Here is a 260274-nt window from a genome sequence, read left to right as displayed (position 1 = left end):
GTCATAATTGGAACAGTGCAAGAAACAATACAATAAACTGACCATGAACAAAAAGACCTTATAAAAATTTGATTAGACTGTCATTTGTCAAACAAAATTGCTCAATAAAATTTTCATCGTTTAGGGAGGATAGATAGTGTTAAAACAAATCAGCAAGGTAAAAACCATACCAAGACTCTTGAAATTTTGCTCATGTTCCTGGGATAAGACAAGCCATTTTTAAAAGAATCAACTACTTGCATGCAAAGGGAAAATTTGTTGAATTCGACCACAAAAGAGGAAACAAGCAAATTTTCGTCTTCGAATAAAGTTGAAACAAAACTGGAAAAACAACCTAACCAAAGTGTACAAAATAGTCAGGGGTCAGATAAAAAAATGGGCAGTTGCTTCATTAATTATTACTAGCAAATGTTTGGCTACTTTGGGGTAAATAATAAAATTAAACGCTATATCATTAAACATTTATTTTGTCTGCTTGACCAAATACAATCTTTTTTTCTCTGTCGAACTAGATGAATTCTCAACACCTTTTGTCGAAATTGTTGCTGCCTTTGCTCCAAACTGATGTTTAATAGTTGCTGACACAATAATGGTATGTGTATATATTCCACCATGCACATCACATTTGGCCAAAGAACCGTTGAATGAAATATTATCAGCACTTACACAGAAATATCAAAATACAAACATGTGTGTTACAGATGATTTCAATATACCAGATCTAGATTGGTCAACAAATGATAGTAAAAGTCAACAGCAGAAACAAAGGCCTACATCAGAATTTTTTGGATTTTTTAATAAATTTGAATTTCATCAAGTAATAGCTGGCCTAGCTCATTAAAAGTAACACTCTTGATTTGACTTTGGTTAATTTTGCGGGTAGTGATCTTTCCCTTCTCAAGTTATTAACCCAGAGCTGAGTGATCATCACATAATTGATTTGAACCTTCACCTTGGCTGTAAGGCAGCAATGAACAACAAGACTCCGGAAATTATCTCGCTGTATAACAAAGCAAATTATGGAAAAATATATCTCGCCTTGAGGGCTACCGAGAAACAGGTTAGTGCATTGCTAGTTAGGATGGAGAGTGTTGAAATCGTTTGGAGTTTATTTACAGCAAGTATAGCATCACTTACTGAGCAACATGTTGCTTCAGTTACAGTTAAACAAAGCTAGAGAGAGTTGGTGGAATTAGGAATTAATAGAATTACACCAGCAATTCTAGAAGGTATCACACAAAAAGATTTTCCATTTGTGAAAGTAAGCATCAGGTTCTTGGATACTTGAGAGTCAAGTTCAATTATGTGAATGAGGCTAATGAAATAAGACTTGTAAAATGATTCCTTCCTTTGTGAGATTACTAGTAGACGATGTATTTCAATATGTGCGAAGACAACTTTTCAAAGGGCAGATGGTATAAAAATCTTTTGAGGGAATTTTGTGGTATAATACACGGAGCTTGGAATTTGGAGCTTGTCTTGAGACAATCGGTCACAAGTGAATGAGGGTACTCGTATGAATGTAGCTAAATTGAAATTCCAGCTTGCATATGTCTTGTGTTTATGTTGTGCATGTTTCTGTCTTTACCTACCTGAACATTGTTTAGTTTGCTATTTTAGGTAGTAAAAGTAACTTTGTGTACTGTAGCTATGTTTGTTTAAAGGCAGCACACATAGAGAATTGTATTTTAGTAACTTACTGCTGATTAATCGCATAAATTATTAAGGTCATATTAAGGTCATTTTGAGTCAGTAGAAGTTATTAGGACTAAAATAAGCTAAATCATGTATTACTTATCTTTTGTAAGATTCTTCACATGGATTGGTATTTCATATGCTTGTCTATATATATATTGGGTGAAGTCCGGCGTTGCATGGGTAATAAAAAAGTCTGCACAGAAAACTTATTTTTATTCAACATATAAAACACTTACCTTCATAGCTTTTAAACCTCATGACATGAGTAAATTGTTTTTTGCAGCTCAAATGAATTAAAAAAACAAAACAAACAACTATGAAGGTGTTTAAATGTGAAATAATTAGCAAGTAATGGCTACATAAAGTATGGTTTGTTACAATGAAAAATGAATTAATACTGATACAATTAAAATGAACTGAAAAAAATTTAAATCATGATTACGGTATGTTGAATTAATAATAACAAAGAGTATATAGAAGTGTGTGGATAAAAAAGATTACCGTTGCCGCTATCCATCAAAATTTTGAATACGACTGTACTGGTACTCCTTGATAGTCGATACTGGTGCAAATGCAAAAATGAGAAATCGAGGTTTTATACATCACTGAAGCATACGAAAGTGATTTGTTTGACCAAACCAAGAGAGAATGTAGTGGCAATTCCTATTCAATAACGTCCATGTGAAAATTGTTTAGTTTTACAATTTCTGGCAATTGTCCTTTGCAATAACCGAAAATTGAATATTGAAATTGTTCTGTTACAGTTGCACAGTAATTAAAAATTGACACAACCGAAAATCACAACTAAAGAAAAATGAATAATGAATTTTGAAATAGCTTTTAACAAAATTTTCAAAAATGAACCAATGCAAAAGCTAATATTAATTCATAATAAAACATATATATTTAACGTTGGTTGCGATGAGGATAATGTAAAAAAGTTGAAACGGATCAGGACTTCTTATCCTTGTGGTTAGGATACTTGCAACAGCATTGATTGCAGGTTCAATTCCTGTATGGCGGGGATTTTTCATTGCTAGACCTTCATCGATCTAGCTGGACACATTGACAGCAGCAAACAATAGACAAACAAAAAACAAATTTTGAGATTCATATATAATAGACTAGCTGTGCTACCCGCCGTTTCCCGAGTAATGAAAAATTCTTTGGACGGAAAATTGATTTGTATTTAACATATAACAACATTTGCTATTCTAACTTTCAAACTACATATCATGAGAAAAGTGTTTTGTGTAGTTGAAATAGATTAAAAGAGAAAATAAAAACAACTGGAAAGGTTTTCAACCTTAATATCATGAGGAAAAAGTTTTGTGCATTACAACTAAATTAAAAATAAATAAAACAATTGTAAAGGTTTTCAAACCACTGTGAATTTAAAATTTCATAACTTTCAGCGACGTATATCTTTTAGTAACGTACAGGGAAACTTCGGTTCGAAAACCGAGTTCTTCGAGATCGGAAACAACTTTTCCCATTAGAATGAATGTAAGTAAATTTTAATCTATTCCAAGGCGAGAAAACAGCTTTGGTAAAGTATTTTACATTTTACACCATAAGCTGTACTGTATACTGCATACTATAAATAAAAATGGGTAAATATAGATCGTGTTTGATTTTAAAAAAGGTTTTCTATTTGGAGATGGAAAAAAAAACAAAAGTAAACATTCCGTATGTTTTGCTCTTCCAACATCAAAAACATTAATGGTTAGGATACAATGACAAAAAATTGCAGAAATTTATAATGAAACAGCAAAGAAATGCAACAGATCAGATAGATCAAAAATTGTAGGAAAAGGAAAATATGAACAGCAATGGCACGTTTACTTCACATCTTTGAAGGAGAATCATCTTCCAAAAAAATTTAGGGTAACTCACACTGGAGGGGTTATTTTTCTAGCAAATCTATTCGGTAAATCTTTTCATCCCAGATGGTTCCTCCCTTTTTGTGAACAATTTATAAAGCGTAAAGTGCTTCTCCGTTTGTTAACGAATGTTCCCATGCTGTTTCCGGAGCTGTTCCAATTCCAATGCGCATGCTCTCGAATTTATGTTTGAGATCGGAGACGAACAAATCTCAGAATCTTTGGTTGAGAACCGAGTTGGTTTAGAACCGTAGCGTCCAGGAGCCGAGGTTCCACTGTATATAATCAGTACACAAATCGCCAAATTTTAAGTTTGAGATAAATTATTGCTGCTATTGTGGGGCTGAATAAGTTAGCCCTAACGAAAAAAGACGAATTAGCAATGCGTTGCATATACTTAGGTCCCAAATATCTTTGAACAGAAGCATTGTAACTCGTGGTTGCAAGGCTAAAATAATTAGCACGTGCACGGTTTATATGGTATGTGAAAACATATATGATTACTATGCCATTGTAGCTCAATGGTAGAGCGTACGATAAGTAACTTGTCGATGCATTTGTCGTTAGTTCAAATCGCATCAGGATGCAGAATTTCAAATCAAAATTTTAATAGCTATACCTAGAGGGACACACACCCACACACATATTCACACACATACTTTGAGAAATATATATATATATATTTCTCAAATATATATATACATGTATATACTCATGTTACAGACAGTACTGTTTCGGCTATTGAAGCCTCATCAGTGCAGCTCAGAGCTTTGCCAAGGGACACAAATCCCACTACCAATGAGAGTTGACTTCCTGCCATGAAACAACTAGGTTGCCTCACAGACTAAGAAAGTCAATGTGCTGGCACCATATATATATAAAAAAAATTGTTTCCTCACCCCGGATACCCCGTATGGGTGGTAAATTCTGCTCTAACTCGGGTCTCCTACCAGAGACCTGGGAGTTTGAGCACTCGTCTCAAGATCTTAGCTGTTCCCAATAGCGCACTTTTCTGCAACTCACCTGAGTTGATTGTTGTTGGTATTTGGGCAAGCCACATTTTATGCGCCGGTGTTATTGCGCCCAGTGCCCCAATCACTACTGGGATTACGGTTGTTCTTACATTCCAGCATTTTTCAATTTCTTCTCCAAGAGGGAGATATTTTTCTACCTTTTCTTTTTCTTTGCTGGCTATATTGTAGTCATTGGGTACTGCTATATCTATTATAGTAGCCCTCTTGTTCTCCTTGTCTACCACCACTATATCTGGTTGGTTTGCTAGGACATGCTTGTCAGTTTGGATGTAGAAGTCCCAGAGGATCTTAGCGCGGTCATTTTCATTGACCTTACCAGGAGCTTCCCACCAGTGTTGTGGTTTATTAAGGCCATACTCATCACATAGACTTCTATACACAATACCTGCGACATGATTATGCCGCTCAGTGTATGCGTTCCCTGCTAGCTGTCTGCATCCACTGATGATGTGTTGGATGGTCTCAGGTGCATCTTTGCACAGTCTGCATCTAGGATCGTCTCTAGTGTGATAGATTTTCGTTTGGAGTTGCCTTGTTGGGAGCACTTGCTCCTGGGCTGCCATGATTAGCGACTCTGTATTGGCCGTTAGGTTTCCTTTGTTCAGCCACATATATGTCTGGTGAAGATCGCCAACCTTAGATATTTGTTGGTGGTAAGCACCATGAAGAGGTTTCGTATGCCAGTCAATTTCCTCATCATCAGGGCATAGGTCCGTTGTGAGAGCAGCCGATTGAAATTCAGCTAGCAAATTATCTGAGATGGCCATGGAGGCTGCATATGCTTTGATGCTTCGCTCCTCCTCTTTCACTGTCTGCTGTACACTTTTGAGTCCCCTACCGCCATCTTTCCTATCAAGATACAATCTAATAGTATCAGATTTTGGGTGGAGTGCTCCATGCATGGTCAGCAGTTTACGAGTTGCTATATCTGTTTCTTTGATGGCTTCCTCAGTCCACTTTATTATGCCTGCTGGATATCTTATTACTGGCAGTGCGTAGGTATTTATTGCCATGATTTGGTTCTTGGCATTGAGCTGGCTCCGTAAGACCTGCCGAAGGCGTTTCTTGTATTCGGAAATGGCTTTGTGACGTACCTCGGCTTCGTGGTTGATGTTGCTTTGCATAATCCCCAAGTACTTGTACCCTTCTTCTATATCTTTGATGGTACCATTTGGCATTCTTAGGCCATCTGTGAGCATAGAATGGCCTTTCTTAATAATTAGCCTTCCACATTTCTCAATACCGAAGGTCATTCCGATGTCCTTGCTGTATACCTGAGTGAGGTGTATTAGCGAATCAATGTCCCTTTCTTTGTTAGCGTACAGCTTGATGTCATCCATGTAGAAGAGGTGGTTTATCTTGGTGCCACTCTTAAACTGGTACCCATATTGAGTCTCCTCCAGCATATTGCTTAGAGGGTTTAGGCATATGCAGAAGAGCAGCGGTGATAAGGAGTCACCTTGATAGATGCCTCGCTTAATTTGTACACTCGCCAGCTTTTTGCCATTAGCCTCCAGTTCCGTCTTCCATTTGGTCATTGACATCTTGATGAATGCCACAAGAGCAGGGTGAACATTGTACATACTGAGGCACTCAAGTATCCAACTATGGGGAATTGAGTCATAGGCCTTTCTGTAGTCAATCCAAGCCATGGCAAGATTGGTTTGCCTTCTCCTGCTGTCTTGACAGACCGTCCGATCCACCAGTAACTGATGTTTAGCTCCTCGGGTGTTGCGCCCAATTCCTTTCTGAGCACTGGTCATATAGTGACTCATGTGCTTTTCCAGTTTGTCTGCAACTATTCCTGAGAGCAGTTTCCAAGTGGTGGGCAAGCACGTTATTGGTCGATAGTTTTTGGGAATCGGCCCCTGCTTTGGATCTTTTATCAGAAGCACAGTTCGTCCTTTGGTCAGCCATTCTGGATGGTCACCTTGTTCTATTAGGTATTCCATCTGCTTAGCCATTCTAGTGTGAAGTGATGTCAATTTCTTTAACCAGAAGGCTTGAATCATGTCATGGCCAGGTGCTGCCCAGTTTTTCATACGCTGCACTCTGCACTTAATGTCGTCTTTGCTGATGGTGAGTCCTTGCTGAGCCACAGTGTGTTGTTGGTTCTCTTTAAGCCTCTTCAGCCAATTTGCAGTGGTGTTATGAGTGGTCTCTTTCTCCCAGATGTCCTTCCAGAACTTTGAAGTGCTAGATCGGGGAGGCTCAGACATTGGCCTCTGCAGTTCACCTTTGAACTGGGAATACACTCTAGATGGATTATTGATGAACAGTTTGTTCATTCTCTTGTTATCTCGCTCTTTGGTGTACCGCTTCAGTCGTGCCGAGAGTGCTACTAGCCGCTGTTTGGCAGATTCTAGAGCTTCTATTGTGGCTTCCCTTTTTGGACGCTCCAAACTGTGGTTAGATCTCTCACTGAGCCTACTAACTTTCTTGCGCAAGTCCTTGATCTTATTTTGTAGCCTCAGCTGCCAGGATGGAATGGCTTGAAGCCTTGTTGGCATTGGCTTAATATCCATCTCCTCCAAGATGACGGTTGCTGTACTGTAGATTAAGGCATTAGTCTCACTGATTGATCCAGTTGAGATCGACTCCAGTGCCATGTTAATGTCTTCTAACAGCTTCTTAGGTATGGCCTTGCTAACTCTTCGTAGTGGTACCCTGCTTCCATAATCATTAGCAGCTGACATCTTGTTGATGATATTTTCCGCAAGCTCTTTCACCCTTGGGTCAAGGTCCAAGTGCATGTCCTCTTCAGCCCGTGAGTCAACACATGATCGTGTATCCATGACAGTGTGTGTTGATATGCACTCCTCGTTGGTTGAGGTTACTTGGGTGAACTTTTCCCTAATTTCATCTACCTCAAGTTGTGATATGAGGTGCCGCTTGATTATGTTACTCCTCTGAGCTACAAGTTGCTTAGCGGTTAGTGGCAATTCAGGGCGCATGTTTATCCACAGTTGACGCATCCTTCCCATGTAGCCCCACTTTTGAGGTTCACTCATAAAGTAGCACTGCATGAGGTCCGTGTTATCAGTCCGAGTCCATTTCATCCGTTTTGAACCAGTAGCCCATTTTTCACTGCCTTGTCCTGGTTCAGCTACAGGCAGCGCGGACCTTGTTTGACCGGGCGACGTCCGAGCCGGCATGGCTTTGGTTATTGCACTCATCATAGAGGTTGTAGACGTTATACAAGCAAAGGTTTTGTCTAAGGACCACCAGAAAAGTGCAGTTGTTGGGGTTTGAACCGAGGACCTAATGATCATGGTCCCGATACCTTACCAACTGCGCTATCTGTCCTGTATATATATATATATATATACCATATATATACCATATATACCATATATATATACCATATATATATACCATATATATACCATATATATATACCATATATATATACCAGACATATATATACCAGACATATATATACCAGACATATATATACCAGACATATATATACCAGACATATATGTGGCTGAACAAAGGAAACCTAACAGCCAATACAGAGTCACTAATCATGGCAGCCCAGGAGCAAGTGCTCCCAACAAGGCAACTCCAAACGAAAATCTATCACACTAGAGACGATCCTAGATGCAGACTGTGCAAAGATGCACCTGAGACCATCCAACACATCATCAGTGGATGCAAGCAGCTAGCAGGAAACGCATACACTGAGCAGCGTAATCATGTCGCAGGTGTTGTGTATAGAAGTCTATGTGATGAGTATGGCCTTAATAAACCGCAACACTGGTGGGAAGCTCCTGGTAAGGTCAATGAAAATGACCGCGCTAAGATCCTCTGGGACTTCTACATCCGAATTGACAAGCAAGTCCTAGCAAACCAACCAGATATAGTGGTGGTAGACAAGGAGAACAAGAGGGCTACTATAATAGATATAGCAGTACCCAATGACTACAATATAGCAAGCAAAGAAAGAGAAAAGGCAGAGAAATATCTCCCTCTTGGAGAAGAGATTAAAAAATGCTGGAATGTAAGAACAACTGTAATCCCAGTAGTCATTGGGGCACTGGGCGCAATAACACCGGCGCATAAAATGTGGCTTGCCCAAATACCAACAACAATCAACTCAGGTGAGTTGCAGAAAAGTGCGCTATTGGGAACAGCTAAGATCTTGAGGCGAGTGCTCAAACTCCCAGGTCTCTGGTAGGAGACCCGAGTTAGAGCAGAATTTACCACCCATCCGGGGTGAGGAAACAATTTTTATATATATATACTCATGCTACAGACAGTACTGTTTCGGCTATTGAAGCCTCATCAGTGCAGCTCCGAGCTTTGGCAAGGGACACAAATCCCATTACCAATGAGAGTTGACTTCCTGCCATGAAACAACTAGGTTGCCTCACGGACTTTAAGAAAGTCAATGTGCTGGCACCAGAGTGCTCAAATCACAAATGTGATGAGCTTTGCACAAAGGCTAATAGTGCCGCACCTCTCACAGAGTGCTCAACCAAACCGAAGTGAGGGAGCATATAATCATGCTACAGCCTGTACTGTTTCAGCTATTGACGCCTCATCGGTGCAGCTCAGAGCTTTGGCAAGGGACATAAATCCCATTACCAATGAGAGTTGATTTCCTGCCATGAAACAACTAGGTTGCCTCACGGACTTAAGAAAGTCAATGTGCTGGCACCAGAGTGCTCAAATCACAAATGTGATGAGCTTTGCACAAAGACCTTTAAACCTTTAAATACAAATCAATTTTCTGTCCAAAGACTTTTTTATTACCTGGCAACGCCGGGTAGAACAGCTAGTATATATATATATATATATATATTTATATATATATATATACTAGCTGTGCTAGTATATACATGTACATATACATGTATATATATATTAGCACATTTACACATACTAGCACAATATACTAGTATATTTTCACATACTTTGAGAAATATATATATATACTGTATATTTCTCAAAGTATGTGAAAATATACTAGTATATTGTGCTAGTATGTGTAAATGTGCTAGTATATATATATATGTATATACTAGCACAGCTAGTATATATATATATACTAGCACAGCTAGTATATATATATATACTAGCTGTTCTACCCGGCGTTGCCAGGTAATAAAAAAGTCTTTGGACAGAAAATTGATTTGTATTTAAAGGTTTACTTGCAACGAAATTCACATTACAGTTATTTGGTCCCAAAAGATTCACCATGTCTTACTCTGCGGTGTTGTAAGTGCAAAATATGTGGAAATGTGATTACAAGCTCTTTAAAGCTAAAAAACGAACAGTTAATCACAGCCATCATGAAAACGCCGTAGATTAGAATCCCTTTCCAAAATGGCTCAAATGGAATATAGTTGACCAAGATGGCTTCTGTTTGCACTTTCATGCAACCTCATTCGTTGAAATATTTTCGCAAATATACTTTTCGCATTCAATAAAACCATGACTATTATCCTTACGCGTCTGTTTCATCATCATTGTAATGCTGTCACTTTGATCAGTGATATTTCAAAACCCATCGTAAAAATTTGTTCAATTTTTTAAGCTCATTTCGAAGGAGTGCATATCATCCTCTGATAAACATGACAAGTCTGTTAGTCCCCTGTGATAGTCGAGAAACACTGCAGAAATTATTCGCACTGTTTGACAGGAAGTATGGGCCACATGATCAAATTACAACAAGACGATTAGACCAAGCCGAAACAAAACTGTAAAGTAGCGAGCATCTATATTTGATACGGGCTTTTTGTAAAACCCGAAGAGTTAGTCATAAACTAGTGCTACGAGAAGTTTTATATTGAGCCTTTTATTGGCCTTTCAATTTACGTCATAACATAACGTGTCAAAACAATAACCAAATTGCTTGAGTACGTCAGAGAAATGAATTGATTCCAACCTACGGCGTTTTCGTGATGGCGGCGATTAACCCTTTGACCGGGTATAAGCCCCCAAAAACAACCGAAACTCATGTAATTTATTTTAGAAAATTAAATAAAATCGATATTTTATGAACATGCATAGCTCAAATCTTAAATTTATTTCTATGAACAAAACTTTTTGTACATAAACATTCATTTATATATCTACTACTCAAAAAGAAAAATACAACCATGTGCAATTGTCCCTGTATGAAATGCTTGGGAGCATTTTTTTTTGGTAGAGTCAAACGCTATAACGTAGCCGTGTGAGCCACCATAACGATCGTTTTCTCTGTATATTCCATGTATATTAAAAGTCCAAAAAGTTTACATCACTTCTATCATTTGAATTATTTTTATTCTGATCAGACAAAAAATCACTAACGATCGCAGGATCAATAATCTTTTATTTTACCGTTTTGAAAGTCGAGCCCATGTTGACTGGTTTTTCCAACTTTTATTCTTTTCCAAGGAGGCACGATTTGCTTAGCATTTAGCACAAAGCAACGCCTCTCAGATAATCGTTTCATATTGTAAATCATCGACCAATATCTCATTGATGATATTTAAAACTTACTAGTGTTCATATCCTTTGTTTAACGTTACTAGGCGACAGCTTTATAAACGTCTACCGAAAGCGACATAAATGTCATTTCCCCACGCAACCGGTAAACGACATTTTGATCGTTCCCCAGCCAAAGAGTTAGCTGTTCGCTTTTGAGCTTCTAAGAGCTTGTAATCACATTTCCACATATTTTGCACTCACAACACAGCAGAGTAAGACATGGTGAATCTTTTGATACCAAATAACTGTAATGTTAATTTTGTTGCAAGTCAACCTTTAACATATAACAACATTTCCCATTCTAACCTTCAAACTACATATCATGAGTGAAGTGTTTTGTGTAGTTGAAATATATTAAGAGAAAAATAAAAGCAACTGTAAAGGTTTTAAAATTTGACCAACAACTGTAACTTTCAAGCAATTAGCCTGGCTCATAGCCAATGGAAAATTCCAGTAAGCTATTAGGCTTCTAATGACGGTACGCCAATACATTGCGTCAGCATTGTCCAGCTACGCTATTCTAATAGTAGCTATAGCTGAAAGGACACACACATACTTTGAGAAATATATACATAGATGTATAATGCACAATGTATTAAAATATTTGCAGGATCGAATTGAAACATCAGCATGTGTCGCAAGAAAGCCAAAAATCCGCAGCGCCGTTCACCATTCACAAGTAGCCGTTCACCATCCACAAGTAGCCGTTCACCATCCACAAGTAGCCGTTCACCATCAAAATCTCTCGGTAAGAGCCCAGCATGTCCAGATAGAAGTAGAGGTGAGTGATCCATCTTTAGCTTATATCCTCCATCAAATGACCTTCATGTATGTTACCTATTGACATGTTCTCGGTATTCACACCTAACAGTTGCAGATAAGCCAGTAAGATCCCGGCGCCGCTTCCGCCAGGGTACAAGAGCCGAGCGTGAAATACGTAAGCTTGAACAAACTACCCATCTCCTCTTGCGAAAGTTGCCTTTCTCTCGTTTGGTACGTGCTAGCATTACAAGCAATAAGTACAACACACAAAAAACTTTAAAGACTGGCATATACAAAGTTTGTACACTGTGCCTTTGGAGCAAAGGTGTATTCATACAAAGCCATCTGTCCTATTGATTCCTTAATTATATTATTACTACTAAGTATTTGTCCATATTAAATGTTGACTTGCAACAAAATTCACATTACAGTTATTTGGTATCATAAGATTCACCATGTCTTACTCTGTTGTGTTGTAGGTGCAAAATATATGGAAATGTGATTACAAGCTCTTAAAAGCTAAAAAACGAACAGTTAATCGCAGCCACACGAGACCGCCCTAGTTTGGATTCGCTTTCCAAAACGGCTCAAATGGGACGTAGTTGTTACAGGATGGTTTCTGTTTACACTTTCATGCAACCTCATTCGTCGAAATATTTTCACAAATATACTTCACGCATTCAATAAAACCATGTCTATTGTTTTTACGCGTCTGTTTTATCGTCATTGTAATGCCGTCACTTTTTGCACTGATATCTTATAAATTACCGTAAAAGATCGTTAAACTTTTTAACCTTACCTCGAAGGAGTATATATCATTGTCTGATAATCATGATGAGCCTGTTGGTTACCTGTGATAATCGAAACGAGCTGCAAAAATTATTTGCGAAGTATTGGGTCACGTGATCAGATTACGACTTGACGATTGAATAATGCCGAAAGAAAACTGTAAAGTAGCGAGCATCTATATTTGATACGGGGTCTTCGGTAAAACCCGGAGTGTTTGTCATAAACTAGTGCTATGATAAGTTTTACATTAAGCTTTTTATTGGCTTTTCAATTCACGTGAGAACATACGTGACAAGACGATAACCAAACTGGAATGACTACGTCAGATGAATAAACAGATTCCAATCTACGGCGGCTTTTCGTTTTTGAGCTTGTAATCACATTCCCATATATTTTGCACCTATAACACAACAGAGTAAGACATGGTGAATCTTTTGATACCAAATAACTGTAATGTTAATTTTGTTGCAAGTCAATCTTTAAGGCCAGTGCTTGTAGATGGCCGGTGAATTTAAGTACAAATTCCAATTTGCAGCCAAATTGATTTGGTAGGTTGCAGTATACAATGTCTGTGTTGCTGCTCTATTGCTATAAAACCACTTCCTCGTTCTATTTTTTGCAGGTGCGTGAGATAGCTCAAAAATTACAATACCGGCACCTGTGTTGGAACGCAACGGCTATTTGTGCGTTACAAGAGGTAAGGTGAGACGATTCTTGACTATGCACAGGTGGTCTCAATATGGCATTGTACAGCCAATGCGCAGCGCACACGCTACCCCTATCTCTAGCAAATATCAATTACATGTACTTCATAATACTTTGTATGATATTCTGGTTAACACCAACTCATTTGAATTTCTTAAAAATCCTCAAACTTTGCTCCGCTCTGATCAAATGTAGCATCAAATTTGTCCAACTTCAAAGTCTGTCTGTGGTGAAGTTTATGCATTTCACGAATATGGTTACAGGACAGATAACTTTATATTTTAATCTAGAGTATTTCCTTATGAAACAATTTGTTATTGTAGCAGTTGTACTAGTGAAGTCATCTCAATAGTTAAATGCGGTCACCTTTTATCTGGGTGTTAATTAGGAAAGAGGACCAAACTGGCCTCACTCACACACTGATAACTCAATGGGAACCCGTTTTAAGCTAAGCAGTTTGTTTTAAGCAGTGTTGTGTCAGTTTTCATGCTATGCTCAAGTGATCAGTCAAATTGGCCGATTTCGTTGAAGCGAACTTTGATTGCATCATTTATGTTGGAGATTCACTCTCAATCAATTAGAAAATCATTATCGTTTAAGGCCTCCTACGTATATGGCAAACATGTATCCTTTTGGATTGTTGGTATCGTAGGAAAAGCTTAATTGTTTACAAACTTTACATCATCCGGAGCAAATGTCATGGCCTTTATTCCAATAAGGCCAATTCTCATTGGTCATCTATTTGTCCATAGCTTGCACTATTGTCTGTACTCGTGCAGCAAATGTTTATGCACCAGGTCTCCTTTTGTCAAGTGTGACCAACTCTTGCAGTTACATAAACTTAAAAAGTAACATAAACAGTTACATAAACAATAAAAATCAAGCAGTTTCTTGCCTAGCCCTTATTTTCTAAAAAGTGCCATTTGTTAAAAAAATTGTTTCTTCAACACATATTTTCAGCATTTGCATAATATCAACCATGACAAGGTACCGTATATTTCAACTCTCCTCTGGCCTCCCAAGCAAGCCAATCAAACTAATGGTTCTCGCGTTGTAGTAAATATGTTGATACAGTCGATGTTTGTATAGCGATCGGCTGATGTTAAAATTCATCATATTCTCGATTTTATTCAACTCGCCAAGTTAGCCCGCGGTAATAGACAATCTTTTTATGGTTTTTTATTGTGGACAAAAACATTATAGTGCCAGTGCTACCATTCCTAATTCTTAGGCAGTGTTCTTTTTACCTTTTACACTTAGTGCACCGCGGATTAGCAGGGCATCCTTTCCAGTTTTTTAAGTGAAGCCTCCGAATAACTAATTTGCTCTCCATTTGAGGTGCAATATAAATGTAATAATACCTGTGTATTACGTAAAAGCTTATTATACTGTATTAGCTAGTGTGTGTAGTCCGTATGGCTGCTGTCGTACAGCTCACCACCCATTATTTCATACTTACAGGTATCTCTAGTAACCAGAACATTTATTATTGGGACTTTACACCGCAACCATCTTTAGCTATTAGTTGCCATGTAAAGGCTAGGATGAACTTATTCCTTAGATCTGGCCTACTAAAGATCAGTCTGTTTATTTGTATAGTTTTTATATACCTGTTACGTCTTTTTCTAGGCAACTGAGGCATACCTAACGAGTATGTTCAAAGATGCAAATATATGTGCTGCTCATGCGAAAAGGGTTACGGTCATGGTAAAGGATATTCAACTGAGTCGCAGACTACGACCTGCTCTTTAATCTATAAAAATAATTAGATTGTCTATCTTCATCGCTTCACTTGTACATATTTAAAGCTTGTATTTTTGTATAAATTTTTATAATACATACCCTCACTGCCGTAAAAAGAAATGCTGATCTGCTTTATATGTTACATTATTTATATAGTAGCAAATATTGCTGACTGGAATTTTTTAAATTATACCAAAAATCAAAATAATATGTGCTATAGTATAAAAAATAACGCTATCATTCTTAGCAATTCGGTGTATATTCATGAAGACAAATGTTTCGAAAATCACAAATAATGCATGACTCTTGCAACACTGACATATTGTAAACAAATGGTTTCAAAAATGATGCGAAAAATAAGTTAGAAATGGATCTATCGCTGGAAGTGAATGTATATTCTTGGCTTTTCTGAGTTAGTGGAGAGCTCCAAGACCCGCAAATGCACTATCAGCCCGCTGCTGCATGGCCCGCTGTTGAGGAGTTTGTTGCATAACACCAGTTTGAGAATATGATTGATTTACAGCTGGCATTCCTGCAAAAATGCAACTGAGTCAAGTGAAGCTATGCGAGATGTAGTACAGCCTGTAAATATAACAATACCAGGATGTGAAATACAAAATGCACTAGTGACTGGTGTAGACTAATTCCAAGTATAGTGCAGACTGAAGGCGTGGTCACACGAGCACCGAACCGACGTAGGATCGGTTCGGTTTGGAGGCTGGTTCGGTTCGTGGCACATGTCACACGGCCACCGAAGTAACTTCGATTCCTAGATACCATACGTATAGAGACAGGACACGGTTTCATTAGTAGTTGTTATGTATTTGAGTTAAATATTTCTATTGTAAACAAAAAAACTTTGAGGAACAATTATAAATTATAATTACACAGCAGATTTATCAGAAGATCGTTCGGCTGCTCAAAATAAATCACTCGATACAAATATTTTGCTAACCCTTCCCATCAACATAATTATATTTTTTTTATTAACATATGAATGTTTTTCTATGCTGAGTACATAACAAACAAAAACAGTCTTTATCATAGTACTGTGGTTTTACATAAATTAATCAGTCAACGATAGTTCATCAGGATGAATATGACACATTACTTATATTCTACACGAAGGAAAATCACAACCACTCCTCTACATTTATGCAAAACCTAAGTGCAACATCTTACATTTATGCAACCCAATCACAAGTCCGGGTGAACCTTGTCGTAAATTGCTTCATGTTGTTTATTTAACGAAATAAAAGTATCGTCCCATTTCTTTTTTAACTTAACTCACACGCACGTAAGAAAAAATGAGACGCGTGCTCGCTAGAATTCTAGAATTTTAACCAGCCAATAAGAGCAAGGGTTCGGCACGAAATTTCGAGCAGTACCGAAATAGTTCGCTTCGGCCAGAAATGTCCTCAGCCGAACTTTTTAGAGCTGAAAACGACGTCGTGTTGCGTCATTTAGTTCGGTTCGGTGCCCGTGTGACCACGGCTTAAGACTGTTTTTAACAGAATTGTAAGAGTTGTTTCTAAATCAATCCAATCTTCTTTTGTAGCGACTAAATTTAACTTTCATGCAATTTGATAAGATGCAAGAGTAGGTTAGGATTACATTTGAAAAAAAATTAAGTGATGGATTCGGGTTTACAAAATGACATAGATCAGTGTAATGTTAAATACCGGTTTCTGTTATCAATATTTTTAGTTAGTAGACAGTGTTGAAGAGGTGCAATTGCAAAAGGACAACAGTAACAATTTGGAAGCTGAGTTTTTTAATACTAGAAATTCCACGGTCATACAGCCCACGACCAAAGTGATATTGGAAAAAAGAAAGGGTACTGATGGTTGAGAAATGCAATATTAGCAGTCAAATGGCACTGCAGCGCAATAGGATAACTACAATGGTAGCTGTAATGTACTGGGTGTGGGTATTATTATATACAACAAACAGCAATAATGAAAGGAAAAGATTATATGTTTATATTTTCCCCTGCAATAGGAAAAATGCAATATTGGCCAATATTAGAAGTAAAATGCACTGATATTATTAGAATAACCAATATTATTAATATAGTAACAATAGAAAACCAATGCACAATTTTGTTTACATTTCAAAACGTCATAGCTAACAATATCGAGAAGTTGTGATATTTATATAGATTTTAGAAAATCTATTTAAGAAGTGTTTGGTCATGACAAACAGCAATAATGAAAGGAAAATATTATATGTTTATATCTCTCCCCCTGCAATAGGACAATAGGAGAAATGCAATATTGGCCAATAGAAGTAAAATGCACTGATATTATTAGAATAGCCAATATTATTAATATAGTAATACAGTAATAATAGAAAACCAGTGCACAATTTTGTTTACATTTCAAAACGTGATAGCTAACAATATCAAGAAGTTGTGATATTTATATAGATTTTTAGAAAATCTATTTAACCCTTTCGCGGGCAGAGCGATGTTTTTGTCGCTTTGCGATACGGCTGCTAATAGGCAGTGCGACGTTTTTGTCGTTTCGGTAACGTATTTTATTATTGCAGTTTCTGGTTAGCTAAATGCTGTTTTCTGTTTACTTTTTTTACCAATAGCAAGCTACGATATAGTAGTTTCGGTTAGCCTCAAAAATTGACTTTACGGTTGAAAAAAACGATCATTTTTAGCAGTGATGAATAAATAAACTTTTGAAAAAAAGTAGTAAATTGTTCTAAATAATTTATCAACTTTTATTTTTCTTGCTTCGGTTTTAGCTTTTATTTACCAAATTTTTCGAGAGTTTGACTTTAGTTTACCGTCATGGCGACTTCTAAAAGAACCTCCCAAGATTATTCTAATAAAGCAAGTACTAGTACCGAAATTACTAAGAGATTCAGAGCTGACAGTGACTTTAGATTTAGTAGCAAGAGATGACAGTGAATCAGGTTTGGATTGTGATTGGAATGACTTTACATCTGGAAGTGACAGTGATGAAAAGGCTGGTAGCAGTAATGATGAGGATGTGAGTAGGAGTGATGCCAGTGCTTGGAAGAATATAACCAACATAAACAGGGATAAATCTCCTACAATTCAGCAGTTTATAGCAGTGACAGGCTCAGTATTTACTCCCAGTAAATGCTCAACCAGTAGAGTATTTTGAAAAGTTTTTTGAGCCTGTCAATCCAGGAAGTACATTTTGGTGGGAGCTCTTTGTTACACGAATAAGTACATGGTGCAAAGACTGTGATGTGGGCCTTGTAAAGGAGAATGCTTTCGAAAATATCGTTCGTAAATAGACAATTATTATGAAAAGCATATATTTTATGTTATACATTTTTATTTGTTTATAAAATATATATATGCCTATGGACATATACATGTATACATATGCACCTTTAAACATAGATATATGCACATAATAACACACAGAAAAGTGTATGAACCTTTTAAAAAAAAATTGATTTTTTGGAAAATTAATTCGCCCATGGGAGTCTGATTTAGTTTTGAAAATTTGCCCGCGAAAGGGTTAACAAAACTATTTACAAAAAATAATAACAGTAACATATTACCCATCATCGATGTTGTTAGTGCGACTATTACACTTCAATAGTCATCTAAATTTTTAATTAAATATTGTAATAATCTCACGATCGTTAAAAAATATCATCGTCATTTCCTTTACTTTCACTGCTTTGGACATCAGTTAGAATACCAAAGCGCTCAAAAGTTTTCAAAATGTCAGTTACTTTGAAATCGGCAAAAAAGAAACGATTTCTGTACTTCTACGTTAATTACAGAAACCTTCGGCAGTTCGACAATGCTATAGACTGGTGAAATGTGCACGTTATTTTTTCGTGAAATGCGCACGACTTAATGATTCTATTCTGTCGCTCAGCGTTTCGTTTACCGGTCTTAACTTTTATTAAACCAAGCTTGTCAAGCGTTTTGTAACGAATTTCGGCCAAATTAATTTGTCTATTTGTGTATAATCCGATCAGAAGGGTAATTTTTAAGAGACTGTCGACAATTTACAAAGACTTGGTAACATATTTAAATAGGCTTATATGTGTTTTGTATCGTTATTATACTTTAACGACTCTACAAAACGATGGTTAAATTTGTTGATGAGATTTTGAAACAAGGGTTTGCGACGTTGTTAACGAATAATTTTCATGTTGTGTGCACATTCATTTATCATAAAAACTCTCAAACTTCGCTCCCGCTCGTTTGGTCGTGGGACAACCATATCTTGTCCGTAACTTTCGCTAAATTTGACATTTTCCTATGACGTGTTGATGGTTAATTCTAACTCATAAGCGCTAATTTAATAATAGTAAAACAACTATGTTACAAATATGTATATATATATATATATATACTGTATACTCATATAATGACGGCTAATGAAGTTTGTAACATAGTTGCACAACGGATTAATAAAAAAACCAAGAAACAGGTAAGCACTTGCTTTGCTTCTTAGATACCCACATTTGTACTCCATGAATCGTGGAGTGGTGGAAAATGGTAGCGGTCAAACAGACCTTTTCACAAAACTATCTCTTACAAGGATACAGACATTGCGCATAACTATCTCTTACAAGGAAATGCCTTACCTAGCGCATAACTGTTTATGGCAAGATGCATAGCATTTACCTTGCAGAAATAATCCAAACGATTGGCTAGTCATTCCCTTTTCCGCAGTCAGATACATGCAATACCGTCAGTAAGTTTACATTTACCTTCACAGATGCAAACAATCCTTTGCACTGAGAAAACAGTCAAGCCAATTCACACATACCCATCATAGGTGTATTGCCCATCATCATATTTCCTTGAGGTGCGGACATTTGCCCCATGGGCCTCCCTTGCTGCTGAGGTGCCATCCCCATGGGCATCTGGGCTTGCATCATCGGCTGAGCGACACTAGCGTGCATCATTGGTGTACCTTGCTGTTTGCCTGGAGTACCTACCATGTCCATGATCATAGGTTTAATTGATTAGCGATTGCATCAAATTTCAACCAGCTACAACTCTGAATGTTTATTTTTTTCAGCTCATTAATTACGATTTTTATCTTATCCAAGCATGAAAAGTTAAAACAAAGAATATGTAATGTATGGTATCTTTTACTTGAATTACAGATGTGTAGAGATAGAATGTTTCTAGACGATAACCTACCACTAGCTGTCAGAATAGTAAATGGTCAATATGCCAACTACATGTTCTTTTGAGAAACTCGTACATACAAAGCACTTAGACTTACAAGCAGAGGTGGTAAGGAACAGCATTAGATAGCTCTTCAACAAATTATTAACTTTTCTAGTACTTTGTGTACAAAAATAAAAATTGCATGTTATGTTTTCGCTACCAAATTAATTATTTGTATCGCTACACAAAGAATATTATTGCAGCTAGGACAATCGGCTTGCATTTTTATTGAATCGGTTTCCTATTATTTCCTGTTCAAATGACCACTAGTAGTTTTAAAATGCAGTATATAGACCGGAGTCAAACCTCGACTGATGATCCCCTTGATATACGAACTTTTGACAATTGAGGTAAACTTTTAAGAAATATTAGGCTCAATATCCCATGTAATCAAGTTTCTTGAAACATTGCAGCTCTGTAAACCAGTACATATGTACACAGTTCTCTTTCACTTAGTTTGGTTCCCCGGTGCTCAGATAGACTGAAGTCTTTTATAGTGTTTAAATGATGGATCCCAACAAGACCAAGGCGAGCAGTAGTCATAAGCAAATTATACGGCAATGCTTTCTTCAAAATTGGAAGACGACATAAAAACCATGAGTAAAAGTATTTGGATCAAGTCTTTAAAAATTTATATGACCTCCTTGTCATTGCGGAGAAGTGAAATTAATGTGGCACAAAATGGACCACATGAAATAAGAGAAGTGGAGAGGGTCTAATGTAAATATTATCAAACTTCAACAAAAAATATATAGAAGTTATGGTATGTTAATTTAAAGTCTAGAAAATCTATGTTAGGCTATATTTATATCTTTATCAATTTCATGTTGAATTTGAATCTGAAAAGTTGGACTTTAGCAACACTTCGCATAGGAAAAATCTCTACACATGAAGTTGAACTGTCCTATGTTGTAGGAGCGATTATTCGCAAAATAATGCACAGTTAATTTGTTCCACAGCCCAAAAACATGACAACTCTACTATAAACACTGCAGATATATAATTATGCAAAGAATTAAAACAATTGAATCATATGACTAAGGAAATAATTCTCAAAACATAATTATGTGTAAAAACTACTTTAATTTTACAGGTTATTTTGAAAGATTCATAAGTTGGGGTGATGATAAATAGAGGTTTGATTATACATTACAAAGGGAACTGTGCTGATAATGTAGTATTTACATACATAATTCTACAAAAAGCCTGGTTAAACCATATAATAGCAATAACTATGCTGTTATCCATTTAGAAAATATGATTAATTACCATGTTTGCTTCAACGTGGCATCGGAGGCAGCCAGGATTCAGGTCAATACTATCGATTTAATGACCAGGACATTAAGAGTTAATTATGTAAATGCTGAAGGTAACAGGTCCTAATTATAAAATAATATTACTGTAAGCAAGTGTCTTTTGGTAATATTCCCACTTAAGTTAACAACAGTTAATAAGTTAACTGTTAACAGTTAACAAAGTTTTGTCTATACATTGAACTACACCGAACCTAAACATTTAATTATCATATGAGCCGATTACAAAAAGCGCTATTCATGAGCCATCAACCAGTTGGACGCAGGGAGAAAATATAATGATTGTTCTACATCGCTACATGATTTTTATAGACTATGATAGTCGTAGTAATTAAAGAGCAGTTTTAGCCAACAGCACATAACACTAAGAATGGGTGGTACACCGACTTACTTGCCAGTTGGTTCATGCTCGGCGCAGCTGTCTTCTGGCTCACCCGCCCGAGATTGTCCAAGTCAATGTTGACTTTTACACCAGTGTTATTCCATGTCGAGTTGGCAAGCTGCAAACGCGAGTACAACGCTAAAGACGGGCTACTTGAAGAGCTAAATAAATATTAATACATGTCAATATATAACTGCCATCTCTAATTCACATCAGGATCTCAATGCAGATGTATCTGCTGTCTCCACCAAATAACCGTAAGGCGACAATAGTATTTATGTATTATAGATGCATTCAACATGATAATTTGTTGAAAGTTGAATGTCCTAGTGAACCACAGCTCCTCCTTCATAGCATCCAACAAATAAGTTTAACATATTTGGAACAAAGGAAATTTTTTGTTACAAGCTGTTAGTACACAAATTAAAGAATTTGAAATGGTGATGCTGTTATATTGCTGTTATATTGTTTTATTCCAATAAACTGAAAATAGCTGCTTGCAGCAAATACATTGATTAAATAGCAAAATGAACTTGAAAGTTTTGATGCCAATGTCAGTCTGTGGAAATATTGCGTCAAATGTGTTTGATGAAGCTGATCCTGCCAACAACGGACTTTTACATGAGCCAACAGTTGCTTTCCATAAACTAAAGCAAACTGATGTCATGGCTGGATTTAGAATGTGTATGAACAGATATAACAAATGATCTATAACAAACGTATTAAAATAACCTGTATATACGTATAGTTTAAAACTCATCATTGATAAAACTAGGCAGACTTAGCTTCATAATACATATAATTTACTCTGGTGTGTAGCAGTTGTAAACTCTTTTATAACAATGCCAGCAATAATCTTACTCGATTGATGTAAAAGGTGGCAGATGAGTGACAGAGTATTAAATACTGCATTGCTGAACTTTCAAAAGGTAACTTTTGCGACCATTACCTTTGTTCACCAATAATAATACCAAATGCAACAAATTATGGGACTTTTTTATGGAAAACCAGTGAGTCCCAAGCCATTTTACCAACTGGTTAGAAAGTCACATAACTTGTTGACATATATACTTACATGTTACAAAGGTTAAAAAGGTTATTTCAAGTGTTGGTGCCTAATAACAGTTACAGATTATCAACCTGTTGCTGGAAGTGTTTCTATTGTACGACAATAGATGTGAATGTGTTATACAGAGCTATTTTTGTAATCAAACTATTATTGTCAAGCTAGCTGCAATACAATCTACCAGGAATCAAAACCCCTGGAGGCATTGAAAGGAAGTCTGATGACAAGTTTTTCATACTATGGGAATTCGTCCAGTTTCAATTGAATGTAGGCCTTTTACAGCTTTGTGAAGCAGTATGTAGTAGCTGTTGCCATCTTTGCTAAGAACTTTACAACGCAAACAAAATGCATAACACTTCCACAGGGTTAACATTAAACACAACTTTTCCTTTGGAGCTGGGTGAAGACATTCCACTTCTGTTTGTTTAATAAAATAAAAATGTCAACAGTAAAGCTAGCAAATAAACTATATCATTGTAAAAGTCTGTAGCGAATAGGTAAACTCTGAGTATGTAATTGCCTCATCATGGTGATTTAGATGGGACAACTTCGAGTATGTAATTGCCTAATCATGGTTGATTTAGATGAAACAGTTACAAGCTTAGCAAGTATCATGGAAACAGAGAAATCCAACCATTAAGTGGAAATGTGTCAAGATGATCACTATGAATATTACGACGTTCATATGTCCTAGAGGAAGTTGGCGCAAGTAACTGAAGACATGAAGCTCACAAAGGAAGACTACACGAAATTCTATCAGATAAAGTGAGAGACAAATCATATTACAGACTTGTATAATAGTTAATCCACTGACCATCTGTGATTGCTGTGTTGCTGGTAGCCCCGCAGTTGTCAGGCTTGGTCCCATTTTTGTCCCAGCTGCGCTGTTGTGAATACTCATAGAGTTTGTCATGGATAAAATGTTTTCTGAAGGATACTGCGCGCCCAACGGCTGCGCGACTAATGGTTGCGTGCTTATTGGTTGTGATGCTTGGAACAGTGAGCCCATTGGTTGTGAAGGTAGAGGCTGTGAGCTTATTGGTTGAGAAGCCAAGAGCTGCGAGCCCATTGGTTGTGCGACTAGAGGTTGCGACCCCATGGGCTGTGAAGCTAAAGGCTGTTGTCCCATACCAATGGGTTGCATAACAGAAGGTCCCGTCGATGCCAGCAAGTCCCCACCCATGAGATTACTGGTATTGGAAGGTTGTAAAGAGACTGGCTCGGCTCCCTAAAATGGCAAGTATAAAGGAAGCTACATCTAACCCACAAGAAAAACATAGACAGGTGTCGCTAGAAGAAAATAAATACATGCTATTAAAAAAAAACAAACCCATACCAGAGAAAAAGCATGAATCTATTTCATTTGAAGAAATTAAATATGTAATATCAAAAAAAATAAACTTGTCCAATGAGAAGATAAATGGATTTAGCATGAAGAAACATAAATACATCTACAAAAGAGATATAAACTGTCAGGTCAATAATGATTCTTGTTAGATGTTTTGTAACAAGGCAAGCCACCGCCATGCATGCTGCAAGTCATTCGAGCAAGACTAGAGAATGTTAACAAGTACTGACTATGATAACCTACATGCTACTCTTTTGCAGATCAATATTGGCATCAAACCAGCACCATTGCTCAGCTGTCTATTGATTGCCCAAAATGGAAAGCTAATGTAAAACATTGAAAGCTTGCCTGGTACAAGCTCCATTTTTAAAGATGGTGAACCAAACCGCTTACAACAAAATTGCAATTTACTTTAAAAAGGTCATAATTTAATAGATATAGTAGATGTAAATTTGAAGCGTCCACCAAGGATCCATTAAATTCAGAAATATTTGCCGTCTCAAGAAAAGGTCACAATGCCGCCAGACAGACACAGAAAAAGTGGATAACACAGTTGATATGTTATCCACCGATAGTTTTGAATCGATAGCTGCTCAAACAGATATTCACATCTGGTAGGAATAAGCTGTGCGAAGCATGCTAATCTAATAACCTGATAATTGGTTCCAAAAACCGAGAGCAACTAAATATGTATACCTAAAGCGATGGGAAAATAGTCCTTTCTAAGGATTCACTTTTGATTGGCAACATATTTCAAATACTGATACAATCCTTGAGTGTACTTGGATCAACAATAGCAAGCTAAGCAACTTACAATGGCCATGTATTCAGAGCAAAACTAGATCTCAACTAAACCTTGGTCAAAGACAAGAGCACAAGGTACTCACTGCAGGTGAGTTGAGTGATAAGCCTTGCAAGTCATCCATCAGATTAGCGCTTGTATTCCTTGCTGCCAAACTAGGCTGAATGTCATTGGCTGTAGCCGCAGGGCTGTTAGAGCCAGACGGTGGTGAAGGAAAACTAGCAGCAGGAGCTGCTGCGAAGTCCGCAAATTCTCCCTGTCTGGTAGTGCAAAGCAATTTCGTTGTATTAATAAAAGAAACACACAAAAAATTCAAACAGTGACCAAGCAAAGAAGCATAGTCCTATGAGACGAGTTCTTAAGTTGTTTGAGAAAACACAAATAGATATTCATGTTTACTATCCAGCAAAGATATAGGATATCATACAAGGAGAAGAATGGAGCATTAGACTACATACTGTGTATTGGAATTGTCCCCTCCAAAGTTTGAAAAATCGGCAAACTCATCATCTAAAAGAATTTGCTCAATAGTGAGAATAGTGAGAGGTCACATTGTAAATGAACATCTATACTATACAGCAGCACCTGCTGAACAAGCACCTGCTGAACATGTCTTTACTATAGCACAACATGCAGCAATAAAATGCAACAGCAGCAGAGCAAACTGACACTGTCACCAAACCTTGCCGAAGCACTTGCTTTTTGTCTGTACACTCAAGTACTAGAAATAGAACAAATCAGATGAGCTGTAGTCAGCGAAGGCTGAGTAGAGTATGTCACGAAACAAAGCTATTTTCACTCATCCTTTAGCTCTGTTGATTAATTGCAATAACACTCGCTCGACTTTTGTCTTGTGTTTTAACAACCATGAGTCGGGTGCTGAACTAATTCAGCTATGATATTGCTATGGTATAACTTGCTTCCTCAAACAAATGAAACAACGAGAAGCTTACTCATTATCTCTGGGGTTTGGTATGAACTTTAAGGCATTGTTATAAAGGTGTTACGGGGAGAAGCAGAAATGTTTCTCCTCAAAGGCATTATATGAATCAAGCGTATGACAGTGGATGAACTTCAACACGCTAGTGTTAACATTTTCTTTCTTGTTTTTCAATACCAAAAACTGACACGAAGTCATGCTACTTCACGTGAATGAAACAGCAACAATAAAGTGGGCAAATTAAGGACAACAAAAGCTTGGAATCGTAAAACATGACCATGATAAACATGACGATGATCAACATGAAAACGATTAACACGGCGACGATAAACATGACGATAGACATGACGAGGATCAACATGACGACGATAAACATGACACGGTAAACATGATGACGATAGACATGACGATGATAAACATGGTGACAATAAACATGACAACGATAAACATGATGACGATAAAATGATGATGATTAACATGACGACGATAAACATGACGACGATAAACATGACGACGATAAACATGACGACGATACACATGACAACGATAAACATGACACGGTAAACAAGATGACGATAGACATGACGATGATAAACATGGCGACGATAAACATGACGACGATAAACATGACAATGATTAACACGACGATGATAAACATGATGACGATAAACATGACGATGATAAAAATGACAACGATCAACATGGCCATGATAAAAATCTCTCCATGACCCCAACTTTATCGCAAGGTTATCTTAATGTTTTACTACAGATAAGTAATCTAGCAAGCTCTACTGTTTAAATGCCTTAAAACATAAAAATGTAAAAATTCCCCTTGCCTTTATCCACGAACCGACAGCACCCATTCAAGAGAGCAAAAAAACGCAAGGTAATACTTTGTTAAGAGAACTCTACATCATGAGGGAGTTTAAAGACGGCCTCGACACTTTACATATATAGTAGGACTAGTAGGACAAGTGATACGCACTAACCTGGCTTATCTTGCTTATGCTTAGAAGCACCATTAGTTACAATACCACGAGGGTTGAAATCATCATCATCCTCATCAAATTTATCAGCCTGCAAGTCAAGACTAATGGAATGAACAGCAGCACCGGTATAATAAACACCCTGACCATAAAATGAGAATATTACATCGATACGTCAGCCATCAATATTACAGCCTTCAAGATAAGCGGCCATAGATGAAGGCAACAAGCTTATGTTGATAATCTTCCATGACAAGCAGCGACTGACAACGTATACTGCAGAAAATGACTCAAGTGATAGGAAATGGAGAGTGAAAAGTATCGTAACAAAAGCAAATCAAACATGTTCTAAACTATAAAGCAGGACAGACAGACAGACAGGCATATCTGCCATGAAGACAACAGGAGATAGACTAGAGGCTAATAAGATAGCAAGAGTAGAGATGCAGCATGGACGCACCTTCTTGGAGTAGCTGTGTGTAGGACTAGTTACTGACTTGGAGGAATGGGTGCCAAGGTCATCAAAGTCGTCCCGATAACCAGGACTTTGCCGACTGTTGTATCCACCGTCATCATGAAACTCATCTCTGCAAGCAAATAATTCGCAAATAATAGGCGAGGTGACAGAACTGAGTTAAACCGAACTACAAGCTCCAGAAAATATAAGATAAAAGCCTACCCGAAGTCATCGGGCCTGCCAGCATAGGTCTTCGGACGATTGCTCCAAAGATCCTTCACCGCTGTTGTTACTTTGTCTAAAGCCTGTTCGGCCGTGTTCATGCGTCTATTCCTCGCGGTATCAAAGCTATCTATATCATCCATACCACTTCGCTTACCGCTGCCATAGCCACCACCACCGAAACCACCACTGCTGCTATAGTCATCTATCAAAATATGAGCACAGTAACACAAATCCCACTTGGAAGAAAGGTGCTGACCAGTCACAAGCATGCTCTGCACTACACAAGCTCTCAAGGAAGACAGATACTAAAGAAAGATCCTAGCAGAAGATATACAGGAGACGGCTGAGTGTGCCTACATATCAATTGAGTAGGAAACTGTTGCTGTTCCTTGGATATGAATGACAGTCACCTAGTTCTGTCTCGACTTTGCATTCTCTTTAAAAATGCTGACCTCTGATCATCGCCATATGCTTCCTAAGGAAAGCATCAAGTATAAACAAGGGAAGATAACAAACGGCCATAAAAAGAAGTCTGAATATGGAGTTTAAATAAACTAGCGGAATCACTATTACAGTAAATCCTCTATTTGAATGCCCTGGCACTCTATTTTTCAACCTGTCCCCTATAGTGACGTCTTATGAGAGTTGATGTTCAAATAGAGGTTGGGTTGTATTTTTCGAACACCTCCTCAGAATTTTTGGAAGATAAATTTAACCCTTGAACAGGCGAAGTGAATGTCATCTATATTTTGCATTCTCCTTCGGGCAGAGCGACATTAACTTTTTCAGATGTAAGAAATCTACTACATGTATAACTTGCTGGAGATCTTTAAATAAAGCAGAGAAATATCTCTACCGGCTGATTTGTATTGCTCGTAATTAACCTACAAAGATCCTATAGCTTGCGTTGCAATGTGTTCATTTTTTTTATTTCATTTCGAATTTAAGGCATATTTTCATTTTATAACTAAATTTAACAACGCTCCATAAAGGCCCATTGCACTAATCGATATGTTTGCTATAGTTAGCAGGCTAAACAGGCTTTTTACGTGCAATAACAAATGAGTTATGAGCATCGATCGATCGAAAGCCAAGTTTAGATGACAGCAATGATGCTATCACATATAATATAAACCTGCAAATTCATAAGTTATTGAATAATAATCTGTCAGATGCTACAAATACATATAGAAGAACAAGTAACGTAAGCAAACTGTATTTATAATACATACAGAAACAAGAATTAACATTTTTAAAATAAAAATATTTGCATCGTTTGTTCGGCAGGTTGCGTTCTGATTGCCGCTTTCGTATGGAACCGTTTCCTCTTTTTCTGACTGTTCAATACCTTCCAAAGTGTCTTCTGACCTCAAATCTTCTTCTGCACTGCTGAGCTAGTCGATATTAACATCCAAACTAATTTATTAGCAGATCAAAACACTTACACGTTACTATTTGAAATTTTTTTCGCGAAAATCATGATAAACTTTTAGCGGCATGCGCATTTTAATTGCCTAACTGTTTTTCATATACGTCGAAGTATCAAGCCAGTGTTAAACAAGGAATTACTATTAGCCTAATACAGTTATTAATTATTTCTATGGGGTTTTAAAGTTTTGAAGAGGTCTTACGATATACCATATTACTACTATTGCATTATTGCTACTATATTATACTACTGTATTATTACCAGGGTTGTACTGATAAACTATTACTGGTTACTGCTATTATTACCATTATATTATACTATTGCATTATTATTATATTATACTATTGTATTATTACTATTATATTGTACTATTATATTATTACTATTATATTATACTATTGTATTATTACTATTATATTATACTATTGTATTATTACTATTATATTGTACTATTATACTATTGCATTATTATTATATTGTACTATTGTATTATTACTATTATATTATACTATTGTATTATTACTATTATATTATACTATTGTATTATTACTATTATATTATACTATTGTATTATTACTATTATATTATACTATTGTATTATTACTATTATATTATACTATTGTATTATTACTATTATATTGTACTATTGTATTATTACTATTATATTATACTATTGTATTATTACTATTATATTATACTATTGTATTATTACTATTATATTGTACTATTGTATTATTACTATTATATTATACTATTGTATTATTACTATTATATTGTACTATTATACTATTGCATTATTATTATTATATTGTACTATTATACTATTGTATTATTACTATTATATTATACTATTGTATTATTACTATTATATTATACTATTGTATTATTACTATTATATTATACTATTGTATTATTACTATTATATTATACTATTGTATTATTACTATTATATTATACTATTGTATTATTACTATTATATTGTACTATTGTATTATTACTATTATATTATACTATTGTATTATTACTATTATATTATACTATTGTATTATTACTATTATATTGTACTATTATACTATTGTATTATTACTATTATATTATACTATTATATTATTACTATTATATTATACTACTGCATTATTACTATTATATTATGGTTGTATTAATGACAAAACCAAATTTTGAGTAACGATCTATTATGGCATTCCTTTAATTTAGAATCAATTATTTGAATTTCAGCAGAAATACCTAAAATGAGTAGTTTTAGAATATTTATGGTTGAAAAAGACCTGACTGAAAAATCCTCCAAGTTTAAACAGCCAAAAACTACAACTTTGCAGTATTACATATTCATAGTAATAGATATGATCGCAACGAGCTGCTATGAACTGTCTGATACAAAGAGGAACAGGCTGTTAGTCAACTACTAGCTTATCTGAATGAGATAGCAATCAGAATGGAAAAACCTTATCATCAGTTGATTTTTGATGCTATCTAGTCATGGGGATTGATTATGTTAACATTCTATCATGCCAGAAATGTCACCCTAGTTACTCCACAGCAGCATGCGCTTGAGTGAACACTAACTATCTAACAAGTCATCTAGACTAACCGTAGCCTCCTGATACCCCGACATATTTGTCTCTCAGTTTCCTAGCCTTCTTTCTCTCCTCCCGTAGCCTTTCATCATCACCTACCAGCTCTAAAATCTCTTTCACCTTTGTCCTCACTGTCAACAACAGGCAGGGAGACAGTGACTTTGCTGAGCTTATGCGACCGAATATCCTATTATCATGATTCTAAGATCTCTAGCAAATGAATCAATAGGTGGTCATGTGGGGCCAGACCAGTCTCAAAGGTAGCGCATTCTCAGAGAATAAACATGATGATAATAGAGTAAAAATTGCGTTTGCTGACAACAAACTATCCAATTAAATAAACCTGCCATATCAAAAAGCAGATCTCAAAAAGTACCAATCCTGGTACTTATTATTCAACTTTTGGGTGATTCCATTGTTGGAGAAGAGAGTGAAAAAGTGGTAACTGTATTCACTCGAACACTAGCAAAGTAGAGATAATGATGCACATGGCTGAACCCTAGTAAACATCACTGAAACTACTGGTTTGAGCTTCAAGATTCTCATAAACACTTTGGTATATGTCACCATCTAACAAAGTGGTGGTACATCTTACTTAGAAGTTAGCAACACTTACGAATCGACTGCGCACATTTTCAACAACACTAAAACATTCCAAGTCGTGAGGATTGCCATTTGAACAAAACTAACCGGATTTGTAAAAATTCAGAATTGCAGCTCATGGCGATCTAGTTTTTGTGATGCACAGTATTTTGCTCTAATTTAGTTTGGAAAAGTTATGAGTGTAAACAATTGTTATTGACTTATACCAGTTCAGTGAAACCTTTACTCACGACTAACCATACATATTAATTTTTAAACGTTTCATGTAAAATCTAAAAAAATAACTGCGTTGACACACAGCAATTTCCGACATACCTCGCTAAAACCGTCTAGTAGAAATCATGAAGAGAAAAATTAAAATGATGCAAAGAAATGAAAGACGGAAATGAGTGAAATGAAGATGCTGACTATGATAACTACAGATAAAATAGAATAAATGTATTTGTTTTAATGCTAGATGTAATGACCTGACATATTTGTCATTAGGATTTTGGGCTATGGAAAGAGTTAAACAATAGGCAACACATTCTTATAAGAATGTGTGTTCCAACATATGCTAGTTTTGACATACAAATAACAATTACCGAAACGAATTAAGTTTGTATGTCTATAATGCTTGTCATAATGTAAAATTGTACAATGATTTTAGTGGAATTATAACTAGGGGTCATCTAGTTTTGGGTTTTATAAACCTGTGAAAAATTATAAAGGTGCCAAAATTCTACTCATAGACGGAGTTTGCCAATGTTCAGATAGGCACAGCCATATATACAGTTACACAGATATACACAGTCATCTCCTTCATTAGAATATTTTAAGATTGTAACTTTAGCATAGGCCTTCACTACTTTAATGATATCTTAAAACTGGTAAAACTAAAATATAAAATGCTTTGTTTTTTCATGACCTTAGCAAATTTTTATTAAAATAAAACACACAGTCTATTTCTACACTTTGTTATTTATGGTATACAATACAGAGACTCTGAGTAAACAAGGCTACGATACAAGTTGCTACAGATACACTAGTACAGTACATTCCACAACCTAGTCTAGTTTATTAATATACTTTTACCGTCTTACACAAGTTTATGCAAAATTTATGATCGGCTGCCATAGACGCATTTTCGCGAAATTCACTGTGGGTAGTGTTGTAACTGAATATTGATTTGTGACAACATACCCAACGATTACTAGTGTTTCTAAGGCGTTGAAAGTGTAATCCAAAAATTTTCCTAAAAACTTAGCCTACATTCACGAAGCAAATTATAATCTTTGAACAGGAAATTCCCAGTCAAAGATGAACATTTTTTTCTGATGATCAAGCTCTTTAGTTGTAATATGGCTTCCACTGTTCCACAAGCACCTCCGTGTTAGAAACAGAATAGCTTTGGTTGATGACATTATAGCCGATTCAGAATAATTAAATATTAACATAATGAAAGTGACGGCACTGACTCTGATGATGGTGTAAGTAGTAGTTTTGTAAAAATAACGAACATTGTAGAGGATCGTTATAGCTTTGTAGCGATGATAGCTTCACATAGCTTTAGCAATGCACATATGGATACATCGAAATTTTTGCATAGCTCTGTTTCAAACATGTTGGCAACATAAACTATGTTACAAAAATGTTTTAGTTAAGAGTTTGAAATCGAAAAACATTGTATTTCTAAGTAACATTGTGTCATGCAGCAAAATCGGCAATTTTCAGTAAAATGGCTGGCAGTAGGCCGAAAGGTAAATTTGTACATGGATGGCAGTGAAAGAGTTAGTAAATGTTTTATGAGACAATTATTGTATTTTACATATTATCTACTCGCTTATTAAATGTATTAACAGTTTATGGTATAAAACAGTAAAGAAATGCTTTAAAAAGTAGTTTTCTAGACTTAAAATCAAAATTATGTACATTAATTATGATTAAACTTAATTTGAATTTTGAAAAATTTATTTTTGAACAGCCTTCTGAAACGGATTATAATTGACAACTGAGGAATGACTGTATCCATCATTTTTTTTACGTCTTCACCCTGTTTGCACATGCGCTCGTCCATGAAAAAGCCGCCATCTTTGTAGAAAACGATCGTCATTGTCTTGATTAATAGTATTTTTCGGTGTTGTTTTGACACTAAAATAAAAAATTTGCAAACAAAGCATAATTTGCAATAATTAATTGCAGAAGCTTCGTGTTTTTAACGATAAAATGTTTTCCATAAAGATGGCGGACAACGATAGAATGACGTCACGAAAAAACGAAGGATATTCTAGCAGTAAGAAAGAATGCTTGGAATAATTTTATTCTGCTTCTATATAAGGGTCTTCTAAACTGGAAAGGTCAACTTATGAACGATAGCTGAAATTTTGCACAATTTCAAAAATTTACTCCTTCATTACAATTAATAGACGATAGATAGTCATTACGATTTGAAATACACATAACAACGCTGTGTTACGCACATAAAGCTTGCTCTCACGGCTTTTATTAGTAAGTTTAGCAGTATGTATATTAGCTTACTCAAATCAACCAAAGGCAACTACATTACCTGCCACAGTTTATAAGCTACTTTTTACTACCTGTGCAACGTGGGGCATTCACCTAATATATTATAAAAAGTGCTTTACCAATTATCATTGCTTCGAAAAGCTTGTACTCGGCAACATTTTATGTTTTGAATACTTTATGAACTGATGAACTAACAATGCACAAACTTGTTTCACATAATTATTATTACCAGGGCCAGGCCTAACACTTCCTAACTGTAGAATAATAGCAGCTCTAATTTGTTGTAAGGTACTGTCATTGGAAGCCGCTGAAATAGAAGCTATTTCATATCAGTTGTTACAGCCTCACATTCACCAGTTCGGTTCCAAGGTGAAGTCTATCAAAACCTAATTTTTGGAGTTCCTCTTGTTTTTTCCGTTTAGCATTTTAGCCATATATTTCATATTATTCATTTGATAGTTTCATTTTGCTATGGTTCATTTGCGCCATCATTGAAAGGTCAAAGTTAGTGTGTAAAACCTCTATCTCTGCCTGATTTTATGCTAGTAACAAAAGGTTTTACGAGTTTGTTAGTCTTATATTTAAATAGATATTTTTAACCCATGGTTGGTTATTTGCACCATTGCAAAAAATTGTGTGCGCAGATTTGGACATTTACAAACCTTTTTTTGTCAGTCATATTTGTTCCAATTCAACAAAAAGCTTTCAGTTGAGCCGAAAAGCAATTTCTGTTAATTTTTGAAGATACCAAGGTCATCACTGAGAGGTGAAATAGAAAGGCTCAATTATAGCAACTGTAAATGGAAATAAATATTAGTAGCAATGTGTTAAAATTCTAACTTCCATTGTAGTTTTTAAAAATTTGCATTTTCTGCGTTTCAGCTTTGATGTCAAATTTATGCAAAAGTCTTGTCAGTCTTTGATCATAAATTTTGACACAGCTTTCAAATATATAGTAAAAAATGATCAAAAGAAAACACTTCTCAGAAAAGTTAAAATGTAAGCATTTTAAATTTGCACGACATTCCTGTCTGTTTGATGACAGGTCTCATATAGCATGGAACTAGCATAGAGATCACCAAACTACTACGTAAATCAAACTTGTTATTTACACACCGGCATCCACTGCCTCAATTTATAAAACTTCTTAGTAAGAAGATGCTATGTTCGTGAGTAGCTCAAGCAGCTACCATATTGTACAGTTGATTAAGGATGACTACCTCCAGCAGCCCGACCTCCATAAGGCATAGAGGTAAACACCCAGATAACCGTTTTTAACTAGACCATTATAATTTTATAAACACTCAATTTGTCAAAATCTGCTTGCTAATTTAGGGGGTTACTTTATTAAAACAGATAAGCTTGACTTCATTTTCACCAACTTCAATTTGCAATTTCACCTGATAACTACTGTGAGCACATGCTAACACATCTTTACTTCTGATGCTTTATTAAGTCCGTCTTTATACTTGTAAAATGGAGAGGTCTTTATACAAACCAGGACAGAAGCAGAGCAGCCACATGCAGATTGGAAATAATAGAAGACAAAAACCTACCATTGACGCCTTGATCCCTGTTGTGCTCATCAGTAAAGGTATATGTCTCTAGCTGCCTCATGTCATAGGTATGTTCTCGAGCTGAGGAAACAACTCTCTCTGAGCCATTCCTCAGTAAGTAGGCTAACAAGAGCAGTGACTGCAAACCATATGAAGCAGATGCAAAGCAAATCTAAAGACAACAAATAGACAAAGTGGCTACAGAAAGCATTCAACTTAAAAGAACATGTAAACACTCCATTACGTGAAGACGCATACGGGTATGATATAAACATTGTAGTAATTTATTTACTAAACGTTACATAAGTTTGTACACAAAATAGCTGGATGCAAAAAAGATTGAACCCGTTTACTGCCAACCATGTACAAATTCGGGTATCTGCCTAGTGCCAGCCATTTTACCGAAAATTGCCGATATTGCTTCATGATAAGTATACAATATTTTTTCAATTTCAATCTTTATCTAGAACATTTTTGTTACATATTTTATTTTGCCAACATTTTAACCAACATTGCTATGCAAAAATTTAATGGATCTATACTTTGTGTGATAATAAAGCTATGTGAAACTACGATCGATGCGAAGCTAAAACGATCCTATACAATGTTCCTTACTCTTACAAAACTACTCCTTTTACCACTATCAGAGACAGTGTTGCTGCTTTAATTATCTGTATAATAACGAAAATCTGAATTGGCTATAATGTCAACGACATAACTAGTTACCTGTTTTATGACTCGCGCGAGGTAGTTAATGAACTCACACAAAAATGTTCGTTTTTAGATTAGAAATTCTCAAACAAATGTTTAAAATTGCTTCGTTGTTTTAGGCTGATTTTATAGAGAAATCTTCGAACAACACTGTCAATTTCATAAAAGTCTTAAAGACCGTGGGTTATGTTGTCAACGAATAATAAAATCAGGTAACTACGCAATTGCTGGGAAAGTCGCAACAATGCATCTATGACAGTAGTCCCTAGAAAACGCATAAATGCGTTTATGGCAACAAAAGGGTTGAACGAGAATTGGTTGTAGCAAATGGCCTTACATAGGCCATGATATAAAGCCGGTATATCGTCAAGGAGCAGTGTTAATGTGTGTTGCATTTAATGCTGTGTCAAGCTGTTATGAAATATCAAAATAAAATAGTGGTACTAAGTTTTAAGGTAGCTAAGGTTGGGTGTGAAGGTTCCATCTATATACAGTGAAACATGGATAACTCGCCCTCGGATATAGCGAACACATGGTTAACTCGAATGGATTTGCTTGGTCCATTCCTATGCAATGATAAATGGCTTTATATAACTCGACCTCGGCACCGTTAACTCGAACAGTTTTTTGCCGAATTCACAAACGGTTTCCGTTCAATTTATTTCGAAGGAGTTTCCACTAGTCGCGGAGCTGAGAGTACTCTGCTTTCTTAACGAAAGCACTTTTAGTACGCGTATAGTGTACGTATAATTTCCCCCGTAGCGTATAATGGAACCGAAAATGAAATCGTATAAACGTGATTAATAGGGTCGCTAAGACGTTCGCTTAGTTACGGCCAAGCTATAAACGTTGGAAGGTATTAGCGATAAAAATTTAATAAAGATGACACAGCATGCAAAAAACATATTGTAACAGTGATTATATGCGGATACATACAGATAAAATGTCACAAATAGGCTCGTGGCTTGGCGTCCGCTACAACAGACAACCGTTTTACGATGGCATCACGCAAGCAAAGAAAAGCGTGGAAACCTTCTGACAAACTTAAAGTACTCGAGGAAATCGAAGCAGGACAAAAGCTATCAGCATTATCAAAAAGAGAAAATCTTCCAAAAAGTACAGTGTCAACATGGATTAAACAAAAAGAAAGAATAAGATCATTATGTGACCAAAATTCATCAAGGCTAAGAGATCGTTCAACGTCGCACGATGATTTGGATGGTGTATTATTGACTTGGTTTAGACAAGTGCGTAGTGAAGGCGTACCTATCGATGGGCCAAATTTGTTAGAAAAGGCTAACAAGTTTTTAAGGACTATAATAACTGTTTAAAATCTATTTTTACAATAAGTCACACTGTTGATCTTTGTCAAAAAAATACCTTGTCACAGACTACACTCCATAAGTTTTGTAAATGAAACAACTGATCAGATGTAAAGCATGCTTTTTTGCATTGGTCATGTTTACTTATGTCCAGTTTTAAAAATTATCAGAAAGAATAGATATTTTTCTATTGGGCTGAAATTTGTTTGCAGTTTTAGGTGATGTGACTGACAAGACGTTTTAAGATTAAAATTGGCAAAATTGATCTCGAGTAAAACACTCAGAAGAAAAAATGTCTTTTGAGCGTTTTAACCACGATTAGGTTTTGCCAATTTTAATCTGAAAAAGTTCTGGCAGTCACATCACCTAAAACAACACACAAATCTCAAGTGTATAAAAATATCTATATTTTCTGATAAATACTTTAAAACTCTACATCAGATGCCCTTTAACTTACAACAAACAACCTATACTTTAGTTTTATATATACATGTACAGTCAAACATGGATAACTCGAACTTCAAGGGACCGAGCAAAAGTGTTCGAATTATCAGAGCATTCAAGTTATCAGAGCACTGTCACAAGTCCATATATTTACTTATTTATTAGTAGATACATGTACATATACAAACTATAATATAAATCAAAAGCACAAATGGCTTGTTTCAAATTAAATGCTTTTAATGTAAAGTTTAAAACGTTTCCATGAAAAAGTATAGAGATTTTTCTATCACTTGAGATTGGTTTGTTGTTTGAGGTGATGTTATTGCCAGGACGTTTTTCAGATTGACATTGGCAAAACTTGATCGTTGTTGAAATGCTCAAAAGAAAAGACATTTTTTTCTTTTGGGGTTTTACCCACGATCAATTTTGCCGTTTTTTCTTGAAGTTTATGCAGATTACCTTACTTTACCTGGGATTCGTTAAGAGCAACACTCCGAGGCAGTTCAATTAGAAGTTTTACGAGGTTTTACGGTACATTCTATATCACTCACGCTTTTTTAATAGATACTTATTGAATGTACACACGTATTCTGTGTTTAGGTCAAACGATGAATAGTTTTTTGTAGCTCAGACAACGTATACGTTTAATTACAACATTTTTTAAGACGTTTTAAACATTCAACATTCCGACGTTGATTCAACACGGAATCAACGTCGGAAAACTATTCATCACGGGCTAGCCGACTCACGCACTCAAGGATTTTCGCCACGCACATACAAAACAACATGCGATTTTTGTTTTGTATGTGCGTGGCGAAAATTCTTGCGCGCGTGACCCGGCTAGCCCGTGCTATTCATCGTATCGCAGTATAAATCAAATTTCATCAAACTTTTAGAAAAGTCGTTGACAAAACTATTTTGCCGATGGTGGTAATAACGACGCTTATGAATTACGAAAAGATGAAGTTTACCTCTATGGCTTTGAATAAAGTGATTTTCTAAAGCGAAAACAACCGTTTCGGTAGCTGTTGGGCAAAAAACAGTTCGAATTAACAGTGTTGAGTTCGAGTTATCTATAGCAATTTATCATTACGTGGGAACGGACCAAAGGAAATGTTCGAATTAACCATGTGTTCGAGCTATCCGTGGACGAGTTATCCATGTTTGACTGTAGTTTGTATATGTATCTACTGATAAATACATTCACTTGTGACTGTGCTCTGATAACTTGAACGCTCTGATAACTCAAACACTTTCGCTCGGTCCCGTGAAGTTTGAGTTATCCATGTTTCACTATATATATATATATATATATATATATATATGTAGTATATGTGGTTTACACTGTAAAGAAAAGTGCTCAATAATCGAGTCAATTAGAGCTGTGTATGAAGTTTATTAAAAACTACAGGTTAAAATCATTACTACTATTAGTTTCATGCAATCGTGTTGCAATCTTCAGGTAGAATGACTAAAATGTATAATGTACAAGCTATAAAATTACTTAATAAAGCTGAGGGCTTAATACTATTGTGTGATATATATATATATATTATAGTATACAGCAAATTTTGTAGTCAAATTATGTTATTGAGCTAATTAGGTGTTTTCTGGCATGCCGGCATGTGGATATCAGCTCACTTCTAGTGTTAAGGCTGACTAACTTCGGTTCGAATATGATGAAGTACTTTTCCCATAGACATAACTGGCAAGATTTTGTTGATGTGTTGTAAGACCGCCCTCTTTTGATGATCTTCCAGGTTATATTATAGCGAATGTTCTTGTCTTTTAAGTCCCATATGTATTTACTCAATTCTGTTTGTAGCCTTTTAGTAGGATATTTAAAGGATGTTTTGTGGTTGGCTAGTCTTGTTTTAAAAGTTGTTCCGGAGGCCTACATACGGCCGAAACAACTTTTAAAACAAGACTAGCCGACCACAAAACATCCTTTAAATATCCTACTAAAAGGCTACAAACAGAATTGAGTAAATACATATGGGACTTAAAAGACAAGAACATTCGCTATAATATAACCTGGAAGATCATCAAAAGAGCGCGGTCTTACAACACATCAACAAAATCTTGCCAGTTATGTCTATGGGAAAAGTACTTCATCATATTCGAACCGAAGTTAGCCAGCCTTAACACTAGAAGTGAGCTGATATCCACATGCTGGCATGCCAGAAAACACCTAATTAGCTCAATAACATAATTTGACTACATAATTTGCTGTATACTATAATATATATATCACACAATAGTATTAAGCCCTCAGCTTTATTAAGTAATTTTATAGCTTGTACATTATACATTTTAGTCATTCTACCTGAAGATTGCAACACGATTGCATGAAACTAATAGTAGTAATGATTTTAACCTGTAGTTTTTAATAAGCTTCATATATATATATATCTCTATATATATATATATATATAAATCTTAAAGTTTGTCATCTGTCCTTCGGTCTGTCCAGCTACAGCAATTAGTATTTAGCAACGAAAAATCCATATCGCAGAAGATTTGATCTCAGAGCTTCCTGTTCACCAGGCGATACCTAACCTATTGAGCTACGTGAGATGCGATGGATTCATTGGGCAATATAAGTTGTTATCTGGGTTAGAATACGCATAGCACTCCGAGTTATGCAACATCACTAAAGCTTGCTCTCAGGACTCTTATTACTAAGTTTAATAATATGGATACTGGCTTACTCAAATTAGCCATGGGCGATGTGCCCGGCTAATGGCAGGCAACTACATTCACCGCCACTGTTTATAAGCTGTTTTTTAATACATGTGCAACACCGAACATTCAACTAGTTTCTCAATACAGTAGACGTTCCTACAACGTAAATAATCCGTTCCAAGAATGTTTACACTATAAGGATTTCACGCTATACGAACGGTAAAATACATTTAAATTGTCTAATCCATTCCAAGATCTTTCTAAACTCACCCCTTTGGCTATACAAAAAAAGGCTTAACTTTTTAATTTGTTTGCTGTATCATAACTGTAATATTATTAGTTTGCGTCAACAACTTGTCTCCTTTTCCTGATCAACTTCACTGGTTTTTATAAACTATGATTGCGGTTATTTTACAATAAGTTTACGGGGAATGCACATATTCGATGTCCATTTCCAACGGTTTGTTCATTTTGTTCTAAACAGCAGTCTATTCTGGAAAGTAGAGCCAATATCCAGTATTTTATGTCTATAATAAAGCAAAACAAAAATATTTTTACTATAAAGTGCTGTATCTACCGGTTTGTCAACTATCTGTATTCAGGTCAGGGGTCAAGGTTAGGATAAAAGATATTTTTCGATGATACTCCCATATAATGACATTCAGATTGTTAGACCAATGCTGTAACACCTGCACCAGCCGATCGCCTCAAAGTATTTATGAACAACTACGCAGCTACCTATTCTCTGTTTTGTCGACACGTCATGAACTAAAATGTCATGGAAGTTGTATATATATATAATGAATATAATGCTATACGTACAATGTTTTTTTCTCTCGCAAGTGCGGCGAGATGTGTTACCATTCAAATCAAACTTGCGAAGTTGCCCGTACTTGACAATTTACATTACATGAAATTTTTTACATTATGCGAAGCAAAAACTTTGCATAAATTTTTTACGTTATCTCGAATCTTCGTTATAGGAGGTATATGTTATAGGAGGTATACGTTATAGGAGTGTCTACTGTACAAACATGCCAGACTGATGGCGCTAACTGCAGATGCAAACCTTGCCTTCGCAAGTGTAACTAACCAAATGCTCCTATTAATTAATGCAAAAGTTACTGAAAAATAATTGTAAGCAATATAGAAAAATATGTTTAAAGCAAATTTTTTTAATAGGAATCTTTTGAAGAGGAGAATATTTCATTGCACTAAAATGCAACATGAGATATAAACTGAAAACGGAGGCATCGGTGGTTCAATTGATCAACGCAATATATTCATATGCAAGAGGTTGTGGTTTCAAACCACACCTAAAACAACTTGTTTTTGCCGTATTACAAACACATTTGCAATGCAAAACCCTGTTAACCAGCAACACAAAATAGAAGTATTAGTGGTAGAATCGGTCATGCGAGTTCGAGTCAATGCAAGTTCGAGCCTCATCTGGAGCATCACATCTTTTATGAATTTTTGTTAGCAGATGCTTGTGGTGCAAAATAATGTCAAAATACCATATCAGAAGCGCCATTGACACCATTTGTCTTTACACTAGTTTGAGAACATATGATTTAAATATAAATATGTATTATTTACCTGAATTATGAAAATTTCAGATTTAAAAACATGTTTCACAATTACAACACTCCTTTAAGATTCCGCAGTATCACTGGGTATTTAAGCTCGGTAGAAATATTTTAAAAAGAAACCTAATTAAAAACTTGCTCTTATGAAAGGAGAGCCCTGCTAGCGCTTGATTGTTTGATGTTTGCAAAAACTAAAAGGATGTTTCGATTTTAGTTTATAAGTAAAATTTTAATAGATGTATTGAATTTAATAGTTGTATTGTTATATGATTAGTTGTATTGACCAGAGTAGATCTACTGATCTAATAGATACATTGACCTTGATAGATGTACTGACATTATATAAACTGTAAACCCTATCCACTCACACTTTTATTACCAACAGCAATAAATAGCGTTTTAGCAACTCGCAATTATACTAAAATTAATTTAAGAAATACTTTTCTTTGATAATTTCATTTATTAATTTAGCCCAGTTAGATGATTTAGCAGCCTACTTCGTTCAGCCATCAAGTGTTTAGCGCAGATAAAAATAAAGTAAATGAGGCGCTAGTTTTAAATATAACGCTAGCCAAATGCGGCAAACAAAAAGCTATTTTAAAAAACTGCTATTGTCAATGAAAACTAGGATGACTAACCGAATGGCTGAAATAAGTAAATACTAAACAACTAATTTCTCGGCCATTCTCACAGTAACTTATCAAACTTTTTCTCAGGAACTCTCTTCTAAATCATTTTACTAACAGTGCATGCAATAATCATGCTCGTTTACAACAGGCAAATTTATTATGGTACCAAATCATAAAAGCATGTGTCGTGTCAGTCACTATAACAGAAATGAAATAACCACTTGACATTGAAGAAGCTTGCCGGTCTTATGCATAACAAAACAACTTATACCGTGCAAGTGCTATTTATTTGTAATATCATGCAGCCCCCTCATCTGTAATTAGAGAGGCAACTGGAGAAACGAAGCCTACCTTGTATACTCTTCTCCAGTCCCTTCTGTTCTCATGAAACATTCTTTTCCAAAGCATACCCATCACCTCTGGAAAGGCTTCGTAACTGCTTGTTAATTGAGCAATTTCAGACATTAATGAGCCGTGTGGTCCCCAGGCTTGATCATTTGTTGCTTCTCTAACTTTGGACTCAGGCTCAGTGTAGTTCATGACCACATTGGTTCTACATGAGCATACCGTAGACAAATTCAGTTATTTGAAAAAATAAAACTTTCAAATAGAACCAAGAAAAATCTCTCAACATCTAAAGTGAATACTTTTCTGACATAATAGGAAAATTGGTAAAAAAATCAAGGACTGCAGCTAATGCGTTGTCTTAATTCATGCACTTACAATAACTTTTCAACTTTTTTGAGGTAGACAGATGTGTGTGGCAGAAGCATGGTTATTTGTGTATGCACAACAGTAGCGCGTGTATATGTCTATGTATATATGTTCATGAGTTGCCACGCTATTATGAATTGTGAGTAAGTGTGAGTACTTCCTTGTGTGCCAGATTAATTAGCTGCATGCTTATGCACTGTTTGTGTGATTATATATTTCAAAGACCGCAGATGTAAATCTTTGTCAATGATTGTTTTGTTGGACTTAATAAACAAATATATAATAATAATAATAACAAATATAATCTTTAATTTCCATTAAGTTAGCCTTTTCAAATACAAGCATTAGGCAGAAAACAATTATTACATTTTATGAATTGTGAGTTGATGTGTCTTCAGGACTTATTGACAGATAAAACTGAATTAAGAGATGGTATAAAACCAAATTTTTGTGATGCACATGTAATTCTTGTGTTATGTCCCAATTTGTGCACAGCTTTGGTAAATGCTAAACAATGTTCAACATTGAATTATCACTGACAACTCTTTACATTTATAAAATATTTTGAGGACGTTGAAAAAGACAACAGCTTTTATCAGGCTACGTTACCCACATAAGAAACAAACATGTAATTCTTTATTGTCTACAGATTATACTTTGAGAAAAAAATAACAATCAATGAATACTGAAAAAGGAACATTACACGGTTGTTTTCACAAACTTCAAAGAGCAGTTTCATCTTTTGATTTACAAGATCAGATTTACAAGATTACAAGAAATATTCAGGAACATATAACAGTTCAGCCGTGCAACAAATTTAACATACATAGTTAAGCTTCAAACTCCCGAAGCCTTCGACTCGAACGTTTAATGTCAAACCTGCTCACAAATAACAACCACAAACAACAAAGTGTAAGAATTTTGGTAAGTAAAAGTTGGTGTAGAAAGACAAAAAATAGTATGGAGCTATCACACAGTGGTTATATATTAAAACAATCTTTGCATGGGCGAGCTACTATGCTACTTGCTAATGTGTACACTAAAGCAAAACAAGTCGTGAGTTTGCAGAGTTAGAACCCTGGGGGTTCACTCTCAACTTTCATCCTCAAGGTCTCAACGAAAAAAGCACGTTATAGGGGTGATTTTTGGTGGCCAGACACTCTAGTCTAAAGTGTTTTTATAAAAATGGTATGCTTTCTTTAGCTTGGTGCAGTGGATAGGGGCCAAACCTGTCTCATTGAGTTCTACACAGTGGAAAGGGGTATTTATGAACCAAAAAGGGGGCAATTAGTCTGTGGTGATGAAGTGATAAAGAGTAGTTTTTATTTATGTGTAAGTCAGTGGAAAGGGTGCATTTTATAACACCTCAGACTAGCCTTTGGGGATGAATAGAAGAGGGTAAAACCACTGGGAGTTAGAATGCTTAAAAACGGCCGCAAGACATCTGCGCAAAAGAAATAACTTTGCTCCTTTGTTGGTTAATGCATAGTTGGACGCATTAGGCAACTTGAAAACGAATTGATTATTTACCTGGAAAGTTATATATATAAAACAATGAAGCAAACAGTATTTTTGAAACAAAATTAGATATGACCAATATAGTTCATTTATTGGCCAAAGTTCACCTTAAAAGGCTATTTCTTAATTATTGGCATGAAGCTAGTTTGACAATAAAATGTTTCTGCTCCTTGAACAGCCGTGAGCTAGCATCTATGGATAAAGCGCCAGGGAAACGGAGTAATCAAAAGCCACATGTCGTTGGCCATACAGGTTAAGTTTCTGTTATTTGATACATCAACAATTTACGAAATAAGATAATAAATCTAAATTAAACGTTGCAAGTAATGCGCTACAAGCGCAAATTCGATAAGGCAAATTTTTTTATCAATATTTGTAGCCTATGTAAAGGAACAAAAAATTTTAGAGAGTGAAATCTACCAATGAATTACTTACACTTTGTCGGCTATCTCTTTAACTTTCCACATGTTGGCAGCTAATCCAACTAACGAATAAAGCTAATTAAAATTGTTAGAGCGTGTGTAATTTGAACTGACAAAAACCATAAAAATTGTTAACTCTTGGAAAAAAATGGTGGATGGATATAAAGCTAGACTCCTCCCCATAGTCTTTTCGTGCTACGTTGGAATATGGCGTCAAGGACAGGTCACGTAAAACCAAAACTGTTGCTTACGCTTTAAATAATTAATTAATTTTAACTATGTGCGTGGCAGTCGTGGCCGAGTGGTTAAGGCGATTGACTAGAAATCAATTGGGCTCTGCCCGCGCAGGTTCGAATCCTGCCGACTGCGAAATTGTTTTTTATATTGTATACTATTTATATTTGTAATAAACAGGCCTAGGCAGCAGGTGGTCTGGTGACTTGTGATTGGGTTTGTTGGAGGTCGTCACCTTACATCTACCAATGGGGTTTGGGGACGCCAGTAATTGCTCTTGCTGACCAGTGGGTGCTCTGACAGGCCTAGGCAGTAGGTTTTTTGTGCCCTGACTAAAGGACTTGTATAGCTGTTTACTCCAGAAGTTCATGCCTACTATATGTACACAAGGCAATTCCTGGACAATTAAAGGTATGCTACTTTTAATGTAATGTAAAATTCATTTTTGCTAGCATGTTTTTATAGCTGTTATGTACACTTTTTTATCTTTTCTAGTATCGCAAACCACATGTCACATGTTCATCTAAACTTTTAGATTTCACGGTGTATTGGTGAATTAAGAGTTGGACAACATGTATAGATTTGTTCGTCGCCAAGAATAAATAAACTCGTTCAATTCATTTACCAAGCAGCAGTGCAATCTCCTTGTTTGGATTAGCCTTGTCGTTACATACGGTATACTCCGCATAAAATGTACCAAACTTGCCTAGCATCCGCATAAATGTTATAGTGAAATCATTAATTTTCTCTCATAAGGAGTGAAATTATTTGACCTCTTAATTTCTCTCACAAGGAGTGAAATTCTTCAACCTCTCTAGGAGTGACTTCTGTGAACCTAGACGCATATAGGCATAGAGTCAAGAATATCTACAGTCTCACGTTACGGATTTAACACTAAATCGTAGACGCACTAGGCGTACAAGGATACACGCGTAGTCAAAAGTCAGCCGATTAAACAACAATCACAGACAATAATCGTACAGAAATACATCAAAGGCCACACAGTACCGCGCATTTACAGAGATAGAACCGTGCATATTGAAGCAAACATTCACAGTGGAAACTGCAGTTCATCGTCGTAACCACTCTGCTATTAACACTCTCATACATATCGTACAGTAAACATAGAGACACCGTTGTATCGACACACCAGATGACACACAAGAGCCTTTACCCACGCGTCAGCTACAGCTAAGTTGCTACACGTACAATTTATTACATTTTAATTAAAGTTGAAATCTGTTTACCCAGCAGTCACGTAGGTTTTAGTCATAATTTGTCTTTTGGACTTGTTACAGTTGGTCATAGCTTTTTTGTTTTTGTCTCTATATACTGCATTTTCTTTATTAGTTACTCTTGTAACTGGGTAGGACTGTCAGAGAACACCTTGGTTGGGCGGGTTATTGTTTGTGTGTCCACGAGCTCGCGGAGTTGGCGGTGGCATCACCCTCATCCTGTTACTTGTGGGTTGTCTACCTGTTGCTTGGCCTTGATTTGCCGCAGTTGCTCAAGCTGTCTTCCTTGCAGTGGAACCTTGACCAATTTCCTTACATTGAAGTAAAGTGTAAAAAAGGTAATTATTGATAAGCACGCAATTAATGTATTGACCGTTCCCAAACTTGCCGTGGTTAACTGCACACAAATATTGTGGTGTAGATGATTAGTAATAGCATAAGGTTGATTCAATAATAAGATTTTGTGCACAATGGCATCCTCTGATGAAGAGTTAATGACATTGCAGTCAAATGTAAATGAAACACTATCTACAACTGAGCAGAATAAAGATGGTAATGGTAGTCATGTAGCTGTGCCTGACAGTGGACATGTGTCTGAGAGCAAAGCACTTAGAAGGTCTAGGCGTGACATTAAACTTGCTTTAAAAGCTAGAGAGCAAAAGGTTTTAGTACTTTCACAGAGATTAGTAAAAATTGTTGATGAGTTTTAAGAGCGAAGTGAAACATTTTCAGTAGCTGCTGAAAGCAAAGAGCTGTATGATGTACAAGCTTTTGTTTCACAGATGGAACATAAATCGCATGCTATATGTAGTACACTTGATGAGATTAAGACACTTAGTGAAAATAAAGTTGAAACTGTCACACAAAACCTCTTTGAGCAGTTTATTGCTGAAAGCCAGCAGTTAAGAGATTATCTTCAACAACGAGAAGAAAGGCATGAGGAAGATGAGCGATTGCTACAAGAGGAAGAGGCAGATTGCAGGAGGCCAAAGCTCAATTGGAAGAGCAGATGAAGCAGTTGCAAGCTCGTATGGCTGCTAGGCAGGTACAACTGCTAAAAGAAACAAGTTCTGACAATGCAGAAAGTGTGCAGCAACCGAATCAAGCTGCCATACAAACAGCACCGCCACCTCCCACAGAACGTAGACGCTCAGTGTTGGAGGCAGACACTATGCCACAAAATACACACGTTTCTAACCAGCCAATCAGAAGACAAGAGCATCAACCAGTAAAAGCATCTGCCATTGAACTCAACAGAGAGCCTACATCTGAACAGCCAATTCTACCGCAAGCATCTAGAAACAGCTTCCAGGCTCATCATGAAGCACTTGGAGGATATCAAGCAGCACAACAATGGAGTCCTACAACAGCAACGTCACAACAAAACATGCTAAATAAAGCGGAGGACATAGCAGACGCCGTTACAGAACGGATGCACATTTCTTTGTTAGCTCCACCAGAGCCATTTGTCTTTAGTGGAGACCCTCTCCAGTATGCTGATTGGAGAGCCTCGTTTAATGACCTCATTCATTTCAAAAAAGGAACACCGATAGAAGAGTTGCACCGACTCAGGAAATATGTAAGTGGAGAAGCGCTAGAAGCTATCAGTGGATACTTTCGGCTGCAAACTACTAATGCCTATAAAAAAGCGCTTGCAACCCTTCAAGGAGAATTTGGTAAAGACGACTTGGTAGAAAATGGCTTCAGAGACAAGTTGGAAGGATGGCCAAAGATAGGCAATAAAGACCAAGTAGCACTCAAAAAGTACTCCTATTTCTTGAGACAATGTCTTGCGGCTCAAGCAGCTATTCCAAACCTCAAGGCTCCGGATGAGAAAAGAGAGAATAAGAAGTTTATAAAGGCTCTCCCTGGATGGGCAATCAACCGCTGGATGTATTATGTAACGGACCAAGAAGAGAAGGGAGGATTTCCACCTTTTTCAAAGTATGTGGAATTTGTCGCTCGTGAAGCTAAAGTGTCAAACAACAACTTGTGAGATGGAAGTGATTCAAAACCAAATTCCAAGCCAAAAGCCAACATTTCAGACAAACCACAAAATGCAAGAAGCTATCGCTCCAACGCTAACAAGGCTGAAGATTGCATACTTTTTTATAAAAACTCTCACGTTGTCACAGAGTGTCGCTCATTAGCGGCTAAAAGCGAGGAATATAAGAAGAAGTTTATCATGGAACAAAGGCTATGCTTTGGCTGCATAAAGACCGGACATAGCAGCAAAAGCTGTTCAGAAAGGGCTACCTGCGGTAAATGTGGCAAAGCCCAACCTACAGCTCTACATCAAAAAAGAAGCTTTACTAAGGAGAAAGCAACCAAGCAAGAAAGTACTAAAGAGAAGCAAATTCAGCCACAAAGGTCTGGTGAGAGCGTAACCGAAAGTAAGAAAGTAAATGCTAATGCAGCGGAACAGGGCCAAAGCAGGCTCCTTAGTATGATTGTACCAGTTTACGTGGGAACGGGTCTATCAGAGCAGCTGGTCTATGGTCTTTTCGACACCCAGTCAGATGTCAGCTTCATTTCTCAGAGCTTAGCTTCTAAGATAAAGCCCACGTTCACGCCAGAAAGGATTACTATTACGACACTAAATGGACAGAAGACCAAGCTTTTAAATTGCTACAAGCTCACAGTTAGAGACTTTGGCTTAGCAGCAACAGAAAAGTTGGAGATCGAGGCTTATGAGCAGGAATGTATCCCCTGTACACCAACTCAAATACCGAATAGAAGTCATGTAGCTGATCTCCCACATCTAAAGAGCTTGCTCAGAAAGCTACCACTCTAGATGGCTATTCCAGTGAGACTGCTCATAGGAGTTGACTGCTCAAAAGCATTAGCCCTATTAGAAACCATACTCGGGCAGGAAGGACAGCCTTTTGCAGTAAAAACGAAGCTCGGATGGACGCTGTGTGGCGAGATAAGCAAGTCGGTACAAGAGTTCACAGTACATAACACCCAAATCAAAGAAGAATGTGTGCTAGATGATTATTCTCTTGGACAACCAAAGCTGTCACAACGTGATTTGCAATTCTTGGACACCTTGGAAGGAGGAATAACAAAGTTAGAAAGTGGGTCCTACTGTCTACCTCTTCTACTCAAGGACAAGTCTTTTATGCCTAATAACAAGGCACAAACCGAGAAAAGACTAAAGCAGCTAGTTGAAAGATTCAAAAGAGATGAAGAGTACAAGATCGAGTATTTCAGTTTCGTCAAAGATATGGTAGACAATGGCTTTGCAGAAGTAGTCGCTGATGAAGCTGATAAAGGCAAGGAGTGGTATATCCCACATTTTGGCATATAATACCCAACAAAGAGAAGACTTCGCGTAGTTTTTGACGCCAGTGCCAGATATGCAAATGAGTCCCTCAATGGCAAGTTGCTTACTGGGCCCGTTCGCATGAATAGTTTGATTGGCATTCTTTTGCGGTTCCGCAAGAACCCAATAGCAATATCTTGCAACGTGGAGAAAATGTTCCACAACTTTCATGTTCCAGAAGCACATACAGACTATTTACGGTTTCTTTGGATTGATCCAGATCTGAAATCAGTGAGTACCTATAGAATGACAAGGCATCTCTTTGGAGCCACCTCGTCTCCAGGCGTCGCAATCTTTGCCTTGCGACACATTGTAAGACAACACAAACATGAGAAACCTTCAGCTAGCAGATTTATCATCAAAGACTTTTACGTAGACGACGGAATCACTAGTGTCAATACAACAGAAGAGATTGTCAACCTGATTGCCGAAGCAACTGGCATATGCAACAGTGGTAACTTGCGACTTCATAAGTTCGTAAGCAATAGCCGAGAAGTAATGGCTGCTATGCCACTATCTGAAGTAGTACAGGAAGCACACGGTCATGACCTGTTTCATGACCGTCTACCTACTGAAAGAACTCTCGGTATAGAATGGTCTATACAGACCGATACCATAGAGTTTAAGAATAACATGAAGTTCACAGCCCCTACTAGAAGAGGAATACGGTCTGCCGTCTCGCAGCTTTATGACCCTTTGGGGTTGCTCTCTCCTTTTACTCTGAAAGGACAAATGATTTCCCAAAAAGCTTGTCAGGAGAAAGGCGAATGGGACGCAGAAGTATCTATGCAATTGCAAGAACAATGGCAAGAATGGGTTTATGAGCTAGACAATCTAGACACCGTCAAAATTGACCGATGTGTTCAAGCAAAAGACCTTGGCAGAGCAGTGCACACAGAGCTGCATCACTTTAGTGACGCAAGCCTACAAGACTATGGTGCTTGCACGTATCTGAGAATGGTGGATGAACATAGCAAGGTCCATGTTACACTGCTTATGGCTAGAGGAAGAGTTGCTCCCACGAAGCTGATGACTATACCCGTTTAGAGCGGCAGGCAGCTGTAGAAGCAGCAAAACTCAGCGCAACTCTCAAGGCCGAGCTCGATATGATAATCGACCAAGAATATTTTTGGTCCGATCCTGCTGTAGCCTTAGGCTACATTAAGAACAGTGAACTCCGCTATCACATGTTTGTGGCGAACAGGGTGCAGACAATACGGAGCAACTCTGAATGTGAGCAATGGCACTATGTTCTAGGAAAGGCTAACCCCGCCGATCTATTTTCTCGAGGTGCAAGCTTATATAGCCTCCAAAAGTCTGCATGGTGGCATGGACCACAGTTTCTGCATGCTCCAGATATAAGGAAACACTTAAACAATGAGTATTAAGGTGAAACACTCCCTGAGGACCCAGAGATCAAACGACCCAAACAGGTGTTGTGTACAAGGAAAGCTCAGCCAGAAGAAAGAAAGCTGAACTTTGAACGACATGGATCGTGGACAAGACTGATTAGAACAATCGCCAAGGCTAAAACAATGCTCAAAAATAGAAGTTGGCGAAAACCAAACTTATATGTTTTCAACTGCAGGAAGCAGAGAAGATAGTTATCAAGCTAACGCAAAGAGAATATTATAGAGATGAGCTGAAGGCTCTCGAAAGCTCTCAGTCGGTGCACAAGCAAAGCTCACTACTGTGTTTGACTCTATTCCTGGATAAACAAGGCATGATGAGGATTGGTGGGAGAGCTAGGAGATCCTTAGCATTAAGCTTCAAAGAGAAGCACCCTCTGATATTGCCTGAGAAAGCTCACGTCTCAAAATTGTCGATAGAACCGGCCTATCAGAAGGTGTATCACCAAGGACAGGCCATGACCTTAGGGGCTCTAAGAACTCAAGGCTATTGGATAACAGCTGCGAACAAGCTAGTTAAACGCCATATTTATCAGTGTGCACCTTGCAGAGCCATGAGGGCGCCAGCAGTACAGCAGCAGATGGGAGAACTGCCTCAAAGCCGGATTGAGCCTACTCCGCCTTTTACGTATATAGGTATGGACTGTTTTGGACCGTGCACAGTTAAGGATCGCCGTATAGAAGTAAAGAGATGGAATCTCCTTCTGACTTAGATGTATTTTAGGGCTATCCACATAGAGCTCTTGGATTCAACGTCAACAGACGCTCTAATAAATGCTCTACGCTCCTTTATTTGCATTCGAGGTCCCGTTAAAACAATATGCTGTGACAACGGAACAAATTTTATAGGCACAAAGAATGAGCTCCTCGCCAGTTTTGCGAGCCTGAGCTCCGGCATTCAAGACGCCTTGAAAGACTCTATGATAGAGTTCAAGTTCAATGCTCCGAGTGCCAGCCACGCCGGCGGTGTGTGGGAGAGGCAGATACGCACAGTGAAGTCTGTGCTCAACAGTATGCTTCCTACCTATACCACAAGAATGGATACAATGGCTCTGAAAACCGCTTTCTATGAGGTCATGGCTATCGTGAATAGCAGGCTACTTAGTGTGGATAATTTCAACAAGCCTGACGAAATAGTGCTCACACCTAACCATTTGATCACTATGAAGCCCAGTCAGCCAACTGTAGTTCTAGGAAAATCTGGCAATGAAGAGGCGTATGGCCGTAAAATGTGTCGAAAGGTACAACAATTCGCGAAACACTTCTGGACAGAGTGGCGCAATCAGTACTTCGTTCACATAAACAAACAACAAAAATAGACAAAGATGGAGAGATCCATAGCAATTGGTGACTTCGTGTTGATAATGGACGAAAATCTACCTTGAGGACAATGGCTCACAGCAATCGTACAGCAGGTGTTCAAGGACAATGATGCCCTGGTACGAAGAGTCCAGCTGCGAGTAGCAAACAGACACCTCGACAGACAAGGAAAGAAGATGACGGAACCTTCTGTGCTGGAGAGGCCCGTCCAGAAGTTGATACTTCTCGTGCCAGCAATAGATAGTTAGATAGCATATGCTTACAGTTAGTATACCCATATATTATACCCACAGTGTCATAGCGTCGATAGTATCATGGTAGTATCAAGGTGTATGATTTTGCATAAAATTAGGTGGGAGTGTAATAAACAGGCCTAGGCAGCAGGTGGTCTGGTGACTTGTGATTGGGTTTGTTATGTAATAAACAGGCCTAGGCAGCAGGTGGTCTGGTGACTTGTGATTGGGTTTGTTGGAGGTCGTCACCTTACATCTACCAATGGGGTTTGGGGACGCCAGTAATTGCTCTTGCTGACCAGTGGGTGCTCTGACAGGCCTAGGCAGTAGGTTTTTTTGTGCCCTGACTAAAGGACTTGTATAGCTGTTTACTCCAGAAGTTCATGCCTACTATATGTACACAAGGCAATTCCTGGACAATTAAAGGTATGCTACTTTTAATATAATGTAAAATTCATTTTTGCTAGCATGTTTTTATGGCTGTTATGTACACTTTTTTATCTTTTTTAGTATCGCAAACTACATGTCACATATTCATTTAAACTTTTAGATTTCACGGTGTATTGGTGAATTAAGAGTTGGACAACATGTATGGATTTGTTCGTCGCCAAGAATAAATAAACTCGTTCAATTCATTTACCAAGCAGCAGTGCAATCTCCTTGTTTGGATTAGCCTTGTCGTTACATATGGTATACTCCGCATAAAGTGTACCAAACTTGCCTGGCATCCGCATAAATGCTATAATATTGTATACTATTTATATTGGATACTATTTATATTGTATACTATTTATATTGTATACTATTTATATTGTACACAATTTATATTGTATACTATATGTAGTTTGTTGGTAACTTTTGAATTTACCCAGCATATAAATGCAATAGCTTTCTCTGTTAAAATGGCGTAACAAACTGAAAATAAAATGTTTTCACGGATATAATGTATTTGTTATCCCACGACCAAACAAGAGCGAAGCAATTGGTTGGGAGATTTATGATAAATGCACATGTGCACACAACTCCCGAAAATTATTCATCAACAATGAGACGAACCCTTGTATCAAAATTTCATCAACAAATTTAACCATCGTTTTGTAGAGTCGTTAAAGTATAATAACGATACAGAACACATACAAACCTCTTTAAATATGTTACCAAGTCTTTGTAAACCGTCGGCATTATCTTAAAACTTACCCATCTGATCGGATTATACACAAATAGACAGATTTATTTGGACGAAAATCGTTATTAAAACTTGCTAAGCCTCACTTTTATCAAAGTTAAGACCCGAAATTGAAACGCCGAGCGACAGGGAATAGAACGATTAAGTCGTGCGCATTTCACGAATTAAAACGTGCATATTTTACCAGTCTATAGCATTGTCGAATTGCCGAAGGTTCCTGTAATTAACGTAGGAGTACTGAAATCGTTTCATTTTTGTCGATTTCAAAGTATCCGACATTTTAGACACATTTGAGATTTTTGGTATTCTAACTGATGTCCAACGCAGTGTAAGTAAAGGAAATGACGATGATATTTTTTTCTAACGATTTTTATGAGATTACGATATTTAATTATAAGTTTGGATATTCTTCTTGATACTTTTTGATATCGTTAGCAATGACGTTTTGAAATGTAAACATAATTGTGCATTGGTTTTCTATTATTACTGTATTACTATTACTAAGTTTGGATATTGTTTTTGATACTTCTTGATATTGTTAGCTATGACGTTTTTAAATGTAAACAAAATTGTTCATTGGTTTTCTATTATTACTGTATAACTATATTAATAATATTGGTTATTCTAATAATATCAGTGCATTTTACTTCTAATATTGCATTTCTCCTATTGCAGGGGGAGAAATATAAACATATAATCTTTTCCTTTCATTATTGCTGTTTGTCACGACCAAACACTTTTTTAAATAGATTTTCTAAAAATCTATATAAATATCACTTCTTGATATTGTTAGCTATGAGGTTTTGAAATGTAAACGAAATTGTGCATTGGTTTTATATTATTACTACATTGATAATATTGGTTATTCTAATAATATCAGTGCATTTTACTTCTAATATTGGCCAATATTGCATTTCTCCTACTGCAGAGGGAGAGATATAAACATATATTCTTTACCTTTCATTATTGCTGTTTGTTGTATATAATAACACCCAAATCCAGTACATTACAACTACCATTGCAGTTATCCTATTGCGCTGCAGTGCCATTTGACTGCTAATATTGCATTTCTCAACCATCAGTACTCTTTCTTTTTTCCAATGTCACTTTGGTCATGGGCTGTATGACAGGGGAATTTCTAGCATTATATTAACAATTACGATTGACATTTTTATTCATTAATTTTTTCATGATGAATGTTTAAAAACATAAGTTGGTGATAAATGTACCTGGCAGGAGTGTAACTTTGTCAAAAGCAATCAAATATTAGCCACAGTTTTATTGCGTTAGCTATATTCATTGGTTTTGGTAAATGTTGTTTTTAACATTACATGTTTATGTTATTGGTACATTGTCAACTATTCAGCTGGTTTGGATACTGTAAAGCAGTGTCACTACTTTGAGTAAAGTGTCTCTTGCTTTTTCCGTGCTCAGTAAGCGGCTTTCAAACAACTAACACTAATAGGATTCATACTCTTTTGTGCATGTTTTTAATAAGTCTGCCTGATATTGTACCTGTCAGTTATTATAACTCAAGTGTCAACATGTATGAAAGGGGAGTCAAATGTATTTTAACTCATAAAGTTTTTAACTTCATAAAGACAACAATATAAACGAAGAATCTAAAAAAACCAACCATGTAAACAGAATCAATATAAGCCAAAATAGTTTTAAATGTCTTTCCAAGACATCCTTTAACAAATCATATTGTTGTTACTATAGCCTGAGTTGTGATATAATGCAGAGAAGGAGTGACGTGTACTGACATACGCAGTGGACACAAAGACAACAAAATTGGTGAATAGTTGCACTAGGGCCGTCTGTATTAGTAATCCGCTAATTCAACTAATGGCCTTGCGTCGAAGAGTGTCACAGGAATACAGTATATTATTCCTTGCTAGCAAAATATTTACAATTGTTTAGATTATATAAAAACTTAGTGCAATACCAATAATTCAGCATTTTACAGATGTATTTACAAAAAAATATAGCTGTGTACAACCATTTTGAATAGTCGTCAGTGAGGAAGAATGTTTGGAAAGAATGAAACAAAGACAGCTAAATATAACATGAAGGTATGTGGGATGCTGCTTGTAGCAGCACTATAAAAAGGACAATAAGGGCACTGATAGGATCCGCAGACTAAGCACGGGGTTAACTTGTTCAGCTCCACTTTTTCGTAGTAGGTCAACAGGAAGTTGGCTGTAAAAGCAGACAATAAAATGACATACATATTAGTTTAAAGATGCAGTTTCCAGCCCACTAGCCTGAATCACAGCTCTCAAATACAGGCCCCACTGATCTATAGTATTTTAAACTATCCTACTGCTGCCTCTCTACCCTCTCTGGCCAAAGATGAAGACTGCATTATGTGACAGCTGCTGCTTCTTGAACAGAGCATTAACAGAATAACAGCTCAATTTGCTCTGATAGATATGTAAGCCTAAATAAATGTATATCTATCACAGTAGATGATAAGTAAGATCGTAAGTATTTTTACGGTGAACTGTTTTTAATATGACCACTTTATGTCCTGTTCTCTTCTTCATATGATCACTTTATGTTATAGTCTGTTCTTCATATGGTCATTTTATGTTATCTCTCTTGGCCATCTCTCTCGGCTGCGGCCAAGAGAGATGCTGGGAATGGAATGGAGATGCCCCTTATGTAGGCCTAAATAAATGTAAAAGGGGCATCTTCATTCCATTCTCAACATCTCTCTTGACCGTAGCACCCATGCTAACTTTTTTAGTATTGCAATGTGGCTTGATAGAGTTGAACAAATGTTCGCTTCTGATTTTCGGTATCACGTGAGAACGACTAAGCAAATCAGTTTTAAAATGGCCAAAATAAGGGCTGACTGTAACAAAAAACAGCCAGATGAGTAGTAGACCACGATATAGCATAACTGGCTGAGGAGCAGACCACAGCATAAGGTGGCTATATGAACATAAGACCATAACATAAGATGACTAAAGGAAGATCAGACTATGACATAAAATGGTCATATGAAGAATAGGCCATAACATAAGATGGTCATATGAAGAATAGGCCATAACATAAGATGATCATATGAAGAATAGGCCAAAACATAAGATGGTCATATAAAGAATAGGCCATAACATAAGATGATCATATAAAGAACAGACTATAACATTAAGTGATCATATGAAGAATAGAACAGGACATAAAGTGGTCATATTAAGAACAAATCACAGTCAAATACTTACGATCTTACATTGCTAAGTATGCACGTGTTTGTAAACTAAGCTCAGATCTGTTATAATCTGTAGCCCTATCTCTATTTTATATATTCATATCTCCATTACCATGTTCCAGTTTTTTGCATAGCAAATGCACAGTTATCCCAAATTAAAATATATGTGTGCATGATATAATTTATTAGTAATGGATGTCCTGTTTCCTAAGGAAAGAAGCTGAAAAATTAAAATTTTAAGTTTTTAAGTTATAATATCAAAGAAAATTTAAACTCACTTGGTTCGTAGTACTCGTATATTTTTATTTTTGTGAGCTCCGCAACAGTGGCAACAGGATATGACCTGTAGGATGTGAACTCCACGCAGTTGAGGCGACTCTTATTTATCTGCAATCACAATTATCAGACCTGACACAAGCGATACATTTAATGCACAAACATTGGGGTTGAATATAGCGAGCAATGGTTTTTACCGAGAATGGCTATATTAACCTACATAACGAGTTCGAATTGAACACAATTAAAACTAATATAATACTCATCTAATTCCAAATGCCATACACCTTTCCAAATTCATAACCTTTTTGTGCTCGTAAAAGGAGTACAGCAATTCTATGATTATAATATGGTTTGGCACGTTTATTGATTGCTGCATCGACGGTACTAACTATTATAAAAAGTTTTATTGATTGAATGTAAGTATAATAATTTTCATAAATTAAATAATGACAAAGTGCATAAGTTTTGTGTTTTGTAGATTAATTGGAGATATATAATCCTTAGGTAAGGCCAATATAATATTTAATGCTTGGAACTGTAATTTTGTGCCCAACAGTTAGGTTTAATTCTACAGGAATTGTCTGCGATTCACTTTGATAGGGATAGGCCTGGGTTGTCTATGTATGATCTAAGATGGGCTCTACAAATATGGTAACAGTCGGTTATATTATGTATCTAATCTAAAAAAGTGGATTAGTTAGAAACCGAGAAATGAACAGTCTACCTCTATCTACATAATTATTTCAATGAGTGTTCATTTCCATACTTCTATATTCAACTTAGTTTTATTTTTTATCTCAGCTGTACAATTTAAACAAAAACGAAAATAGAAACTTATGGGCTTCATCGATGTCTTACTTTATAATTGCTCTTGTCAATAGCTTACTTATTCTTCTTATATAGACATCTTAGCTGATATCTGCTGAACTTAGTTGATATCTGCTAAACTAAGCTGATATCTGCTGAACTAAGCTGATATTTGCTGCACTAAGCTGATATCTGCTGAACTTAGCTGATATCTGCTGAACTAAGCTGATATCTGCTGAACTAAGCTGATATTTGCTGAACTAAGCTGATATCTGCTGAACTTAGCTGATATCTGCTGAACTAAGCTGATATTTGCTGAACTAAGCTGATATCTGCTGAACTTAACTGATATCTGCTGAACTAACGGATATCAGCTGAACTTGGCTGATATCTGCTAAACTTAGCTTATATAATATGATCATAGTTGTCATCCGCTGAGCTGATATTTATATGTTTTAGCATATATTTATTGATTTTAAGTTTTTAACAGATATCTATTGATTTTTACTGATATTACTAGATTTTTATCGCTGTCTATTGATTTTTATTGATATCTACTGATTGTTACGGATATCTCTATGTACGATGTGTCTATACTCTATATGCAGTCATAACGTCATAACTAAGGGTTGTTAGTGCTGTATATACAAGATGAACATAAATACGCACAAGAGCTACTCACATAGTCAAAGTAGAATACTTCTAAACCACCCAGATGCTGGGCAGCGCGCAGAGAGGTGGTGGATCTTTTTTTCTTGACAAGCTTCTGAGAGCCCCAGTTAGAAGCCTTGTATCCACTTGGTAGAAAGACTTCTAATACTACCATTCCACTCTGTTCTGACTCGCCTGTCCACCTATTAAACAGGAGTTTAGCAGTGACCTTACTAGTAGAAGGGAAGCATGGATAAGAGATTATCTAAACCCTCTAGGGTCAGAAATTATCTCTAACCTCTATAAATTTGCAGCATTTTGTAAGAAAACTGCTAAAAACAAGCTTAGTTTAATATTTTTAGATTGTTGATCACTTAGAAAAGCATTCTAAGCCTGAGGCCCTACATGTATGTAGATCAAATGACAATGAGTAACACTCAGCAATAGCAAAAAGACAAAGTTAATCTCGCCACAGAAGCAAGATAATATTATAACATATATTACATTACATACATGGGACACAACTTAAAGTCTATGAAAGAATGATTGAATCCTCTGGTTGTTATCTCTCTGTTAAAATCTCCGAGATCAAATATTCCTCGATGAGGGGACTTTTTTAATTGGTCTCGATCGTCCTCTATTGTTTTTGTAGTTCGTAGATGTACGAGCGCGATACCATGGCCTCGAGCTGTTGCTTGTATGGTACCCCAGTGAGATGGTGCCTATAAATACATTATCTCACTCATCACTTCAGATTTACAAAATCATGTCATTTCTTGTAACTAATTATTTTCCTTGTGTGAGTAATAGGCAATATAAATAGACAATAAAAATAATACACATAATACACAAATAATAAAAACAATCAACACCAATAAAAATAATAAAAAGTAGAAATCAATAATTTTATGCCTAGTTTTGCTTTAAAAAAGAACACATCAGGAGAAACTGTCAGTCTTCTGAAACTGGAAAACACTGGCACAGAGCCAATGACTTACCTCAAAATAAATAAATCTAACACAGCATTATTTTATTAAATAATTTTATTAAAATTTCATATTCACTCCAAATGTCATATTTAACAACGTGAAGTATTCTAGAATTCTGTTGAGGTATTAGTTACTTTTCCTACTGTTACTTCTCAGTCATAGCAGCATCATGAAGCTGGATAGGATTAAATTCAACTTACTGTAACTTGCTGAAGTTCAAACCAATTATCTTGGTTGAGGTGAATAGAATGCACCCAGTCTTTATCTTGGTCAGACCTAAAGGTAAAGGTCATGTCATATGTTGCTCTGTCCTGATCTCTTTCAGCGAGTTTGGTGAGAGCCTGCATAGCTCTGAGAGTATCCTGAAAGAAGAGAATATTCTATAGTGATGTTCCATTCTCTTTACTCTGTTTCTTTCTCAGGGATGGAGAGAAGGCTCGTATTAACTACTGACTGTGTTTTTTGAACCAACAAGTAAGTAAATAGATGTTAGGGGTCATTATTCTACCAAAAGGTCAAATTGAGAATAATGCATCGTATTTCAACATAGTAAGTGTATGCAGTACACAGCCAGAATGAATGTGAAGCTACATGTATGTACAGTTATTACAAAATTGGGAGTTGTCACAACATGACATCTTATTAATCTAATATGAGGAACCTACATGGGATGAATAGAAGCCTCCCACAGATAAATGCTGCTCTTGTAGAAACTTCTGTATAGAGTCCATCTCCTTGGCAGACTCGCCGTTTTCCAAAAATGCTAGGAGGGCATAGGAGGTTGCTGTGACGGTGTATCCTCCAACAGTTGATCCTTTTTTAGGCATCAACCTGACTGTGTTATCCAGTCCGTATGCTTCGCGTTTTATAGCTGGTATGTTATGGATTGACCAGTAGGTCATATCACGTTCTGTAAAAGTATTAGTTGGCATTTAATAAATAGCACCACTATATATTGTGTGACTACCAATCAGTAAGTTACCCTAGTAATGCTATGGTAGGCTGATTACACCGCTGCCGATATGCTCTCTTTGCTGTCTCTGCTGCAAAGCTTGTTCAACAGCTAATACCCATCTTATTACTTAATAGTTTTTTCAGATTGAATGAAGTCAGCCTGATATGCATTCCGCATTAGTTAATGGTTTTTAAACCAGAGCAAATATATTTGGCATACATGTACTTTTTTTAGTAAAAAAACGTATATTAAAAAATATATATACATATATTAAATTACTGCTATCACTAATTATATATAGTTTCCAAACTGGAGTTCCAAGTTATCCAAAATGTTTTTCTTATGTAAGTATGTTACCAAATCCACACATTATAGTAACTTCCCTGGTCTTTGTAAAATAGTGAACAGGTTAGTTCAAAGATCTTAAGAGAAAACAACTAAAAAGTCAACAGAAATTATAATATATGTATAACCTTGGTATAAACAATTAAATTGAAATTCATTATTTCACGTAAGCTGTAAATAGTGTTAATTAATTTGAAGTCTAACACAGTGCACCCTAAAATATTTTTTCATGGCAAAACCAAATATTAGGTTTCAAAACTCTCTTGTTTAAGTATTTGGCAAAATAAATCTTCATGTTTTAGCATTTGACAGTTTATAAAATAATTTTATATTTATAACTTTAAATATCTCTAACTTTCTATTCAGTGATAGTGTAGCTGCACACTCCCATATGGCACTGCGATGCTCGCATAGAAACAACCGTGTCATTCTCATTCTGTCGTGATTCGGTGTCGCTGTTTGGAAGTGGAACAGCCATGCAATGCGCCATATTCGTGCCATGGATACGGCCTTAGCATCTAAAGGTATCGCATTTGTGCGCGCGTATAGGTCTTGCTTTCCTATTGCTTTAAACGGTTTGTTTTTTCTTTGACCTTTTAAAGCTACAACCTTGACATAAGGTGTCACACGACCATCTCTCTACTATAAACAAGGTGTTACACAACCATCTCTCTACTATAGACATAAGGTGTTACACAACCATCTCTCTACTATAGACATAAGGTGTCACACGACCATCTCTCTACTATAAACATAAGGTGTTACACAACCATCTCTCTACTATAGACATAAGGTGTCACACGACCATCTCTCTACTATAAACATAAGGTGTTACACAACCATCTCTCTACTATAGACATAAGGTGTCACACGACCATCTCTCTACTATAAACATAAGGTGTTACACAACCATCTCTCTACTATAGACATAAGGTGTCACACGACCATCTCTCTACTATAAACATAAGGTGTTACACAACCATCTCTCTACTATAGACATAAGGTGTCACACGACCATCTCTCTACTATAAACATAAGGTGTTACACAACCATCTCTCTACTATAGACATAAGGTGTCACACGACCATCTCTCTACTATAAACATAAGGTGTTACACAACCATCTCTCTACTATAGACATAAGGTGTTACACAACCATCTCTCTACTATAAACATAAGGTGTTACACAACCATCTCTCTACTATAAACATAAGGTGTTACACAACCATCTCTCTACTATAAACATAAGGTGTTACACAACCATCTCTCTACTATAAACATAAGGTGTCACACAACCATCTCTCTACTATAGACACAAGGTGTCACTCAACCATCTCTCTACTATAGACATAAGGTGTCACACAACCATCTCTCTACTATAGACACAAGGTGTCACTCAACCATCTCTCTACTATAGACATAAGGTGTCACACAACCATCTCTCTGCTATAGACATAAAGTGTCACACAACTATCTCTACTATAGACATAAGGTGTCACACAACCATCTCTTTACTATAGACATAAGGTGTCACACAACCATCTCTCCCCGATAGACATAAGGTGTTGTTGATACGACCATCCATATTCTTGTGACTTGAACTACCGGTATTAAAACCAATTCTTTTGTGAGAATCTCTCATCTAGATACCTGTTCTTTTCATGGAGCGCAACCTAAACATGGCCTGCTGGCTGGCAGAGTTCTCTCCAGCCACAAGCAGAGTATGAGTTACAATAGCCATCTCCAGAGGGTCATTTGTCTTTGCGTAGTGACTAGCCAGATAGCCTGATCCGAGCTCTATGGCTCGCACAACTTTGGCATCCTACAGCAGAGGAGAGATTTCACTGCATGATATAAAAAAGTACCAATGAGCAGGCATTAAAACAAATCTCATACAACACCAATACACCTTGAAAAAAGTCATCGAGTTGCATAATACCTTCTCAAAAATTATCATCACAATCAACAAATATACTCTTTTACACTTTGCTGCAGGCATCATAATGGGTCCTGCACAGCAAAGAAAAAATAAACTGCTAACTCTTTTGTGGACAAACAAAGGACATAAGTTTTCCTTCCGGCTGCTATCGCAACAGAAAACTGAGAGTTATCTGTCCATGCACAAACAAGGTCAGAATTCTTACCAAACTTGTTACATCAGCTGCTTTCTTTAAAGAAGCCACACAGAGGGCTGTTAGAGCTAAGTTCCCATCTACAGTTCCTTCATCTGTCTCAATATCTGTCTTGCTCTGTAAAATATAGCTAATTTGTATAAGTATTTAGATCGTAGCTTGATAGGTTCTTGGTCACAGATAGGTTGTCAATGCTAATCCATTATGCAAAAGATGATAATCTTTAAAATCTTTGTGTGCTCCTACCATATAGAGTTTGTCAGTAATTGTTATTGTCAGTTACAACCATTATTGTTTATGTTATTACCTTAACCTGTCTTGACAAACTGTTGTTTTCGCGGAGTTGTCTTTCGGCTAGCGGAGCGAGCAAAACAACAGTTTTGTATTGTTAGCTCGCTCCGCTCGCCGGGAGACACCTCCCCAAAAACAACAGTTTGTCAAGACAGGCTAATTATTACCTACGAGGCAAGCATTTTTTGCCTACGATTGATGCACTAGTGTTGATGCACATTCCATAGTATTAATTTGCAAACAGTGTGAGTGAAAAAGAAAAAAATATTGCCTAATTTCGACAAAATACAAGAAATTAAAGGATTTAATGGATTAATAATTTGTTTGACAACAAAACGTCAGTGGAGATAATGGTGGTAAAAGAACTGTAAATGCTGTTGGTCCAGTCAAAGTTGAAGTCTCATTGCTATTGGTTAACTGCTATTGGTCCGGTCCCAGTTGAACTCCAATTGCTATTGGTTAACTGCTATTGGTCCGGTCCCAGTTGAACTCCAATTGCTGTTACTCCAGACGAAGTTGACCTCTAAATGCTATTTGTCCAGTCACAGTTGAGCTCGCATTGCTATTTGACCACACAGATTGCTCATCTCAGAATCTTGAATGGATCTAGTAAATTGTTAACAAACTTCTACCTGATAATGATTTGTACATGATTCAGGACATCAATGCTTTCCAGGTGCAAATATAACATATCAGCTGTAACCATGTAATAAATAACCTACGACAAGCTCTCCTGACCCCTTAGAAAAATAACTAAGATGCCACACGAGAGTTTATAGACTCATATGGATTACTTTGGTTTCTTAATTTTCTTAATCGTCAGATATTATCTCTGCTTAGGCTGGCCGGCTATTTAGTGTTATTTATGCTTTCTTACATCTGACAGCGAGTTAATTAAGAGCCGATGATAAAATGGCTATGACTTCATCTGTCAGGAGACAGTGCATCTGTGGGAGTAACCTACTATGGCGGTTTCACGCACAATATTGTAGCTTTGGATATCTGAACACCAGACCTGTGTGATACCTTTTTTAATTGTTGATGAACAATACTGTTCTATGTGCTCTTCAGGCATGGCAGCCTGTACAATCCTGTTGTTAAGGTTACTTACAGCATAAATCCTGTTGTGCACGGTGCCTTCTTCGAGAAACCTCCCAGTTCTTTGATCTTGCTTACCGATTAGCCACAATGAAGTCGTATTTAGCACTTGAACTGGCATCTGGAAATCATCTCCCACGTCACTCAGCAATACTCCGTCTGCCATTACTTCTAGTGCCACTGCTGACAACCTGCAAATCATGCTTTAGTGTTAAATTGGTCACCAACAAACATCATGATTTGCTAGACATAACGTTATTGGTTACCCACAAACATCATGATTTGCTAGACAGCGTTATTGGTCACCCACAAACATCATGATTTGCTAGACATAATGTTATTGGTCAACCACAGACATCATGACCTGCTAGATATGAGTTATTACCCAGGATGTTGCAGTATATGTAGCGTTGCATAAACAAAGATGCGGGACAGAAGTAGCTACGGTCACAGCTGGTCCACTGGCAAATGCTTTAAGGCACTATTTGGTGAGTAGCTACCCAGCCTAGGCATGCATGTCAACGTTTTCTTCTTGTCTCTTTGACCAGAATCATAAATTTTCAATAACGCTTGGGCTGGATGTTTGAGGGCTAAATCAGTTAAAAGCTAAATGCTTTCAACGTTGTTTTCAGTGACCACTATCTAGTTCTTATTTTTAATGCAAAAATGATCATTTACTGTGCATTGCAAAAGTTTTGTAAGTCTACAAGTCTTGAACAGAATTAGCCAATCAAACATGAGCAATTCAGAAGTATTTTGAATTGAACAAACATCAATTTAGTCGGTCCAAGGCTAATGGCATTGGAAGTTGTGGGGAGTGATTAGGTGCCCCATTGATGTTAAACATTAACCTTTATAGTTTGTGCAAAACAGAGCCTAACACAATGATAACTTGTAAAGCAAACAATATACATGATATAATGTATATAGTAACATAGTAACATATATATACAATAATACATGTAGGTATATGTGTTGCAGCATGAAGGGTTGGAAGGGAATGGTGGCGAGGCTTGTTATAACACTGCGCTGACAACTAAGCTGACACAACATATAGCCTGAGTTCAATACTCTTACCAGGTGCTTGATTTGTAGTTCCACCTGAACTCCTTGAATGATCCGTCCAACTCCCAGTACGCCAACATCTCCTGTATGGCTGTGTGAAAGCAATAACAAGGCATAAACCAAGCTGTGATCAAGATGTGATGAGTATATTTCTGGATTGACATTATGAAGTGTTGACCTTCAACTCCGGTATTGCTGTTTTAGGCCTGGTCAGCTACCACGAACTTATCAATAGCGCATAACATAAAGAGAATGTACAACAGAATAAAAAGAAAGAACATTCATGTCATCTTCTGTTCCTTATCATTACCTTCTTGTCAATCTTTCAACCTGAGCCATTTCTAAAGGGTGTAACACGTTGCCACGATCAGTTCATTCAACAGATAACTTACTGTCACAAACATTCACTAAAATGCATGTTGTTTTATTTTTGTTGTAAACTTTGAATTATCAGATGTAAGGTAAAAAAAATTATCGACCTGCGGTGATAATTTTTAACACTTGATAACTTAATAACAAGAAGGAACTACATCAACATTCCATTCCAGTTTATTTGTTCAAAAGCAAATTAAAGAGATAAAACAAGGATGTCATCATATTCTCTATATTAGGGTGAATGAACAGAGATTAGGCAATAGACTGAACTTTATTACAGGCAAACATAAGAAATGTGCCGATTGAGGGGGGGGGGGGGGAGGGGGCAGTTCTAGCAAGTGTGCGCGGCCTTGTAGATAATTAAATGTAAAATGCCTTCTGTCGTATGCCATAGTTATGCCCTTAAAGTTGTAAGGTTTGTCTAATAACGATTTTGGCACCACAGTTTTATACACAGTCTCTTTTATTATCAGATTTTAGCTACTGCCTATACATAATATCTCACAATATAATACAGAAATTTTCAAAATTTACACTTTCACACATTTAAAATTTTTAATTAGGTCAGGTAAATGCTGCTCTACTAGTGCAATTTTAAAGTTAAATGCCCAAGATTATATGCATCGATTGCTGAGAAGGTTACAGCACGCGTACTTGAGTTATCGGTAAACCACCCCCCCCCCCCCCCGAGTTCCTTGATGTACCCCTCACCTATATTCATGTTGTCAGTCACTTTTTTCACTTTGGAAGTTGAAATCTTGCCAAGAGAACGCATCATATCCAATGTGTAAAGATTCATTGCAAAGTTGAACGTCGCCTCATGACCACTGTAGCTCGGCTGCTTGCCGATCAAATTGCCTGTCTGCAGGTAATATTTAGCACTGGGAAAGAATGAGATGCCAATGATGTCACCTGAAAATAAACAAAGCGTATTTATTTGAGCTTTATGGGCCTGATGAGCTGGCGAATACATGGAAAATAAATTTACAGCTCCATCAAAATTCTTTTTAGTAATCTCATTGGTGGCTATTGAACTGCCAAACCTAGACCGAGTTCTTTGCAAAGATAGTTGCAAATATTAGTTGCGGATGTTGAAGAAGGAGGGAGGGAGATGAGGGTAGAGAAAAAACGGAGGTAGAAGGAAAAGGGCAAGAGAAAAAGGACAGGATGAGAAGATCTAAACACCTGTTAAAATAGATGAGTTTCCTGTAGAAGCATGTTAGCTAGTAGTTAGTAGCAAGAAGAGCTGGCAAGACTTACCAATGACGCTTATTACAGATTTGGCAGAGCCAGCAACATGCGTAGTCCCTCCTTGTTCAAAAATTTCTGCAAATTCTTCTACTGATATATAGAGATCTGGAAGCCTTTCAGCATTCCTCGTTCTTAAGTCAACTTGATAGCTGGTTATGTTGGCATCAGGTATGCCATCATGCTGCAACAGGTCATCACCCGATGTCAAATAAATTTACTTCAGCTCTGTACGCTGATGTCAGCATTAATACCAAAGCATATATGTTTTGTAGCTAGCTATCAAAGTATTACTTACATGTAAGTTGAATCAGTAATTTTAAAATTTTAACATATTGCTATGTAGTTGTTTGAATTAGCGTGTCTCTTTATATGCACTCTTACCCCGACTGTGAATTTAAATTTCTTAGTGTGACCCCCTACAACACTGAGCATTTTAACAGGAACTGTAATAGAGCCGGTGCGTGTTGGCTCTATAGGTATGTATATCATCTTCTTGCCTTTTTCTGACACTGAGACGAGGATCTGAAAATATAACCGGTGTTTATTAAATAACACAATAACTAGTAGCTATGACCTATGTTTGTAATTCAGGGGATTTTTCAAAAAGACGCAATGATGAATATGAGAGGAATGAATATGAGAACGCAATAATATGTAACTTCCACCGGAACAACTAATAGCTGTATATAAATGCTCTGCAGGTTGGATTACTGTATATGGTATGGTTTAGTACATACAGCTGCTGGCATCTTTCATGGGTTGAACCAGTAGGAGTTTCAGCATTGCTTGTGATTTATTATTAACATAAAAACTCAAGTCTCTTACAAGATAATACAAAAGTGGTACTATGAATACTTATAATTTACACTGATTTTGTCAAATAATTAATAATATTACTAATTATGTAATATTTAATATTAATTATTTACTCAATAATCAATTATAAACAAATAGCAATTATAGCAATTAAAAGGTGTAGTAGTTATTAATATGTAATAATTACTGATAATGATATAGACTGACTTCGTGAGCAAGTTCTGTAAATTGCTCATACGTAAAATACTTGTTATCTTTACCTGCTGCTCTCCATCTACATTGCTAGTATCTGGTTCATTGCCCCCTTCTATTCGCACAACCTTATAGTCTTTAGATGCAGGTACGGAGATGAGAGCGTCTACTGGCTGGGTATATTTGTTAGTTACTAGCACTCTCAGAGCCAAAGTTTCTCCTAGCCTTAACTTTGATTCTCCTTTTAATATCAGGTATATCCACATTTGGAGCTGAAACAAGGATTAATGGTAGAGCACAGCGAAAGCTCTCCTCACGAGGGTCAATGAATATATTGGTAGTTATAGTACAAACATTTCAGCGTCATACAACTATCTTAGAGTTATCATACTACTATTTCACCGCTCTCATACTACTGTTATACTATGATCATATACCTGCCATGTAGTTATTATACAATTATCTTATCATTATCATACTGTTGTCTTACTGATATCATACTATGGTCATACCATGATCATTCTGCTATCACACCTTTCTCCTACAACTGTCATATCACTGTTCTACCATGATTGTACCGTAATTATGCCATTGTTATTCTGTTATATATTACTAGCACATTACAATAGAATGGATTGTTTTAAAACCTTACAGGTTGAATAATTGGATCTGATATTGCCAATCCATGGTCTTGATTTAGAGCAAATCCATTGAGTGCCCACTTAATACCAATGGGTGAGGCAACTACAGTGATAGCATTTCCACCACTCTGTTTGGTGTACTTCTCTAGCCAGCCAAAAGAAACGTCATTTTGATAGGCGTGAATCTTTGAGGCGCCCCACAGAGGTCTGATGTCATTTAAAGGTTCATCTAAGGGGTCCTCAACTACTTCTGCAAAATATATAATAGCCTTTGTAAAAGTTATACATGCTCAGCTAAATGACCATACACTCCTCCTTACATTAATCTTCATTATAATTAGAGCTACATGTATGCCCGTACGTTCACCTGTTCGAAGTCACGCTTGAATGTTGGGTAAAAAAGGTTACTTTGCGCAGGAGTCAGACCCACGATTCTCACCTTTATAGATTGGCACTCAACCACCTGCGCTAATTGACCACCATTTTGTGTCACAGAATAATTGTACACATACTTATTATCTGCACCATATTTACCACCATTTGGTGTCACAGAATTATTGTACACATACTTATTATCTGCACCATATTTACCACCATTTGGTGTCACAGAATAATTGTACACATACTTATTATCTGCACCATATTTACCACCATTTGGTGTCACAGAATTATTGTACACATACTTATTCCCTGCACCATATTTACCACCATTTGGTGTCACAGAATAATTGTACACATACTTATTATCTGCATCATATTTACCACCATTTGGTGTCACAGAATTATTGTACGCATACTTATTATCTGCACCATATTTACCACCATTTGGTGTCACAGAATTATTGTACACATACTTATTCCCTGCACCATATCGACACACTTGAACACCTCTCACAGCACTAAATACCAGGTTACTAGTCACAATGAAAGGGCTTAGATAAAGACTGCCACTGAAAATCTCACTCTACTTTGATAATTTCCCTTTTTCAAACGCCCTCTTTTACATGTTTCACTTCAAAATTTCTAATGATGTCAAGTTTGTGATGAGTAGCAATAAAAATTAATGGTATGTGAAAAAGTACATTTTGTATTTGTTTAAAATTGTCCCGCAAAAGACATTTTTCACCAAACTGTCATCACTAGTCTCTCAAACAACATAACAGATGTTTACACAGAAATGTTTACACAGAGAACTGCAATATTGATCAGCGTTAGATAAATGTGTGCTTAGAAGCTTTTTACTTAAATATTTATCCTTTTAATTGGTTTGCTTTTACTTCTTTTAAACTTGAAAAAAATCATCTACGGTAAAAGTTGAGTTGTTTTTATGTACATGAATGACAATGACAATAAAGATGTTACCACATAAATTAGTCGTAAAATGCATTTTTTAAATTTATTGCAATTTCATGATGCTATATTTGTTATTATAATTGTTATTATAATTGTTATATCTAGATTTTGTTTATCTCATTTAAATAAATGCTTAAGAACTAGATAGTGTGTTTGTATGTGTCACTCCACAGTACTGCTTTACCGCTTTATTTATAAGTTTGTCTTGGAAAGCTATGCAGAGTCTGCAAGTATTGAGGTGGTGGCAACATCAAGTATTCAGACATTTCAATTTTAAACTAGTTCCAAGTACACGTATTGTATATATTTCATTTCACACTGTTAAAAGTACTGTATTTGTATTTCACTTCACTTTGTTCAAGGTAATGTTTATATTTCATTTCAGTCTGTTCAAAGTATTGTTTATATTTCATTCTGTTCAAAGTATTGTTTATATTTCATTCTGTTCAAAGTATTGTTCATATTTCATTCTGTTCAAAGTATTGTTTATATTTTCTTTCACTCCGTTCAAAGTACTGTTTGCATTTTACTTCACTCTGTTCTAAATACTATAAATATTATTTTATGTTACTCTTTCATGGGTGTTGGATATACCTATTTTATTTTACCTTATTCGATATACTGCGCATACACATAAAATTTTGTTAAATTAGTATCTACATCAGTTCAAACTTTTTTAAACATCATCCATATTTCACTTCACCTGTTACTGGCTTTTTTATATCATGACACATTTAAACAAGTCATTAGTGTGTCCGAGTGTACCTGGTAGAAGCATGTGGGGACAACCCATCTCGTCTCTTTGGTCTCTGGCGCAGACAGCAGATGTGTCACAGATATGATCAGCTTTATAACAAGATTTCCCATCCATGCAGGGGTATTCGCCCTTTGTTCTGTTGCATGCTGTATATACCGATGATACATTGGCATCAGTGAATATGTACAGTCCAGAATACTAAAACAATATATAAGCAATAGTAAACACACAATTCTGTTACCTAAGCATCGTAATGTTGCACTTATGTAAAGCCCAGAATAGTATAGCGGACAATGATTTATCTTGCAGAGATAAATGTCTTGGGAAGTTTGTTTGATAGAATATTAATGTTGCGATGAGTATTTAAATAGGATATCGCAAGAAGATTGCGGGTAGTGGATTTTGAAAGATATCTTTAATACTACCATATATTTTAATTAATTTTCTATATGTCTATATTTAGATGGACAACTCGGTGATAGGATACCTGCGTTGCTTAGCTCAGTCACAGACATGACTTACATAAAAAGTGCTGTTAGCGTCATGGGCGAAAGACGGAGTAGCGGCATAAAATGTGTCTATAACTTGACCATTCTTCTTCCAGTAGTGAGTGATAGTCTTATTTGTGTGGTTGCCAAAGGTTGCCAATTCTCGATTCACCTGAGAAAATATAGAAAAGCTGTCATCTAAAGCCTTGATTCACCTGAGAGAATATAGGGGCTATACAAAGCCTTGATTTTAAACGATGATCTCATCTCAATCTCAATCTCGTTCTAGCATCTATTATAAGCTGTAAAATATTTGCTTCTACCTCTTTCCCTTACCTCTGGCCAAGTAAAAGAGTTGAGTCCACCCATATTGTAGATCTCTATTCTCTGGAAGGCTATTCCTACATACGATAGAGGCTTTGTTTTTAGGCCAACTTTGATTTCTTCAGCACTCAAATCCTTTCCTCTGCCAATTCCTAGCGTTATCTATCAAAGAGCAACACAAATATTTTTTAGTTTATTCTAATGTAGAACACAACATCAGTGTAGTATTATCTCTCGCTTAATTTGCATCTTAGCGCAAGTAATCTCATGCCGTCATGCATGCGGGCGTTCATGTACATGTGGTCGGGTGCATATAGGCGTGTAATCAGAAAAGACAATAAATCCAGATAAACATTGATACAAAAAGCAAGGAATTCATCAGATTCAGGTGCCTATAAAGAGGTATGAGGCATGTGTTAGTTATGTCGTGACAGGGGAAATATAATATTAATAATATTTTATTTAATCCTAAGCATGACTCATTTACCAATCCAATTTAATCTAGTTAATTTACAATTTTTTAAATTTTAAATTTTAGTCCGGTCTAAAGTAACACTGTTTCAAATGTCATTGCTTTTGACATGAAACAGAACGAATTGAATAAACATAAACTTACAAGTGTTCAATCGTCTAGTTGAGTAGCAAGAATATGTTATTACAAATGATTGATGAAACTTCAAACAAACATTTGGAACAGACAACACTTGAATTCACAGAAAATAGAACAATATATGTATGTGTAGTATTGACATATATTTTGAGGAGTGACATACACTGTAAGTACAGCAATGGTACTTACTTTGTAGAACAATATACACTGTGAATATAGTAAAGCCTCTTACTTTGAAGAGTAACACACAGAGTGAGTAAAGCAATAAGACTTACCTTGTGCAGCCCTGTTGCATCTACATGGAACTGAAGGCTGTCTGCCGCCACTTGTCTGTCAGGAGCAATGTAAAAGGCCACAATCTTAGCATCAGGAGACATCTTTCTAGTTACAGCAATGGAGAGTAGACGATGTCTGGAGTGCATGGCAAGTCTGTCAGAGAGAATTATGTTCCCTGATGACACAATCTACAACGTTCAATCCCCATACATTATATATGTACATGTATGTATACATGTGACTTCTAGCTATATATGTACATTGTAATAAATATGCTACCGGAGAACTGTATATGTACATTGAAAGAGAGATGCTATTAGTGAACTGTATATTTACAATGTATGTGTATTGGTTTGTTAGACATATGGGCCATGCGTAAAGTGATGAGTATAAAATGAACATCAGCAAAGAAAGAGCTGACAACTCTAATCTCAATGAGCCCAACAAAGAGTGGATTATTTTTTGTCCGTCTCATTAATTGTAAGTGTAGCCTCTTTAAAGCCCAGCCACTTTACAATTGTGTTTCATAATATAAATAGCTAAGCTTAATAAAGTGCAAAAAATACCTATTACCTTTTTGTGTTCTGTTTTCTGTTAGATGATAAAATTGTCTATAAATCTCTTCACACCATAGCAAAGAGGTAAAAGGCAAACTTAATTAGATCAAACAAAACTGGTAAGCACAGAATTCCACCTACGATCATGACAGGACATTTGAAGTTCATCATAAAAATAATCGTCAAGGATGAATGTTTGTTTGGATCAATAACTAGGCTGCAGGCACTCGTATTTCAAGCTTATCTACCATGCAAAGAAAAATGAAAAATAATTTTTATGTCACGTTGACACTTTAATATGCTTGTGCTATTATTTTGTCGTTTTTGCGATCTCTTCAGCAAGACCTCTTTGGCAGAAGTCATTAAAAACTCCCAACCAACTCAATGTTTCTAATAGAAAGAAGTAAGATAGCTTGTAAACTTCTCTTTAATAGCCTAATAAAGGGGATGTAACAGGGGTCAAGTCTAAGCACCATTGTGGATATGGCTGAAATCCGTCTTAGTTTGTAAACTTAGCCATTGTGCAAGATTACTTCTCAGCCTTGTTTCCACCCTGGCCTTGCCCCTCCTCTCCCTTCTTAACCCACTGTGACTCCAGTTATCGACCTGGCAGTATTATTCTATAAAACTGCCACTATTTAGCTTTCCTTATGCACGGCCGCCTTGGTGCAGTTGTCGCTTCTATGATATCGGCTGCTGAGCCTGTTTTCGTTTCGTAGTTTAACTCTTCTTCTTTGGTTCACGGAGACACAAGTGAACCTCTTTGCTAGCAACAGTTATTTTGATAAATCTGCCCCTTTCAGGGTTGTAACCAATAAGGATCTAATAGACTGTGTTGCAGTCTCATACATTTGCAAGCACTCTTCGTCTCTTCCTGCAGCTCACTTGAAGGCCAATCATAACGACACGCGGAGTTGCGTCATCGGACATACATCATTCTTGCACAACTTGACTCCAATTTGTTTTCCTAACATCCAGAACCAACCAACCAATTGTTTCAGACTTGTTTCACGGGGCTGGTGCTTGCTAATCATTTGTTGTTTTGCTGCCTTTTTGATTGTTTAATTTTTTGCACATATTTGTTTGAGTAAATAACCGGAAAACTGTTGAACTGTCATTTTTTCAAGTCTTTTCATTAAATTGTAGTCTGCTTCCTTAAATAATGGATCCAATAATTTTTAATATTTACTTAATTTATTGATCAACTGCATCGATCAACTCTACGTCCATTCTTTTCTTTGAAAGTTTTGATGACACAAGTAAATTTGCCAACGCATTTGACACAAACGTGCATATAGTAGAGCCATAAAGCTATCTATCTAATAGAGTTATTTATGAGATGGCTCTATGATATAATTTAGTATCTTTTGTTAATTATCGCTCTTGCTTCAGAGCAAAGAGTACATACATACAGATATCAAGTTTTTAATCCCCGTACTTACATGGTAATAAACGTAGTCGATAAAAGTGTTTGTCTCGATGTTAAAAATGATGTATTGCCCAACTTTAGGCTTGTTAGTAGAAGTGGAAATGTGGAGATAGTGATTGTTGGGAGACCAATGTCTAGTTGCCACCAATTTCTGTGTTGTGTCTACTCTTCCTCCATACGTCGCCTAAAAGTACACAAACTCAGCTGCTCGGCAATGTCTCCAATGACTGCGTTAACAAAAGAACCACCAGGATGTACATTTTTACTTGATTTTTTCAGCAGAGGTTTTTTCTAAAGATTTGGTAAAAATGCCGTCTCTATTGCATGACACGCGTCAGTATGATTAGGTATATGTGGTAGCTAACTGGTATAACGTGACACTCTTGCAATTGTGAGCAGGTGCTTTTGACAGAAGTATCTGTCATAGACCAGCTGAAGATAAATGGTTAGCATCTAATAAAATGCTGTGGTATGCAAGTATTTTAAGAAGATTGAAAAATAAATCCAAGGCATTGAAGAATGTGCAAAAAACTTTTAAGATGTTAAAGGAGTTCATGGCTTCACAAGATGAACATATAAACCACAGGATCAGGTCAATTACATTTATCAGGGCGAACTGTCTGATAAAGAGGCTATGTGAGCACTCATACAGGTTTGATGCTTTAAGCGTGGCAACAGCGCTACATCGACTAATACAGGTAGATAAAGCCTACCGATACGGTGATCCTCTCTGTTTTAGTGTTGGGACGAAGCCAGTACTCAACAATACTCTTCTTCGGTATTTTTATGTACTCCGTAATTGTCTCCTCCGTGGCATCGCTGTCCTGCCTTGTAACAACCAACTCTATCTTCTCCTCAAACTCAGTTGCTTTGGATTCGACTGGCGATTGATCAGCTTTTTGAGCTACTATCTGTATGGGAAACATCGAGAAGTCGGAAGATCAAGATGTTATTATTTATATTGACGTGATTGTACGATGCTAATATTATTACAATTTATTGCTATTATAGGCAAATGTATGGTTAAGATGAGTCCTATGGTGCATTGTTAGCATATTACATGAATAATATAGTAATATAATAATTTGACAATATGACAACATAGTAATATAATAATATATTAATACATTAATACAGTAATATAGTAAACTAATACTTTAGTAATATATTACTATAGTAATATAATATAGTAATTTACTAATATAGTATAATAGCACTATAGTAATATAATATTATAGTAATATAGTATTATAACAATACAGAAATATAGTACCACAGTGCTATAATTATATAGTAATATAATTATATAATAATATAACCATATAATAATATAATATTAGAGTAAGAAAGTATCAGTTCTTACCTCAATTGTACCTCAGTTCTCAGTGATCATATAACAGCAAACTATCTAAACTTGAGTAGAGCAAATATATAGAAGTAATTGACATAAACCTATGATTTAATCCATAGTATAATCATTTGAAGCTAGTGAAAGGCAAGGCCATTGGTCAATGTGACTTACATATATTTTAAATGGCGCATTCGGTTTAAATGTCCAGACGTTTCCTCCCAAAAACTTGAGTTGTATCTGGTCAGAGTAAACGTAAATTGAATCATACTCTGTGTAGGTCTTGTTCCACCACCAGTCGAGCATAGCCACGCTAACCTTTAGTCGTTTTCCAATAAGGGTTTTTTCGCTGCCAGCGTGGGCTGCCAGCTCATTGGTAGGAATGGCAAACTTGGCTGTCGTGTCAAACTGTGTGATATAATTCCACAACATAGCAGCATAACAGACCGTAAGTCATACAGAAGCTGTAAGTCATACAGAAACAGTAAGTCATACAGAAACAGTAAGTCATACAGAAACAGTAAGTCACACAGAAACAGTAAGTCACACAGAAACAGTAAGTCACACAGAAACAGTAAGTCACACAGAAACAGTAAGTCACACAGAAACAGTAAGTCATATACAGAAACAGTGAGTCATACAGAAACAGTGAGTCATACAGAAACAGTAAGTCATACAGAAACAGTAAGTCATACAGAAACAGTGAGTCATACAGAAACAGTGAGTCATGCAGAAGCAGTAAGTCCAAGAGTTGGTTGTTGGCTGCATAAGACAGTAGAGAATTATCAGCGAAGAAAAAATAGTAGATTTTTGCTTTAGCTAGACATAATAGCAATAAACCCAAGAGAAATTTATAATGTGTAGAACCCCCAAACCAAGATTTTCAAGTATGTATACTGCAGGCTAACTGATAATCTGTGTAGCAAGTTAATAATCTGGGCAGCAAGATTAAATACAATGCATCTAATCAGCTACCTAATGGAAATCTTTGAAAAAATATATAATTTTTGTATGAAATTACAAATTAAAGAAGATTTATATGTTAGTAAGTTAGTAAGATTTATAAGTTAGTTTATATGTAACTAGGTATCTTCACTTTTCTATGAAAATATGTATCAATAAACATTAACAACCAACAATATACAATAATTCCTGATGTCACAGGCCACAGAAATTTTATAGAAATAGTTTAGTTCACCAACTGAACAACATACGTATGGTATAGGGTGCTTGAATTGTGGGATATCTGCTGGTGTGTTTGTATCGGCATGGAAGAAGTCCACCTTAACTGTAGCATTGCCTTTGATAGGGTAAGTGTTAATCCACCTGTAACAGCAATTACCTTTGATAGGGTAGGTGTTTATCCACCTGTATCAGCAATAATCTATAACTGACTAGATATCTGTTCAAGATTATGTTAGGCTATCAGGGTTAACTCTGTGGTGATGGATACAAAAGCATGAAAGACATCCTAATGTCATTGTACCATCTCACATATAGTACTAATACTGTCTCAGCATGCAATACTTGTTACAACTTCTCACAGCGGGTCTTTGCACCAGTCACTAGCATTTCTGTGTCAATGATAACCAGAATCCTCTTTACCGTGAATCACATGTTGGGCGCCATCTATCTTACGCAATCTAGCCGTGATTTGGACTTTTCAACAAAAACAGTCATTGACTAGATTCATTATGTTTAGAAACTGTTCACAATTGTATTGCACTTCTAGATCCAGTTGGATCCGTGAGATAAAATAATTATTATTTCCATTCTTTGAGCTTAATCATATTTGCTTAGTTATTGTTTGCAAGTTCAGGAAAACTGTTTAAATAAATCGGCTAGTTTACAGACCTCTACAGAGCGGAGAGAAAGCTTGTTAGAGTGTTATTCTGTAACACTTACCAGCTATCAATCTTTCCTGTAAGCGCCTTGCTGCTCTGATACATGTAGTTTGGAGTGACAATTCTTGTGTGAAACAATGGGCCATCTGAAATAATTCTCTCATGTCATGAACATAGACAAACAGTAGTTTGTGACGCTTGCCTATAGTTGGTGATGATGAAAAAAAGATGTATATGCCTGGCTAGTATATAACAAAATGAATAAAAGTGTTTTATGATTACTATTTGTTCGTAAAGTTTTTAAAGGGAGGTGTTCACTGGTTGTTAGAGACCCAACAGCAAAAACTTGAAATGCTAAAAATTTTGCTGAATAACTGAGCTGTGAAATGGATAAGATACCGATGTACTGATATTTCTCTAAATGAAAAAGCTTAAAGAAACTATTTTTTGTCTTTTTGGATAAGTTTGAACTTCTAAAACATTTTTTTGTATTATTTTTTTGTGTTGTTGTTGTTGACTGGTGAGGAATTCACATGAGCTGATAAGACCAGCTATTTATCACCCATTTCCTGTACACGAAGGCATTCATTGCCCTAGTCACTTCCTGCCCTGTAATTTTTATTCTTACCAAGGAGAAAGTTTTCCGCTTGGCGCAATTTCTTATTAACTGCTGAATGCAACTATGTCAGAGCTTCATCATACATATGATTAGCCGAATAACTGCTAAGGCCATCAACAGATCTACTCACAGTATTCTTCAACTACGAATGTCTTCTTGTAGGTGTGACCTAAACATTTTGCCACAATCGTCCACTCGCCATACTCTGTGTACTGCTTGGCTAGAGGGTATGCGAGGCTGATAACACCCTGTGTATTTGTGTGTAGGGAGTACCATTCCCTTACCACCAGCCCTTTAGTGTTCTAAAAGTATATGACTTCACTTGAAGGTTTCATAACCGTGTTGTGAAGTAAAAAACCAGTTATGGGAAGTTTGTAAATATGCATCTTGTGAACTGGGTTATTAGGAGGCTTTCATCGTCTTTATGTACAATAGCCGTCTGATCCTCAGATTACAGACGGTTATTATTTCAAAAACATCATAACACACAGAACCGGCTGTTTATCAGTGCATCATCCTTATATCTATGAATAAGGCGCTCAAAAAAACTGCCCTGGGGTTTGCGACTTATTCATAGGGGAAAAGGTTATAGGGTCACACGAGGCTATCTCCTACACACATAAACAACAAATATTAACTCTTAAAAATAACAATAATTATGCGGAATGTTGCCAGACTTGAAAGAGCAGTCAGACAAAAAAGATGCTGTACACTCTTTCTTCTCACTCAAATTTAAAATCCACCAGCAAATCTCTCCAAAGCTTGCGTAAATACAAACCAAGAACTTTTTAAATGGTTTTCAGTCTAATCACTGTGAGAAGTTCTCATTGACTTATAAATAAATAGGCTTAAGGACCTACCACGAGGCTGACATCCATAGAGGTGATCACAGGCATCAACTCAGTCGTTAAAGGAATGATTCTGAATCTCACTAAAAATATTATGTTTGGAGAACCTTAGCTATGCCAAACTTGAAAGCCTTTATTGTTTATCTCAGCACCAGAATATCACCTTGATGGCATCACTATACGATACTGTGTTGCAATGCAACAACAAATAGTGTACTATAATGTACTATCATATAATACTGCATAACAGAGTTCATACTCACTAATGCATTGTAATTTAATAAGATTCATGTAACGCTATATAGTATTACGCAAAATAATACAATAAGATACAAAGCAATACAATGCATTATAATGCAGTTTTATGAACATGATGCAGCATAGTGCAAATTCAAATGTATTGAGATTTGAGATGCCGTATATAGTTCATGTTTATTTACATTAGCTTGTACCACAGTTCAACTGGGGGTGCAACATTATAGGCCTACATGTAATTGGACAATGCATATAAGCTGGAAGAAAATTATGTTGGACGTCAGTTCCAACACCTCCTTGACCTCGTGTGATGGGCCAGCAAGCCAACCACCCAACTAAACTCAGCTCTACCCATAAGGTGTAAAGTATAAGAAAAATTCGTATTGATACAAAACTCGTGACAATGACATGTATAAAAAATGAATATATTATATTTATATTATATTATAAATCATATATTAATCCAATCAGATCATATTAAGTTGCCAAATAACACGTCATATCTCAACTTTGAGTCCTCCTCAACCTACCTATTTGTTTTTGGCTGTACCAAGGCTTGGCTGGAAATATAAACACTGAGACTTGTTTCGAGTCAAATGAAAGGCCAGTTTCGTTGGTAAATATCAGCCCTTTCAATCTCGGATCAGAGAACCCTGACACTTTTATAGAGTAGTTTCCATGCAACATGCTGGGGGGTGTCTGAAAAATGTTAATTGTTTAATATGCCAGACATCAGAGTATGAAATTATCTGTCATCTACAGTCTAGTGAGAGTTTCGCAAGAATTTTGTTGAAGATAGTGTGTAATTATGATGGTGACAGGCACATGCCTTTCAGTTTAATAAGTAACCTGGCTTCCTCGGCTGGCTCAACATATACGAGCAATTCTTTGGGGTATGTAATTTGCAGTAGAAGTAAACAATGTCATCATAAGTTCTTTTTTTCAGGTATTTTCTACTGAATAAAGTTAGAAGCTTGAATAAATATAGCATCTATTGTTATCATAGATATTATTGGTCTATTGGTCAGAAGGAAGGCATGTTGCCATTATAATTGTTATCATAGATATAATTGGTCTATTGGCTAGAAGGAACGCATGTTGCCATTACAAATGTTATCATAGATATTATTGGTCTATTGGCTACAAGGAACGCATGTTGCCATTACAAATGTTATCATAGATATTATTGGTTTATTGGCTACAAGGAACGCACGTTGCCATTACAATTTTTATCATAGATATTATTGGTCTACTGGCTAAAAGGAACGCATGTTGCCATTACAATTGTTATCATAGATATTATTGGTCTATTGGCTAGAAGGAACGCATGTTGCCATTACAATTGTTATCATAGATATTATTGGTCTATTGGCTAGAAGGAACGCATGTTGCCATTATTGTCGAAACCACATTGGCATTACTAGCAAAACTGTCGAATTTCACGATTTTAGCAATTCTGTTGCATTTATTGATAAAGACGCTTGTAGTTAAAATTTAGCTTGCTCAATCGATGAAACTTGTGTGTGAACACTTGTCGACAAAACTTGACTAATGAGATCAAATATTTTCCAAAAGCTTCATCCTTCAGAATAACTTTTTATGGCATTCATCTGATTCGTTACACTGGAGGAACCAAAAGACTGTCTCCAATATTCTTGCGCAGTTGTCGACGTCAATAATGATGTCATAAGCCTTGACAAGAGTTAGGTTATAAACTGTAACTATGGAAATCTAAGCAATTCCTACCTGCCAACACATATAGCCTGTCACTCACCTACATTTAAATGGATGTAATAAATAAATAAAAATATTCCATATCGCTGACATTAATTGGGTGTATTTTATGGTTGAGCTTCAGAAGTTCACAGATATTTATCTTCAAATAGACTTGGATTTAACAGGTTGTGGTTGACAAAGTTTGATTGATCAGTTCAGCTGGCTGATGAGCAGATCTTCATCTTTTTAAACTTGATTAATATCGAGCAATATATCAGCGCATTTAGTAATAGCGAGGTCTGTGACAGTTTGCTTGATTGTGACTGCGCGCTTGCCCGTCCACGATCTGAGGTGAATAAAATCAACTTCTCTGCAATTTTGGCTGGCAGTGGTACTGCTTAATGATATATGTATGCTTTACACATCCCCTCAGTCATTGCACACAGCATATGCCATATGAAAAAAAGGAATACAGTAATTATAAATGTAGTTTGTTGTGCAGTTGTAAATTCAGTTCAAGTGATTAATCGTTTTGCGATGTCTACAAGCCTTTCTAATCCAACGGATCAGATGTACCTAACGATTTACTTTTTTACTAATAATCTATATAGGTCAAGGTCGGGTTTTTGTTGACAATACCTATAATGCATGAGATCAATGAAAATAGCATATATACTGCATCTCGTGTAGACAAACATTAGCGAGCCAGGCGATGGCTTAAACCTATTCGAGTTAAAGCTAAATGTAGGGAACAGCGTCAGCTATCTGTTGCTACCATAGTACATATTACTTAATCTATCAGCTACCAACCTAGCGAATCCAACTCGTATTTTGTGAAGTTTATATTTAGTATACATCAGTTAGTCACGCTGGATTTGGTACAAAATACTCAATGCTTTTCGAAGTCATTATCTGGCTAATCTGACCTTTGGTAAGGTAACTGAAGTCCTGGTGCATTCGGGTGGATAAAAGGATTTCAACATCTTTGGCCGAGCGGCAGTTGCACCAACCTTCTGATTCATTAGTAATTGTTATTTATGGGGGAGTCGTTCTCTATTTCACGTGGCTTCTGCATGGTCGATAAGAATCAAACATTTGCTGAGCGAATGCGATACAGCAATTTGACATCATATTTGTTAAAAAAACAATGTAAATTTCACTTATTTTATTTTTATTGCTTATTAGAATATTTAAAAAAATTAATTTGAGTAGAATAACATCAAGCATGGCTTCTTCATGTCTGCGTAGCTAGAGAACTTGATAAATTGTTTGTCACTTTTGATTAGTATTTAAATAGCCAACTGACGCTGTTGACTGGCTGGAGTAAGAGTGCTTGTCATGGCAGATTGCTGACAGATGTGTGACTGGGAACTCTAAAGCTGATCTTGTCTGATCGTGAAATATGGATATCAAAGGAAAGAGCTTCTTTTAAGACGCAAATCATTTGAGAACATCTATAATAATCTGCATTCATTCTGAGCGTGTTAGATGAGATGTGGCAGCAGAAAATAATACGCATCTATGAAAACAGCCGTTGGAAGATGACGTCATATGAAATCAGAAGAATCCACTCGTAGAATTGAACCTTGTTTATGCTGACAATATATCGGTCATTTCGCTGAGCAAGTGAGTAACTTGTATCTATTTTGATATACACATTGCTAAAAACTAAGCCCGTCTTTCGCTGTTATCATGGCAGAGCCAGTTACCGGTGTGTCACTGTTGCAACATTTCAACTCTCAGTATGACCGAGGACAGATATGTAGTTTATTATATTAATCTAAAACAAACTTGAGTGTTAATTTAAAAGTTATACAAAACAGCCAATTGTTCTATATGTATCAAATAGATTTGTATGAGCAATTGTGTGGTATGTTTACGCTGTGTACATGGTTGGCTGCGGGAAATTAACGACGATACATCGTGGAAATTATAAAATTTTCAAGCTATACACTCTTGGATAATCAGCTCTTTGTACATGTATATGGAAAGCTAACATGCTGACACAAGCAGAGCATGTGACAGTGATTGTCAAAATCACAGAATAAATAAAAACTCAACATTTAAAGTGACACTGACTTCGCAATAACAGCGTAGTTGGTATTCCAAGCTAAGATTCCCGCATGAGAAGACAAGACTGGTACTATGTTTAAGACTCACCTTTAGTATTATGTCATGGCTTCCAGGTCTAGAGAAGGTATGCTGAGCACTGCTGATCTCTTCAGCTGGCTTTTTATGGACTAAATATCTTATGACAGTGTGTATTGTAATGGTATCAGGAAATTTTAACTTCAGTATTGTTGCGGATATAACAACATCTTGATTTGGTCGAACTTTTGTAGGCGTTACCACCACATATGTGCTAAAAATAATAAAATTTCAATAATTTTATTTATTGAGCATGCTGCTTATTTAAAGAACAAATATTCAACCATCATTAAGTTTTTCATTTGAATAAAAAGACAACTGTGTGTATTAAAAAATATATATAACCTAGAATTTAGCGGAGAACCGAAACGAATTTTAATTGATACTTACGGGTCTGATTGTAACTGGCCCTGCCCGCTAGTCGTCATAAAGATTCCAAGCAATACATAGAGACCAGCAGTCGGGTTTGCCATTCTTTAAAAGTCACATGATAGTGAACAATATACGCATGTCTATAACTGGTGCTACATGCATAATAAAACGCAGTCACAGGGGATATACAGTACTCAGTGACTAGCTTATTACATTGGTTGCCGGTTTGAAAATCTTTGTGCTTTGTAAAAAGATGCTGTACGTAGGCTCAATAGATGAATGTCGTCAGCAAACATATACCGTGATGAATAAAATTTTTCAAAATATAAAAAAGATTGACGTAATAATTCAGTTGACGGCCATATAACATTGAACCAAGAAGCCGGTAACAGATAACAACGAAATATTAATATTTAATTAGAATGAACCTCTTACGACTAATGGTATCACTAACTGCCTTGGATTATGCAAATTAATTATTTAAAAACTCTGTATACAGAATTATCCCTTCATCAGCATATTAGCCCTCAGTGACACGGCCACCTGCGCATACCTAGCAACAATTTCACCAAAGATGCTTTCACTAAAAACTTACTTTTCTGACCAGCCTAATGCATTCATCAATTTGTTAATAAAAATCGGACTACTATTTTACAATTTAAGAAATTTAACCCGAATGTTTTGTTATTGTATTACCAACGCCACAGCACAGCGAAACATGACACACAATATTTTAACTCCATCGATAAAAGTTGTGCAAGTAATTTTCTTAATAAAGAGAGCAGCATCATTAAATATTGGAGAGCTCTACATCACCTGCTGATGCTGACCTCTATGTGAAATATGAAAGTTTTTGGCTGCAAGATGAGCAAATTTATTTGTACTTGACAATTTTGTTTATATATGTATTTTTAAGGTGGAAGGGATTAAAAGCTAAAATAGGTCATATCTCAAAAGAAAAAAATGCAAATTCTTAGCACACTAATTACATGGCTAGAATTTCGACCTTTAAACCATAGCCATTTTGTAACATTCCTCAAAATAACACCATTCTAAATCCAAACAAATATACATAAATTATAAAAAAGAATATATCTGTAAGATATCGCAATCAACATGAAATATTGCCTATTATTAATAACAGGCTGTTTTGATATCATAATAATATTACATTTTTATATATTTTCCTATCATATTACACAACAAAAAGTTAGTAGACAAATTATCTTTGTAATAGTTAGTTGTGAGAAGCAGTACAAACATCCATGATAACAAAATGTGATAATTGGTAACTGATATATCGTAAACTGATATGTTAGCAGGCAGCAGTCAGCATGTTCTTCTGCCGAACACTGATAGTTGACATTATTAGTTCTAGAAGTCAATGACCTCTACATCACCCCTAAAATTAGATGGTTACTTTTATAGTTACCTCGTTTATTGAATCTCTTTTTCTGCTGACACTGTTCTTCTGCGGAGTGTCACCGAGACTAAGAAAGCAACCAAGAAATATAGCTCAAGAGATTCCGATGATGAGAGTCCCTGTGATTGGCCATTGCTGCTAGTTAAGAGATAAGTGTGACTTTAGTCTAAATGATTTATGCTCCGTCTTAGGAATTCATTCAGAGCACTCAGTTATCGCGTGCTCTGTGTCATGATGCGCAGCTGAGGCATGCGCACAGTTGCACTCGGCATTCAACAGCTTGCGGTGAAGCTTCTTACGCGGATGTATGGATTTGCGCAAGCTAGCTCTCATCAAGAACCGGATAGCCTTGATGGGGTAAATTTGGCACCAACTCAAGATTCACCTCACATTTTTAATGGTTTCGTGCACTTGGCCATAACAAAAAGTACAATTATCTTGATGAAAAACAAGAAGGAACGTGAAAGATTTTCTATGTTATAATTTAAACGACTTTCTATTGCCAAAATTTTGTATGTTGCAATTTTAATGAAATATACAGCGTGACCTAAGATTAATAAGGTAGAGTGAAATGTAGCTTAACCAGGCTAAAATATTTAAATTACAATTTTTGACAATTTAATAAAAACTATATAAAGTGGTTGAAGCAGTATGCAAGTGTGTAATTTTTATATTCCATAAAATACTGTTACTATTTTTATAAAAACTGCAATGTGCCACACCTTAGTCTGAAATATTTTTGATATTAATTGGATTGACATAATACTAAATTCTTGCCAGATTGCTTTTTTAATTCATACCATTTTCCACTTGATTTTTTTTCAAGCTGCACCATTTTCCTCTCGGTTGATCAGGCAAATAATACAGCTAATCAGGCAAATGCCAACAACCAGAGTGACACAGGGGACCAGAACGGTAAATGCACCCAAAGTGATTCAGAAAACCAGACAGGTTTATGAAACGAGAGTAATACAAGTCACCAGGAGTAACTAAACTAAAGTAGGTAAGACATTTGTACAAGAAAACAGACTTGCAGGTACACATCTTACATCTACATTCTGATCAATCAATTCCATAAACATACTAGAGATGACTCTGCAGTTGTAAGTCTATACACACTAAAGTGCTAGAACAGAATTAACCTGTTTCACAGCTAGAATGCGGAGGCAGTGTAAATATTTTTACAAACAAGCCATTTTCTGAAGCTAATGGAGGAATGTACCAAAACAAGAGCTGGCTCATATCACTCTGACGGTCTAGCTGGTAATCAAAGCATGAGATCTTTAGCTGTAATTTATGGCTAAGGTAATAACAGTTATTAAAGGTCTGGCCAGTCAATACTGAGATTAACTCACAACCAAAATGTACATTTCATCCTTGACCACTCTTCTTGACGTCAACTAAAGGCAATACTCGTGTTGCACCATTTCTGCTCACGCATTCCTATGGCTCTTTTATACCTACATGTACATGTATGTGAAGATTTTTAATCTAACAGTATTTCATATTAGTTGAAAACTTGATTCATTTGTGAGGCCTGCTACAGAGTGGCTGTGATTGAACTCAACATCCATGAGTTAGCAATATGGAAATGATTGATAAAAGAGAAGAGAAATGCTTCAGGTAAATTACATGGATGAAACAGACTAACAACCGTAATCTTGATTTATGGTTAATATTAAACGCTGATCTCCCAGATAGCTTATAGCTTGGTGCTCCAAACATGACTCCATTTGAAAGCTGGGCGTGATTAGGCCTCCATTTAAGCAAGGACCTCTACAAGTTTGCTCAGGTGTCGCTGTACTAAGCGGTACAAAACCTTCATGACCAAAGAAACCTCCAATTTTAGCTAAAGTCCTGAGAAGATATCTTGTCTCCTGCCTGGTAACTGGGTATACATTTATACAATATTACATATTGGTTCCTGTACAAGATGACCGAACTTGGAAAATTAGCTATTTGTCAGCAAAAATCCTCAGCTGTTGTAATAAATAATAATTTTATCTGAGAGTCTAAAAGTGAGAAGAAATGCTAGACCAGGGGTTCCTAACCAGGAAGGAATTCTCCCAAGGGGGGAATTTTGAATATACAAGGGGGAACAGAGAGGTGTCTGATTTGTTAAATTTTTCATTTATGTCCTGCAGTGCCATGTGAGTTTGGGTTTCATCATTCAACATTTTGGTTTCATATATAACACTAGTTGCTAATAATGAGCTACTTGTCAGAATCCAGATATATATGTCAACACATCCATCCGGATTTCGATTGGATAGTAAGTTAGCCTAGTCATAAACCAATTCACCGCCATGCTGAAGGTCATGTTTTGTTGTGTGTTGTATGCTTGCTGTATAAAAATTTATATTATGTTGTTATATGTAGACATGTACAACAAAATGGGATTATAATTTGTAGCGGTTGTTTTTAGCCATGTGAGTTAAAAGTGCGGGCGGGGAGGGGGAGAGAATCAAATTTATGAAAAGGCAAAAGGGAGGAATTGAATGAAAAAGGTTTGGAGCTCTTGTGCTAGACAGCTCCTAGCAACTGTGAGCAATAAAGCAAAGGAAAGAATGTTGACACGATAAGAAGCAATCACTAGTTTTGGGTGTCATAGTCACTGTTCTTTCCACCGCCTAGAGCTAATGGCACCCTAGATTTTTTGCTGTGAAAAAGACCTTGCAGAATGCAATTTAGAACCCAAGAAGTTGTTTGATGTACTTAAATAGTGGAGATATACTGTCTTTGCTTATTTACACGCTTTTCAATGACAATTCCCTTGACAGAATCTAACCACCCTATTCATTACAAGAAGACTAACATATTGCTAAACTCAACAAAATGAAGGATGGTGGATTTAATAAATCTGGTTATGCTCGATGACATAACAATATAACTTACTTTTAATGTACAAGTTCTGAACCTCTAATATTCTAGAGATGTAAATTGACTAGTCTGCAGTATCACACATCTGATGAATTAGTGTTGGAAAAGGGGAGAAGGTGAAGAAGCGGATATAGAGTGTTTAGCTAGCTCTGTTGTAACCATACATGAGATAGTGATATTCTCTATATATACGTACCTCTCTCCCAATAGAGTACTCTGATACTGACTCTGTTACTCTGAGTCTATAGAAGCAACCAAAGATCTTCTTTCATTGTCCTGTGAATTCTAGTTATTGAATTTTTTGTAAATTGAACAACAATTACTATGCTTGTTGTTCAAGTTAAGCTGATTTGATCTACTTTGGAGTTATATTCTCATGAAATAAAAAAGATAATTCATTTGTCTTTTAAAGGCCCTAGGTAAAAATATTTAAGTCCATGTAATAGGTGCATGTATAATATATTAGGGATGAACTCATAATTTTTAACTTTATCTTATTTAAGATACTATGAACTACAGTGAGATGCTGAGTAAAGCAGACTTGCACGACCATTACAGCTATACCTTCCCTAACAACTATCTACAAATGTTGGTGAAGCGTTACTCATGATTCGTCAAAAAATCAACTATCTACATCTTTCATTTTTGCTTTAGCAGATCGGCAGCTTTGCTATTGTACTATGATTATGCTTGCTAGGAGCAAACCTTTGTTTAGGCTGCTGCTGCTTTTATTTGAGACTTTTTAAGTAACAAAAATCTGATTAGGTAACAGAAATAGCAACAATAAAACTTCAAAAAGCAAAGATTGAAATAAAAAAAATTCAAAATAGTTATTTGTTAGACGCTCGTACTAGATGGAATGCCAACCTTTGTCAGTAAACATAGCCAGCTGAACGATCACAAGTATAGAGCCTGTTTGTTAAAACTTGTAGCTTTATCTTGCCATCACCATTTACAACTTTTGGACTCAGCTGAATCTGATCTATATATATATTTTTCAAAGTTGGTTGTCCGTCCGTCGTTGCATGTGTCCAGCTATATATTAAAATCGTGGAATAAATAATTCGTATCGCAGAAGACTTGATCGCGGAACCTCCTGTTTGCCAGTCCTAACACCTAACCAATTTAGTCACACAAGCTTAATAGATTCACTAGGCGATATATGTCGCTATATGGGAGCAAATACGCTATGCCTTCGGTTCCGACGCAAAGTCGTGGCATAACGTTATGAGGTAGCTCTTATTAGTAAGCTTACTCAAATTATCCATTGGCAATGTGCCAGGCTAGTAGCAAGTGGCAGGCAACTCTCATTACCTCTCATTGTTTATAAGCTGATTTCTAATACTCAGGCACGCCGGGTAGCACAGCTAGTTATGTATAAATATAACAACTGTGAAATGTGATGATAGCAAATTTTATCAATAATTGGTAGCTAATAATGATAATAGCAACAAATAGTTTTTATATTCTAACCAAAAAGTATAAGACAACTTGTGGACAATGTGTTATAACCGCAAACCATGCATTACTGGAAATTAGCTAAAAAGTATGGCAAACATTTTGGTTCAAATATCATTTTGAATCAATTTTGGAAAATTAAAACGCAGCTGAAGCAGCTCCTGATGCATGCATGTAAAATATACACCAAATGTGACCTGTTATATTAACATTTGCCATGACTTTTAATTCCTACTACTACACCAAGGTGCAGCCACAAGAAGTCAACTGCTGTTACAGCTGAGCTTCCTAAAGACAAATCTAGTATGCTGTGTAGACATAGCACAATTGAAGCTATGGGTGCATAGGAGTTGCCCCACACATTTGATTCATGGGAAGGCAATTATTGGTGCAGTTGCGCTATAGATGCTTTCTCCCATATACGTATTCACTTCATTGTTAGAGGTCTTCATGCTTAATTAAAGGTTGACTTGCAACAAAATTCACATTACAGTTATTTAGTATCAAAAGATTCACCATGTCTTACTCTGTTGTGTTGTAGGTGCCAAATATGTTGGAATGTGATTCCAAGCTCTTAAAAGCTCAAAAACGAAAAGCCGCCGTAGATTGGAATCTCTTTATTTATCTGACGTAGTCATTACAGTTTGGTTATCGTCTTGTCACGTGATGTTCTCACGTGAATTAAAAGGCCAATAAAAAGCTCAATATTAAATTCTCGTAGCACTAGTTTATGACAAACACTTCGGGTTTTACCAAAGACCCCGTATCAAATATAGATGCTCGCTACTTTACAGTTTTGTTTTGGCTTGGACTAATCGTCAAGTCGTAATCTGATCATGTGACCCAATACTTCGCAAATAATTTTTGCAGCACTTTTCGATTATCACAGGTGACCAACAGGCTCGTCATGATTATCGGACAATTATATGTACTCCTTCGAGCTAAGGTTAAAAAGTTTAACGATTTTTTATGGTAAGTTATAAGATATCAGTGCTAAAAGTGACAGCATTACAATGACGATAAAACAGACGTGTAAGAACAATAGACATGGTTTTATTGAATGCGTGAAGTATATTTGTAAAAATATTTCGACGAATGAGATAGCATAAAAGTGTAAACAGAAACCATCCTGTAACAACTACGTCCCATTTGAGCCGTTTTGGAAAGCGAATCCAAACTACGGCGGTCTCGTGTGGCTGCGATTAACTGTTCGTTTTTTAGCTTTTAAAAGCTTGTAATCATATTCCCATATATTTTGCACCTACAATAAAACAGAGTAAGACATGGTGAATCTTATGATACCAAATAACTGTAATGTGAATTTTGTTGCAAGTCAACCTTACAAGACTCTTTGTAGAGAATGAAAGAATAAAAGAAAGACGTGAGGTAGAAGAGAAATGAACGGGCAAGAGAGGAGAGTGAAAAGGCAAGAGAGAAGAAAAGATAGAAAGAGGAAGAAGGAGAACAATGGGTGTAGATATATATCTAGTCTAGTATTAACATACTCATCTCTTAGTGTTTAGAATTCTCATTCTGACTAGATTACCGTGAAATATAATAAATTTGCACCATTTATTGTTGAGAGCTCTGTTGTTATTAAGTCTCAATATGGAAAAAATCAACCTCGGCTACTCAACAAAAAACATACCGATACCTAGACCTCCGGATTATCATAAGAAGCAGATAGAAATGACTGAGAGGCTAACTCTTTGCAAGAAGTGAAAAGCATTCTTTTCTTTAAACCCAGAAAAACAAAAGGTAAGGAAACAGTTGGATTAAAAACAAAAAACTTTGTACCTAACATAAAATAACTTGTTGAGATTGAATTGGCCATGTCAAAACTAACTAATATAGAACGCATATGTCTCCAGCGCAATGTTTTCCAAAACGAACTGAAGCAGCATACAAAGGCTATTTGTTTAAGACAGCAAACTGGTACTAGTGAAAGCAGACAAAACAACAAATTACTGCCAACTAAGCAATCACGATTATGACAAACTACTACATAACAACATGGAAAAAACCTACCATCGAATCGAAAAACAAATTAAACAAAGAGTAACAGTCAAAAACAAAAAAATCACACACTCATTACTACATAACCTTTTCACTACAGCATGCCACTTCACTTGAGTGACATTTAGGATCATTTATTGCATTGCATAGGAGGAGGGATGGAGGGGGAGGAAAGCCACTTTAGAAGCTGCTCAGAGCCTCGTTAAGAAAAAGTAGTAATACTTGAGTTGTACTAAGAGTAGACCTAATACTTCTTTTTTTTAAAGTAAGCAAAGCGGCATTTCATATGACCAACTATTACGTTCATTTTAAAACTGGAAATATGATAAATAAAATGGTTTAAATGATTGCTTTTTAACAAGACGATTGCCAATCGTGAAGAGAGTACGTCTCGTCTTGCTGCAGAAAATCCTGCAAATATTTTATTTCATTGTGGCTCTATTTTAGCGATGAAGAAACATTGCCAGAACATTGAACTTTAGAGAGGTTATGACTTTACTGATATGAATGGTTGTAATAAACTTCATTGACTTCGAACTTTGACTTTCAACCACAACACCACCGTGAAGTCTAAAAACAAATGCAAGTAATCAATACTAAATTTCAAAACTAGTTCAATGAACGGCAACATCACCGTACGCCATAGACAACCATAATCACAGTACAACAGGCAAATGATAGAACAAGAACATACAGATTAAACATAGAATATAAAAGTTCACAACTAGTGCTTTTTTCTTCCTGGTAAATACCTTTGAGATATTGTGCAAGAATTCTTTCAGTAATTAGCATATGATCAGCTGCAAGTGAAGCAGACTGGCCCATTTTGACCATGCAAGCTAGGTAACTGTCCGGTCGTTTGCTAAAAACAGAGTTCACAGGTTAACAACCCGCCCTGAAATCGCATATCACTGGCTAACAAGCCAACCAGCACCATCCAATCTGGTGATAACAATACCGAAGGCTTTGCGAACTGTAAACTGATGCACGTGTCACGCACCGAGACTCAAGATTACTGCATATTAGAAATGGTGATGCAATGCAATTGATGAATGAGTGGAGAGATAACCCCTTCTATGGTCGAGTTGATGAGAACTGAGCATATTAATACACAATCTTTATTACATCTATTATTACCACTGTTTACGTTTGTTAAAACTAGTCCATCTTGTAGAAAAATGTGCTGATCACTCTCAATTTTATTTTGTGGTAATTGAATCAATACTTTTCCAATTATGATTAAAAAATGTCGGTCCATGTTTGAAATATATTCCCAGCTAAAAAAATTCGTAGGGGAAGAGTTAAAAACAGAATAGAAAAACTAGCAGAAAAAAAGCTTTTATAACACTCGAAAAAAATAAACTAAATATTTGAAACGAAACCCTTATGCATACCAGTAAACCCTATAAAATCAGAAATCAGAATAATAGGAATAGATAATAAGTAAATCAACACTGGAGAATATTAATAAGCAGCTAACAAAATCACAAAAGTAAATCTAAGAACAGCACAAATGCAGTAACAGAATGATTCAAAACATACCCAAAAAAACAAGCAAACAAACCTTTATAACATTTGATGCATGTAAATTTTACCCTTCTATAACTCCAACTCTTTTTTAAAAAGCACTAAATCTTGCTAGCAAAACAGCCAAAGAAGAAAGACACATTATCAAACATGCAAAAAAATCATTGCTCTTTCATAAAAATGAAATATAGACAAAATTATAATCTGCATTTGATGTGACTATGGGCAGCTTCGATGTAGCTGAAACCTGTGAACTAGTTGGCATATATCTATTTTCGGTACCAAACGAACTAACCACAAACACCTAATTAAACAGAGATAAAAAAACTCGCAGTAGCCTATGTAAAGCAAATCCACAACAAGCAGAAGGAATGAAAAAATTATCTGCAAAATATTTCGAGACCTGAAGCTACAATGGTTGTAATTTTCAACATACCAACAAGAATACACAATACGTACCTAAAATCAGGCAACAGCATACTATAGTGTAAGTACAAAAACACAGCAACCCCCAAAAAATCATATATATAATTACAACTATGGTTCTACTATATTATAAGTTAATACAGTAAAGTAATACTAAAACTAGAAATTCCACTGCCATACAGCCCACGACCAAAGTGATAATGGACAAAAAAAAGGGTACTGATGGTTGAGAACTGCAATATTAGCAGTCAAATGGCACTGCAGTGCAATAGGATAACTGCAATGGTAGCTGTAATGTACTGAGTGTGGGTGTTATTATATACAACAAACAGCAATAATGAAAGGAAAAGATTATATGTTTATATTTTTCCCCCTGCAATAGGAGAAATACTATATTGGCCAATATTAGAAGTAAAGTGCACTGATATTATTAAAATAACCAATATTATTAATATAGTAATAATAGAAAACCAATGCACAATTCTGTTTACATTTCAAAACGTCATAGCTAACAGTATCAAGAAGTTGTGATATTTATATAGATTTCAAAAAAATCTAATTAACAAAGCCATTTGCAAAAGATAATAACAGTAACATATACCCATCATCGATGTTGTTAGTGTGACTATTACACTTCAATAGTCATCCAAACTTATAATTAAATATTGTAATAATCTCATAAGAATCGTTAGAGAAAAAATATCATCGTCATTTCCTTTACTTTTACTGCTTTGGACATCAGTTAGAATTACCAAAGTACTCAAAAGTTTGCAAAATGTCAGTTACTTTGAAATCGGCAAAAAAGAAACGATTTCTGTACTTCTACGTTAATTACAGAAACCTTCGGCAATTCGACAATGCTATAGACTGGTGAAATGTGCACGTTATATTTTCGTAAATTGAGCACGACTTAATGGTTCTATTTTCTGTCGCTCGGCGTTTCGTTTGCCGGTTAATTTTTATTAAACCAAGCTTGTTAAGCGTTTTGTGACGATTTTTGGCCAAATTAATCTGGCTATTTGTGTATAATCCGATCAGATGGGTAAATTTTAAGAAACTGTCGACAATTTACAAAAACTTGGTAACATATTTAAATAGGCTTATATGTGTTTTGTATCGTTATTATACTTTAACGACTCTATAAAACGATGGTTAAATTTGTTGATGAGATTTTGAAACAAGGGTTTGCGACGTTGTTGAGGAATAATTTTCGTAAGTTGTGTGCACATGCATTTATCATAAAATCTCTCAAACATTCACTCCGCTCGTCTGGTCGTGAGATTATATATACATATATATAAAAAAATTGTTTCTTCACTCCGGATACTCCGTATGGGTGGTAAATTCTGCTCTAACTCGAGTAGGAGACCCGAGTTAGAGCAGAATTAGAGCTACCTGGGAGTTTGAGCACTCGCCTCAAGATCTTAGCTGTTCCCAATAGCGCACTTTTCTGCAACTCACCTGAGTTGATTGTTGTTGGTATTTGGGCAAGCCACATTTTATGCGCCGGTGTTATTGCGCCCAGTGCCCCAATGACTACTGGGATTACAGTTGTTCTTACATTCCAGCATTTTTCAATCTCTTCTCCAAGAGGGAGATATTTCTCTACCTTTTCTTTTTCTTTGCTGGCTATATTGTAGTCATTGGGTACTGCTATATCTATTATAGTAGCCTTCTTGTTCTCCTTGTCTACCACCACTATATCTGGTTGGTTTGCTAGGACATGCTTGTCAGTTTGGATGTAGAAGTCCCAGAGGATCTTAGCGCGGTCATTTTCATTGACCTTACCAGGAGCTTCCCACCAGTGTTGTGGTTTATTAAGGCCATACTCATCACATAGACTTCTATACACAACACCTGCGACATGATTATGCCGCTCAGTGTATGCGTTTCCTGCTAGCTGCTTGCATCCACTGATGATGTGTTGGATGGTCTCAGGTGCATCTTTGCACAGTCTGCATCTAGGATCGTCTCTAGTGTGATAGATTTTCGTTTGGAGTTGCCTTGTTGGGAGCATTTGCTCCTGGGCTGCCATGATTAGCGACTCTGTATTGGCCGTTAGGTTTCCTTTGTTCAGCCACATATATGTCTGGTGAAGATTGCCAACCTTAGATATTTGTTGGTGGTAAGCACCATGAAGAGGTTTCGTGTGCCAGTCAATTTCCTCATCATCAGGGCGTAGGTCCGGTGTAAGAGCAGCCGATTGAAATTCAGCTAGCAACTTATCTGAAATGGCCATGGAGGCTGCATATGCTTTGATGCTTTGCTCCTCCTCTTTCACTGTCTGCTGTACACTTTTGAGTTCCCTACCGCCATCTTTCCTATCAAGATACAATCTAGTAGTATCAGATTTTGGGTGGAGTGCTCCATGCATGGTCAGCAGTTTACGAGTTGCTATATCTGTTTCTTTGATGGCTTCCTCGGTCCACTTTATTATGCCTGCTGGATATCTTATTACTGGCAGTGCGTAGGTATTTATTGCCATGACTTGGTTCTTGGCATTGAGCTGGCTCTGTAAGACCTGCCGAAGGCGTTTCTTGTATTCGGGAATGGCTTTGTGACGTACCTCGGCTTCGTGGTTGATGTTGCTTTGCATAATCCCCAAGTACTTGTACCCTTCTTCTATATCTTTGATGGTACCATTTGGCATTCTTAGGCCATCTGTGAGCATAAAATGGCCTTTCTTAAGAATTAGCCTTCCACATTTCTCAATACCGAAGGTCATTCCGATGTCCTTGCTGTATACCTGAGTGAGGTGTATTAGCGAATCAATGTCCCTTTCTTTGTTAACGTACAGCTTGATGTCATCCATGTAGAAGAGGTAGTTTATCTTGGTGCCACTCTTAAACTGGTACCCATATTGAGTCTCCTCCAGCATATTGCTTAGAGGGTTTAGGCATATGCAGAAGAGCAGCGGTGATAAGGAGTCACCTTGATAGATGCCTCGCTTAATTTTGACACTCGCCAGCTTTTTGCAATTAGCCTCCAGTTCCGTCTTCCATTTGGTCATTGACATCTTGATGAATGCCACAAGAGCAGGGTGAACATTGTACATACTGAGGCACTCAAGTATCCAACTATGGGGAATTGAGTCATAGGCCTTTTTGTAGTCAATCCAAGCCATGGCAAGACTGGTTTGCCTTTTCCTGCTGTCTTGACAGACCGTCCGATCCACCAGTAACTGATGTTTGGCTCCTCGGGTGTTGCGCCCAATTCCTTTCTGAGCACTGGTCATATAGTGACTCATGTGCTTTTCCAGTTTGTCTGCAACTATTCCTGAGAGCAGTTTCCAAGTGGTGGGCAAGCACGTTATTGGTCGATAGTTTTTGGGAATCAGCCCCTGCTTTGGATCTTTTATCAGAAGTACAGTTCGTCTTTTGGTCAGCCATTCTGGATGGTCACCTTGTTCTATTAGGCATTCCATCTGCTTAGCCATTCTAGTGTGAAGTGATGTCAATTTCTTCAACCAGAAGGCTTGAATCATGTCATGGCCAGGTGCTGCCCAGTTCTTCATACGCTGCACTCTGCACTTGATGTCCTCTTTGCTGATGGTGAGTCCTTGCTGAGCCACATATGGCTCTCTTTAAGCCTCTTCAGCCAATTTGCAGGTGTGTTATGAGTAGTCTCTTTCTCCCAGAAGTCCTTCCAGAACTTTGAAGTGCTAGATCGGAGAGGCTCAGACATTGGCCTCTGCAGTTCACCTTTGAACTTGAAATACACTTTAGATGGATTATTGATGAACAGTTTGTTCATTCTCTTGTTATCCCGCTCTTTGTGTACCGCTTCAGTCGTGCCGAGAGTGCTACTAGCTGCTGTTTGGCAGATTCTAGAGCTTCTATTGTGGCTTCCCTTTTTGAACGCTCCAAACTGTGGTTAGATCTCTCACTGAGCCTACTAACTTTCTTGCGCAAGTCCTTGATCTTATTTTGTAGCTTCAGCTGCCAGGATGGAATGGCTTGAAGCCTTGTTGGCAGTGGCTTAATATCCATCTCCTCCAAGATGACGGCTGCTGTACTGTAGATTAAGGCATTAGTCTCACTGATTGATTCAGTTGAGATCGACTCCAGTGCCAAGTTAATGTCTTCTAACAGCTTCTTAGGTATGGCCTTGCTAACTCTTCGTAGTGGTACCCTGCAACCATAATCACTAGCAGCTGACATCTTGTTGATGATATTTTCCGCAAGCTCTCTCACTCTTGGGTCAAGGTCAAAGTGCATGTCTCCTTCAACCTGTGAGTCAACACATGATCGTGTATTTGTGACAGTGTGTCTTGACATGCACTCCTCGTTGGTTGAGGTTACTTGGGTGAACTGTTCCCTAATTTCATCTACCTCAAGTTCCGATATGAGGTGCCGCTTGATTATGTCACTCCTCTGAGCTACAAGTTGCTTAGCGGTTAGTGGCAATTCAGGGCGCATGTTTATCCACAGTTGACACATCCTTTCCATGTAGCCCCACTTTTGAGGTTCACTCATAAAGTAGCACTGCATGAGGCCCGTGTTATCAGTCCGAGTCCATTTCATCTGTTTTGAACCAGTAGCCCATTTTTCACTGCCTTGTCCTGGTTCAGCTACAGGCAGCGCAGACCTTGTTTGACCGGGCGACGTCCGAGCCGGCATGGCTTTGGTTATTGCACTCATCATAGAGGTTGTAGACATTATACAAGCAAGGGTCTTGTCTAAGGACCACCAGAAAAGTGCAGTTGTTGGGGTTTGAACTGGGGACCTAATGATCACGGTCCCGATACCTTACCAACTGCGCTATCTGTCCTGTATATATATATATACATATATATATCTGTCCTGTATATATATATACAGTGTATATATATATATATATATATATATCTGTCCTGTATATATATATACAGTGTATATATATATATATATATACACAAATCTTTGAGACAAATCTACACACACAAATCTTTGAGAAAAGTAGATATGTATTTACATATTTACATATATATGTGTGTATATATGTAGATATGTAGTTATATATTTACATATTTTATATTTACGTATTTATATATGTATGTCATTTCAAAGAAATTAAGTTAAAAATAAAACTCTAAAAGTTGAGTATTTGAAAACTAGATTTTTAGGAGTAGAAACTTTTTATGGCAGCTACAAAGGTGTTTTACACCAAGTATGAAACAGGCTTAATAAAAAATATAACAATCAAAGTTGTTTTCTCTTGAAACTATAGTGAGCAACAAAGAGAAAACAAAAAGTAATTTTCTGTGTTTCAATATTACGAGCAAGTTTGAATTACATCTCAACTCTTGTTTATTGACCCAAACAAATGATGTATTCATAACCTCAGCATCAGAAAAATTGAGCAGCTTTCTTTACCTACCGGACCCACAGAGAAGGTTTATATAATCATGCTAAAAAAGTTGTAATGAGCTAAAAGAGAGAGGGAGGGAGAAGTGGCACCCACACTACTAACTGAAACAAGCTAAGACTAAATTCTTACATAAACAGAAAGTAAATCAAACGTGTGTCATGGTATCAGCTGCGAGTTGTTTGTTGTGAGGTTAAACGTGCACTAATCTGTAAAAGATAATGTAAATATATAAATACACAAAATAGTCAGTAAATAAAATATTGCTACATCTTAATTAACCCGTGACTATCATTCATGTTATAACACGAGTCATCATTGTCAGATATCACAGATGATTAAAGAGAGATTTTAGTAATCTGCTTTTCAACCAGACTGTCATAACTGTAGCTACTTGTGGGTGTTCCTGGACTTCCTCTCACAATGATATTTGTCAATAAATAATGTTTTAGTTTGAATTGGTATACCCAGATCTTCGCACTAGATATGTACCTCATTCTAAGATACACTGTACCCTGGGATTGAAGTCACTAGTGCCTGAACCCGAACTGCTTAGCTTAGCCTGCGCACCTTTCATAGCCTTTGTTTTAAAACTTGTCTAGCGCAAGCTTCAGAGATATAAGTCTGTGATGAATGTAGAAATGCCTTAATATTAGCCACATTCATACACAATAGAGCAGAAATTTATTTTATATTGCTACATGAATGTAAGTCACACAAAAAGCTAAACTTGCTGAAGATACTAGTAAGGTTTTGATGTTAGTTGTTAAACTGTATTCGCCTCAGAACCACCTGTATGGCTCTTGACTCGCGCAAAGAACAGTTTAAAGATGGTTGCCATTTTTTACTTGCAGCTGAAAACATTCAAGGAACTTTCATATGTTGATAACATTGGAACTTCCCTTCATGTTAGTTTTGGTAATGAAAAGTTACTGGATCTTGGAAACTGTAAACAAAATAATATCTGAAGAGATGCAGACTGAAGCTTGTAATAAACCAGCTTGCAATTTTATAAATGAATGAAATGAATGTGAATGAAATGAATAATGAAATGAAAAATGAAAGAATGAATTGTGTACAAAAAAGACCATACAGCAATTGATTAAGCTGAAAAGTTCATCATCTGGCGTAAGGTCACATGATAAAAAATGTAAAAGACGAATACAGATGTTCTGAACCGAAATCAGTGTCAGTCTCAACAGCACTGGTCATGTAGATATCATTGTCAATCTCAGCAGCACTGGTCATATAGAGATCAGTGTCAGTCACAGAAGTACTGGTCATATAGAGATCAGTGTCAGTCTCAACAGCACTGGTCATATGGAGATCAGTGTCAGTCACAGCAGCACTGGTCATATAGAGACCAGTGACAGTCTCAACAGCACTGGTCATATAGAGATCAGTGTCAGTCTCAGCAGCACTGGTCATATAGAGATCAGTGTCAGTCACAGAAGTACTGGTCATATAGAGATCAGTGTCAGTCTCAACAGCACTGGTCATATGGAGATCAGTGTCAGTCTCAGCAGTACTGGCCATATGGAGATCAGTGACAGTCTCAGCAGCACTGGTCATATAGAGATCAGTGTCAGTCACAGCAGTACTGGTCATATAGAGATCAGTGTCAGTCTCAACAGCACTGGTCATATGGAGATCAGTGTCAGTCTCAGCAGCACTGGTCATATGGAGATCAGTGACAGTCTCAGCAGTACTGGTCATATAGAGATCAGTGTCAGTCTCAGCAGCACTGGTCACATAGAGATCAGTGTCAGTCACACCAGCACTGGTCATATGGAGATCAGTGTCAGTCTCAGCAGCACTGGTCATATGGAGATCAGTGACAGTCTCAGCAGTACTGGTCATATAGATATCAGTGTTAGTCTCAGCAGTACTGGTCATATAGATATCAGTGTCAGTCTCAGCAGCACTGGTCATATAGAGATCAGTGACAGTCTCAGCAGCACTGGTCATATAAAGATCAGTGTCAGTCTCAGCAGTACTGGTCATATAGAGATCAGTGTCAGTCTCAGCAGTACTGGTCATATAGAGATCAGTGTCAGTCTCAGCAGTACTGGTCATATAGAGATCAGTGTCAGTCTCAGCAGTACTGGTCATATAGATATCAGTGTTAGTCTCAGCAGTACTGGTCATATAGAGATCAGTGTCAGTCTCAGCAGCACTGGTCATATAGAGATCAGTCTCAGTCTCAGCAGTACTGGTCATATAGAGATCAGTGTCAGTCTCAGCAGTACTGGTCATATAGAGATCAGTGTCAGTCTCAGCAGTACTGGTCATATGGAGATCAGTGTCAGTCTCAGCATCACTGGTCATATAGAGATCAGTATCAGTCTCAGCATCACTGGTCATATAGAGATCAGTGTCAGTCTCAGCAGTACTGGTCATATAGAGATCAGTGTCAGTCTCAGCAGTACTGGTCATATGGAGATCAGTGTCAGTCTCAGCATCACTGGTCATATAGAGATCAGTGACAGTCTCAGCATCACTGGTCATATAGAGATCAGTGTCAGTCTCAGCAGTACTGGTCATATAGAGATCAGTGTCAGTCTCAACAGCACTGGTCATATAGAGATCAGTGTCAGTCTCAGCAGTACTGGTCATAAAGAGATCAGTGACAGTCACAGCAGCACTGGTCATATAGAGATCAGTGTCAGTCTCAGCAGTACTGGTCATATAGAGATCAGTGTCAGTCTCAACAGCACTGGTCACATGGAAATCAGTGTGAGGAAAACTCAGTTTCATGAGAAAACCGGTCTGAGAACTGAATGCATAATTTTCATATTTTATCACTCTGTCATATTATTTAGCCATTTTTCTTACGGGTTGTAGACTACGGAATTCGTAATACGCAATCAACTTGTCAGCTCAACTCTATAACAATGTGTTATTTTGTATTTAACAACCTTAATTCAATCACAGGCTATACTATGAAGTGTCAAAACATTGTTTATGAGAGAAGTTAAAGTGAACAGCGCATTGTATCTCTATCAGTGAAGAGCATGTAATGAGTGCACAGGCTACAGGCATCCCCAATATATGGTCAGCGGCACTGGCTTGCTTCTGCACTGGCTTAGAATCAATGTGCTACATGTACTCGTTTCTTGCTTCACTGTCATACGGTAAAGTATGATTTAAAAACTGAAGTCAACAAGTAGATGATTAACCAAGTCTTCACTTTGACAGTTGCTTAATCATTAACATCACCAATTATAATACGGCACAACTTTGGAAGCAGCCAAAGTCGCAATCTTGCTATTTGTACGGATAAATTTTCTATACCTTATCTCCATGAAACATCTCATCGGCAGAATTTGTGTGATTAAAATACTGTTTTCAAAACTATGCACTTACATCTTCCTACGTTCAAGAAGCTATTATCGCTCTTTGGAAAGTGTCAACCCTTATCCTAAAAATCAGTCAACTTTAAATTCAAGTCTGCCTCTCTCTCTAAGATTATTGTCCTTATCAGTAGTACAAAATGTAACGAAACCCAGAAGGTCTTTCCTGACATGACTTTACAAAAGGGAGCAGTTTGGAAATTAATCAGAAACTCTGCTACGGGGTAGCACAACTCTTTACATAACGAAACAATCTTCTAGTTAAGAATTTCATTTGAATTTACTATTAGCAAGTCAATAACGACGTCTATATGTATAACAAGACAGATATACTATAAACCTCAACAGTGTGATGTAACGACTATAGGAAATCACTAAAGATGACAGTAAGCAGAAGGAATTCCTGTTATTGTGTGCTCAATTTACATGACTTCCAGAAAAGCACTTTACAAATAGATATTATTTTGCCGTTTATATTCATTTGAGGAAGTGCTTTTAATTAACTGACCGAACAAAGCGAGAATATCAAAGGCGCAATAAAAAAAATTTCCAGAAAAAACTACATTGAATATGACAAAGCAAAAATGCAATATGCTATGATGTGACATTCTTCAACAGGTGATTCCCGAGATTGTCCAGTTAGCTATGACAGGGTAAGGCAATGACGAAAATTTTGATGATTTTACAAGAATAAAATGATAATAATAAAATGATTAAAATGATTTTACAACACATTTAATCTGTTGTAAGTTCCGAGAGTAAGAGACATGTATTTGTATGTGATGTTCTTGCAGGAAATGAGACAAGGATCTTCTAAAAGCCATGTGGGCAATATCTATGTGAAATGTTAAAAGTAACTATGCAGGTATACTTACAAGCAAGAAGAGGAAGTGTCATGATATTACATGTACATACAAAATTTGGATGTCTTTAAACATTTGGAAACATAAGCAAGTGGAAGTTTGTTTTGTACTTTTGATAGGCGGCTGTGAGTACATATGTACAGATGATATTCTCTTGCTGCATACAACCGAAATTTTCAATTTTGTAGGACTTTTGATAAGAGCAAGCATGAGATTGGTGCTTTGACTGAATCCAATCCAAAACACAAAGGAATTTTTGCTAGTGAATCCATATTTGTATCCTGCCATTTAAGGATATTAAAATTTTAAAAATAGTTGTTAGATCAAAGGTCATAACCTGAGTCTTGAACAGTTTCAACTCAAGCATTAAATAGGGGTTACAGTTTCCCTTTTTGCCTACGGATCCACTGAGTTGCATTCAAATGGCTCTGTATAACATAGATCCTACACAACTGGTCTACACTTTATATACAACAGGTATATACTTTATATACAACTAGTCTATACTTTATACACAACAGGTCTATAGTTTATATACAAAAGGTCTATACTTTATACACAACAGGTCTATACTTTATACACAGCATGTGTTTACTTTGTACACAACAGGTCTTTACTTTATACACAACTGTTCTATACTTTATACACAACAACAGGTCTATACTTTATATACAACAGGTTTATACTTTATATACAGCAGATCTATACTTTATATACGACAAGTCTATACTTTATACACAAAAAGTCTATACTTTATACACAACAGGTCTATAATTTATACACAACAGGTCTATACTTTATACGCAACAGGTATATACTTTATACACAACAGGTCTATACTTTATATACAACTGGTCTATACTTTATACACAACAAGTCTATACTTTATACACAACAGGTGTATACTTTATGTACAACAAGTCTATACTTTATATGCAACAGGTCTATACTTTATACACAACAGGTCTATACTTTATATACGACTAGTCTATACTTCATATACAGCCGGTCTATACTCTATACACAACAAGTCTATACTTTATACACAACAGGTGTATACTTTATGTACAACAAGTCTATACTTTATATACAACAGGTCTATACTTTATACACAACAGGTCTATACTTTATATACAACAGGTCTATACTATATACACAACAGGTCTGTACTTTATATACAACTGGTCTATACTTTATATACAACTGGTCTATACTCTATACACAACAAGTCTATACTTTATACACAACAGGTGTATACTTTATGTACAACAAGTCTATACTTTATATACAACTGGTCTATACTTTATACACAACAGGTCTATACTTTATATACGACTAGTCTATACTTCATATACAGCTGGTCTATACTTTATACACAACAAGTCTATACTTTATACACAACAGGTCTATACTTTATATACAACAGGTCTATACTATATACACAACAGGTCTGTACTTTATATACAACTGGTCTATACTTTATCTACGACAAGTCTATACTTTATACACAAAAAGTCTATACTTTATACACAACAGGTCTATAATTTATACACAACAGGTCTATACTTTATACACAACAGGTCTATACTTTATATACAACTGGTCTATACTTTATACACAACAAGTCTATACTTTATACACAACAGGTCTATACTTTATACACATCAGGTGTATACTTTATGTACAACAGGTCTATACTTTATATACAACAGGTCTATACTTTATACACAACAGGTCTGTACTTTATATACAACAGGTATATACTTTATATACAACAAGTCTATACTTTATACACATCAGGTGTATACTTTATGTACAACAGGTCTATACTTTATATACAACAGATTTATACTTTATACACAACAGGTATATACTTTATATACAACAAGTCTATACTTTATACACAACAGGTCTACAATTTATACACAACATGTCTATACTTTATACACAACAGGTATATACTTTATATACAACAGGTCTATACTTTATACACAACAGGTCTACAATTTATACACAACATGTCTATACTTTATACACAACAGGTATATACTTTATATATAACAGGTCTATACTTTATACAAGTGCACAAACACACATTTACTATTCTCCTTAAAAATATTATTTTTACATCATTGGTTTGGATTTATTATTTTCATGCAGTCACAGAATCGCCGATCACCTTTTAAAAAACTACAAACTGGACGTTTGTGAAATAAACCTATCTTTAGGTGATAGAAGCAAGTCAGATATGATCATAGTCTTGGTATAGATATGATTACTAACAGTGATACAGATTTATAGAAACCATGCAAAGACAAATCTACAAGTTGACTGGCAAATGTCAAAACTTATTATACAATATTTGAAATAAAACAACTTTAACTTAAAAAAATAGCATGTTGTTTGTTTCCCTAATATTAATATACAGCGTCGAAATCTTGTTTTTAATAAATACCAAATATTACATTCTAATACAAACTATTCCTGTGATAGGATCTTTTTGGTCCATCAACTCTTGTCAGCTAATCAACCAACATTTTGTCATTGAATGACAGAAAAAAGGAAGCAAATTTGACAGCAGGACTCCTACCAGATATATTATAGTCAAATGTATTTTAAAATCCACATTTTTGATATTTTGCCAACAAGGCTTGAGAATATTGAGGTGAATGACCAGCTCAGAAACTTTTGAAGTTCTTAATGGTTTGTTAATTGTCCAATAAGTTAATTACTGTTTTCATAACTTTATGAGTTTTTACATCATATAATTACAGAAGAGCTACTTGATCAACAACACGATTAGTAACTTTAAGTTGAAAAGAGCGAGAAGACATCAGAGTTGTTATCCTTTGACCTTCTACGATAATCTTTGTCAGTATATTTTACTTTCTGCTGTTTTCATTTAGCTCATAGTAAGGTTTGTTGTATTTAATTTGCTGCAGAAAATTATGTCTCTAGTTTACATTTGACGGATCTTTAAAACAGAAACGTACTCTAGTTTTATGAGTAATTTGCACCGTACATTTAAAAAAAGTTTACATTTACTATGTTCATCATTAATAATGATCTTGAAAACTGTGGGTCAGAGTAGAACAACAACTTTGAATAAAAATACACGAAACTTTCTAAAAAGTTAGATAAACAGCAACATTGAGATGTAGTCAAATTAGAGATACTCTTGGAAATCTTTTGTGATATCAGATTTCCATTCAACGGACCAGAACAAACTAGCCATCCAGAATGTGCACAGTCATGGCAGCTCATAGCCGCCGATCTCAATCTCTAGTTTTGCCGGAATATAACCTTTTCAACTTCATGCTTGTTATCAAGTCTTGAGCGTGATTAATCTGTCAAAACAGCCGTTAATCAGCCTGCCGAAATGGATGCTGTCTGTATGCAGATGTTTAGTTATATAACACAAAAATGGTGTTATATAAGGCTCCAAATATCTTTCAAATGTTTTTGATGCATTTGTGAACATTTGTGACCTTTTTTGATAAAAGCCTGAAATCAACAAGACAATTTTTAAGAAACAAGGAAGACTAGAATGTGTATTTAAAGCGTAGATGTCCATTCTTGCGAGCCAAACAGCTTTGTGTTCCGCACTAATAGATCCCTGAATATTCCTAGAAAACATGACTGAGAAACTACAGGTTTACCAGGAAAAGACCAAAGTAATAAATATAAGCGGGTACACTTAAGTATTAAGTACTTGTTATAAAAGCGGCTTTACTCCACCTGTGCACAGTAGTTGAATCACTCGGCATGAGGAAATGCTCTCTTCAAATTTCTGTTGCAAGTTATCATTTTATGGTTTGGCGGCTTTGTCTGCCAAAGCTTATCGAGTTTTATCCGATTGGATATATTTAACAAAAGCCTCATATTAATAACGTTTCTTCTTTACTCAGAACTGATTGCTATTAATAACGCAAGAGTAACCTTTATTACTGTGTTTATAGATTGCTCCAAAATATACTCACCAGCTTTCCCAAAACGGAATACACTCAGAGAAGCTGCAAACATCTCAGTAAGGTTTTGACCAATTAGTAAATCACACTTGAGTTTGTCAGTTTATTGAATACACTGGCCTGGATCATTTAATTTGTAGAAAGTTTTGACATAGAAATGTAACACATTCCATAATGTCACTTATTATAAGATATTCAAAAATATGAATTAGTAATATAACTGTTTATTTTTCACGTATTGACTACTTGTAGATTTCATTTGGTGCATGATTGGAAAATGGGCTAACTTATAACTTTTGTATCTTCCATCTTCCATCTTAATGATCAAAGATAGATCTCACTTTTTGCTTACCGTATATAAAATATGCCTTCATAACTGATCAGAGAGCTTTTGAGTGCATCTAACAAAGCAAAATGTAAAATCTTTCATTTACAACTGGCAGCGGGCAGCGGGTTGATTCTGTGACTAAAATTTGTGAGTCTAAATGAAAAACGAATGAAGTATAAAACATTTTTGGGATCCTCTTGTTTACTAGCAGCCCGTGTCACAGTTGCACATCCTCATCTTCAATCACCAAAGCTACTAGCGTCTAATTCAGTTGTGGAAGTGCCTTGCATTAATGTGTTAGTACTAGAATAGCGGCGCCTTGAGGTTGAAGTAATTGTTAGGCTCTATAATTGGGAAAAGAAGGAAAAATTGGGTCTTGGACTGTTTTGTGTGAGCTTCAAGTCACCAGATGAATCATAGAAATAATTGGTTGGTGTTTGTAACGGTCATTAGCTGCAGTTCCTGCTATCGACCACACCTCCTCTGTACCACCATCCATCAGCAGCTCATCATCTTATGATGTTATATAATTAACAGGCAGGTGGGGTGAATCACCTCAAATGTATAATACAGATATGATGAGCGATTGGTTGGAAGTGTGCGAGGAACCGGGTTATAAAAGGAGGTGCGGTGTTTCATAACCAATACAAAATTGTCTTCGGAATAGCGGAGGCACCCTGAACATAGAATCTATTTAAAAGGTTGTTTACGCAACTCTATGATGAGAGTGCAGAACAGTCTAAACTTAGAAAATTTCTTAACCTGTTTAGCGAAATCACTGGGAATTAGGTTAGGTCATGCAAGCATGAGTTTGACAAACTACAGTAATATATGACAAAAGAGTTGTCTGCTTTTTTCAGAAAAAAAGGGAAAGAGAAAAAATTTTCAGTTTGGTTTGTTCTAACTAGTAATGTGCCATTGTTGTAATTTATCTGTTACTTAATCACTAACCTAATATATGAATTTATTAAAAAATATTCAACATCCATGCAACGAATAGGTTGCAAACTTTCCTGATATCGGCTATAGGGGATGAATTAGTGATAGAGCTGCAGATTGCATACATAATCAGTCATCAAGCTTAAAAATGACTATGTTAGTTTATTTTGTGTTATGTAATAAAGTGATGTGCGAGAAAAACAAAACTCAGAAAAATAGAGTCCCATTCTTGGAGCATACGACTGGAATATATTTAAATGTCAGACCATAGCTGGAAGTCAGTAAGTAGAAACAATAAAAGTGCAATAAATATTTATAGTACAATCATCTCTATGATATAAAATTAAAGGCACACAAAAGGCCAAAAACTAAATCGAAGGTACATACATACCTAGTTAGACAACCATTAATACTTTGTATTTATGTCAACTCCGTTACAAGAACTACTGAAGGAGATAAGATGGAAAACACCAAAATACAAACTCACAGAATAGTGCTCTCTTGCGATAAAAACACAAAAAAATAGAAGCTCACCGGATAGTGCTCTTTCATAAAAACAACATAACCTTCACATATGTCATAAATGGCCGACAAGCAGAGCATAGTGATCATTTGTCAAATCAACACATCATTTTCAGCAGGCTCACCAATAAGTGAGAGAGGGCAAGCTGGAATGTTGAGCTATATTGTATCTGTAACCCAGTTTGCCAAATCTACATGTTCATAGTCAATAGACAGAGTTTGTCTCTATCAGTATAGCAAGTCTCTATCATCTATAACTAGTCTTTATCAGCTATAGATACTAGCTATAGCCCTATCAGCTAAATCTGTAAATAGTCTCTGTCAACTATAGCTAGTCTACATCAGCTAAAGCTAGACTCTGTCAACTATAGCTAGTCTCTATCAGCTAAAGCTAGATTCTGTCATCTATAGCTAATCTACAGCACCACCCGAGCCTTTTTATGGTCCATCAATGGAGCTTTTATTAGCCCCTCGTCTGACAATCTAATCAATCTCTGGTATATTGAAAGAGGCCGGTCACAAGTAAAAAGGTCGGAATGATTAAGCCATAATTAATAGATTCAGGCACTTGTGCCATGACGGGAGATCTCCTCAAATACAAGGAAGTGTGACTAGTACAGCAGTCGCTCCATTAATTATGCATAGAGGGAGATTTAAAAATGAATTAATTATGCTGGTTGTGGAGAAGCGAAGGTACTCAAACTTTTGCTGTGTTTAGAGGCCTTTTTGTATGCTTCAGAATATTTCTTATATTACCGGGACAGCTGAGATGGTAGTAGTGGATTTGCTAGCATGCATTTGTCCCCTTTTCTTCCTAGAAATGCTTAGCATGTTGGTTTTTACTATGCTGGTGTTCTTCTACTGCTGAATCACATGCTAGAATGTAAGCCATCTATCTAAAGGTTGGTGTGAAGAAAGATTACTAGTTTGGGCATAGCAAGGGAGACTGGAAGCCTCAGGTAGAAACCATCACTTGTTCTGAAAATTGCCAGAGGGAGGAATTTAAGGCAGAATATCATTCCAGTTAACACTAGCGAGCGAACTTTCCAGAAAGCGAAGCCCAGGCTATTGCTTGCACTTTAAACTATGAGGACTCTACAGGTCAGCGTACATTGCTACATTAAATTAGTTCAGACTAGGTGGAGCAAATGTGACAAATCTTGTTTTTCTGAGATGTCGAGTTTGATCTTTTTGGCATCGTTGGCCATGATAGCCACTTGTCCAGGCTCGATATCTCTGACTATAGCATCGCTACACAAACCTTCAAGGGGGTACCTATATAAGCGCACATTTGGCTCTGATGTCTTCAGAACAAATTCCGATGACATAATCTTTAGGTGGAACATACCGATTTGTTTAAAGTAGATTTGATCTTGCACCTCATTGGCCCGTTCTTTTCTCTAGGCGGACACTTTGGAAAGCTACAGAGAATTACAAGAATATTATTAATAATTCTTATCAAAATTATTAATTATAAAAATATGATCACTAAACAAAGCTTTGAAGATTGAACTTCGTTGATCAAGTAAACCGGAACAGACATACATGAATAAGAATGGAATGATTTGTGTAAAAACCATCATGAAGAGAACTAAAGCATATGCACAAGCCTGTTTAGCCTGTGGTGCCAATGTCTATTGATGCTGTAAGACATCAACCTCTGTAGTCATCTCCTTAATCATGGTTTTACTTATACTAAGAGATATATGCTTGGTCGATCCAGTTTATTGCTGAGAAATGTTGAATGTCTGAAGGAAACACAATCCTGATCTCCCCTCATACTTATATGGGACCAAACTCAGTAATTTTCAAACAACTGCACAAAAATAAAGCTCGATGTAAAAATTGGGAACTTTGTTAAGGCTGCTTTTGCAATTATACTTTTTTATAAAAACCTCAAAGCATGGACAAACGTTCTTTCAAATTTCACAGACACTTCAACATTCATTTTAAGATTTTAATACATCAGTAAGGCCAGAAGTAATCATATTATAGAGTTAATTTAATACTATTTTATCACTGACTTGAAATTCTTCACAGAAAGCAGCAGAATCTATTTCTGAACTGTTTGTCAGAATGACCTTAATTCACATGGCTTGTTTGCTAGTTATGAGGATTTATGAGTTAATTTTTGGTCCTGCAAAATCAGTTTCTGTGTCAACAAGGAAGTCGCATACATTTTTCTATGAGATTTAGACATAAAAAAGACATCAATCAATTTGCACTGTCAATCATAAATATTCCAGATGCTAATCATCGCGCTGACCGGCAGTCGGTGATGAAAAGTTGCCAAAGTTGTAGACTCAATCATGTTCGCTGCCAAAAACTCATGTTGACTACTTGTAATTTTATGTTAATTTCTCGCATCAGTAGATAGATAGGCCATAGATAAGGGTGATAGCCGATGTTATATAACAAACAGATCAGACTGCCACCGGTGGAATTGTTTACTCTCCATAGCAACTTATTGCACTAAATATGTCAAGAATTTGCTATTCATTCAATCTATATATATACATCTGCAGATTTTATATATCGATTTTAAATGCTTAACGCTTCAAATTATAAATAATTTGAAGCATTAACCTTCTTATATAAGTTGGAACCAACGTAACAACTTATATAAGAAGCTATCTATATAGGCTACTGGTAAAGTACGCCTAGCCTTTGATCCAGCACCGTCTTAAGAAGCTGCCTACATAAGCTACTGGTAAAGCACGCATAGCCTTTGATCCAGCACCGTCTTAAGAAGCTGTCTACATAGGCTACTGGTAAAGCACGCATAGCCTTTGATCCATCACCGTCTTACAATTATTAAACAAAACTATACGCAACTTACTGCATATTTAATGTATCGATCAGAGTGCGTGGGTTTTAAATTATATGAACTAGCGCATCCACATGATTCTCTTAGACTGTCTTGTCAAAGCTCTAAACTCATGTCTGGCCTTTCGCAAGCTTTATGCAACTCTAAACTATTTCTATTTGTCGAACTAGTAATCCTTGAATGACTCAGTATTGTGCAAAAAAACTGTAGGGAGACAAGAAACAACTGAAGCTTCTAGGATCTTGAAAAGCGCACAAGAGTGACAACATTTGAGAGAGAACAGTCTGGAGGCGCCAACAACTGTATAATGTTGCTTTCATTGGTAATGGTCACCAAGTTTTAGACTCCCCTTCACAGCTCTCAAACACTAGCTCATGGATAGTTTGTGGGGTACTTATATCGGGCAAAATGTGATCTTGTATTTAAATTCTGGCGGGCTATGATATAATTACATTAGACGCTATATATTGTCTATATACGCCTACTGAAATATGTTCTTAGTAACAATTAACTTTTTGATTAAAAGTGCTTAATTATGTATTAGTTATTGATAGCCAGCAAAGTGTTTATGAACCATGTATATGTACATTGTAATTTTTTATCAACCCACTCCATTTTCACAATAACCGAATTAAAGAAGAATCAACTAGTCGTGGGTGGATTCTTGGTGACAATAACGGCACCTGATACGGATTTGTCCAATCAGGCCTGTATTCACTGGTTGCAAGTTGGGGCGGCTAATGTTAGGCGACTAGTTATGAACACCTAGGGTGTGGAGGGGGGCGGTGTAAGCCCCCAACAGGTTTCTCTCATGTAGGGCCTCAGCCGGGCCTCTCATGTGAAATTTTAAAAATTTTTATCGCAAAGTATCAACATTTTTCTATTTTTTAAGATTTGTTTTGTTTTAGGTGATGTTACTGACGAGACGTTTTTAAATTAAAATAGGCAAAACTTGACCGCAGTTAAAACGCTCAGAAAAAAGACATCTTTTTCTTTTGAGTGTTTTAACAAAGATCAATTTTGCGGATTTTATTTTAAGTTCATTCTGAGGTTTTTACGCTTTCGATGGGACATGGCCAAGCGGGTGTTTGGTAAAACTTGATATTTTGCAAACCTTTATAAAAGTCGTTAACAAGAATATTTTGCCGCTGATAATGATAATAAGGATGCCGAAGAACTACTAAAAGTTGATGTTTGTCTCTATGGCTTGGAATGAAGTGATAAAAACCGTTTCCGTAGCCGTTGGGCCAATAACTGCTCGAATTAATGATATTGAGGTCGAGTTATCTAAAGCAGTTTATCATTGCGTTGAAACTGACCAAACAAATCCGTTCGAGTTAACCTTGTGTTTGAGATGAAATGTTACATTTTATCCGAGGGTGAGTTATCCGAGTTGGACTGTACTTAGCCATAAAAAATTCCCAAAAAGTTGGGGCGGCTCAGTCGGCCAGCCGCCCCAGGGAATACGGGCCTGTGTCCATTGAGCTAAATCTCTTTAAACAAACATTAATGGTAGGAGATATTTTAAATTAATCTGTAAACAATGCTTTGCATGCAATCTTAGCATTGAAAATTTTCTATTACATACATATGTGAGAAAACATGTGTTGTGTCTATCAAATTCAGTTATATATATAAAGGTTTATAAATCTTCTCATAACATAATTTTTTATATATGTGCAATACTGTTTAGTAATTATGAGGCATAATATAAATTATACTCTTTTAGGAGAGAACTGTTTTTCATAACCAAAATGTTGGCATAGCAAGCAAGGCTTTAAATGTTGCAGTATAACACGGAAAATTATAAATGTTGCAGTATAACACGAAAAACTATAAATGTTGCAGTATAACACGTAAGGCTATAAATGTTGCAGTATAACACAGAAGGCTATAAATGTTGCAGTATAACACGGAAAACTATAAATGTTGCAGTATAACACGAAAAACTATAAATGTTGCAGTATAACACGGAAGGCTATAAATGTTGCAGTATAACACGGAAGACTATAAATGGTGCAGTATAACATGGAAGGCTATATATGTTGCAGTGTAACACGAAAGGATATAAATGTTGCAGTATAACACGAAAGACTATAAGTGTTGCAGTATAACACGGAAGGCTATAAACGTCTCAGTATAACACGAAAGGCTATAAATGTTGCGGTATAACACGGAAGGCTATAAATGTTGTAGTATAACATGGAAGGCTATAAATGTTGCATTGTAACACGAAAGGCTATAAATGTTTCAGTATAACACGAAAGACTGTAAATGTTGCAGTATAACACGAAAGGCTATAAACGTTGCAGTATAACACGGAAGGCTATAAATGTTGTAGTATAACACGGAAGGCTATAAATGTTGCATTGTAACACGAAAGGCTATAAATGTTTCAGTATAACACGAAAGACTGTAAATGTTGCAGTATAACACGAAAGGCTATAAACGTTGCAGTATAACACGGAAGGCTATAAATGTTGTAGTATAACACGGAAGGCTATAAATGTTGCAATGTAACACGAAAGGCTATAAATGTTGCAGTATTACACGGAAGACTATAAATGTTGCAGTATAACACGAAAGACTATAAACGTTGCAGTATAACACGGAAGGCTATAAATGTTGTAGTATAACACGGAAGGCTATAAATGTTGCAATGTAACACGAAAGGCTATAGATTTTGCAGTATAACACGGAAGACTATAAATGTTGCAATATAACACGAAAGACTATAAATGTTGTAGTATAACATGGAAGGCTATAAATGTTGCAGTATAACACGAAAGACTATAAATGTTGCAGTATAACATCGAAGGCTATAAATGTTGCAGTATAACACGGAAGGCTACAAATGTCACAGTATAACACGGAAGGCTATAAATGTCACAATATAACACGGAAGGCTATAAATGTCACAGTATAGCATGGAAGGCTATAAAAGTTGCAAAAAGTTCAACGAATGCAGTCCCAATGAGTAACAACTGTACATACTTCACACAATAACGCTCAAAAGCTTCCTTTTTACTGTTTGCAAAGTTTGAGAAGATTCAGACAGTCACACTACCCTTTCATCGACTGACTTTGCTCCACTCTGCACACCTCATAAATGCTCTGATGCTATCTCCTATAATACTGCTTATAATGCTGAGCAAAGGCATGATAATGATCACTGTGTATTGTTAGACAGGCATTTAACTTCATCTATAGAATACTAAAACAATGCATTGCAAGATATATGGCCTTTTCCGCTTCACATAATAGCTGAGTGCCTCCCGTAAATTTATATGCTAACCTAATTTGACCTTAAGCTGAGGACAGAAGACAAGACATTCAATAAGGGCCAGTGTGCCAAGACTAAAGAGGTAACTAAATTTAGGAACAATGGTCGTGCGAACCGCGTTGGTAATTTAGTTTAATTCTGGTTTCTACATTCTGTACCCTTTCATTTTTTCAGTCTACCTTGAGTGCTCTCCTGTTTCTTGTTTCAAGAGATCAATAGTTTGTCAGTTACAATAGCAAGTACTATAACACTTGTTCATGTAGAACTACTAGTCGGAGTGACATGTCTAGCTTGCATTTAGCACTTTTCTATTTTTTACAATAATTACTTGATGCAGGTGCAGGAATTAGAGTATTGCACAATTTTCCAAGTTTTCACAATAATAAGGAGAGTTTAGAAAGCACCTTCTCGACACTTCAGTATCCGAACTCATACCTTAAGGTGCTGCATAATAGCCAACAAGATCGAGTGCACTTTCAGGTTTCCTACCCATACCCTAAAGGGGTAAGTACGACCTACCCTAAAGAGGTAAGTATGATGAAACGCCACAGAAATATCCAGTACACGATAAGCATTTGTTTGGTCTAATGCGCGTCTATAAGCTTGGAGTTATCTTTTTCCGTATGTGACTGACACAGCATTCACTCTATCAAAGATTCTCGAGCGAATCCAATAAAACACTTTTAACATATATCGATCACATTTGTTGTAAGGTAAGCTTTCTGATATCGTAACCTACAAACATTGAAATATTTAAAAGAATTTTAGGCCATGAATTTAGATATTTACAGTTATTGTACCCTACTCAATTTGGTTACGGTGTACCATCATGTATCTCAAGTAAGATAAAACTGTCGCATTTCTCTTAAAATTATGTGTATGACTGTATACAATTGGAATCTGGAAATCTGACACATAGCCAATCATCTACCTTTTACATGTAGGAAATTTAAATGCCTCCATAACTGAAAATTTATGAAAGAAGATGAAGAGCTAACAATCGGAGGTTGAGAGTCGAGAGTTGAGGATTAAAGGCTGAGACTTGAAAATTGAAGGGCGGGAGTTTATGCCTGGGAGCGGAGGTTTGAGGATTGAGAGGGTCATGAGTTAGAGATTGAAGGGTCGACCGTTGATTGTCTACTGTCAGCTGTCAGCTGTCGACTATCGACTAATTACTGCCAGCTGTCGACAATCGACAGTCGAAATTCGACTGTTAACTGTTACGTGTTGAAGCGTAATAGCTGAAGGTATAAAATGAAAGGAAGAGGGATGCGGGGGTGAGGAGCCTGGATGAGGTCTTTTTTAATTATAATAAAAGTTCTTCAACAAACAGAAACTGTTTCTGCAGAGTCATGATGATTTTTAAAGTGGCCACTGTGGAAATGTATGCTATCCAATAAAATGATAGATCACTTAATTGGTATCTCTTATTTATATAACTTTGTGCTTTTGTGACTTCATCATCTACTCTTTGCTGGAGCCAATCAAATGGTTTCTTTTGAATTCATGCGGAGACAGGCTACTGCAGCATAATCTCTATATATATATTACCAACGCACATATGCCAATGATACTTTCAAGAACAGGTTTAGGAGAAATGCTGTGTAGACCTGTATCTTTTTAAGTGATACACGTGTTCAGCAATTATAATTTTATTACTGTACGGATTACAATACTTGTGCAGGTACGTGATGAAATTTATTGTTTACCAAATGTTCTGATTGTTGTATAGTTTTTATTGCAGCTGTAAAGGTTAATAGGCTGATCATGAAAATTAGAAAGTAACAAAAAATTGTATGTAAGCTTGCCAACACTGCTTCCTTGAGACATTGATTGATTCAAGCTACAATATTTTAATAAATTTCAGTCGACGCTAGCAAGTGCTTGTTATACAACTTACTGCATTATCTTTTGCAAAATATTTTAGTGACATGCAATAGTATTGCAGGGTTTTCACCATCAGAAATGTGGAATGTTGCGGTCATCTTAGGCGCTCTCCATCTACTTTTTCATGCAGTGCAAGGTCAAGGACGAATCCCAAAATCTCCGTAAGTCTCTGTTCTTCTAATCAATTAGAAAAACATCTTTGGATATTTGAATGAGTATTAGTTAAGATTTAGCGTCTAAAGCAAAGTACACCCTCCGCTTCATTTTCTTTATTGGATTCTGTCATGAACCGTGTTAGCTACAAATATTGTAATCATAACACTGGACATTTAAGTAAAATAGCTTTCTTTCCACATAATCGTGTTTAATTTTTTTTCAGTCTGAATTATTCAGAGATTCACTTTTGCTTAGCTATTTTTGTCTAATATAATCGTCTCTTTCACGCTTTGTACACGAAGAAAAAATGCTTTCAAAACATCTCACTGAAGATTACAGCAAGACTAGAATCACATGATAGTCCAAAACATCTCACTGAAGATTACAGCAAGACTAGAATCACATGATAGTCCAAAACATCTCACTGAAGATTACAGCAACACTAGAATCACATGATAGTCCAAAAGTGAGCTTTTAGAGTATGGCAAAAAATGTCATATTTTTCATAATGAAAATAATAAAATTAATTTTTAAATGCGTAAACATCTGCTATGCAAGAGTATTATTCTTTTTTTATTTTATTTCAGCAACTCAGGCCACTGCTGGACTGAAGGGCTTTTTTTAGTTTTTGACAGGTCATTTGCGGCCATGTATAGTACCCACATGTTAATGGTTGTCAAAAATGTCTCCTGATACTATACTCAAAGCGCGATAACGGATAACATAGACAGTGAACACGCAGACCATGAGAGTTTATTAGTGCTCTCATTGTCCATGTCAGTAAAGTGTTACTATAAAAGTGTCCTTTAGCTATTTGCGACTCATGCAAATTGTGTGACTATCCTATAACAAATCAATATTTTATTACTTTCTAAGTCTTTGGGACTTCTATTAAATTAATGGTTATATGTAAGTGTGACAAGGGTGGAGCGAAACGCCTATAATATCTTCTTCGGGTTTAGCTCTTTGACAGTCATCAAAATTGTTACTAGGATGCACCGATAAATTAATTTCTTTTAATCTTATAATCCGAGGAAAAGCATGTATTTATATAGTCTCTCCCGATGTCAACAGTAAGGAAGCGAGCAAGACTTTTATTACTGAGCTTATCTGCAAGTCATCACCACGGTGACGTCTATTATTCCATGTAGTTTACCCGAAATAACTATAAGCCTTGCTATAGAGTATTTGGGTAACAGATTAATCCTTTTTAAACTTTGTGTACTTTAGTCAAGAGGAGACAACTTCTCTAGTGTCGCTGCACTTTATGCGCATTTAGCTTAGAAATGAGATTTATAAAACATGTTATTGTAGGAAAAGGTTGACTGCTATTTTATTAGTTAGAATCTCTATAACGGCATTGAATGTTAAGTGAGTATAAATTAAGGTGGTATTCAGTTAGACATATCTGTCAGTCTTGGGCTCTCGTTGTTTTTGCGCCTGCCCTTGAGTGGTAACCATAGCCGTGATGCACTCTTCCGTTTTTAGTAGTTTCCTAATATTTATGGTAGCTTAAATGCAATATTGATCTTATGACATGATTAATCAATCAATTTTTTGATAAATTAAAATTTAATTAGCACAAAATTATAAGTTTCAATTGACAACTGCAGCAGGTTACTTTTACTCATAGCAATTTCAGGAGACTACATAATTAGCTATATTATGCATACGTACTTGAGGCGATTGCACAATATGATAGAATGTGAAGTATCAATTAATATTCCATTTGCTGTTTGTGGGCCAAGATGGACTTCAACTCTATCTACCGAAAGTTTCCATCTTTTTACGCTACGGTTTCTGCACTGGCATATTTTTGCACACAATCATCATGCTATAATGAAGTCAGTAAAAATTCCTAAGATTTCCTCATTTTTGAATCATTAAAGTACCTGCTACGCCTGTCACTAAAATTGAATAAAATAGTTAACCACTTTAATTAGGATGATACTGCCAATCTAAATTTAACTGTCAACTAGCCGACTTTAGCTCATTTTCGTTGAATCTACCGTCGTATTTTTCAGTTTATGAACTTTCTGTGACTACAACCTTCAAATCACTATCCCGACTCCTCTGCAATACTATTAGATTACTAACTTTCAAAACAATTTTGTTCCACTACCTCAAAATTCCTGATTTCTGCCTTTTCATTTTTCATTTGGCATGTAATAAAAACATCATTTTGCTGACGATTACTAACTCAAAAAAAGTTATACATACATGTATGTACATGTACATACATGTACGTACATGTACGTACATGTATGTACATACATGTACGTACATGTACGTACATGTACATACATGTGTGTACATGTACGTACATGTGTGTACATGTACGTACATGTGTGTACATACATGTACGTACATGTACACACATGTATGTACATGTACACACATGTACGTACATGTACACACATGTACACGTACGTACATGTGTGTACATGTACGTACATGTACACGTATGTACATACATGTACATGCATGTACATACATGTACATACATGTACATACATGTACATGTACATACATGTGCATACATGTGCATGTATGTACATACTTGTACGTACATGCATGCAGGCAAATGCACATTGATTTATAAAGAGAAAAACATCTTCAGTTCATGTGTTACATACCGTGGCACTGATGAGAAACAATCACATGTAGTCAAGCACCAGTGATAAGTTAATTAGAGGTGATTGCCCTAAACCACTGATGAGGTGCTTGATGAGGTTACTCTCCTTGCGCCAGGAACAGACTGGCCAGCAACCAACTGGCCAATGACTCAAGCATCGCAAACTGATTTATAAATGCACTCTAGTGACTTTTTAGTCTATCAGAAAATGTGGTTGTCACGACAAAATGATTGTTACTGCAAGCTGTACCAAAGGTAAAAATAGCATCAGCTTGAACCACGCAGAACCATTTAATTACGTACAGGTATAATAAGGAAGCTACTCCAGCATTTTATAGGATCTATCTAATAAAGAGACGACACCAACATACAGTATGTGTTAGGTTCTCTAAATTACCAGCATCTACATCTCGATTGCATTCAAACAGTGCAATAAATGCTTTACACACAGTTGAAGATAAAGGCTATACCTACTCAGTAGACATGACGTAGCAGGTGCTCTACTCATCTTCTGTCATAGAAAATAAAAAGAGTTATCCAACCTGCAGCATCTAAAATAGACCAATCGCATCTCATATTCCCCATGCTGTTAGATTGAAAAGATATTGTCTAGTCTAAACATCTAATCGACTTTCCTATAAAACTTTGCTAGTGAAAAAGGTCAAGGACAAAGTATATATGAATAAAATTTTTAGAGGCCAAAATTTATGTTTAACCGCAAACATCAAAAATGATATATTTTCAAAACCTACAGAAGATCCTGGTTGATTCGAGTTTACTTCTTTTACCAAAACCTAGCAAATAGGTCTGCAATTATTTGTAAATATTTTATCACTTGAGGTATTATTTATCACTTGCAGGTATCGTTTAGCATTAATGAGATGAATCAGTGCCTTAAGATACCCGAATATTTAAAAATACTGTCAAAGCCGCATATATTTCATGACAGTAGGCACTCTAAACCGACGTTTGCGCTTGCAATGTGTAATTAATTAGTTCCTTTTCGCAGACCCTCAGCCGTTGTCTGTGTTGATAAAGGGTCGTTATTAATCTAAGTTCTTCTCTGGCTGCATCATTATACACTCATGTATCGTACTCTTTACCCTCGACACGCATCCTCTTACCGCATCTGCCTAAGACGGAGGAGACAATGCATTATACCTTCTACTTTATACCCTAGGACACTTAAGTATTCGCGGCATCTAACTTTCGCGTTTTCGCGGAGTCATCATCACGCGAAAAATTCATGCGCGAAACTAAACTATCATAACGAACTAGCGAAAATTCGAAATTAAATAGCTATGTTCTACGCAGGCCTGTATTCACTGGTTGCAAGTTGGGGGGCTAATGTTAGACGACTAGTTATGAACATCTGGGGTGTGGAGAAGGGGGGGGGGTGCTGTAAGCTCCCAACAGGTTTCTCTTATGTAGGGCCTTAGCCGGGCCTCTCACGTGAAGTTTTAAAAAATTTTATTGGCAAGTATCAACATTTTTCTATTTTTTGAGATTTACTTTGTTTTAGCTGATGTGACTGACAAAACGTTTTAAAATTAAAACAGGCAAAACTTGTATGCAGTTAAAAAGCTCAGAAAGAAGACATCTTTTTTTAAGCGTTTTAACAAAGATCATTTTTGCCGATTTTATTTCAAGTTCATTAAGTAGGATATGGGCAAGCAGATGTTTGCTAAAACTTGATATTTTGCAAACCTTTATAAAAGTCGTTAACAAGAATATTTTGCCGCTGATGAAGATAATAATGACGCCTAAGAACTACTAAAAGTTGACGTTTGTATCTATGGCTTCGAATAAAGTGATATTCTACAGCGATAAAAACCTTTCTATAGCCGTTGGACTATGAAATTCCTAAAAAGTTGGGGCGTCTTAGCCGGCCAGCTGTCCAAGGGAATACGGCCCTGTAGTTCATTGATATCCACAACAAAATCGTGATATTAGAAATGCAGATAATTTTGTGTGTGATTGAGCTCATTGGGAAATTTCTAGTAAATTCGTTAATACACCGAATGAGCAGCATGGCAAAGCAAATTAAGATAACAAGTTTTTTTGGAAAAGCCAAGACAAACGAAGAAGATGATGATATCAGTTTAGTCACCGAATTTGTAACTGATGAGGATGAAAGTCTGGTAGGTGAAGTCATACAATTAAATAATACTTATTGTAGTGATGAATTTTACTGCCAACCAAAAACGATAACAACCCTCACCAGGTCCAACCATGTTATACAGTTCTGGTTGTGATGTTGGTTGTTATCTATTTTCTTTTTTATGAGACATGTACTGTATTTGATTTTTTTTAAAATTTGAAATATTGTGAACTCAAAACGTGCCATGGCCATCGCTTGCTATAAATACTTGAGATCTAATATTGGTACCATATCGGTCACGACGGAAAGGACCGAGACGTCATTGATAGTCCAAGAAACAAATGGCAGCAAGCGATCACGTTGAATTATCGATTTTTGCCATACATTTATACCTGCGGGTTACAAATACAAACTAGTCGCAAATATAACAACTTTTTTTTACTAGAGGACCGGACCTGAGGAATCTAATTTGTTTGTTCCACTGTATTTATTTTCACATCACTATATTTTCGCACTCATCAGAGCTGCGAAATTAAGTTGCAGCGAAATTTTACTCTGTGTGCTACTCACGAAACTAAATACTAGCGAAATATAAGTGTCCTAGGGTATATAATGATAAGTGAACATGTCTAGCATATGGCAACACAGAGCTCACTAATAACTGGTCACACAGAATTACTAAAATTCATAATGGACATTGGCAAGCTGCCAGTTTGACTCGCTATCCACTTCAAAAGACCTCTGATGAGAGTCTAAAATTGTTAGCTATTTTAAAATATTTGTTAGCGGCCCAAATATTGTTTTACTTTAAAAAATTTATTTTATAATATATTTTTCAGTACCTATGGTAGCTATCGGTATGCTTAAACAAATCCATTGTCAAAACCCAATGCCTGACACACAATACAGATGGTAATTTTACACCTTTAGACATCCTGAGATATAAATAACTTTCAAAGAACTTGTTTTCTCTATTTTTAAACACGCGCTTTTAAGAATTGAAACTTTGATTAATTTTGCTATCATTTTTGCCTGTTCTTGTAGCCAACAAATTATTTATAGTCAAATAATATACAAATTTACTTATACTGCTGCCAACTCCATTTTTGGCATTTCCGCTCTTGCAGCGGCATGGTGCCATTACTGTTAATAAATAATTTTTAACATTCAAGTAAGACAGGTGCCCGTCTCATAAGGCTATTATTATACTAACATACGTTGTGACAAGTCCTTCACGGTTGATACATCACTTCCTAATTTCCTTTCGCAAGCGTGAGACTGGCTGCAGTCCAGAACCTTTGACTTGTTTGACCTGTTTACTGAGGTATAAGCCTTGGGCCTCCACAAACATAATTTATAGCCATTCTTCGCTACCGACCCCAATTTGATTTTATTTTGCGTGTCATATAGCCTATTTATAAACATTGTTTTGAACAGTTCAGAACGATTAGCAACAGAAATAAAGCCCTTAATTTTGTAGGACCTACATAGTAGTGGCGCCTACAAAAATCCGACCTAATGAAGATGTCGTCATATCCATAAGTATACTGAAGTTGGAGTTGTCTAATACCTTTACCGTACAGGCTGTCATAAAATATTTAGTACATAACAAACCAGCTGAACAGATCAGCAGCGCCCAGCATACCTTCACTAGACCTGGCAGCCATAACATAATACTCAAGGTGAGTGCAGGGCATCTCATTGAACTTTTCAAATTCCTTCTGACACCAGCCCTATTTGCGAGCAGCAGAAGATAAATTCAATACAGGCAGGGTTTTGATATGTGCTATTTTATTATAGTATACTATGTTTTTGTGGGGCAAACAAAAGTTTGCTTCAAAAAATTATATATAAGATTATAATGTTTAAAATAACTTGAAATTACAAATACAGTATATTAAGCTTCTGTTTACAAATATGAAACTTGTTCAGCTAAAGGGAACCAGCATTTGTAAGTGAGAATTTAATGTTCATGTACCATCTGAAGAAGCTGCCATTGTCTAGTGATCTAGAGCTCAGATTTTGGAGTCAGAGCATCTTTTTATTAACTGTAACTGTATATTGCAGATTGTGATATTAATTTAATATATTTAAATATATTTATACATACTTAATATATATTTAAATTAATATATTGCGGATTGTAGATTTTGTCTTCAGAAAGTCTACTTACAAACCTATTGTTTCTATATAAAAACAACAGATATGTAAGTTGACTCCCTGAAAGGAATCAGATCTGAAGTAGCTCCCGTGCTTAAATAAAAAGTGCAAGTTAGTTCAGGGTGGGTAAATAGGGTAGATACTTGTTGGAAGGCATTATGTTTACACCATGTAAAGAACAAAGGATTAGTGGTGATCATAAAACACTTAAAAGAGTTCTTGTATCTTGTCCAGACTCATCATTACAGACGCATTTACTGGGGCCCAAAGAGTTGTCACCAACCAATCTGTCATACGTAGCCTGGGTTTTCATCAAACTTCTATGCAGCTGCAGCGCAATCTCCTGTTCGGCCATTTGGTTAGCAATGACCATGACAAGATAATCTCTTTATTAATCTTCCCAGCCTTTGTTGAGGAAGCAAAATGTCATTATTCATATTCTTGTTTGACAGCCCATTCTTTAGAGATAATCTCAATAGGTGTGATGGAGGAAGTCACTTTTACTAAAACTAGCTGTAAGACAACAGAAATGTATATTTAGCCGTAGCCTGGCAGCTGATAAAGAGAAGTTTATATTTTACAGACACCCTCGATCATGGCGCATGGAAACTACTCTATGAAAGTGTCAGGGTTCTCTGATCCGAGTTTGGAAGGTCTGATATTTGCCAATGAAACTAGTCTTGCATTTGACTCGAAGCAAGTCTCCGTGTTTATATTCACAGCCAAGCCGTGGTACAGCCAAAGGCAAGTAGGTAGGTGACAAAAACTCCCATGGTGCTCTTCGCTGCTCTGTATGTCTTGCCATAATATATCAATGTACAGCCTTTCTTACACTCTGTTAAATTGTTGAACAAAACACAACTTTCATGCCTCTTATGCCAAAGACTATCATATTTATTATCTTTTTAAAAATATGTAACTATTAAAAACATGGTATGAAAATACTGCGATAACATATTCAGGCAGTAACTATTGCACCCTCATGTAATAGATGGTTGATACATCAATGTAGACTTCATAGATGATGATACATCTATGTAGGGTCGTGTATAAAGTGTATCGCTGTGAACATTACAGTGAGAATGAGAATCATACCTCTGACACGAGAGCTCAAGCCTGTCTCCACAGCGATGGATGTGAGCCTTGAGGTAATTACTGGCTATTTAATTTGTTTCAAGGCTTTCAGGCTACATCATATAGAATTAAGTTGTAGACTTTTTAGCAACTCTATAGTATTCTCTGTAAAGTGATGGATAAAGGATTGGTGACATCAGTCTACGGTGCCACTAAAATAGAGTTTACAAGTCTTTACCTGGTTGGTTGTAGTTAATAATAACTTTGATCATTTTTTCGTTATGTCACCTCAATTAAATTTAGGAGTTTTCAAAAAACACATGTAAAAGTCTAATATTAGCCAAGTATTATACAATATCCAAATATTAGCCAACAAAATTGGTTAGTCAAGGTCGTTGTATACAATTGATGACAAAATGGTAGCAAACTTCCCATGACGCTAAGAATGTATTTTCTGACAAGACTTCAAAACGTAAAAAGGGGTTATCAGGACTAAAAAGGTAATATATGGGATCGGAGCAAACTGGAATTCTTTTCAACAAGTACGAGCATTGGAAATAGTGCTGAGGCTATTGAAAATGTGTGATTAGCAGATCGGCTCTTTGTAAACCACACGTTTACAACACAAAGAATTTTGGGAACTCTATCTTATTTGTATGCTAATGACAGAGAAACTAAAATAAATCACTTTTAATAGAAAATTGAGTTTTCTTATTAATAGGCTATTCATCTGGAAGTGGTAGTAGCTCGTTTGTTCTGTTTGTGTTGGTCATATCACGTCACCAATACATCATAGAATGCTTAAACACGCGCATGTGTCCATAATCAACTGATGTTTGCCTGGCATGAATTTTGCAGAATGCTAACGGTTTAGTGGTGAAAACGTGGCGTTCCCAGCATACTAATGCTGGTGGAGTGATTAACCTATCCTATCCGCTCAATTCACACTTTATCGGCTATGGTATTTGGACGATTAAAGTTCGCTGCCTCGGCGTTGTCTACAGCAAGATATTCCGTGTGGAGGAGTTTTGTAAGTTCTACAAAATCCATTGTTCAGACATTTTCTACTTTGGTATAGAGTTGATAATCTCTATTGTATTATAGCTTAAAAGATTGTGTAAACGAAATACTAGAAAAGATATTTCACGCTTGGTTGAAGTTCTTTGTTGTGCCATGCATCTTGTGTCTGTTGCTTCATATTCACTTCTCACTTTTTATACCTGACACTTATCTTGTACCTAATCCTATCAAATAACAAAGCATCACCATCTCTTATGAAACCTTGTAAATAGTAACATTCTAGCTATAACGTCATTAAATAATAAAATATTACTGTTTTACATCTTTTTTACACACTGATTCCTGTACTTGCAGATTTTCCTATCTTTTTTCCAAAAGCCTCGACAGCAAACTACATGTACCAAAGCAAAGCGTTGACCGGGTAAGACCTTGCTTTTTGCATATAATTAAAATGAAGGAGTCCTTGTGTGTCCTCAGGGGCGTGATAGCGATCTCTCTGCATTGAATTCTACCGATTTATATATCTCTACAGGAGTAGTATTAGTACTGTAACTCAACTCAAGGACATTTATAATGAGGGAACCCGAGATGAGAAAACTGACCAAATAATTGTATTGCAAAGATAATAGCACAAGTTTTTGGTTTCACAAGCTCGACATTTTGTGTGTACTAAATAACTCTGTAGCCTCAAGTCTACTTCTTACATAAAATGTCTGAGCGTGTGGCAGTGCGAAGATTAATTAGAAATTAATAGCCTAAGCAAATCGGCAATGTGGATGCTTGTATATCAACGTCTAGCAAGCTGAGATGCAAGACAAAAACTGATTTAACAAACAAAACATTTTAGCCAAAGTGTATTTCTTCAGAAAGTTTCATGAGAGGTTATTTTAATGTTTCAGAACCTGTTTCTCATTGGCACACCGATCCAACTCAACAGTTAGAGTAGAGCTGTTGAATGCAAACGATAGTAAAGTGTCCAATGTCTCACTCACTAGAGTCTTGCCTCCCAAGGTTAGTTTTAGATTTTAAGGTTTTAAAGTTAACTCACTGTTCTTCAGCATATTATTATTATTACTATTATTATTATTATTATTATTATTATTATTATTATTACTATTATTATTATTATTATTATTATTATTACTATTATTATTATTATTATTATTATCATTATTATTATTATTATTATTATTATTACTATTATTATTATTATTATTATTATCATTATTATTATTATTATCATTATTATTATTATTATTATTATTATTACTATTATTATTATTATTATTATTATTATTTTACTTAATTCAAAGATGAACTTGAGCTGAGGTTTTATTAGAAAGTGTCGGTATTTTTTCATCCTTTGCGATTGTTTTTGATGTTTGAAGTTATCTGACTGCCAGGATGTTTCAAGATTAAGATCGACAAAACTTGATCGTGAATAAAATGCTCAGAAGAAAAATCCGTTTGAAATGACATCACTAGTTGTTATCGTTGCTACTGTTGATATCGGCCATTGTCTTCAAGTTTTAACATCACGCGTCTCTATTCGCTCTCTACGCAACTATCGATGCTATAATCACATTTTTCATTTAATCTGAGCGTTGTAGCAGCTATCAAGTTTTGTCGAGTTTAATCCTGAAACTTCAAACCTGATCACCTCAAACATCAAAAACAATCGCAAAGGATAAAAAAATACCGATACTTTCTGATAAAATCATTGTGTAACTTATCTTTACAGTGAGCTGACTGCTCTTTGGTATACCGCTTCACTTAACGTAAGCAATCTGTGCAAAGAGTCAGGTTGTCAAGCTTTTCCTTTAAAGATATTTCTAAGTTATCCAAACTTTGAATAAAGTGTTTGAAGCCTACCAGCCAAATTGATAACTTGAAAATACGTCACGTTTAAACCTCGTCATCAGATGTGAAAATAGCTGTAACTGTATACATGTACTGACTCTTGTCTCCTCTCTTTCTTTCCTAGTATACATATGGAGTGAACAAGTTTGCTGTGCCTCCCAAAGCACTCGCCTCACTCGCAGGTGGAACTGGCAACTTGATAGGCAAACAGCTCAAAGTGACGGTCTCTGTAACTGACTGGACTTCCAATATCACAGTTGACACTCATTCCACAACTCGTGTCTTTTCCGATAAGATTGTGCTTGAGTTCTTGGGTGGAAAATTTCGAACTTTCAAGCCAAACGTTCCACTAAAGATATTTGTAAGCCAATATTCTCATACATGTTTAGCTATTTGATTAGCGTAAATTTTAACATTTTGGATTGTAGCATTTTTACACTTATCCTAGTTTCAGAGCTTAATTCTTGCCAAGATAAGTATGTAGTATATAATTAGTTTGAATTTATACTCAACGTAGTTCTATTACTGGCTAGTCGTTTATGTAATAATAACATTACGCATACAGATAGCTGTACAGAGAGCAGACAACTCCCGTCTATCTAAATCTGACACACCTCAGTCGGTCACACTCATTATCACAAGATCAAATGTTGATGGAACAGAAACAACTGTGACAGTGCTAGTGCGGGTTCCTAGGACTAGCATTGTCGAGCACTCTATTCAGACTAACTCTAGCACTGAAAAGATTTTTGTCAAGGTAAAATTATTCATTTCATAGTCTAATTGAGTTCATAGCTGTATAACTTTAATTCAAGTTAAGGAGATGTTTACCTACTTTTAGTAAGTAATACATTATCTACGGCATAGAATAACCAAAAGAATGTACCTATAACTTATTGGTATTAGTTATCATTAACAAAATTATGTTTTTCATAACTTGCCAAAAAAGAGATCAGGAATGTAAATATATAAGAATAACCCTTTTAACAATTGTCAATTAAATAAAAAATTTAGTTTTGGGAATTGATCCTTCTTATAACTAACTCCTTCCTAGAAAAGCAGAACTGTGATAAACAGCCTAAAATACACAACACCGATATAAAGTTTTACTATTCATATTTGACTCAATGTGATGATTGAGTTCCTGAAATTCACCTATTCAACTATTTATTTTCGCTGAGCTTGTCTTTTTTAGACGCATCTGGGTAGAACAAGCTAAAACTATCCCGAGTAATGCTGTTTATACTGAGCGTCAGATTTTAAAGCTAATATTATATTCTGGTGCAACATTAGGCCCAGATGAATGGGAGGTTGGATACAGAACAGCGTCTAAAGGCCACCAAGGAATGGTCTCCTAATAACCATTATCTAAACATCGCCACCACAACTACTGATCCTAAAGTTGGAGAATTTATTATATTTGACATTCACACAACCATGCGAGTTGACTGCATATACTACTACGTAAGTACATGTGCTTTATAATTATTATTGTGGGCTAAAACTGTTCTACAATGATCTTTACTGGGCCGAACTGGTTTCAACTGGTCTAAACTGGTCTAAACTAGTCTGATACTCTCACTGTCCAACTGAAACTAAAATATTTTACATGACCAATAGTATAGCTTCTTTCCATAGCCTGAATAGTTTAAAACTTCATAAACCTTGAGGAAGTCTTTTTTGTCTACGACGTAACAGTGTATTGGGATTAAACTTTGTAGATTGTGTCATCAGGGAACATAGTTCTCTCTGATAGACTTGCCATGCACTCTAGACATCGTCTACTCTCTATTGCTATAACTAAAAAGATGTCTCCTGATGCTACGATTGTGGCCTTTTACATTGCTTCTGACAGACAAGTGGCGGCAGACAGCCTTCAGTTTCATGTAGATGTAACAAAGCTGCACAAAGTAAGTCTCATTGCTTTTCTCACAGTGTATGCTACTCTTAAAGGTACATGTAGGTGTCACCCTTCTACATAGTGTTTTGAGGAGTCAAACACCAAATAGTTCTCTGTCAATTTGACTGACTAGTAAATAACAATGAGAAGTAAGTACTACACTAGTTGATTGGACCAACTGAACTTGCATAGTAAGATGTTTCTATTTTGTTTAAGATGGATACAGTTCTGTACCGTGGTAAGGATCTAACAGCCAAAGAAGTCAACTTAAAACTAGAGGCAGAGCCCTCTTCGTATGTCACCACGGCTATGAAATTAGTGGACATGGCAGGCCAAGGCTTTGTTAACTCTTTTACATGGGAAGAGGTAAAACAGTTCAAAAATTTCCTTTAGCCTCGTAGTCAATCAGTTTATTATAAATATAATTATTCCTATCCAACTTCTGTAATATTATTTTAAAATTTAAATATTGATTTTGAAATATTTGAATAATGTGCTAAATCTGTTTATCTTCAGCCATACTACATATGAGCTTAATGCATTCTGGGACTGAGCTCGTATGTTAATTGACTCACGTCTCAAGGCACTATTTCGTATATAAAACAACTAAGTACAAATTAATCCGTTACTACACTAAAAACATCACCTAAACAAGATATTACAGTGGAAAAATGTGTTTTAATTGATGTAATTTAGTACCTACAATACCTATATAATTGTTATGTTCTGCAGTAAAATGTAACATCCCTCTGTGCACTACAGTATGGAGTTTTTACCTTTGAGACAGACGTTGTGGATAACGACTGTCTGAGAGAGACTTGAGAGCAACGTTCTCAGTACACTAAACTTTTGTGACCCGACGTAATATAAACTTTAAATTAAACTTTAATAAATTTGGCTTACTAAACACACACTTGAAGCTGAGTTTTAATCTTTTACTAAACTTATTTTTGTAATATCTGTTTCCTGTTGAGCATTTTTTTCCAGCATTCCCTATAACTTTTTAGCCAACCTATTGAAAACTTTTTAAACTGATTCAATGATAAAGACCGAGCTATGCTGTTCTCAAAAGCGGCCTCTCGCGTACTTAGCCATATAGTGTCATGGCCATCGAGAATCGGCTCGTATCTCAGGGAAGAAACTTGCTACAAAGTCAGCTCATATCTCGAGTTTATTGCATGTTGAAGCACTTGTATGTAGAGGTATGACTGTATATTGAAGCTGGATAATTCAATGTTCTACAGGTATACAGAGAATTATACACTTATGATAATTCACTTACTCCGAGATTTCTTCATCATTGGAAAAGCAATGGTCAAGTAAGAGGAACATTTCGTGCTGCCGCTCCAACCTTTGGACATGATCCTAACAGCACCTTCTTTGTGAGTCATAGCTCAGGTTTCAGGCAGAAGGCATAGTACCTCTGTGAACTACATAAGTACATGTATGTGTGTAACTTCTCTTTGTGGAGTTGGCTACTCTTACATTCGTGTATTGGTCATCCATGTTTTGGCCATGAAATTCCTAAATAATATAATTGTGTATTTACCAGTATATGATTGTAGAATTCTGGACTGTACATATTCACTGATGCCAATGTATCGTCGATGAACACAACATGCAACAGAACAAAGGGTGAATATCCCTGCATGGATGGGGAGTCTTGTTATAATTATGATCAGATCTGTGACAAATCTGCTGTCTGCGCCAGGGACCACAGAGATGAGATGGGTTGTCCCCTCTCACTACATCCAGGTAGAACTATGGAAAAGTCGAATTTTAAACTCATTTGAAAGATTCTTGTGATGATGAAACTGTTCAAGCAGTTTACCATGAGCTGTAATGTAAATAAACTTAATAAAGTATGATATGTTGTAACATAATACAATATACTGTATAATATAACTAATTATAATATGTAATATATAATTACATTAGATTATATATAACATATAATTACATCAGATTAAATATATTATATAATTAAATGTAATATTATGTAATTTAACGTATATAGTACAATACAATATAGTATAACAATATATAATATAGTGTCACATGAATTATATGTGAATGCTCCAGGCATGTATAAAATCCAAGCTATGAACCTACAAAGAATTAAACAATGTTATAGCACATTAAGAAAAGATGACAGACAAGTCTTAATAATAATAACCCTTTGGCGCAGGTCAACAGCCAGATCTACCCGATACGGCTTTAAATGATGACCGGAACCTTTGGAGAACTCAGCATACGCCATTTTGGCAGAATGATGCATATTTTGGCTGGAAAGACACATATACTAAAGCTGATGGAAGAGATGATGTGACCTTAAACCCACCAATCCTACAAATACCGTGGCAAATAAACAGTTTTTCTCTTCATCCAGAGCATGGTTTAGCTATCTCAAAACCTGTCACTCAGCAGGTAGATCGAATACTTACTGTTCATAGATTAATTTAATAAATAACCTGCTGTTTGTGTTATGTATTAATATAATTCCTTGTTCATTGAAAGCTATCAATGGTTGCATCAACTATGTAATAGTCTAGTGACTCTAGTCTAACGGTCTTCCAGCAGTGTGGTCTGCATTACTGAAATTATTACATGTTTTAAAAAGTTGTAAAGAAGGCAGCCAGTGATAACATTCAGCTTATTTTATCAAGTGTCAATCGGTGCTGCCGGTTGATTCGTGTGGAGGCCAAAGTGCAATACGAGTTCATCATCTGACCTACTACTTGCTTCTTGCAGCTGCTTATGGGCAACTCACTGAGTGTGAGTGGAGCGAGAAGTATAAAATTTGGAGAAATTCTTTCTCTTAAACTCAGAATTAGAAGTCAGTGGGAGGAGCCAATAGATGCACTGATCTCTATTCCAGCTTCTAAGGCTTATGAGTTTGTTCAAATTGAAAGAGATCATTCTTCAAGGATTCAATTGGTGAAAGATGAACACCAAGTAAGTTTGTGCCTGACTGTCAAGTTTTCTAATAATGTTTTGATGTACATTTTTTAAAACAATGGTGCAGATATGCAAAGATACACACATTTGAGGAATATTTTAATCAAAAAAGAATTTTGCTGAGATTAAAAATGTGTAAATAAGAATACAGACTGCTACTAAAAATATTAATTATTTCTTCTTAAATTTTAGCAATTATTTACATGTAAATCTTGTAATAATAGTAAGTAACTTGCCTCACAACAGAATTTGTTAGTTTATAGAGCAAAGATTGTATAATTTAAAATATTTAAGGCTTTTATGTTGCATTTGTGCTAAATAGGTATTGAATGAACTTATTTAATTTCCAAAATGCCAGCTAATAATAGTTTTCTATTTTTATACAATGCACATTCACCTTGTACGAATACTCTCTACAGATTTTAGTCCCTCTCCTCGAGAAACAGATGAGAGATATTTACGTCCCTATTAGACCCAAGAGAGTTGGTCCCATTTCAATACCAGTAAAACTTCTCAGTGTTATTGGAGAGGACAACAGAGTGTGGAAGGTCTTTGTCACTGTAAGTCGTGCTTATGCTTATTTATCACTTACATACTTTTCATAAAATCTAACTGTTTATGCTAGCAATGACTTTCAAATGTCTTTTGTTGTCTAATGACCTTCTATGACATGTCAATCGCCTAATCCACAGCTTCTAAAGCACATTAGTCGTTTGCGTAATAAGTCCTCTGCAATGCTACTGGCGTTTAATGATTCTTTACACGCATTGCTGTCATAATTTTTTACCAACTAATATCAAATTACTTGCAGTAAGGAGGAATTGTATAAATAAAGTTCAATAGACTATGTTATTGCATTAAACTACAGTAAAAAAGACCTGCTCAGTAAAGGATAATTCAAAAATAAACAACTTTACTTTGTGTCCACAAAATTTTGTTTTAAATTTGAAAAAGCTTGTTGTAGAGAAAATAACATGATCTAATTCAAAGGTTTAGCCATTCTTATCATGTGAGCAGACTTTGTTTGAACTAACAGTACGAGTCCAAATCTGACAACACACATACATTCTCTACAATGTACATTAACTTTCCTCTACTTTGTGGGTTTAAAAGAAGCCTTATTTGAATGTAGAACGAGATTACAAAGGGTTTGTTACAATTTATTGCAACTCCAGAAACCATCCATAAATAAAGCATCATTTTATAACATAAAGCAACTTCAAAGGTTCCTATTTATAACATAAACTGCTGTTTAAACTGCATGCTGAGAGTTTTTAATATTTCTCAATATTTTATTTAAAACAGAAACTTTTGTATAGTGCTATTAACTGACACCCATAGTCCATATGTTTGTCATCTATCATAACGTGGTTCTTAAAGGCTTTAGACATCAGAGACAAGTAAGCTGTCGTTGCTAAATTGTAAAAAAAGAATCTCATTGTTGCAGCATAGCGGAGTTCCAGACATTACCAATATAACAAGTTACCAGGTTGATTTAAGAACAACCAACTCTGAGAAACTTCCGGATCTTCACATACCGGTGGATGAAGAACCACAGTTGCAAGAAGAGAGAATTCTGAGGTACATACCAGGATCTGCTCAATCGACAATCAGTGTTATAGGTTAGTAAAACCTATAAATTTATATATATTTATAGAATCTATTAAAAAAAAACTAGAGTCTATCAGCAGTGTCTAATAAACACCGTTAGAGCATAATATTAGCAAAAATCAACCGGCCAATAAGACAAGCCCCCATAATCTCTAATACAATGTTGGCGGTGTAGTGCTCGGAATAAAAGCGCCAGCTATTTTTTATGAGAGTCTACCAATAACTAGTTTACTTTTGTAAGCTTGCAATATTTTCAACCTTCCAAAAACTGAGTTGCTGAAATCATAGCACTAGCCTTGCGAACAGCGAGGCTAGTGATCTGGAAAGAGGAGGAGGATCTGGAGGATCTGGAGGAGATCTGGAGGAGGAAAAGACAACAGCTAGGTTGAGGAATGAAAAAATTTAGTTTTACTTTAATTCTGTCTACCCATTGGCCAATCTTACTGTTGAGCTGCCGCTATTTAGCTTTTACTGTTGAGCTGCCACATATAAAGTATTTGCAATTACCAACGGTGAACAAAATTGAATGTATTGATAAGAAATATTGCGCCCAAGAATCCAAGAGCAGAAAATATAAATATATTTCAGGAGATATCGTGGGAATACCATTATCACCAAAAGCTGGAGGCCAACCACAACCAATAAATTTGATGGACCAGCCATACTACAGCGGATCTGGTGCAACATTCAATCTTGCTGTTAATATTTACACCCTAAATATGGTTAAATCTCTCGGCAAAATTTCTAATTCAAAGTTACAAGACGTGGCAGCAAATATTGACTCAGGTATACCATACTAGATTTTGTATTTACGGGTGAACAATTTGGTACTTTCATAGAATTTTTCTCAAAGCTCAGGGCTACCTCAGTTAGCTTTTCCAGACTGTAGACCATTTTTGTCTCTTTAAAATACAGATATTTTAATTTATATCTTTATCTTGTTCTCAAGGTAAATTAGTTAACTTTTAATTCTTTTGTAGCAATACAGGAGTTGTTTGGTTACCTCCAGTCAGATGGTTCTTTCCTTGAATTCCGGTGGAGCCAGAAGCCAAGCACCTGGTACGTGTGTAACTATTTAATGAGCCTATTAATACCTGCCTAGTAGCTTTTCAAAAATAAGTATTCTAGGTTTGCAAAGTGTGTACTGTGTAGATGACTCTTGTCATAGGTTGGTTATGTTTCTGAGCAGTTGGACACTTGGTTAGTATTAGCATAACTGCGAATCTATTTTCCAGGCTGTCTGCTACGGCTCTGGACGTCATGGCAGAAGGAGTGTTGATGAGCGACTTGGAGGATTACTTCCAGCTGCCATCTGAGGTTCTGAACTTAACCTCATCATGGCTTTTAAAACAACAGGACAAGAAAACAGGAAGATTTATTGAAACTGGACCAGAACACAACCGACTATATGCTGTAAGTATTTAGTTATTTCATATCATCTACTCTAGCGGGCAGAAGTATGATTCACAGTTGACACTTGAGACAATGACGAGTTGTATCTGCATGTAATGCTGCTAGCATACACTACTTGTAGACTGCAGTGCATTTAATATTAAAAAATAAACTTGCCTTTATACCTGCAGACTTAGTTTTATGGGTTTTTGATGTTGTGTTGTCTAATGTTTCATTACCTGTCAGAGAAGTCATTAACTTGTAGAGACTCTCTATGCCTACTAGTAAAGAATAGAGTTATCCTTTATAAATGGGAGACAATCAAGTAGTTTGCTTTTCACTCAATATCATTTATTAAAAAACTTTGAAAGCGGCAATCATGAAGCTTTTATAGCGATTGATTGACTTTCCATAGACTTATACTTGTGCAATGGCTTGAGAGAAGGCTGACAGAAGGTTGAGAAAGGCTTATTAACCTTGGTATCCCCAACTTAGCTGAGATATTAGTGGGAGGATACAAAATAATTTACTAAAAGCACTAAAAGGAGACTTTTATATTAAACACGCCATCACTGCTTTTTATTAACTCAATATAACCCCTAGCAAAGATCTCCGGTCATTGGTTTCATAGGTCATAGAACTTCATTTTATTTAGTGTGTTTTATTCTGCAAGTCATAAAAACAAGTTCTAGAAATTGTTATGAGTACATATAACAATTATAAAAAAATTTCTGCGCAGCTATATATTTATATAAGGTTTTATAGCCATGCCAACACGGAAGCTTATTAGCATTAGCATTGACAACCTACATGTATCTGTGACCAAGAACCTATCAAGCTATGATCTGAATACATATACTTTACAGAGCAAGACAGATATTGAGAGAGATGAAGGAACTGTAGATGGGAACTTAGCTCTGACAGCCCTCTGTGTGGCTTCTTTAAAGAAAGCAGCTGATGTAACAAGTTTGGTAAGAATTCTGACCTTATTTGTGCATGGACAGATAACTCTCAGTTTTTTTGTGATAGCAGTCGGAAGGAAAACTTATGTCCTCTGTTCGTCCACAAAAGAGTGGGCAGTTTATTTTTTAATTGCTGCATTAGACCCATTATGATGTTGGCAGCAAATAAAGTGTAAAAGAATATAATTGTTGATTGTGATAATAATTTGTGAGAAGGTATTATGAAACTTGAGGATTTTTTTCAAGGTGTATTTGTGTTGTATGAGATTTGTTTTAATGCCTGCTCATTGAAGCTTTTTCATATCATGCAGTAAAATCTCTCCTCTATTGTAGGATGCCAAAGTTGTGCGAGCCATAGAGCTCGGATCAGGCTATCTGGCTGAGAACTACGCAAAGACAAATGACCCTCTGGAGATGGCTATTGTAACTCATACTCTGCTTGTGGCTGGAGAGGACTCTGCAAGCAAGCAGGCCATGTTTAGGTTGCGCTCCATGAACAGAACAGGTATCTAGAACAAAAATTCTCACAAAAAGAATTGCCTTTCAAGTAAGTCAAGTCATAAGAATACGGATGGCGGTACCCGCCAGTAGAGTTTAGATATATACCAAGTTTCAATACAGCGATAGTGTTGCATCTGGTGAATCAGTGCTGACAAGCGCATCATGTTCCCATTGGGGGCTATAGTAGAAAGATGGTTGTGCAACACCTTATGTCAATAGTAGAGAGATGGTTGTATGACACCTTATGTCTATGGTAGAGAGATGGTTGTGCGACCCTTAATGTCTACAGTAGAGAGATGGGTGTACGACACTTTATGTCTATGGTAGAGAGATGGTTGTGCGACACCTTATGTCTATAGTAGAGAGATGGTTGTATGACACCTTAAGTCAATAGTACAGAGATGGTTGTATGACACCTTATGTTTATAGTAGAGAGATGGTTGTGTGACACCTTATGTCTATAGTAGAGAGAAGGTTGTGCAACACCTTATGTCTATAGTAGAGAGATGGTTGCGTGACACTTTATGTCTTTAGTAGAGAGATGGTTGTGCAACACCTTATGTCTACAGTAGAGAGATGGTTGCGTGACACCTCATGTCTATAGTAAAGAAATGGTTGCGTGACACTTTATGTTTATTGTAGAGAGATGGTTGTGTGACACCTTATGTCTATAATAGAGAGATAGTTGTGAAACCGCTTATGTCTATAGTAAAGAGATGGTTGTGCGACACCCTATGTCTATAGTAGAGAAATGGTTGTGCGACCCTTAATGTCTATAGTAGAGAGATGGGTGTGCGACACTTTATGTCTATGGTAGAGAGATGGTCGTGCAACACCTTATGTCTATAGTAAAGAGATGGTTGTGTGACACCTTATGTATATAGTAGAGAGATGGTTGTGTGACACCTTATGTCTATAGTAGAGAGATGGTTGTGTGACACCTTATGTCAATAGTAGAGAGATGGTTGTATGACACCTTATGTCGATAGTAAAGAGATGGTTGTGTGACATCTTATGTCTATAGTAGAGAGATGGTTGTGCAACACCTTATGTCAATAGTAGAGAGATGGTTGTATGACACCTTATGTCAATAGTAAAGAGATGGTTGTGTGACATCTTATGTCTACAGTAGAGAGATGGTTGCGTGACACCTCATGTCTATAGTAAAGAGATGGTTGCGTGACACTTTATGTTTATTGTAGAGAGATGGTTGTGTGACACCTTATGTCTATAATAGAGAGATAGTTGTGAAACCGCTTATGTCTATAGTAAAGAGATGGTTGTGCGACACCCTATGTCTATAGTAGAGAAATGGTTGTGCGACCCTTAATGTCTATAGTAGAGAGATGGGTGTGCGACACTTTATGTCTATGGTAGAGAGATGGTCGTGCAACACCTTATGTCTATAGTAAAGAGATGGTTGTGTGACACCTTATGTATATAGTAGAGAGATGGTTGTGTGACACCTTATGTCTATAGTAGAGAGATGGTTGTGTGACACCTTATGTCAATAGTAGAGAGATGGTTGTATGACACCTTATGTCAATAGTAAAGAGATGGTTGTGTGACATCTTATGTCTATAGTAGAGAGATGGTTGTGCAACACCTTATGTCAATAGTAGAGAGATGGTTGTATGACACCTTATGTCAATAGTAAAGAGATGGTTGTGTGACATCTTATGTCTATAGTAGAGAGATGGTTGTGCAACACCTTATGTCTATAGCAGAGAAATGGTTGTGTGACACCTTATGTCTATAGCAGAGAAATGGTTGTGTGACACCTTATGTCTATAGTAGAGAGATGGTTGTGTGACACCTCATGTCTATAGTAAAGAGATGGTTGCATGACACTTTATGGTTATTGTAGAGAGATTGTTGTGTGACACCTTATGTCTATAATAGAGAGATAGTTGTGAAACCCCTTATGTCTATAGTAGAGAGATGGTCGTGTGACACTTTATGTCAAGGATGTAGCTTTGAAAGGTCAAAGAAAAAACAAACCATGTAAAGCAATAGGAAAGCAAGACCTATGCGGAAGACCTAAGTTCTATGATATTCATGATATACTTCCTCTAGACAGCATTTAGAAGTTCCATGATATTCATGATATACTTTCTCTAGACAGCATTTAGAAGTTCTATGATATTCATGATATACTTTCTCTAGACAGCAAAGAGAAGTTCTATGCCAATAGTTAGACGACTGTTCAGACTGGTAAGGTCTGGCAAGTTTAGAATACACTCCGGTTTACTGAGATCATAATCAACAAAAGTTTAAAAATATTTTTGATACAAACAAGGGTGTTAATATTAACATTTGTACAGCCTGGCAGTATAACTTGCCTTTGTTTTTGCAGTAAGAGATATGAAATACTGGTCAGATGAAGATATACCAGCTATAGAGCGACAGGCATCAGGACTAGATAGCACAGTCTTGTTGATGCCTAAAAACCGATCCGCTGTTGGAGGATACACCGTCACAGCAACCTCCTATGCCCTTCTAGCATTTTTGGAAAACGGCGAGTCTGCCAAGGAGATGGACTCTATACAGAAGTTTCTACAAGAGCAGCATTTATCTGTGGGAGGCTTCTATTCATCCCATGTAGGTTCCTCATATTAGATTAATAAGATGTCGTGTTGTGACAACTCCTAATTTTGTAATTACTGTACATACATGTAGCTTCACATTCATTCTGGCTGTGTACTGCATAAACTTACTATGTTGAAATACGATGCATTATTCTCAACTTGACCTTTTGGTAGAATAATGACCTCTAACATCTATTTACTTACTTGTTGGTTCAAAAAACACAGTCAGTAGTTAATACGAGCCTTCTCTCCATCCCTCAGAAAGAAACAGAGTAAGGAGAATGGAACATCACTATAGAATATTCTCTTCTTTCAGGATACTCTCAGAGCTATGCAGGCTCTCACCAAACTCGCTGAAAAAGATCAGGACAGAGCAACATATGACATGACCTTCACCTTTAGATCTGACCAAAATGAAAACTGGGTGCATTCTATTCACCTCAACAAAAATAACTGGTTTGAACTTCAGCAGTTTCGGGTTAGTCGAAGTCTTTTCTTTCCATCGATGACCGTTTAAAACAAAAAAATGAAGCTTAAATTCTTTTTTATGTAGATACCAGCAGATAAATTATGTTGCGCAACAAAATATTTACAGGCACCCTCACATTGGGGAACAATTCAGACAACAGTAAAAGGCAATGGAATAGCTTTAGTGCATCTCACAACTACAAAGCATGTCCACGAGCGCTACCTCTTACATGAACCATCGACAAAAGGAGTTATTGATTTGGGAGAGTTTAATCAAGACATCACCACAAGGGGATTCAATCACACTTTCATAGATTTTAAACTGTGTCCCAGGTATATTCTGCAGCCATATCTATAGACTTAATTGATGTTAGATATCTTATGAAATCATTGACAGTTCTTAAACTACGCTCCAGGTATATCCTATAATAACTTTTATGATTTAAACTCTGTCTGAGGTATATTCTGTAATCAATTCTATTGACTTGAATGATGTTCTAGGTGTATCCTACAACCAACCACCTTTATGCATGTTTATAGCTATAAGATAAACATGACGCCAATGAAAGTCATTATAGGATGTACCTGTGACATAATTTAAACAACTGTAAACCATGTCACATGTATATTATATAACAACGTTTGTAGACTTAAGGTATATCTTATAACTATAAACTTTAAATTTTACATCTCATTCTCATTATAATTGTATTAATAGATATCAACTGAATCCAATTAAATCAGATGTCTAAGTAACCGACTGAACTCTGTTATTCTAAAATTTACACATCTTCGATCACAAGTTTTTTCAAATTTATCTAATTATTAGGTATTGTCTTCTCCTTTTCAATTCAAACCGGAACAATTAATAAATATTCTAGAGCTGTAAGCAAATTGTGCCATTTTACACATTGCAAAACCTACAGAGAGAGTTTATAAGCATTACCTGCAGTAGTGCAAACTGACCGAGTTTAGAGGCAGCTGGCTGCTTCAACAGCAATGTGATATTCATAACCTTTCTGACACTCTATATAATGGTGAGTCATTTGCTACAGATGGAATGGTAATGAGACTCGGAGTGGAATGGTTGTAATGGAGGTCTCCTTACCAAGTGGCTACAAAACTATTGATTGGGACCTGCAGAAGTATATTCAGAGCAATACTCACACATCCTTGAGGGCAGCCGAGTTCACAGGCACTCAAGTGAACGCCTACTTTGATTATGTAGGTCAATAACTCATCAAATGTTTCCAACTTTCTTATGTCCGGTACGAATTATTTTTTAATTAAATTTTTCTTATCAAAAACACCTAGTAATATGCTTACCTACTAGTATCAGGAGCCATGGGAAGTTGTCCAGATGAATGTAATTAAAGATTAATTAATCTGTCACCTATCAGAACTGCAATGGCTGTTATGATGTATAGGCTATGACCACTATGCTACAGAGTAGGCCGTCTGTGTAACCCCCCTCGTAAGACCTCTAATCTACACTTAAAATATGCAAGCAGCCATTGCAGTGCCATAATAATATAATAATAATAATAATAATATAGTTTCTTGTATGTAAATAATGACTAGTATTATAATGACTAGTAAGCAATGACCTATAATAGGTATAGTATAGATGAAAAGCTAACAGCTCACCTGTAAACACCTGTAAACACTGGGCTCAGTGCAACAGCCATTGTTAAAACAGAACTTTGTTACAAGTTCTAGTTTTGAGACTAAGTATTAGGCTGGAATTTCCATACACTCGCATCATGGCTTTTACTGTAGATAGGTAAGGATTTTTAAACGTAATATTCTTATTCTTCAAAGTAGGCTTCCTGCTAGTAAATGGTTTTAAACATTCAAAATTATTTGACAAGCGGATCTACTGTAAGTTTTAGATGAAGAATGGGTGGTGTTTGTTGCAGATAAACAGAACCAGACATAATTGCATAGAGTTTACAGCAACTAGAGAGTTTAGAGTGGCCAATATATCTGAGCAGACGAGGATAAAAGTCTATGAATATCATGAGCCAGGTAACAAGAGGATCTCAATATTCGTTTCAGTGCTAGACAGCTTTGGCTATAAATTAGTTTCCTGTATTCAATATGCTATTGTAAGTATACGGAATGTTAATATCATGCTGTATACTATAAAAATTCTCAGAACATGAGCTTTTGACAAGTGTAGACAAGTTATATGCCTATTAACGAAATTGAGCAGAGTTGAAATAAACTCAGAATTTTTTTATTTTTTTACTGTATATATGTATATGCTATCAGTATCAAGAACTTCTATAAAATGATTTACTGTTCAAAGGACTTCTGTGTCCATCATTCCATGGCATGCAGAAAATTACACTGTATTATAATGTAATTTATACAAATTTATTATAACCTGTCAGTGCTTGTCATGCAATGGATACCATTAGTATTTTAGTATTACAAATTGAGCATTTGTATAAACAGCGATGCTGATGGCAAGAAATGTATTTTGCAGACAACTTCCTGCTGACATTCTATGAGAAGATAGAGCTGAGAAAGCTGACTGTCTGCCTAGTCTGTGGTTCCTATCAATGCCCATATTGTGAATTCTACAATTCATCTCCTAGCTTAAAGTCCAACTTTTCTCAAACAATGCTGCTGGCAATCAGCTTCTTAGTTTTATATTTAAATCTTACACAATGGAAGAGCTGAGGCTACAATAACCTCATCTCGGCACATAACAACAATCAAACCTAGTTTTTAATTCTTTTTAATTTAATGATATTTATTTGATGTGATAATTATATTTATTCTTTTATATTGTTTCTGTAAAACGACAATAACACGAGGTGATAAGAACAATTATGTTATTGTTATTTTTGTGTCCTCAATCTAGAGATCACCATTTAGTTTTTTACATGACAATGAAATTGATGGTTTTTATAATATTTTATGACAGCTGTGACAGCTTTTGGGCCTGATTGTAAATGTTTTAAATTGCCCTGGTTTAATGTATTAAACCAACCCAACCATAAAATTTCAATAAAATGTCATAAGCATTGCTAAACATTGTGAACAATATACTATAGAATCTATACAAACATAATACATTGTAATGATGATTATGGAATCAGAAAGTCAAAATACGATTTTAGTACGGAAAAATACTATCTTTCTTCAATATTCACTTTATCAGTAGCTTATAAGATGATCAATACTTTGTCTGATATTATGTTCATGAAGAATATTTCCATGTATGTAACATATAGGATGGCTACAGTACATAGCAGCCCTTAGCTAATATGAAGTTGTATTAATAATCCTTTTTGTATTTAATGTAGATTTTTACAGTTACATAGTATAAAAAGTCTGAGTAAATTGTAAGCAAATTACAAGGTATGCTAAAACCAAAAAGATAATTATGTGTTTATAAACAGAACACATTTGGATACATCCGGGCAGTGTAAGCAATTGTAACATTACCAAAAACAACATAACTGGACAAGGCAGTTAACTATTCGTGGATCAGAACAACTAAAATCTACATGTCTCCATGGTTACTGCAGCAGACAGTAAGGTGACGTAGCAGTGGCCCACCGATGATGACCTTGACTCGTAGATTCACCGCAAACTTGCTGACTTTCCCAACTAATACTTTACATCAGCCACATGAGAATGTTTACCATTAAGTTCTATGAGTTTTACTTCAACTGCAGGAAATGATGTTTGAATATTTAGTAACAGAAATGTGCGTAGTTCTCTGATTGCTGTTTTAAATTCAGCATACATCTCTGTACATACTACGGTGTCAAGACAGAAATGCACTTTTGCAGTCGTATTTGTATAAAATATGATCATATGTGATGCCAAATTATTAAATACGTTACTCAACCATGAACCTGCTGTAAATGCTAACAAACCGTTACTTCGTTCGCATGAATAAAATGGTTAGATAGATATGGTATCAGGATTACTGAGTAAAGCGTCTCTTATCTACGGGATTAGCTTCTGAAGGAGCCAGGATCCTAAAACAAATAAGAGACATTTTGTGAAAAGCTGGTATAACCGGTAATATCAAACTGTAGGTCTTCTGACGGGGTCAAGGAAGGTGAGTGTCTAATCACTAATAATAAATAGTCAATTGTTTAAGTTTGCGAAATATTAAAAAAATAATTTTTAAATGTTTTGAGTGGTTCAGTGAAGTGCAGCATTTGAAGCCAACAAATGAAGTTGCGAAGATTACGATGTCATTCTTTTAAAATCAACTTGAGTTTGTTTCAAGAATATTTATAAGAAAGAAAACGTAAACCAAGAATTTATATAGAATTTTTTGCAAGTGTTTTTGTTATGGGAGTAATTATTAAACAAAAGATTAATTTCTGATGAAGGAAGATGTGAAGAAAGTTTAAAACAAACGAAAATCAATTTAACATTTGCTTGAAGCAGCCATTCAGATAGTGCTGAGGATAGTGCTGAGGATAGTGCTGAGGATAGTGCTGAGGATAGTGCTGAGGATAGTGCTGAGGATAGTGCTGAGGATAGTGCTGAGGATAGTGCTGAGGATAGTGCTGAGGATAGTGCTGAGGATAGTGCTGAGGATAGTGCTGAGGATAGTGCTGAGGATAGTGCTGAGGATAGTGCTGAGGATAGTGCTGAGGATAGTGCTGAGGATAGTGCTGAGGATAGTGCTGAGGATAGTGCTGAGGATAGTGCTGAGGATAGTGCTGAGGATAGTGCTGAGGATAGTGCTGAGGATAGTGCTGAGGATAGTGCTGAGGATAGTGCTGAGGATAGTGCTGAGGATAGTGCTGAGGATAGTGCTGAGGATAGTGCTGAGGATAGTGCTGAGGATAGTGCTGAGGATAGTGCTGAGGATAGTGCTGAGGATAGTGCTGAGGATAGTGCTGAGGATAGTGCTGAGGATAGTGCTGAGGATAGTGCTGAGGATAGTGCTGAGGATAGTGCTGAGGATAGTGCTGAGGATAGTGCTGAGGATAGTGCTGAGGATAGTGCTGAGGATAGTGCTGAGGATAGTGCTGAGGATAGTGCTGAGGAGTTGGTCAACTAGAGAATAAATTGTTTTTATGTTAGTTTATGAATGCCTGATGTAATTCAAGAAGCAATAGCTTTTATAACGCTTGTACAAACAGAAAGTGCAGTATTACGAAACCTACATTCTAAACATATGCGTATATAGCGTGTTGCCAGGGTGAAGGCAAAACAATAATTCTGTGCTTTAGGCTTTTGGCTCACATTGTTAATTTCTGTAACTGGTTTAGCAGAGAAGAAATAATATACACAAACACTTTTGTTATTTCCCTCTTATATCTCAAATACAAGCAATAACAATAAGAATAACAATAATAATAATAACAATAGTAATAATAACAATAATACTGTAGATCATATCACCAAAAACTATTTTGACAGAAATTACGAGCTTATAATCACACATTGAATAGATTGCTTAATCAATTGTTATTAATTCTGAACAGTTCATCAGAAGCAGCGTAACTGAAGACAAGATGAAAAGGTCAGCTTGTGGAGTTTTAGCAGCCCTGCTTTTCATTATTATCAAGGAAGTGCATTCCCAGGGAATTATACCAAAACAGGCGTAAGTAATGTCAGCCTATTGCTGCTTGTAAATTGTTTATTGATAGAAAATAATCTTTGGTAAAAGGATGTGACATGGCGATGTCATAGCTAGAAAAGATAACAAGATAATTATGAATATACTAGCAGTAAGTCCATGCCCCAACTTTCTATTATTTCTAGTCAGACAGTCTGCAGGGGGTGGTTAAGAGACTGATTCTCAGGAAACAAACAGAGTTTTGAAACCAAATATTTTCAGTGATCCGGCAGAAGGCACGGAGCATAAAATTTTGTGCATGTTGCAAGATTAAATTTCATGCAATTTGAATGGAATCAACTAAAAAATGTGGAAACGCATAGCATATACACATACACAGACTAACAGACAGACACAAATACAAACACGTACATAGACATCCAATGACAAAGTGAGATTTATTAATATAAATGCGTATAAAGCTTTTTTTCTTATAGTTATAAACAGTGTTTTATATAAAGTTACAAGCGCAGTCATGGAGGATAGCTGAAACAGTGCTATATATTGCTTGTTGAAATATTTAAGTAGATCTTAATAACTTTTATTTGCTTTGACTTCTCAATACTCGCGCAATGACCTTTTGACACAGACAGATGATAGCATTTATGAGTGATTCACACCCTTTGCGTTCAGCTTCAAGGAATGTGGTGAAGCAAGAGAACTGGCATGTCTGTCTTATCTGTGGTAATAAATACTATTGCAAACGGATTATGAGGAAATTGTTTGATTTCTTCTCAGGCTATCTATGCTATTTGAATTGATAAAGATAAACACCTATTTTGTACATTTGCTACCGAAAAGCGTATACATTCTACTGGCTCTTGGCTATTGGTAAAAGAAGCGAGCATCAAAGTAATAAACACTTTTTTCAGTTGCTAAATGAATCATCTTTTGAAACTAGAACTTTCACCTTTTCACCTACATTTATATTATCTACAGTTTATTTTAACTATTTTAAAATGTATGATATCGTGTGTAAATTAATGCTGCAAGTCTATTACTATTGTGAGTATTTACAACATTATGAACTTTAATACTTTTAGCATCATTGTCCAAGCAAACTGGCTGAGTACCATAATTTTAGTTCATCTTACTGAAAATTTCAATTCTATTATACACAATATTTCTTTATCCAAATAATTTAAAACTACTTGTTGACTCGTAAGTAGTGATGACCTCCAACTATTAGTAGTTTGTAAAAAAATAAGATTATCGTTATTATTTCAGCAAAAATATGTAGCTATTAGAGGCGGTTCAATCAATATTTGATTCGCTTATTTGAAGAATCTTTTTTGCATAAAGGTCATAATATAACTTTGCAGGACATACGCAGTAGTGGCGCCAACCAAGATTCGCCCAAACCAGAAACTGACGGTTGCTGCAACTGTCATGAAGTTGGATAAATCTGACTCATTTACCGTCAGAGCTGTAGTGAGATACCTCGTAAGCGAAAAGCTTTCTGAAGAGATCTGCAGCGCTGAGTATGCATTCTCAAGACCCGGCACCCATAATCTCATTCTTGAGGTAGAGTTGACTTCTTGTTGGGTTGATAAGGCCAATAGCCAAACTCTTGATTAAACGAATTAAATAACTGGAATATTAAAAAGATATTGAAACAATGTGTTATAAAATAATACAATATTACTTTAATAATATTGTAATAATTTTTAGCATAACAATTTTGTGCTTCTGCTAGCTTTTTCCAATCGTTGTGGAGTTGCTGCTGCCAGCCGTACTTTGTACTAATACAGGCATGATAGCTAGTTGGGGCATAGGAGTAATTAAGGTTGGCTGCCTTTTCTAACACACCTGCGGTCCTTGTGTGATTCAGGCCATCAGCCTACTGATCATAAATCTGCTCCATTAAGACAGCATAACAAAACCTGTATGTCAAAAATGTTATTAAATTATATGAGTGAAACTAACTTTTTAAATATCTGATAAAAAGGTTAATTTGTATCATCACTGATGTTGCTGTAAAACTGTTTAGCGATCCAAAAGCAAGGTAGAACGTCCTCTCTAGCTCCTCTCTAGTTCAATGCCTCAGAAAGGATAAATGGTCAAAACATCAGCATTTATTTGATAAGAGTCTTCAACTCCACAACATTAATACCGATAACTTGATTTTTAAAATATAAATCCCATGCCATAAACTGTACGAGGTGCATTCAAATCCCATACCATGGGCTGTGCAGAGTGGGCTCAAATCCCATCCATGGGCTGTACAGAGTGGGCTCAAATCCTATATCGTGGGCTGTACAGAGTGGGCTTTAATACCATATCATGGGCTGTACAGATTGAGCTCAAATCTCATATTACGGGCTGTACTGAGTAGGCTCAAATCCCATCCATGGGCTGTACAGAGTGGGCTCAAATCCCATACCATGGGCTGTACAGAGTGAGCTCCAATCCCATATCATGGGCTGCACAGAGTGGGCTCAAATTTTCCACTTTAAAATATTGTCTTGTTTTATCACTGTTAGACTAACTTTCAGTTAGTAAAATTAAATAATCTGCCCTCTTTAACTAAAGAGTTTAACAACATACCAGCTAGAGGGATGATAATTGATATTTGTAAACATGGGGTGTCAATGTGTTATTTAAATTATTCATCTGTTGACAAATAAGGAAAATTGGGGAGTGTATGTTCGGATGCAATAACAAAGATGTAGCTAAAATGCTTAAAAAATTGTGATTATTCGCTGTAAATATAAAAATAAAAAGGTAGAGTAGTACAAAGTTCAAAGCCCTGACAGCTACCAAAATAGACATCCAATGGGTGTTAATCAAACTCCAGCTGCACTTTAAACAGTCTAAGAGTATACGAATGTTTGGTACAGACTCCGGCCCTGATGAGAGCAGGCAACTACACTATCAGAGTCTCAGGCTTTGGGGATACCTCTCTCCAAGGACTCATTTTCGTCAATGAAACTAAACTGGAGTTTGACTCCAAACAGATATCAATGTTTATACAGACCAACAAACCTTACTACAACCAGAGGCAAACCGGTTAGTAATTGTTTGTAATGATGAAAACAGTGGAATAAAATGTGCTTTATATTATATTAGATAACAGTTTATATATTTGAATGAAATTGATAAACTTTGTTAACAATCGTAAAATAAACATTGGTAAGTAACGAGAAATAGCTAGGTGTGACATAAGTGACTGTAAGTGAGTGATTGGGAGACAGTTATTACCAACAAGGTGTTTAAATTATTATAGCAATGGCTATGTATAAAGAATATGTATTTATTTTGACTTACTGTAAACTTCCTCTATAGTTTTTCTAGCCAATCATATGTGATTAATCAGTTTGAATAATACTATTGGTTGCAAGAAAAAAGGACTACTAAATTTATGACCCCTTTAATACAATGTATTATATTTTTGTTTAGACTTTAACTTATTCTAACATCTCATCCTAGTTCATGCGCCTGTCCAATCTACAATGCTTCAGCAAAAATAAAGCAAATTTCTTATAGAAGCAAGTTTGGAGTTTAAATTTACTTGTTCACTCTTTTGCCTTTTGAGCTAATTAGAGATGTCATCATGCTCAACATTGCTATTCTTACAGTTCTGATGAGACTAATACCTCTGTATCCTAACTCAATGCCTGTCACCACTACCATGGACGTCTACATCAAGGTAGCTAATCTTACTATTCCCTCACATACTCCTCTCATAGACTATTTCTGCTGAATCAGTTGTCACTGTTTTATATAAAACTCTCCTATAAATCTATATATATTTTTCAAAGTTTGTGTGTGTTTCTGTCGTTGTGTGTGTACAGCTATAGCTACACTAGTTAAAATCTTGGAATAACAAAAACTTGATCAAGCAGATAACTTGATCTCGAACCGTCTCATTCACCAGTCCAATGCCTTACTAATTAAGCCACATGAGCTTGACGGATACACTAGGCGATATAAGTCATTATATAGGTGCAAACATGCTACCGCTCTCAATTACGATGCAAAGTGATGGCGCAACATCACGGAGGGGGGGTATAATTTTATGCGTACTCAATCGTGAGAGCAAGTAGTTAGCTCTTATTAGTAAGTTTACTCAAATTATCCATTGGCAATGTGCCAGGCCTTTGATTATAGGCTGATTTTTAATACTTGGGCATCCAGCTAGTTATATATATATGTATACACACACATATATATATAGTTATATATATATAGTTATATATATATATAAAATTGTTTCCTCACCCCGGATACCCGTATGGGTGGTAAATTCTGCTCTAACTCGGGTCTCCTACCAGAGACCTGGGAGTTTGAGCACTCGCCTCAAGATCTTAGCTGTTCCCAATAGCGCACTTTTCTGCAACTCACCTGAGTTGATTGTTGTTGGTATTTGGGCAAGCCACATTTTATGCGCCGGTGTTATTGCGCCCAGTGCCCCAATGACTACTGGGATTACAGTTGTTCTGTAATCCCAGTAGTCATTGGGGCACTGGGCGCAATAACACCGCCCAGTGCAACATAATATATATATTATATATATAATAATATATATATATATTCATGTATACATGTATATCTGCATATGCCTAAACCCTCTAAGCAATATGCTGGAGGAGACTCAATATGGGTACCAGTTTAAGAGTGGCACCAAGATAAACCACCTCTTCTACATGGATGACATTAAGCTTTACGCTAACAAAGAAAGGGACATTGATTCGCTGATACACCTCACTCAGGTATACAGCAAGGACATCGGAATGACCTTCGGTATTGAGAAATGTGGAAGGCTAATTCTTAAGAAAGGCCATTCTATGCTCACAAATGGCCTAAGAATGCCAAATGGTACCATCAAAGATATAGAAGAAGGGTACAAGTACTTGGGGATTATGCAAAGCAACATCAACCACGAAGCGGAGGTACGTCACAAAGCCATTACCGAATACAAGAAACGCCTTCGGCAGGTCTTAAGGAGCCAGCTCAATGCCAAGAACCAAGTCATGGCAATAAATACCTACGCACTGCCAGTAATAAGATATCCAGCAGGCATAATAAAGTGGACTGAGGAAGCCATCAAAGAAACAGATATAGCAACTTGTAAACTGCTGACCATGCATGGAGCACTCCACCCAAAATCTGACACTACTAGATTGTATCTTGATAGGAAAGATGGCGGTAGGGGACTCAAAAGTGTACAGCATACAGTGAAAGAGGAGGAGCAAAGCATCAAAGCATATCCAGCCTCCATGGCCATCTCAGATAAGTTGCTAGCTGAATTTCAATCGGCTGCTCTTACAACGGACCTACGCCCTGATGATGAGGAAATTGACTGGCACACGTAACCTCTTCATGGTGCTTACCACCAACAAATATCTAAGGTTGGCGATCTTCACCAGACATATATGTGGCTGAACAAAGGAAACCTAACGGCCAATACAGAGTCGCTAATCATGGCAGCCCAGGAGCAAGTGCTCCCAACAAGGCAACTCCAAACGAAAATCTATCACACCAGAGACGATCCTAGATGCAGACTGTGCAAAGATGCACCTGAGACCATCCAACACATCATCAGTGGATGCAAGCAGCTAGCAGGGAACGCATACACTGAGCGACATAATCATGTTGCAGGTGTTGTGTATAGAAGTCTATGTGATGAGTATGGCCTTAATAAACCACAACACTGGTGGGAAGCTCCTGGTAAGGTCAATGAAAATGACCGCGCTAAGATCCTCTGGGACTTCTACATCCAAACTGACAAGCATGTCCTAGCAAACCAACCAGATATAGTGGTGGTAGACAAGGAAAACAAGAGGGTTACTATAATAGATATAGCAGTACCCAATGACTACAATATAGCCAGCAAAGAAAAAGAAAAGGTAGAGAAATATCTCCCTCTTGGAGAAGAAATTGAAAAATGCTGGAATGTAAGAACAACTGTAATCCCAGTAGTCATTGGGGCACTGGACGCAATAACACCGGCGCATAAATTGTGGCTTGCCCAAATACCAACAACAACAATCAACTCAGGTGAGTTGCAGAAAAGTGCGCTATTGGGAACAGCTAAGATCTTGAGGCGAGTGCTCAAACTCCCAGGTCTCTGGTAGGAGACCCGAGTTAGAGCAGAATTTACCACCCATACGGGGTATCCAGGGTGAAACAACAATTTTTTTTATCAATATTATATACACATATCCAGTTTACTTATGTAAACAAATATATTACACATGTTTTCTTATATATAAACTCTAAATCCATACACAGTAAGTAAATATTAATAAGGAAGTAGGTAATTGTCACTATCTTCAGCATTAAGATTGTATTTCTGCTTTTGAGTGTCCAGAAATTTAATCACTACAAATAGACAAGTTGACCAATCTAAAGCATACCTGACTTCAACAATTCTGTGAGGTCTACGCAGATCCTGTAATACGTTTTTTTATTTTTAATCTTTGCTTATGTCAGACTACCAAGCCACATAGTTCGCAATTTCAACAACAAAATAGTTTATACAATAGTACATGTATTTGCCGGAGTGTTCTTTGTAAATCTTACCCCATTGGGTAGCTAAGTGTTCAAAATTGATTTTGGTACTAAGAATAAGTACATTGTTTAGCGCCATTATTCATATTAAAGCATTTTTAAAGCATTATTTAAAGCATCAAGTTATGCAACTAATTTCTGATTAACGCTGTAGTGAGTAGTAGAAGGTTGTTGATTTAAAAACACGTAAGGTGTCGAAAATATCATACCTATTGATGACTAAGATTTACTCATTAAACAATATAGCGAGTCACATTTTCTTTCTTCTGCAGGACAACAATGGGATTACAGTGAGACAGTGGTATTCCCTTCATACCAATGCTGGTGGAGTAGTCACGTTGAACTTCCCTCTCAATTCTAACTTTCTAGCCTACGGGAAATGGTCAATAAATGTCAACTGCTTGGGCCATACTTACAGCAAAACGTTTATGGTTTATGAATTCTGTGAGTGCTTTACTTTATCAGTGCATTTCTAGCCCACAACAATATAAATGATATAACATAACTAAAAATAATAAATGTTTAGGCAATTATTTTAATTTAATAACCTTATAAAAACTTAAGAAAGAAAATTTATATTCTTTTTTAAACTGGTACAATATCTCTAGCACAACTCAATCAGAAATAATTTTTAAAATGATCAAGGAAGACAACTTCTAGCAATACGATGAGTGGTTCAAAAGATTCAAGCTGTCAGATTATTATAACTTTGCGAACGGGTGAGTATAGTTATGAAGGACACATTAAGCCTTTATTCTAAGTTGTATCAAAAATATTGCTGCCTCCTAAAGTATTATCAAATCTCATAAACATGAAACATACAGAGCATTTTTAATGTCCAAACATTATGTACATGTACATATATATACATACATTTATTCATGCATATGCATCTAATGTAACAGTATATTTACATTTATGTCATCTACAGCTTATTTTAGTTCTTTTAATGATATCGTGTATGAAATTAATGCTACTAGCTTATTACTGCTGAGTGTGTTAAAATATTGTGAACTTCAATATTTTTAGTATCACAGTTCAAGCATACTGACTGAGTGCCATACTTTTAGTTCAGAAATATTCCATTCTATTATATCAAACATTTTTTCGTAAAAACAATTTGAAACTACTTGTTGACTCATAAGTAGTGATGGCCTCAAACTATTAGCAGTTTGCAAAAATATAAGATTATTATTATTATTTCAGCAAAAATATGTAACTGTTAGAGGCTGTTCAATCAATACTTGATTCGTTTATTTGAAGAATCTTTTTTGCATAAAATTCATTTCTTTGCATAGTAAGGCCAAATAATTCACAATTTTAACATGGTATGTTAATGAGAATAGCAGTTGTAGTTACCATATTCATATAATTTTTGTCAGAATGGAAGTAGCAGTTTTAAAGGTGGAAGGTAAATGCAAATGTTTGTGAATGATAATTTTTTTAAGAGTTGCATCGTAGCATTATTCAGTGAATAGAAAGTTTTTTCAGAATTTGTTGGCCTACATACAATTAGTATAATTGACATAATTATTATAATTAGTAAACAATTAGGCCAGTGTGACATTTGTTTAGCTGAAGGTTTCATTTTTTGCTGCTTGTAGACCCACCAGTATTCTTCGTGAATGTTAGTGTCCCGACATACATGTTCAGACACAGCTACGAACTGCCTGTGAGAGTAACCTCTACGTAAGCATCTTTTAGGCTCATTTTATTCTTGCAAGGAGAATAAATGCAAATTTTTTGTATATTTCTGTTCAATGTGTATGTGAACTAATATTAAGATATGTTTTAGTAGAAATAAACAGCATAACCGATGAAGATAAAACCATACTTAGATTCTGTGGTTGCTATGCCGATTGCAATCGCTACCTTATGTTCATTTTTCATTGTTTGAAAAAATAGCTTGAAAAGTTTTCTTTTTCAATTTACCTAAACTCTGGTCATCTTATTTTATCCGTGTATTCTTTACTAGCTAATTCATTTTTTATAAAAAACGAAAAGTCAAAACATTTTACAGAACTTGAAGACTTAAAATCTTTTTGCCTTTTGATTGTAGTAAAACTTTTAATACCTTGAAATGTAGTATCATTTCAAATGAAAGTATTTGCTGAGAATTTATCAAACAAACTGTTTGCTGCATTTGTCAAAATTAATATGTATTTACATAAATATATCAGCATCAAGCGTAAGTAATGAGTAATTAGTAAGTAATTAGTAGCGAGCTAACCACTGCATTAGAAAAAATATCTATTCGTATATACGACATCTTACATGGTTACATACACGTGTGTAGCTATTCTGTGTGTCATAGTTTGAATAATGTAGGCCTGTGAACAAACATACAGCTATGACATTTACTTATTGATATAAATTGCATGAACTGCAGCCAAGGAACGCTCAAACCAATCAAAGGTAATGCTACAGTGCAGCTTGAAGTACTTGACATTGATGGAAAAAAGATAGGAGGCATTGCACCAATCAAAAGGTCGCTTCCTTATGTAAGTACTAATAATTTTGGTTGGTAACCAGTAAATTGATAAAAGCCAGCGTGCTATTTCTCAAAGGTTAGCTCTGAGCTGTCATTTGAGCTTGCAGATTTCATGTCATCAAATCATGGTAGAAAATCAGAAAAAACATTGACCACTGATAAGAAGACAAACCCTTTAACCTCTGTACTGTCTTAGCTGTTGTAGAAAAGCGCATTAACCTTTTCTACTGTTTCAGCTGCCATAGACATGTACCTTAACTGCTGTACTGTCTCAGCCACTGTAGACATGTACCTTAACTGCTGTACTGTCTCAGCCGCTGTAGACAAGTACATTAACTGCTGTACTGCCTCAGCTGCTGTAGACAAGTACATTAACGTTGGTACTGTCTCAGCTGCTGTAGATAAGTACATTAACTTTGGTACTGTCTCAGCTGCTGTAGACAAGTACATTAAAGTTAAATATGTAAAATCATGAACGTCTGAGTTGGTTTTGTAAGACAGTTATACCACTTTTGATACCTAAATCATATACATATGTTCTTTCATATGTAAATAAGTACATTAACTTTGGTACTGTCTCAGCTGCTGTAGACAAGTACATTAACGTTGGTACTGTCTCAGCTGCTGTAGACAAGTACATTAACTTTGGTACTGTCTCAGCTGCTGTAGACAAGTACATTAAAGTTGAATATGTAAAATCATGAACATCCGAGTTGGTTTTGTAAGACAGTTATACCACTTTTGATACCTAAATCATATACATATGTTTTTTTCTAACAGAGAGTCTGTGGGTTAATTTTTGGTTTTTATTAATATAATTATAACAAAATGACTACATCTTTTAACTGTTAGAAAGCTCATAACTTGAGGACAGTAATAATATGCAAAATAATAACATCATCTCAACTTGTGCATCAGTAATAGTCAGTTCAGAGAGTTAGATAAAAATTCGGCACCAAAATTCTGATAGTTGAATTGTTAAAATAGTAGCCAAAAATAAAGTTTTTATATCACAATACATGTCTCTTATTTCACAATTCTACCAATTATTTAGTTGACAACTGTCAAACCAGGTGTAGCTGCGAGTTCTGCATATGTATATTTTAGTTTGAGCATCGGGCAATTGTGGCATTCAATACAGAGGAGTTACAAGCGTATGTTGGTGGAGGAGATAATGGATTAATTGGAAAGCAATTGAAAGCTACAGCTTGGGTGCAAGACTGGTACTTCAATACAACAGCGTCAGGATATGCTTCCACTCTGGTTTACTCAGAACAGATTCAACTCAGCTTTCTGGGTGGAAAAGTGTGGAGTTTCAAACCTAACATTCCCTTCAAGATATACGTGAGTAGAAACATATAATGTACTTTGAATTATTTAGTTTTTACAATGTTTTGCCAATTCTTGAAAGAGTCTGAAAAAATTATGTAACACCAAGTTGTGTATGGATTTAATGGTGATGTGCCTGAAAATATGTCAATAAAATTATATTCTGGCTGTACCTCCAGATAGCAGCTCAACGACTAGATAAGTCAGCAGTAGATCCATACATAGAAGATCGTGACATTGAGATATCTGTAACAACTACAGATACTGGCACTGGTGAAAATACAGTTACAGAGCTAGTGCCAATTCCTAAAGATACCAGTGTTATTGAATATTGGTTACATCCTACAGACCAGACAAAACAATTTGTGGTTCGGGTGAGTCAATCAACTTTATAATATTGCAAAATTTACAACGATTTTCGTAAAGTTGGAATACTTGTAATAATTTGTAAATAATTTATCTAAATTTAATGTCTATTTTTATGTCTACTAAAACATTCCATGAGCTGAAGCTAGATTCATTAAAATAAGCAAATCGATTGTGCATATTTATTTAACATATTATTGCATTTGCTTGAAGTGAAGACTTGCTGATGAATTCTTGTAAAGTAAGTGTACTCATACATTGTTTTATGTTCGTTTTTTTTTACTAGTCACGGAAACAGCACAATATATTTTTCACATTCAATTGCTTATGTTCTATCCTTCATATTATATTTTAGCTTCATATCTAGATTAGTGTGTGGTACGTCTTGAAAAACATGCTTTTTTGTCATGAATGTCGATTATCACAATAAATAATGTAATAAAAAAAATTTTTTAAACGCGTTAGTAATATTTACTAAGACCATTATTATTATTATATGAACTATCAAAAGCCATTTGTCAATAGATAGTCACAAAGTCAGCTGCTGTCATGACACTACCCTGATTGTTGTTACAGGCAGCAGTACCAGGTGAGCTGGCAACTGAGAAGGTCCTAGTTGCTACTAAATACTGGTCCCCCGCTAATCAATATCTCCATATATCAACAAACACTGCCAGACCGGCTGTAGATAACTACATCATTTTTGCTCTACAAGCTAATGTCTTCGTAGACATTGTCTACTACTATGTGAGCTCATAAGCAAGTCTCAATAGCCAGATATGTAGAACAAATTCTCAATACTGATGAAATAGCTAATAAAATAGTCAGCTACAAATACAATAGTGTATGGTATAATTAATATTTATGGATATATAATATAACGGATTTTGGATGTGATCTTGTTGCAAGCTGAAAATAAGATTGTCTTGTCTGTTTGCAAAGTTGTAATTGCTAGCAACTTACTAATATAGAGCAGAGAGTATGCTAGCTACAACAGAAGTGAAGCATCGAGTATGCTAATAAAAAAGTGGATTTTTAGATAAACCGTTCTAACATTAACATATAATTTAATATTCTGATATGCACAAATACTCTGATGTAAAACACTTTGATATGAACTAACAGCTTAATATAAATAAATAACTTGATACTAAAATATTTTTATCAAGTTATTTATTTATATTAGGCTATTAGTTCATATTAAAGTGTTTTACATCAGAGTATTTGGGCATATCAGAATATTAAATAGCACATTATATGTTTATGTTAGAACGGTTTATGTAAAAATTCATATAGAAGTATGTGTATATTTATATTAGAGTATTTTCTATAAATATACACATATTTTTATATGAAGCACTCCAAAATAGATAAATATTTTGATAGAAAGCATTCAGATATACATGTAACAAAATTTATACTTTTATATAAATTGTCTGATGTGAGAAATTACCCTGTTGTATTCTTTTTACGGTGATGGAGAGAGTAAAATGATAGCCAATGACTACATATTTGTTAAAAATAAACTGCTATACAGCCAGTAGCATATACATGTATGTGGTAATATGACCGCTCACTCTCTCAGCTTTGCTAAGTCGTGTGTATATTGTAGATTGTGGCAACAGGAAACATAGTGGCAAGTGACTCTATTCAAATGTATTCAAGAAGCAAGCTCTTCTCTGTGGCTGTCTCAAGAGATATGGCTCCAAGCGCAACCATAGTGGCTTTTTTCGTCTCACCTGCTGGCCAAGTTTCTGCTGACAGCCTCCAGTTTCATGTGGACCACACAAAGTTGCATCAAGTGTGTAACTCTTACAATGTTTCCCCAGTTCTGATTGCTTTCTTTTACTTTCTTTCATTCTCTTTTAAAGTTTCTTTTTGCGTTCTCTTGTTTTTTTTTCTTTCTTCTCTTCTGCCTATCATTTTCTTTCCAGTTATCTTTTTTTATCATTTTCTCCTTTTTTCTTCCCACTCTTTTATTCCTTTTTTCTTTAACCATCTCATTTTAACCCTTCTCTCTTTTTTTTCACTTTATGCGCTATTTTCACCTCTCTCTCTTTCTTTTTTAGGTTCTCTTTTTCTTTTCCCTTTTACTTCTTCTTTGTACCTCTACTCTCTATCTTCTCTCTCATATCTCCCTCTTTTTCTACAACTCTTTTTTTTCCTTCTTCCTCTCTGCCATTTTTCTTCTCCCTTCCTTTCTTCATATCTTCTTTCTTCACTCTCCTTTGAAGGTTTTGCTTGTAAAATAAAAGCTAAGCTCTTTCACCAAAGTTAAGGATGATATTTTTTGATATTATCTATTTATGGTCTGTTACCAGATGAAGGCCAAGTTCAACAGAGGTAAAAATTTCAATTATGACACGATAGAAATAACTGCATGGGCTGACCCCTTGTCTTATGTGGCCTTCTCAGCACTCGAGTATCAGATGTATCACCTCGGCATAAGGAATGGTTTGACCTGGGATCAGGTGAGTTATCATGAACCTTTCAGTTTTTGTTTTCCAATTTCAATTTTTAATATATCTGCTGAACTGACTCTCAAAGAATACAATATATAAATAGACCGCAACCAAATGATACTTAATGTATTGGCTGCGTGCATACTCAGATTAAGCCTTAAGGCGTTTAATTGGTACAATAAGGTATAAATACATAATCCTTGGAAAAGACAAAAAGACAAAAAGAAACACTGAAATCGATTTATTTATTATTGCTAGAAATACTGGTTTCATAAAGAATAATAGAGAAAAAAGCACTCAATACACTATGTGCAACGTGAATTGTAGTATAAGTAATAATATGAAAAGGCCTAAGCTGTTTGTTAATCACGACAGATCTGTTTGAGTAGACATTAGTTTGCTCTCATCAGGTGATCGCTTGAGAAAGCTATTACCAGAAAGCTATCAAATACATCTACATACATTGTATATATAAATAAACGTATATATTTATATATATAAATATATCTATATACATACACATGTATATATTTATTAATATATTTATATGTAAAAAAATATGTTTATGTATTTATATATATATATATTTATATCTAATTAGTGTGAAGAATATTGTGTACTTAGCTTTCAGCTACTGTCAGTGTCAATGATGCAGTCTATTCTCTCATCAATCTGTACTCTATAAGACTCACAGTTGGTGTTCACAGTTTAGTTTCCTCCCTCTTTTTGATGATTGGTCTGTTTTTATCCTTTTCTGGTTCAGCTGACCAATCACGTAAAAAAAGGAAACTAACCCGCCAATACAAAGTGCGATTCTTTCAGAGGACAGCCTGATGACAAGATAGACCGCGTCATCAAAACTAACAGTAGCTGAAAGCTACTTATTATTATAACAAGTTATTATTATAACTAGTTATTATATATAACACACTATTCTTCAAGCCAATTATAGCTTAAGCTCCATACTTTGTGTTAAGTACTCTTTATCAGCTTGACTTACGTAATTATTTTATAGATAAGTATTTACATCAGCAATAGTTATAAATGAACAAATTGCTTCCCCACCCTGCTTTACTAAAGTGGGTAGTAATGTCTACTTGAGCTCAGGTCTTTTAAGGGAGTTCAAAGACTCACCTCAAGATCTTAGACATTCTTATAATCGTGCTTTTCCGCCACTGACTTGTGTTGACTGTTGTCGGTATTTGTTCAAGGAACATTTGATGTGAAGGTGTTATTGCACCCCATGCTCTAATGACTACTAGAATTACATCGCTTTTACATGCCAAGACTTTTCAATCTCCTCTCCGTGTGGGAGATAGTTCTTAGCTTTTCCTTTGCTGGCCATGTTGCAGGCATCGGTACTGCTAGATCTATTATAGCAGCCCTCTTGTTCTCCTTGTCCACCACCACAATATCTGGCTGATTTGCCAGAACATGCTTGTCAGTCAGGATGTAGAAGCCTCAAAGAACTTAGCGTGGTCATTCTCATTGACCTTTAGGGCTTTCTACTGGTGTTGTGGTTTATTGAGACTGCACTCACAGAATAGACTTCTGTACACAACACCTGCAACATGATTATGCTACTCAGTGTATGCATTTCCGACTAGCTGCTTGCATCCGTTAATGATGTGTTGGATGGTCTCTGGTGCATCCATGCACAGTCTGCATCTAGGATAATTTCTATTGTGATGTATCTCTGTTTGGAGTTGCCTAGTTGGGAGCACTTGCTCCTCCACTGTCATGACTAGTGACTCTGTATTGGTCGTTAGTCTTTGTATAGCTACATATAGGTATGGTGGAAGTTGCTAATCTCAGATATCTGTCAGTGGTAGACACTATAAAGAGGCTTGGTGTGCCCAGTTGAGTTTTTCATTATTTGTGTGTGGTTCCATTGTCACAGCAATCAAGCGAAATTCATCTAGCAGCTTGTCTATGGCAGCCATAGAGGCTGCCATAGGTTTTCATGTTCTGTTCTTCTTCTTTCCCTGTCTGCTGTACACTTTTGAGACCTTCTTTCATATTTCCTGCCAAGGTATATATAAATAGTATGTATGTGTGCGTGTGATAGATGCTGACTTGGTGTATACATTTATTATAGATTGCCAATGTTCATTATCACTTAGGTGAATCAGGAATTGTATACCTACAATAACCATACCAACGCAAGCATCACTCACTATTTCAAGAAGAATGGACAGACAGTAGATACATTTACTGCTGCAACTCCTTCCTATGCACATGATGCCAACAGCACCTTCTTTGTAAGCCCTTTACCCTGTTTGCCCTGGTACCCTGTAAGATATAAACTTCTATCTGCAGTACAGTGTGCCTGCAGATATAAGTTCATACCTAACAAATGTCTATATTTTGTAGCATACTATGCCTTAGCATGCACTCTGTGTAATGCAACTCTTGCTTATTAAACACCCATCAAGCTTCACAGATTTATTGGTCCTTCTTGTTGCAACAGAACAAAGATAAATCAACATTTGTCTATGAATAGCTTTGTCTAGGATGAAGGACTCAAGCTTGTCCTCAGCATGCACTTAGCTACTGGCAACCGTCCTGGTGTTTAATTAATCTCTCTGTGTCTGGTTTTTTCCTCTAGTTCTCTGGTCTTTACATATTCACGGATGCCAATGTATCATCTGTATATACTACATGCAACATGACAAAAGGAGAATATCCATGTATGGATGGCCAGTCTTGCTACAACTATCAGCAGGTGTGCAACATGGCTACAACATGCACTAGGGACCACAGAGATGAAATGGTGGTGCATTAAGCACAGAGTAATGCAACTCTTGCTTATTAAACACCCATCAAGCTTCACAGATTTATTGGTCCTTCTTGTTGCAACAGAACAAAGATAAATCAACATTTGTCTATGAATAGCTTTGTCTAGGATGAAGGACTCAAGCTTGTCCTCAGCATGCACTTAGCTACTGGCAACCGTCCTGGTGTTTAATTAATCTCTCTGTGTCTGGTTTTTTCCTCTAGTTCTCTGGTCTTTACATATTCACGGATGCCAATGTATCATCTGTATATACTACATGCAACATGACAAAAGGAGAATATCCATGTATGGATGGCCAGTCTTGCTACAACTATCAGCAGGTGTGCAACATGGCTACAACATGCACTAGGGACCACAGAGATGAAATGGGGTGTAAGTATTTATTGAACTATCATTGCAATTTGCTTCTGTGTTTAATGTTTGCTTGAACCAGGTTAGCATACTATGGTTTAGACTACCACTAACAACACACTATATATTCATTTGTAGTTTCTGTTTATGGCTGATCCAGAATTGGTAGCTTTAGTCTGTGATGTCATAAACTTGTGAGTTAATGGAATTATGTCAAGCCTCCAGTCGTTACTTTTACATAGTGTATAATCTGTTTTATGGATAGTTTTATAACATTTGTGCTTAGTGAAATTTTATACGTTTTATAAGTATAAAACTATATTTGTTTATTTTATTTCGGTAACATTCTAGTAACACAAATATTGTAACAGCAGAGTGCCGTGACCAGGGCCGGCGAGGCCGATCATGTGACCAACCCCACAGCCTGACGTTGGCCACACGCCAAGCTGCAGCGTGTGACCAACCCGGGCTCACAGCCTGGGTCTCATTATCACAGTAGGAGACTTGGCCACCGGCGAGCTGGCTTGGTACGTCGAGCTGCAGAACAGAGAGAAGATTAAGTGTAATGATAAGGAAAGGGGTGCAACCTATCGATATACCCAGCAGAGCTAGCACAGTTCATGACTTCATGTATTTATATATATACTGGTCAAATATATATTCTTGCGGTTAATACACTCGATGTATTTATTCTTGTGGAGAGAAAAGGGAACTGGCAGTTTCCTATACAATATCACTTTTAGATAGAATCAATATGAAATTTATTTTTTTTTTTTTCATTTTGCTGCTATATCTTTGTTTAACTATACTTTCAACATCAGGTTGTACTATACTGTATTAGTCAAATCAATGTATAGAGGGGAAGAATTCTAACATATAGTATGCTAATCTTGGGTAGCTCAAGGTCCCTAGATTTATAAACTTAATTCATGGATTGCTGTGGCAAAAGCTGCCAAAGACAATAGTCATCAGCATGGTCGATGGTTATTTATCATCTCATCATATTTGATTACCTCAGGTCATCGAAATGAGAGTGAGAATGCAATTCTGTATGAGATCGGAGGTTGGGAACGAACCAAACACATTGGAGCTTTCTACAGAGATGGTGCCTTTATGTGGACAGACCAGTTTACCAAGCCAGACGGACGGATAGATATAAAGATAAAACCTCCAGCCTTTGATGCATCATGGGTCATGTCTGGCTTCTCTTTAAGTAGAGAAAATGGTCTCGCTATATTGCCTGGACTTCACCTTGTAAGCACCTCAAATTACTTACATTAGTTTTACGAGGCTGCTGGCCTTGTGGGTTAGAGATAAATAAGCTCCTTTGAGCAGCAAAATCTAAAATGGCTAAATAATATTTACAGATGAACTCTGGTCGCCCAATGTACATAAACGTCGCTGGTGCAAAGGCGGTGAGACTCGGTGAGATTCTCTCGCTGAGAGTGACCGTGTTTAACTATTGGACAGAGGAGTTGGACGTTCTTCTCACAATCAAGGGTTCAAAAGACTATCAGTTTGTGGAAGTGAGTGGAGACGTTGACAACCCAGTCGATGGAGAGCAGCATGTAAGTAAGACATATGTTCAACTGATCAGTCATTCACTTTGCCTGCAGGCAGTTTGATGTTAGTTCTCAGATTTCCTTTTTTCAGTTTTAATTCATTTTTTCTTACCTTCTGTCAATTTTGGTTCTGCTACGTGTTTCGTATTTTTTATCTTCTTAGTCTAAATCTTTTCAAAAAAAATGTCTACTTTCTTTGCGCTATGATTCTACGTAGACTTTCTGTTCAGACTGCATATGAAATTGTAGCATTAGCATACAAGTTTGACTATTTATATAAACTCAGCTGTTTTAGCTGTTGTTTTTTGAGTTTAATTCAGTTTGTCTGATATAAGATTTGTTATTTTAGATTCCACCAAGGCTAGTTATGTTATAAGCTTTTTTTTATGATTACTATGAGACAGTCTCACTATTCCTACACTCCACTTTACATGTACATAACAGGTGATGGTGCCAGTTTACAGGAACAGTGTCAGGCAGATCTATGTTCCCATACAACCAAGCCGAACTGGGGCTATAGCTATACCAATAAGAGCAATGTCATTCATAGCTGGCCATTCTGTTACTCACAAGATAACTGTTGGTGTAAGTTCACAGCCTTCCTTCTATTGATGCTATACAATCTACATACATATACTAGCGGAATGCCCGGCATTGCATGGATATTAAAAATCAGCTTATAAACAGTGACAAGTAATGCAGTTGCTTGCCATTAGCCTGGCACATTTCCAATGGCTAATTTGAGTTAGCTAGTAACTTACTAATAAGAGCTGTGAGAGCAAGCTTTAATGCCTTGCGTACGCTATAGCGCTATGCATATTTTCACCCACATATCGACTCATATCGCCCAATGAGTCTATCAATCTCGTGTAGCTCAATGGTTTAGTGTATTGGTTGGGAAATGAGAGGTTCCAAGATCAAATCTTCTGTGATATGAATTTTTCATTCCGATGTTTTACTAGCTATAGCTGGACAAACCGAACCGCACACACACACACACAAACTTTGATATTTATATATATATAGATACATACAGTATATATAGTAAGGCATTCATGCCTCTACACATAGTATATACCTATATATTTTTTTTTCTTTTTCCAACTATGTCAGTGAATTATCTAATTTTAAGGAAACTAATTTACACACTCCTAGTCAATTATTTTTTCATTTGTTCTACTAAATAACTAAACCCTCAACTAGAAGAGTATCGCTCTACATTTGCCTTTTTAAATAATCTGACACAAATTTGTGTTTGGTTGTGTGTATCAGTATACACCTATAAAACTGCGTGCAACAGATGTTAATCTTGTAGCCAAGGAACTCAGCTATATAAAAACAAAGTTTCCTTGCAGCAGTCAATGAGGTCTTGTTCAGGCTCATAGTTTGGGTAGTCATCAGCTAAAATAAAGTGCTACAGATTAATAAAGCTCAGGCAACAGTACTTTATCCCAGACAAATTTATTAAAATACCTTCAAGTCAAACAATTTCCTTAGATTTAAATCCAGAAAATATGTTTAGCAATATTATGTTTGTTGCGAGTGTAAGAGTCAATTTTAATAATCCAGTTTTTGAGTGAATAGTCCTTTTGAATAAGAATTGTCAAAGCAGACGTATGTTTTTCTATCAAACATGAGAAGGTTCGGAAGCTGGCATGGTCTAGTTGCCTAAAGTGCCTCTATTACAAACAATAGGCTAGAAATGGTCATCGGTAGTGGAAGAAATGATCTTTAACCTCCACCATTTCCTCTATCAGCAAATGTAGTCAGGGCAGGCTCGTTGATCAATGATTTCTTATGTGGCAGAATCCGCGCTGCCTTTTCATAGATGAATGTATGTGTACTGCTTTCCTTTTGATGCAGAGAGAGAGAGGTCAACGCAACAACCAACCAACCTTTGATGTCATGGCAGAGTTTCAAAGGATCTCTTTAGCATTGTTGGCTTTCCTTAACTAAACATAAAAACATTTCGAGGTTTTGATGAAGCAAATAACTTCATAATAAAATGGTGCAACTTGTCTATTGTAAGATACTTATTTACAATCAAAGTGTATTTACAGCACAACGCAATAGCTGACAGGAACATCACCAACTACCAAGTGGATCTAAGAGTTGCCAACTCCAAAGTTCTACCTGACCTTTGGCTTCCTGTAGAGGAATTTCCTGAGGTTTTTGAACAGCGACATGTGCACTACGTTCCTGGCTCTCCGAGGTCTTATGTCAGCGTCATCGGTGAGCTGCAAACTAGGTGCTTAAGATTCAGCTTTAGGTTACAGTCTGTGTTCACTGGTTTACTGTAACTCAAAGTTGTTTACTGTACCACAAAGGTGTTCGCTGTCCTACCAAGGTTTTTACTGCACCAAAAAGGTGTTTATCGGTTTACTGTACCCCAATGGTGTTAACATGTTATATCATACCACGAAAGTGTTTACTAGTTTACCATACAACAAAGTTGTTCACTGGAATACTATACATTGTACCTCAAGTTGTTCACTAGAATACCATACATTGTACCTCAAGTTGTTCACTAGAATACTATACATTGTACCTCAAGTTGTTCACTGGAATACCATACATTGTACCTCAAGTCGTCCACTGGAATACTATACATTGTACCTCAAGTTGTTCACTGGAATACTATACATTGTACCTCAAGTTGTTCACTGGAATACTATACATTGTACCTCAAGTTGTTCACTAGAATACTATACATTGTACCTCAAGTTGTTCACTGGAATACTATACATTGTACCTCAAGTTGTTCACTGGAATACTATACATTGTACCTCAAGTTGTTCACTGGAATACTATACATTGTACCTCAAGTTGTTCACTGGAGTACTATACATTGTACCTCAAGTTGTTCACTGGAATACTATACATTGTACCTCAAGTTGTTCACTAGAATACTATACATTGTACCTCAAGTTGTTCACTGGAATACTATACATTGTACCTCAAGTTGTTCACTAGAATACTATACATTGTACCTCAAGTTGTTCACTGGAATACTATACATTGTACCTCAAGTTGTTCACTGGAATACTATACATTGTACCTCAAGTTGTTCACTAGAATACTATACATTGTACCTCAAGTTGTTCACTGGAATACTATACATTGTACCTCAAGTTGTTCACTGGAATACTATACATTGTACCTCAAGTTGTTCACTGGAATACTATACATTGTACCTCAAGTTGTTCACTGGAATACTATACATTGTACCTCAAGTTGTTCACTAGAATACCATACATTGTACCTCAAGTTGTTCACTAGAATACTATACATTGTAACTCAAGTTGTTCACTGGAATACTATACATTGTACCTCAAGTTGTTCACTAGAATACCATACATTGTACCTCAAGTTGTTCACTGGAATACTATACATTGTACCTCAAGTCGTTCACTAGAATACTATACATTGTACCTCAAGTTGTTCACTGGAATACTATACATTGTACCTCAAGTTGTTCACTGGAATACTATACATTGTACCTCAAGTTGTTCACTAGAATACTATACATTGTACCTCAAGTTGTTCACTGGAATACCATACATTGTACCTCAAGTCGTCCACTGGAATACTATACATTGTACCTCAAGTTGTTCACTGGAATACTATACATTGTACCTCAAGTTGTTCACTGGAATACTATACATTGTACCTCAAGTTGTTCACTAGAATACTATACATTGTACCTCAAGTTGTTCACTAGAATACTATACATTGTACCTCAAGTTGTTCACTGGAATACTATACATTGTACCTCAAGTTGTTCACTGGAATACCATACATTGTACCTCAAGTCGTTCACTAGAATACTATACATTGTACCTCAAGTTGTTCACTGGAATACCATACATTGTACCTCAAGTTGTTCACTAGAATACTATACATTGTACCTCAAGTTGTTCACTAGAATACTATACATTGTACCTCAAGTTGTTCACTAGAATACTATACATTGTACCTCAAGTTGTTCACTAGAATACTATACATTGTACCTCAAGTTGTTCACTAGAATACTATACATTGTACCTCAAGTTGTTCACTAGAATACTATACATTGTACCTCAAGTTGTTCACTGGAATACTATACATTGTACCTCAAGTTGTTCACTGGAATACCATACATTGTACCTCAAGTCGTTCACTAGAATACTATACATTGTACCTCAAGTTGTTCACTGGAATACCATACATTGTACCTCAAGTTGTTCACTAGAATACCATACATTGTACCTCAAGTTGTTCACTAGAATACTATACATTGTACCTCAAGTTGTTCACTAGAATACTATACATTGTACCTCAAGTTGTTCACTGGAATACTATACATTGTACCTCAAGTTGTTCACTGGAATACTATACATTGTACCTCAAGTTGTTCACTGGAATACTATACATTGTACCTCAAGTTGTTCACTAGAATACTATACATTGTACCTCAAGTTGTTCACTGGAATACTATACATTGTACCTCAAGTTGTTCACTGGAATACTATACATTGTACCTCAAGTTGTTCACTAGAATACTATACATTGTACCTCAAGTTGTTCACTAGAATACTATACATTGTACCTCAAGTTGTTCACTAGAATACTATACATTGTACCTCAAGTTGTTCACTGGAATACTATACATTGTACCTCAAGTTGTTCACTAGAATACTATACATTGTACCTCAAGTTGTTCACTGGAATACTATACATTGTACCTCAAGTTGTTCACTAGAATACCATACATTGTACCTCAAGTTGTTCACTGGAATACCATACATTGTACCTCAAGTTGTTCACTGGAATACTATACATTGTACCTCAAGTTGTTCACTAGAATACTATACATTGTACCTCAAGTTGTTCACTGGAATACTATACATTGTACCTCAAGTTGTTCACTAGAATACTATACATTGTACCTCAAGTTGTTCACTGGAATACTATACATTGTACCTCAAGTTGTTCACTAGAATACTATACATTGTACCTCAAGTTGTTCACTAGAATACTATACATTGTACCTCAAGTTGTTCACTGGAATACTATACATTGTACCTCAAGTTGTTCACTAGAATACTATACATTGTACCTCAAGTTGTTCACTGGAATACTATACATTGTACCTCAAGTTGTTCACTAGAATACCATACATTGTACCTCAAGTTGTTCACTGGAATACCATACATTGTACCTCAAGTTGTTCACTGGAATACTATACATTGTACCTCAAGTTGTTCACTAGAATACTATACATTGTACCTCAAGTTGTTCACTGGAATACTATACATTGTACCTCAAGTTGTTCACTAGAATACTATACATTGTACCTCAAGTTGTTCACTGGAATACTATACATTGTACCTCAAGTTGTTCACTAGAATACTATACATTGTACCTCAAGTTGTTCACTGGAATACCATACATTGTACCTCAAGTTGTTCACTGGAATACCATACATTGTACCTCAAGTCGTTCACTAGAATACTATACATTGTACCTCAAGTTGTTCACTGGAATACCATACATTGTACCTCAAGTTGTTCACTGGAATACCATACATTGTACCTCAAGTTGTTCACTAGAATACTATACATTGTACCTCAAGTTGTTCACTGGAATACTATACATTGTACCTCAAGTTGTTCACTAGAATACCATACATTGTACCTCAAGTTGTTCACTGGAATACCATACATTGTACCTCAAGTTGTTCACTAGAATACTATACATTGTACCTCAAGTTGTTCACTAGAATACCATACATTGTACCTCAAGTTGTTCACTAGAATACTATACATTGTACCTCAAGTTGTTCACTGGAATACTATACATTGTACCTCAAGTTGTTCACTAGAATACTATACATTGTACCTCAAGTTGTTCACTGGAATACTATACATTGTACCTCAAGTTGTTCACTAGAATACCATACATTGTACCTCAAGTTGTTCACTGGAATACTATACATTGTACCTCAAGTTGTTCACTGGAATACTATACATTGTACCTCAAGTTGTTCACTGGAATACTATACATTGTACCTCAAGTTGTTCACTAGAATACTATACATTGTACCTCAAGTTGTTCACTGGAATACTATACATTGTACCTCAAGTTGTTCACTGGAATACCATACATTGTACCTCAAGTTGTTCACTAGAATACTATACATTGTACCTCAAGTTGTTCACTGGAATACTATACATTGTACCTCAAGTTGTTCACTAGAATACCATACATTGTACCTCAAGTTGTTCACTGGAATACTATACATTGTACCTCAAGTTGTTCACTGGAATACTATACATTGTACCTCAAGTTGTTCACTGGAATACCATACATTGTACCTCAAGTTGTTCACTAGAATACCATACATTGTACCTCAAGTTGTTCACTGGAATACTATACATTGTACCTCAAGTTGTTTACTGGAATACTATACATTGTACCTCAAGTTGTTCACTAGAATACTATACATTGTACCTCAAGTTGTTCACTGGAATACCATACATTGTACCTCAAGTTGTTCACTGGAATACCATACATTGTACCTCAAGTTGTTCACTAGAATACTATACATTGTACCTCAAGTTGTTCACTGGAATACTATACATTGTACCTCAAGTTGTTCACTGGAATACCATACATTGTACCTCAAGTTGTTCACTAGAATACCATACATTGTACCTCAAGTTGTTCACTAGAATACTATACATTGTACCTCAAGTTGTTCACTAGAATACTATACATTGTACCTCAAGTTGTTCACTAGAATACTATACATTGTACCTCAAGTTGTTCACTGGAATACTATACATTGTACCTCAAGTTGTTCACTGGAATACTATACATTGTACCTCAAGTTGTTCACTAGAATACCATACATTGTACCTCAAGTTGTTCACTAGAATACTATACATTGTACCTCAAGTTGTTCACTGGAATACTATACATTGTATCTCAAGTTGTTCACTAGAATACCATACATTGTATCTCAAGTTGTTCACTAGAATACTATACATTGTACCTCAAGTTGTTCACTGGAATACTATACATTGTATCTCAAGTTGTTCACTAGAATACCATACATTGTACCTCAAGTTGTTCACTGGAATACTATACATTGTACCTCAAGTTGTTCACTAGAATACCATACATTGTACCTCAAGTTGTTCACTGGAATACTATACATTGTACCTCAAGTTGTTCACTAGAATACCATACATTGTACCTCAAGTTGTTCACTAGAATACTATACATTGTACCTCAAGTTGTTCACTGGAATACTATACATTGTATCTCAAGTTGTTCACTAGAATACCATACATTGTACCTCAAGTTGTTCACTGGAATACTATACATTGTACCTCAAGTTGTTCACTAGAATACCATACATTGTACCTCAAGTTGTTCACTAGAATACTATACATTGTACCTCAAGTTGTTCACTGGAATACTATACATTGTATCTCAAGTTGTTCACTAGAATACCATACATTGTATCTCAAGTTGTTCACTAGAATACCATACATTGTACCTCAAGTTGTTCACTAGAATACTATACATTGTACCTCAAGTTGTTCACTGGAATACTATACATTGTACCTCAAGTTGTTCACTAGAATACCATACATTGTACCTCAAGTTGTTCACTGGAATACTATACATTGTACCTCAAGTTGTTCACTAGAATACCATACATTGTACCTCAAGTTGTTCACTGGAATACTATACATTGTACCTCAAGTTGTTCACTAGAATACCATACATTGTACCTCAAGTTGTTCACTAGAATACTATACATTGTACCTCAAGTTGTTCACTGGAATACTATACATTGTACCTCAAGTTGTTCACTGGAATACTATACATTGTACCTCAAGTTGTTCACTAGAATACTATACATTGTACCTCAAGTTGTTCACTGGAATACTATACATTGTACCTCAAGTTGTTCACTGGAATACCATACATTGTACCTCAAGTTGTTCACTAGAATACTATACATTGTACCTCAAGTTGTTCACTGGAATACTATACATTGTACCTCAAGTTGTTCACTGGAATACCATACATTGTACCTCAAGTTGTTCACTAGAATACCATACATTGTACCTCAAGTTGTTCACTAGAATACTATACATTGTACCTCAAGTTGTTCACTAGAATACTATACATTGTACCTCAAGTTGTTCACTAGAATACTATACATTGTACCTCAAGTTGTTCACTGGAATACTATACATTGTACCTCAAGTTGTTCACTGGAATACTATACATTGTACCTCAAGTTGTTCACTAGAATACCATACATTGTACCTCAAGTTGTTCACTAGAATACTATACATTGTACCTCAAGTTGTTCACTGGAATACTATACATTGTATCTCAAGTTGTTCACTAGAATACCATACATTGTATCTCAAGTTGTTCACTAGAATACTATACATTGTACCTCAAGTTGTTCACTGGAATACTATACATTGTACCTCAAGTTGTTCACTAGAATACCATACATTGTACCTCAAGTTGTTCACTGGAATACTATACATTGTACCTCAAGTTGTTCACTAGAATACCATACATTGTACCTCAAGTTGTTCACTGGAATACTATACATTGTACCTCAAGTTGTTCACTAGAATACCATACATTGTACCTCAAGTTGTTCACTAGAATACTATACATTGTACCTCAAGTTGTTCACTGGAATACTATACATTGTATCTCAAGTTGTTCACTAGAATACCATACATTGTACCTCAAGTTGTTCACTGGAATACTATACATTGTACCTCAAGTTGTTCACTAGAATACCATACATTGTACCTCAAGTTGTTCACTAGAATACTATACATTGTACCTCAAGTTGTTCACTGGAATACTATACATTGTATCTCAAGTTGTTCACTAGAATACCATACATTGTATCTCAAGTTGTTCACTAGAATACCATACATTGTATCTCAAGGGCGTTTGAAGTTTTTTCTGTTAAATTGGTAAAGAGTTGGGCTTCTTATATCTTCCTTTTGAAAAAGAGAAATCTTGAGGAACGAAGCGTTGCAAGTTTGCTGTTTTTAGTTTTGTAGAACAACTGTATTTGCATGAGTGACTAAACATTGCATACTCTATGAAAGGTAACATTGCATACTCTATGAAAGGTAACATTGCATACTCTATGAAAGGTACCATTGCATGCTTTATGAAAGGTAACGTTGTATACTCTATGAAAGGTAACATTGTATACTCTATGAAAGGTACCATTGCATGCTTTATGAAAGGTAACGTTGTATACTCTATGAAAGGTAACATTGTATACTCTATGAAAGGTAGCATTGCATGCTGTATGAAAGGTAACATTGTATACTCTATGAAGGGTAGCATTGCATGCTTTATGAAAGGTAACATTGTATACTCTATGAAGGGTAGCATTGCATGCTTTATGAAAGTTAGTCATTTTACTTCTTCTTCTTCATACTCTTCACTGCGCAACATTTACATTAGTTTCTGAAAATCTTGTATTACCTATATTTGTAGGTGATATAATTGGAATCTCTTTTTTTCCATCTACCAACTTCAACTTGCAGACAGGCAATGTGATTGCTCAGCCGTCAGGGTGTGGGGCAGAGGCGTTATTTAATGTTGGAGTAAATGTAAATACACTGGGAATGCTGAGATCTCTTGGCTCCTTTGAGAATGAGAAAGTTACCAAAGTTACAGAAAGCATTAACGTTGGTAAGAGTGTAATGATGGCACGATCTTAGCAGCTTACAGCATAAACAAATTAAAATATTGCAAATCTTTGCATAACAGAGGAAAAGAGGCAGAACAAGAATTATGGAGTCGATATTGAATTTCTTTCATGGCTGTGTACTCTTAACATACACCTATTAACTATTCTATATTAACAATTAAGTATAGTTAATAGGTCTATGAATCTTAATAAAAGATGAAAAAACATGTGTCATCAAGAACCATACAAAATAAATGAATTCTGGCAACTATGTTACAGCACTCCAAGAAATGTTTGCTTACTTGAACAATGAAGGATCATTCAAAGAGTTTGACTGGAGCTCAAGAGGCAGCACTTGGTAAGGTGCATTAGACAGTACTTGAAAACAAGTTTTCACTATAAATCAGCAACCATATAGAGTGTTTTTAACAAAAAAATTAAAACTATCTATAAATTGAAGTTTGAACTTGAGTTCTTTGGCTTAGTGTGCAGACAGTAAAGTGTGAGTAATTAACTCATTATCAGAATTTATGTTCATTATCTGAATTTCTGTTTCATTTACCCAGACTGAGTGGTCAGTAGTTGTAACCTAAAGTCAACATGATTGAGTTGTCAGTCGTTGTAACCTCAGGTCAACATGATTGAGTTGTCAGTAGTTGTAACCTCAGGTCAACATGATTGAGTTGTCAGCACTTGTAACCTAAGGTCAGCATGATTGAGTAGTCAGTAGTTGTAACCTAAGGTCAACATGATTGAGTAGTTACTAGTTGTAATCTAAGGTCAGCAAGATTGAGTAGTCAGTAGTTGTAACTTAAGGTCAGCGTGATTGAGTAGTCAGTAGTTGTAACCTAAAGTCAACATGATTGAGTTGTCAGTAGTTGTAACCTAAGGTCAGCATGATTGAGCAGTCAGTAGTTGTAACCTAGGGTCAGCATGATTGAGGTGTCAGTAGTTGTAACTTAAGGTCAACATGATTGAGTGGTCAGCAGTTGTAACCTAAGGTCAACATGATTGAGTAGTCAGTAGTTGTAATCTAAGGTCAACATGATTGAGTAGTCAGTAGTTATAACCTAAGGTCAACATGATTGAGTAGTCAGTATTGTAACCTAAGGTCAACATGATTGAGTTGTCAGTAGTTGTAACCTAAGGTCAGCATGATTGAGTAGTCAGTAGTTGTAACCTAGGGTCAGCATGATTGAGGTGTCAGTAGTTGTAACTTAAGATCAACATGATTGAGCAGTCAGTAGTTAAAACTCGATTGCATAGATTGTTATCAAAAATTGGTAGGGCTGCTAGCCTTTTGCAAGTGTAAGCAAATTTAGCAAAGTGAAAATATCTGTTTATACTGTTTGGTCTACAGTTACAACTACAGGTGTAACAGGTTGTCTACAGGTTACAACTACTGACACCTCAATCATGTTAACCTTAATTTACAACTACTGTCTATTCAATCATGTTGACCTTAGGTTATAACTACTGACTACACAATCATGTTGATTATTTCCCAACATTCTACTGCGACCTATTCATTTTATGATTTCAACTTGCAGGGATGCTTTCCAGCCAACGACTATCTCCCTTTTGATGCAGTTTTTCTTTGCCTTCAGGGTTTCAGCAACAGCTTTGAGAGTTATGACTTTCGGAATAAAAGCCAGAGACCTCCGCAATTACTTCCAAATGCCGCGAGAGCCCATGAACCGAACGGCCAATTGGTTGCTCACGAATCAGGATAACATGGGAAGATTTACGGAAAATGATGTGGTGCATAATAGGAGATTTGAGGTAAAGTTGTAGATGTTACTATTGCTGATGAATCCTATCCATACCTCTCGTCTTACACTGCCATCAATGTAAAGAAGCCTTGCATAATGTCTCATGCTGACTGCTAAAAAATTTAGAAAAAGAACAATCACTCCATCATATGGAGGTATAAAGTTTTTCCTTCGAAAAGTAAACTTCCCTGTCTGTATTGTACAACACTAAGAGTACAAATACACTATTACCTCCTGTCTGATACATACAGAGCCATTTAGAGCTAACCTCCAACAACGGCACAGCTGTACAGGCCAACATCGCTCTCACAGCTCTCTGTTTGATTGCCCTCGCTCAAGCCTCAACAGCTACTAGTCTGGTTAGTATAAATATGTCTGATTTTTTGCGAGCTCACTGTTTCCCAGTCACTTAGGGTTTTCAAAGCTGTATAACATACATGATAAATTGACCTCCATCTCAAGTATCTTATTATAGGCTAACTTTGTCTCTCATTGATTACCACTTCACCTTACAATAACTATCCCTTTACCTTACATTGACTATCCCGTCACCTTACGTTGACTATCACTTTACTTAACATTGACTATCACTTTACCTCTCAATGGCTATCCCTTTACCTTACACTTACTACCACTTTACTTTAGATTGACTATCACTTTACGTTATACTGACTATCACTTTACCTTATGTTGACCACCACTTTACCACTGTTACTTGCCTCACTTCCACCCATCCAGTCACCAAGTGTTTTAACATATTGCCTTACTACAAACTTGCTCGTTTTAGCATTTGTGCTACAGGTTTCAAAATCCTGCGTAAACTTCACTCTAAATATTTGTGTTTATCCTTTTACACATACAACAAACATTGTTTTTATTTCGTGACACCAACATATTACATCAATCATTGCATGATTTGGTTTATAAACTTTCTATTATTACAGCCTACAATCACTATCCTGACTCCTCCACAATATTATTAGATTACCAACTTTCAAAACACTTTTGGTCAACTACCTCAATAATTCCTGATCTCTGTCTTTTCATTGTTCTTTTGTTTTCCTTATTTTGCCATGTAACAAACAACCTCATTATGTTGATCATTTTCCAATGCCAATAAAAAGTTATACATATGTATGTACATCCTACATTTTTTGTGTATACATACTTTATGTTAGTGTTAGGAGCGATTTCATTCACTGTGCCTACACTGATGATGTTTTAAAAACTAATTCCTATCTGATAATACAACTGTGCCTGTTCCACGGTATTGATACGTAGTTCAGCTTAACTTAAATACGTGGCTGGCAGATCTAATTATTTACCAATGTTGATTTTTGTCAACACTAATAAAATTCTACGGATTTAAACCCACAAACAGATTTTGAAGTAGATATTATGTTTTTATTATACCATTTGCTCGTTGCATCTGATCATGACATTAAATTCACATACCAGAGGATCGGTGAAAAAATCTTATAAACTTGGTAGGTTATTTGAATGTGTATTTGTGTTAATATCATCCGTTGTGTGTCAACTGCGTGAACTTAACTAAAACCATTTACATTAAAAAAACATATTTTAGTTTTGTTAGTTAGGACGAAGTTGTTGTGGTAAAAAAACAGTCTAACAACATTTTATTGGTCCAAAATTACAGAATAATAGCAATTGCTTTATTTTACTTTGCCTTCATACATATTAGTAAAAGACCCAATTGATATAACATTGTGTTTGTATGCAATATCTTAATACATTATATTACTGAAAGCGTTACTACCAACATCCATGCTCTTAAAACGGAGACTTTTCGAACGGTGCTGAAATAGCTACAATATTTTTGTCACTTTAAAAGCAACCTTGATTTGTGGTTGCAGAGCAACGCTGTTATAGAAGGGATCCAGCTCAGCACCAACTACCTTGATAGCAACTATCAAGATATCACTGACCCATTTGAGATGGCCATAACATCATACGCGTTGTTTGTGAGTGGCACAAGCAGGGAGAAATACAATGCTCTCAACAAACTGGACGCCATGAAAAGAACTGGTAACGGATCTCATGTACAGTTATTCCTTGTACTTGTGATGTTATATTATGGAAAATTAGACTGTTTGACTAGATTTTTAAATAGTTGCAGCAAAATTGAAGAAATATGAGGTACTGACGAACTTGAGACGCTATTTAGGAGTTGTCTACTCTCCAATATTACCCTGACCTAGAAAGATGGAATCATTTTAATTTTTGCTTTTACTTTCAAATCATCATAGACATAATGGTTTAGAAATGCAGGCTATTTGATGCTGTGAAATTGCTTTGAGCAAAACCTGTAACTTTTATCAATAGTATAATATAGTACTTTTTGTAACGTCAGTTATTCACATTTAAAATTGAAACTCATAAAAAATTAGATAGTAGTCTTACTCAGCTGACATTATTTTTAGAGGTGGAACGAGACAGGTTTTTTAAGTTCGAGACGAGACTCGAGACACTGTCTTGTAAAAATTCGAGACTCGAGACACAAGACAGTAAAATAATGAGCATTTGGTGATGATTTTACTACACATGTACTAGTGTACTTGCTATATATAAAATTGACAACTTCTTTTTAAATTGAATTTTTACTTGGTGTAAACGATTTAAATACAACATTTTAATAGTGATATGCATGTAGTTTTTGTAAACAAAAGTGACACAAACAGCTCTAAAATACCGAAGTTATATATTTCTAAGAATTTTGAGCTTGATTAATAATAATTATTATAAACATATTGCTTTGTACATGTATATTTTTACCATCTATTGAACAGGTCTTACTTTTTAATGTAATGTGTAATGAAACCGATAGCCGTCGGCCTACAAAGAAATACCGCAACTAAAAGAACACACGATAACACTTTCATTCTTATCGTTTCATTAATGTTAAGTTTTGTTCGTGTATTAACTGTAGTATGTAAATTATATTTAAATTGTACTCATGAAATTATATGAATTACTGTATACATGCACATGTATATTCTTATATTGTACTAACAATAACGTCATTGTTAAGCGAACACGGACTATGGTCGACACGGCCTTTCGTTCGTTTTTCTGTGTCCGGGCAAGTTTTACCCACAATTGGTGCTATATAAAAGAGGCCCGAATTTTATAAAGGGCAGTCGGTGTTTAGACCCGACACGATAAAATACAGACATTTTATTCGCAATAGACTTATTTAACAAATTGGATTATCCGGAGGGTAATTGGATACGACCCGGTATCTGTTTTAAGGACACAGAACTACAATTAACAGGGCCGTTGTCCGGACTACATGATAGACTTGGTGGACAACATAATCAATAGCAACAGGTAGTAACGGACCGGGTATAACTTTAAAGGCAGCTGCCTGCAATCCATTACAATATATGGAGTTGTTGCTACCGCAAGAAGCCATGTTTTAATAACCGTGCGCAGGCGCTTTAGTTCTATTTCCTGTCTCGAGTTTGGCAGTAGTTAAGTCGAGACGAGACCGATACAAGACGAGACATGTCGATACTCAAGACGTCTCGTGTCTCGTTCCACCTCTAATTATTTTAATGTTCACACATTTCTATGCAAATAAGCATTTTAATAAGCTATAGTAGTTGTCTTCTCTTGTAACATAGTGTTCAGTTTCCTCCCCACCTGCTGCTATCTTTTAAAATAAGTTGCACTTTTTATTTTTACTATTTGTGTCTTGGTAGTTAAGGACATGACCTACTGGTCTACAGAGGAAGTGCCCGCTATTGTACAGTCCAGCTACCAAGACAGGGTACTTAGGCTACAGCCCAAGTCGACAGGTGCCACAACTGCCTACACAGTATCCTCTACCTCATATGCATTGCTTGCTTATATGAGCGCCACCCAAAGCCTAAATGAGCGGACTGTCTTGGATCGAATGCAGAGATTCTTGCAAGAGCAACATATGTGGGTCGGAGGCTTCTCTTCCTCTCAGGTAGCCACCCTTAATAGTTGACTTGCAACAAAATTCACATTACAGTTATTTGGTATCAAAAGATTTACCATGTCTTACTCTGCTGCGTTGTAGGTGCCAAATATGTGGAAATGTGACTACAAGCTCTGGAAAGCTAAAAAACGAAAAGTTAATCATGGCCATCACAAACAGGCCGTAGATTAGAATCCCTTTCTAAAACGGCTCAAATCGGACGCAGTTGAACGAGATGGCATCTGTTTACATTTTCATGCAACCGCAATCGTCAAAATATTTTCACAAATATACTTCACGTGTTTAATAAAACCATGTCTATTGTCCTTACCCGTCTGTTTCATCATCATTGTAATGCTGTCACTTTAAGCACTGATATCTCAAAACCTAACGTAAAACTTGGTTTCATTTTTTAACCTTGGCTCGAATAAGTGCATATCATCCTTGTATGAACATGACAAGCCTGTTGGTCACTTGTAATAGTCGAAAAATCCTGCAGAAATTGTTCGCGCTGTTTGGCAAGAAGTATGGGTCACATGATGAGAATACGCTTAGATGATTAGACCAAGCCGAAACAAATTTGTAAAATAGCGAGCATCTATATTTGATACGGGCTTTTCGGTAGAACCCAAAGTGTTTGTCATAAATTAGCGCTACGAGACATTGAATATTGAGCCTTTAATTGGCCTTTCAATTCACATGATAACATCATGTGTCAAAACAATAACAAATTGTTTGGGTACGTCAGAAAAATAAATTGATTTTAACCTACGGCGTTTTCGTGATGGCGGCGGTTACCTATTTGTTTTTGAGCTTTTAAGAGTTTGTAATCACATTTCCACATATTTTGCACCTACAACACAGCAGAGTAAAACATGGTGAATCTTTTGATAGCAAATAAGTGTAACGGGAATTTTGTTGCATGTCAACCTTTAAGGTTTACTATTTATAGTCTCTGTCTACTATTCTTTGTTTGGTGTACGGGCAGCTCTTAAATGTAACCCTGCAATTGTCAATATCCTCTTTAAGAATTTTTATATACAAAAGCAAATAGAGACCTGTGACAACAGTAGCAACAAAGCAATTATGCCTTGAAGTGATATTTAAGTCAATACAGCAAAAACCTGCGAAGCTAAATTTTCATGAAGTTACTTGTGTACTAGCTTTATAATTCTACGAAAGACATTAGCTCTACTAACTAAAGATTCGATCATTTATTGTTACTCTACTACTTTCTAGCTTTTACTAGCAGAGTACTAGAGTTGTCCTAACTTTATTTCTTCGCACACAAATTCTGTATGACCAATATGCTGATGCACATGTTCTACAGTTGAAAACCTTTATGCTAAACAAATATTCACTGTGGTTATCAGAATTTTAATATTTTTGACAACCTAAAGTTGGAGCTTTTCAAATAAACTGCAACATTTTACTGAATTTATTTTTGTAGAACAATAAGAATGGTAGAATATATTGTTGCAGGATACCTTGGTGGCTCTGCAAGCTCTAACTGAACTTGCTGATAGAGACCAGAGCAGAGCATCATATGAGATGACTTTTACATTCAAGTCAGATCAGGACCCTAATTGGGTTAAAACCGTTCACCTTAACAAGGACAACTGGTTTGATCTTCAAAGATTTGAGGTGTGTGTAGCATCAATCACAAGGCTCACAAATAACTATGTTAACTTGTTAGAAAAAAACTTTGCGCAAAAGTTATAAATGTATACTGACCATTGCAGACACCGTCCCACTGGGGCAGCATACAGGCAGTAGCTAAAGGACATGGACTAGCTTTGGTTCAGATGGAAACTATACAAAACTTTGACAGCGCCCATCAGATTGCCCCTCCACCTATTCCAAATATATTTGACCTTGGAAATTTTAATTTAAACATTAAAACGAGAGGTTTTAATCATTCCTGGATAGACTACAAAATATGTCCAAGGTGAGATCTGTCTGTCTGATCAGCCTAATAAAAAGATGCATCTTTGTTCTGTGCAAAGTGATGTATGAACTCCTATATGTTGGGTCAACAGAAAATCTCCACCAGCTATCCTAGGCTGCATTTTAGGCAGCGTTGGAGTACTTTCTCATCCAAACCATACGAGTAGACAAACCCTAACTGGCTCATAAGGCAAGAATTCTAATAGGAAAAGTAACATTGCTTTTTCATATTTCAGCACGGGATGAACGCCTGGTTTTGCACGGGTAATAAAAAGGTTTTTGCAAAGAAAATTTACTTTTAATTGGCTAAGTTTCTTTATTCAGTTAATTTCAGTAACTTAAGCTAGGAAACAGCGTGAGGAAAAAATACTGCATCATGGTCTCTCTCACAATCATGATCTTTAAGTGTGTTATCTGAAACCTGAATTCTGCTATTTCAACCAATCAGCATTAAACATTGCCCGTTGTAATAAGTATGATCATAATTATTCTCTTGTATAGTAATATAGCCGCTTAACCTAGTGAATAGACTTCCCTGTCTGATGACCTGAACATTCCAAGTTCAAATCTAGCATGAAGTATTTTGTTTTTATAACTTTATCGCTAAAACTATTGCTATAACTGGACACACAAATGACAGACAAACACTGAGTTGATATATATATAAAAAACTGTTTCCTCACCCCGGATACCCCGTATGGGTGGTAAATTCTGCTCTAACTCGGGTCTCCTACCAGAGACCTGGGAGTTTGAGCACTCGCCTCAAGATCTTAGCTGTTCCCAATAGCGCACTTTTCTGCAACTCACCTGAGTTGATTGCTGTTGGTATTTAGGCAAGCCACATTTTATGCGCCGGTGTTATTGCGCCCAGTGCCCCAATGACTACTGGGATTACAGTTGTTCTTACATTCCAGCATTTTTCAATTTCTTCTCCAAGAGGGAGATATTTCTCTACCTTTTCTTTTTCTTTGCTGGCTATATTGTAGTCATTGGGTACTGCTATATCTATTATAGTAGCCCTCTTGTTCTCCTTGTCTACCACCACTATATCTGGTTGGTTTGCTAGGGCATGCTTGTCAGTTCGGATGTAGAAGTCCCAGAGGATCTTAGCCCGGTCATTTTCATTGACCTTACCAGGAGCTTCCCACCAGTGTTGTGGTTTATTAAGGCCATACTCATCACATAGACTTCTATACACAACACCTGCGACATGATTATGCCGCTCAGTGTATGCGTTCCCTGCTAGCTGCTTGCATCCACTGATGATGTGTTGGATGGTCTCAGGTGCATCTTTGCAAAGTTTGCATCTAGGATCATCTCTAGTGTGATAGATTTTCGTTTGGAGTTGCCTTGTTGGGAGCACTTGCTCCTGGGCTGCCATGATTAGCGACTCTGTATTGGCCGTTAGGTTTCCTTATATATATATATATATATATATAAGATTCGTATTGTCTCTGATGGATTACATTTTATATAATCAGAATTAATATAAAATATGTTGTATAAATGCTTCATAAACCGTAAAGGTATTATGATTTGAAGCATTTTTATATTTGGAATTGTAGGTGGAACGGAGAATCAGACACAAGTGGTATGGCTGTGCTTGAAGTGAATTTGCCTGCTGGTTACCTTCCATCTGTGTGGGCTCTGCAAGGCTACGTGGCAAAGATGAATGAGACAACCTCTGTTAGATCGACTGAGTATAATGCCAATGATGGGATTGTTGTATTCTACTTTGAATATGTGAGATTTTACTAATAGCTGGGTTGCTTCCCAGCTTCTATGTTGCTGATTATTGCAGATGTGTGAAGCACATTTAATACGGTAGTTTTCTAACAGTCCCAAATAGTATCCTAATAATCCCCTAATAACCCCCTAATAGTCCCCCAACAGTCCCAAATAGTATCCTAATAGTCCCCTAATAACCCCATAATAGTTCCCTAACAGTCTCAAATAGTATCCTAATAGTCCCCTAATAATCCCCTAATAACCCCCTAATAATCCCCTAACAGTTCCAAATAGTATCCTAATAGTCCCCTAATAACCCCCTAATAATCCCCTAACAGTCCCAAATAGTATCCTAATAGTCCCCTAATAACCCCATAATAGTTCCCTAACAGTCCCAAATAGTATCCTAATAATCCCCTAATAACCCCCTAATAGTCCCCTAACAGTCCCAAATAGTATCCTAATAGTCCTCTAATAACCCCCTAATAGTCCCCTAACAGTCTCAAATAGTATCCTAATAGTCCCCTAATAATCCCCTAATAATTTCCTAATAGTCTCCTAATGGTCCTCCAACAGTTCTCTAATAGTCTCTTAATAGTCCTCTAATAACCTCTTACTAGACCTCCAATAGTTCTCTAATAATCTCCTAATAGTCCCCTAATAGAAAGCGGGTAGTCCCCTAATAGTCATTCAAGAGAACTTTGCTATTCTCCCAAAAAGCCCCTAATATAACTCTGATAGACTGCTAATGAATAGATAATGGCCCCGGACTAGGTACTTGATAGTCAGGTGATAGGCACCTGTTAGTCACCTAATAGACACATAACCATCCTTTAATAGGAAGCTGATAATCACTAACTCCCTAATAGTTATCTAACAGCTTCCTTTCAACTACCCAGTAAGTAACTAGCTGATAGTTCCCCTAATAACCCTCTAATATTAACCTAATTGCTTATTTATAGAACCTTGTAACAACCTGATAGCTCACTTACAACTACCTGGTAGATGCCTAATAGCTCCCTAATGGTTACCTGGTTGGTATCCGATAACTACGTGAAAGTTCTATGGTAGTTATTAGGCAGTTATAGTCACCTAACAGACTTCTGATAGCTACCTGATTACAGTGGTGAGATCATCACAGTATCTAGTCGATATAAACCACAATAAACGCTTCCACTACCATCTTATGAAGTCAGAAGCATTAAAGTTTTATCCATGACATCATCAGTTTAATCATTAACATGATAAGTTGAACAGCTTTTAAAATGTAGTAACTTTTGGATTAGTGCAATAACATATTTGAAAATTCTTGTAATAGTATATATTATCCCGATAACTACGAACTAAATTATATTATCCTGATAACTATGACAGTATAACTGCTCATGATTGTATCTCGCCTACTTTCTGATAACTTCCTCATTGTTCTTTAGCTACTAAATATTATTTACATTTCTAGCCCACTAAAATCAGTAGCAAAATATAGAAACAAGTATTGTCTCTTATTTCGTTAAAAAAAACTATACTAAAAGTACAAATATTTAAAAGCCTAGTTTGTAGGACAGTCTATGGTTGATTAAGATCAGGTTAACACTATCGTTGATGGACGATACAACGAGTTCATTAAAATGATATTTTTGAAAGTGGCGATGAAGTGAATTTCTAGAACATTTCAAGATTAAAATTATATCAAGTCAAATTCAATTGCGCATCATGTTTGCTTTACCAAACTTTATAGATATGGCTAGGTCACATATATAACTTGTTTTAGTTGAACAAAAGTCAAGTGAACTGCGTAAAGTTTCGAGCTTACAGATGGTACCCGTTAGCGCATGTCGCAGACCTGACAGGAATTAAGGTCTATGAATACTACGAGCCAGGTAATTGGTTACAGCTTCACATGTGAATGATTGTTAACTTCGGAGGCAATGCAAGGGTAGCGCCCTGATCAAGAGTTGTGCAACAATATCTTGACATCTTCTTGTTCTTCATCATTTACAAAGAGATGTGTTTAAAATAAACTGTCTTGGCAATTAAAAACAAGAATTCAATTAGAAAAGGCACCTTTCCCGTTCTTGCTAGTATCATGGACTGTAGTCATTCTGAGTTGCTAACTTCTTTGTGCCAACAACTTCCTTTCGTGCAGCTTCATTTCATTGAGCAAAAGTTAGCCTTATATATATATATCATGTTATTCGACTGCTGTATCTACCTCAGCGGACGTAATATGTGTCTGTATAATTGCAGGTAACTATTTCAGCAGCATGTATGAGAAGGTGCAATTCGTGAAACTAACTGTGTGCCTCGTGTGTGGCTCATATCAGTGTCCATATTGCCCTAATTATAACTCAGCAAATCTCTCACTGGTTACCAGTTTCACATTTCTAGTTCCATTACTTAGCACGCTATTTGTAAGCAGACGGACATTCTACTAATGCTGTACTTTTACCTTTTATGTATCTGAGCATATCCCCAGTAATATGCCTTTTTGTGTTAGAAACACATTTATTTCTTTCTCATTTTATGCTAAAGTTTCTATTTACCGGTTTACTAGGAATGCGATGAAATCTGTATATAGTTCTGTCAATCGCCTCCTGAAGTCTCGCTCTTATTAAGTCTTATCAAGGTCGCAATAAATTATCCAGACACTTCATCAGTCATTTTTCTAGATCTGGAAAATCTTTTCAACTTCACTCATCCACGCAGTGAGCAGCATGTCATAATTGAAATTATAGTAGATAGCTTAAAAGTGATGAAAGGCAGTTAGTCTCTTCAAAGTACAAAGTGACTCGCGGCATCATTACTTTTCATCAACTCATAGATCAGAGATCAAATTAGGTCAGACAGCCAATCATGGCTATAATGAACATTATCATTAGAACCCACATTTTCGCTGTCACTGACCTATTTTAATTCTAATAAACCCACAGAATGATATTACGAATGTGAACTGTTGTTCAAGTAAATTATCTTTATGAAGCAATTGAAAGTAACTTAATATTGACCAGACAGAGAATATTTACTAACTAGTAATTGTTGGTCTAGCAATCTCTATAGCCATTCAAGGAATTCATCTCAGGTCTGAGATTGAGCTAATTAACCAAACTAGTTTAGCTATAGGGAAGAGTTGTAACTACAAAGATATTGTTTAAAAACAGTCATTCATTACAATAGCTTATGATGGGTACTTTTTGAGAATATCGATGCATGCCAAATACAACATAAATACATGCAAGAAAACGCTATATTTGGTACCGACAAATATTATAGTTGTTTTTACTAAATGATATACTCCAAGCTACAGCTTCGACAGCAACAGAAATACAAATATATAAACTAGAAATTCCACTGTCATACAGCCCACGACCAAAGTGATATTGAAAAAAAGAAAGGGTACTGATGGTTGAGAAATGCAATATTAGCAGTCAAATGACACTGCAGTGCAATAGGATAACTGCAATGGTAGCTGTAATGTACTGGGTGTGGGTGTTATTATATACAACAAACAGCAATAATGAAAGAAAAGATTATATGTTTATATCTCTCCTCCTGCAATAGGAGAAATGCAATATTGGCCAATATTAGAAGTAGAATGCACTGATATTATTAGAATAACCAAGATTATTAATATAGTAATAATATAAAACCAATGCACAATTTTGTTTACATTTCAAAATGTCACAGCTAACAATATCAAAAAGTGATATTTATTATATAGATTTTTAGAACATATATTTAAAAAAGTGTTTGGTCATGACAAACAGCGATAATGAAAGGAAAAGATTATATGTTTATATCTCTCTCCCTGCAATTGGAGAAATGCAATATTAGAAGTAAAATGCACTGATATTATTAGAATAACCAATATTATTAATATTATTACTGTATTAATATTAATATTAATGCAGTAATAATACAAAACAAACGAACAATTTTGTTTACATTTAAAAACGTCTTAGCTAACAATATCAAAAGGTATCAAAAAGAATATCCAAACTTAGTAATAGTAATACAGTAATAATAGAAAACCAATGCGCAATTTTGTTTACATTTCAAAACGTCATAGCTAACAATATCAAGAAGTATCAAGAAGAATATCCAAACTTATAATTAAATATCGTGATCTCATAAAAATCGTTAGAAAAAAATATCATCGTCATATCCTTTACTTCCACTGCGTTGGACATCAGTTAGAATACCAAAGTACTCAAATGTGTCTGAAATGTCAGTTAATTTGAAATCGGCAAAAATGAAACGATTTCAGTACTCCTACGTTAATCACCGAAACCTTCGACAATGCTATAGACTGGTGAAAAGTGCACGTTATTTTTTCGTGAAATGCCCACGATTTAATCGTTCTATTCTTTGTCGCTCGGCGTTTCAATTTCCGGTCTTAACTTTTATAAAAGTGAGGCTTGACAAGTTTTAATAACGATTTTCGTCAAAATAAATCTGTCTATTTGTGTATAATCCAATCAGATGGGTAAGTTTTAAGATAATAACGACGGTTTACAAAGACTTGGTAACATATTTAAATAGGTTTGTATGTGTTTTGTATTGTTATTATACTTTAATTACTCTACAAAACGATGGTTAAATTTGCTGATGAAATTTTGATTCAAGGGTTCGTCTCATTGTTGATGAATAGTTTTCGGGAGTTGTGTGCACATGTGCATTTATCATAAATCTCCCAACCAATCGCTTCGCTCTGTTTGGTCGTGGGAATATACTAGAAATTCCACTGTCATACAGCCCACGACCAAAGAGATGGCCAGAGATATTGGCAAAAAAATAAAGGGTACTAATGGTTGAGAAATGCAATATTAGCAATCAAATGGCTCTGCAGTGCAATAGGATAACTGCAATGGTAGCTGTAATGTACTGGGTGCGGGTGTTATTATATACAACAATAAGCAATAATGAATGGAAAATATGTTTATATTTTCCCCCTGCAACAGGAGAAATGCAATATTGGCCAATATTAGAAGTAAAATGCACTGATATTCTTAGAATAATCAATTTTATTAATATAGTAATAATAGAAAACCAATACACAATTTTGTTTACATTTCAAAACGTCATAGGTAGCAATATCGAGAAGTTGTGGTATTTATATAGGTTTTTAGAAAATTTATTTAAAAAGTGTTTGGTCATGACAAACAACAACAATGAAAGGAAAATATTACACGTTTATATCTCTCCCTTGCAATAGGAGAAATGCAATGTTGGCCAATATTATAAGTAAAATGCACTGATATTATTAAAATAACCAATATTGTTAATATAGTAATACAGCAATAATAGAAAACCTATGAGCGTTCACGCGTCTCGAAGATTTCTGCAAACTGCAGCAAAATAAAAGCTGTTATAAAAGTGTTATAAAGCTGTAGGCCTAATTTACTGTAATGTATGTAAACTGTGTACTATACACAGTTTGAAAGTTGGTTGCGTTGAATGTAGAAAGGTTTTGATAAGTGATCTTTAACAGAAAGCCAGTAGGAGCATTCACGCGTATAAAACTGCAGCAAAATAAAAAAAATGTTATCGTCATAAACGGGCGTTGTAGTTCGGCCCTAGCTTGTACGTAAGTTGTAAAGAATTTCGGCTAACGTTTTAAATAATGAAACCTTCGGTGATTGGACAAAAAACATAGGCTGAGAAACGGTGTACCATAATTTCGTACCTGTAAATCGGTCTACGCCTCAAACGGTCTACGTTTATTACAAAAACCTTCGAATAAATTCGATTACAAGTAAACAGCACCGTAGACTGGTGAAATGAACACGGTTTTCTCGTGAAATACGCACTACTAAATAGTTCTACAATCGGTCGCACGGCTTTATTGGCGTTTCAATTTTCGGTCTTAACTTTTATTAAACCGAGCTTTTCAAACTTTTTGTGGAAATTTTCGTTCAAATAAATCTGTCTATTTGTGTATAATCCGATCAGATGGGTAAGTTTAAAGATAATACCGACGGTTTACAAAGACTTGGTAACATATTTAAATAGGTTTAAATGTGTTTTGTATCGTTATTATACTTTAACGACTTTACATTCCGATGCTTAAATTTCTTGATGAAATTTCTAGCCAAGGGTTCGTCTCATTGTTGATGAATAATTTTCGCAAGTTGTGTGCACATGCATTTATCATAAAAACTCGCACACATCGCTCCGCTCGTTTGCTCGTGGGATAATTAAAGATCCAATCTAACTTTAATGGCTGTAAATGTGCATGAAATGATAGGGAAAAAGAATCGATGATGATACAGTGCTAATTAGTTCAAACATACAGTACCACTTCTTAGCCTCTCAGCCCTTAATAGGTGCCCACTATGAGTAGTGCTGAAGATGTAGCCATGCACATGGTTTCACCTGAGTAGAGATAGAAGACTTGGTAGTGCTGATGATGCGGCCATACACATGACTACATCTGAGTAGAGATACAAGACTTGGTAGTTCTGAAGATGCAGCCATGTACATGACTTCTCCTGAGTAGAGATACAATACTGGTAGTGCTGATGATGTAGAAATACACATGACTACACCTGACTAGAGATGCAAGTAGATAGTACATACAGTGGAACCTCGGTTCTCGATCAACTCGGTTTTCGACCAAAATATTTGAGATTTGCTCGTCTCGGATCTCGAACATAAATTCGATTCTCGACCAAACCAGAGCATACGCATTGGAATTAAACACCCGGAACAGCTCCGAAAACAGCATGGAAACATTCGCTTTCATAGAAAACATGAAAACATATGCTTCATACATTCTTTACAAAAAGGAAGGAACGACGTCTGGGACGACGTCTCCTCTACTGAAAAGATTTTCTAGGGAAGCAACTCCTGCAATCTAGTTACCCTAAATTGTTTTGGAGGAGAAATCTCATTCAAAGATGTGAAGTAAACGTGCTATTGCTGTTTATATTTTCTTTTTACACAATTTTGGATGTAAGTGGTCTGTTGAATTATTTGCCGTTTCTTTATCAATTTCTGGTATTATATCTTAATTTTAATGTTTTCGATGTTTTAAGAGCAAAACATACAAAATGTTTACTATTTGTTTTTTTCTTTATCATCATAAATAGAAAATATTCTATTAAAATTAAACACGACCTATATTCTAGCTGCTTTTATTTATAGTATGCAGTATACAGTACAGTTTATGGTGTAAAATGTTGAAAAATACTTTACCAAAGTTGTTTTCTCAACTTGCAATGGATTAAAATTCACATATATATAAGTTCTAATGGAAAAAATTGTTTCGGATCTCGAACAACTCGGTTTTCGAACAACCTTCTGGAACGGATTATGTTCGAGAACCAAGGTTCAACTATACATGTATACTTATCGTTGTCTTACATACTGACCACTGTTTAATAACACTGATCAATTTGGTATCCATTTTGAAATTTAATTAAATGAATATATAACAATATCATTCTTAATATCATAATGGAAGACTATTTAAAGAAAACATCAGTTAAGACGATTGTTTGTGCTTAAGCGGAGCACAAGGTTGGCCTTCTGCCAAGGCTCGAATACAGTATTATCAACAAAGCAGTTTGGAAAACTGGGTGAGCAATTGATGTGATGAATAAATAGAATATGCATGTCATGTACTGTTCATCATATAAGATCTATAAAAGTACAACGCAAAGGAGCTACAGTCTAGAAATGGAAAGAAAATAGAATAGAAAGGTGAAAATATTTAGAGATTTAAGTAGCTAACAACCTCTTGACAAAACGTCTCCAAGAAGAACCTCGTCCTTTTTTAATAATCAAAAATATAAATAAAATATTGACTGCGATAAGTATCATATAAAATATATAGTTGTTGCTAGGGGTATGTTTTCGAGGCAGCAGCTCAAGCCGACCTAGTTCAACAGCCTCTAAATAATGTTTATTGTCATTGATGAGATCAAGATGAAATCTCTCCGAAGTGTATAACATTACAAGGGTATAATGAAGGTAGACTGCCAAAGCACCCGCTCCCACAGCCGTCAGATGAAACATACAGCCATCTAAAATCACAATTGGCCAGTCAAGATGGCATTCACCCCGGGAACGCAGTCAATATTCAACATAGATGTTGCTACTTTGTGAAAATACAAGCCAACAGCAGACATACTTATGACATTGGACATACAACAAGCACATGCTCATACTTGGCATTTATCGAGTCTGACAAACTGCAACCCATGAGGACCTATATTATAAGGCACGGGCTAGCTGCAGTTTTTTAAACTACTGATAAGTAGTTTAAATACTTGCTATTCTCTCCTATAAGATAGCTGCAATTTAAACACTTTCCAGCTAAATGTTTTCTTAATGTTAGAAATTGCCTCTTTCCTACTATTCTAATTTTATTATAGTAAAAACCAATAATTACATTTATATTTATGTTTGCATCATGATAATTAGTTGATCAAATAGTTCCAGCTTGATGAAAAGGCATCACAGTGCCTTTCATATTTATAAATATGAGAGGCACTGAGCTCAGAATAAATCACAAAAATGCCCCAACATCTGATTTCTGTTTCTGAATTTACTTCCAGTTTTTAGTGATTGCCCTAATTGCACCATATTCTCCGAGCTTAACATAAGGAACCTTGTATCATTGCTCAAACATGAGACACTTTTATGAAAGGATTATTTACTAGTAAATATAGAGACTCGCTATTAGAAAGTCCACAAAATTTTTCATAGTTCTCAGCTGACCTGAAATCATGTCCTTAAACATCCAGAAGCTCAATCTTTCACTTCATTAAAATCAAAGTTTATAAAATGGGAAAAGTTTTCAAATCGTAGAGTCATTTTGGACATTAGATGTGAGCAAAAAAATTAAACTAAAATTAATGAAACAAAAACTTGCATGCATAACAATACTATATATAATAATACTATATATAATAATACTATATATAACAATACTATATATAATAATACTATATATAATAATACTATATATAATAATACTATATATAACAATACTATATATAACAATACTATATATAACAATACTATATATAATAATACTATATATAATAATACTATATATAATAATACTATATATAACAATACTATATATAATAATACTATATATAACAATACTATATATAACAATACTATATATAATAATACTATATATAATAATACTATATATAACAATACTATATATAATAATACTATATATAATAATACTATATATAATAATACTATATATAATAATATGCACAACTGGTGCATAACAATACTATACAGTCAAACATGGATAACTCGAACTTCAAGGGACCGAGCAAAAGTGTTCGAATTATCAGAGCATTCAAGTTATCAGAGCACTGTCACAAGTCCATATATTTACTTATTTATTAGTAGATACATGTACATATACAAACTATAATATAAATCAAAAGCACAAATGGCTTGTTTCAAATTAAATGCTTCTAATGTAAAGTTTAAAACGTTTTCATGAAAAAGTATAGAGATTTTTCTATCACTTGAGATTGGTTTGTTGTTTGAGGTGATGTTATTGCCAGGACGTTTTTCAGATTGACATTGGCAAAACTTGATCGTTGTTGAAATGCTCAAAAGAAAAGACATTTTTTTCTTTTGGGGTTTTACCCACGATCAATTTTGCCGTTTTTTCTTGAAGTTTATGCAGATTACTTTACTTTACCTGGGATTCGTTAAGAGCAACACTCCGAGGCAGTTCAATTAGAAGTTTTACGAGGTTTTACGGTACATTCTATATCACTCACGCTTTTTTAATAGATACTTATTGAATGTACACACGTATTCTGTGTTTAGGTCAAACGATGAATAGTTTTTTGTAGCTCAGACAACGTATACGTTTAATTACAACATTTTTTAAGACGTTTTAAACATTCAACATTCCGACGTTGATTCAACACGGAATCAACGTCGGAAAACTATTCATCACGGGTTAGCCGAGTCACGCACTCAAGGATTTTCGCCACGCACATACAAAACAACATGCGATTTTTGTCTTGTATGTGCGTGGCGAAAATTCTTGCGCGCATGACCCGGTTAGCCCGTGCTATTCATCGTATCGCTGTATAAATCAAATTTCACCAAACTTTTAGAAAAGTCGTTGACAAAAATATTTTGCCGATGGTGGTAATAACGACGCTTATGAATTACGAAAAGATGAGTTTACCTCTATGGCTTTGAATAAAGTGATTTTCTAAAGCGAAAACAACCGTTTCGGTAGCTGTTGGGCAAAAAAACAGTTCGAATTAACAGTGTTGAATTCGAGTTATCTATAGCAATTTATCATTACGTGGGAACGGACCAAAGGAAATGTTCGAATTAACCATTTTTCGAGCTATCCGTGGACGAGTTATCCATGTTTGACTGTATATAATAATATGCACAACTGGTCAGTTGAAAGAAAGATAAAGTGCAGGGGGTCTGTCTATGGGATGGTTTAGTTAGCTATGCATAGAGTGAACCAGTGGGCTAGACTTACCTTTCATCTCCTTCTCTTCTAGAAGCTTCCTGCCGCTTGAGGTCTTGTTAGGCAGCTGCAGCAAAAGTGCCAATCAATTGATGGAATATATAAGATATACATGTTTCCCTAGTTCAAAGATCTAATACACAGTCTATCACAAGAAGCTGTCATTATAGATGTATTCAATTAAGCGTGGAAAGTCTGGAGAGTCTGTGAAAAGTAACTGAGAGAAGGAAAACAGTTGCATAGAGGGAAGACAACTACAAGTACTCAAAAAGTTGGTAGCGTAACTAAATACTCAAAACTATGGAAGTAGCGCATGGAACAAAAAAGGTTTTGGGTGATGGAGGACTACCCCCTTCATAGAGTTGTTCATAGAGACAACTCTAGCCATGTCATATTAACATTCTCATAAAAACTATCCTACTATGTTGGCTAGCAAGTAAACATCTATTAGTAATGCTTTAGCTAGCAACTACACTCTATAAACAACTTTTTAATGATAGAATCCTTCATTAAACCATAACTGCCATGTACAGCTTTCATTGTTTGTTCATGGTAAATCAGACACGCTGATTCCGATTTTGTACACAAAATAAAGATTGGTCCACTAACTTTCAAAGTAATTTTTGTTTTTGAAGAATTTTTACAGCGATTCAATATCGGTGTCGCAAATGACACAATCGATTCAATAAGTCCCACCCATAAATATGTGACAAAACCTAGCTTTTTAGGGATGAAAGTTGGGGATGTTCAGTCCGATCTAGAAATATAGAGATGGGTGTCTTAAAATCCATTATTCTCAAAAGCCAGCCTTGAAAAAATCTCAGTCTTTTCTGAAAGGTAGATAAGCTATTCAACATTGCTTGTAACTTGTTACAGGATGTTTAATAGGCTTGTAACTTGTTACAGGATGTTTAATAGGCTTGTAACTTGTTACAGGATGTTTAATAGGCTTGTAACTTGTTACAGGATGTTTAATAGGCTTGTAACTTGTTACAGGATGTTTAATAGGCTTGTAACTTGTTACAGGATGTTTAATAGGCTTGTAACTTGTTACAGGATGTTTAATAGGCTGAACGCAGAGGAAAATGAGCTTTAAAAAACGCGATTTTTCAAAGAATCGAGCTTCAAAAACATCGCAGTCTGTTGACTGTTGACCGCAGTCTCGTCTGCAGCATAGATGTATGTATAGTTCGACGATTGATGCTGCTGATAACAAAAAATAGTAATTAACTGTTTTCTTGGCGTACTCCTCTGGCTCCTTCTGGCAAGTCGTCGTTGGACAGCATGAGACTAAGTTGTGGCAAACCAAAAACTTTTCTAGCCAGCCATTGCTTGCCTTGAAATCTCTTTCTGTTGTCAAAGTGAGCGCTTTTCTCTGAATCATTTTTCGACTGACAAGGTTCATCTGCCGGATCCAGCTGATGAGCTTCTCGTCGAAATCCTTGTCATGCAGAGGATGTCCTGCAGAGAATGTCCTGCGCCTTGAAATTGCTTGCTCGATGAGATAGTAGAAGAAGACTTTTTCAACTAAGCTTCTAGTTTTATTTTTTGTTTCACCCAATCTTTGAAACACGACCGAGGAATCTTCTTGTCTTTTGCAGCCTTTTGATTTACTGTATTTCTCTGCGTACAAAACACCACCCAGCTTAAATTGCAGGTAATATTTCTTTTGTTTCAAAAGAGTAACATCTTCAGATTCGGAACTGCTTGACATGTCTGCTAGAGTTTATACATTCTCATGGTGCTCTGCGCAAATTCAGCAGCTAAATGCTGGTAGGTATGTTTTAATTGAATGCAATCTCAATCTAGTAGGCTGCTGTGCGCATGATCCACAGGTGTTTATCATGTATTTGATTCGCGATCAATGTATGGTATATTTGTTCACAAAACTCAAAGTATCAAGGTCTATCGAAACGACAATAGGTCCCAGTAAACCTTTGATCGCTGATTAGCAAAGTGGCATTCAAATGACATTTTCAATCTTTCTCCTGTAGTGGTGGTCAAATAAAGGTGGCGTTCAAATAGAGTATTTACATTTTACAGTATTTCTAATCCCGAGAGTTAATCTTGATGATAAAACAACTATATTTAATGCAAGTTTAGGATTAACTGCTTAATGACCCATTGAGTGATGTTTGTGTGTGTTTTGAGCTAATCCGCATGCAAAAGCCAAATAACTATTTGCAAGGGCAACAATATTCAATAACTCAGTAGCTAGTGGCATCAGACAAATCTCACTGGGATCTGGCTGGCTAAAGACTCAAGCGTTAATGCTCAAAATATGAAATAAAGCGGGTTCCCTCTTGTATGACCATTTTGTACTGACCTCAGCTACTGACCAACCAATAGTGGAGCACGCACTCTTGTATAACTACTATGTACTGACCTCAGCTACTGACCAACCAATAGTGGAGCACGCACTCTTGTATAACCACTATGTACTGACCTCAGCTACTGACCAACCAATAGTGGAGCACGCAGAGAACAGCCTTAGAAAAATGATACTTCTATGTTTTTCATTACCTTAAAACAACCAGATGCATCCTGGGCATCAGTGATAACTGCGATGTACTCCTCCTTGAGAAATTCATGGAATCCAATGCTAGGGCAGACAAACACTACAAAATAATGTGCAGTGGGACACTCTTATCATCTTTATTATTATTATTAATAGTATTACTATTATTATCATGACTAGGAATGCCCGGCGTCACACAAGTAATAAAACAATTACCCAATGAATTTGTGGGACTTACCCGGTTACCTTTACTAAAACAATTACAATTAGTAATAATCGTTTCGCAACTGTCAACTGTCAACCATGCTAGTGAATGACCCCAAGAGCTTCAAGCACGATTATTTTAACCGATGGAATAAATGTGCTAACAGCGATTGATTAATAGCTTGGCTATCATAAAGTAGTGCATAAGATCACTGGTCTGCCAATCGGAAGGCTTCAAGATCAAATCATTGACGATGCGGATTTTCATTTCTACACTTTAATCGCTATAACTGGCGAGACGACAAACTTTGGGATGTGTATATATAGATAGAAGATATATGAATTACTAGGTCTTGTATTTCCAGCAGAATTGTTAGCTTTGCTATTATTATAGTCATACTTAGTATTAGTAACCCTACTTTAAGGTATAGTTACGCTCTTTATGGTGTCAGAATAGAGAGAGTCATCTCCCCCTTAAGGTGATGCAAAGCTGATGCAAAATGAAGCTAGTAATAATAATAAACTAGAGATCTAAAAAAAGTTTCGACCATCTTTCAACATGGCCGCTATAACAGTTTACATAGGAGGTTTTGTTACGCAGTACATGTACATCGAATAGTCTGTAACCATGTACTTTTAACAGATGTTTAGTAAGTTCTTGTGAATGATGACAATGTACAGAATATTCAACTATAGTTTTTATATCTTACAGTTCAATCTTACAGTTATACCCTCCTGCAATTCGTTAATACAGTACAGACAGGAATACATGCATCTTACAAAGTAAAACCAGCGAGTTCATGGCAACTATCAGAATATATACTTGTATATTCTAAGGTAAGCGTCTTAATAGTTAAAAGTACTTAAAATAATTCAGTGAAAATTATTCAGCTCCGGAGCTGGTCGACTGGTCGAGCTGGTCGACAGAGCTGGAGCTCTTCCTAATCTTACGCTTCAAGATAATCAAGAGTAACCCTAACCGATCAAAAATTGTAGTAAAGAGAGTTTGTTTAACTACAAACTCTGTTTTTAGTTAAACAAACTCTCAACAAACTGTATTTTTTTTGTTCAAAGTCACGATTAGAGACCGGGAAAAAGATTGCACCGAACAGGATTCGAACTCGTGACATTCAGCTAAGCAGCTCAATGCTCTATCCGAGCTTCCAGCATTTCAGAATAATTGTACGTATTGTTACTACGCTTTATCATTACGTGTTATTATGATCAACCACAGCACACTAGACTGGCAGGATGCTAGTAGTTATAAAGTTTAATGATCAATTTCTAAGTAACCAATATGACCTCCATAAAAGTAACAACTAGAGATGGGTAGTGCAAGTCAAAGGTATTACAGTTAACTTTCCAATGAAAGACTAACAAGATGACAAAGTAGCCTGGAGTATGTGTTCAATAGCAATATGAATGTTTTCACAAACCATCAGAATTCATAATACATATATGCTCATATGAAACACTATATGCTCCTATGAAACACTATATGCTGATATGAACTACTATATGCTCATATGAAACACTCTATGCTTATATGAAACACTCTATGCTTATATGAAACACTATATGCTCATATGAAGCACCATATGCTCATATGAACTACTATATGCTCCTATGAAACACTATATGCTCATATGAACTACTATATGCTCATATGAAACAGTAAATGTTCGTATGAAACACCCTTTACGTAATGCATGCAAAAGCTGTTTCTATATACCTACATGTAGATAAAAACTGCTCAATACTGTTAGCCCAAGATGAACTATAAGTTGAACTCTACAAAAAAGCGAAACTAGAGAACACAAGAAGCATACATATTTCAAAGAAGAGATCAAGGTTGTGAGACTCGACGGCATGGTATCTTCGTCCATTTTGTCTCCGGCCAGTCTGAACATAGCTAAGCATTTCATAGTAACTGTTGGTGCACCAGATTCTTTGGAACTCGGTGTTACTGAGATATCCCCTCAGCCCGAGCATCTCACTCCAAGAACGTGAACACTTTTTCTAAAATTAATTTTAACTTTCACAGAATTGACTACATTTTTAAAAAATAAAGTATTTATCAAAATCAATGGAGTGCAACAACTCACGGTTTTTGCAGCTTCCACACTAAAAAGTATCTGATGTGTTAGAGGATATGATCGAAGGTTTGGGGTGGTGACAAGCTTGCTACATTTCTTGCTTATTTCGCAGCTGCCGGACTCTTCGGAAGCAAACAAGCTGCCAAAGCACTCGTCAGATGACCGTTCATTGATTACTGTAAAACATACAATTGAATGCTGCGCCTGCTAACGTATGACAACCAGTGCCCAGCTTGGACCAAGTTCACAGGAATATATGACAGGATAAATACCCATGAATTACATTCTTAAAAATCAACTAGGAATGCTGGCATCCCAAAAGAAACAATAAATATTTTTGTAATGTTTGACTTGACCAACCTCGAGGTAGCTTATTCTGTTTTATTATTATTCTGCTATTATTTTTATAATAACAATATTTATAGTTTTAAATAAAAAAATTGTTAAAAAATAAAAGTTTGAATAGGAGCCTCAATAAATATTTTTGAGGTTCACGACAGTAACCATCTGCAAGGTCTATGATAGTAAGTATCTGCATAGTGTGTAACAGCATATGACATGTATATGATAGGAAACATATGACATGCATATGATAGGAAACATATGACAGGTATATGATAGGAAACATATAACATGTATATGATAGGAAACATATGACAGGTAAATGATAGGAAACATATAACATGTATATGATAGAAAACATGTGACAGGTATATGATAGGAAACATATGACATGTATATGATAGGAAACATATGACATGTATATGATAGGAAACATATGACATGCATATGATAGGAAACATATGACAGGTATATGATAGGAAACATATAACATGTATATGATAGGAAACATATGACAGGTATATGATAGGAAACATATAACATGTATATGAAAGAAAACATATGACAGGTATATGATAGGAAACATATGACATGTATATGATAGGAAACATATGACATGTATATGATAGGAAACATATGACATGTATATGCTAGGAAACATATGGCAGATATATGATAGGAAACATCCGACAAGTATATGCTAGGAAACATATGACAGGTATATGATAGGAAACATACAACAGGTATATGATAGGAAACATATGCCATGTGTATGATAGGAAACATGTGCCAGGTATAGGATAGGAAAAATATGACAGGAAACATACGACAGGTATATGATAGGAAACGTATGACAGGTATATGATAGGACATGACAGGTATAAGATAGGAAACATATGCCATGTGTATGATAGGAAACATGTGCCAGGTATAGGATAGGAAACATATGACAGTCTATGATAAAAAGGACACTGAAAATATCTTACTGAAATAAATACATATATAGGATCAATGGACTTCAGCAATAGGACCCACCTTTAAAGCTATCTCTAATGTTGAGTACAAATGGCCAGCGCAACTCTGGTTTGATATTTCTTGGCTCATAGTTCATAAGATACCTCCTTATTAATAGAACCCCCAACTTCTGAAATTGCTTTGGATTATCTCTGCAAGGAGCACATATTTGGATTATATCTGCAAGGAGCACATATTAGGATTATCTCTGCAAGGAACACATATTGTATTTGGATTATCTCTGCAAGGAGCATATATTAGGATTGCCTCTGCACGGGCACATACTAGGATTATCTCTGCGAAGAGCACATATTTGGATTATCTCTGCAAAGAGCACATATTAGGATTATCTCTGCAAGGAACACATATTGTATTTGGATTATCTCTGCAAGGAGCATATATTAGGATTGTCTCTGCACGGGCACATATTAGGATTATCTCTGCGAAGAGCACATATTTGGATTATCTCTGCAAAGAGCACATATTAGGATTATCTCTGCAAGGAACACATATTAGGATTATCTCTGCAAGGAACACATATTAGGATTGTCTCTGCAAGGAGCACATATTAGAGTTATCTCTGCAAGGAGCACATATTAGGATTATCTCTGCAAGGAACACATACGTATTAGGATTATCTCTGCAAGGATCACATATTAGGATCCTTAAAACATTATGAAAGTTACTCGCTATTGCGTTATCTACTTCCACCCTACATTCAAAGTGATGCATTACTTTCCATATAAGGTATATCAATAAGAAGACGATATATTCATTGTCACAGTGAGTGATGCTAACACCAGCTATTTGTGAGAAGTAGTCTAAACAGATACATGCTTCCACTTGAACTTCCACAGGTTGAATGCAACATAGAGCTAAACTTTAAATGCATAAAGCTATAACACAATCGGTTGATAATGTGATGGTAAGGAGACAGAAGAAAACAATTCTAACACTCTAACAAAAAGTATAAAAAAGACCGTAGGAATGACACAAATGCACTGACTGTGATATGAGAAGAAATGAGACAGGCCAAACAAGGAGAACTCACAAATACAGCAAACATGTTGCTATTTTTCAGAGATGTCGCTGGCTTATATTTACTCTTAGGTGAACCTGAGTCAATAGCCTGTTGCACAATTAGCCGGAATTCCGTGTACACAGTAATTCAGTTAAACAACTCAACTATAGAGACTCGTTTAACATCAAGCCTCTGGCTTATAATCACCTCTTCATTGTTTGACATATGATGTGAAACTCAAGCAAATATTTGTAGTGAGATAAAAATTAATTTAAAACTCACAATATCCAAAACTTTTTGAAATATAAATTTGTAAGCAAAAGTGAAAAAAGTGGTGAACATTAAAAATCAACCTTAAAATATATACAAAAAAAACACAAAACTAGTGTGAGTTAGAATAAGTCATTCGGTGTAAGTCCGTAAGTAAGTCCGTCACTTCCCTGACCACCCATTCTGACCACCCATGAACGTACACACTTCCATTAAGTATTTTAACAGTAAAATATTAATAAATATTCCTTTGTATTAATTTACTTTATTCATTCAGTTTTTACATAAAATTTAATGCTGGTCGTGATTACTTGTATAATTTATTAGATTTTTTGCTGTAAATCGAATTGATAAAAATACAGCGTATTCTTATAAGAATATTTGTTCCAACATACAAATATTTCAAGTTACGAAACAATTATCAGAAGAGAATTCCTGGTGGAAATGCGCATGCCTAACCTGTTGACAACAGCAATTCCCTTGTTAATTGGTACTTGACAGTTCTTCAGTAACGCATCTACTTTGAACTTGAAAGAGTCATCCATGAGCTCAAATAGAAAGGAGCCTTTGATATGCAGTAAGACTCCTGTGAACAGACATTCAATATATTTTTCTTGACTCTAGATGCATGAGTCATGTTAGCCTGTCTTGACAAACTGTTGTTTTTGCGAAGTTGTCCCCTGTCGAGTGGGCGAGCAACACAACAGCTTGTCACAAGACGCACTGCACCTGGTGCATCAGCTGCACTTATAGAGAGTTGTTCTCCTCTATCTATGCAGCTTGGTTGCGATGTTATGTCGGTCGCTCCATTGGTAATCATAACGGATTTCGCGCAAAAATTGATGTAGAAAAAAATAAGATTACAATGTTTAACCAGCGACCAGTCTCTGCGGTGAACTTTAGTAGAACTTGAGAACTTAGGCAACAACAGCGACTAAATATGTCGTTATTTGTGCGCTCAGTCAGTTTAATTTCTATTTTTGTATGTCAGTTTTATTTGTTTTTATAGGTTTTATTTTCAATTTATTTTATTCTTAAGTTTTACTAAAGTTTACAACAAAATTGTAAACAACCAACAGTCTTTGGTTAAACGTTGTAATCTTTTTTTTCTACATAATTTTTGCGCGAAATCCGTTATGATTACCAATGGAGCGACCGACATAACATCGCAACTAAGCCACATAGACAGAAGAGAACAACTCCCTATAAGTACAGCTGATGCATCAGGTGCAGTACGTCTTGTGACAAGCTGTCGTGTTGCTCGCCCGCGCGACAGGGGACAACTCCGCAAAAACAACAGTTTGCCAAGACAGGCTAGAGTCGTGTGCACACACACAGGAAATGCATTACCTACTACTCTAGGCACAGCATGTGCTATCTAAGATAACAATATCTTTATACAGTCGAGTAAGAATATACAGGGCTGATGACAGCGGCAAAAAGTCTTTTTTAATTAATGTGTTTTGGCGAGAAGACAACATCGATAGGATTTTTGTGACAAAATATATATATCGGTTGGTGTCCATGCTGATAACTAGTCTTACCTTGTCAGCTATCATGTATATCTAACATGATATATATATATATATATATATATATATATATACGGCAACATGATGCGACTTGATATGAACAGTTATGATCAGCGTCTAAATCCCTTTATGCTGATTATAAATATTAGTGTTATTAGATAATCGCTGTCTAACATACTCAAATCGCATCTACAATCTGCCTGACCATCTGTTACATTCGTATTTCCAGAGAAAATCCACTACACCTACTAAATACCAAACACCTTGTCAATCCACACTATAGAACAGCGTTACGCGTCTTTTGGCCTATCAGCTTTATTTTGTCTATCATGGTCTAATTCACTTTGAACAGCCTTGACTGATGATAATATATATAGCTTATAATATAAACTATATTGTACAAACTATATAAACTTTATATCTATCTATAAAATAGTAACTAATCTAGGCGCTTTAAAATGATGCTATAACCTAACTCAGTCCATTTAATAGCCTCAACAAATAACAATACCTTGATAAGTTAAGAAATCGCACAGCCCTATAATATTATAACCAATGATACAACTCTATCATTACTGTATTACTTCATGCTAGGTCAGGAGTTGCAAAGTGTGGAGAGACAATTAATCAATGGTAAGTTGGTGACAGTCTGACATGACATCTTGCAGTGTATGGCAGCACCTTCCAAATATTTTACAGAACAATTCACTCATATGTACATGTGTTGTTAAATGAACTCCAAGGACCTGGTTATGTTGAGCATGATTATAATAATTACAGGGAGCTGGTCTCCTATATATCGAAATGTGCAAGCAATGGTGAAGTGGAAGAAGACCTGTAGTGCAGTACCTTTACAAATATCAAGGTAACACGTGATAATTATCAAGGTAACATGTGATAAATATCAAGGTAACATGTGATAAATATCAAGGTGACACGTGATAAATATCAACGTAGCATGTGATAAATATCAAGGCAACAGGTGATAAATATTAAGCTAACATGTGATAAACGCCAAATTAACATGTGATAAATATCAAGAGAACATGTGATAAATATCAAGAGAACATGTGGTAAATATCAAGGTGACATGTGATAAATATCCAAGTAACACGTGATAAATATCCAAGTAACACGTGATAAATATCAAGGTAACATGTGATAAATATCAAGGTACCATGTGATAAATATCAACGTAGCATGTGATAAATACCAAGACAACACGTGATAAATATCAAGGTAACACATGATAAATATCAAGGGAAGGAGTGGTAACTATCAAAGTAACACGCGGTAAATTTACAAGTAACATGTGATAATATCAGAGTAACATGTGATAAATATCAAGACAACACGTGATAAATATCAAGGTAACACATGATAAATATCAAGGGAAGGAGTGGTAACTATCAAAGTAACACGCGGTAAATTTACAAGTAACATGTGATAATATCAGAGTAACATGTGATAAATATCAAAGTAACATGTGGTAAATATCAAAGTAACACGTGGTAAATATACAAGTAACACGTGATAATATCAGAGTAACATGTGATAAATATCAAAGTAACATGTGATAAATATCAAAGTAACATGTGATAAATATCAAAGTAACATGTGATAAATATCAAAGTAACATGTGATAAATATCAAAGTAACATGTGATAAATATCAAAGTAACATGTGATAAATATCAAAGTAACATGTGATAAATATCAAAGTAACATGTGATAAATATCAAAGTAACAGGTGATAAATATCAAAGTAACATGTGATAAATATCAAAGTAACATGTGATAAATATCAAAGTAACATGTGATAAATATCAAAGTAACATGTAATAAATATCAAAGTAACATGTGATAAATATCAAAGTAACATGTGATAAATATCAAAGGAACGTGTGATAAATATCAAAGTAACATGTGATAAATATCAAAGTAACATGTGATAAATATCAAAGTAACATGTGATAAATATCAAAGTAACATGTGATAAATATCAAAGTAACATGTGATAAATATCAAAGTAACATGTGATAAATATCAAAGTAACATGTGATAAATATCAAAGTAACATGTGATAAATATCAAAGTAACAGGTGATAAATATCAAAGTAACATGTGATAAATATCAAAGTAACAGGTGATAAATATCAAAGTAACATGTGATAAATATCAAAGTAACATGTGATAAATATCAAAGTAACATGTGATAAATATCAAAGTAACATGTGATAAATATCAAAGTAACATGTGATAAATATCAAAGTAACATGTGATAAATATCAAAGTAACAGGTGATAAATATCAAAGGAACGTGTGATAAATATCAAAGTAACATGTGATAAATATCAAAGTAACAGGTGATAAATATCAAAGTAACAGGTGATAAATATCAAAGTAACATGTGATAAATATCAAAGGAACGTGTGATAAATATCAAAGTAACATGTGATAAATATCAAAGTAACAGGTGATAAATATCAAAGTAACAGGTGATAAATATCAAAGTAACAGGTGATAAATATCAAAGTAACAGGTGATAAATATCAAAGTAACAGGTGATAAATATCAAAGTAACATGTGATAAATATCAGAGTAACATGTGATAAATATCAAAGGAACGTGTGATAAATATCAAGCTCACATGTCATTAGTCACTATAAAATTAAAAATAAAATTTTGCTATTAAATTGCAAAATTCTACACAGAATAAATAGTTTGCAGTGGAAAAAGGATCCAATAGCTGAATATTATAAAGTAGTGCGTTCAAGCCCAGCAGTGATTTTCATTAAACAGTGAAAGAAAGGACTAGATTACTATAAGCATACCTGTAGACCTGTAGACCTGTTTGCCTGAGCTATAACAACAACTATGAGTATCATAACTCATTGGATAGCGATCAATAATGAGTAACTGTTTATAGTGGCATCAGCATTATAACTGCTAGTAGTGACTATTGTAGTGTAGCAGTTAATAGTAGTACCAGAGCACAACAGTCTAATATATAGCAGTTGATAGTAATACCACAACACAACAGTATTTAATACATAGTAGTTAATAGTAGTACCACAACACAGCAGTATCCAAAGTACAGCAGTTAATAGTAATATAATAGTAGTATCCACAGTACAGTAGTTAATGGTAATATAATAGTAGTATCCAGAGTACAGTAGTTAATAGTAATATAATAGTAGTATCCGGAGTACAGCAGTTAATAGTAATATAATAGTAGTATCCAGAGTACAGTAGTTAATAGTAATATAATAGTAGTATCCAAAGTACAGTAGTTAATAGTAATATAATAGTAGTATCCAAAGTACAGTAGTTAATAGTAATATAATAGTAGTATCCAGAATACAGTAATTAATAGTAGTATAATAGTAGTATCCACAGTACAGTAGTTAATAGTAATATAATAGTAGTATCCAGAGTACAGTAGTTAATAGTAATATAATAGTAGTATCCAAAGTACAGTAGTTAATAGTAATATAATAGTAGTATCCAAAGTACAGTAGTTAATAGTAATATAATAGTAGTATCCACAGTACAGTAGTTAATAGTAATATAATAGTAGTATCCAGAGTACAGTAATTAATAGTAGTATAATAGTAGTATCCACAGTACAGTAGTTAATAGTAATATAATAGTAGTATCCACAGTACAGTAGTTAATAGTAATATAATAGTAGTATCCAGAGTACAGTAATTAATAGTAATATAATAGTAGTATCCACAGTACTTAATTGTAATATAATAGTAGTTTCTAACATATTGAATACTATTATTATACTACAATTAGCTACAATGTATCCCGGTCGAATTTTGAAGAAATGTAACAGGTAAACGAGTAGTAGTTACCTTCAACAATCCTCAGACCATACAAGCCATCAAAGTTAACTTGGTCCACAAATGCGTTGTAGAATTCTGTTACTTTCTCGAGGGATTTCAAAAGGTGCTTGATGTGACCTACAAGCAACATCAAGCACGGTTGCGCATGCTTAATGCAAGTGTATAGCCATGGGATAGGCGAATGGGTGTTTACAATAAGTGTGAGCAAGTAGGTACGAGCCAAGCAGGTCTGAGCAGGTGAATATATACAGAATATCTGATGAACTACTAACCAGTATAACTTGTTACTTCCTTGATAGGCTTGCAACTTATTGATTTTGGACTGAATAATGAAGAATTAATCAACAAATATGTAAAAGCTAGAGATGCCATATTACCCCTATCTAGTAAAGGAAGCTTCTCCTTTGAACATTGCTGTGTAATTAATTTCTTGAAATTTGCTAGCAACTACCCGTAAAGCAATGGTTTGCAGCAGCATAAGGTGCCTTTGGTTACTGCTGGCTGCTAAAAGCACCAAGCACCACTACTGTGTTCACTGTCAGCAGCAGGTAATGCTACTTGAGGAATGGTTAGACTGTGCTCATGAACTGCGCTACAAATTCACTATAGTTATTGTAGGTAATAAATGTGGCTCAATGCACCCCTAGCTATTCCTCATGGCTTAACAGCATTATTTAAAAAAATATGTAACAGGAAATTTATGGTAACATTTTTACAACCTGTATCTGTAAATATCGTCAAGGACACGGTGTGGGCACTCTAGTCCGCTTAAAAACTCACTCAACTAAGTTTTAAATATTATTATATCTACTAAGGTTCAAAGGTTAAAAACTTTATTAGAAAATAAACTGCTGTCTTTTTGAAAAATTAGTTTTCTCGAGTACGCGAGAAATTATTGATTGTTTTTTATAGAGGAGAATACCAATTACCATCTTCCTATATACCAGCCTTCTTTCAATCGTACTGAGTATTGCATACTGCGTATTGCGTACTGAGTATTGCGTACTGAGTATTGCGTATGGCACTCATAAACGAAACTATTCCAAAGAAAAAACAAGAGCGTTAAACGCACTTTTCGTGTCTCCTAATCCTCAACCATAACTGTTAGAGAAGGGATGCAATGGATTGTAACAAGCGAATATAGGAACTGTTAGAGAAGGGATGCAATGGATTGTAACAAGCGAATATAGGAACTGTTAGAGAAGGGATGCAATGGATTGTAACAAGCAAATATAGGAACTGTTAGAGAAGGGATGCAATGGATTGTAACAAGCGAATATAGGAACTGTTAGAGAAGGGATGCAATGGATTGTAACAAGCGAATATAGGAACTGTTAGAGAAGGGCTGCAATGGATTGTAACAAGCGAATATAGAAACTGTTAGAGAAGGGATGCAATGGATTGTAACAAGCGAATATAGGCAAGAAATACTTCCAAGCTGTCTTGCAACCAAAAGCTTGCATCTATCATACTATTTTCTTTCTAAAAAGACTACCTGATGAGGTAATCTAGTGCTATTAGATATTACAGAGCTGTGTAACGTAACGTCAAAAGTTACTCAACTCCCCTGTAGTAGCAAACATAGGTACTTCATCGTGTTTAGCGTCTAGTGAATCAATCACACAAATACAGCAGACTCTTAAGGAAACAGGAAGTGATTTATCACCATTCACGATTAAAGACTGGATGAATAAAAACTAACATTGCTTTTGCAGTAACCCAATTTTTTACAAAGCCAGTATTTACTGGCACCAGGCATATTGGTAAAACGATTTCAAATACAAAAGGAAAACAAACTTATGGTTTCCCACAAAAAGCTTCTACTCAAAATATAACACATAACACTTTATAATTTCTGTCCTTGTAACACAGTCAACAGTGTCTAAACTGTATTATTATAGTATTTAGTCTATGATGATAAAGTGGTTCAACGCTGTGAGTGACAACCATCACATTACATAATGGGGATATCAACAATTTTCACAAATTCAAACAAAAATATGTTTAAAATCAATGCTGCTTTTTTTATTTCCGTTTGAAAAAGTGATCTGCTTAAAATTGATTACCCCTAGCATGCCGACAATATCCTGCGCTAAACTTTGACACAGCTTATTTCTAACACAATCTCTAGCTATGAGTCTATATTATAATAACAAAATTTTTGGTAATTATTCAATATTTGAAATTAAAAAGCTGTAAGATATGTTTCAAAACAATGGGTATAATACATATAGCCAGCTTACAATAAGGTAGGCATGATAAATGGCAATGTACTGCACAAGTAGAAACTCAAAAAAATCATTGCAGGAAAAGATCATCTACTACGTAGTAAAATAGAGTTAGAAATTAGTTTGGAAGGCAAGCATTCTGTTGAACTTTGCAAAAGTGGTGGGCACCCTAAGCTAGAGGAATTTAGACAAAAGTTCAGCATGATATTAATGCTGCAATGACGCAATTATATTAGCTAAAAAACAAAATATAATTAATGACCTGTCGATGGGAATGTCGTTCCAGCAGTTGATACCAGCAGGGCCATCATTAGAAGCTGACTCAGGCACACCATTCCTCATCGATATTTTAAACTTCCATCAGCTGTCTTGAAACTGTGCGCTCTGAAGAATGCTGGACTCAGTTTCGCTCTTTCTACGCTTAACCAAGGTTGGGCTAAAAATGCCAAAATAAGTTTTGCATTTGAATGAAATAGTGCAAATAAAGGATGGGAAATAGAAGCCAAGCTTATATTTATGGTGCTTCAGCCGCTCACGATAACGACTCGCGGTTGACAGAAGAGGTTAACTGGCTATCACTACCTGTGACCAGCCACTACACATATCTTTAAACAAGCAACTACAGCAAATAGGCCGATGATATTTACACAGTAAGAGTAGCTAGCCTAATGCAGGTGATCAACCCTCTCTCCTCTCAAGCTTGTACACTTAAAAATATCCACGCTTGATTGACCAATTATAATACAGTATTGCTAATATGAGGTCATCAAACCAAAGAGCGTTACACCAAGGTAGATGTGAGATATTTAATATTTCCCTAGTTCCTAATATGTCAGCGTAGCCATGTTCTAACACTTCTCCACTGATTGCTTGAAGCAAAAACACGAGATGCTGGATCACCTGTATATTAGTTGCTATGTAAAAAGCCAGTAAGCCACAGGTTTCTTACCACAAATCCTTGTGATAACCAGATTGAAATGTACATGAGGATTTACAGTAAAATTGGGCACAGAAAAAGGTGTTCAAAAGTTAACATTTGTAAATCTTGTGTGAAGGTTCAGGAGTCATAGTGCATAAATATACTTTCCAGCGAAAAAGCTTAATATAACTGGTGAATTACTGAAACTGTCCACTTAATTCAGACCAAGCCTTTTTATAAAAGAGCTTATATTTTTGACTATCAAACCTGCCTGATAGTGTCTTCTATACGACTAGTTTGTAACCCTTTTGTATTATGATGGACAAATCAACTCACTAAACTGGCAAATTAGATTCACGAATGAGTTGTGAAAGATTTACTAACATGCAGCCAACGCTTATTTCATCCGTCAAAAGGAGCTTGTCATATGATTTTGTAAACTTCAGTGTCTAACTACACCAAATCGTTGTTCCAAAATACCAAGCTACTAAACTCATAGCCTGTCCACTAGTGTAACTGATGAAAAATAATTCAGTACAAATCAATAAATTGCAGCTGATGACATTTTTGTAATCAAAAATTAAAGTAGTAAAGTTGTATTTGAGCAGCGCAAATAATAATTGATGGAGTAGACTTAAATTAACATTAAAGTTACAGATACAATTATATACAATTACAAACAGATAAAAGGAAAAAAAATTTGAATAGGACCACCTAAGATGACACCACACAGTTATAAGCTCAACACAAGTTTTATGCCGCATAAAAAGGTATTGTACCTTGAGAGCCAAATCTCCTTAATTTAATTAGGCCTATAAGGCAAAAAACATAATTATAAAAAGCTTACAATTACAGCTGTTGGTAGCCACAAAAAGTTTATTACAATTATTCAACAAGTTAAAACACAAGAAGGCTTATTTTACTGTCGTCGTAAGTAAACATATTTCACAGATTCTGGCGGCTTTGATTTTACGCCGATTAGTTCATTGTTCTAGTGTTTTGATTTATGAATAATTAATTTGTAAATTGTGGCTACTATTGGGTGTTTCTTCTTTAATGTTTCAGATCAAAGCTAAAAGTGAAAAGAGCGGCTGAGAGAACAAGTGTATTTTGTCACCAAATCGTTCTAAGTAGTTGAGTACAAAAGCTGCACTTCATGACATCTAGTGTAAGCCAGTTTTTAAATTATGGTAAAACAATCAACATTGTGGAAGTAATAAATATAAAAAGACCAAATTGATAAATATACAAAAATCCGTACCAAATAGGCTGTTTCGTGTCACATAAACTATCCAAGAACTACTATGAGTTAATATATCTCAAATTACTGTATTGTAATTATAAGACATATATATATATATATACATATATATATATTACATAATACATGTTTACCAGTTTATTTAAACTTATGAGCAATGTCTGTATTTTTCTCTTCTGTTACTGCTGATTAGTTTAATCTTGTTGTTACAAGAATTGAGCAAGATGTATCTGTTGAATAATAAGTACAGGATAATTAAACATATATTCTTTAAAATACAGCATATTTGAAATGTGTTTACTTTAATTTTAAGACATTAACAGTTTTAGTTAAGTATATAAAAACTGTTTTAAAAGCTAGGGCTTATACCATGCCTTATTTCAAGAACTTGACCAAGTGTAATAAGACAGTAAGCTTACTCAATACACTTAGTTGATGTCTTTAAAAACAATGCTTTTAGGGTAGCTACATTAACTCTTCAGTCAGCTGTCTACAAAACCACAGCAGTTTTCTGCTAAGCATTGACAGTAGCTATTTAGATGCCCTTTATTACTTAGCTGAGTTGAAATAATATTGTGGGAAGTGTTAATCATACTAGACTCATGAATTTCATGCTATCGTCAAACAATTTGATTGTACCTGCAACACTAATTTAGATTACAATTCTCATGTTAAGTTTCTTAGCCAAATTAATATGTTAGGAAAATACTTAACCAGTTTTTAGTTCGACTAATTAGTGGAAAAATTTCAATATTTCAGTTTACGTTTTGCTATTCTAACTTTTTAATTAATTATAAGAAAAGTACTTGGAAACCATTTTTCTCTGTACCTAAATATAACATATATAGTAAACAGCAAACCTGTCCATATATTCACTGTGGAAAACGTCAAATTTAAACCTGCTCACCTAATAGCTTAGCAACCTAACTAAATAACACAATAAGAAGCGAAGCTTGTATCCATTAACACCAAATGGCATAAAAACTATCATTTTCATCGTAAAAATGACTAAATCTCGCTGAATCTGTACACGAGCCAAATTTGAGCAAGTAAGATAGTATGTACAAAACTTCGCCTCTCGCCATTCAATATTGCCAAATAATGGATAATTTTGTTAATACGAACCATGTGTCGAGTCATGAATTAAAAACAATATAGGGTATGAACTAAGGTTTATATGTGTGCGGTTACTCACAGCATCGCTGTGATTTTTCTCAATTTGGCAAATTACAAAACTATAGCTAAGGATAGAAGGTGGGAAATCTTACACCGAAGCCTAATTGTAGAAATACAAGCCCTATATGAGAAATATTCAAAACCGTTAACTCGGGTATCCAACTTGGCACAAGGCGAAATGAAATATTAGCCAGAAGGCCAACTGAAGCGCAATAAGAATTCTTGTGATTTGGACGCTCAAGGGTTTTCGTATTGGATGAATCATCCCAATGTTAGATATGGGCGAATGTTGTTGACGAGAGCGTGTGTTAACGACTCACTTAGATTTCCAGCTTACAAATATAACGATAATTGGACTCACTGCTTGGGTGGATGCATTAGCCAAGTTTCTGCATCCTTTTGGTAGGGTAAAATTCGGTGGCTAGATTTACCCGGAATGGTTGAGAGTGAACAATTCCTACTGTGCGCTTCACAATCCAGGTTTGATCGTTCGGGACAATAATCTCATATAGAAATCATGGCAACAGCGCCTTGATAGAATTTTATTGCTCTATTGAGGCCACATTCATTTCTACATGTTACTACCAAAAAAGCTTTCATTTCTTCAAATATTTTTGTTGATTTGATGGCTAGCTAAAACAGTGATGAGTTGTTATCATCCACTGTGCTTTGTCCTAGTCTAGCTGTTCAGAACAGCTATCTGTCTATTAGCACTTGTCTTCCTTGGATTTACAAAAAAGTATTTTATTAAATTTTATTATTAGATTAAGAATGCAAATCGTAGCATCTGCGACTTCTAGTAAGAACGTTGAACCGGTCTCTGAATTGCACTTCTGTTATAATAATACTGCTTACCAATAAAGCACTAATTTTGTCAGCACAAGAAAAAGCACTATTCAGATCACTCCCTAGTAACACAAAAATTGAGCTTTTAAAATTATCATATACCATATAAATGAGCTTCAAAAGAGTTTTAGCTCAAAGTTATGGTGCTCACATGAACTTTACACCATCTAATCTCATTATGCTTAAATTTATCCACACACTGAAACTTATGGCGCCTTACAGTGCCTCGCGTTTCGTGTTCGCAACTTGAGTTGTACAACTCGGGACACTATAATTCGCCATTAGCTCTAGTTTTACAGTACATACATACATAGTTTAATTTCTATTAGCTAACGGGTGCCTATTGATGTATCATTGTTAATGTAACCAGATCTACAGTTATGCTACCGTAATACCAATATATTGCACCTTACTTTTACAAACTCGCGTTGCGTGTTTACAAATCGAGTTGTGAACACGCAACGCGAGGCACTGTAAGGCGCCATAGAAACTGAATTCTGTTCTAATGCTCAGGGACAAGGATTTTTATTGCCAAGATCACTCTGCACTCAATACAAACTAGGTTCCAAATCAGGAAAGAGCTTTCAAATCATTGAACAGTCCATATTGTGAGCAGTTAGCCATAGTGACTTCATCACATTTCCTCTAAAAAACCAATTAGTTCTAGCAATTTTGATCCCTGACAGACCATGAAGAGCCAATACCAGTGAATTTCTGCTTAGGTTGGTTCTGCTTGCTATAGGTTACCAGCTCGATGAGCTATATTCCAGAAAGTTTTCATTAGGAAGTATAAAGTAAAAACTGAACCAAACTACCATACATGTCGACTTTAGAGATACGCATGGACACTCGTGAGCACATGAAATCTGTTCTTTACAGAAAATGATAAAGCATACATGGAGGTAGTTTCAACCCCTACTACTTGAGGACAACTACCAATGAAATTTCACGCAATAATGTTGAGGTGGTATCAAATTAGTGATTGCCAGGCTGTTTAGCTGCCAAAAAGAACTCTCATTTTTTAATCTCACACCCCAGGTGTGCTATCAATGACTAAATACCATAGCTTTTAAAATAATGATGCTGATAAGGAAAATCAACACTAACTGGTTAGCAAACAAAGGGACTTCAAAGAGCAAGGAACTTTATGAACTTGATAAACCCAGTCAGCATGTAGTAGAGGGTAAATGTTCGCCATGAATTGCCTTCACGTGTCAGCTTCTCATGCTAAATTATCCTGTGAATTTAAAAAAAACTCAAGTTTCGTTAGCAAACCTTTGTTGTCTTCATTACCTTATCATTCTCATACTTAGAAAATAATCAATGTGGCTGCCAGACTCACAGATACCTTGTTCCTGGCCTATCTGAAGAGACATTGTGATTGGATAATAACTTTTATGACAAATTTCCAGAGCTTTCATGTCAGGTTTTAAACCTTCTAAAAATGTGATACGACAAAAGATATTTTTATTCGGTTTAAATACTATATTGTACATGTATGAACCATGGGAATGTTGTGAATATCTCATGCACTTATGTTGTAAAATAGAAAATAGGTTTATAGTGGAAAGCATATACAGTGTGAAAACATTCTTCATATGGATGAATTCATAAAAATATAAGATTATTCACAAATGCCAGCAGCCCACCATGAGCAGTAGAGTGGGTCTAACACCATCATGGAATGTCTAGCATTATGGAATGTCTAGCATTATGGAATGTCTAGCATTATGGAATGTCTAGCATTATGGAATGTCTAGCATTATGGAATGTGAACTTGAATATACGAAATGTATCAAAAACTGGCAAAAACAGTTGTACTATTAATAACTATACCAAAGAAAGTAGGAGAACATAGATTGCCGCGCTGCCAGTGCTATTTTTCTGCCTAAAGAAAGGTTTTTGATTATTTGTACAGCCAACACATCAACAGCACAAGCTTTTGCTGATTACAAGCCAGAAAGCATGTCAGTTTCACCATTTTGCCATTGTCTTGACAAATTAACATTAAATGCAAGCAGCAACTGGCAACCTGGCACAACCTATCCGCAACAAATTAGCGTAAATTGACATATAAAACATTGAAATAATTAAAAGTAGTAAGAATCAAATGAAAATACAAATTGTTGCACTTGATGCAATAGCACAAACACTCATGCTAGGATTTCATTTTAATATAGTGGAAATGTGTTGGAATTTTAATAAAAATAGCGTAATAATAACGGTAAAGGCAGTAAGAGAAATGCTTGGAGTGAGTCCAGGTGCAGAGGCATAGTGAGGGCAGTACGGGCACTGGTAGGACCCACAAACCAGGCAGACAGTCAATGTGCGCAGCTGAACCTTCTCGTAGAGTGTGTAGTTGAAGTTACCTGCATGATGCAATAGCACATGGCAGTCATTGTGACCTCATATAAATGCAACCAATTTCATTAAAAGCAAGCTAATAATGTAGCAGTGATAAGATGAGAAACCCAACATTCTGAAGCAATAAATTTTTAATGGCCACAAACTGACATGTAGGAGCTAAGTACTCCTGCTTGGTTATTGACAGAAGGCGCAAGATTATCTTTGCAAGATTATCTTTGCAAGATTATCTTTGCTGCGCCAACGACAATTACAAAAATAAATGATGAAACATAATAAGTTAATAACAGTGTGGGTTTTTAACGAATAATATTTGGCTGTTATAGAGTGAAATTTTTTTACAAAGGTATTACGTATTTTGCAACAATGCATTGATAGCCCATCAATTAAACGCTAACCTTTTAAAAGCCAATGTGAATAATTACATGCTAAACAAGAATTGCACTGGCTAACAATCTATACCATCAGCTTTTGGCTGATGAACGATCAACCAAGATATTCCCAAGAAGTAACTACTAGAGCAATTTCTTTGACTAGGAAATGACACCAAGACCCTTCCAATGCCTATGCATGCATGCAGGTGAGTTTACAATAGCTGCAGCTCTGACGCTACTCAAAATACCACACCGTCAATTACATCAAGCACAGGTAGTCCTTGTTAAACAAGGTATTCAGTTACTGACAACTTGGAGCAACGACGGACTTCAAAACTGCTCCGATATTCATTTAATACAAATATCTTGTAATTACGACGGCGCAGTAGCAGCGCAGTTGTGAGCATAGCCATATGTCATCATGCCTTATGTATGATAAGTTTCAAGGCTAAGGCAACATAGCCACCCTCTTCCCATCTCTCACTCGGTATCTTCTCGCATTAGTCCTATGCTTTCTAGGATTATATCTGTACGTAGTGGTCGTTTTCATATTCAATACTCTTATACCCCCTCAAAATGTTGGAGAAAAAAAGAACGCTTTTGCACTGAATGCAGGTGTCATGCTGCATTATGTACTAAAAGTAGCAATAACTAGAAATTCCACTGTCATACAGCCCACGACCAAAGTGATATTGGAAAAAAGAAAGGGCACTGATGGTTGAAAAATGCAATATTAGCAGTCAAATGGCACTGCAGCGCAATAGGATAACTGCAATGGTAGCTGTAATGTACTGGGTGTGGGTGTTATTATATACAACAAACAGCAATAATGAAAGGAAAAGAATATACGTTTATATCTCTCCCTCTGCAGTAGAAGAAATGCAATATTGGCCCATATTAGAAGTAAAATGCACTGATATTATTAGAATAACCAATATTATTAATCTAGTAATAATATAAAACCAATGCACAATTTTGTTTACATTTCAAAACGTCATAGCTAACAATATCAAGAAGTATCAAAAAGAATATCCAAACTTAGTAATAGTAATACAGTAATAATAAAAAACCAATGCACAATTTTGTTTACATTTCAAAACGTCATAGCTAACAATATCAAGAAGCATCAAGAAGAATATCCAAACTTATAATTAAATATCGTAATCTCATAAAAATCGTTAGAAAAAAATATCATCGTCATTTCCTTTACTTACACTGTGTTGGACATCAGTTAGAATACCAAAGTACTCAAGTGTCTAAAATGTCAGTTAATTTGAAATCGGCAAAAATGAAACAATTTCAGTACTCCTACGTTAATTACCGAAACCTTCGGCAATTCGACAATGCTATAGACTGGTGAACAGTGCACGTTATTTTTTCGTGAAATGCGCACGACTTAATCGTTCTATTCTTTGTCGCTCGGCTTTTCAATTTCCGGTCTTAACTTTTATAAAAGTGGGACTTAGCAAGTTTTAATAACGATTTTCGTCCAAATAAATCTGTCTATTTGTGTATAATCCGATCAGATGGGTAAGTTTTAAGATAATAACGACGGTTTATAAAGACTTGGTAACATATTTAAATAGGTTTGTATGTGTTTTGTATCGTTATTAAACTTTAACGACTCTAAAAAACGATGGTTAAATTTGTTGATGAAATTTTGATACAAGGGTTCGTCTCATTGTTGATGAATAATTTTCGGGAGTTGTGTGCACATGTGCATTTATCATAAATCTCCCAACCAATCGCTTCGCTCTGTTTGGTCGTGGGATAAAAAGGCAAAAATCTATACATATCATGGTAGTGCACTATCGTACATATGGTAGTGCACTATCGTACTAATGGTAGTACACTATCGTACATATGGTAGTGCACTATCGTACATATGGTAGTACACTATCGTACATATGGTAGTACACTATCGTACATATGGTAGTACACTATCATACATATGGTAGTGCACTATCATATATATGATAGTGCACTATCGTATATATGATAGTGCACTATCGTACATATGGTAGTACACTATCATACATATGGTAGTGCACTATCATACATATGGTAGTGCACTATCGTCCATGTGGTAGTGCACTATCGTACATATGGTAGTACACTATCGTACATATGGTAGTGCACTATCACACATACTATCGTACATATGGTAGCGCACTATTGTACTTATGGTAGTACACTATCGTACATATGATAGTGCACTATCGTACATATGGTAGTGCACCATCGTACATATGATAGTGCACTATCATACATATGGTAGTGCACTATCGTACATATAGTAGTGCACTATCGTACATATGGTAGTGCACTATCGTACATATGATAGTGCACTATCGTACATATGGTAGTGCACTATCGTACATATGGTAGTACACTATCATACATATGGTAGTGCACTATCATACAACTAGTGTATATATGGTAGTGCACTATCGTACATATGGTAGTACACCATCGTACATATGGTAATGCACTATCGTACTTATTGTCAAATGATGACGAAATGGCTAGGCACATTCACTTCCAATATTCTAGTCTAGCCTGCATTTTTAAAATCTTGAAATTTATAACTACAATTTCTGGAGCAAATTACCATTGTTAAACGAGGGCTATCCGTAGTTATGTTCACACACTTGTTTGTAATAGTACAACAGTGGCAGCACTATTCAATAACAACAGGTTTAGGTAGAACAGGTTGATGCCATCACAGAGGCATTTTTGGAAATGAAATAACCAAGGCTCATAACCAGAACTTCCATATACATTGAGTCGATGGAAGAACAGCCAGCTGCATAGACAGCATCATTTGGTCTAGCCAGCTATGAAACTTGACAACAAAGATTTTTCGGGTATATTTGTCACACTTAGATGCTAATTTGTCATACACTCCTTTACAAATATCACTCTGAATTCAAACTGATCACACCATCGTTTGAAGGTCAGGAGGCTATAATTCCAATTAGTAAAAAATTGGCAATTTTTTACAGAAAATATTTTTAGACACTCAAACTTTGTTTTAAATTAGCAAGTAAAATTCAACTTCGCCCACAAGGTTAGTCAAACGACACAGAGGTTTGTGTTGACGACCCATGTCTGCTGCATAAACACATGCACACTCCAGACGCATAAGCAGTGCATTTGAATGATATCTAGCTTGGACTCTGTATTAGATTGGTTGGCTTAAAACACCTGAGGCGTACAGAGGAGAGCTTACCTGGTTCATAATATTCGAATACTTTGAGGGAGAGTGTCTGTGTTATGTTAGCCACAGGGAACCACCTGACTGCACTGAACTCCACACAACTCCTTTCTTCGTTCTGATCCAACTGCAATAAAAAGTGGACTTGCATGTGATTTTATAGATGCCATGATAGCTACTACACTATTAATACTTGGACAAATGCTAATCATTCTTGCTTTAAATGAAACTCTGGCACAGCAAATGTAATCAATTTTATCATTATGAGCTTTGCTAGTGTTATAACCCCTTGATGACCAATTAGCTTTTAACATGTAAAGTAGGCTATAACCGTTTATAAAGGATTGTTTGAGGAGTTGTCTGCCCTACAAATGACACTGTTTACAAACCGTGAATTGCAGGAAGCTGTCGGAGTGTAGAAAGTTATAACTGACACCTTTACGAGTCCCAAACAATGCATGAAAAGATGCATCAGCCGAGAGTATTATAATGATTCTTCCCGGTGGTGTAGGAAGCATAACTCCAACAGTGGAAGGACTAGCATCATTAAAGCACATAAATTACATAATTTTTTCATCATATATTTCAATACATCAGAGTCTTAGCTTTCGAATGAGCCATTGTTCGACATGGTATGACAGACATTGGGTGGTGTTTATGGGATTTCCTCAGAGCTCTACTGCAGAAATGTTCAATGGTATAGGCTCGAAAATTGTGACGTCGAAAATTGTGACATCACAATTTTCATATTCAGTGTTGCGTGCTCTTACAACTTATTTTATTGCTTACCGCTTATATTTATCAACTACGATAATGACGCTAGTGGCAGGCGAAGATAGGACAACTCCAGAGAACCAATGACAAAGGAATCAGTGTCATTAGCTCTCCATGTACAGATTATTGCTATGATAAATAACTCAGATTTCAAGCACCATACTATGTTTTCCCGATGACATTATGCACTAGCCCTCTCTTTTTACTGTGATGTTGAGGGGCACGACTGAGACTAATTAATTTCAAGCATTGCGTGATCTCGCTAAAGTGCGATTGACATATAGTCCTAGGGCCACGCAACTGCAGGTCACAATTTAATCGATGTGATTTCATTACCTTTATCAACGACACTATATTTATTGAAGTATAATTAATTAATCCAGAACATGTGTTTTTATTGGTCGGCGTTAGCAGGATCCCCAGCCATTGTTGATTATCTAGAATCCTAGTTTATTATTAGCGCTCTCTTGGTTTAACAGCACCAATTGTCACAGAAAATCGCAGCCTCAATGGCAGTGAAAGGGATCGACTACCTAACGCTAATTAATAATTATGACATCACATTGTGGGAACCGCAACCAAGTGTTTATTGCAGGACATACTTTTGACACCCTGTTTTTCATAGTTCTATTATTCTTTGTCTATTGAATATAGGCTCATTCGAAAGCCAAGACTGATGTATTGAACTATATAATAAAAAAATTATATAATTTATGTGCTTCAAGTAATTACTAATGACGCATGATCAGTTGATACCAAATGGCGCAGGTCAGCAACGTAATTAAAAACAGACAGCTGCGTGTAGACTATAAGTAGCAAAACGGTTATTCCATATTCCTAGTTATGATCTGAAGTCAGAGGCAAGCTTGAGCAAATAACAATAATAACTTCATAAACAACAGATTATAGCCACTAGCTGAGAGATGTGTGCCAACGAACACTACCACAAAATACTAAAACCACAGTTATTAATAATGTCATAAGAAACCTTTCCGCTTGCTTAAACTAGTTTGTGAAGTTTTTAAATGGTTCAATCATGGTGAACTTACGTAATCGAAATAGAAGACGGCCTTGTTATTGTAATATTCAGCGTTTCTCAAGGTAGAATTAGCAGCACGGGCATCTAGCACATACTTCTGCAGAGTACGGTTGTGCACAACATAGCCACTGGGCACTGCGACCTCCATCACAGACATTCCGCTTTGGCCTCCAGCGATGTAACTGTAGAACAACGATTGAAACAGAGTGGCATGAATCTCTTATAACTGCAGCAACTTAATGAGCTGCAGTAACCGTAAACCGCAATCATAGCAAACACGTTGAGAGTGTTAGAGAGGAGCTCACCTCGGACAGATCCTGTAGTCAATGTAGGAGTGATTGAATCCACTAGTTCTGATATCATTGTTGTAGTTGCCGAGATGGAAGACAGGGTTGGGAGGCTTTCTGAGTTGAAACTCGTGTTCGTGATTAAGAGTCGTCTCTAGCTGTATGAGGGCAACTCCATGACCTTTCACGACTGTTTGAATTGAGCCCCAGTGTGAGGGCGTCTATACAAATGCAAATATTACATTAATGCAGTAATGTCTGACAGAGGGAGTGACTAAATGTTATAGCCTGAGAGAACCATCCACACAATGATTCACACACAACCATCCATAACGCCACTCACTATCTACTATCAGACATTGTATTGTAAAAACTTGCAGCAGCCTAAACTAGCAATCCACACCGTCAGCGAACCGACAATAGACCTTTCAATATAGAATAAAAAAATTATTGACAAATTAGAACTTTCCAGAAAACACAATGATGATGATATCCAACCTTCACATAATCTCAGTATATGCAGCAGTAATAAGAAAGAGAGGAAACTAGAGTCTGTGTCTTTATCTAGTTGTCATACAGGAAAGAATTTTAGCGTTAGATAAGGTCTCACCTCAATAACTTGCTGCTTGAACCAGTTGCTCTGGTCAATAGTGAATGACTCAAACCAGTTTTCATTCTGATCTGATCGGAACTCAAAGGAGAGAGCATAGGTGTTTCTGTTCTGGTTGTTAACAGCTCGGACACTAAGAGCCTGCATTGCTATTAAAGTATCCTGAAAAAAGAGATACACTGTCAAACCTCGACATACGAGTGCCTCAACATATGAGAAAATCAAGATACGAGCAGCATTGTCAGAAAGTTTTTTCCTTGAGATACGAGTAATCTTTGAGATACGAGCATACGGGCTGGTTCTCAATGGCCACTATATGGCTAAGTATGCGAGAGGCTGCTTTCGATAACAGCATCACTCGATATTTTTCCTCAAATCAGTTTGAAAATTTTTTTCAAAAAGTTGGCTAAAAGTTATAGTGAACGTGAGGCAAAAAGCGCCATGCCGGAAAGAGATAATAAAAAATTAAGATGACAAAATTGAAGTTAGTTTAGTGAAAAGATGAAAACTTAGCTTCAAGTGTGTAAATAAACTAAATTTATTTTTAAATTAGATTCTAAATTTCTGTGTCTGTCACAAAAGTTTAGGGTGCCAAACGCGTTGCTGTCAAGACTCTCTCTCAGCCACTACATCTGTCTCGAAGGCAAAAACTTACAGTGATGTACAAAGTAATGCTACATTTTATTGCAGACTTGAACAACTACATGTAAGTATTTGCAATCTTTGTTAGCGTAGGTACAAATTGCAATGGTTAAAAACACGTTTGTCTACCGTAATATCCTGTTTCATGTAGTTTCTTTGTAATAAGGTAACGGATTAATTTGTATTTAGTTATTGTTTATAAGAAATAGAACCTTGAGACACAAGTAAATTGACATACGAGCTCAGTCCCAAAACGCATTAAGCTCGTATGTTGAGGTATGACTGTAATGACAAAAAGGAAAACAAACACATGTTCCAACTCACTAACCAGTTTTTATAAAAGCAGCAAATTATATTTTCGTTGCAGTGGCTTCGTTTACTGTATACAAAAAGCATTTGGATAGCAAATATAAAAACTTCTATGTCACAACCATAACTAATTTTAAGCTGTGATAAAACAGATCAGGAAGAGACAAGAATGGTAAGTTGTGCTTCCATGACAAATGCACTCTTTCAGATGATACCAAATTTGATAGAACTCTCTAAGTAGTAAATATGAGTATAAAAATATGTAACAGGATACTATATGATTGGACCATTTTACTACAGACATTGTAGCAAAAATGTCTGTACGACTGATGGCATGAGGTGAATATTAATTTTAAATCAATGAGCGGTTATTCAAAAGTATGTGAGGCTAGGTTCAAGCGGTGCTATCTGATAGCGGTAAGCCTGGCAATGCGTTAGGATTTGTTTCATTTCCAAGCAGATATTCAGCAGGTGAGTGATTAAGATGGTGGTTCTCAAGAATCAGACAGAGTTTTCAAGCTGAATATTTACAGTAACCTGGTGAAAGGCACGGAGCATATGCGTGTGAAGTTGGGATGGAATCAGCCAGAAATGTGGAAACCCATAGCATTTATACAGACAGACAGACACAATGACAATGTGAGATTATTAATATAAATTATCATACACAGTTTTTCCACAGACCTTCCCCCAGTTCGGACATTTTTTCTGGCATCAGCATTTTCTAACGATAACTACTAGATGGCTTTATAGACTTCGTGAGCAATTTATCTAAGAATTTCTGTTTCTATAATTTCTAACTTCAATTCAAAGAAAAGAATTGCTTTCCTTCATTTTTAATCATCACTTTTTAATCATCACATCATCACCGCACCAGTCATTGCGGAATAGTCAACATGTATACTAGTTGTGAGTCAGAAGCAATAGTCAACATGTATACGAGTTATGAGTCAGAAGCAATAGTCAACATGTATATTAGTTGTGAGTCAGAAGCAATAGTCAACATGTATACTAGTTGTGAGTCAGAAGCAATAGTCAACATGTATATTAGTTGTGAGTTAGAAGCAATAGTCAACATGCATACTAGTTGTGAGTCAGAAGCAATAGTCAACATGTATATTAGTTGTGAGTCAGAAGCAATAGTCAACATGTGTACAACATATAGTTGATTCTAAAGTGATAGTCAACATGATACTAATTGTGAGTTACAAGCGATAGTCAACATATCTACTGGTTGCAAGAAATTGTACCTGAGTGGAAGAGAAGCCGCCAACCCACATGTGCTGCTCTTGAAGGAACTTTTGCATTTCCTTAAGATCATTTTCAGGGGCACTGTTTTTCATGTTGCTGAGCATGGCATAGCTGGTAGCAGACGTTGCGTATGACGTGACATTAGAGAACTGCTTGGACAGGAGCCTGACAACCGTATCCTGCCCGCTGTGACCTTTGTCAATAGCCTCAATCGGAGACGTTGACCAATAAATCATTTGAGACTCTGCAAGAAACCAGGCAGTTATGATGAATATAGCCAAGAATGTACAAACCGACCAATCATAATGCATAGAAACACATTGAGCAAAAAGGAGAGAAATGTAGAGGGTCGTCACCTTTGCGAGCCATACTGTTGAGACGCTGCAGCGTTGCTGATTCCTTTGTGGTCTTGCCGGCCGTGATTAGGGCATATAGACAAATAGACAGCTCAAAAGGGTCTTGCACTTGCTCGATGTACTTCTCTATGTACTCAGCACCGAGACTTGTGGCCCGCTGAGCAGCAACATTAGCGTCCTACAAAAGGCCATAAATACAGCTGACACGCATGTAACCTTATACAATACATAGTTGTTCGCAATGAATTAAAGCACAACTCCTTGCCACGCAACATTTTAGAAAGGAGTTTTATTTCTTGGATTTCTAGTAAAACAGAAATTTCCTTAAGACAACTTTACATATGGCTGCAAGTATTGTAGTATCATATACATGTATATGAATTACCGTAATAGCTAAAATAGCAGAGAGTTTACCCTGTTTTTGTGGCAGTAGAGATAGAGCTAGTTTCAAAAGTTTTGCCAATAAAAGTTTTTGTCTTCAAGTATCACATTCTTATGATATAATCACACTTCCATTTGTAGACTATTTTATATGCAATTGTAGAAGAAAAACACGGAGTGTAAACAATAGATATATGGTTGTAAGTATAATATATAATTGTAAGTAACCGATAGGTAAGTGATCATTAAAATACAACAGTAATAACATATGAATAATTGAGAAGCTCTCAAAGCTAGATTAAAAGACAAAATAGCATTTTCCTATAACACAATATAAGGAGACATGAGGGCACAATCCCCTAATACAGTTTTTACCCACTGGCTATAGTTAGCAGACGATTGATGCCCTGCTTACATTCTATCAACTAATGTTATTGACTTCATAGAATGGTTGAAGTTCAACACTAAGTGGCATGAAGAACCGTAGCACACGTATGGCTATCCAGATTAAACATAAAATTCTTGATACTAAACAAGTTGTAGTCAGAGATCTACTCGTGTCTCAGAAGATAAAGAAAAGTGGCAGGCATATAGTGCTCACCGCACTGAGCTCTCCAGTCTGTGAGAGAGCTAATACACTGAGTGCTGTGAGAGACAGATTGCTAGGTCGGTACTCGATGGTTTCATCTTCTGTTTCAAAAGGTAACGTGAAATCGCTCTACAATAGAAACTAGCGAGGTTAGAAGGTAGAGTTCAGAATGAGATGGGTATCAGTTACGGCTATCAATTCCTAAGTATCATCCACAGACAAAAATTAACTTTCCTCAATAGACATGAGTCAGCCATACACAAGCGTGACAGCAATAAGCAGGTAGGTATGAACAATAGGCAGGTAGGTATAATAGCAATAGGCAGGTAGGTATGAAAAATAGGCAGATGTCACCACCAAGCTACTGTTACAGTAATGTGTCTTTTGGGACACGAAATAGAGACAACATTACAAAACAAGAATGATGTAAGGAGTGACATACGTACGGTGAAACGTCTGTTGTAGATGGTATTTATTTCCTGAAATGCTCCCGTAGAATTGTCCTGCTGCGCAGCAAGCCAAGCAGCTGCTTTTGTTAAAGTAACCACGGGCACCTCAAAATCCTGAAACTTGTCGGGACTGACGGTACGAGCATCGGACAATGCCTGGAGGGCAATAGCTGTTAACCTATAGATTGTACAATAGATGTAAATTCTGAGACTGTCATTTCTACTCGGGACGGAGGTAAAATAGTTGCATAACATTGATATAAGAGACAAGTGATGTTACCATAACCAAGACAGTTAATCATAAAGTATGCACTCCTACAACGTAAATAATCCATTCTAAGAACATTTACGTTATACGCACAGTAAAATACATGTTAATTGCTTAATCCGTTCCAAGATCTTTTTAAACTCACCCTTTGGCCATACAAAAAGAAAAAAAACTAGACTTAACATTTTAATTCGTGGGCTGTACCGTAACTGCAGTATTATTAGTTTGCATTGACAACGTTTCTTTTTATTTCTGATCAACTTCATTGGTTTTATAGACCATGATTGCAGTAATTTCACAATAAGTTGATGGGGACCGCACATTTACGATGTTCATTTACAACAATTTATTTTAAACAGCTAAGTCTATTCTGAAAAGTAAAACTAATAACAAATATTTTATACGTCTACAATAAAGCATAACAAAAAATATTTTTATTATAAAAAAGAGCAGTGCTACCTGTTCATTGTCGATCTGTACCCAGAAGTCAAATTTAGGATAAAAGATAACTTTAGACTATATTCTAATTAGTAACATTCAGATTGGTAGACCGACGTTGTAATACCTGCACCAATCGATTATTTTATTTGTGAACAATTGGGCAGCTACCCTACCCTCTGTTTCGTCGACACATCTGACGATCTATCACCCCGAACTAGAATGTCATGGAAGTTGTATATATAATGCTATACACATGTTGAATTTTCTCTCTCAAGTGTGGCGATACAGGTTACTATTTCAATCGAATTTGAGAACTCGCCCGACTTGACACTTTACGTTATAAGAAATTTTTTACGTAACACGAAGCAAAAACTTCACAAATTCTTTGTTAGCATTAGTTGTTTGGTATACAGGAGCGCCTACTGTACATGCGCACTAACAATTGAAAAGGTTGTCATGCCTTACTTGGGAAAATACCACAACAAATCCATTATGTAGATATATATTCTCATATATAGCATGTTTTGAATAATGCAGTGAGAGTCACAGAACTGAGAAGGAATCACTAAACTTATGAAAATAGAATTAAATATGTGCGTTGATGTTCAAACAAACTTTACTTCACTACAATCAACCTTCCGATATATAGCTAGGAATAACACTAAATGTACTCTACTGCTAGATGTACAGATATCGCATTTGCGAATACAGTTTGTGGGAGCTATGCGAAGATACAGTGGTGTGAAAAATAAATGGACCACCTTATAAAACTTGATCATTGCTAGCGCTCAGCACTCAAGGTGATTAAATCCCTCATTAAGCTCTTGTTATTGAGTAGAACCTATACATAGTATACATCAAAAGAAAGCTTAGAATGAGTAGAACTTGATGAAACTAATTTTAGCTTGAAACAACAATGTTAGATAAGTTTTAGAGAGAGTCAAAGTTGGCAATTATTTTTGGCATTTTCACTCATCTTGAATAAAATTAAACCTCCATTTTATTTACATGTATGTTCAAACTTAAAGCAGTGATGCTACTCAGATCAAAGACGTTGTGTGAAACAATCCTCATGTAGTTACGTTTTGCACAACAGAATAATTTGTCTTTGAAGTTGCTAACTTGCTATGAAAGTGAACTTCTAGCGTTGGTAGATTCATTCAGTCAAACATCGACATCATGCCTCGTCATCTTACAGAAGCAAAGCGAACAGTCATCGTACACCTTTACCAGGAACCGTTTGATGGTGTTACAAACAGTACTTTTAGCAACCTTTACTTTTTGGCAATCTCCCGCTGTGATTTGCCTTCCTGGTAAAGGTGTACGATGACTGCTCGCTTTGCTTCTGTAAGATGACGAGGCATGATGTCGATGTTTGACTGAATGAATCTACCAACGCTAGAAGTTCACTTTCATAGCAAGTTAGCAACTTCAAAGACAAATTATTCTGTTGTGCAAAACGTAACTACATGAGGATTGTTTCACACAACGTCTTTGATCTGAGTAGCATCACTGCTTTAAGTTTGAACATACATGTAAATAAAATGGAGGTTTAATTTTATTCAAGATGAGTGAAAATGCCAAAAATAATTGCTAATTTTGACTCTCTCTAAAACTTATCTAACATTGTTGTTTCAAGCTAAAATTAGTTTCATCAAGTTCTACTCATTCTAAGCTTTCTTTTGATGTATACTATGTATAGGTTCTACTCAATAACAAGAGCTTAATAAGGGATTTAATCACCTTGAGTGCTGAGCGCTAGCAATGATCAAGTTTTATAAGGTGGTCCATTTATTTTTCACACCACTGTAGTTATCCCAAAAGATAATGCCGAGTTCCTTCAGTAATAACACCAACAGCTGTATTACCACATGGATTGGCAAAATTAAAGGCAGAATTGTTAGCCTACCAGGTGCTAGATTTGTCACTCCATCGGAACTCCTTGAAGGAACCATCCTCTTGCATGTAAAACATCATTTCCTGTAAAGCTAAAATAAAAAACGACTTAGTAACTAACACTTCTTTACTAAGATAGTGTTAGAAATAGACCTAGAATAAGCTAAGAATAGACTGAGAGTATGCTAAAAATAAGACTGAGAATATGCCAAAAATAAACTGTATTTTATCGAATGCTCACCTATATTGAGGGTGAAGAGAACCTTGTTAATCTCCTCCATGGTGATACTAGAGAGAGGTCGCAGTAATTTGAGTGTGTACACGTTGACAGCAAAGTTGAACACCGCCTCTGCGCCTGTGCCATATGGCTGCCTCAACAAGTTCTCGCTGTTGAGGTCATAGTGTGTGTAGGGAAAGAAGGACACACCCACCACATCACCTATTCACGATTAACTATCATGATTAACTAGCCTGATGACCTGTTGGTGTGTCAATAACTTCTCTTTAGAAGGTCAAACAATATCGATGAAGCGTATCCAATGGTAAGTAGCCATGAAGAGTAGCAACAGAGAGAAGATAAAGATGAACAACACATGAATGACAGAAAGCAAAGGTATCGATGTGCCAACCTGCTAGAAAGGAAACCTAGCTATCTTCCTGAACCTGACATAGTTGGAATAAAAAATAAATTCTGCTACTGTTACTGTTGCCAATAAAGGCAGAGTTGATTTCTATACTGGATAAAAACTGGCCCTCGTGATATCTTGCACATTACGCCTAGACAAAAACCTAAAATGAGGGTTTGAAGCTTGTTGAGGATTGCTAGAAGCACTAACCATGATTTTTCAATTGACGACACCACGCTCTACTAATTTTGTCATCACAAAACTTTTTGATATTTAGAAAGGATGCTAGCAAGGACGAAGATAGTGACAAGTGGCACAAACAAGAGTAGTGATGAAGGGAATCGAAAGAATCAATAAAAGACACTGACAGACAAATGGCAACACCGAAGATGTTTACACGCCGACTCACCAAGAACAAATATCCTGGTCTTTGGAGAGCCTGGCACATAGTTCTGTATACGCTGCTCAGGGTCAACAACCACTTCATCCACCGGAAGTAACATGTCAGGTAGTCTTTCTGAATTAGCAATGGTCAAATCAACCTGTTTGCTTGTTATGTAGTGCTCGGGTACGCCGTAGTGCTACATGACAAAACAAAACATAACTAATTCGATCATGTACGGATACCAATAATTACATCACCTTTGACAGAATAGCAACTTAGCCTTTTGTGAAAAGTCGTTTTGAAATGTAAGCACAAACATATCTGAGGTTTCATGTGCAGCTCAAGAAAGCACTGGTTTAAAATCTGTAAAGTCTGAACTTCAGGGCTGCTAATCAACTAACCATCACTTAACAACAATTTATTAATTGTCAAAGAGAAAGCTTTAGTTTAATATCATCTAATCATCGAACAAGAACAACTCTTACATCAACAAAGACGTGGTGAACAACAGTCTGTCCTCCGACCACACAAGAGGCCGATATCGTGATGACCAAATGTCCAAAGGTCCTTGGCCTGACAGGCAAAAGGACTTGCCGGTTGCTGCCAGCAAATACAGGCACGAGTACCTGCAAGACAAAAATACAAATATGCCAAGTCATGCGAGATAGATAAGTTTATATCAGACAATCATGTTCAAATGAAATTCTGGCTTACACATAAAGATAAACTCCAGATCAAAAAGGAAAAAGCTGAGAGAAATCACCTGATGAGGACCATCGACAGGAACACCAAGAACAGCGGTGTTCAGGTCAAGCTCGACAAACTGATAGTCATCAGAACTGTGCACAGTCAGTAGGACATCCATGTCTTCAATCCAAAAGTTAAAGACAGCCACTCTGAGGGTCATATGCTCGCCATTCCTTACGTGAGATGTGCCTTCGACCGTTATGTACATAGGCCGCACTCCATCAAACTAGGGATGACAGGCTCAAATATAAGCGGGTCACAGGTGCGATATGTTAATTCAACACTTGTTTCTACACTGCGTCATGTGAGTGTGAGTATATGTATAGGTAATACGAGTTACAACCTAGTTTAGTTTTGATCGACTAATATGATCGTAAAAGGTACTGCATTAAAATGGCTTTACATTCTTAAGGGTTGGATAACGATAGGTTTTATATATGAAAGATTCATTTTTCTGTGGAACTTTGTGCATTTCGTAACATAGAACATGAAATGAAACTCAGTTCTTCAACTTATACCAAAGTTTCAATGTGTTTTGCCAAGTATGACTGCAAAGCTGTTAGAAAACTGCTTACATATTTTGAGAAAAGAATCTTGGATGATGAATTACTTTGTGTTTTTATTCAAACGATACATTGGTGAAAAATATCATAATAGTCACTCAAGGTCCAATTTTGACACAAAGTTAGGTGTATGACAATACAAATAACTCGGAAGACACTTGAGGTATGGTTGAATAATATGGTTCATTGAAAGCTTTTCAGTTATACATTTGTGTAACATACTATTATATAATTTGTTTGCTGTCTATTCATCAATTTTGTGTCTTCTAGCTGCACTTTTATTATTTTAACACGACTTTAATATTTGCAGAAAATGACTATCATAAGCGTTAAGTGGCCACAACTCTGATGCTCGCTGTATGTATATATATCTATCTATCACATATACAAGATATGTATGTATCTATATCACAGTTCTATGCATATACAGGCATGTTTCTGTGATGTGGCAAGCATGGACACTCACATAGTTTGAAAATACAATCAAACATAGACATACAAAGTTCATACATTCTGATATTTACTTCTTCTGTTGGAACAAATATTCTTATAAGAATAAATTGCATTTTATTTAATTCGTTCCAGTGCTGAAGCAACAAGGACAAAAACTTCAAATAATTGCAAATAACATTAAAATACATGCATCATTAACCCTGTGCAAAAAGCTATAGGTGAAAACCTAAATTATACGTAAAACTTGATCAATAAAGCAATAATAGGTGTTGGTTGTTATTCTTAGGTTACCATAGGGATGCATAAACAAACATGTGAGTTCAGCGCAGGTTTAGTTGTAGAGTGAGTGAGAGAAATACGTGGCCTAACTTACTAAACTAAATAAAGTTTAAATACACGGAATTTATATATTTTTCTACTATTGCTAAATGTATTGTTTATTTCTACTAGTTTATTCATTTTTAATCACAGAGGTACAACCTTGAAGTGCTTCCGGACATCATATGTTGGAAAATACTGAGTATGCCAAGAAAAATATTTGCACCGTCGTAGGTTGAAAAATTAGTTTGTGGAAATGATCATCAGTCGAGATTTGACAGCATTATTATGGCAAAGTGACAGTGCGATAAAACTAGTACCTGCGTAGGAATGGGAAGAATGGCTAGACCATAATCTTTGCTCATAGCAAAGCCTGATACAACCCAAGTCGTCGGGTATGTTGGTACATCTACTTTGAAGTCTATTCGTCCATCAGGTTTAGTAAACTGATCCTCCCAGAGGAAACTGCCATCAAGGAAGTATTGACGGATATGTCGTGTTCTCCAGAGTTTGTCCCCATTATAGAGGGCAACGTCATAAGTTTCATTGTTGAAGCCTGCAGTTGATAAAAGGAATAAAATACATCAAGTAGGAATGAAGCGGAGAGGTAGAACACGTGTTAAAAATATTATAACATCGTTACATTAAAAACAAATAATACAATAATGTAACATTATTCACCATCACGATTTATTTAGCCACAAAAATGTTCAAGAGAGAATAAGTAAGTTTCTATTAACTCTCTTGCTGCCAGACAGTTGGACAGACAGACAGACCTTTGCTTAGACCGCCACTCAAAAGTTGCTTTTTATGACTTCATAAAGCACCGGTCAGTTTTATAAAATTGCAAACTTCCACTTATAACTACTTACAATTTATGCTGTAGGTTGCTGACGTATTCAAAAATCATAAAATTCTATCATAGAGATCAAATGGACCCGATTGAAAAACATATTCAACTTTTATATGTATTTCATAAAAACTGATAGAACACAAAGGTGTTTCTCGCCATTACTAATTACCAAAAAATGAAACCAAAATTTATCAACTATTTAAATAAAGGAACAAGCTATGAACTAATGAGCTATGAACAATCTCGATTCTCAAAAAGAAAATCTGTATCAACACTTATTAGCTCCCAGTGAACGGCACTGTTATTAGCTCTCTATACAGCACTGTTCTCTATTTGCATTAGTTGATAAAAATGCAAAGTTGGATCGATAAAATTCTCAGACATTCACTGTATACATAGATCTAACATGTGGCCTGCCATTTGGCTCTATGAGACTCATTCTAGCCGAAACCGTACAATTCATATAGGAATAAAGGCATTACGTTTCCTAGTAACGAAAGACCGATGCACAGGTCACTATCCCAACAATCATATTTTGTATGAAAAGAAGAGATACATTTCAAACTCCATGAAACTCATGTGATGAGGTTCTATGGCTGTTACAAGAAGACTGTTTCTTCACATTCAACATCAACGGCGTGAAAAAAGCTTTCATCAAAAAGACTGATTAATTTCCCTTTGACCAAATACTGCTACAATGGTGTGCCAACAGAGCACATACCGTAAAACCTCTATTTAACCGTACCTTTATTGGAACGCCACCTCTATTTGACCGCCACTGTAGGAGAAGGGTTGAAAAATAATTGAATTGAATGAATTGGCTTTAATGAATGCCACCTCTACTTGGCCGCCACTCTGACATTCTTTGATCGTCACAAACCCATAATAGCAAGTGATAAATAGAAAAGTGGCCACAAAATGGTGCTATCAATAACTCGGTTACATCAATAACAATTTATTATTTTGTGGTTGCTGTTCGTATCAATGTCCATTTTCTAACACCAAAGCTTATGGTTTTTTCTTTGAAACTTTGAAAGCAAAACCATAGAAATAATTAATAACTGTATCAGGCTAACAGTAGTTCCTTGTTTAACGCAGTCTTGATACTTGACATATGTGAAAAATAGTTTACAATTACAATTTAATCTGTACTACTATTTTCAGACTATAATTTGTGCAGCGTGCATGCGGCTAAAAGTTTATCATTATTTTCGCGAAAATTGTTTCCAATAGTAACGTGTAAATGCTTTGATCTGCTAAAAAAATTGTTTAGACGCTAATATCGACTAGTTCAGTACTGCAGAAGAAGATTTGAGGTCAGAAGACACTTTGGAAGGTATTGAACAGTCAGAAGAAGATGAAATAGTTCCATACGAAAGCAACAATCAGAACGGGATAATGATGCAAATATTTTAGTTTCTGCATGTATTATAATTATGGTTTGTTTATGTCAGACGTTCTTCAATATATCTTTGTAGCATCTGATAAACTACTATTATATAACTTATAAATATGCAGGTTGATAGCATATTATTTGATAGCATCATTGCGGTAATCTGATCTTACAATGGCTCGACACTCATAACTCCATTTCTATTGCACATAAAAAGCCAGTTTTGGCTGCAAACTGTAGCAAACATCAATAAGTGCAATGAGCTTTTATGCAACCTTGTTAAATATAGTTATAAAATAAAAGTATGCTTTCAAGTTTAAAATGAAATAAAAAATTGAAGGTTCTAACAAATTGCAACGAAGGCTATAAGATCATCGTAGGCTAATTGCAAGCAATAGATACCAACTGATAGAGATATTTCTCAGCTTCCCAATGCATATTCATTTAGAGATCTACGACGAGTTGGAGATAAGTTAGCAGATTTCTTACATTTAAAAGGCTAATATCACTCCGCCCGAAGGAGAGTGCAAAATATACAAATGTAGGTGACATTCGCTTTGCCCGTAGAAGGGTTACATTTAGCTTCCCAAAATGCTGACAAACTATTTAAAAAATACACCACCGCCATCTAATTAAACATCCCCTCCAAGTTGGAAAGTTAACATAATTTTTTCTGCACACTGACACTGAATTGGACTGATAACAGCTGTAGTTTGTGACATAGCAACGCTGGTTGGCGATGCCAACAGCCAGGTTAATACAAGTTTTTAGTTTCAATAAGATACATGGCTGACACTCACATCCCATCTCATCTCTGCGGTCATAGCCACACTCCTCCCGGTTTGTGCAAATATCCTTGAAGTCGTAGCATGACTTGCCATCCATACATGGATAATAGCCCTGAGTCTTATTACATGTTGTATACACAGCAGATACATTGGCATCGCTGAATGCGTAGAGTCCAGCAAACTGAAAGAACCAATAGATGTGGTGAGAGGCACTACTCGAGTGCTTCTTTTTATAAAAGACGACATTCAGATGTCAAGGAAACTGCTTTTAGCCATCTTGCAAAATGCTGTACTTCATTTTGTGCATGAAGCATTTCGTAGCCCTTTCTGATGTGTTAGACAAGATAATAACATTAATAAAATCAGGATCACAGGGAATTAATTGTGTGTAATAGTCTGAGAGTTTCGTACGCACAGAGAACACTTACAAAAAAGGTAGAATTAGCATCATGCGCGTACGATGGTACGGGTGCATTGAATGAGCCTTCCATCTGGCCTTGCTTTAACCAATAGTGGCTGATGCTGGTATTAGCTGGGGCGTCATATGTGTAGAGCTCCTGGTATACCTCCTCCCATGTCAGGCCATTCCTCGCACCCAGCTCATACAGTTGGTACTCGATGGCTGAGAACGCAACATAGGAAAGGGGGTCAGCAGTAGAAGAGATCTCCACACTGCTGTATGTGAAGTCCTTACCCCTGTTAAATCTCAGTGTCATCTAGAAAAAAACCATAACAAGCTTTGCTAGAGACAGCATATTCAAGATCAAGGAATCCAAATAGAACACATAGATATCATCTAACCTCATGCAGCCGACTGCCGTTGACATTGAAATTGAGACTGTCGACAACAACTTGACCGTCAGCGGCCACAAAATATGCTATAATCCGCGCATTGGGAGCCATGTCCCTTGAGAGAGCGACTGAGAAGAGCTTGTTTCTCGAGAACATTTGCAGGGTGTCTGACACCAGGATGTTACCACCAGCAACAATCTGCAACAATATTCAGCTTCTTCATAGGAGGCCGTCACAATATACATATATAGCCTTTACAACTTACCTAATGAACCTACTAATGCATATTATGCTAAATACACATCACTGACAGCACCGCGCTGGCCTGGCAGCACCGCGCTGGCCTGGCAGCACCATGCTGATCTGGCAGTTAGTTAGTTAACTTACGTGATAGTAAATAAACTCAATGAATGTGTTGGTCTTGACATTGAAGATCATGTACTGGCCAACAGAAGGGCTCTTGGTTGGAGTAGTCAGCTGTATATAGTAGTCATTAGGAGACCAGAATCGTGTAGCTACCAGCTCCCGTCTCGTGTCCTGCTCATTCTCATATTTAGCCTAAGAGATGTTCATATTCATAGTAAAACCAAACAACTCGACAGCAAGCGCAATGGTTTATATATAAAGTCCTCAGTGTCAACTAGACCTATGCCTAACTTGTCATCCATTGTCTGCAATGTGCAATGTCTTACAAAACTCACACACACTCTCTATTTTGGATATAATGATATTATTTAGCACAGGCTGCGATCAAACTCTTTGTCCCATAAATTATCTATTACTTATCATAGCGTGACCATAGAAGATTTAAGGCTAACTCCTTTTGCAAGTAATAAGAATCGCTCACTCTGACAAGTATCCGATTGGTGGTTGCCTTTGGGTAGAGCACATACTCGGCCACACTTGTTTCTGTAGAGAGTTCCACAGTATCCAAGCGGGTTCTATCACCAACAATGTCATCCGTCTCTGCTATCTCTAGATTGATCGTTCTATTTTCATTGTATGGATCAAGGGGAGAACCATCCCTCTTTATACCAGCAATCTGATGAGCAAACATACATGAATGGTATGAATGTAGTGTTAGAAGCAATTAAACAGACACTACGCAGTGCCAGGGTGTGACCAGGGTAGCTGTGTGAGAGCATGACATGGATACAGCCTTGCGTCTGTAGCATTCATTCCTTCCAAACAAGTCTATGACAACGTCGGACTGTTATTAAATGACATACACACAAAACATGGAGTATACAAACAGGTTTCTTGCTTCGACAGAGCTGTAACCAAATACAAAAACTGATCGCTTTTCCTGATTTTCCTGACAAAAACGTGACACAGATTTATTTCCAGGAAAAACTTACGTAAATGCTAAATGGCAGCTCTGGTTTAAAAGACCAGACGCTGCCACCAAGAAATTTGATCTCGACATCTTCAATGTAGACGATAGCTGACTGGAATCCTATGGAAGTTGTGTTGTAAAACCAGTCGAGGACACGAGCAGTCACCCTCAGCTCCTTGCCAACCAGAGTATTCGGGTTCTCACTCATCTCCTGTCTATTGAACATGAAGTCTGTCCGCCCGTCGAACTAAAGCATGGAGACAATATGCAAGTCAGATAACAGAATACAGATAACAGAATACAGATAACAGAATGCAGATGACCAAGTGCAGATGACAGAATGCGGATAATAGAGTGCGGATAATAGAGTGCAAATAATAGAGTGCGGATAATAGAGTGCGGATAATAGAGTGCGGATAATAGAGTGCGGGTAACAGAGTGCGGATAACAAAGTGCGGATAACAGAGTGCGGATAACAGAGTGAGGATAATAGAGTGCGGATAATAGAGTGCGGATAATAGAGTGCGGATAATAGAGTGCGGATGACAGAATGCGGATAATAGAGTGCGGATAATAGAGTGCGGATAACAGAGTGCGGATAACAGAGTGCGGATAACAGAGTGCGGATAACAGAGTGCGGATAACAGAGTGCGGATAACAGAGTGCGGATAGCAGAGTGCGGATAATAGAGTGCGGATAACAGTGTGCGGATGACAAAGTGCGGATGGCAGAGTGCGGATGACAGAGTGAGGATGACAGAATGCGGATAATAGAGTGCGGATAACAGAGTGCGGATAACAGAGTGCGGATAACAGAGTGCGGATAACAGAGTGCGGATAATAGAGTGCGGATAACAGAGTGCGGATAACAGAGTGCGGATAACAGAGTGCGGATAACAGAGTGCGGATAATAGAGTGCGGATAACAGAGTGCGGATAACAGAGTGCGGATAACAGAGTGCGGATAATAGAGTGCGGATAATAGAGTACGGATAACAGAGTGCGGATAACAGAGTGCGGATAATAGAGTGCGGATAACAGAGTGCGGATAATAGAGTGCGGATAACAGAGTGCGGATAACAGAGTGCGGATAACAGAGTGCGGATAATAGAGTGCGGATAATAGAGTGCGGATAACAGAGTGCGGATAACAGAGTGCGGATAATAGAGTGCGGATAACAGAGTGCGGATGACAGAGTGCGGATGGCAGAGTGCGGATGACAGAGTGAGGATGACAGAATGCAGATAATAGAGTGCGGATAATAGAGTGCGGATAACAGAGTGCGGATAACAGAGTGCGGATGATAGAGTGCGGATAATAGAGTGCGGATAACAGAGTGCGGATAACAGAGTGCAGATAATAGAGTGCGGATAACAGAGTGCGGATAACAGAGTGCGGATGACAGAGTGCGGATGACAGAGTGCGGATGACAGAGTGCAGATAATAGAGTGCGGATAATAGAGAGCGGATAATAGAGAGCGGATAATAGAGAGCGGATAATAGAGAGCGGATAATAGAGTGCGGATAACAGAGTGCGGATAACAGAGTGCGGATAATAGAGTGCGGATAATAGAGTGCGGATGACAGAGTGCGGATAATATAGCGCAAAAGCCCAAATATCAAAATGAATGCTGCACAGAATTTCTGTGTATAAAATTCAATAGTAACGAAACAAAGCCCAGGTTATTCTGTCTAAGAACTTATATGTATAGACTAAGAACTCATATGTGTAGACTAAGAACTCACATGTATAGACTGAAAAATCATATGTATAAACTGAGAACTCATATGTATAGACTGATAATTCATGTGTGTAGACTGAGAAGTCATGTGTAGACTGAGAACTCATATGTATAGACTGAAAACATATGCATAGACTGAGAATTCATGTGTGTAGACTGAAAACTCATGTGCAGACTGAATACTCATATGTGTAGACTGAAAACATATGCATAGACTGAGAATTCATGTGTAGACTGAAAATTCATAGGTGTAGACTGAAAACTCATATGTGTAGACTGAGAACTTAAATGTATAGACTGAGGACTCCTATGTAGGCCTATAGACTGATGACTCATGTGTATAGACTGATGGCTCATACGTGTAGACTGAAAACTCCTATGTATTGACTGAGGACTCATATTTATAAACTGAGGACTCATATGTATAGATTGAGAATTCATATGTATAGACTGAAAACTCATATGTATAGACTGAGAACTCATATATGTATAGACTGAAAACTCGTTTGTATAGATTAAGAACTCGTATGTGTAGACTGAGAACTCATATGTATAGACTGAGAAATCATATGTATAGACTAAGAACTTATATGTATAGGCTGATAGGCTAACAGAGAAAAACTAAACAGACAAAAGGCATCAACTGTAACTAGAGAGCCTTACGTAAGGAATTTCTCTTGTAAGCGTGTTGATGGGTTCACGTTCGCTGGAAGACATAGACAGGATCTCGAGAGTTATTATACAGGAGCCCTTGGTTCCTCGACCTGTTGTATGACTGCAAAGAGTGAACAACTCCATTAGCAAACACTGTAAACATGCCCACCAGCAAATGGTTGTGTAATGAGAGCAGCATAAACAGTGCAAGGCATACACACTCACTTGGATGCAACAACACCAGATATTCCAAAACTATTTCTCAGCATCGTTGTTGGCATGCTCACATTGACATAGAAGAGCGGTGGATCTGCAATAAAAGGCAGTTAGTCAAACTGTGAGGCAAGCATACTTAATTAGCACAATAGGAATGAGGTTATGGACAAGGGCTCAGTTGAATAACCTACATCATGGTAAAAAAGTAATCAATCAAACGTGACAGCAGCCATTAAAGACTTGATGAAGATGCATCCCGTCTAGCTGTAGCAACACACAAATCACAAAGAGAAACCATATGATAGGCACATATGAATAGATAAAAGATGTAACATATCATAGACATACATTCAAGAAGTAACCAACAGTATAACACGAACTTACGAACATTTTATAATAGAAAACCAGCGCTCGAATATTAAGAATTTGATCATCTGTTGACCAAATCAACTAATTGGTTAATACATACAGAACTCCTCAACTCTAAACGTTTTGTTGTAGAGGTAGTCTTGGCAGTAGACCTGAACTGTCCAGTCTCCGAAGGAGACCAGGTTGGGACTGAGGGCGTATGATAGACTCACCACCCCTCCCGCGTTTGTGTGTTGGGTGTAAAACTTTCTCACCGGGTAACCATCTGGATCCTACAAAACAGTTACTTGAGAAAAAATGAACGGACGAGCCTATGACGATCTAGCCTAATATCTTTAAGAAAGCCGAAAGGAAACTCTAGCACGCTTTGTTATGATACCTTTATTGTAACATCCATGGTTGTAGAAACGGCCATCAAATTCTTTTGTACAGGAATAACTCTCAGTCGTACTACAAGACATACAAATCACCAATCAGTGCAATACAAGCTATAGAGTGGTATATTAGCAATTGATGCAATACAAGGTATAAAGTGGTATATTAGCAACTAAAACTTATCCCTCATCAGAAAGGGATTGTTATTAAAATAGCCTTTACAAAAGAGTGTTGAACTGTACGAACAAGCCTCACAGGCAGACTAAAGCCACACAAACCTGTTTGGCCCTGTCGGTAGAAGGGTCTACTGAGTTGGATAAAAACAGAAACCTCTTTGCCATTAAAGAAAAGCTCAGTGTCGTTGGAAAAAATCTGTCCAATTTGTGATGAGTCGGAGTAGCCCGCCACTCTTAAGGTGTAGTTACCAGGTGACATGCTATCTCTTGTCTACAAGCAACCATTTTCCACAGAATTATATAGATTTATTGCATTTACATTAGCAGAATAATCATCTATTTTAAACCAATCGAAAAAATTTAATAAAAACTAGATGTTGAAGTTAAAAGTTCTTTTTAGTAGATCGGATAACTTCAAATTAGAGCGAGGTGAACCTGGTAAAGAAGAAAGCAGATGTTATACGACTTCATAGCATCGACCTGATTTATATTGGACACAGGTCATACTTGGCACAAGTTACATGCTGTGTATATATGTTGATATATTACATGTATACACAAGGATCTCTTCTGCCTATCCAGTGTTAGAGCCATTCTAGACTGCAGACAATAACAGGTTTAAAGCAACTTTCAATGAAGGTCATCGCACAGAATGACTTTCCCAAATTGATATTTTTGTTTGCATGTTTACGCTGTAGGTGTACGGTGAAGGAGAGAGTTGCCCGAAAAGCATTAGTCGATGTAGCCAGCTTTGTACGACATACTTCATTACTGATTGCTTTCTGTCTTTAAAGTATTCACATGATATGATGATTGTTGGTAAGGTGAGAAACAAAGAAAAAAGTGAATCGCTAAAATAATGAAAACTGTTTATAAATATATCTTAAAACATTTGAAATGTCTATCATTCACTTTCAGCCAGCACATACCCCGTAACTACGCTTACAGATATGCTGTCTGAAGCTGTCATAGCTACCAATAATCAGACAGAATGGATAGTTTTGACCAAATCAAAGATTCCTATTTGCTACATACATATTTCTGTCTTTTACGCTAACTTTCCCGCTAATACGCACACTTCATCATTTTTTAGTGTATACGGTGAGCAGCATGAACCTGATTTAATGGAAGGGCTATACAGCAACCCAAACAAAACTCCAGAGACTTCAGTTATGAGAAACATACCAAGTAATTAATTAAAGCATAAAAGCAACTGAAGAAAATTTCGTAACGGCAGCTCCTGGTGGACCCGAGAACATATTATTAACAAATGCAATATTTAATTTCTTTTTTATAAGTGACAGATTCAATCATGAATCCCAATGCAACAACTCAGACCAAGAAACAACAGGACAAGAAATAGCTAGAACAATATTTTTAAGTTCAGTTCTAACCCCAGTGGTACTGTAGCTTCATAAAAACTATGGTTAAGCACCAGTCCTTTAGTACACCATTGTAATAAAGTTAATGACTGACTGGTAAATGAAGTTATTTATGACAGCTATATGATTACATACATGTATAGTTGTTGTAACTAGCAAGTGTCAGCAGACAAAGTAAAATTGTCAACTTATTGCTAAACATAAGGCTCACCAACATAGTCATTTCATAATTTCCAACTCTGCTAAATGTTTCTGTAGTACTGCATATCTCATCGTAATTGTCACCATTCAGCTTCCGAACTATCGCTGTCACAGTAAAACTTTCATACTCAAGCTTGAGAATAGCTGCAGAAATCCTCAAAAGCTGATTGGGACGAACGGTGGTAGGCGCTACTATCAGATAGGTTCTACAACCAGATTTTTCTAGCTGCATGATCACGCAAAGAGTCAAATATATTGTCATGTATTTAATGATAATAGCAATCCTGAAATAGGCAAAACAGTTGATGAGATCCACAAGAAGTGTAGAAATACATAAAATTTGCAACTCACGGGTCCTTTTTGAGCTCGGCTGAGGTGGCAAGTTGAAAAAGACATGCCGAACCCAAGATGGCCAGTAGCCACATTGGCTTCATGATAGCTTTTCTGTATGTGACACTGTTTTTAACCTGAAGCATAACAGCAAATTACCACTTTTAATGTTTCAGCAATTATGTGCCTAATATATGACTAGCACTTTTACACAAAATAAAATATTCAGTTGGTAATAAGCTAATAAAAATATTTGACTAGATGCAAAACTTTGAAAAAATTGTTTTGCGAGAAGATACTGAGAATAAGAAAAAGCGCCACTCAAATGTCTACAATATCAGGTCATTGCACTCTCAGTACACCGTTACGTTACGGTGCTAGTGACTTGATCAAAAGGCATCACAATGAAAAGCATTACCTAGTGATGTAAGTAGTTCATTTTAAAGGTTGACTTGCAACAAAATTCACATTACAGTTATTTGGTATCAAAAGATTCACCGTGTCTTACTCTGCTGCGTTGTAGGTGCAAAATATGTGGAAATGTGATTACAAGCTCTTAAAAGCTCAAAAACGAAAAGCCGCCATAAATTGGAATCATTTTATCTCTCTGACGTTGTCATTACATTTGGTTGTTTTGTCACGTGATGCTCTCACGTAAATTGAAAGGCCAATAAAAAGCTCAATATAAAACTTCTTGTAGTACTAGTTTATGACAAACACTTCAGGTTTTACGGAAAACCTCATATCAAATATAGATGCTCGCTACTTTACAGTTTTGTTTCTTGCTCGGTCTAATCGGCAAGTCATAATCTGATCATGTGACCCATACTTCATAAATAATTTCTGCAGCATTTTTCGATTATCACAGGTGACCAACAGGCTTGTCATGTTTATCAGACAATGATATGCACTCCTTCGAGCTAAGGTTAAAAAATTAAACGAATTTTTACGGCAAGTTATAAGATATCGGTGCTGAAAGTGACAGCATTACAATGATGATAAAATAGACGCGTAAGAACAATAGACATGGTTTTACTGAATGCGTGAAGTATATTTGTGGAAATATTTCGACGAATGAGGTTCTGTGAAAGTGTAAACTGAAGCCATCTTGTACAACTACGTCTCATTTCAGCCGTTTTGAAAAGAGATGCTAATCTACGACAGTCTCGTGATGGCGGCGATTAATTGTTCGTTTTTGAGCTTTTAAGAGCTTGTAATCACATTTCCACATATTTTGCATCTACAACACAACAGAGTAAGACATGGTGAATCTTTTGATACCAAATAACTGTAATATGAATTTTGTTGCAAATCAACCTTTAATTTAATAAGAAGAACAATTGTATATAATCCTTCATAGCTATATGACAATACAAAATATTAAGTGCTACATACTCAGTACAAGAGTCTTTTTCTAATGACACAAATTTACATGTTTTACAAAATGTGTTATTCTTGGAATAACCTTTCAAATGGCATAGCTGAATGAATTCTCATTAGAAAATTAAGAGCATAACTTGATATAAAAAACATAAGATAACATAAAAACAAATTAGATGAGCCCCCTTAAAGGTTGACTTGCAACAAAATTCACATTACAGTTATTTGATATGAAAAGATTCACCATGTCTTAATCTGTTGTGTTGTATGTGCAAAATATGTGGAAATGTGATTACAAGCTCTTAAAAGCTCAAAAACGAACAGTTAATCACAGCCACACGAAACCGCCGTAGTTTGGATTCTCTTTCCAAAACGGCTCAAATGTGACGTAGATGTATTAGATGGTTTATGTTTACATTTTCATGCGATCTTATTCGTCGAAATATTTTCACAAATATACTTCACGCATTCAATAAAACTATGTCTATTGTTCTTACGCGTCTGTTTTATCGTCATTGTAATCCTGTCAATTTTAGCACAGATATCTTATAACTTATCGTAAAAATTTGTTTAATTTTTTAGCGTTAGCTTGAAGGAGTACATATCATTGCCTGATAATCATGACAAGCCTGTTGGTCACTTGTGATAATCGGAAAGTGCTGCAGAAATTATTTGCGAAGTATTGGGTCACATGATCAGATTACGACTTGCCGATTAGACCAAACCGAAACAAAACTGTAAAGTAGCGAGCATCTATATTTGATACGGGGTCTTCGGAAAAACCCGAAGTGTTTGTCATAAACTAGTGCTACGATAAGTTTTATATTGAGCTTATCATTGGCCTTTCAATTCACGTGAGAACATCACATGACAAGACAATAAATAAATTTTATGACTACGCCTGAGAATCAAAGAGATTCCAATCTACGGCGGCTTTTCATTTTTGAGCTTTTAAGAGCTTGTAATCACATTTCCACATATTTGTCACCTACAACACAACAGAGTAAGACATGGTGAATCTTCTGATACCAAATAACTGTAATGTGAATTTTGTTGCAAGTCAACCTTTAAGAGACTGCGTATTAGCCACATCCTTAGTAATGACCAGCTTGGTATACTCGTATAATAAGTTTTTTTTTGCAATTGACAAAATGTTCCAATCGACTGCTTTAACTCCAGCAACTTCTAACATATGCACATCATAGATGAAACAATATAGTGAAATATCAAAAGTAAATAAAATTTTATAGACATAGCATTAATGATTGTTTCAAAAAATTTACCAAAACTGTATTTTATTTTCAAATCCCATACTTGACACCTAAGGTAATAAATGACTATCCAAACAACAATGTCTAACATCCAACTCATGTTATTGCTACAAAATATTTAAATAAAGTAGAGCCAAAACTAAATTACTTTCTTTTTAAGCATTCATGTATCATAAGTAGGATACTTCCAGGTAACAATAAAAAGATATGCGAAGTACAGTATTTTAAGACCATGTTTTTGGTATTTGACAAGCATGTGCAAAAGCCAATGCGGTTTCATTGACATCATCAAAATGTTGAATGTACATTAAAATCATTAATGACTGAATTTTTGGAACTTCGTAAATGATCATATTACTACATACTATGTGTATAGCTTTCAAGCTTACTGCAGCACAAATAAAGACTAAACTGTGTTAGACATTCACAAATACTTTGATATCATTCATATTCAACAATTTAACACAACATTGCCTTATATTCAAGACAGCACCAAAGATATTGCAAATGTAATGATTAAAATTTGCCATACAGTGTAACAATAAGATATTGTTGATCGATTATGGTTGGAAGGGTGCTACGGCTACAAAACCGCTTTTTGCTAGGTACTAAAAAAACCTGTTTCTATGGATGTGATGGCCATATGGCGACGCTGCCACAACTAATATTAAGCAACTGATCTGGTGCAAAAGCAAACAACTCCTTGCTCAGTGAATTGTAACATTGAAAAACAAAAAGCTTCTGTTGTAATTTGAAAAACTTTGATTACATCGGTTTTCAAATTTGCATGTCATTAGACTAGTGATAAAAGATGTGTTTTATAAAGTACTGGATGCAATGATTATTGTGAACATTGCTTATGCTAAGAGTTTCGCATGTCCGATCAAGGGCTATTGGCTAGAATTACACTACTTCTTTGTAACTATCCATCACCAAACTATGCTATTTTAACCAAAAGAATTTCATTGCAAAAATAATGTGATGGTGCATCTTTTAGCGAAATCTACGAAGTTATTCTTCGTGGCACCTTTTAACAGGAAGATTTTTTACAAAAAATCAAGTAAAATCTTGTTTTTCACAATCGCGTTAATAGTTAGTAGTATAATCTTAAAGCTAAAGCCGACATAGGACTATGATATTCCACGCTTCAGAACACTATTTAATCATAACAAGTCCATTCTAACACCGAAGTTTACTAATAGAACAAAACTACAAAACAGAACCTACACACTGTGGAAACAAGTGATAAAAAGAAAAATATGTTTGACACGCTTTCATTCGAAATACGCATACAATTAACATGTCGAAAACATATATATAATTTCGTCAGCAACGCGGCCTATTTTTTCATTTATGGAAAACTTGTTACCATACGAAGCCGACCCATGGTTCCCCTTTTTCGCCATTACAAATAACCGTATGGTCTTAACAATTTAGATTCATTTAAAGTTCACTGAACATAGCTTTAATAAAATAAAATCTTTTATCAATATGACCAACAAAAAGGTCTACGACTTCGTTCGCAACTTCAATATTAGTCAGCCAAGTAGGTAGGTCAAAAAGAAATGGTTAAATGTCACTACATAATTGTCCTCAAAACTGATATTTGTATGTTGTCTACTGCAATAGATTACAACATAACAATCAACCCAAACGCTTATCAACCTGTTAAAGTAGAATAGCAATTATACTTCAGGACACACTTATGATCGAGCAAGGAAAATAAAATATGAAGTAAGCAGACCTTTCCTGTGGTATCGCTAGATCAAACGAAGCCGAATGCTGTTAATTAGTTTCGAAATTACGGTTTTAGTAAATTTAAGTTTGACTGTAAAATAAATAAAAAAATTTTAATTTATATAACAATGTTTTTGTAATTTTAAAAATTATTAATTTTTATACAGTAAAAATTAATACGACATCGCGCTTGATAATGCAGTTGCGCTTCCGCTCAAAAAGCTCTATTCTCATTTAATCAGTAGTAGTCCGACCTCACCAAACATACGCTTCTTACAGCCATATCATACATATACGGCACCTTATTATTGATTGTGTTTATATTAAATTTGTTTTTATTAGATGATAGCCACAATATGCTTATTAAAGTAAAGGTGAGTATTTTAGCTGACCGTTTTCTTGGTTGTATTTTTTACTCGGCCATAATAGAAGTATAATCTTTGGTTTTATGAGTAGTGCTTTTAGATGATAAAAGGTTATTAGATAGCATTTACAGCAGGTCAACAAGAAGCTCGTTTGTAAAACTAGTTTAAGGTATGGGAATAAAAAGTGAAAGAAATGTATCTAAACAAAAAATGCGCCTAAATCACTTTTTAGCAAAGATCAAATCAGTCAAAACATAATTTCATCAAATTACCTGGACGTGTCAAGTAATATCTATCAAATTGCAATTGTTGCTTATTGTGCATAAATCAAATCCTAAAACAGTGAATAATGGCTTCAAAATCTTTGGTCAATCATAGAATGTACGAAAACATCCAAGAAGCAAAGCAGGTGTTTAAACTAAGCTAGGTTATCATTAGCTCCATTTTTATTATTCAGCTACATAATGATGATAAAGTAATTAATAAATTATGTTGTTATAATAAGCCATTAATGAGTTGTTATTATATGATGAGATTTATATTCTTAGACTAAATCTACTATGATAATTAAATTATGTAACTATGAATTAAAATTAACAAAAAGTCATAAGAATTAGTTAAAATTTGTGAAAGCTAAGAACAGTAAACAGCTAAATGCAAAGTCGCAACATCCCGATTGCTACTGTCTGTCATTTCGCCATTGAGTTATTTCAATTGTCTATTAAAACCATCAGTGGCAAAAAGTAGCATTTAACACTGCACTGGATTTTAACATTTTATAACCAGTATATTATAGCCATACATATATACACACACACACACAAACATAGTTAACCAAAAAGAAAGCTTGAATAATGTACAGAACAGGCTATAAAATAAATATACACAGTTTAAAACTGATATGTATGCTAATTTAGCAGCAGGAGAGTTCATGAAAACTGTGCACCTTAAATTGACATCAATTTTAGAGAAAACAATTTTGGGGTAGAGAAAAACTTGAGTTTTGACTCCGGAACATTTTATAAACTTTCTATACTTCTATTGGTGTAGGTATAGCCATTCTCTACTTTCATTGGTGCAGGTCATAAAATAATTTTTAGTTTAAAGACTCGTACCATCTAGCCTGTCTACACATCTCATATATGTCATATTGTCTACAGTAATGTCGCAACAAGGCTTGTCGCAACAAGGCTTGTCGCAACAAGGCTTGTCGCAACAAGGCTTGCTTTTTAGTACGTTTTTCTTCTTGTTTCAAAACATGTTTAAAGCAGTTGTGACAGTCGCAATGTCTGAGCCTTTTATTAATTCGTTAACAACACAGACATCTTTAGTTTGACATCGAGTAATTTCCTCGTGTAAAGATTTTTAGTTAAAAGTAGTCCGCATCAATGACAAAGCAAATTAATTTGTTTTTTTACATATGCAGTCTTCATTGATATGACTTAGTTTTTATTTTTCTTTAAATTCCTGCCTATTCATGGCAAAAACGGAGAGTTTTAAAATCAGTATTTACAATGTGATACCGAAACACAGAATCTTACAACTTTATTTTGTGAGTCTTGCATGCATCGCTTCACATATTGCAAAATAAAGCATTGCTATCAACCATTTATTGTCCTGACACAGTCTTTGACTGCGTCTGATTTGTTTCTCAAGTTTTTCATTGAGAATGTTTTTCTTTCTAGCCATGTCTCATTATCAGTCAGCCATATGAGAATGTTTTAAATATTTTCAAATTGTTTCATCTAAATACTTCTGTGTTTAATTAAGGAAAAGATCAATTGACAGTGTTAGGTATTTTTTTATTTGTGCATTTTACTGATAGCTGCTCTAATGAATCTAGCAGTTTTTTTACACAACTTGTTAAAATCTTTGTTTTGTCACCTTCTGGCTGTATCCACTGCGAGCCATTTTACATCATGAAATTTTGTTCAGATGTGTAAACCTCTGACCAGTATGACCATACAGTTACATATTACCATAGGTTACAGTATAGCTGAGAGCTAGGACAACGTTGTTCTCATGTCTGTATATGTTAAGTGTAGTGAATGTCTTTATGCTCTTCTCAGACGTTGACTGGTAAAGAAATAGAAATTGATATAGAGCCCACTGACAAAGTTGAAAGAATCAAAGAGCGTGTTGAAGAAAAGGAAGGGATACCACCACCTCAACAAAGACTGATCTTTAGTGGAAAGCAAATGTATGTATTTAGCATTTTTCACTTTCCTCATCCCATCTTTACTTCACTAAACACCCAAGACCCATCATCTTCCATCGCTAATTATAGTGTACGCAAATCTTGTTCAGCAGGATTTGTTAATAGTTAGCAATTTCATGTGAGTATCTGTCACCCTGAGAGTTATAGATGCTTAGCCATTTGAACTAATGATGTGGCGATTCTTTTTATGTACACTGAATGTAATGCAAGAACAGCCATAGTGAGTAATGGTCTTCATTGTTTCTGTAGGAATGATGAGAAAACTGCTGCAGAGTACAGAGTGCAGGGAGGCTCTGTTCTACATCTCGTGCTTGCCTTGCGAGGTGGTTGTTACTGATTTACAGTCATCAAATTTTTCTCCTACTTTATGTTTTGTTCAACATTGTGATTCAGTAAGCCAGATCGCTTGCAAGGAATAACCTTCACCTAAACATAAAATATTTTTGTGGGTGACATAAAGAAATTTATTGTAGTCCTATTGCTTAGCTATTTCTACGCTGTTGCCACTCCAAGCTCTTCATCATCCTACGTCATTGTCATGCCAAGTTGTTTCCTCATCAATTCTGTTTCAGTATAATATACTCTCGAGCTTAGGCAATTCAATGCCGATTGTCTTTATTTCTCATGATAGTGTTACATAACGTATAAATAGTTTTTTAACATCATAAGGTAATTGATCGGAATAATTGTGTTTTTATTAATAGATTTGCAGATATTTTAAATTTGGGTTCAGTTAGAATGGTTCAGTTTTTAACGCAATCCATATTTAGTTCGGAGACTTAGTAATATTGCTTCTCTTCTTGATAAATATAATTCCAACTAGTGAGCGAATAGTTGAGTGTTCCTGCCTTGTAGCGTAAAAACCTTGTCTTTGAAATACATATAATTGTTAGTGACATATAGCTTTGTAGTGTAAAATGGCTCTCAAAGTAGTAAAAGTACCTACACGTATACTTTAAATGCTCTAGCCAGATAGTGCCTCACAGCGGTCTCTCAGATGCTGTGAGAGTTGCTTCCTCACAACGAGTAAGTTATCGACAATTGGCTAATAAAAACAGACATAGACCGCTTAATGTTAAATATACATGTATTCTCTATTGTAACTCATTTTCTATCGGCTTTACGACGCTCTAAATTGAAATGTCAAGGAGGTTTTGAGCGGCCGTTCTGTTGCTAAGTGACAATATGGCGGACTCTTGCAGCCCGCTCCAATCCTATTAAAGTAGTGCTAAAGGTAAAAAAAGTTAGTTGGCGTTTAAAAGGACCAGATGAATTTTCTAAAAAGAATGGGATCAGCTTCAAGCTCTGTACGAGCAGTTTCTGTGAATCCTCAATCAGAAAAAACGAGCAATAGGTAAGCTTGATAGTCACGATTGATATATGCAAGTTCCACGATTTGTTACGTACCTGCAATGAAAGTCACACAAGAATTACATATTTTATAGTGAAGTATTGCGTAATGAGGTTTAAATTATAAACACATGACTTTTTAGTGAAATCTATAAATAGCAGTTTAGAGCATCTCATCTGCAATTATGAACTGTAAACATCAGCTAAATCATCAAGCTTTTTTGTAACACTATTTATTTTACAAAAAAAGCTTTACGACTTATATGCAAAGACCTAAACATACCCCATAAAACCATCACTTATTACCTGCCAACTTAATAACAAGAACTACTGGTGTTGTTCCCTTACCTAAGCTATCACAGTGCTTTACCTGCCTCACTGCTCATTCAATACTCCACAATAACTGCCCTAAATATCTCAGCTATAGCTTTCAAACCGTAAACCGTTGTCACAAAACCAGAATCAAATTTAAATTACCTAGTGCTATATACCACAACAAACTTAGCAGTAACCTGCTAAATTCATTTAATAACCTCTGCACTCATTTAAGAACTTTTCCTCTGCAATCTTTTAAAACAAAACTCAAACTACACCTACTATCCTTTGACCATTAATACCATTCACCATATTGCCTTACCTATTTTAACCGATAAACGATACTCATATCAATCCTCTAGCTTGCTTTTTACATATTTTATGCATTCAGTTCCAACTTTATTATATTAGTTAGACTACTCACTAGTTTTTTTAGTTAGACTATAGTTTCTTTGCGTTCTTTTTTATTTTTTGTTGTACACTGCTTTTTAGTTAGTTTACTTGCTGTGATACCATATATATATATATATATATATATATATATATATATATATCAGCTGACTAAATATATGTTCCTCTTGCAACAGTTGGAAGCACATAATGCGACAATTTACAGTGTTTAATTAAATGGGTTTTATGTAACATTCAAGTTTGCACATATATATTTATATAAGTATTATAATTGCAAGTGTGAGGCAGACAATAAGGCATATAAACAGGCCTGCCAACTCAAGAGTGGAGCAATGATTGAGATTTGGTTTGGGGCAATTAATGTATCAATGATAGTATATATAAAATTGTGGAAATTGGGGCAAAAATCTCGGGCATTTCTCACTCATTTCAATTTTTTCTTTGGTGTGATTGCATGAGTCTCACGCCCAATGCGTGAGAGTTGTTAGGCCTGCTTATAAAATGCGTAATTTACGCCATCAAATGATATTTTACTAAAGAAACAAAAGATATTAATGCATAACTATTGTTGGTAAAGTGTGATTCTGATATCTGATCCTTTAGGCTAGCTATACTATGTGGAAGTAAAATAGTTTCAAGCAAAATTAGCTAGTGTCAATTATGTTTTAAATAATTGTTACAGAGTAAACTCGAGCAAAGACAAAGAATTGGCAAAATTAAATGAGAAACTTGTAAATTTAGAAGTCTGTTTGGACCAAGTGCGAAAAGAGAACCGTGACTATGAGGCAAAAATTGCTGATATTACTAAACAGGTGAGAGATGAAATTGCACTATTTAATATTGTATTGCTTCGAACTTACATAAACTTTCACCCATTATTTTGCAGTTTATGTCTCTCAATTCATGTCAATTCATTTTCATTTTTCACTTCATTGTTTTATATGGTTGAAAACTTGGGTTGGCTTGTATTTGCTGTTTAAAAGTACTGTATAAAATGTGGCTATCACATCACATGTCTCAATAATATTGAAGCTAGAGGAAGTTGAGAATGAAAATGAACGCTTAGTAGAGGAAAACGCTTTGCTAGAGGAGGAGCTTCAGAGACCTGAGTGTAGCCCACTAGGTTCCTCCGATACCAGTAAATCCTTACAACTTAAAGATCAGGAACTTTTAAATCTACAGATGGAATTGCAATCAGCACAAGATGCTATGAAGACGTTGGTAAGCATTTTCTCTTGTGAGGGTGTAATTAATATTTTTTATCCACTTTCTTTCAATTATGGATTTCTTTGTTGACTCACAAGCTAATTCTAGGCTAACTATTAACTGGTTAACTGTTGAGTTCCCACTCAAGCAGTCAAAATATCAGATTTTTTATGTCTAAATAGCACTATCAACGAGTCATGATGAACTACAGATGTTGCGAGACTCACTGGTAGTACTGAGTTTTTATAAATGGTACACAATTCACTGATGATCTTAGCTATTTGCTGTACTGTTTAGGTACCACATCTACTGATAGTATTGACTGTGCCTTATACTATAGGTGGTAGTGCTGATCAAATGTTGTATTATAGATCATAAGGTATTGACAGTACCTTCTGATTGCTGTACTGTAGAAGGTACTAGACCACTGGTAGTATTGACAGTACCTTCTGGTTGCTGTACTGTAGATGGTACTAGATCCACCGGTAGTATTGACAGCACCTCCTAGTTGCTGTACTTTAGAAAGTACTAGATCCACCAGTAGTATTGACAGTACCTTCTGGTTGCTGTACTTTGGATGGTACTAGACCGCTGGTTGCGTTGAGTAACAATACTTTGTTTATAAGCTAGAAATAATATAAGGTCTGTGTCTAACTGATTAAAAATATTTTGTTTAAATGAATGATTAAGTACTACGGCTGTGACGACTTATTAAGTTATTATAGTTGTGCCATTGAGCGAGAAAGGAATTCTTAGTGGTCAACTTAACAGAATTTTCTCAGGTTCATAATAGTCAATGTTCTGGAACATTCAGCCAGTAAGCAGAAGTTTTAGTAGCATTGCTAGTGCATAAAGGGAATATACAAATACTAGTCTATGCAATAATAACTTTTTGAGTCTGTGCTTTTGCTCTTTTCAGCATCATTATGTGTTATTTCTATGTGATAGAGGCAGAGGTGCAAGGCTAAGGTGGAAGCGGTCAAGGCAAAGCATGCCACTTCTAAACAAGAGCAATCATTGAAGATATTTGAACTCAAAGATCAGATATCTTTATTAAAACAAGAGAATCTAGAACTTCAAGGTAAGTCCTGTTTACTTCTGATCTGATGGGGTTGCACTCCACCTTGATTAAGCAGACTCTCCAGTCCATATAGCATTTTATGATTCCTAAATGTAGAGACAATACTGAACCACAATGGAGACTTTCCTTTCTAGGTCAAAAGTCACTCTAGGAATTTTATCTGTTACAGATAAAGTGGAAACAGCAAATATAAGTGCGAGTGGTGATGCTAGTACGATTACTACTGCAACTGATGGCAGATCAAACATTATTATTGAACTCTCAACGCAAATTTCCGAGCAGGAATATAAAATATCTTTACTTGAGGACAGATTGGAAGAAAAAAATAAGCTCATTTCAAAGTTGCAAAAGGGAAAATTATCACCGCGGGATGCCCATTCATTAATAGCCATGGAGACTGAAAAAACAACTCAAGAAATGCAGTCACTGGCCAAAGAATTGAAAATGTTAAAAAAACAAAAACGGAAAGACAAGTTCGATCATCAGCAAATGGCACCAGAGAGAAGTGATTTGTTGCGAGAATCTTCAGCTATTAGTCATGATTCTGGTGCAGTGGATTTATCTTCTCTTCAACATTCAGATCATACGGACACAGATAATGTTGATCCTTACAAAATCTACTCCAGCAGTCACTCATATCTGTCATTAAATGCTTCTATAACCACATGAAGGCGATATATGCCTCTATTGGGAATGAGCCACTCTGGTGACATTTCGACATGAAACTGTCTTGTGTGACATCATTTTTATTGTCTGATGGTTTCTGAACAACTTTTGTCCATTTCTGTAACATTTATTGTTGGTACTTATCAAATCAATTTTGTCGTGCAATGGTATCCAAAAGCATCTAAAATGCCTAACTTGATGGCCTCCCTACTTTTGCCAGATTTCAACAAAACATGGTTATGCAGTTGTATCAACTTTACATGTATATATATTATATATGTGTATGTATTGGGCTCTTGCGGGATATTTAAATAATTTTGGGTTGCACAATCTAGTCACGTCTGACATGAATGTGTAAAAAAAACATGTAGCAATCTGCTAAACAGTCACATGATTGATAAAAAAATTTTAACAGCTGCTAGTAAACTTGTAAATAAATTGAGTATGTACTGCCAAGGATTTGTGTATCTCAGCTGTCTTTGAGATGTGACTAATAATAGTCCACATCCAAAGTAGCCTCAAGGGAGTTGTCCACTCATGAAAATTACAAATTCAGTGAGTCTGTGTCTGTAGTTGGGTGCTCTGAATAATGGCTCAACTAGAAGTGTGCCGAGTTTTTGCTGTTTCCGAAGATGAGTTCTACATGTAGTTGAGGCATTCGAGTGATAGTGCCTTTGTATTCATCATTGTCATTGTGAAGACTGCTAGGTGAAGAGCCAAGCTATGGTAGCGGAAGACGAGGTGCAAGCAGGTTCTTTAATTGCTCATAAAACTTTCACTGTTAGCCTAAAAACCATCATATTTTGCCACAAAATACTATATCATGATCTTACAAATCTGTCAGAGAGTGTAGTATGCATAATGAACTGCTCAGTAACACGAGCTATTATAAAAGCGTGTCTCATTTTACCCCATACACTTATGCAGAGTACCTTGAGACAATAAGAACTTGATAGGGAGGTTGAGACAAGAGCAATAGATACAAAGTATTTATTGCTCTTGTCTCAACCTCCCTACTAACCAGGACAACCATTCAACCAAAACAAAATCACCTTCATCAGTTTCTAATGCAACTGTAAGTTCAATGATATTATTTTCTGGAGTTATGTCATCTATTTCTTACGTGTGTTCCGCAACTGAATCATCTAGCTTTTCAATGACTTCAGCAATTTGCTCACCACTTGAAGCATCAATAGACCTGCCTACAAATTTTTGTTTATCTCATGACTTTTCTCTTCCTGCTCTGTGTTTTTTTCCAAAGCTACTGCAGATGTGGTTGGCTCCGTTTCATCACAGTCAATAATGCTTTTTTTAGCTTTTCTATTCATCTTCATTGGTTTCTTTCAGCTTTGGATAGCCTCTCATTATTTCCAGGGTCACACGATTATGTGTTACCTTTGGCACCTCAGTTTGGTAGATCCGCTATTTCGCCTTTAGGGTTTGAGCAGGTTTTACTGATTCTGGTGTAATATCTACACTCTGCTGCTTAGAGCAGAGTGTGGAGATTACAGTTCATATTACAACAGATTTAGCTTAGTTACTCATCTGAGCTAAATACAGTATATTATTAGTATATACATGTATTATTATATAGTACTATATTATATAATACTATATATTATATAGTATTAGTATATATCAAATCGGGATATAAATGAGTGGTATTGTTATCCAAGTTGAGAAGGCCCTTTTCTTCTTTTGAGCATTTGTCATACTTTATGAAGGATTCCAGGGTTTGCGATGTCTCCAGTCATACATGGAGACATTGCAGCTAAGTCTAGCTATGCTAGTGGTGCACTTTTAACAAAATTCAACCAAGAAAAAACCATGGCTAGTGGTAGAAAGTTTCCAGAAGCATCTATAGGGCAACATAGTGTCACCATTTCGCCTCTCTGTTGGCTTGTAACTTGACTGATTTGGTGAGTGTCTCTTGCAACAATTATTATGTATATATTTATTATTATTTATCTACATTTTAATTTTGGTGAGGTTTTGAGGCCAGGTCTTATTTTGGACTAACCAGAAATTGGTCCACACTGTGCCTATTAAAGCTAGTATTTCTGTAGACTTAGCTGATGTCTTTCAATAATAGAGCATAAGCCGTCTTTGTCATGGACTGTCTCAACCAGTTAGGTGGAACTTTCAGTTTGTTGGCTATCGGCTATTGAAAGAAAAATAATTTGGTGTCTGTCATTGTCAGACTATTATTCATTGCCACGCACTCTATTAGGTATTATTTCAGTTCTTTTTATAATTGAGCCCATCATCTGTCTTCTATTGTAGTTTGACTTGTAGACTATAACACCTTTACTCCTCTTATGCTTTTTTACATTTCTAAAAGAATTACATCTATGTAAATCTCAGTGTTTGTTTGTATTTTTGTTGGTTGTTTTGTTTTCACCCCTGTGTCCAGTTATAATATTTAAAATCTAACAATGAAAAATCTACACTGCAGAGGATTTGATCTCAGAACTTCCCAGTCACAAGGCACCAAACTAGCCCATTACACTATCCGGGGTACAACGGATCTACCGGGTAGATAGTCATTATCTGGGTTAAAATATGCATAACAATGCTGTGTTATGCTCACCGTCACTAAAGCTTGCTTTCACGGCTTTTATTAGTAAGTTTAGCAGTATGTATATTAGCTTACTCAAATTAGCCAATAGCAACTACATTACCTGCCACTGTTTATAAGCTATTTTCTATTACTTGTGCACCGCTGGACATTCATCTAGTTTGAGCATATGAATAAGCCATCAGTAGCTTTTACGATTTGATTGCTTTCATAGCAATTGGTAGAAACTATCCTTATTATAATTCTTTCATAACATGACAATTTTCAAACCCATTTTGCCAAAGTTTAAATGGCCCTGTCATTAGTTCAGAAGCTTTTCTGAGAATGAGCCTGTCTTCAATAACAAGTTTCACAGCGCAGTGTGACATATCTGAGAGGGCCATCCTTAGCTCTCTTTTAACGAGATTTCCTAGGCATTATCTGCAAAAAAATTGACATTAGCAGCAGCCTACGAGCCAATGGGTACATTGAGACACACAACAGTGCGCCTTGTGACAGCAGGTGTGATACACTGAGACACTGTCTCCACTTCACTCGGTATGTACTTTGAGAACAAACCTATTGAAGCACATATGAGCTGAATTCAGACATAGTCTCTAGCTACCCTGCTACCCACCATTATGATTTACATGCATTAATAATCCAAAATAAAAAAACTAGAAAGCGCCTTTATTTTTAACTCAAATCAAAAAGCGAAATAAAGAAGGCATCCGTGTCGCTTGGTTTAATTCTCCTGATGCTCATATCAGAGATACACTTTACTAATGTGAAACATATCAGACCCAATTATTCATTAAAATCCAATAAAAATTTGCTTATCTCCCACATGCCTGTTACAATATTTTACATGCCTTGCAAAAAAGGAAGCTAGCTCCGTTTCTTTCTGATGCAAAGAATTTTTGAAACATTCGAGTGAATTCCGACTGTAGAGCATGTCTCAGAGTTTTCATTTGATCATTGTATATAGGTCAAATGAAAAAGAACATTGTGTATTTATACTCGCTACCCTAAACAATGAGCATCTTGATATTACAGAAAACTGAGCTTAAAATAGAGCTAAGAAATAAAGAGCTCATCCAAGGCTACAAGACAGTCGATTGTAAATCAAGTCATCTTTAAGCGCGCAACTTGTTATGAACCAGTTCATTTAGATTACTCTAATTATTGCGACAGTCAAAAGAAATAACTGTTTAGTTGAATGTATCTATGTTTAAACATTATTTAATGACTGATCAAGCGCAAATGCATGACTTATTCAAACATGGTTTTTTTCTAATTGAGTCCATCTACTGCTTGCCTCCTAACACCCATGCTCACTAACAGTTTAGCCATAGGTACAGCTGCTTTACACTGGCTACTTTGTTTAGAGTTAAACTAGGAGTACTAGTAATAGACTAGCTAACCAAAGAGTATTGCCTTATGTATAGTGTCGCTAGTGCTATCAAATGTACTTGGTCAAGTGATAGTAACAGTTACTACTATCCAAAGTACTCATCAAGTGATATCAACAGCTATTACTATCCAAGGTACTCACCAAGTGATGGTGACAGTCAGTACTATCCAATTCACTCACCAAGCGATATTACTAGCTACTATTATCCTAAGTACCACACCGAGCGATATTAACAGTTAGTACGATCCATGGTACTCACCAAGTGGTACTAATAGTTAGTACTATCTAAGGTACTCACCAAGTGATAGTAACAGAGTTCAACAAGACTATAAACTTGTTGTTCGGCTTACAAGGCTTCAGAGAGTGTAATTCACCACTTTGATAAATATCTTACTATATTGGCTTGTATATTGACCTAAATTTTGCAGTGGAATATATTATAAACGAACATACTATTTACAGCAAACATAACATGATAAATTGGATGGCATTTTCCTTCCCCCTTTGCACCTTTATTTACATTTGATACACTATGAATTAACCCGTCTGCGACAGCGCTTGTAACTTTTCAGTATTGTGTAACGACGGTTGTCATCTTCTGTGACAACAAGTGAAGGTGCTTGGCTTGCTAGTCTGTAGTGAAGCTCTTTTGTGAGATCTTCAATTTGGTCCAGAGGAGGAATGACGCGACCAGGAAATGGAAGCTTGGTTATTCGCTCTTGTAAATCCTAGACAAAAATAAGATTGCTGAAATTATTCTGTGCTACAGTAAGTTAGTCAATAGTTTAACTATTGTAACGATCACACTAACTTATTTTTAAATAACTACTCATAGCTCAATAGTTGCTGGTGATTTTTTTTAAATCCAAGTAAGTGCAGCCGTTTTGTTATTTGTATCTACATTTTCCTACCCTGTTTACTTTCTCAATAACGAGATAACATTTTTACTCACTGTAAATTAGGAGTTGTATTCTTTTTTAATAAAATTAGTTAATTAACAAGTTGTCTTCTCTTTGAAGTGCACAAAATAACTTTAGCCATACATAAACGCCTCTTTGAAATCACTTGAAATAATTTAGCTTCATATGAATAATGTATGCTCAAAGCCGAAGATACCATCGGGCACTTTCCGTTTCTAAATATGTAATAAATTATTTAAATTTGTTATTTATGGACAGCGTGTTAAGCTAATCAAAACTGCATCACAGAGTTTACAGTTACTCATAATAGTCCAGGACTAACCTCAGCTATACAGGAAAGAGCGACTGTCTCACGCAGCGCCCTAACAATCATCGCTACGTCTGTGGGCACTCGCTTTTCCTTTAGCGTTCTCCTGCCGAGGATGCCACGCTGAGTATTTAGCCCTCTCTTTGCCCGTTCTTGTTTATACAGCTTCAACAGCGCTTTAAACTCTATGCATTTCCGCTTTGTTTTCCTGCTCCTCAATCCAACTTTTAATGGATGTCTCACCATCTGTACAATCATATTGAGTTTTCAAGTGCTTCTCCATTATGCCATATGGAGATGCTGCTGCACTCACGCTACGGTTGCTTAGTTACCGCTAGGTGCATCTTACAAGACCAAACCGAGATGCCAATCTGCCAATCACTTAAAACAATTTATAAGCCTCTCTGACTTTAAAGAAGATCAACTACCATTTGAACTCTGCTTCTTTGACTTGTAGTTATTTCAACTAACCCATTTCTATACTCTAAACTTGAAAGGAGACTAAATAACTATTTTTGTTACCAAGTCAATAAAGTCACCAGCCAACAGAGAAGCGAAATGGTGTCTTTATGTTGCTTTGTAGATGCTTCTGGAAACTTTCTATCACCAGCCATGGTTTCTCCTGGTTGAGTTTGTTATAGATGCACCACTAGGAATGTTAGACTTAGCTGCAATGTCTCCATGTATGACTGGAGTTACCGTAGCATGACTGTTTAGATTTATAATTGCGTGTATGGCATAAAACTAGTTTTGTTTTATTAAAATATGTAAATATGTCAGAGAGAGATGACCGTTT

At 35.9% G+C, this 260274-nt stretch overlaps 12 protein-coding genes, 1 long non-coding RNA gene and 1 other non-coding gene across 17 annotated transcripts; 9 read left to right on the top strand and 5 right to left on the bottom strand.

Moving 5' to 3' along the window:
* The first annotated feature begins 3129 nt into the window (after window positions 1–3129).
* On the top strand, window positions 3130–15119 carry LOC137387239 (histone H3.3 type c-like). 2 transcript variants are annotated; one of them, XM_068073581.1, is made up of 5 exons: window positions 3130–3204; window positions 11706–11876; window positions 11967–12088; window positions 13269–13343; window positions 14981–15119. In XM_068073581.1, exons 2-5 carry the CDS (start codon window positions 11726–11728, stop codon window positions 15101–15103), a joined length of 471 nt encoding a protein of 156 aa, XP_067929682.1. In that variant the 5' UTR covers window positions 3130–3204; window positions 11706–11725; the 3' UTR covers window positions 15104–15119. The 2 variants fall into 2 exon arrangements, with proteins under 2 accessions (XP_067929682.1, XP_067929689.1); XM_068073588.1 differs by lacking the exon at window positions 3130–3204 and having other exon boundaries at window positions 11439–11843.
* A 215-nt stretch (window positions 15120–15334) lies between these two features.
* LOC137410596 (clathrin interactor 1-like) lies at window positions 15335–45713 on the bottom strand. 2 transcript variants are annotated; one of them, XM_068096043.1, is made up of 13 exons: window positions 45540–45713; window positions 43224–43425; window positions 35493–35631; window positions 30839–30959; window positions 27802–27990; window positions 27583–27709; window positions 27126–27213; window positions 25655–25706; window positions 25282–25456; window positions 23861–24274; window positions 21990–22098; window positions 19876–20043; window positions 15335–15626 (listed from the first exon to the last, which is right to left on the bottom strand). In XM_068096043.1, exons 1-13 carry the CDS (start codon window positions 45569–45571, stop codon window positions 15508–15510), a joined length of 1935 nt encoding a protein of 644 aa, XP_067952144.1. In that variant the 5' UTR covers window positions 45572–45713; the 3' UTR covers window positions 15335–15507. The 2 variants fall into 2 exon arrangements, with proteins under 2 accessions (XP_067952144.1, XP_067952143.1); XM_068096042.1 differs by having other exon boundaries at window positions 27802–28006; window positions 30843–30959.
* Window positions 45714–45813: 100 nt separating this feature from the next.
* Trnas-aga (transfer RNA serine (anticodon AGA)) lies at window positions 45814–45895 on the top strand. Its single transcript has one exon. It is a non-coding gene; the product is annotated as a tRNA-Ser (tRNA).
* Window positions 45896–50401: 4506 nt separating this feature from the next.
* On the top strand, window positions 50402–51367 carry LOC137396484 (uncharacterized). The gene has a single exon (XM_068082818.1). The coding sequence runs from the start codon at window positions 50402–50404 to the stop codon at window positions 51365–51367; it is 966 nt and encodes a 321-aa protein (XP_067938919.1).
* A 59-nt stretch (window positions 51368–51426) lies between these two features.
* LOC137396405 (uncharacterized) lies at window positions 51427–53297 on the top strand. Its single transcript, XM_068082704.1, has 4 exons — window positions 51427–51612; window positions 51909–52357; window positions 52454–52970; window positions 53145–53297. The coding sequence occupies exons 1-4, from the start codon at window positions 51427–51429 to the stop codon at window positions 53295–53297; spliced, it is 1305 nt and encodes a 434-aa protein (XP_067938805.1).
* A 2969-nt stretch (window positions 53298–56266) lies between these two features.
* Window positions 56267–86060, bottom strand: LOC137398929 (CD109 antigen-like). The gene is made up of 30 exons (XM_068085095.1): window positions 85948–86060; window positions 84534–84617; window positions 84156–84357; window positions 80810–80978; window positions 80037–80107; window positions 79307–79478; window positions 78619–78703; window positions 77928–78039; window positions 76888–77121; window positions 76079–76276; window positions 75379–75549; window positions 73379–73567; window positions 72506–72655; window positions 72204–72341; window positions 71690–71879; window positions 69583–69821; window positions 68999–69202; window positions 68304–68444; window positions 67932–68103; window positions 67383–67583; window positions 66309–66387; window positions 65245–65422; window positions 63855–63959; window positions 63361–63532; window positions 61077–61321; window positions 60612–60773; window positions 59936–60144; window positions 59454–59625; window positions 57964–58072; window positions 56267–56670 (listed from the first exon to the last, which is right to left on the bottom strand). The coding sequence occupies exons 2-30, from the start codon at window positions 84614–84616 to the stop codon at window positions 56486–56488; spliced, it is 4737 nt and encodes a 1578-aa protein (XP_067941196.1). The 5' UTR covers window position 84617; window positions 85948–86060; the 3' UTR covers window positions 56267–56485.
* A 14665-nt stretch (window positions 86061–100725) lies between these two features.
* On the bottom strand, window positions 100726–102348 carry LOC137396325 (serine-aspartate repeat-containing protein F-like). The gene has a single exon (XM_068082587.1). The coding sequence runs from the start codon at window positions 102346–102348 to the stop codon at window positions 100726–100728; it is 1623 nt and encodes a 540-aa protein (XP_067938688.1).
* A 15291-nt stretch (window positions 102349–117639) lies between these two features.
* LOC137396248 (CD109 antigen-like) lies at window positions 117640–143985 on the top strand. The gene is made up of 29 exons (XM_068082470.1): window positions 117640–117722; window positions 123934–124135; window positions 125197–125365; window positions 125691–125761; window positions 126546–126717; window positions 127062–127128; window positions 127607–127718; window positions 128692–128928; window positions 129133–129324; window positions 129861–130031; window positions 130289–130477; window positions 130684–130833; window positions 131712–131849; window positions 132033–132222; window positions 132656–132894; window positions 133219–133422; window positions 133845–133985; window positions 134873–135047; window positions 135625–135800; window positions 135995–136095; window positions 136272–136449; window positions 137295–137399; window positions 137724–137895; window positions 140248–140492; window positions 140796–140957; window positions 141075–141280; window positions 142003–142171; window positions 142867–142975; window positions 143439–143985. The coding sequence occupies exons 1-29, from the start codon at window positions 117640–117642 to the stop codon at window positions 143633–143635; spliced, it is 4722 nt and encodes a 1573-aa protein (XP_067938571.1). The 3' UTR covers window positions 143636–143985.
* Window positions 143986–144816: 831 nt separating this feature from the next.
* LOC137396174 (CD109 antigen-like) lies at window positions 144817–186108 on the top strand. The gene is made up of 30 exons (XM_068082365.1): window positions 144817–144827; window positions 145367–145982; window positions 146419–146537; window positions 147875–148076; window positions 149393–149561; window positions 150131–150201; window positions 153338–153509; window positions 155793–155975; window positions 156139–156248; window positions 156664–156900; window positions 157065–157259; window positions 157828–157998; window positions 158864–159052; window positions 159573–159722; window positions 162714–162882; window positions 163880–164115; window positions 164229–164429; window positions 164868–165008; window positions 166484–166655; window positions 173970–174167; window positions 174445–174523; window positions 175716–175947; window positions 176189–176296; window positions 177812–177983; window positions 179660–179910; window positions 181384–181545; window positions 181644–181849; window positions 183414–183591; window positions 185348–185456; window positions 185824–186108. Exons 1-30 carry the CDS (start codon window positions 144817–144819, stop codon window positions 186009–186011), a joined length of 5397 nt encoding a protein of 1798 aa, XP_067938466.1. The 3' UTR covers window positions 186012–186108.
* Window positions 186109–190975: 4867 nt separating this feature from the next.
* On the bottom strand, window positions 190976–212645 carry LOC137406825 (UPF0764 protein C16orf89 homolog). Its single transcript, XM_068093439.1, has 10 exons — window positions 212583–212645; window positions 209397–209570; window positions 206916–207023; window positions 201981–202107; window positions 200252–200382; window positions 198884–199050; window positions 198608–198797; window positions 196580–196674; window positions 194069–194123; window positions 190976–191600 (listed from the first exon to the last, which is right to left on the bottom strand). The coding sequence occupies exons 2-10, from the start codon at window positions 209467–209469 to the stop codon at window positions 191296–191298; spliced, it is 1251 nt and encodes a 416-aa protein (XP_067949540.1). The 5' UTR covers window positions 209470–209570; window positions 212583–212645; the 3' UTR covers window positions 190976–191295.
* LOC137406833 (uncharacterized) lies at window positions 194223–199264 on the top strand. 2 transcript variants are annotated; one of them, XR_010979940.1, is made up of 4 exons: window positions 194223–194327; window positions 197491–197615; window positions 197853–197960; window positions 198987–199264. It is a non-coding gene; the product is annotated as an uncharacterized lncRNA (long non-coding RNA). The 2 variants fall into 2 exon arrangements; XR_010979941.1 differs by lacking the exon at window positions 197853–197960.
* A 2138-nt stretch (window positions 212646–214783) lies between the features above and the next one.
* LOC137385697 (CD109 antigen-like) lies at window positions 214784–242408 on the bottom strand. Its single transcript, XM_068072225.1, has 28 exons — window positions 242302–242408; window positions 241961–242156; window positions 240470–240638; window positions 240196–240266; window positions 239917–240088; window positions 239457–239541; window positions 239241–239352; window positions 236860–237084; window positions 236349–236543; window positions 235889–236059; window positions 235511–235699; window positions 235138–235425; window positions 234722–234890; window positions 231996–232231; window positions 230358–230567; window positions 230080–230220; window positions 229619–229790; window positions 228825–229022; window positions 228597–228675; window positions 225976–226156; window positions 225542–225658; window positions 224560–224737; window positions 224203–224447; window positions 222002–222163; window positions 221410–221612; window positions 221115–221286; window positions 219307–219418; window positions 214784–215705 (listed from the first exon to the last, which is right to left on the bottom strand). Exons 1-28 carry the CDS (start codon window positions 242382–242384, stop codon window positions 215503–215505), a joined length of 4734 nt encoding a protein of 1577 aa, XP_067928326.1. The 5' UTR covers window positions 242385–242408; the 3' UTR covers window positions 214784–215502.
* Window positions 242409–246881: 4473 nt separating this feature from the next.
* LOC137398255 (NEDD8) lies at window positions 246882–249854 on the top strand. The gene is made up of 3 exons (XM_068084365.1): window positions 246882–247042; window positions 249103–249233; window positions 249501–249854. The coding sequence occupies exons 1-3, from the start codon at window positions 247025–247027 to the stop codon at window positions 249586–249588; spliced, it is 237 nt and encodes a 78-aa protein (XP_067940466.1). The 5' UTR covers window positions 246882–247024; the 3' UTR covers window positions 249589–249854.
* A 598-nt stretch (window positions 249855–250452) lies between these two features.
* Window positions 250453–254492, top strand: LOC137398249 (coiled-coil domain-containing protein 192-like). Its single transcript, XM_068084358.1, has 5 exons — window positions 250453–250605; window positions 252010–252139; window positions 252360–252548; window positions 253482–253614; window positions 253784–254492. Exons 1-5 carry the CDS (start codon window positions 250520–250522, stop codon window positions 254281–254283), a joined length of 1038 nt encoding a protein of 345 aa, XP_067940459.1. The 5' UTR covers window positions 250453–250519; the 3' UTR covers window positions 254284–254492.
* The last annotated feature ends 5782 nt before the right edge of the window (window positions 254493–260274 follow it).

The sequence above is a fragment of the Watersipora subatra genome, chromosome 1 (genome assembly GCF_963576615.1).
Source record: "Watersipora subatra chromosome 1, tzWatSuba1.1, whole genome shotgun sequence".
In the NCBI taxonomy this organism is placed as follows: Eukaryota; Metazoa; Bryozoa; class Gymnolaemata; order Cheilostomatida; family Watersiporidae; genus Watersipora; species Watersipora subatra.
Note: the sequence above shows the minus strand (reverse complement) of the source record. Positions and strands in the feature narration are given on the sequence as shown.

Excerpts from the sequence above, each read along its gene's own strand:
- LOC137398249 (XM_068084358.1), top strand. The coding sequence starts at position 250,520 with ATGAATTTTCTAAAAAGAATGGGATCAGCTTCAAGCTCTGTACGAGCA. Across the intron at positions 252,140-252,359 it reads TTGCTGATATTACTAAACAG|CTAGAGGAAGTTGAGAATGA; the intron begins GTGAGAGATGAA and ends ATAATATTGAAG. Across the intron at positions 252,549-253,481 it reads AAGATGCTATGAAGACGTTG|AGGCAGAGGTGCAAGGCTAA; the intron begins GTAAGCATTTTC and ends TCTATGTGATAG.
- LOC137396174 (XM_068082365.1), top strand. Across the intron at positions 166,656-173,969 it reads GTCTTATGTCAGCGTCATCG|GTGATATAATTGGAATCTCT; the intron begins GTGAGCTGCAAA and ends CTATATTTGTAG. Across the intron at positions 183,592-185,347 it reads TTGTATTCTACTTTGAATAT|TTGAACAAAAGTCAAGTGAA; the intron begins GTGAGATTTTAC and ends AACTTGTTTTAG.
- LOC137396405 (XM_068082704.1), top strand. The coding sequence starts at position 51,427 with ATGATAATCGACCAAGAATATTTTTGGTCCGATCCTGCTGTAGCCTTA. Across the intron at positions 51,613-51,908 it reads CCGATCTATTTTCTCGAGGT|GAAGCAGAGAAGATAGTTAT; the intron begins GCAAGCTTATAT and ends TTTCAACTGCAG. Across the intron at positions 52,358-52,453 it reads GAGCCTACTCCGCCTTTTAC|GGCTATCCACATAGAGCTCT; the intron begins GTATATAGGTAT and ends GATGTATTTTAG.
- LOC137387239 (XM_068073581.1), top strand. The coding sequence starts at position 11,726 with ATGTGTCGCAAGAAAGCCAAAAATCCGCAGCGCCGTTCACCATTCACA. Across the intron at positions 12,089-13,268 it reads AGTTGCCTTTCTCTCGTTTG|GTGCGTGAGATAGCTCAAAA; the intron begins GTACGTGCTAGC and ends TATTTTTTGCAG. Across the intron at positions 13,344-14,980 it reads CTATTTGTGCGTTACAAGAG|GCAACTGAGGCATACCTAAC; the intron begins GTAAGGTGAGAC and ends GTCTTTTTCTAG.
- LOC137406825 (XM_068093439.1), bottom strand. The coding sequence starts at position 209,469 with ATGGTGTGCCTGAGTCAGCTTCTAATGATGGCCCTGCTGGTATCAACT. Across the intron at positions 199,051-200,251 it reads CATTAGAGATAGCTTTAAAG|TAATCAATGAACGGTCATCT; the intron begins GTGGGTCCTATT and ends TATGTTTTACAG. Across the intron at positions 191,601-194,068 it reads AGAAGAGAAGGAGATGAAAG|ATGGCTGTATGTTTCATCTG; the intron begins GTAAGTCTAGCC and ends TTGTGATTTTAG.
- LOC137396325 (XM_068082587.1), bottom strand. The coding sequence starts at position 102,348 with ATGAAACTGAGTTTTCCTCACACTGATTTCCATGTGACCAGTGCTGTT.
- LOC137398929 (XM_068085095.1), bottom strand. The coding sequence starts at position 84,616 with ATGGCAAACCCGACTGCTGGTCTCTATGTATTGCTTGGAATCTTTATG. Across the intron at positions 65,423-66,308 it reads AACTACAAATCAAGCACCTG|GTTGTCAGCAGTGGCACTAG; the intron begins GTAAGAGTATTG and ends CATGATTTGCAG. Across the intron at positions 59,626-59,935 it reads GACTTTAAGTTGTGTCCCAT|GTGGACAGGCGAGTCAGAAC; the intron begins GTATGTAATGTA and ends CCTGTTTAATAG.
- LOC137396248 (XM_068082470.1), top strand. The coding sequence starts at position 117,640 with ATGTGGAATGTTGCGGTCATCTTAGGCGCTCTCCATCTACTTTTTCAT. Across the intron at positions 127,129-127,606 it reads CAAAGCAAAGCGTTGACCGG|AACCTGTTTCTCATTGGCAC; the intron begins GTAAGACCTTGC and ends TTAATGTTTCAG. Across the intron at positions 127,719-128,691 it reads CTAGAGTCTTGCCTCCCAAG|TATACATATGGAGTGAACAA; the intron begins GTTAGTTTTAGA and ends TTTCTTTCCTAG.
- LOC137396484 (XM_068082818.1), top strand. The coding sequence starts at position 50,402 with ATGAATAGTTTGATTGGCATTCTTTTGCGGTTCCGCAAGAACCCAATA.
- LOC137398255 (XM_068084365.1), top strand. Across the intron at positions 249,234-249,500 it reads ATCTTTAGTGGAAAGCAAAT|GAATGATGAGAAAACTGCTG; the intron begins GTATGTATTTAG and ends TTGTTTCTGTAG.
- LOC137410596 (XM_068096042.1), bottom strand. The coding sequence starts at position 45,571 with ATGTGGAAAGTTAAAGAGATAGCCGACAAAGT. Across the intron at positions 25,707-27,125 it reads GCATAAGCAAGATAAGCCAG|ATGATGAGTTTGCCGATTTT; the intron begins GTTAGTGCGTAT and ends AAATTCTTTTAG. Across the intron at positions 15,627-19,875 it reads GGGCAATACACCTATGATGG|GAATGCCAGCTGTAAATCAA; the intron begins GTATGTGTGAAT and ends GCATTTTTGCAG.
- LOC137385697 (XM_068072225.1), bottom strand. The coding sequence starts at position 242,384 with ATGAAGCCAATGTGGCTACTGGCCATCTTGGGTTCGGCATGTCTTTTT. Across the intron at positions 242,157-242,301 it reads GCCGAGCTCAAAAAGGACCC|AACCTATCTGATAGTAGCGC; the intron begins GTGAGTTGCAAA and ends ATCTGGTTGTAG. Across the intron at positions 222,164-224,202 it reads GCGGCTTCTCTTCCACTCAG|GATACTTTAATAGCAATGCA; the intron begins GTACAATTTCTT and ends CTCTTTTTTCAG.